Consider the following 288358-nt stretch of genomic DNA (forward strand, 5'->3'; position numbering starts at 1 on the left):
TATTTAGATCCTTTCTTTGTATCGCAGCAACAATCCAACTGCAGTTTGTCCAGAAATTACAGTCTCTCGTTGTTATTAAACCTTCATCTTATTTTGAAGGTGGAGGTGACTGTGTGTGGGCCAGAGGGTACTCTTCAGCTAACACCAACCAGCTCGCTTAGCTATGAAGATACTGCAGCAAGTGTCTGACATACTTAGTTGGACACATGCTAAGAAACTAAACGAAGAACTTCTTTAGAGTATCTGTTGGTGCACACTCAACACTAAACATGAACAAAAAGCAGCCACCTCTTACTCAAAGCAGCCCATCGCCTTCTAAAGCATAACTCTAATCCGTAATGTGATTTAAATTGCTGGGTTATTTCTGTAGCTAAGCTGGACTCACTTTTGGAGACATCCTTAGGAAACTACTTCAGGTTGGCTTCGTTTTCAGCTCTGAAGGTTGCAACTTGGCTTAAACCTTATGAAACAGTGGCAACACGCATCAATCAGGAAACGCTGCTTTGCTGTTCTGAGCAGAGAGTACAGACTAATGTCACTTTTTTTTAGTGCAGGTTTACCAAGTGAAAGCTGCAGAGCTTGAAGGTTTATCTTCATGACAACTGAGGAAAATACATCTGCTCCACATTCTTTACAGTCCACCAATTTAGGTCACAGTCTTCGTGCGTCCTGTCCAACTGGCCCTCCCTGTGAAAAGCAGATGCATGCTGCTTTCACTGAGTAATACCCATGCAATACAGACCATCCCTCTGCCTTGTTTCTTGGCCTCTGCAGTCATTATCAGGCCACAGGATCCCGAGTCGTTAACTCACTTGTCAGATTCTGGAGTCCAGCAGATGTGAACAAGGTGTCACTGAGCTGTGTGGTGGAGCACTGATCCGTGATGAAGGCAGGGAAACAGACAGGATACAGGGGACGTATAAAACCAAGTCAACTCTTCTGCCTGCTGTCGTATGCTGCAAGGCCCGGAGGCAGTGTGAGCCCAGCAGCACACGGGTGCATGTGAGTGCACTGGCACGTGCGTTTTTGCACGTCTCTGTGTGGATACGGTCTCGTATTAGTACTTTTTAAAACTGATTGATGTAAATTTAATTCATTGAAATTTTAATTGGAGCATCTTTCATATATAAAACTTATAAAATCTTAACTGTGCTGCCAGTTTATAAAAGCTCAGTAAAAATTAGAAAGCATTTTATTTTGAAAGTATGAAACAACACTTTCACCTTCTGACTGTAGAAGGTAATGTATACTCACAGGACACTTGATTAGGTACACCTTGCTAGTACCAGATTGGACCCTTTTTTTCTTCAGAGCTGCTTTAACTCTTCATGGCACAGATTCAAGAAGATCCTGAAAACATTCTCATCACATCATGATGACAGCATCACACGGTCGCTGCACATCCATGATGTGAATCTCCTGTTTCACCACATCCCAAAGGTGCTTTATTGGATTGAGATCTGGTGACTGCAGAGGTCATTTGAGTTCAGTCAAATCACTGTCATGGTCAAGAAACCAGTTTGAGATAATCTGAGCTGTGACATGGTGTGTTATCCTGCTGGAAGCAGCCATAAGAAGATGGTGCACTGTGGTTATAAACGGATGGACATGGTCAGCAACAATACTCAGGTAGTCTGTGGTGTTTAAATTATCCTCACTTGGTACCGAGGGGCCCAGAATGTGCAAAGAAAATATTTCCCACACAATTACACATTACATTACAACATCGCCCTTACAATGCTATCTGAATTTTGCAGCAGAAATCAAGACTGTTCAGGCAGCATTGTGATCACTTTTGGTGAGCCTGTGTGAACTGTAGCCTCAGCTTCCTGTTCTTAGCTGACAGGAACGGCACCTTATGTGGTCCCCTGCAGCTGTGGCACATCTGCTTCAGGGTTGGATGTGTGTGGCTGTTTTGCAGAACTTGGTTGTAATGAATGGTTTTTAAAGTATTGTTGCCTTCCTATCGGCTCAAAGCAGTCTTGCCATTCTTCTGACATCAACAAGCATTTTCATAGAGAGAGCTGCCGCTCTGTGGATATTTTCAGTTTTTCAGAGCATTAGTAGTAGAGCATCGAGATGGCTGTGTGGGAAAATCCCAGCCTGGCCTGGCAACAACAACCATGACACGTTCAAATTTAACCTTTCTTCCTCATTCTGACGCTCAGTTTGAATTTCAGCAGGTCGTCTGCATGACTAAATGCATTGAGCTGCTGTCATGTGATCAGATGATGTGTCAGATGTTTGAGGAACTGAACAGCTGAACGGGTGTAACTACATTTCACCACATAAGCCTTAGTGTGGAAATTACATATAAATTGAACACACACTTGCTTTCAGTGTTTCTAATGACAGAATGAAAAAACATCGCATCTGTCTGCCAGCATGATCACCCAACAGCATTGGATATGAGGCTACACACAATATTTGCCATGACTCTAACATGTAACGCACACACACACACACTGACAGTATCTCATATGACCAGTGCCCGTGTCCCTGCTCATTTATCTCTTGGTGAGTCAGAGATGCTTTTTTGCAGCGTTGAGACCACAACACATCACTTCCATTTTAGTTCACACTCTGAAGGGCTGTGGGCGGCATGAGTGTGTGTTTGTGCAGGGAGAGAGAGCAAGAGGGCAGAAAGGAAAGGGAGAGGACTTATGTGCACGTGCATGTGCACGTGTGTTGCAATTAATTAGCATTAGCGGGGCGCTGTTGGTTTCCGAGCGGCTGCAGATTGCCACACTGGAGAGTTTTCCACTCAGTGGATGGAGGAACTGGCCCACAGTGATCTGGCGTGTGAAAGCTGCTGGAAAGACGAGGATGTCCGAACAAGGCAAACACCAAGCAGTGAAACACCGAGAGCTACACAACATCGGAAGCATAGATTCCCCCCTGAAGGCGTTCAGCAGACCGCAGCTTGATAAAATGCGGCATTAAAAACATGCACACACACACACACACACACACACACACACACTGACCTTGGAATAATACAGTTTCATGTGCCAGTTTGGTTGGATTAAGTTATTCACAAGAAGTCTGCACAGAAAATGTAACTAGCTATGTATCAACATGAGTGGTTAAAGACTTGATATATCAGTTAAGCCACATTTCTATAATAGCAGATGTTGCTGTGTTCTTAAACTGGCAGCTGTATAATTTATCTCTCAGCTTCCCAAATAAAAACCTACAAGACTGACAACAAAGCAAAACCGACAGAGGTGCCCAAAATGAAGCAACTCAAATGGGCACTAGAAATCTCTTCGACCTTCATGTTAACGTCACATTTATAAAATGTAAAAATCCTTTCTGAACACCCGTTTTTTAAAGCCTTGAGATTTAGTTTTCTTACTGTTGCATCGTTTGGTTTTTAAAATGAGCAGGAGGTGAATGAAGCTATTTATAATTTCCATCCATCTGTCCATCATCCATCCATCTTCGTATCTACGTAGGACAAGCCCACGGGAAGACCTCACCTAGGAAGTGCCCAGAGGCATCCGAGTCAGATGCTACCTCAGCTGCCTGAAAGAAAAAAAGAAACCGTTCACGAGCAGCTTGACCGTCCATCCCGAACAGTGTTGGTCAAGTTACTTGAAAAATGTAATCAGTAACTAATTACTGATTACTTCCCCAAAAAAGTAATCCTGTTACTTTACTGATTACTTATTTTCAAAAGTAATTAATTCCTTAGTTACTTAGTTACTTTTTAAAAACACGATTTACAACCTGAAGAGGTGATAAAGCAATAGATCTTTCAGCCCAATTCTACTTTTTCTGCATAATCCATCATACAAAATGTAATCAAATGGAAAAGTCTCTTTTTTTTAACTTGTTTTATCAGTTTTAATCTTTTAACTTTATGCATCAAGCAAAAATTAAATTATATGCAACATTCTCTGACTGGAAGAAATTTGTTTAACATTTAAACCTATTTTCTGCACATTCCAGCACATAAAATATTTTTTTTTTTTTGTTTTCACTCACTCTTTCAAATAGATGCAAGTAAAACACAGCAGAAAATAAATAAAGTCAAAGACTCAACGGTCCTGTTGCTCTATTTTCACCTGTGTTGCAGGAGTGGTGGAGGCGTTCCCTGGTGCAGGTGTGCCGCGGCGATCAGTGGAAGAATCCGCGAGTTTCTCTGTGAGTTTCCCATTACGTCGTTGCGCACTCGGTGCTTGCTTGGAAGTTTAGGGGTTTTTTTCGCTGTAAAAAGAAGTTTTCTTCCCACGCATGATGGACGCTAATGTTTTTGTCACTTTTTATGGAATCAAACTCAAAGTAAGGTCAGTACTTCCACGCTTTAAACGCTGCACGCTCATACTCTCTCCCGCACTCAATATATGATCCATTGTTGATCTGCACACAGCTGTTGTCACGAACGTCGCACTCGCTTACGTCACTGTCATGAGACATTCTCGCAAAAAAATCACGGTTTTAGTAACGCAGTAAGACAGCGTTCCTACGGGAAAGTAACGGTAATCTAATTACTGTTTTTGCAATAGTAATCCCTTACTCATTACCTGAAAAAAGTATTGGATTACAGTAACGCATTACTGCCCATCTCTGATCCCGAATGACTGAACTTCTCATCCGATCTCTAAGGGAGAGTCCAGCCACCCTTTGGTCGAAGCTCATATGTGCCACTTATATCCACAATCTCAGTCTTTCTGTCATGAGCCAAAGCTTGTGGCCATAGGGGAGAGTAGGAACACAGATCTCACCAGTGCCTTTACACTCAGCTCTCTGTTCACCACACTGGTCCACGCTACTGAAGATGCAGCTCTAATCCATCTGTCAAGCTCTTGCTCCCCTCTTACCTCACAAGACCCCAAGATAACTTAAGCTCCTCCACTTGGGGCAGCAACTCATCCCTGGCCCAGAGCGGGCACTCCACCATTTTTGGGTTGAGAACCACAGTCTTTAACTTGGAGGTGCAAATTCTCTTTCCTGGTTCTTATTTTCGCTTACCTGTAAACTGCTTCAGTGTAAGCTGGAGGCCAGTGCCTGATGAAACCAACAGAACCACATCATCCACAAACAGCAGAGAGGTCTCTGAGTGGCCCTGAGAAATGCTGTCCATAAAATGATGAACAGAATCAGAGACAAAGGGCAGCCCTGGCAAAGTCCAGCATCCACCGGGAAAGAGTCCAACTTATTGCCGGCGATGCAGACAAAGCTCTCGCTGCAGTTTCTACAGAGACCAAATGAGAAAATATAGAATTCAGTATTTCTCCACCGGGGCTTTATTCCTGGCAGCACAGCTGAGCCTTTGAAGGAAAGTACTGCTCCAGTAATTCTGCATGTGTGAGGAAATAACTCAAACACATGGTCCACTCAGTAGCTTCTGCTTGATCTCTGAACTGCATCTCACAGCCCATTTTATCAGCGTCTCACACTTCATTTCATGGGTCAGTCACTTCTTGGAAAGTTTTCCGGCCACATTTATGTAACACTGGTGCTATTTCGAGGAAAACCGACAATGATGCAGTTATTCAGAGTTAAGTTTGGCACATGGAGCTGACAGAATATGCATCGGCTGATATCAGCAGAAATCTTCCCAAGAGAACTGCTTCCACTTGCATAAAATCAATTGTGAATAAATAAATGCATTAAATAAAAAGGTAAGCAATTAAAAAAAAATAAAGCCAGTATTGCTAAAATCTTTCCAACAGCCCTGAATGACAGTATTAAAATGCACCTATACTAAAACAATGTTCTTTTTAGGCCAAATAAAGAGTAGCAGAAGAAGAAGAAAGTCCCACATGCCAGACATCATTTTGTAAATGTCATTGTCATCATTTTAAAAATGGCTGAGCTTCACAGTTACACTCGTCAAGGACGGGTCCAGGGAGGCATGAAAATGACAAGAAAACAAGTCCGACTGCAAGAAACAAGAAAACAATCCTAAATAGACTAAAGAGTGTGCAGAGGAATGAATGTGAACACAGGACGCATGGCAGAGGCCCAGAGAATAATGATGTGATGCAAGACTTCAAATAACATCTGGAGCTGGCAGAGCACCAGCAAACCAAGCATTCAGAAGGATAAATAATGAGGAGTGTGGGCAGGCAGGCACATTATCATGTTAGAGCTGATCTGAGAAACAATATAGAGAGAGGCATGAGGTTAGGGTAAAAACACCTAGAGCTGACCTGCTCCTGAAGCACCGCAGAGAAATACGTGGACAGACAAACATCTCAGCGACATGACCATTGAATCTCGACTCCCTATTCTAATAAATCAGCCTCTCATTAACCACATGAGCAAAACTGAGGTCCAGTTCTATTTCATATAAGCAGCGTGTTCTGCACCCACAGGAAGTTTGTTCACAGCAGCTTATTATGTCTGCAAATCTGGCAGTGAAAGCAAAGATATAAGTCATAACATTAATCATGGCTTAGTTCCATAACAACGTGAGAGTTTACATGGATAACAGAAGGGACTGAAGCAACTACAGACATGTGAAAAAATGAGTACACCTTGTGATTTAGTAGCTTGTAGAACCTCATTTAGCAGCAATAACCTGACATAATAATTTCCTGCATGCCTTTATGAGTCTCTCACATTGTTGTGCTGGGATTTTGGCCCAGTCTTTTTTACAGTGTGCTTTCGTTGTATTGACGTTTGCAGTGATTCATTCATGCACAGCTCTAAGGTCCCACCACAGCAGTCTGGACCTCGACTGTGTTTGGGGTCATCGTCCTGTTGCATGACCCAGTTTCAGCCAAGCGTAGCAGTAACAGCTCTTTAGCTGTCAGACTGATGACCTCACATTTGACTCTAGAATATTTTGGTATACAGAGGAGTTCATGGCTGACTCTGTTAGTGGGTGATGTCCAGGTCCTGTGGCTGCAAAACAAGCCCAAAACATCACCTCTCCAACATTGTGCCTACAGCTGATATGAGGTGTTTGGTTTCCTCTAAATTTAGTGGTGTGAAACAAACATCTGTACTGTCATGACTTTTATAGATAACTGAGGCCTGTTGACTCTGAGATGGAGATTTTTTTTTTACACGGTCTGACGTTGGGGTGAATTTGCTGTGACATCTACTCCTGGGAGGATTGTAGCATTGTGTGTTAATATGCCAATGCTACATTAACACAATGTCAGTTAGTGCAGGTAGTTTCATTAGTGATTCTAAATTACCCATAGGTGTGAGTGGTTGTTTTGTCTGTGTTAGCCCTGCCTTAGACTGACAAACTGTCAGGGGTGTACCCCGCCTCTTGCACTATGGTAGCTGCTTCCCCTCTCCTGGGACCCTGATAAGGATAAGCTAAAGATAATGAATGGATGGATGGATGGATGGATGGATGGTACAGCATATGTAAACAAAATAAAAATTGGGCTTAAAAAAAGCGTATATGACCAACAGTATCAAAGCATATATAATTAAAATTCAGGACAAGAGTTTTGTGGCACAATGGTGCAATGGTTAGCCCTCTTGCCTCGCCGCAGGACGGTATGTGGTTGAAACCTTCTGCTCGACCCAGGTCTGCCTGTGTGGACTTTGCTTGTTATCCCTGTCCCTGTGTGGGCTTCCTCTGGGCACCCCTGCTTCCTCCCACAGTCCACTTTGCTTGTTAGGTTAATAGGTGATTCTAAAGTGGCCGTAGGTGTAGACGTGATCCTGTGTGGTTGCCTGACATGTCTCTTTCCATTAACCCTGTGTCAGACTGGTGACTTACTAAAATTTTATTAGCATTTAATCAAGCTCTTTCCATTTTTTTTTTTTTGCCTGGTTTATTATCAATGTCAAAATAATGTAGGCTAATGCTTTATTGTATTACAACAGGGAAAATCTGGCAAAATGCCAGATGCTTTGTCACCCCCCCAATCCACATACTGAGCATATCAAGTAATAGTTCTTATAGTTAGGTAGTTATAGGTATCCAGATAGTTAGTTAGTTTCCTATGGCCACATAAAGACACAGTTATAGTTAGTTAGTGATGTGATATAAGTTCTACATTCAGTTTAAACACAGTTCAAGTTGTCAAATGTCAGTTTAGTAAGTTAAACATGTTTATTATTATTATTATTTTATTGCTTCACATATGTAAAATATTACATCATTCATTAGATACAGAGGAAGGTAAATGTTGTTCAAAGTCACACATAAAGAACCAGAACCAAATGTTCACCTGTTTCAGAAAACTTCTGGAGCTTTTTGGCCATGTCGGCGACATAAAGCGCGGACTCTGGCGTCACCTGGCGGCCATTAGCAGAATCACACACCTTCACCTGTAAGAAGAAAAAAAAGAAAAAAAGATTGATGCAGCAGTCCAGAAATAGCTCTCACAAAAAAGCGCACAGTGCGTAAAAGTCCAGTTCCGGTTATGTGACGCTTCTCACAGCTTCTCCCATGGTCACACACACGCAGTTTTATAAAGAGCGGTGTTATTTCTGATCGTTTAGTCTCTGTGGGAAAATGCAAATCGTTTCAATTAGCATTTTCAGGACCTTTGTGCGCTTTCTCTTCCACCTGAACAGCGCGTTATATACTCAAGGGCTTCATTAGGGGAACAGAAGTGGGACGATTCGCTGCCTTTCTGCAGTAAAAAGTCTGTTTATAATATTTCTACGTTATTTTCTTGGTTATATCACAGATTTAAAAACGTGCCTTGTGTCCCCTAAAAGACAAATGATTTCGTCTTTTATAGTTTGCACTGGTGCTGTCTCCTTCTTGGAGTCCATCAACCTCATGAGAACATTACAAAAGGCTTAAAGTTTTGTGAGGCTCCTGCATTATTACACGGGAAACGCCCTCTATTAAATATCGTGTCCACTATGTCAAAAAAAAAAAAAGGAAAAAAAAAAGTGGATTTACAAGCAGAATATTTTCCCTGGCATGGTGTGATTTGGATTGGTGTGAGTGAGTGAGTGTCAGAGTCAGGGAGGCGGGGGGGCACACAGTGTGTCTCTGCTGTGACTGTGTATCACTTCAGATGCTCAGACAGAATTAAAAATGCGCTCCTCTGCCTTGTCGCCGGTGTTGTGCGCATTTTCTTGACAAGCCCGTGTTCCCACAGCATGGTGCTCGGACTCGGAGGCTCGGCACCCTCTTCGTACATAACCATTAAACTCTCGCGGACGCTTAATTAAGACAGCAGACTGCGCACAGCGCCCCGCAGCACCTGTTCCCACCTTCAGATAGAAGGTAAGTTTGTTTTTGTTTTTTTTGGAATCGAAATTTGCGTTAAAAAGAAAAAAGAAAAAGGGAGACAGGTGTGACTGGCTGTGAAGATGCATAAAAATAAATAAATAAAAATAAGCCTGCGCGAAGTTGGAAAAAAAAGGAAGAGGTAGTTCCTGGAGAGTTGGCACATGCAGCACAGCTCCAGGCTCCAGTAGCTGTATTAATATTTTCTCCTCCCTTTTGAAGGTCCCCTTTCTCTTCTCAAGTTCAAAGCGCGTCGGCGTTTGTTGTTTAACGTAGTTTCCGGTCAGCAGGGGACGTCTCGGTAAACAATGCAGCTCGGTGATTCACGCGTGTGCGTCCCCTCGACATTAAAGTTTGTGCCAATTAATCAATTAGCGATTAGGACGGTCGGAAAGCGTTGGTGCAGGGGGGCGGGTGGGAGTGAGGCTGACGCACGACCCAAAGCTCAAAGTGGAGGTTTCATGAAATTAATATGGATGTTTTTTACATGATAATAACAGTTTGGGTGTAGGTATTCATTATTCTCAGCCACAGGTCTGCACTGTGTACTTGGGCTGTTCCTCCTTCAACTTTACTGATGGTTTTTCCTTCTGTCTCTCAGTGGTTGTGCTGCAGATTTGTCTGTGTACAGCCTGAAGATTTCAAATTACCATATTACCTCAGACAAGCAGAAGTTCAGGGCGTTTTTTCCCCCAGATTTCCTCCAGCACCTAATCAAACCAGCCACCCACGAGAAGTAATGCAAATTTTCATCTCTGCAGGTTTTGGAGGTGAACTAATGACCATCCATCCACCCATCCATCCGCCTGGCTTTCTTTTCTTTCTTTTTTTTGGTTGAACTGCACCTTCACGAGGCATGCCAGTGTTCAATTAGCCACTCAGACTTTTATTTTTGAAGTATCTTGATCTCCTGTCTCCCCTCAGAGGGCAAAGTGAATGTAATCTCACACCAATGGACTGTTACATAACTTTAAAACTGAAGTGCCATCCTGCCTGCGTAGGAGTAGATGTGATGTTCCCACTTCCTCGCTGTTGTTTTGCTCGTTAATTCTGAGAGGCGCATTACTGTAAGTGGCGTTTTGTGACTTTACATGACTGCTGTTTTTTTAAAAAAAATATATAGTTTTTATTTATTTATTTTTTAAGACCCCCCACCCTTCTTTTAAATGCAGATGCAGATGAGGCCACGAGCATTACTGATTGCTTTGCGAGTCGTTGCTGTGATTATGCCGTCCTACCTACAAGAAGTCTGTGATTGCTGAATGGTGGACTGACATGTTGATTTTGACCAAATGTGTGCGTATATATTTATGTGTGTGTAGGGGGAGGGGGGCTGCTTTCTGCCCTGTGTTGTGTAGGAGGAGTGCGATCGCAGAGTGCCCAGGCATGACGCTCAGAGCTGTTGGACAGAGTTCAGTCCTTTGCTGAGCAGCCTGTCCTCTGTGCTGGAAACGGTGCGCAGACAGACACATTACAGTAACCTGACTCATGTACATGGCAGGCTTCCCCTCTTCACTGCTAAGAAATTGTGGCATCACCTTGAAACACAAGAGAGAAAAAACAGAAAAAAAGTGCTCACTCCTAAAGCAAACGTCCACCATTTTGAAAAGTCTGGCAGATATATAAGGATTGCTGGCACAGGAGACAGTTTCTCCACTGAGAGCAGTTTCTTACTCTTCAGTTAGAGGCTATTTTGGGCACCGAATCAAAACTTTATTAAAGATGTAATTAGTTTTTTGTTTTTTTTAGATAACAACCATTTCCCATCAGTGTGTCCCAGCAGTATAATCAAGTTAAGCTGCACTAACTTAGGATGTAAGACGCTCGCTTTCCAATGCGAACGCCTTCTCCAGTCAGCTTAAGTCAGATTAATTTAAATGCACAGTAGGGCAGGGCAGCACTTTACAGGAAAACAAATTGTCAGTAGCTACCAATGCTTCATACAATGTGATACGAGTAAAAAAATTGCATTTTTTGTAAATATATGCAAAATGGGGAAAATACATACTCCTTCTTATCCAACCACGGTCGTGACGGTGCTGCTGGAGCTGTTGTTTTTATTGGAGAGGTGAGGTATCACCATGAATAGGTCGCCACCCCAACACTCTCAGGTCTTAACAGAGAGAACTTAAAGCACAACTATGATCATTTTGGTATGGAAACAGCAGATGTTTATGATAATATCTCCCTGGTATGGTTGCTGGTATAGCTCTCTGTTTATAGCTTCATATTAACCACAATAACAATAAACAGACACACAAACAAGAACACAGCTTCCAATCTCTTCTTAATAATTAGTGCCAATCATTTCTACAAAAAAACTCTTTTTTTGCATCCATAAGCTCGAAGTTTCAACGGATCTTCTCAGAAGCTTGAGTCCCAATTTCCAGGTATTATCTCAAAACTTTGACTTGCTAACGCAAAACGTCTGAGTAAAAAACTTGAAATTAGATAATAACCTTAAATTATGACTTACAGATCCCAAAAAGTGTTTTAGTTTGTCAGCGGCAGAAACAAACTTCAAGTGAGAGTGGTCTACCGGTGGTCGAAACACGTCTTTAATGATGTCATTGATCTTTATCGGTGTCAGTACTTCTCATTAAGGGTAGAGGGGAGGTCCCCAGATGTTGTCTTTATCAGTTAAGAATGATTGCTGCATTCGTAACGTTATGGTAAAGCTTCGCCTGCATCTAAAGAGGCAGCAGAAAATAACACACCTACATAACCACTTGAAAGAAACCATCACAGAAGTGATCACTTTTGTCGTACTGCACACGTGCACTCCTCTAACTCGCAAGCTAATATGTAGTATTAACAAGTAAAAGGTCACGGACACGTCACAAATTACAGAGTGCCTTTTGTATGATAAAAGATATATCCCCAAATTACCACCTCTATTGGTTTTAAGGTTGAAATTAATCAGTTCCAACTCAACAAGTTATTGACAGATGGAGCTCTGAAAAACAACACTCTGCGTTCGAAGTACAAATACTCCAAAATCGATAAGACATGATGTGATCAGAAGCTCTGCACTGCCTCATATTCATTACCTCCTGGTTAAGACCACAGATCCCACCCTGTCTCCTCACTGTTAGGGTACCGCATGCACCACAGCACTTATGGAGTGGATGTAAAACAGCAGGATTTGGAGGATATCGTTTGGTTACTGTTTCATGCAGTGTAATTAAATTAGGAAGTGTGTTGTTATAGTCCTAATATAGGTGTGTTTCTTAGGCAACCTGACAGCTTTTTCCCTCATGTTTGAGCACGTCTGGTGGATAAATGCTCCAAGGTAGATGTTCAAAACGAGAGGTTTACGGCTTACGTACACTGACTCAACAAAACATCACAAAGTAAAAGATTTGAATTTGGTTTACGGATTAAAGACGGCGAGTTTGCTAAATCTGACTCCTTAAATATGTCAAAAAACATATAGTTGACTGTTTTATTTTTACGTTTATTGTGACAGCACTTTAAAAAAAATCAGTAGGGGTTGTTTAATAGAGCAGAACTTGAAAACCAACAGATCTGGTTTGTCGTCCTCCTTCCCTGGCTTCTTCAGAGAGATTACAGTATTAATGCAGGCTTTTGTCCTCTTGTGGTCACTCTAACACAATCTGAAAATGAAAGATGAAAGTGATCCCTCTTTGTCGTTGTCAAGTCCGCGCTCGTGAGATTAAATCCACGGTAGATATCGCAGGAAAGCCGGGGAATTTAAATACTAACCAAATGTATGGACGCATATACACGCACTAAAGTCTTATCAGCAAACTAGTAGTTTAGGAAACATTTTTAGTCCTAACTCTAACATGATCGTCTAGTTTGAGGTTTCTTTGGAGGAAAGTGTTTGATAGAATAAAACTAAACTTTAAAGTTCCTAATCAAAGTCTTAAAAAGCTGCTAAAACTGATATTAGCACAAAGTCTACGAGATGCTATATCTACTCAATCAATATCTTCTCCAAAGACCCCTGACAAAACTCAACTTTTAGAGATATTATTCACTCCCGCTTATGGAAAAACCTCTGACATTACCTAACAGTCCTTTACAAAAATACCATTTTGTATGAAGAGCTCCTCATGCGTCATTAGTTACACTGTGAATCACGCAGTCATGCAGAGGTCAAGCAACACCAGAAAAAAGGAGGAACTGCGATGCTGAAAAGACTTTTGTTAAGGGTATGGATCCTATTGTTTCCAAGCACATTTTGGATCACAGCTTTAACCGCAGTCGGGATAAAGAGAGATTAAGAAGGAGAGGAGAGGTGTTTCGCCTTGTTTTTGCTGAAAGCGGTGTGAGAAAATCTGGCAGTCGCGTGGTGAGATTCCAGTTGTTATGTGTTTTTGAGAAGTGACAACGGCAAAGTGACAGCATCTTGAAGAAAGTTGGTTTCCAGTTTTCGTGGGAGACAAGTGAATGTGGCCGGGCTGTTATCTTGGCAACTTTTCCAGCTCTTATTATGAGGAAAATGCAAGATTCAGTGACCTGTTCAGATGGACAACTTTGGCACTCCAAATCGAGTACAGGCTTTCCAGATAAGCTCCAAAACACGGTGGGAAAAAGACACAGTAAATAAGATTTGCAGTAAATTAAAACCTCAGTCAAAACTTTATCCACTGATTATTTGTATATAAATAATAATAGTCACTGCTCACAAATAGTCCACATTTTTAGACTTTCTCAAAGCTGATGACGACCACTTACTTTGTTTTGTTGTGGGACCACAGACTGTATTTAAAAATAGATGAGGCCACTGTGACGCCACCTACTGCCTTGTGAAGAAAAATACGTTTTCTGGGGGACTAGAAGCTAACATTCTGAAGACAGAATTTTATTTTTTTTTACTTTTTTTTTTTACATTTTACAAAAATTCTGACAGTTTTGAGACATATTTGCAGACACTGAAGTTAAGATAGCAAACAGAAATATTGGAATGTCTCCTTGTTCGTGATTTTTTTCTTTTGTGTTTTGTTTGTTTTTGTGCACAGCCAGGATTGTTGGTTGGCATCTCTGACTGGCTTTTCCCGTGCTGCGTCACATATTTGGATGAGTGGTTTGAATATGAATTTACCTGCTAATACTATCAAGCTTAGTTAGCAAGGTGCATGGATAGCTCATGAGTCACTCAGAAAAAAGCAGCATACATGTCTAATGTGGGCTCCAGCACGTTTTCTTTGTGGACCAGCTGAAGTCAGCTGACTGCTGGCTCTGAGGTTTCCTCCTCTTCCTGGATTCACCCAGCTGCATCCTACACTATATGAGTAGATGTTATATGAGGCATCATGAATGCTTTCCAAATCCTAACTATTAAAAAGACAGCAAAAGGGTGAAATATCAGCTAAAATTCACATTGATGACTCCTACCAAAGTTCTTCTGGAAGCAGGTCCTGTTACTTTTAAACAAATTTAAAACAAATTTTAAAGTATTATTAAATTAAACTTTAAATTTAAACCAGGATATTAAAAAATGCACAGATTCACTCATATCTGATTAAAAACATCTTTTAAAAGTTTGCTTACTTTTACCACAAATAAGACTTTAGGAGGTTTTTCCTCTTTAAGCTTAACCGCTACTGATAAAAATGCTTTCAGTAAAGGTTCGATTTTATTGGTTTAGTTTTGAGCTCTTTGATTGGTCCTTCTTGGGTTTATTGGCCAATAGCTGTTCTTCTACAGCATTATGCAGCGTGGTCAACACTTAGTGGATTGACAGTAGCTAAAGTCTGTTCTGAGGATGCGTAAATGCACTCACGTAAGTTTATTCATTTGTTATTTATAATCAATATTAGAGAGTACTAGATATCAATAGCTTTATTTGTTGTGTATATTTTTTCTTAAATTGCTAATGTCTAAACTTGCTAGTCTGGGTGGTATGCTAACCACCGCTTGGTCAGTCAAATTAATGTGCACATTTCTGAAGAACATTTATATTATTTATATGTAAATAGTCTATAAATACTGTTTACATGTGCACAAGCATTCAAATAACATATTAGAATATTGTAGTTACGAAATAAACATTTAGGATTACTTTAGGTTAAAGTTTATTTGTATTTAGAAAATGCTTTCTATGGGCCTTTGGTGCCCTCTGGTGACACATGCAAAATAGATTGGTCACCTGGGAAACGGATGTACTTTATTGTTTGGTCGTTTTTGTTCTTTATTTGTGGCCAGAATACACATATAGTACCATTGTGTACTACATGCTTGTAGTGGTTTTAATTATTTGAACTTTCAAGGCATCCCTCCTGTTGCAAAATTCTCACACAAAATTTTATTCCAAATTATTTTAGTGCCGTTTCTGTTTCTTTCAATGTCTCTCATAGTAGCCAGGAACTAACCTGCCAGTTACCAAGGATACCACAACCTGCCCTGCAGCCGTTTAACATCAATCACTATAAAATGTACCACAATATTGTATACAATATGAAAAAAACTCAACTCCAGCAGCATATCACATTATGTAAGCTTTAAATTTCCTATTTAAATGTTTCTTCTTACTTTCCTGTCCTCTTCTCCCACACTTCCACATCTTTTTCCACCTCCGACAGTTTTACACATTAACATGTTGTTTCTGTTTTTCTGTTCCTGTGAAATACAGTATCTGTACCTTTAGCTAGTAGACACATTGTGTCAAACTGCACAGAACAAAAATGCTTACTTGAAAGTATTTTTGTATCGTAAACTGTAAGATTTAAATACTCATTAGCTGAAGGTGCTGGAACACTGGCCCACTTTATCCCATGTGTGTACCCACCGACACAGATAGCTGCTAATTAGTGCTATGTTGTCTTTCAGCTGCTCCCTTATTAGCAAGCAGTGTTGGGGTTGTTATTCAATAAAGGTTATGTATTTCACATTAGTCACTGCTTTTCTTGAAAGTAATGCAGTACATTACTTAACTATTCCACAGAAAAAAAGTAATTTGTTACATTACTTGCTAATTAGTTTTCACGTTACTCTGTAACATGGCTTAAATGCGTCATCACATAAAAACCAGTTAACAATATAAACCTGGGGCCACTATCCCGCACACCAACACAAACGGTTATCCTAATGAGCACATATGCTGTCTGTGAAAATGCAGTAATGAGTAAATCTAACTGTAATGTGATTATTGAATTGAAAACGTGTTACTGAAAAATGTAATGGGAATATTCTTAAAGGCACCAACACCAAAAATATGTGAATTTCACCGACTTAAAATAACATAGGTGAGAGCCTAGCAGAGAGCTAGCATGACAGCCCCCTGTGTTAGCCTCCACCTCTCTAATAATGATAACTTTCAGCCTTTCAAACAAACATGACTCCTTGTACAGTTGATATAGAGGGAAACATTTGCTCTCAAAGTGAACTCAAGTTTTGGCATGTCCACACTGGCTTTATTTTTCTGCCCCAGCAGCTGCTGCTTGGCACTACTGTGCGAGTTACTATCCGGTTGTTAAGTGATGACGTGACGAATCCTACTTCCGGGTCTAAAGTAGTCTGCGTTTAATATGGCTTTTGTGTTGTTAACATGTTTAATGTTTTGTATTTTCTTCTATTTAATCTCAAAAAGCTCCTAAAACAGTCAGTGATCACTGTTGACCTCCCTCGGCTTTTATTACCACTAATCATTTATTTAAGCTCAGTTTTTAAAACCTTAGGATGTAACAGCCCAGCCCATGCAGCAGTATATGAATGACTAACCTCGTATTGTGGATGGATTATCTCAGTTGTTCTCCTGGCTGAAGTTTGGTCCTTTTACAGCATCCTGCCATGCGATTACATTTGTTCCTGACCACCGAGAACACTCACGTTAACTTTTATCGAGTGGAAAAAAAGTTAGCTTGTTTATATTATGCTAACATAGCTGTGTCGCTAGCGGTCACGTAGCACATCATTATATACCAGCTAGCCCAACTTCAGTAACCCTACAAACGTCACTGCTGTTTAGTTTTCTGTCTTCATTTATGTTGGAAGTGATAACAGAGCTGTACGTTTTAATTTGTTTCCAAAACCCCACAGTCAGGACATGCTATATTGTATTTAGATAAAAGCTAGCGAGCTAACTTCCTGCTAACTTCCCGTTAAATGTCATAAATTCCGTTTTCATGGATGCCTGGATGTTAAACTCAATTGTTACACCTGGTAGAGCAGAACGCTGATCATTTTATTAAAGATGAAAGACTTTAGACAGTTTTTCAACTCTCAGTAATGCCATAGTGATCGTTTGATATATGGACCTGCAGCAGAGTTTAGGCCCAGACACGGCTAGTGACGTCAGACTTAACGACTGGATAGCTAATAGTTTAGCTAACACGTCCATCATTCCATTCAACAGGCAGCTCTATCATTCAGCTGGTGTTTCTGTTCACCTGCTGAATTTAGCGCTAACATTCACATACTTTCAGCTCTGCTTTTAGTCACTCCTGAGAAAATATCTGTATCTTTAGCTGCTAACCCGCGCAAGATGTTCATCAGCAAGCTGCTGTTTCGTATTCAGTACGTGCTTTTCAGAGTTTTTTCTTTTTCAGGGTTAATGACTGCAGTAAATTTGTACTATAATTATACTCCTAATGTTTTTTCAGTCTAAATGTGCTTTTATAGATAGTTTTAATAGGAGGACTTCAATACTGTGGATTATTTTTTTCATTTCTTATGTTTAAATCACGGTTCACTTTATTTCTCTGTCTGAATGGGCATACTTATCCAATTTGGGATCCGTATCAAATCTAAAAATATCCTATATTAGATTTACACCTCATAATAACTGCAGTCTCCACACCTCATATTTGCTCTTTTCAGTGCTAAACACGCAATTATTCACGCCAAATTATCCTGAATTCAAATAATCATAAGATTTTAACATGCATTATATACCTAAAGCTGCCATTAACAAAAGCTGAATGATTATAGGTTGCAGGCTGACCTCTGTGTCACACTATGGAGCAAAAATGGAACAGTTAAATGATTTGACATCATAATGGATCACATTTAGCTTTTCTCTCATTACACACACACACAGACACGCATCTCTGGTCTGACAGAACTATTTGTGATAATGCTCCTTCTGAATCACCACATCAGTTAACCGATATGCTTCTAAAATTATGAAAATTCACAGTTATGCTAACAGTCCTTCTTCTCTCCTACAGCCCAAGTGTTGCTTCTGACTCATACTAATGCCTTTGTACTACTTCGTCATGCACACACACATACACACAACACTGCTCTCACTTCCTTGTCACTAGCCCTGAGTGCCTTTGCTATGCCGCTTATGCAGCAGGCATCAAAACGGACACCTGTCATCAGTCAGCAGGCCCCCGTGCCCACTGTTGCCCCCTGTGGATACTTATAGCCCACTGCAATTATGTTGTTCCATTAGTCATCCTACGCATGCAGTGATGGGCTGCTGGCTATACTTATCCACTGTCATGGTCACTCTTATGCAAATGAGAGATTTTACAGACTGATGAGAGAGTGGCTGGCGTCAAAGCAAGAATTTATGCTGAACCTTAAGTACACAGTTGTTAGTCTGATTTCTGTTTGAGTTTAGAACTACCTCTGCTTGACATGTTAAGGCTTCAACTATTATGAAGTTAGAGCTGGCGTATACTGTGTATATAACAGTGTGTAGTTACATTCAAGTAGATAGACCACTGGCCACTGTTCATAAATCCAGCAATGTGGCCGCCATATTGATCAGAAATAACAAATATAAATTCATCGCAATATATTAATGCCTGTACACATTTTTCCTGCCACCATCCTCTTCAGAGTAGGAAAAACTTTTCTGCTGCAGCAGCAAGACACATTGTCTGAAATGACAAGAGAAGATGTGTTGTGGTGACAGTGGGTTGCAAAGAGGCTTGCAATAGGCAGCAACTGATGTGAGCTAAAAAGACTCAAATAGCATGTTCTACGCTACATTTGCCAACTGCACAATGCATATCAGCTGAACCTACAGCTGATTTGGGTTAGCACTGAGATCAGCTGATCTGCTGAGCGTGCATTTGAGCCTGACTTGCTGGAGTGAATGCTATACAGGTGAGAACAGCTATTAGGCCTATGAATTTTAAAGTTTTTGTCAAAAGTCATTTTTAACAGTTAAGGGATGGTCGACATAGTATTTCTAAACATTCTACTTTTCTTTAAGCATTTCAAAGAATGAATGAATATTTTTTTCTACACAATTACAGAAAAAATGAGAGGTTTATTGTAGAGATGGCACGATACCACTTTTTTATGTCCGATACCGATATCATAAATTTGGATATCTGCCGATACCGATATGAATCCGATATAGTGTTTTTTAATCAACAAAACTGTTTTTTAAAATATCTTGCTGCATTTTGCAAGTCTGCAAGTTCATACTCAAGTTTAAAACAACAACTACACTAAAGCTATTCTGTTATACATGTATACAAAAAAAATATTTCATAGTTCAGCAATACTGATCAATCTAATAAACTTAGACCTACACCATCCTCCCTATTCTGGTATTTTAAAGAGTACTTAGCGTAAATATTAAGCAACCTAACTAATAGGGTTCCAACTCCCAGCAACAACAAAAATAAATAAATAAAAAATAGGGAACCACCCCTCACGCTCCACCTCATGATGCTTAATCAACGTAATCAACCTTAATTTGATGCAGTGTGAAAAAAAATGCACAGAAATCAATTATTTTTCAAGAAATATTAAATAGATTCAACATCTTTCTTCAACAAAATTGCAGACTGCACAGATGGTACCTTCCCAAAGGAAAATGTACTATAGCTTACTAGGGTATATATATTAGACTTAATAGTCACTATATACAGTAATTGACTTCTATTCATTTTACATCAAATTAAAACTTTGGGTGTCAGATAATTATTTATTAAAAGCTAGACATTTTAAATGAGAATAAGAAAGAAAAGTATGTCTTTGTGCCCCCTTTTCCCAGTTAATGCCCTATCGGCCCCCCTGGCTAAACTTTGCTAGATCCGCCCCTGCACAGTTACCAGCCGTCAGCTACATAGAAAAAGATCCTGGTGTAGAAAGTAATATTAAATAAATTGTAACAACAGCTTATCAAGCTTAAACGTTCTGCTGTTGTTCAGCCGCTGGTTTCCTCTTTCTGGCGCAAAGTGGACCAAAAACAAACAAGAGAGACTCACGACAGAAAAGCCGATCAGCTGATCATTAGCAGTTTCACGATTGAAGTAGCAGCCGGAGAGCGAGAGGCAGTCGCTCGTTAAGCTTAACGTGGGAATGCTTTACAAACATTCAGAGATGGACTTACACACGTGCTTTACTTCTCTCGGGGATAACTTTGTCGGAGATGAAATGCCAGGTTGCTAGCGAAGCTCCAAATGCTATCCAGACCACCAACAGGTCCCGCATGCCACAGCTGCTCTATCACGTGATGCATACTGCTCCGACGTGCTAACGTTCTGAGGCGAGTTACGGCGTGTTGCAAGTTTTGTGAGGTGCTTTCGTGATATTTAATGGATCGGATTACATTTTTTATTTTTCTCCGATATCCGATCCAGTAATTTAGGTCAGTATCGGACCGATACCGATACGTAATATCGGATCGGTCCATCTCTAGTTTATTGAGCCATAGCACAAACCTCTACTGTGCAATGATGTGGTTTAACTTTGTAAAATCAAACTAAGGCTTATCTTTTATTTAACACACAGTATAAAAACTCCAGCATGGGTTTGAGCTATTTCTTGAAAACGCATCATGTCAAAAGCAAAAGAAGTCAGTTTAGACAGTTTAAACCTGGCAGAGGTGGGAAGACAAAGATTTCAAAGACTCTGGAAAGAAAACGATTGACTACTGTCTGATTAAAGGACCACCTGGAGACATTATGTACACTGGAAGTGTGGCACAAGATTTCAGATGACCCAAAAACTAGGTCTCTTTGGCCACAGAGATGCTGCTTATGTTTGGAGAAAGAAGAGAGAGGAAAACAACTCCACAGTGAAACATGGTGGAGTATTATGTTGTGGGGATGCTTCAGAAGATCTGGTACCAGGAATCTTGTCAAGATGGAAGGAATCATGATGAAAGAAGGATATGTGAAGCTTCAGAAAGAAAAACCCATGAAACAAGAATGGCCTGGGATTGCTGAGGAGACATAAGTGATACTTACTGAAAACTACAACAAACGACTGCAGGCTGTTATCCAGCAAAAACAACGCACAACTGACTTTCAGCATCAGGGAGGTCAAATGGGGAACGTAAAGTAATGTAAGTATCTATAATAAAACTAGGATGTTTGGAAAACCTGTGTTAAAAGTTCCTTGCTCTGTTTAACAGAACTTGGGAAAAATACATTTTCTGTATGTGATTAATAAATGTGCACAATAACCTGTTAATTCTTATTATTAGTCATGTTAATTTGTCGATGGTAAGCTGCTATAAATGTGCAGAAATCTGTGCATCCTGTGGATTTCTCAGAGCTGCAACATCAGCGTATATCCATGAAATGTTATGTCCCTGCCAAATGTAAAATCTGTAGAAGATGATTTTTTTTAAAAAGTGAATTTCCAGCGCCTGCTTATCAAAGACTCCAGATGGAAACACCGTATGTAGGATGTAACAATGAGCAAAGTGCACGGCACTGCTATCTGCTTTCAGCATTACTATCACTGCATGTTTATTGGCTGGGGTTTACATTTGTGAGAACTCGGTGGATTTCACTCGGTGTGGCAGAAGCTGAAGCTGCATCAGCTCAGTGAAAAGTGGGTGGGTTGTTGAGATTTAAGTTTCCGCCTCGTTCCTCCTCTGCTGCCGTCTCAGGAGCCTCTCTAACTTTCCCTGAACTTATTGCATTAGGGTTTGTTTTTTCCCCTGTGAGTAGCTGGCAAAATGCGAAGTACTGTACGGATGATTTAGAATTTTCTTTGACGTTTTTGACAGTGCATCAATCACCAGCAGCATTTCCCATCTCATTATTTGGGATAACTGATCAGGCTTGCAGATCACAGCTTGCAGATGTGTAAATCGTGAAGGTTTCTGCTTAACTGGACGCCTGCGCTGCTTTGCTATTACTGCCTCTGTCATTATATGGCTACATCCACCTACACATAAAACTCAGCTGAAAACAAGTTTATGAGTGTTCTCTGGAGGCTGCTGAAATGAATGCTGGGAAATGCAGGAGTGTGAAGCAGGAGGGAGAATAAAGGGGCAGCATGCAACAATCTGGGACAGCCTGATTTCACATTTCAGGAGGGCTTTTTTTGGTTATTACTTATGTTACATTACATTAAGTTTTTATCGCACATTCTGTTATTTATTTTTAAATCTTCTCCCTCCTTGTGACTGCAAAACACTAGGCTTTCTTTGATGGATTACTTGTTGTGTCTCAGGTAGGTCTAAAGTTCATCCGTACTGGAACCGAAGGTAATTTGTCAAAGCAAACACTTGGGGTTTGCTGCAAGAAAGGATGCACAAGTTTTAGTTAATCAAATATGTCAGCGGTCTCCAACCTTTTTTGCGCCACAGACCAGTTTATGTCTGACAATATTTTCATGGACTGGCCTTTAAGGTGTCGCGGATAAATACAACAAAATAAAACCGGTACCTAAAAAAAGAAGATTTATTCATAACACTCGGGAAAAGACCCAGGGACACCGACGATAACGCTAAAAACGATCTAAAAAAAGCAGAGCACTGGATGTTTTTTCTGCAGTGAACTGCAACACAAACTCGCTATTCACCACTAATGCGACTATAGATGTGCCACGTCACGTGGATGTGGTTCAGGAGGTTGGTAGCTCAAGAGATATTTTGAGCTTTGTAACATGGTGTGTTATCCTGCTGGATGACACACTGTGGTCACAAACAGATGGATGTGGTCAGCAGCAATACTCAGGCAGGCTGTGGTGTTACTGAGGCAGGATTCTTATTTGCACTAAAGTATATCAAGATAACATCCCCTACACCTTGCACCACCTCTACCACCAGCAGCCTGAACTGTTGATGATGTGGGATTATTTTATTTTCAGATTTATATTTCAAATGAACATGAATCTACATGAAATGTAGATTTGTTTTCAATATCTAATAATGGTGTAAAACAATAGTTGTATGACATGTTTAAAGGGTAATGAGTCCATTCACATTGAGTAAATGTGTTATGCACAGCCCTAGCCACTCTTAGATCCAATGGCGCTGTTCATCTGCAGATCAGCTGTACTCTAGACCAGTGGTGTTGGTGAGGGGTGGGGGTGGGCGGGTAGAGGCTCCAGAAGACCAATCATATTTCATGGCTGTAGAACCAGTAGTTGCCTTGCACACCTGACAATACTCTTCTTCCTCACATGCATGACACAGCAGAGCTTTTTGGGTTCATTGTCTGTGAAGTCTTCAAATAAGCTCGATCCCTTGGGGGCGCCACTGTGCTTCTGTGCATCCTGAGTGGACGCTGCTGTGGAGGCGGACAAACTGAATCCTGCAAATCTGGACGCCATGATGTTGACCATCTGCATGAAGCTGAGCTTCTAGCATAGCAGCTGGTCACTGTTAGCAATCTCTTTCATCCCCCACAATGTGACTTACTCACATTCAGCCCTAAAAGCCGTTTTTCTCTCGAGTCCTGAGTTGTTGTCCAGTGACAGACAGGTGGTGATGTAATCTCTGTACACCATTTATGATGCACCACTGCCTATAAAATCTAAACAAAACACTGATACCTATTGCACCTGCTGTGTTTTCTCACATCTGTTGTAAAATCGTCCTTTGTCAGGGTTTGAGTCACTCCGTCAGTCCGTCATCGCTCGCAGTCCTTCTGTGCAGCATCGCGCTCATGCTCGGATTTCTTTCAAAATTTCTCATCTCCTCTCCAAAAGGTGTAGCCAGGTTTTCTCCAGCAGTCAGTCATTATTTGCACAATAAAATCTGATGTTTCCTGCTCAAATTACCCACCAACAGCCTGCTGCTTCTCCTTTTCCCCCCTCTGTAGCACTCACTCCAGTTTTGACTGTACAAGCTCTTCTCCCCTCTACCTTTTTCCCAGAAGAGGAACATAATTTAAGGTTCTCTAAAAATCCTCAACAACTCCCCACTGAATCGCACTACTGGGCTCAGCACTCCTTCCCTCCTCCTCCTCCTCTCCCCATCCCGCTTCAGTCAAACCTTGCCCTAACTGTCTCTTCATCTACTTCTTGTTAAGTGCTGAGTGCGATCAGCAGCATCAGACTTTATGCTCTACCCCGCTGGGCTCCCACTGCTGCTGCTTATGCTGCAGCTGCTGCCCTCAGGTGCAAAAACACCTTGTTAGATATACAGCGTGCGTCGTCTCCTTCTGCTTATTACATTTCCAGTCTGCCAGCTCGCAGCGCTGCGGGCCCACCGATGTTGTGATTTCCTTATCCAAGCTTTAATTTGCAGTGCCGACTTTTCTCTCTTCTCTTTTCATCGTTTTATCTTTTATCTTTCTTTTGTGTTTCTCCCTCTCTGTTTCTCTGAGGGAATTACATAAGACTTTCTGTGTGTGTGTGTGTGTGTGTGTGTGTGTGTGTGGGCAGCACTGCATTTTATGTAAGGTGGACCTGGAGATGGCTAGCAAAACATTTGTGTCTTGCTCTCTCATTCTCTCTCTGCTTGTCTTGTGTGTGTGTGTGTGTGTGTGTGTGTGTGTGTGTGTGTGTGTTCGGGTCATCGGACTGTGGTTGACTCCAGATACACAATGATGTGACTCTCCAAGCCCACTCAGAGTCGTAAAAACACGCACATATACACACAAAACACGTATTTTAAATTGTAATTATTCATTAAGCAGCTTGATATATGACTTGTACTTTTACAGTGATGCTGCTTGTTGACTTGTGACGCACATGTAAAGTGTGTCTGAGTTTTTTTTATTTTTTTGAAGGATAAAGATTCATCCTTTGTTTTATTCATTTAAAACTGCCTGTCGTCAGGCTTGCCAGGATAACAGTGGCAGATTTGCAGCTTCACAATTCAGTATTTTCTGAAACAATAGCTACTCGAAGTAAACAAAAGCAGTCTTTGTATTTCAAGCCAACAAAAAGGGATTTTCTTGATTGAAATTAGGTTTGAAATTTATGACAGTGGACATTTAGCCATGGCCGATGGCCGACCACGGCTCGATGAAACAGGGAATATCAAGAAATAGCAGATTTTATTAACTTCAGCTTTGGCTAATGATGGGAAGCTAGCTCAAACCTTAAGATCAGGCTATGTTATAGGGCATAGACTGCAGAAGGACATAGACCAGGGGTTTGAGGAGTAAAGTAAACAGTGGAGGTACTTACACCTGCATTTTCCCAACACCCACAAGGGGCAACACCTCTGGTTGCAAAAGACAATGTTATTACTATTTATTGTGTTTTGTCTGATTCAAGCTGATGTTGCCATCCCTATATTGGTATTTTGGATGTGATAAATGAGGGGCGGATCCTACTGTGAAACCATATGTATGAGGACATCCTGGATAATCCTCCTTTCTGAAACTTGTGGCCAAATTTTCCAAAATTGATTTCATGTATATTATTCTATAAGACCCAAATAAGCAATTAAGAGCATTAAGTCATCAGGGAAGTGCTTAAAGCAGTCAGGTCTGAGGTCGGTTTTCACTTCTATGGAGCCAGAACTGTTTGTAGTCACAGGTATTTTGGCCTCCTTTAACAAATAAGAGGAATCCAAGTTTAAGGCTTTTTACCCTCCTGCGCTGTTCGCCGTATTGGGTGGCAGATCTCCGCCAGCGTAATCGATCAGCTACAGCTCCTTCGGCCTCACCCCATGCTATGTCTTAGGTGTGTAAATCATCAACGAAAGTCCTTCGCCATGTTGTACGGGGGCGGTCTGGTTTGCTTGGGCAGTCTTGGGCAGTTAGCGCGGGAGTTGGCGTAAAATGTGACCTCCAAAGTGCATACATTGCTCAGTCACAATGTCACAGAGGGGACGTGTGGCAGTCCAGTGGTGGACGTCTTAATTCGTGACATGGTCTTGGTAAGAGACCTGCAAGATCCGTCTTAGCCATCGATGTTGGGCCTCATTGAGTCTATTGGGGATTTTGGCTGATGTTTTCCACGACTCACGAGCTTTAAGGCACTCGGCTTTAATTTTCTTACTGGTATCTACATTTAAAATGACCAGTAAATGATCATTTAAAAAGTAAAAAAGAGTCAAGACTTTTAGTACTTAAATGCAGTACTTTAATCTGTTGCATTCCCACCATCTTCTTTATGAGACAGGACAGCTGAGGTGCTGCTGCCACATCAAATATTTGGTAAGCCGTTTTTTTTAACATTAACAAACATGAAACATGGTGAAAAAGATTTTTGATTAAAGCGCACCACTTTTAAAGACACATGGACGCAATATATGTGGAAAGGTCTTTTAAAATTACCCACACAGAATGAAAGAAGTCTGTATTTTTAAGATAGTTGAGATAATAAAGCATGTTTTCTTTGATTTTATGGTCAGCAGCTCAACTCTTGGATCTGACCTCTGCAACAAGTGGCTTTCTTTATTTAAATTAAATTTGTAACCTTACAATAACAACTCAACTAAGTAATACTAACAGGTGTTGGAAAACTAGCATTCTGGGTTTAAAAGGCTAAAGAAGAACAACAACACACTTAAAACTGTCCTCTTACATAGAGAAAGCATCTTATATAGGTGGCTATTATCATAAAACACAGACCCTAATGTGACTGATATGTGCTGCACTTGTTTCCTAACCTTTCCTGTGCTATCTACAGTTAATGGTCCTGCAGGGTGCAGACTGGGAACTTGTTTCTCCTGGAGGAGGGGAGGGTTATGTAATAGGTGACAGGAGGTGATGAAAAATGTGAAAATTTCAAATGTGATACTGAAAGGAAAACAATATTCATAATGCTTTTACTAATATCGTTGAAACAGATCGTGTGTGAGCTGTGCTTCGGCGGTCTGATGTAAGGAAAAGGAGGAACTGGAAGTATAATGATCATTAACAACATCATTTCTTCACTTTCCTTAACAATAAAGGAAAGAAGTACGTCCTAGAAATAAAACACCTCTGCACCCCGGAAAAACCTGTCACCCGTCAGCCAACAGTGTGTGTGTGTGTGTGTGTGTGTGTGTGTGTGTGTGTGTGTGTGTGTGTGTGTGTGTGTGTGTGTGTGTGTGTGTACGCATCTCCAACTTGTTAGAGAAAGGGTGTTTCACTGAGTGGGAATGCCTGGTAGGATGTGTAGGCCCAGGTTGCCATAGCAACCATCTGCTGCTACGCTTGCAAGCGTTCGCCGGCAGCCCACACAGTGTGACATCCAGCAGCAAGCCAGTCTTACAGAGAAAGTAACACTGTGACTGAAAGCTTACATTAAAGAGCCAAAAATAAGCAAACACAAAAAAATCCCAAAAAACAGTGAATTAGTTTCACTTCACGTCCACGTAAAGGTGAATCTGTTTAGAAAGTGTAAGTGCAATAAATTCTTTAGGAATGCTGCTATAGTGGTGACAGAAGGAGGAGAGGTGTGCAGCATGTGAAACACAGCAGACTTTGGCAGATTATAGAAGGAACAGAAGGATGTAAAGCTGCTTTAAATGTTCAGGATTTGTGAAGTTTGGTAAAGGATGAGGATGGTTAAAGCCGCTCACAGGCAGGCAGCAGGTAAAAGTCAGAGTGTGGTGCGGGCCTAAAGGAGCTGCAGTGTCATCGCTAGGGCCATTGAGTTTAAAAAAAAAACATGGCAGGAAACTGGTGGTGTTTCTTCCACAAAGCTCAGGAATGGATTGCTAATATGTTCTAATTGAGACCATGAATAATTTATCAAGAAAAAAATTGGCTCACCACTTCAATCTCTTGACTTTCTCTTGTTTAATAATTCTATCTATCTCAAGCAAGTACAGCTTTACAGCACACTATAAAATATGCAAAAAATAAAAATGTATGCACTCTGCATAAATCACACACACAGCACGACATAAATAACACTTTGCTGAGACTTTATGTGGGCTTTCTGACAAATCTAATACAACTCTTGCGAGGGGGCTGGCGGAGGGGTTGGGGCGAAATAAAAGTCTTCAATCCAGAAAACACACGATGGTCATACACAGGAAATCAGTTTGTGCGACAAACAATCCAAATGAGGGGCAGGCAAAAGTCAAGCCATATTTCAACAGAAATCATTAATAATCTAACAGGTGGCAAGCAAACAGCTAGAGGCTTATATACTCCACGGAAGCTGATGACTAATTGGAAACAGGTGTTGCAGACTAAACACAGGTCACACTAATGAGGGCAAACCATTAGACAGGAAGTACAACTGACAACAGTGTAAACATACTGACACTGATTAGGTTTTGGAGGACTTGGGTATAAAAGCTAACACCACTCTAACACCATGCAGTTATTGACATTTAACACTATTTTATATATTCATAATATATTCTTCTGAACTATAATTAACAACTTAGTCTGTTCTACTCAAGTGAAGTGTTATAGTTTGTCTGGTGTTACATTAAAAGTGTCCCATCAGCAGTGTTGGAGCCTAGCTTAATGCTAAGCTAGCAGCTGGACCACACAGATGATTCTTGAGTCATGCTAGCTTTTGGTGGGGAAGGGCCACACCATGTGAATAACTTGTTATTATTATTGTTATTGTATGCCCATGCGACAGTATTGTTTGGCCTGTTCATGAAACTGGAATGATAAAATGCTTTTATAAGGTGTGGTAGGTGCATAAATGCTAACAATAGGTTGTTTTAGCCCATTGGTAGGTGGTTGCTAGGTAACATGATGCTGTTTATAATTCATCATGAACAATTCAGTTTTTGTGGACATATGTGAGATGTTTTTGTTGTGGAATAAAAACGATACCACACCTCATTAAAAACATGTTAGGTACATAAAAGCTAAAAACTGGTCATTTATTCGTTTGTTGCCAGGCAGTGTAGTGACATCATAATATATTATGTGTAATTCAACTGTTGTGGGTATAAATATTACATTAATGCTGTGTAATTAACGTGATATCAAACCTTTCTAAAACGTACTAGATCCTTAAATGCCACTAATAGGTCATTTTGCCTGTTGCTAGGCAACATGATGATATCATAATATCTGATATGGATAAAAACTTGGTGGCCTAAGATGTGCCTGTGTGCCAAATTTGGTTGATTCTTGATGTTGTGGGACTTCATAAGCAAATAGATTATTGTTATCATTATTATCAGTAGTAGTCTAACATGTGTTTACTTTTCTTAATAGAGCCTAAAATGGTTCATGACTATTTAATAAAACTAAAGTAAAGACATTTCAAAGCTTTTCCCTTGGTACAAAATGCTAACAACAGCAATTAAAATATGAAACCTAATCACTTTTTACGGGGGCAGAGAGTAAACACATACATCCATCCTCCTACCTTTATCAGGGTCACAGGGGTTGGAGTCTAGCCTGTCTAGAAGAGGTATACACTGGACAGGTTTCCAGTCTGTCACTGGACTGTGAAAGACAGATTATTTATGAACAATTTGTTAATTAATTAATTAATTAACCTAACCACCCTAACTACTACCTCCACACAGAAAGGATCTGGCCACATGATGAATTTGATCCCAGGACATCCCCGCTGTGTGGAAACAGTGCTAACCTCCTTGGTACTGTGCTGCTGTATCACAATCTGCTTCTTTAAACTTCTGTCCTTAAAAAAAAAATCATGATTTGAAGTTTGAAATTTGAAATATTTGACAGGAACAGCTTGTCTGATTTGTTTTTTTCTCTGGTTGCATCTGTCTTGCAGATGCAGGAGGTGGGCAGTTCCCAGCGAGGCTCTCAGCGGGCCTTCAGCGTCCTGGATCGTTTGCTGCTCACACATCCTGTGTGGCTGCAGCTGTCACTCAACCAAGAAGCTGCCCTCTACATCCTGCTCAGAGAACCTGTCGGGGTGAGGAACTATCAATCATATTACTCATACTATTTAATCAGGTAAAACAATAATGAATAATCTTTTGTGCATACCAATGAACTGGATGGTTACATATGTAACTAAAAAAGCAGGATTTTGTAAAATCTTACGTGGATATGATTCCTGGCTCTCCCTGCTTTAGCTTCATATTTACTGAGGGTGGTCTAAATGTCCTCATCTAATTAACATCATCATCTAAGTACCACCAATCAACCTATTCATGCCAACTGCAATTCTCCACTAATTAAAATGAAATGTGTTTGATTGAAAACCATGAAAATTAACCTTAATCATGAAGTGGACATCAGCTCCTAGACCTGAGAAAACTAAAAAAAATGTTCTGTTCTTATTTTCGGTGATTTTTTTTTGTGCTTACAGACATTTCTAGTGCGCAAATGCAGCTCTACCCAGAGGAAGGTGCTGTGTTTGAGGGTGACAGCGGACAGAAGTGCCTCCTCTGTTAAGGAGTGCTTCATCTGTGAGGAGGACTCCAGTGAGTATAAAACAAGCTAAATTATCAGCCAACTGCAGTTGAAGCAATACACATAACACTCAACACATCCACAGCTGCCAAGAGTCAGGCTGAGTGAGATCAGGGGCGAGGGGATGTGGGGGAGAGGGCTTGTGTTGGAGTACAGCAGGGTTGGACTCTTATTTTTTAGAAATTACCTACACAGCCACTAAGTTGTCATCTTTGTACCTCTAAAAAAAGACCATGTCAGGCTTGTTTTTACGTCTTTTTAGATGTGCACAAACGAAATTAACTGATAATTATTTCATCATATCACATGTAATATTCAAAATTAGCCTTTTTATAAAACATAATGATCTGTTGTGAGGGCCTGGGGCAGGTGGAGGTATGCACTGGAAAGAAGGGGAATGAAAGACTAAAAAACAAGAGAGAATACAGAGGGAGACAGGTGGAAACGTGAACATGCAAGGAGCAGAGGACGTAAAGATGGAGGAGTTTAAATATACCCAAAGCAACAGAAAAAGCAATAGGAGAGTGAAGGGAGGGGTGGAGGGAGACGAGTGTCTTGGTGATTTGTGACAGAAGGATAGCAGCAAGAGTAAGAGGGAAGGTTTACAACAAGATGTATGGTTTGGAGACAGTGGCACTGACAAAAGCACAGGAAGCAGAGTTGAAAATGTTAAGATAGACAAGCACGAGACGGTTTGGATGTGTGCTGAAGAAGGATAGTGTACAATGTTGAATATAGAGCTGCTGGACAGGAGGAAAAGAGGAAGACCTCAGAGGAGGTTCATGGCTGTAGTGAAGAAGGACATGTTTGAAGTTGGTGTGACAGAATATTGGGTTAGGGTGAGATGGAGCTAAAAAAAAATTGAAGTAGGGACCCGTAATAGAGCAGAAAGGTGGTACAATGATACAAATCATTGCTACTTCAAAAACTTCAAACTTCAAAAAGCAATAAACGAGAAAACTTTTTACTTTACACATCAATCTGTTAAAAAGAGCAAAACAAATGGCTTTACAGAGGATGGCTGCACTGCTCTCTGAGATGCTCGAATGGATCATGCTGCTGTTGAATGCAGCAGATATTCAATAAACTCAGAGAAAAGTTCATTAAATAAATCCAATAATCAAATAAATCAATAAAACAAAGTAAACTTTAGTTTCTGTTAAAGGCTTGTCAGAAATGGATTACATGTATTACTGGTGAAGGTCAAACCTGCTACAAACTCATCACAGTGATTTTCTGCTCTCTTGTAGGAATTTCAATGTGTAATAGATGAAAAATGTAGAGTCGAGTAAACGAGGCAAAACTCAACATCCACGAAAGTCGATCTGTGATGTTGGTGAAGTTTGGCGAAGTGTGCATCCACTAACTAAACGAACTAAACTGCAGTCTGGTGCTTTCTGTGATGTTGGTGTTCAGACTGTCGAGAGAAAGCCTGTTTAACATGGATTACTTTTCATAAAGGCTTCTTTTCGTGGCTTCCTCTTAATTGGAGCGAGATTTGTTTTGACAGCATGAGAGTGTGAGACAGACTGAAAACAGGTGTCTCATGTCAAAAGTGTGAGAGTTGACAACCCAGTCAGCGTTTGTGGCGCAGTGCAGCTCAGACACTCTCTCGGTGAAGTGATGTGGACCGGAGAGGATGGGTCCTCCAGATTTTTTTTTGCAACTGGCACATTTCCTGTTAAAGCTGAACAAGTGTCCCACTGCTCCCATTAGCTGTCAATCAAACTCTGTCTGTGTATAACCAGCGTTCGCCTTGGAGAGCTCAGCACTCAGCTTCCCTGACTTGTGTCGACTGGTGGCCTTCTACTGTATCAGCAGGTAATAATATTATAACTGATAATAAATCTCAATCATTCTTCTTGCTAACATTCAACCTCACTGGCCTATGCAGAGTCCTCACTTCACTATGGATGGCCGAATGCCCAAATCTTATTTCTTAACAGAAGTGGCAGATCTCCCCTAATGCCTTTGCACCTAAATGGGAGCAAAGTCTTTGCACGCTGGGTCCTAAATCTTCTTCTGCATCTTGATGCCCACTGGTTTTTAAAACCAGTTTTATTCCCGTAATTTTTAGCTGTCCACAGACTTCCTTGCATGTAGTAAAATTGACTGTATCTAGTTTTAACTTTCTGATCTCACATATCTTCAAACTTGAACTTTTCTTTTTCTTTGATCTGCAGGGATGTGTTGCCTTTGCCTCTGCAGCTACCTGATGCCATCGTTAGAGCGTCAACACACAGGCAGCTGGAGGCCATCTCACACATGGGACAAGGTCGGTCACTGGTGGCCTCTTTAAAAAATAAACTGCAGCAGCAGGTACATTCGCTTGCTCCAAATAATAAGTGTTACTTAACGTAGATCAGCATTTTTGGGTCAGCCTGTCTAATTGTCTAAATTGCCTAAATACTTCAGCCCAACAGAGCTGCTACCATAAGGTATTTCCTATTTGTCCTACTCTCTCATAATTCACTAACCAGAGGTGGGGGTGGGGCTGTTGAGGGTTTTTTCCCCCTTTAACACTGAACCTAAATGAGATTTAAGGACTTTAAAGATGTGTTCAGGACGAGATCGCTGACAGAAAACCAAAGTTTGAGAGAATGAGAGAGTAAAGTAATAGCTGACTAAAGTGGTGGCTGCCAGCTTGCGTCTATTTTTAAATGCGCGGCATGCTTCTGTAGTGCAGTGGGGTGTGACTTCATTGCGAAAAGTGATAACCAGACTCTTTCTCATCATGCTTCTCCAAAATCAGTCTGCTTCTGGATCAGCTTGCAGTAAAAAAACACAGGTTAATGTTGTGTGTTGTGCTGTGTATTGTTTTAGTTTTCAAGCAGGTGAAACATTAAAAAATGGGAACGCTGTTTAAACACTTGTAAAATAAAGTACAATAAAGACTTACTCAAATATTTAAGTTATCTCCCCTCTCCTGGTTTTTCAATTAGACTTCTGGAGTTCACCGAGTGCTTCAGACATCCAAAATGGACCGATGGAGCCAGTTGCATCCACCAGTCAGGCCCAGACTGGGGTCCAGGACCGATGTCCCCTGCTGTCAAGGGGCACACAAGGCAAACTGTGCTTCATTAACCCGCTCTTTCTGCAGCTGGAGGTTTGCAAGGTTAGTTGCTTAGAAGCTTTCTCTGAGACCTTTCAAGGACACCCGTTGGTGCTTTTCTGGCCTCTACAAGTGCTCTAAATCGAAACGTCCCTGCAACTGATAAATAACTACACCCTGCACTTTACTCTTATAGATAATCACTTATAGAAAAATAAACAGTTCATCAATCTACCCTTGAATCCATTTCCTCCCTTTTTACAGCAGCAACAGCTCACAAACCACAGTGCCTCCAATAAACGGCACCGCTTCAAGCGCAGCATGCGGCTCCGGCTCTCTGAGTCCTCCATGAATCTGTCCCTCGAGGGGGTTGGTTCCTACTCACCTCCCCTTTCAGTTGAGCAACCTGGTGGGTCAGAAAGGCTGAACAAGACCAACGACAACCCACAGAGGAGAGTTCACGCCGGTGCAGGCGTCCTGAGGAGAACTCCTGCTGTTTCACCTGGATCTGCTGAGGAGGATGACCTGATGTCTGTCTATGTGCCACAAGTAATAAGAGTCAGGATCTTTATTTGCACGTCAAAGCATGCTTATACTGATACGGATATGTGAGCACACCTCCTTTCTGTCTTGATTTATAGTAAATATGTCGCTTTTCACATCATGCAATAACTTCTCCTCTCTTCAAGACATCTCCCAAGGTGGAGGAGCCTCCGAAGCCCCAGCCGTCTGGCCCAGCTGAGGAGCCAGGCATCGAGGTGGCACTTCTGGCCATGGAGCGCCGCCCGGCTCCATCTTTGGCTGAGCTCGACAGCAGCAGTTCCTTCAGCAGTATGGATGAGGACCATGACTCAGACACGGAACCTGAAAGCATGTCCCAAACCCAAATGCACGCCTACCATCGCCCGCCACTCTTGCGCTCTCGAGGTCGCGGCGGGCTGCACCGCATGAGCGAGGCATTTGTGTGCTTCTTTGCACCAGACAAGCGGCTCACCCGGCTGGTGGAAGAGCTGTCCAGAGACAGGCGCTCAATCTTCGGGGGTATCATTCAGGACTTCCTCCTAGAGCAGAGAGAGGTGCTCAAATCCCTGACGTCTTCGCCTTCGGCATCGTCCTCATCACGCGTGACCTCCGTGCAGCTTCTGCAGGGTCTGCGCCTCTTTCTGTCCCAGGCAAAGTGTTGCCTGCTGGACAGCGGAGAGCTGGAGCCTCCCATTGAAACCCTGGTGCCAGAGAACGAGAAGGGTAAGCAAATGCAAACATAATTAACATGCAAATCAGAATCAGAATCAGAATCAGAATACTTTATTGATCCCTGGGGGAAATTATTATTATTATTAAATACACTCTGATATGAAACACGGTGCATTTAAAACATAGTTTGATCTGTGTTTTTGAAATTTCTCTAAGCTGGAGCTGGAGCAGGTTTATTAGCAGAATCTTATTCCATTGAGGAACATTTAGTTTTTACTTTGTTACACAAATTAAAATAACTGGAATTCAACATGAAGTATTTTTTAGTTCAGTTTCCTCCTGAGGGTGTTTTGTGGTGTCCTGATGGTTGCTTTGAGTGGCCTCTGTGGATCCGAATTGTTTTGAGCTCATTGCACAGATTGAATGTTGTTGTAGAGAATTTGAGGTGAAGTCAGTTCTCATAGTTCGAGCTGAAGACGTGAGCATTGTCCTGCTGGACTTGCTCTTACCATGGTGGGGTATTCCTAGTCGCACGATCTGATATCGTCATGTTGGTGTTGTTCCCAGATCAACATAGTAAATGTTGTTCCAGGATCAACATTGCAAGTGACCAATCAGAATGTTGTGACATCATACTTTTGCGACTTCGGGAAAAACTGCCGTAAAACAAAAAACTGTACTTAAGCTGCGAGAAACCGCCTCTGTCCGCCGATCAACGGACCTTGACCCTGACCCTTTAATAAACAGTAAGCAGAATTGATATTGTCCTTGCAACATTGGAATTTCATAAATGCACGAATGGCTTGGCGCGCCAAAGAATAATGTCACAACAATGTGATTGGTCACTTGCAATGTTGATCCTGGAACGAAATAGTAAATGTTGTTCCAGGAACAACACCAAAACGACGATATCAGATCATCCATTCCTAGTCTGCTAGACCTGTGCCATTTTTTTCTATTATCTGGATTCACTTATTCTTACACTGGCGATCAGGATAAGCAATCACACGAAGGTCGTTATCAGCTCAATGAGTTAAACCAGGCTTTATCAATCTAGCTACAAGTGTGTTCACAGGAACGGGTTGGTGTTGGCAGCATCCTGCTGATCATAATCATGGATAACAGTGCAGGCAGCAGAGTGGAGGATTTTTACGAAGGAAGATAAAACTACAATATTACAAAAAAACATATGAAGAGGTTACACACACAATATGGGCTGAAAGTGACACAGCTGCTACAGACAAATCAGCCATGTGTGTGTGTGTGAGAGAGAGATAGAGGACAAACTCTGTACGGTAGTTTAGGATTAAAAGTAAGTAAAGAGTGACAATATTCACAAAGTTTAATCTATTTAAAGACACGAAGGAGAGCCCGTCTGCGTGGGTTAACAGACTTCTCAATATCACAACTTTATCACCTGCTGCTCCAAAGGGGTTTAATGTTCTCTGAGCAAGTAAAGAAAAAATGCGGCATGAATTTGATATAAAGTCCACAAGTATACATCCGTTTCCCATTTCAGAATCATATCTTGATGCTTATAGAGCAATAAAATTGATGAAAAATTGTAGTCAGTTTTAAAAGAAAGAGTCTAAGAATCTGTATCAGTTACTGAAACACAGAGACTTCACGCTCTATTAAAAAACTTTAGACCCTCCAACTGTCCACAAACAGAGGTCTGAAGGATCTTCCAGGAACGGTGATGCTATTTTCCAGAGAACTGATTGGCTGTGATTTCATACATGATGATCCCCCATGTGGAGATAAAGCCACACACCCTGATTAGAAGAGGGCCTCAAAAACTCACAAAACATCCATATAAAGGCTAAATTTCCTTTTAGTGAGATGATCAGTGTTATCCATTCAACTGTGAGTCTTTTCAGTGCTGTAGTTGGTACTGCACTGCTGGTCCTCTGCTTCTATAGTGCGGTCATTTTGTCAATAATCTGATTGGTGTGGATGATCCTCCCCACCCCTCCCCCCTGGCAGCCCCGCTCTGATAGGACTGTTCAATCCTTTCACTTCCTTAACATGTATCTTCAAAAGCGCTTCACACCTCAAAGCAAAACTAAACAGTTAAACATGATTGTACGACATTCAGTATCTTTCAGTTTGAGCCACAGAGGAGCTCAAAGTAAGTTTGCTTCGCCGAGGGAAGGATTCGATCAAATTTAGCTGACTGTGCTGGATCACAGTCTGAGCACAATATCCTCACCACCCTTTCTCATATGAATGCTTGATTGGTTTATCACATTTAAAAAAGGAGGCGATGGTGAGTGCACCGAGGGACCGAGGAGAGATAGAAATGTGTAAAACAAAGCAAAAAAACCAACAAACTGTACTATTAGAAAACAGTGATTCAATAGACACTGTGCCAGAGGATGCAGGTCTGTGGAAACAGACAGCCTTTTCTGATAAATGGTGGGCTGCTCGGGCTCCAGTGAAAGGCACTGTCAACACAAAGTAGTTTGCGTAGGGGGCGGTTGGGGGGGGTAGAGTCTCATTCAGTGGAGCTCATATTGTCTCTGGTATTTAGAAAATAGCATTAGGAAAGCCCGGCCCGACGCGTCTGCACTCACATCCATAGCATTCAAAGCGGGACTCGTCTCATTATTGTAAAGACATCGCAGGGTGTTACTCTGGAAGCATTCTAGTTAGATCTTTTGACACGCTCCTCTGCGTAGGTTTGGTCGTGTTTGGACTGCTTTGTGTGTGGCCGAGCGTCTGCGCTCGCAGGTGCGTGTGCTTGTGTGTAAATGTGTGATGACGGATGGTTGCCTGGCTTCAGAGGCTTCAGGGGAGAGCGGTCGGCCGTTGCCTTCCGTCCTCCCTTTCCTTCCTTCCTTCCTGCGCTGCGATTTTGATTTATCTCGCTTTGCGTCGGTGGGAGGCATTTGCATTTTTTTTTCTCCCCCTCGTTTATCATAAAAAGATATCACAGTCCCACGCTCACTTGAAGAGCAGCACGATTCAGAGGAGGGTGGGAGGGAGAGATCGAAATAGGCAGGTTACTTTGAAAATGTAATCAGTTACTGAACTGTGAGTAACAACTCAAAAAATAAAAGGGAAAAAAGAGAGAAAAGAAAAAGTCAGCTTTTTTTCTGTACCTGGGTTGTAATCACATTACATGTAATCTATTACTCTCCAGAGCTGTGTGTGTGAGAGAGAGAGAGATGGAGCAGAGAGGGAGGTGGATAAACAGAGACTAGAGGGTGGGAATGATTGATCACAAGGGGGAGTGCTATAGTGAGGTAGATGGGGGAGATGTTCAAGGATTATGCAGCAGGGAAACATGAAGCATGGAGAGGAGGGAGTGGAGGATATTGATGATGAGTGGAAAAACAGTGTGCACTGGAGAATTGTTACCCACTTAGTCAGGACTGCCCACTGACTGCAGGAGAACCACCGAGTGTGTGTTTTTTACACGTGTAAGGGAAGGCTCGCATGTGAACCGTTACATGTACACGAGTTCACTGTTGTCACCCCAAAACAAAATGAAAAACAAAACAAAAAAATAAACACACTCCTGAGCTTTTCAGAGGATGAGAAAATGTCATTTCTGATTACATGATCAGGGAGGTTTAAACGGGTCGTTTAACATTTGCAGAAATATGCTCGTTTCTTCATTGGAGGCAGGTTTTAAAGCGTGTTTTATCTTTAGGGGAATGTAAGTGAGGACCTGCTGAACAGAAAGCTAAGGTTTACCCTTATTTCAGTTCTGTGACATCTGTGAAGCACTTCTCTAAGAATTGTGGGTAAGCAGGCGAGACTAGAGCGAGGAGGGAGCCAGGTTTGTGCAAGCGAGGTGGAAAATTGGCTGGGAGATACAAAGGAGTTCCCAGAAAAACTAACAAAGATGAGAAAGTATAGCTTATGCCTGCTGCTAGTTAGAGCCACTATTGTAGTTTCTGGGATCCCTAGTTTATGTAATGAATACACAGTATTGCCAGAAGTATTCATTCACCCATCCAAATCATTGTTCAAATTAAATCCATGACCACAGGTGTTTAAAATCGAACACCTAGGCCTGCAGACTGCTTCTACAAGCCGTGATAGGACGTCGCCTGTGCAACCAGTCCAGTTAATAAATTTCCTCACTGCTGTTAGTGGTATTATAAGTGGAAGCGATTGGGAACGACAGCAACTGAGCCATGAAGTAGTAGTCAAAGGTTCAGTCGCACAGGAACGCGTAATGCTTCAGCACATCAACATGTCCAACATTTTGGACAATTAAATGTCCCCAACCTTGGCAGCAGTTTGGGGATGTCCCCTTCCTGTTCCAACATGACTTTGCGCCAGTACACAAAACAAGGTCCATAAAGACATGAATGAATGAGTGTGCTTTGACAGAACTTGACTGACTTGCACAGAGTCCTGACCTCAGCCCCAAAAAACACCTTTGGGATGAATTAGATTGGAGACTGAGAGCCAGGCCTTCTCGTCCAACATCAGTGTCTGACCTCACAAATGTTCTTCTGGAAGAATGTTTAAAAATTCCCACAAACACTCCTAAACCATGTGGAAAGACTTCCCAGAAGAGCTGAAACTGTTATAGCTGCGATGGGTGGGCGGACATCATTTTGAAGAAGGTATTATTATTAATTATAATGATACTATGCAATCAAAACTGCCAGGATGTTTGCCATAAATTGTGGAAACTTGTTTCTGCCACTAAAAAGACTCAAAAATTCGACTAAAACTGAAGTTTCAATTTTGAGATAATAACTAAAAAATTTTGATTTAGCTCTACCTGCTAATAATTTGTAACTTTCAATGATGGAAATAAGCGTTCACAATAAATTGTCAGAAGGTTGTAGATCGCCTTTTGTTTGTTTGTTTTTTTAATCTTTTTTACACGGTATCTCACCACCTTCAGTCTTCCCAGGCTTTAACACGCCCAAAGCGATGAGAGATGATCGAAATGACAGTCTAGACATTTTTTTCTTGGAGCAGTTATGTGCTGCTGTAACTATGTCTTGACTAAGAATAGCAGGCACAAATCCCAGTCTCAGTCTGCAGCCAGAGGAGGACTGCTGATCACTTTGATTTGTGTTACCTTGAAACGATTCCTGTGTCTCTGCAAAGGTTTGTGCTCTGAGAAAAGGGTTAATGGAAAAACTGTGCCGGGAGGTGAACTGCAGGGAGGGTCGCTTTCAGGTTAATGTGACCATGCAAAATAGGAGCTGTTTCTACAAACACTCACTCTGCACTACAGCAGAAGAGTTTGAACAACATTTCGCTCAGCAATAATCTCCCGAATCCAAAGCACATCTGATTTTATATGATGTGAGGCAAAACAGAAAGCACACAGGCAAGTACAGTACGCTCTGTAAGTAATGTGTGTTAGTAGTTAAACCTTTTAAGGCTGTAATTTGTGTTTCTGTGGATCGCTCCATTAAGCGTACTTTGTCAGATCCATTGCTATCTGAATTATTATTTTCCTCTAAATGAAGGTTCTAAATAAATAATCTAAATATTAATTTGAAACCAGACAATGGGACTTGACACGGCGTGGGCGAGATCATTAAAAAAAATCAAGCCAATGTTATTTGTTGGAATTTTTTTTATGTATTTTCATATATTTGTCTGTTTTCTGAAGGTAATTTTACTTTATGTGCACTTTATCGCAGGTCACTGGATGATGGCTGAGTATTTGAGAGCAGTAATCGTTAAAATAAATGTAGATAAAATGTTACGGTCCCTAATGGTCCCCCGCCCCCCACTTAGACATTTCCAGGATTTTGTAAATGGAGTGGCAGTGGGCTGGGATGCAGAGCCAGCCGTGGGGTCTCATGGGAAATCAGGAACAAATACTAAACCGAACCACTTGAAAATTGGTTAAAATTTCAGCAAGGTTAATGAGGTCATTATTTTAATTGATTTCATTAATCCATTAGCATCAGGATTGTTACTGCGCTGCAGCATGGGTGTTGATACCATACAGGGAGGCAGCACTGAAGCACAAGACTCAGGTGTGAAGTAAAAAAAGTTCTTCTATTGACTAGTGAGCACAAGGAACAGTGTCTCAAATATGCTTTCTTTTAAGTTCACTTTTGCAACGTTTATTTTACTGAACTGTGGTTTTATCTTGCTTGTTGTGCAAAGCACATTTACTTTTAACCTTGTTGCTTTTAAATGTGCCATAGAAAACAACTGACATTGGCATTTATCTAGAAATATTAAATTGAATAAATTATAACATTTAAAGCTCATATACAGCCCTGCCTTTGCAGATTTATTGTGTGAAAAGTGAAACTGCATGAGAATTTAAACACAGTCTTGTGATGAATAGTTGTTTTGCAAAGTGGAAAAAAGAATTTAGATATTTAACCTAAGTAACAGTTATAATCCCATTTAACTAGCTTAATAGTTCAAATATATGTAAAGTACCTAAAGTAAATGTACTAATGATGTTTTGGGGTTATAATTATTGATTTACTGATGTGTGAATCTCTTTAATTTGCAAAATAAGAAGTAACGAAAGCTTTAAAAACAAATGGCGTATGAAGTGGAATAATTGCATTCCAAGTATAGAATACATGGAAATATTTAAATGTAGTACAAGTACATTAAATCTATGTGAAGTACTTGAGTAAATGTACTCAGTTACATTCCTACTAGTCCTATCTGTGCTCTCATCCAGTGGTATCAGGAACTACAAGATTAACATTCCTCTGGTTTGAAGGTGCTGCTTTGGTGGTGGGGGAATCACATTTTGAGGGTGGGCTGGTGCCCACCCATGCCCACCTTCTAGACACGCCTCTGCAGAAGACCAAACCACAATATAGGAGGGGGAGCCAATTTTTTAATTGTATTTTTATCGTTTAACCCTAGAACACTATCGCTATAAATAGTAACACGATCACTAATGCCGGGTGATTTTTACCCGGTATAATATAACCAATGAAAAGTAATCAAATATATCAAAATATGACAACACATGACAAATTAGAGTGGTCTTCTTTTACTTTCAACTGTGCCATGTCTAACAAAATGAAAAATAAAACTCCTAAAACAAAATAATGACTCTGGAAAGCTGGTGTTTGGTCCACCCATTCCTGGGACATTTGAGACTTCCCTGATGATGGCACAGACTCCTCGACACGCAAACAGCTGCAGGAGTGAGAAATCATGTAAATGTATTTTCTCGGGTGTAAATCACCCAGCGATAGTGTTCTAGGGTTAAATATAAAATTACCTGAAGAATTTTGAGGGGTTGTTGTTATATTTATAGTTATATTTACAGTGATGCACAGTGGAACAACACTGTTCCTCACCCAAAAAGGTGATTACGTCATTTGGAAGAAGGTGCGGCCCCAAGATCCTCTTCTAGAGACGTACCTTTGTTTTAATTTCCATGGGTGCTTCTCAAAATGCAGGACAGAATAAAAACTGGAAAAAAAGCTTTTCTTCTGCTTTTTCTTAATTTAAAAGGAATTTCATGCATTATGAAAAGTGTTGTTGCAGACCTTTCTGTGTCAGTATTTCCCAGTTGCACAAAACACAAAAATTAGTTCTCTTCCTTCCTTGTGCATCAGTTTGTCAGAATAAATGCTGGTTTTCCCGAATAACAAGCCCCTCCCCTTTTTCGCAGACCTGGCGTTGGAGCGCTCCATGTTCTCCTGTGTGCTCAGGCCTCTGAGGTCCCACCTCGAGAAAGCCCTGGTCGCTTTGCACAATCAGGACGGCTCCACCCAGCGTCTCACCCAGAACCTGCTCCGGCTGAAAGGGGACGCCACCATGGAAAGGCTCGGTGTTCGGACGGGCGTTCCAGACAGCCGAGAGGTGGAGAGGGTGAAGCAGAAACTGGTCCTGATGCAGCGGACGCACTCGCCCATCGACAAGGTGCTGCTGCTGCTCCAAGTGTGCAAGTGTGTGCACAAGGCCATGGGGTCCTTACACGGTGAGACTGCTGGATGCTGCACAGACAGAAACACAGGTAGCCAGAGATGGAGTCACTTCAGCTGGAGTTTTATGTGGATTTGTGATGTTTTTAGTTAAAGATCAGGTTTGAGACTGGAGACTTTTCACTTTCTGTAGCGTTTACGGATAAAGGGCTTTGTCGCTGCTGCTTGTGATCCTGGCTGTAAAAAAAAAAAAAAGAAAGACGAAAAAATGAAGGTCAGGCGTCTCTGCAGAGCCATTCTTCACTGTCAAAACCTTCACATTTCAAACTGTATCTGTGTGGGCAGCAGCACAACCTGCTTGCTTTTGTACACTTGTTTATTTGGTACAATGTTCATTTCAAGCTGTCAGAAAGAACGATGACAGCCTCTTCTTTTCCTTTCCTTCTCTTAATATATATGCAGGACAGGAAGTTAGCTGGGACGACTTCCTGCCGTCGTTGTCTTATGTGATCGTGGAGTGTAACAAGCCTCACATCCTCATAGAGGTGGAGTACATGATGGAGCTGCTGGAGCCCTCGTGGCTCGGAGGAGAGGGTAGGTCCTAAACTGTGGCATCGGTCGCACCGCAACACTGTATCAGGTCGTCCCAGGATATCTTTGGTACAACAGCCATCATTAAACCTCTGTTACTGTGCAGCGCAGGAGCAGCTATCACAATAGTTTTGTTACATTTGCTGTCTTTGTTTTGGGACAGCACAGTGCATAACTGAGTTAGGTTATTTTTAATCACCGTCTGTAATAGCCAGACAACATAAACATTTGATGATATAACAATCAAAAGTAATTTATGGGCCAAAGGCCAAATAGGACCAAATTACTTCTCAGGTGCTTTTGATTCCTCTGAGTTTGGGGGTCAACCATCCAAAGCAATAAACAATGCACGAGAGAGATAAAAAAGAGAGTGTAGGTAGGGTGGCGGGGATGGAGACAAGTCTCAGGGGTGATTTATGACAGAAGGATGGCAGCATGAGTGAAGGTTTACAAAATGGGAGTGAGATCTGCTGTGATGTATGTTTTGGAGACGGTGGTACTGACAAAAAAGACAGGAGACCGAGCTGGAGATGAAATGAGTAGATCAGAGCGACGGCGCAGGTTGAGCAGTTTGGAGAGAAAGTTAGAGAAACAAGGGTCAGAGGGTTTGGACATGTGCAGAGGAGGAAGAGTGGATATATTTGACAAAGGATGTTGAAGGTGGAGCTGCCAGGCAGGAGGAGAAGAGGAAGAGCACAGAGGAGATTCATGGGTGTAGTGAATGAGGAGTGTTGGTGTGACGGAGGAGGATAGGGTGAGATGGAGGCAGATGACCCGCCGCAGCATCTCGTAAAGGAAGCAGCTGAAAGAGGAAGAAGAAATCAAATTGTATCCAGACTGGAATATTTTTAAGTGCAACCTTAAACTGTTTTTAAAAAGGTCATTCACAAGTGATTTGGTGTTTTTTTGTTGTGTGAAGCTTTTCTTATGTGTTTTTATGTTTATATGGTGGCAATGCAAATTACTCTAACGAACACTGTGCTGTTGGACTTCTACTAATACTACATACCTAGTCCCATATAAAGAAAAGTGACTTTAATGAATAAATTTGATTAGTAGAAATAAAACACTGATGTAAAACTTTTGTAGATACTTGGATGTATTTGATAATCAAAAATCGTCAGGGATGCAGGAGAGAGGACACAAGTGTGAAAACGGCAAAGGAAGACAAACAGGAATTAAAACCAGAAGAGACACACACAAAAAGCTAACCTTTCAATCTAAAACAGGAAGTTAAAGATGAAAAACTAACAAAAGACAGAGAGAAGGAACACAGGTAACAGCAAAATAAAAAGAACAGATATTATGAAGGTTTATGACAGCTAGTTAATTTTTTTTTCCTGGTTTCAAAAATACACATTTTCAGATATTACCACAAATCTGCGTTTGATGATTCACATTTTACTCGCTTTTTGTCTTAAAATTGCACTGACTGTTCATAATCTACTCTGTCTTATTTGTATTTTGGTAGCTATTACTACATTATTATTATATTATTATCCTCTATTATTAATTCGTACCTCTGACTTACACAGGAAGAGTGTAGGAAGTGAATTTAGGAAGTAAATAAAAAAAAAAATCTCTTGAAAGCAGAACATGGCAGTGAAGTTTAAGACAATCTTTTTAAGGACAGAGTAGGAGGAAGTACTATGTGATGCAAGATTTAGTCCTGTTTTTACACTCTTTTTCCCTCCTACACCTTTTTCGCCTACAGGTGGCTACTACCTGACCAGCGTGTACGCCAGCCTGCATCTGATCCAGAGCCTGGACAAGGAGCAGCCGTTCTCGGGCTGCCTGACGCCAGAGGTCCAAGAAGCGCTGAAAGAGTGGAGCTGCAGACGGAGCCGAGAGGCCCAGAGACAGAAAGAGAATCAGCAGAGCCAAGTAGGCGCCGCCTGCTTCGATTGTAGCAGTGCACAAGCCCTAGTAGCATTACATGTGGGTTTGTTGTGGAGTAATGTAGTATACAGCCTTCACACAAACCTCTCTTGTGTGAAATGGTGATTTATGTGTGGACAGCTGCTTATTATGCAGTGAGACAACTCTAATGGGATATTTTGGCCCGTGTGGACGACTTAACGACAGAAACGGTTTAAAGACACGAAACTAAATCTTACAGGTGGATGAATGACGATCAAAAGAAAAACAAACACATGTGAGGCGGATGTCTTATTTTTTTCTTTCTTTAATCTGTTTTTCTACATGAAGGTTATTACAAACGCAGGGAATTGGATTAAACTGATAATATGGATAAAGAAACTAATGCTAATCAGTAGCTTTGCAGAAATCTCCTTACAGTTTTGAGCTTTCTTGGATAACTCTGGTCAAGCCTGTAAAAGTGTGGCTTTTATTCCATTTTTCTTGGACTGGCTCCATAATGTAGTGGTTTGCACGTTTGCCCAACAAGCAGAAGATCTCTGGTTTGATCCCAGGAGGAGATGCAAATCCCTTTGAGGTTGAATCAGTAGGGGCATCTGGCATAAAGAAAATGTGCCAAATTAAACACGCAGAGCTACCCTGCTGTGGCACCCTGTTGGGAATTAGGGAGCAGCCAAAGTAAGCTTTTATTTTATTCTATACTTCTTGGCAGATTTTCTCAGCCTGATGGGATGCAAGGCGCCTATTCAGACCTCTCGACTGATGTTTTGTGGCGTTTAAGTCTGGGATTTGATGGGGTCACTTAGCGACAGGCAGAGAGCTGCTTTGAGGCCACTCCAGAGTGGCTGTTTGGTTATTAGCTTCAAGTCACTGTCATGCTAAAAAGGTGAACCGTCGCCTGTTTGTCAGGTGGTTTATCTCCGTCTCTCTGCTCTGATCAGTCTGCCTTTCCCTCAGATTGATGCTATTTCCAAGCAGTGCCTGGCGTTTCCTGGACATCCACCATTTCACACACGCTGACACTCCAACGGATGGATTCAAGGGGGTTTTAGGGGTGTCAGCACGGGGTTTGGTATCTTAACCAAGGATACTTAGACATGTGGCCTGGAGCAGTCAGAGATTAACCCATTGACCTTCTGATTGGACCTGCTGTAACACCTGAGCTACAGCTGCCCAGTGTAAGAAGCAAAGCATCAGACTTGGGTATTAAACAGTCTATCCCCTGCGCGCTCACCAGCACGTCTTAGATTGTAAGAAAGAGGAAGTAATTGTAGGAGCTGCTTGAAGTAAGATAAGATAAGATAACCTTTATTAGTCCCACACGTGGGAAATTTGTTTTGTCACAGCAGGAAGTGGACAGTGCAAAAGTTATGAGGCAAAAATTAGAATACAGTAAGAATAAATACAGTACACAACTGTACAGAATAGAATAAAATAATATACTATATACAGTAGAATAAAATAAAATAAATATACAATAAGATAAAAATAGAATACAAATACAAATACTATATACAACTGAGTAAAAATACAACGATGACAGAAAGGATTATTGCACTTAGTATTATTGCATATGTATGGATGTGTGTGCTTGATCAGTTAAAGTCTTTGTTGTGGAGTCTGACAGCAGTGGGGAGGAAAGACCTGCGAAATCTCTCCGTCCCACACCGTGGGTGCCGCAGTCTCCCACTGAAGGAGCTGCTCAGTGCTGTCACAGTCTGCTGCATGGGGTGGGAGATGTTGTCCAACAGGGATGACAGCTTAGCCGCCGTTCTCCTGTCACTCACCACCTCCACTGGGTCCAGAGGGCATCCTAGAACAGAGCTGGCCCTTCGGATCACCCTGTTCAGTCTCTTCCTGTCCCCAGCAGAGATGCTGCCGCCCCAGCAGACCACACCATAAAAGATAGCAGAAGCCACGACAGAGTCATAGAAGGTCTTCAGGAGTGGGCCCTCCACTCCAAACGACCTGAGTCTCCGCAGCAGGTACAGCCTGCTCTGCCCTTTCCTGTAGAGGGCGTCTGAGTTATGAGTCCAGTCCAGTCTATTGTTCAGATGAACACCAAGGTACCTGTAGCTGTCCACAGCCTCAATGTCCATACCTTGGATGTTCAGTGGTTGCAGTGGAGAATGCTTGTGCCTGCGGAAGTCTACCACCAGTTCCTTGGTTTTACTGGCGTTGATCTGGAGGTAGTTCAGCTGGCACCAGTCCACAAAGTCTTGGGTCAGACCTCTGTACTCCTTGTCGTCCCCATCAGTGATGAGGCCGACTATTGCAGAGTCATCAGAGAACTTCTGCAGGAAGCACTGGGTGGAATTGTGGGAGAAGTCTGCAGTGTAGATGGTAAAGAGGAACGGAAAAGTCTAATTCGCAGCAAGGATGTGGACATTTTATGTCCTGCATCCTGCACGCTCAGTCCTGCTGCTATTTCCAGGTTTAAGAAGACATCGGAGGACAACTATCTCCTGTCCCAATCTTTTTCTCTAAATGTTTTTTGGGGTTATAAGGCTCATCAGAACAGAATATCTATCCATCAAGGTTCCAGTTCAGGATGCTCGGACTGCAGGGCTAACACAGAGAGACAGACAGCTATTCACATTCACACCTATGGGCAACTTAGAATCATCAGTTACGTTAACCCCACTAACTGCATCTCTTTGGACTGTGGGAGGAAGCCAGAGTACCCGGAGAGAACATGCAAACGCCACACAGGTGGGGTCGAACCCAGTGAGGCAACAGTGCTAATCACCACTCCACCATGCCGCCTATCAGACCAGAACATCTTTTACTCAGATGTTCTCAATCTGCAGGTTTTGTTCTATTTGCAGAGGAGTCTACTTTGGGGTTTTGATTTCACCCCTTCACCAAGAAACTGTGTGTTTGATTTATCAGTTTGGCAGTTTCAGCATAATTACAGAGTTACTAGAAATAGCTTGTTTAGTAAATGTGAATACTTTCTGGATCTACTCTAGCTTATCTCATACAAGGGCCAAGACAAGTGTTTCCATGCAGCTGCAAAGCTTCTGCATGCTGCTTTGACTAGTGCTGGTGTTGGACAGCAGTATAGCTTTAACCATTTTCTGCACGTTTATGGATTAAACACAAAGCTGCACTCAGAAGCAGGCTACCCTGGCTTCGTCTTTGACTGTCAGAGAATAACAAAGCAAATCATCGCTTGATGGCACCAGTTAAAATCTCTTTTCTTCTGGCAGAACAATCAAAGTCTCTCTCGTATCAAACGTGTGGTCTTTGCAGCTTGGAGCGGCCAGCATCTGCTTAGAACTGTCACAGTGCGCTTTGGCACATAAAAATTGCACGAAAGAAGCAAGCGACATCGAAAAAGAGGTGCTAATCCATCCAAAGAGGTCAGATATTACAGCACATTAATTACACTGATGGCAACACAGTGTTGAGCAACATCACACTGTCCTCTATCTGTGACTCTGGCAGGTGGGGTAGAAAAAAAAGGAGCAGTGATCCACATTTGACTCAAAGTTGATTTCGGGCATCACCGCTGAAGCTTCTTGATGAAGTCGGGGACAGAGCTGGAGTTTTTGGAAAGCCGGTTTTTAAATCAGAGGTGAAAGAGCACACCTGGATTTCCCTGTTTTGGTTTTCTGAGTGCAAACACGTTTCAAATTCATTTGGGGGGATTAGTTTTTAGACATTTTTAGAGGTAATCCTCTGATCTGGGGCCGCTGGCTTACGACCGGTCGTGCACTAATGCGCGCTCACACACACACTAACACACACGCACGCTGACTTTTTACCTACACTCTCCTATTATCATCCTGCTGGCCCCACGTTTGTGTAACGGTCCACCAGATGCCATGGAAAACAGGCATTGTCATCCACAACGTTTCTGTCTCGTCACGTGGTTCCTCTCCTGGCTTCAAATAGCCGATCTAACTCACCCGGCAGCCAGATTTTCCACTGACACAGGCGGGGATCAGTGAGCCAAGTGCTATGAAGAAGTGGGCGGTCAGATAACATGAAATTTATTGAGCTGCATCTACCCATCGAAGCAGGCAAACACAATATGCACACGGACAGCGAGGAGCTCAGTGACTCTGTAAGTTCTGATAATGGCTGACCTGTTGATTATATTTGCTACTGACTGCTTTTTCTTTCTTTTTTTCTGCTTCTTTTAAAAGCCACTTATTCGTCTGTGGTGTGTGTGTGTGTGTGTTGAGGGAGGCAGGCTGGATGGTTTGTCTGTTTGTGTGTTTCCGTGAGCGACAGGGAAGAGGATTCTCCCTGGTTTCTCAAGGTTGGATGTTTGGTAAAAAGGATTATGTCCAGCATGTTTTCACAGTGTGTGTGTGTGTGTGTGCTTTACAGAGAGTTGTGAGGGCGTCTGTAGGTGGTCGAATCTGACATTATGTAATGGCTCAAGTGCCTGAAGAGCAGCGATTGTTGCGATAGACCTGTTAGTTTTGGGTTTGCTCGCTTTTTGCTCTGTGGAAAATGTGAAAAAAGTTTGTGTCTGCTGAGTGGTGGCGGTGGTGGAGGAGAGGGGGGGGGGACTTCAGCAGAGCACCAGAGCAGAGTGAGTTTAATGGATGATATTTGAGTTTGGAAGTGGACTCGCTCGAGTGGATTTATGCCGGGAGTTTGTCAGTGAAGCTGTAACATGAAGCAGAGCAGGGGAAAACAGAGCAGTTTCATGAAGATGGCTTTCGCGTGAAGCTCTCGGACCTGCCGGCTGTGTGTGGGAAGCAGGAGCTTTGTTTAAGAGGCATTTTTCTTTCATGAACGTCCTTTTTCTGATTTTTGGTTTTTTTTGGCTCATTTATTGTGGCAGCGTATCAGCCCGTGCTTATACAGTCCTCACTCCTCCTCTGACTCCATCTCTCTCCTCCCCCTCGTTTGCCCTCACTCCATAAGCCTCTTGACCTGTGTTTTGCATAAATACAGTATATATATTCACTCCTTTTCTCTCTCTCCCTCTCTTTCTCTCTTCCTCCCTCCCTCGCTGCCTCCAGAGGTGCGTTCGGATACTGTTCCAGGACGGGGAGCGGAGCGCCGTGCGGACGTTGCAGTGGAGAGCCGGGGAGACGAGCCAGGCCCTGGCGCAGCTGTGTGCCGCCACCTTCGGAGTGTCCGACCCGCAGCAATACACCCTGTACTGGCGCAGCGGCGGCGAGATGAGGGCCCTGCCGCCCCAGGCCCAGCCCCAGGACCTGGCCAGCCACAGCGAGGGAGGCCCCTCGCTCTCCTACCTGAGGACCGACCACGACTTCAGCAAGATGCGGCGGCTCACCAGGGGTGGCGCCGTGGACCTGAGCGAGTCGGTGTGTGAGGAGTGAGTGGGAGGCATAGAGGAGGAAGGAGGAGGAAGGAAGGAAGGAAGGAAAGGAAGGAGGAGGAGGAGATGGATGGTGGCTCTTGCTTTCTCTCTCTCTTTCTCTCTCTTGTTCTGTCTCTTTTCTCTCTCCGACGGTGTGTTGTGTCTCGTCGTGGGTCGGGACTTTTTCGTGACAAACTGCAGCCCTTCTCCAGACCAGGAGCAGAGCTTTAAAACAAACAAACAAACAAACAAACAAATGGTAAACTCTTCCCTAAATGGACCGACGTGCAGAACAGAGCAGGACCAACGTAGGGGAGTGTTGCCAAAAAGTTGTACCATGTACCACTCAGTGTGGCTGCTAGTGTAAAGGAGTGTGCTGCTTGTGACAATGGAAAATGTGTAATAAATGGATTTTGGTTGTTATTTGAAACATGAACCCAGAGTTATACCACGAAGCGATTACATCATTAAAAACAAAACAAAAAAAAACATGTGAAGAGGCTCGAATCCAAAGACAAATTCTGTGAGACTACTGTTGCCTGGAAACTAATCACTTCCTGCGAGCGCGCGCCGCAAGAAGGCAAATAGTCCACCGCGGTGATGTAACCCTTCCACTGTATAGTTCTGGGTGAAAATTGGATATTTTATTACTTTTTTGGGGGGGGTTTGCTCCTTTTATGTGTAAATGTCTGCAGATTGATTGCTGGATGGAACTATGCTGTTAAAAGGTGGGGGTACGAGGCTTTCTGTGCCCCCCTCCCTCCCTTCCCCCCCACCCCAGTGACAAAAAAGGGGAGATGTGTGATAGCCACGACCAAACCTCAATACCAAAGGGACGAAAAAAGAAGATAAAAGAAAGGCCATCTTGTGACACAACAGCTGTTTGCTTTGAAAGAAATCATGAGGGAAGCTTTAAATCAGCTGTTTATTTTTAGGCTCCCCCACAAAGACTATTTTATTTTTACTTCCTGAAGAGAAAAAAAAAGGAAAGCAAAGAAGAAGAAGAAGCTCTTCTCCCAGCTTGCGTATTCTATTTAATGGTTTTGGCAGGTGGAGTAATGGGCAAGTAGGAGGGAAGTGATAGAAAGGCATCATCTCTCTCTGTTTTTAAACCAAGTGAGGGAAGAAAAAAGACGGAAGCGCATCACATCCACACACCAGGACAACAGATTTTACTGAATGACTCGCGAATGTATTTAAAATCTCTCTCAGTGTTTATTCCTTTTCAGAACTGCATCCGTTTCATGTTTCGATTCACCGCTTTTGAGTTCTACTGTTGGCCGAGCCTGTTTTTCTTTCTTTTTGTTATAAGCGGACTGAGAGGACAGTCTGACCAATAAAACCGGGAGCCTCGCGGCGACTGGTAGAATGTAAATGTGCACGTCGCCAGCCTCTTGGTGACTTCCTGCTGCAAGTCATCACTATCGACTCACTGTTCGACTCAGTGTCGTTATCGATGATCATTATTGTGTGTATTTAAAACTTTGAATAGTTGAATTTGTTGGGTAGATATCGAACCTAAACATGTGGACATTCCAACATTTCTGGAGTTTTTGGATCAGCCGAGTCGGGGGAGGGGAGGAGGTTCAGTTTTGAGATGTGTTTTGAACATTATTGCATGCTTTTTTCATTTTAACGCGAAGGTTCTGCGAATGTGGCGTGCGCGTATGTGTGCGTGTACGTGTGCGTGTATGTGTGCGTGAAGCATGTGTTCATTGTGAGAGCTCACTATTTCTTTTCAGTGTAAAAACACATGACTGTATTTTGTCAGGTAACTCAGTATCGCAATAAAAAAAATTGCAATATCCGTTCGCCGTGTGGTTACGGTGAGTGAAGTGCTGGAGTGGGGTTGGGAGTGTTGACGGGTGCAGATTTAACCACCAGATGGCAGCAAATACTAACACTGTCATTTCACACCTTCACATTAATTTCTTACTGACTTTGAGTGTTGAGACTTATCATTGACTATTTAGCAATTCATGTATTAATCCATTAATTAACCCATTAAGCCAAGTCCTGCTTTTGGATTTATTATCATGTTATTTAAAAGGTCTCATGGAAAAAAAGATTAAATTATATTTTTTAAATGAAAGGCACTAACATCTGCACTCATTGGTCACTAGTACCAGGTTGGAGCCCTGTTTTCCTTCAGAGCTGCTTTAATACTTCATGGCACAGATTCCTCGGGAATGTCGGTCCATGTTGACATGACAGCATCACACAGTTGGTGCTCATCCATGATGAGAATCTCCTCTTCATCCACATCCCAAAAGTGCTCTGTCGGCCTGAGATCTCGTGGCTGTGGAGGTCATTTGAGTTCAGTGGACCCATTGTCATGTTCAAGAAACCGGTTTCATCTGAGCTTTGGGACATGGTGTGTAGCAGCAATAAGGAGATGCTGCACTGTGGCCATAAAGGGATGGACATGGTCAACATCAGGCTGTGGGGTTTAAATGATGCTTAGTTTGTACTAAGGAGCCCAAAGTGTGCCAACAAAATGTTCCCCCACATTAATGCACCTCGAGCCTGAAACATTAATGAATCCACGTTTGTTCCAAATTCTGACCCTCCTTTCCAAAAGTCAGAGCAGAGCTTGATACACATCAGACTAGGTAACACATTTCTCATCATCTGTTGTCCAGTTTGAATTGTAGCCTCAGTTTTGTGTTCTTAGCAGACAGGAGTGGCACCCGGTGTGGCCTTCTGCTGATGTAGCACATCTGCTTCCAAGGCCAGTGTGTTGTGGATTCAGAGATGCGCTTCTGCATACCTTACTTACTTACTTACTAAGCAATCTGGCCTATTCCTCTCTGACTTCAGGCCTGAACAAGACATTTTTACGCAGAGATCTGCTGCGCACCGGATATTTTCCTTTTTTTTTCAGACTGTACTCTTTAAACCACAGAGATGTTTTTGTGGGAAAATCCTAATAAATCACCAGTTTCTGAAATACTCAGACCAACAACCATGACACATTCAAAGCCACTTAAGTCACATTTCTTCCTCATTCTGATGCTCAGTTTGAAGTTTTGCAGGTTGTCTTCATCATGTCTATATAGCTGAATGCATTAGCTTGCTGCTATTTGATTGGCTGATTAGTTACTTGCAGCAATGAGCAGCTGAACTGGTGTACCCAGTTAAGACAGTGTATGTACCCAATATTATATATATGAGAGAAGTAACAGGTCACATTTTGCATCATTTTTCATTGCTTACAGCAAGGAATATGTACAATAAAAAACAATTCTGTTTGACATTTATTAAAAAAAAACAAAAACAAACAAACCCACAGATAAATTCTTTACAGGGTTTTTTTTCCACTCAGAACATTCAAATGTTCAGCCTGTATTTGCCAGTCCATTGAACATTTATTTTTACAGATAATAAGAAGAATCTCTCAGAACGGGAGGAGCAACAAATCAGGAATCAAACTGGGACCGAGGCAAAATGAGCAGCACCAAAGGGCGGAAACACAGGTGTTATAACAAAGGCCAAACTATAAATACACTGAGAAGTGACAAACAGGTGAGGAACGAGATGCAGGTGAGAGTAACACACAATCAGTCACAGTCGGGGCTTTGGGGAGGGCAGACTGGAAGCTATACTAACATTCACAGTTAAACAGATAAAAATAACCCCAGAGACCTACACAGACCCGCATACACACTGAACAAGTCAGGAGTAAGGAAACACAAAGGGAGGAACAACCAGGAACCCTCGGGAGGCTGCCACTAATAATAATAATAATATACATCAACCAAAACTAAGATTAAAGTGCAGGGAAAAAAGCACAAAAGACCTAAACTAATAGTTTATATGAGCCAATAATAAAAGTTAAACTTTTGATAATAACAATAAGCTAACACCACCAACCATATAAACAGAGTAAAGAAAAGAGGATCCCTGTGATTAGATGCCAAGCTAGCCAAAGTAAAAACTAGGCAAGTTTTGTGTTTGAGGAAGATCTTTGACTGTAATCTATTTTTGATTAAATCAAGTTTAGCGAGTAAACTTTACTGACAAATATTTCTAAGAAACAGTAGCAAACAGGTTACTGTTTGGTTGGCATAATGTGGAGTCCCAAAATGAATTAGTAATAGAGTTTAACAAAATCATTTAATTTCGGCTTTACATTTACGTCATTTTTATCCAAATAGTCATGTTTTTGTGTTATAATAGCCTTGTGAGTATTGCACAAGAATAAATTAGGTCTCAGTTAAGATAAAATGTTAAGTTTTTTTCTGTATTTTTTTAAATGGTCTTCAACAATAGTCCTCCAGACTTTCTAAAGGTTTTTCAAAGACTTCCTTTCAGGGAGGCATGTGACTGGCATGTTCAGACTGTGCTGAAGAATAAAGGTGGTCACACCAAATGTTGACTTTCAAGCCTTATAGAACTTTAATACTTTGTTTTGGCCTCCTTTTCTGAGTTTGTATATACATTTGCACATGTTTCAATACATTGCTGGATCTATTTCCATTTTTTCAGTAACATATAAAAAAATGAAGGGTGACTCAAAACTTTTGCACAGTACTGAAGCACAGATCTATTAGTTTTAAAAAGGTTAAATAAAACATAAACTTGCTATTAATGCAACAAATAAATTCCTGAAATTTTTTAACTTTAGTCATCAAAGTTTCATCAAACGGTCCAAAGAACATGACCTGGATAAGCGAGCACCTACACCGTCCAAAAAACTGTTATATTTAGAACAGTATGTAGAAGCTGAAAAAACCTAAATTGTGTTTTTAATGATAAAACTTGTAATTTTGCTCAGTTAAAACTGTTTTGAATAGAGATGAGACTGTGAGAGGTACGGAGTTAATATTTAAAAGTACAAAACCTAGTTCATATTTTCCTCATTTTTAATTTGTGTTTTTAAAATTCTGTTTAACTCAGTTTTATTTTATCTGACTCCACCTCCCAGCTTCTGCAGCACTCCCAGGCCTTTCTCCTGGTATTCTTGTCTAGTCATCCAGAAGGATTCTTTGTCTTTCATGATGTTAGCCAGCACAGCACCGCCCATGAACACCATGTGTTTTCTCCTGGGAGGGTCCTCGATTCGGATCTTGAACTTCTGCAAGGGTGAAGAGAAAAGTCAGGAGAGGTCATTAAAACACAGAGCCCTGATATATAAGTACAACAATTCTTTCCTTTAAGCCTTTTTTTATATTCTGTGCTGCTACGAAGAAAACTGCTAAAAGAGAAACGACCTCAGTAATGAGGTTAACAAAATAAACTTTCAATTTCTAGATATGTATTTAATTAATATGACAAATGTCACACTTTATTGGTTTGGCTTTAAAACAACAAAAAGTAAATGCATTTTGGTATTTGTAATAAAATAGCCCAAACTTATTTTTAATACAAAGAAAAAGAGATAACATAACCTTAAATGTTGCAGAGCGTCAAATGTGGAATTCAAACTGAGCTTTTTCTAAACTTTTAACTCATAAAGATATTTAAATTCAGAGAGTTAATATCACAGCCAAACTGGACCTGCTGTGGAAAAACCTGCATGCAAGTAGCCCTCAGGTTCAGTGAATAAAACAGAGCATCTATATGAATGCCTGGTGACATTTATTAAATAACTGGAAAATGTATTCTATAAACATTTCGTCAGCTCATGATACAGATGACACTGATCATCAGTAACATTATATTTATGCAAATGCACTGAAGAACGCCTTACAGGCTCTTAATCGAATCCATTCTCTACTGACATTAATATGAAAGCTCTTACTGATAGTTTGTCAGTGTCTCCCTTGAGCACTCTTTCCAGGTAGAGCTGCTTGATCTCCCTCTCGAGCCTGGATGGGAGGCCCGGGTACATGGTGGTCCCCCCGGACAGAACAATGTGCTTATAGAAGTCGGCCCTGGATGGGAAAGCAGACGGGAGACGGACCTGATCAAGGCGTGTTTGCAGTAGTTCAGCTTCATTAATTAGAGAAAAGTGAGGGAGGAGGATTGGACCTGAGGTCAATGTCTGCAGCCTGGATGGTGTTAAACAGCAGCTCGGCTACTCCAGCTCCCTCCACGTTGATGAGATGAGGCTGGAAAAGAGCTTCAGGAGCCCCGAATCGTTCTCCGCCCACCTTCACCTGCCTGCCATCAGGAAGCTGCACAAATGAGAGGAATCGGTTATTTTTTCTGCCGTTTCTCGACTTTAGGAGGCAGAATAAATTAAAGCTTGCTCCAACGTACTGTGAATGTCTCCACCAGGTAAGTGGTCTCTGTGGCCAAATGCTGCTCTTGCTCAATGTTGTATGCCACATAGCAGAGCTTCTCCTTCAGCATGCGCACGGTCTCAAAGTCAGCAGTGTGGTTGAAGGCGTAGCCGCGAAGCAGCAGGAGCTGATGGGAAGAAAAAAATTTTCACACATATGTTTGCTGTGAAACTGTACATATACTTTCTTTACACTAAAAAAAAACCCCAACTCTTTGCCCGAACACTGATCTTTCCAGCTCACCTTAATGAGGTAGCGTGTGACATCACGTCCTGCGATGTCCAGCCTGCGTGTAAGGTGGGGCAAAGAGAAGCCCTCGTACACTGGACAGATGTGGGTGACGCCGTCTCCTGAGTCAACTACAACACCGGTAAGCAAACCTGTGGACAGAGTCATTTAACAAAGCGGGAGTTAAAACTGACCAAATATCCAGTCAATTGCACCGTTAACAGCAGGTCAGGATTTAAACCCTTTATTTTTGTGCAGCGTGTCGCGCCCTCTCACCCTGAGCGTACAGAGTGAGCACGGCCTGGATGGCCACGTAGATGCCGTAGAACTGGTACTTCTCAAACATGATTTCAGCGATTTTCTCGCGGTTTTTGGTCGGGTTCATGGGCGGCTCAGTCAGTAGGATCTTGGATAGAAAACATACACAAACTCAATAATAATCTAGTCCTTGTACAGTTTTTTTTTCCATTCATTTCCGTCTTTGTCTGTCTTACACGGGTTCATACCTTGCATTCTTTTGGGTTGATGTCCAGGCATTCTGAGCCAAAGGTGTAGTCCCACAGGTGGAGCATGTCCTCCCAGCAGCGCACCATGCCATTCTCCATGGGGTAGGACATCTCTAGCATGGAGCGACACTCGCTGGCCTCTTCTCCCACCATTAGGTCCTGGTGGAAAAGATGACAGGGACAGGAAATATTAATGGTTTTGTTTTTGCTCTTCTTTGTCTGACCTACAACAAAGTATAGGTTTAATAAATAATAATAAAAAAGCATCAGTTTGATTTTTGTTGTTTCTGTTGAAACGTTTTAAATATACTGTATAAAATATTAAGTTACAAACATGCACATCCATACACAAGTACAAATATAAGACAGCTATCCTGGGAAACCTGGTGTTTCAAGTGAACACTAAATAAAAAATCTATGAAAACGTGATGTTTATTACACAACAGCTTGCCTTAATTTGTTTACTTATTTATTTGTACCAATGACCTTTTCATGCTTTCTCTGCTCCGATCCTGCAGGGATTATCAGGTTAAAAGGTCTGAATGATCTCAGGTTACACGAGTCTATGAACTCAACAGTCTCAGCATCTTAGGAAGCTAGCAGGTGTGCACTTCTAAGACGCTTTAAGCTGAGACACAGGAAGTTGATGAGAACCAGAGATACAGATGATCAAGTCTCAGGATGTGTATCTAGATCTTATAGATGGCTACACCAATCAGCTGCAGCATTAAAACCATACAATTTCTTTCATTTATCGAGTCAAAGGTCGCTGGAGCCTATCTTAGTTGTCACATGGTGGGACACAGGGTACACCCTGGATATGCCACCAATCTGGCACTGGGGTAACAAACACTCCACATTCAGAGGCTCCAGACACCACTGTGCCATCTCGAACATTAAAACCACCTGAGTAATATAGTGCAGGTCCCTGTATTGCTGCCAGAAAAGCTCTGACTTTTCTAGACGTGGACCTTGAGAGTCCTGTGGGTTACTGGGTGGGACCATTGTGGTTGTAGTCTATGTTTTGGCTATTTATTATGTTCTTAGTAGTAGTTTTTGTAGTGTTGCAGGGCCCCTTATCCTTCTTGGGAATGCTGTAATGCTTCGACACCAGGTTTCTCAATAGAGCACTAAACTGTAACAGGATGACTCACCTGGTTTTAATGCTGTTTGCTTTTAATAGAACTCTGCACACAGTAGATGTAATTTCCCCATTTCCCTTTATTTCATCTTTTTTTAATGCTCCATTCTGACTTTAGGTTAACTGAAAGACCCATGTGTAGTCCTTTCATTTACATCAATCTTACCTTTATCTCGATGTTGCCCACTCTGGCGGATGATCGTATGATTGGCCGGCCCACCAGGGCCGGGAAGATGTGCTTTGGGAAGTTGGAGCCGGCAAAACCACACTTGACAAACTGCACAGGGATGTGAAAATGAAACTGAGAGCCAGTTTGTGTTTGTGTAGCCCTGCATTAGGGTTAAACGTATTAATTGTACTCTTGCACTAAAAGCCTTTTGTGCAGGTAAAATTCCATTCATAAATCAGGTTTGTTCCTTTTAATCTGATGCTGGGATTAATCTGCCTCCAAGGACCTGACCTAGAGTGTATTACTGTAATGCATTTAACAAATTGTTTCTTATTTAACAGACAGTGGCGAGAGCAATTTCATCACGTTTACTGGCACTCATTTGGAAAGCACACACACATTGCTTTCCAAATGTATGTGTGTGTGTGTGTGTGTATATATATATATATATATATATATATATATATATATATATATATATATATATATATATATATATATATATATATAATTTTTATTTTTTTTACGCAGCCTTTAAACAGCAATAGATTTACCAAATTTCCCATGCTTTCCTAACTGCTATAACTACTCCTCCTACTACACTGTCTTAACTTGTCCATGTGGGCACAGACACACATTCCTTAGCCTGGAGGGATGCAATGCATTCCTAACAGGGGTAAAAACATGACTGTTTCTGGTTGCAGCAGGTAAAGTCTGTCAATGCGCATCTTCCTCCGGAAATCAACCACTGAGTGCCACTTCTGTGATTTTATCTCCTCTGATAAGTCTCTCTTCCTGGTTTTTGTCCAATGTCTGCTCACTTCAAAGCACCACAGCCATTTATGGTGGTGTGCGCATTCTGAAGGCAGGAGTGACAAGTCCAGACAGATGTGGAATCACACAGCAGTGCACTTTGTCTCACACCCAGGACTTCTTCACATATTTGCCATTAAATGATCCAGATGATTGACAATAAAACAAATAAGATATTTTGATGCAAAAGGTTACTTTGCATCAAGATATCTTAAAAAGACATGCAGTTAACATGATTAGTAATATTTTTCACGCTAAAACTAAATGCTAATGGAAAGAAAAATAAAAGACAACATCCAGCACTGTTAACAGGATATCTGACTATGTGGTAATATGACTGTTTGACTTACCCCTGTCCCATTGTCACTGACCACCACTTTCCTCCCCTGGCTGTCCATTCTTAATTAATATTGCAAAAATCAAAATACCCCCACCCGTCTGCACAGGAACCTCACTGACACACAGCCGATTGTGTGTTATGTGCAGCCCTAAGATTGCACATAAGTGTAGCAGTGGCTAAAAAGTGACAGGTCTGTTTTGCTGCTCCTTCTGGTGTGGGTGGGATTACTGAGCGTGACAACACCCATTTTTGTGGTCAGGCAGGAAGAAGAACTATTCTACACTGTGTTGTTATGAGATAAGAAAAGAGGAATTTACACAAACATGTGACTGACATTTTGCACATTTTGCATTTCACTTACCTCTAAATGTCCTTTAGTCACAGCTGAGGAAACATTTCTGTATATGTTCACTTCGAGGTTGGTAAAGAACTGTTTGTTTGTTGTTTGTTTGTTTTTGTTGCTTTGTAGCATAATACTATACAATATGTTGGAGGTCTGATATTTATTAAGTTGTACTATATACCATTCGTTCATTTTTTTAAAGTTACACATCCAATATCTGAGTAGTTTTAACCTATAACAGCCTGACGGTGCAGAACTTTTTGAATGGCAGCAGCATGTTTTCTGTCAGTGCTGACATAGTTTTAAACTGAAATTACAGAGCAACATATGATTAAAAGGTATAGTTTAAATGACTATTTGTGTTGTTATCTTTAATAACAAGATAAAAACAGTAAATCATTTGTAATTTCCCAAATTTCAGCAATTTCACAACATTTAGCGTGAATCCAAATTATGGGTGAGTGCCAGAAGAAACCTGTTTTAATATTTTACCTTTTTTTGTTTGTTTTGTAATCCCTGTAATGACATGGCTCCTTTCTGCTCGTCATGCAGCTTGCTTAGCTTCTACTTTCAACTTCTTATAGGTTTAGGGTAAAAAAAAAACGTCTATTTCCGGCCGCCATCTTTGTTTAGTTTGAGAACCTCATCTACAGAGGAGCAAGTCTTTTTTGTGAAAGACAGACAGCATTTGTTCCTGGTAAGTCAGGTAAGTCTCTCCAAACAACATTTCAACATATATATTTTTTATGGAAGCTGCAGACATTTGTGAATTGTGCCTTTCTCTTCAGAAACCTATGCTAGCATAGGTTAGTATAAGGCTGTTAGTATAAGAGTTAGCTAGTACTATCTAGCGAACTCTTATAGCTTATAAGAGATAGCTAGAACTATCTATCTATCTATCTATCTATCTATCTATCTATCTATCTATCTATCTATCTATCTATCTATCTATCTATCTATCTATCTATCTATCTATCACAGATGGCTGTATAAACTGTCATGTGAAAAAGACCATTTCCACAGTACCCCCTCACTGCTTTCATGGGAATTTAGAGGGCTGGTATCAGCCACGTGCTGCAGATCAATTGCATTTGACTAATTGATCAAGAGCATTTGTGAGCTCCTCTCTAAAAGCAGAAGTTTTGGCATTTTGTTGGGCTGCAGCATACATGTGTGTAACATAATGCCTTTATCCTCACTACGTACGACTCTGGATACTGTAGCTCCTGTGAAAACTAAGGCCTCAAATCAGAAGTACCTGACTCCGTGGTATAATTCTGAAACACGTACCCTAAAGCAGATGACTCGTAATCTGGAGAGGAAATGGCGTGTCACAAATCTAGAGGATCATCATTCAGCCTGGAGAAATAGTTTGCTGCTTTATAAGAAAGCCCTCCGCAAAGCCAGAACATCTTACTATTCATCACTGATTGAAGAAAATAAGAACAACCCCAGGTTTCTCTTCAGCACTGTAGCCAGGCTGACAAAAAGTCAGAGCTCTTTTGAGCCAACCATCCCTTTAACGTTAACTAGTAATGACTTCATGAACTTCTTCGCAAATAAAATTTTTATCATTAGAGAAAAAATTACCAATAATCATCCCACAGATGTAATATTATCTACAGCTACTCTTAGTACCATTGATATTAAGTTAGACTCTTTTTCTCCAATTGATCTTTCTGAGTTAACTTCAATAATTACTTCCTCCAAACCATCAACGTGTCTTTTAGACCCCATTCCTACAAAACTGCTCAAAGAAGTCCTGCCATTAATTAATTCTTCGATCTTAAATATGATCAACCTATCTCTAATAATCGGCTATGTACCACAGGCCTTCAAGCTGGCTGTAGTTAAACCTTTACTCAAAAAGCCATCTCTAGACCCAGCAGTCTTAGCTAATTATAGGCCAATCTCCAACCTTCCTTTCATATCAAAAATCCTTGAAAGAGTAGTTGTCAAACAGCTAACAGATCATCTGCAGAGGAATGGTTTATTTGAAGAGTTTCAGTCAGGTTTCAGAGCTCAGCACAGCACAGAAACAGCTTTAGTGAAGGTTACAAATGATCTTCTTATGGCCTCTGACAGTGGACTCATCTCTGTGCTTGTCCTGCTAGACCTCAGTGCAGCGTTCGATACTGTTGATCATAATATCCTATTAGAGCGATTAGAACATGCTGTAGGTATTACAAGTACTGCGCTGCAGTGGTTTGTATCATATCTATCTAATAGACTCCAATTCGTGCATGTAAATGGAGAGTCCTCTTCACACACTGAGGTTAATTATGGAGTTCCACAGGGTTCAGTGCTAGGACCAATTCTGTTTACATTATACATGCTTCCCTTAGGCAGTATCATTAGAAGACATAGCATACATTTTCACTGCTATGCAGATGACACCCAGCTCTATCTGTCCATGAAGCCAGATAACACACACCAATTAGTTAAACTGCAGGAATGTCTTAAAGACATAAAGACCTGGATGGCCGCTAACTTTCTGCTTCTTAATTCAGATAAAACTGAGGTTATTGTACTCGGCCCTGAAAATCTTAGAAATATGGTATCTAACCAGATTCTTACTCTGGATGGCATTACCTTGGCCTCCAGTAACGCGGTGAGGAACCTTGGAGTCATTTTTGACCAGGACATGTCCTTCAACGCACATATTAAACAAATATGTAAGACTGCTTTCTTCCATTTGCGCAACATCTCTAAAATTAGAAATATCCTGTCTCAGAGTGACGCTGAAAAACTAGTTCATGCATTTATTACTTCCAGGCTGGACTACTGTAATTCATTATTATCAGGATGTCCAAAAAACTCACTGAAAAGCCTTCAGCTAATCCAAAATGCTGCAGCAAGAGTCCTGACAGGGACTAGAAAGAGAGAGCATATTTCTCCTGTTTTGGCTTCCCTTCATTGGCTTCCTGTTAAATCCAGAATTGAATTCAAAATCCTGCTCCTCACATACAAGGTCTTAAATAATCAGGCCCCATCTTATCTTAATGACCTTGTAGTACCATATCACCCTATTAGAGCGCTCCGCTCTCGCTCTGCAGGCCTACTTGTTGTTCCTAGAGTATTTAAAAGTAGAATGGGAGGGAGAGCCTTCAGTTTTCAGGCCCCTCTTCTGTGGAACCAGCTTCCAGTTTGGATTCGGGAGACAGACACTATCTCTACTTTTAAGATTAGGCTTAAAACTTTCCTTTTTTCTAAAGCATATAGTTAGGGCTGGACCAGGTGACCCTGAATCCTCCCTTTGTTATGCTGCAATAGATGTAGGCTGCCGGGGGATTCCCATGATGCATTGAGTTTTTCCTTTCCAGTCACCTTTCTCACTCACTATGTATTAATAGACCTCTCTGCATTGAATCATATCTGTTATTAACCTCTGTCTCTCTTCCACAGCATGTCTTTATCCTGTCTTCCTTCTCTCACCCCAACCGGTCGCAGCAGATGGCCGCCCCTCCCTGAGCCTGGTTCTGCCGGAGGTTTCTTCCTGTTAAAAGGGAGTTTTTCCTTCCCACTGTCGCCAAAGTGCTTGCTCATAGGGGGTCATATGATTGTTGGGTTTTTCTCTGTATCTATGAAGCGCCTTGAGGCGACTTTTGTTGTGATTTGGCGCTATATAAATAAAATTGAATTGAATTGAATTGAATTGAATCTTCCCAGCAAAAAGCCACTACAATGCTCACAGTTATTTTAAAACGACCTACAGCTACATCTCAGAGTCTGCAGGTCTCAGTTAGCATTTTAAATGTTCAATTAGACAAACTTTTGATAAGAATGGGCTGTTTGGAAAATCATGGCAGCACAGGTTAAGTTTGCAAAATTGCATGTGAACAAATCAGATGAGACCAAAGTGCAGATGTTTGGCTGTGATGCACGGCACCACAAATCGAAACCAAACACAGCATATCAGCTCAAACACCTCATGCACAGTGATGGAGGGGTGATGGTTTAGGCTTTGCAGCCACAGCACCTGAACACGTCGCAGTCACCGAGTCAAATTCCTCTGTTTATTAAAGTATTCTAGAGTCAAATGTGAGGTCATCTGTCCAACAGCTAAAGCTTGGCTGAAACTGTGTCATGCAACAGGACAATGATGTCAAACAGAGAAGCAAATCTACAACAAATAGTCTGAAAAAATAAAAGAATCAAAGGGCTGCAATGGTCCAAAGTCCAGACCTCAACCTGATTGAAATACTGTGGTGAGACAGAGAGCTGTGCATAAATGACTGAACCGATGCCGTGTTGTAAAGATGAGTGGGCTAGAATTTCTCCACAGTGATGCGAGAGACTGATAAGTCACACAGAAAATGATTGCTTCAAGTTATTATTAACATAACTACATAAGTCCTGGTATTGCAATTGTAACTGTAACCCACTGCAGAGTAGTTTAAAAAACTCTAAATTTTTACACCTTATATTAATATGATACTTAAAGGCGTATTCAACAGGCTATATCTGATTCTTTGTAAGCCTTGAGTAAATCTGTGGCTTCATGCTGATTTTGTTTGGTGAAAAAAGCTCAAGCCTTTTGATATTGAAGGTGATTTAAAGAAAGACAAACAGTGTATTCATACTGATCATAGCTAAAAAGAGACTGCATCGCTTTGGATAAAAATAGGTTCATTTATTTACACAAAACATTACAAAATACACATTTATCATTGAAACGATACTTTATGAGAAATGATGGTCGTTAAGAAAGACGGCAAACAGTAGGCCTTTGCGTGTGTCGTTGTCATGAGGACAGTCTCATGCCTGATTAGGTCTCACTGTTCTCAGATGTAATAGGCACATTGAGTTAAGACCGACGAGTGTGTTTTATTCTCTCTGATTCCTCTTTCACCTCTGCTTTGGCTCCTGCAGGAATTCGTCATCATCAGAGCAGCTCAGGAGCATTTCGATCAGCGAAAAAGGTAAAACAGCCCACAATGACATGGTTTGTATTTTAAGCAGCATGTGTGCACGGGTGATGAGTTACAGTTCAGTCTCTCTAAACGCGTTGCTTGTTATTGCATTGCAAAACAGTGATGCCCTTAGTTCCATTTTAAGGCAGTGAAATGTGTTGAGTTGGTACGTCCCTATGTTAACATGCAAACTGCAGCGCAGCAAGACAGATTTTGTACATTTACTGGCTGTTTTTAATTTTAATAAATTTGCCTTTATCATCATTAAGTGTGCCACCACTGGCAGCTGTGCATTTTTTGAATGTAATTTTTCAGGAGTGATAAAACTGTAACACTGTGTGGGGACGTCTCTGCCAGTTCTAGGGGATTTTCACAGTTTGTTTTTGGTTCTTATCTGAAGATAATCAAATGAAACAATGTGCGTGTTAACATACTGACATACAGTAACAGCCTGCACAAGGCATTTTTCTTTTTGTAGCTTCCATAAAAACTGAGAAATTTTTCTCTACCAAAATAGCATTCAACCTTAAAATATTAATATTCACATCTCTTCTAAAGCTCATAGGCATGATCTCTACAAATACTTCGCCTGAGAGTTTGAAACTCAACTGGATGTTTATCTTTTTACAGCACTGAGTCACATTAAACTAATACATAACAGTCAGAGTCATGTGCCATGGTGCTTTTTTTTAAGTGCATATCTTTACTTTGTCCACTCACATCCACAACAAGTGGTCTCATCTTGCCCTCCTCCCACCGAGAACAGCTCTAATGTGTCCGCAGTCACGCTGAAAGTTCAAGTGTCTTTGTAAGTGTGTCTGGGTCTGATCACAGACAGTAGTAAGAGTCTGCCCGTCTGCGACAGAGAGTCCCTCGTCTCAAGACTCAAACTCGCTGTCGCTGCTGACGGAGATCTCCGGGGTGGAGGCCCCGGTTCCTCTGGGCTCGGGCTCTGTGCTGCAGTCGCTGGCCTCGGGGCTGCCCGGGTGGCGAGGGGAGGCGGGCAGCAGGCGGGGGTGATGGTGGTGTCCCTGGAGGGAGCCGTTGGGAGAGCTTTCAGAGGGCAGGAGGGAAGGATGCTGCTGCAGCCTGCATCAGGGGACAGAAAAGAGAAGAAGAGTGAGAAGTCTTGTTTTTAAGAGTGCGAGTGTCGGAGCTGATCTTCAGACAAGTACAGCCACTTCACCTAATTAGTCTCTTTAACTTGACTAAACAGGGTTTCTCTCTCTTTCTGAGTCACAACTTGTATAAAATGTGGAATTTCTGAGATACCTGTTCTTTGCTGAGGCAGCTCTGTCTCTTTGCCGGCGGTTCTTGAACCAGTTCCCGACTTGCGTAGGTGTGAGCCCGGTGGCCTGGGCCAGGTGGCGTTTCCTGGACGGATTAGGATACGGATCTTGGAGATACCACTCTCGTAGCAAACTGCGAGTTCTTTCCTGGGTAAGAATTAAAATGATGTGGATCATTAAAGACTCTACGTGTCTCATATGACGGATCAACCGAAGGTGACGACAATAAAGTGGTTAGTGTTATTTTAATATCATCCTATTAAACCGCAATAATCACTCTTATATGATACCTGGTATAATCACATTAGTCTGGATTTATAAATAGATAAACACAATCTACATTAGAAGCACACATAACAATGTTTATCCACTAAATTGGATCATGCTAAGTGGTTTAATAAGCTGCTGGAGAAGCTACCCCTCCTGAGGGTTGGAATTAAAGATTAACTCTGAATGATACTTCACCACCGTGCCACTAGAGGGTGCTCACACTTTCAGACACACACTTCCAAGAGGAAAAGTGCATTTTTACTTCCCCCAAACATACTATTTTGTATATTTAAAGCTGTACTTTGTATACTTTTACCGATTTGTGATTTATAAACTGCACTTTAAAAGCCAAAAATGTCGCCAAATTGCCTCCTGGGGAACTGCAACAAATCTCATGGCATCAAAATGTAACATTTTCTTTCTTTCTTTCTTTCTTTCTTTCTTTCTTTCTTTCTTTTGAGTTGAGCTTCTCTGCACATCTGGAAAGCATTGTTAATGTGTCACAAGAAAAAAGTTTTATAAATCTAACAGAAGAAGTCTTGCTGTGCAAACCAGCAGTCTGCAAGGTGTGCATTGGAAACTGTTCTCTTAAACATGGCTACAGAACAAGAAGAGGAATTTTGCTGAAACCACAATTTTAACACAGATCCACAGAGGAACTTTCCTTTTAAACACACACGCAGCTGCATCATACAGATAAGCTTAGATTAGTTTTGTCATATCTGCACAAACACAGTTTATAATGAAATTATTCAACTTTGTTTTTTTTTAAAGTAGGAAAGTCTCAGAAATTTCTGATCTGAGGGGAAACCCATGACTCTGACCGTCATCATTTTAACAGCTCAAAGACCAGCCAGCACGAATACAACAGTCATGTTAAAAAGCCCTGATTTATTAGTTAATGTGTAGTTTGCAGAAATGTTTATGCTTGTTGTAGCAGCCTCTGATGGCACTGCAGAGTCCGTGTTTTCCCTCTGTCACCAAAAGCCACGAGAGTGAAACCACAACCCTACCTTGAAGCAGTGCGTCTTCTGCTCGCCGTCCCAGATGGTGCGGGGCAGCGGGAACTTCTTGCGGATGCGGTACTTCTCCACCGGGCCCAGGGGTCTCCCACGGAGCCTCTCTGCCTCTCGGTAATGCCCGTCCAGCCACAGGTCTTGCAGCTTGGCGTGAGACTCGCGCGTGAAACGGTGACTCTGCAGGATTTGGTAAAGAGCCTCGAAGTTCCCTCCATGAAACGCGACCAGCGCTCTGGCTCGCATTATGGACTCGTGTCGATTGAGCGCTTCCCCGGCGGAACCAGGGACGGCGGCTGGCAGGGACCAGAGGAACCGACCGAGGCGCTCGATATCCCCGGTCTCCTCCAGGTTCTCGCACACCCGAGCTACCTGGTCCGGTGTGAACATCGGCAGGGGGAACATCTCGACCTGTTGCTTCGCAGCAGCTCAGAGAAGAAGTGAAGAAGTGGCCAAAAGACGCATGAAATGCTGTATCCGTGCGTAAAGCCCCGCGCGCTCTCTGCCGCTCTCCTTTTTTCAGATGCTGCAGGTTTATTGACACTTGTCTCGATTATCTAGAGCCTGTCTTATGTAACGGAGTTTTTCCTGGTATCTGTGCAAATTGCTTCGGGGAAGCCGGTGTGAAGGGCGTAGGCTGTTCCAGGTTTAGACGAGCATAGGTAAATGAAGAAAGAGGACAAGGAGTCGGCCAGTATTTATAGCGGGATACAATTAGCATCTCTGTGGTTGTTTTGAGAAGGATTATACATCCCGGCCATTAGCCTCTTAGTGGGGGGTACTGTGTACAGAGGTGGCTGGCTGATCAGCTTGTTTGGCTTAGCCTGAGGATACATTGACTGCCAGAATGACTGCAGTGAGCAAACAAGTGAGGTTAGGTTGGTTAATCGGTGGAGATGGACCAGTGGAGTTGGAGCCCTGCTGGATGATGGGCTGGAGGAAACCTGGGCAAGAAAGGGTGCAGGCCACAAAATGGCTCAGTGTCTGAAGAGGAGGCCAATCAAGACTCAAAAAATGCAAAATAAATACAATTTTTTTGGGAGGTTTTCTGTTAAAGCTGTTCTGCCTTTATGTCACCAGTGATAGTCTGATATCTGACAGTATTTCTGCCACACACTTGGATGCCACAATGAAACCCGGATGTCCCATGATATAAAAAAAAATGTCACATTTGCCTGGACATTTGGCCCAGAGGGAATGTCGGACACAAAGCTGTAGGGATCTCCCCACCAGCTAATACCCCTGTAATTAAAGCAGACATGGTTGCACATCGGCTATCCTCTGCGACCTCTCGTCAGGCCGAGACATAATGAAAACGCCCCTGGACATCGACGTGCAGCAGAGTGACTCCAGGACATGGAATTAATGATCCGCTGCCCGGTTCAATCCTTCTGATCTCAGCAGCTCATTAATCAGTCTGAGGGCAATTCTGTTATTAATCAGGTTAAGGACCCTGAAAGCATCTGTCAGCTGCAATGCAAACATAAACTTTATCTGCACAAAGCACAACATTGAGGAAAAAGTTAGGCTGTTATATAGATGTGGAGTTAGGGTCTGCAAAAAGTTCCTCCGCAGACAGACACCGATTACTCCCTAGAGTGATTTTAACTTTGCATAAAGGTTGCAGTCAGGTGAAGGATCATCTGCTTTAAAATAAGTAGAAGGAGCTTAAATTTTTGTCTCGAACTCTGTCTAGAATAGAGATATGAGCCCAGCAGACATCAAAGGCTGAGCTATGAACATCTGGAGTCTTAACCTTGTGTTCATGTGAAACACAGACGGTCAGGCTGACACATAATTACCTTTGTGTGCACATCAAATGTGCACACAAAGTGCACAACCATGAGATTAACATGAAAATTAGCTTTGAACACCTTTTTTACAAAACAAAAAAACAAACAAAAACTAAGTTTAAAGCCTTTACTCACAAAGGTTGAATATTTTTTCCACAATTCACAACTGCAATTGTCAAAAAGTTGGGACACTGTAAAATGTAATTTTTTTATTTTAAAAAAGGTAAATTTCTCAGTTTAAACATTTGTTATTGATGTTCCCAGTGTTCTATTGCAAATAAAATGTTGTTTTATGACATTTGTAAGGTATTGCGTTCTGTTTTTATTTCCAAAACTCTGTGCCAACAGTTTTGGATTCAAGGCTTGCATATTCAGGACCCACGGCTGCAAAAGAGCAAATGTTTTATATCTTTTAAAAAATGATTATTTTGCCTTGATAAGGTACTTAAGTAATGATTTTAACCCAGTAACCTGCAACCAGCAACTGGTCAAATAAATTAAGGAAAACAAAGTAAAACTTTTTTCTTTCCTCAGTTGTTTACTTACATAACGAGTTATATTTTGATATTACAAGTATTCAGAAATGTTGTGTTTAAAACTTCAAGTGAGGTAAGAGGGAAAAAACTGAGTACTGATTAGCACTCCACGTGTAAGACACAGCAATCATCATCTATGAGATCTCATTAGATTGTGGGACCTCTACAGATTTTCTGGGATCAGCAGTGGAATGATTAGAAGAGAGGATATCTACCTCTTCAAAATTTTGACTATTGCATGAAAAACAGCTCTTACAGGGAAAAGGATAAAATCTGATCCGCCAAGGATGGAGACTGGATATGGTAAAAGACAAACAATAATTCCTGACTTAAGAACTGAAGCACAACTACAGACAGTTATGAGCCAGGTGGTCAAAAGTCACAACACGGGTCAAAGATGTAATTTCTAAAACATTTTGGACATTTTGGATTATCTAATTCTGTTTTTCCCCTACATGTTTCTCCCTATTCTGATGTTTATTCCCTTGTTAAAGAAAAAAAAAAGAAAAATTCAGAATTCAAAAGTGGCATTATATATCTGTTATGTATCTAAAAATTACATCTTTTTCCAAACTTGTCCAGAGCAAAACTGTAAATGCAGGATGAACCGATCATACATTTTTAATTGGAAAACTGATTCTTTAAAGTAACAGATATCACCATGAAGTTTCTCCAGCTTGTTACTACATTATAAAAGTTATTTTTCTAAAGGCAAGTTGTTAAAATGTGCAAATGAGGTATCTCATTAATCACACACCAATTTGCATAAATGTCAAATAAACAAAGTGTGTTAAAATAAACACCTAAATGTGTATTTGGATACTTTATTCCCAATATTCTGAATGGAGACAAAGATCCAGTTTATTAAAATGTCTTTAGCTGATTTTCCTTTAATAAGTAGTTGATTAATCTTTTAGAGGTTTTCCAGATCTGTTCCTCAGATGCTGTTTACGAGAGTTTAGGGTATAGAAAGGGTGTAGAATTACTTTGTAAGCAGAAGGCCATCATTTGATACGTGTTAGAGCCTAAATCTAGATTAAAATACCAGGTGGGATTGGTGAGCTAATGGAAAGGTGGTTAGCTGTGTGTGTGTGTGTGTGTGTGTGTGTGTGTGTGTGTGTGTGTGTGTGTGTGTGTGTGTGTGCGTGCGTCAGGCACACTCATTGTCACAGAAAGGGGAAATGAGCTCAGTGAAGATCATGCTCATAGTTAATCTAACCCGTCCAAGTTTCAGACATTTGACCACTGACCACCCACCCCACACACACATTCACCTTCATTAAAATAAATACCCCCCTACCCAATCTGTTTAACACTTTGAGGGCAGACTGAACCAAAATCTGCTTAAGTACTCCCAAGCCGTTAGAGCAGAATGAATAATAAGATGGAGGAATAAAAAGATTATGCATGTGTTTGTGGAGGGGAGGAGGCAGTGGGAGGCTCAGAGGGTTCATTTTATATAGTCTTAAAATAGAAAATCACTCACCGTGACTCTTTTTTTTTTACTGTAGATACTAAAAAAGGGATCAGAAAATGTTGCCTCTAAACAAAACTAAGGCCTGTATCATAAAAATAACTCACAAAGTAATTAGTGCTGTACCAACACTTCACCGAGTTCTTTTGATTCCTGCATTATTGAGGCACTGCAAATTATTTAATCCCAACAGTACATGTGAAATCAGAAGTGCAGTTATTGTTTTGTAATTTTTCTTAATAAAATGCTTCCAGCTCAACTTTTATTTTAATTATATCCAACTGAACCATGTGTACATTAATGGTGATTTAGGAAACACTTTAAAAAAATCTTATTATTGGAGCTTCAACAGGAGGTCCGACTTGTTGATGTAAGGGAGGCCTTTGGCCTTTGTGGGGTGAAAAAACAATATAAACTATATATCAGAGAGACAGCAAAAACTTTAGCAGAGGCCACATCAATAATCTGGGTATTGCTTATAAAGAGTGAATATCCTGACCAGCTCAGAGACACCAAAAGATCTGAGAGAAAACTAAAGTGAATGATCACAGAATTATTTCCATAGTTAATCAAATCAGCTTCACCACATCTAAACAAGTCAAGCAACTCTTGTGGTGGTACGGTAGGAGTGTCACTGTCAAACGCCACAGTCAAGAGATGCTTTCATGAAGGGAAATTTACAACAAGGTGAAAACCACATATTACACTCAAGAACAAGAAGAAATCTGGAGAACAAAAACTGTCTAACACGGCGGAGGTGGCATGAAGTGTACAGGGCTGTACTCTCTGCTCAGATTCAGCCAAAAGCTGCAAAGCTAATCAGACAGGGCTTCACTGTGCAATGAGATAATGGCCCAAAGAAAACTGTGAGAGCAACCCAAGAGTTTCTCAAGGCCAAGAAATGAGATATTCATCAGTGTCTGAGTCAATCACCTGATCTCAACCTAATCACAGTTACTGCAGAAAAAAATTGTACAGTCATAGATGACTAGCTTATTGGCATGTCCTCAGTTACAGCACATTCAGTCCCTGTCGTGTTCTTTTACTACTTTTTTATGATGCGGCCTTTTCCTAAAATCATTTAAATAATTGATTTTCATGACTCTATATTCACTTCCCTGTTATGAAAAGGCAGAACTAGAATTTTAGGGACGATCTAGGTTTTAGTTTAAAAAAACAAAAGCTGAAATATCATAACAATTAAAGTATTCTGAGCCATTATAAGGTATTTGTGACTGTTTTTTTTTTTCTCTTGACGTCAGCTGCAGCAAACGCAGCTCCAAAGCTCTGGAGCAGCCTCCTCCTACAGTTCAGGCTGTCGGCCTCACAAAACAGATTTTAAATCTCAACTAGAAACTAACTGCGTCTTTCTGTGAACAGCATAGGTTTTTATTCTAATCATATTTTAACTATGTCATCTTATTGTTTTGTAACTCTGTTTTCCTGATTGTTATGTTTGCTGTTGTGCTTAAATTTGCTCAATTACTCAAGTGGCGCCTCTACAAATAGTTCTGTAACATCTACAATACTCTAATATTATTTATGTATATATGCAAAGAATATTGTCCAGTTTACTGATTTCCACATTTTTCCTTAAAAAAAACATCATCTGCATTTTCTGTATGTTTGTGGCTCGAAATCCCCTGATGAAGCAGAGTTTTCACACCGAGTGTCGTTTGCCCATCGTGATGTACCTGGTCTTAAATACACACTCCGGTCCCTGAATTGGGACACAGCTTATGGGTGTTAACAAGGTGACAGACTGCCAGTCTGTCTAGAGTATACCATGACTTTTTCCCAATACACACTGGGTTAAGTTTCATCTTCTAAACACGATATGCTGATTCTTAACAACAGTAAGTTGGAGGAAATCCTCTGGTTTATGTTCGTAGTGATCGATCACTTTTCAGGAGAGCAGAAGTAGATCCAGTTGCTCAACTTGCTGATTTTTCTTTAGCTTTTTTTTTTTTTTGCCTGATTTGTTTACAGAAAGACAAACCTGGATCTCATAGTTATCATATGATAGTCACTGGGTTCCAAGGTTGGTGTGATTCTAATCATAAAAAAAAGAAAAGAAAAGCAGTGAAGAAACTTAATTTAGAGCTGAAATGGAGACAGGAAGGCTGACATTTGTCCTTCAAGTTTTACTGTAATGTGTTATTTAACAAAAGAGGACTATGCCAACCCCTGGCCCGAGTCAGTCATGTATGTGAGACACCCTCTAACAATAAAATCAGGTTTAATCCATTTATTACTCTTCACAGCATTTTCATTTCCATATACTGTTGAGGTCTGACCCCAAAGCTGTCAGGCCCCAGGTATTTAACCTCCATGAATATATTAAAACAAGCAGACACACAGACACACACACTGCTTCATTGGCTGGACTAATATATGATGAAGCACCAAACTGGCATAATTAATCAGCGACTTAAACAGAAATATCCTGATTAAAAAAATGACCTGTTGATTTCGCCAACAAAGCAGGGGGCATGCATCTGTTTTGTGTGTGTGTGTGTGTGTGTGTGTGTGTGTGTGAGGAATGGGGAGTATTACCACGCTGTATAAATCCACACCAAGCACAATTAACAAGCAATGGGGAGGAGAAGTAATTAGTATTATCTGCTTATTGCCGTCAACCCCTATTCTAAGGAAAAGGGGTTAAAAAACACACAATGACACACACACACACACACACACACACACACACACACACACACACACACACACACACACACACACACACATGCAAGCACGCACACACTAATTCCCTCCAGGCAAATGTGTAAGAGCTAATTACAAGCTCATTTACAACTCTATGCAGTCTCCTCTCAGACAGGTCCACCCCCTCTGCATCCTCCCCTCCCTTCACCCCCAAAACTCCTGCATGTTAGCTTTACCTCTCAGCTCAAGCCGGGAGCTCTCAGCAAACAAACGACAAAAGTGACTTCCTCATCTGTTGCTGTGGGGTGTAAAGAGAAGAGAGAAGATCTCTTGATTATATAGACACAGGTGATATAAAGTCAGCATGGATGGAAAATACTGATAGGAGATAACAGTAACAACATTCGGTGGGTTATTGGTGAATACAAAGAATAAATAAGGGAAAAGTCATACCTTTGTACAGGTGTGATCTAAAATATGTAATTGGTTTTGGTATAACTGAAGATGCCTCACTGAACAAACTCTTTGAGAAATGTTGTGGCCTCTAAACAAAATCTTTATTTAGATGCAATCCTGTGAAAAACTAAGGACACCCTCAATGCTTTTATAGGAACCAAGCAGCAGTAGTAACAGCCAGGTGAGACTACTGCTGCTTGATTCAATGAACTGATCATAAGCAAGTTTGAGCATCTCCATAAAAGGAGAGGTTTTGAAAGATCGCTGGTCTGGAGCATTCAGGTGTGCATTAAAACTCAAGACAGGAGTGGACGTTCAACCGAGCTCAGACCAATACTCAGAGAAACGGCAAAATCAGAAGAGTCTGTCAGACCCTAGAAACTTTAGCTAGTCTGTTAAACATAATTTGTCAGTACGATTAGAAAAACACTGAACAAGAATGAACTGTTTGGGAGGAGAATACCTTGTCTCTGTAAAAAAGGACATGGTTGCACAGCTTCAGTTTGCAAAACTGTATCCTTACAAAACAAAAGTTTAAAAAAAAAAAAGTACTTTGGAAAGAAAAGACCAAAGTGGAGACTTTAGGTCATACTGCACATCACCATGGTAAAAAACAAAAACAACATATCAGCACAAACACCTCATGCGACCTGTTAGCACAGTGATGGAGGGGTCATTATTTGGGCTTGTTTTACATCCACAGGACCTGAACACCTCGCAGTCACTGAGTCAGCCATGACCTCCTCTGTATACCAAAATATTCTAGAGTCAAATGTGTCTGTGTGAGGGGTGTGTGGGGTAATATTCCTCCACAATAATGTGAGAGACTGATACATCACACAGAAAAGGATTTTGCTTCAAGTTATTGCAGCTAAACTGTTTAATCATGAGGGAACTTAGTTTTTAAACCACTGTATTGATAAGTTCAGACTATGCAGTGTTAGGAACAGTTCATCAAAGCCAATGACTAACTGGTTAATTACACAATTTACAGGTTTTACTTTTACTTATTTTTACATTTTTCTTTTCATTTACAGGGTTTGCTCATTTTGGTTTAGTTTTTGAATTAGTTTCAGTTTTTGTCTTAATTTCAGGTCGTATTTGTCAGCTGCAAATTTAAGCCTTTTATAGCAGATATTCTAATGCAAACCCTTCACTCGCAGTCATGTAGACATCAAAATCTTAGTAAACATGACAAATGTGACCAAATTAGACCAAACCTGCGAAGGTTTCTTCATACAGAGTGTTGTAGGTCTCAGTTATTTAGCTTTGATATTTCATTTCACTTAACTATCCTTTGATTTATTTTGTTTTACTTATAATAACTTATAATGTAATAACCCTGGTTATGAGATTCAACCACAGTTAAAGCACTCACAATTGCAAATTTAGAAGATTTAATTTCCAGAACCCTGAAGGAAGCTCTTAAAGATCAGTAATCTTGAGGCATGTGCTGTTCCTTGTAGTGCCTGGTTTCTTGACATTACAGCATTTCCAAGGGAAATCTGAACTCTGTGAATTAATTAGTGGCTCAAAGCAACAGGGTCTTTAAAAGAAAATTCAGCCCTATTATTTGTAACATTTGTGCTTTCCAGGTATCACTAACAGGTGGGTTGGGTTGTTGTTCCCTCCAGCACAATGAACCACCTCCAGACAGTATCATGTTCCCTGTCTGTGGGATCAGCTTACCACAAGCTCACGGTTAGCTGGCAAACTCTAATTTAAGCCAAAGAAAAAATAGCCCAGCAAATCACTGCTTGCACTGGATTGTTTCTTTTCTTTGCTAATTGTGGTCACAGAGCTTTGTATAGACCTGCCTACGTGGGGAACAAAGGTAAAAGATAACACCCAGAAACCCAATGAGGTCACAGAAATGTGGAGGATTGGATTTCTTGTGATTTTTTAGCATTATTAAATTTAAGAGGATTTCAAATTTTCATCATCTTTGTCTCTTTTTTTTCATGTGTGACTTTTAAAGACATATTTTCTGGGGTTTTTTAAGACACAGCAATTAAAAATCAACCACGCAGACTGCTGTCTCAGTTTTAAGGGTTTAAAGCCGACTCCCCGAATTTATGCATTTAATAAATAAAGATAAACATAAAACATAAAACATAAAGATGTTGGAAGAAGTCAAATATTTTTAATGAATAATAAAAACATAACAGCACAGCAGCCAGTATAAAAAGTAGATATGTACAGCTGAAATATTCAGTAAACAACAGTGTGCACTGATATCATTTCACGAGCTTTGATTTTAGATCAGCTACACCAACAGCGTAGACTTTTTTCAGTTATCTGTCTTGTCACAGGAGCCTGGTCTTCCTCTGTGATCCTCTTCTTCATATGTAACAGGTGCTGGTGGTTGTTTAGGAATCCTAAGGGATTTAAGGTGGGACTTATTTTTACCTAATACTATAATGCTCATTAATTCCTGCTTTGGTGACTTACCTCCCCTGATCCTCTCTGGACCGCCCGGCCCTGCCCAGCCTAGCCTCGCCCTCTGTGCTGCTGACGCTGTCAGGGCCTCGACGAGGAGGATAATACAGCACTGAAAGATAGATGTCTACATGTCTGACGTTTATGTGTCGTAAATATAAGCAAACTTTGTGGCCTATGACCTGAAATGTGGTGTGTTTTTTCTTTAGATTGTATTGATGTCAAATGGGATAAATATGAGACAAACCCACAAAAAAGTAAATTAACTGGATGTTCATACTTTGACTTTAATGATTCTGCAGCTAGTTTGCTGTGTTTTTGGTACACCTTAAAATATACATTAGTAAATGTAAGCAGAACTTAATTTAAATAAATGCACATTACATACCAATTATGTTTGCTGCTGTTCTGAACTTCTGAGCTTCAGTATGAACTTCTTCCAGAGTAGGACAAGTTTTACTGCTTTATAACCACCAGGTCAACGGCACTAATTAACTTTTAGTTTGTCTCTTTCTATAGGCTCATGTCTGAAAACATTAGGATCATATGGAGGGAACCCCACTTTATTGTGACACCTGTCAACATGTGTCTCCTCCAAGCTGCACTAAATCATATGAAGAGAATTGTTCGCGCCAAAACAGGACATCTCAAAACATGCTGCACTTAACTGGCAATTTACTCTTTTACTCTGGTAATTTAGTAAATAATACACTGTGTGTAAATATCTGTGAGAATGGGGGGAAAGGGGATTTAAGTGACATTGAATGTGGTATGGTTGTTGTCAGACAGACTCTTCTGACTGTTTCAGAAACTGCTGATCTGTAGATCTGAATCTGTAGGGTTCAAAAAAAGAGAAAATATCCAGTGAGCAGATCTCTGGCTGGAAATGCTTTGGTGATGTCAGAGGTCAGAGAATGGGCATAGTGCTTCGAGCTCATAGAAAGGCAACAGTCCCTCAAATAAATGAATGCATAAAATATATATTGTTACAATTACACAAAACTGTTCCTGGTATACTTGACTTTTAGGACCTCCAAGCCTGAAGTTATCTTCATTATCAGTTAGAGCCCCTCCTCATCCTTTTCTTCTTCTTCTTTGGTGCAGCCCTATAAATTTGGGGTAGCCCTTCGGCCTCTCCCTTTTCTACAATTCCCCTGTGGGAGCTCGTGTCATTTCTTTTAGAACAGTAATTATATCTTTATCCACCCTGGTGGGTGTTTTCTTTCTGATCTGTGTGAAATATGTTGCATGTAAGTTTGTACTTTATGTTTAATGTAAAAATAAATACAGCGCCCTTTTCTACAATTCCCCTGTGGGGGAGGAGCTGGAGCGAGCAAGTTATTTACTTTCTTTTTACCTTTCATTGTCAGACACAATGCACGAACACACCGGTTACACAAGGTATGTAAAAAAAAAAAAAAAGCATCTCTGAATGTAGAACCTCAAAGCAGAAGGGCTACAGCAGCAGAAGACCACACTGGAAGCTGGTCTGATGAGTTTTAATTTCTGCTGCAAAATTCAGATGGTCAGGTCACAGTTTCGCATTAGCAACATGAAAGCATAGTCCAACAGAGCACCTTTATGATGTGGTGCAATGGGAGATTCTCATGATGGATGTGCAGGCGGAAAATCTGCTGCAACTGTGTGATGCTGTCACGTCAGGAATATTTTAGCATCTTGTTGAATCTGAGCCATGAAGAATTAAAGCAGTTCTGAAGAAAAACCAGCGTGTACCCAATGAACTGAGTGGAGAAAGTTAACTTGTTTGCAAAATTTGAATAAAATTTTAGTTAATCAACACAAAAATAAAGGTTTAAATCAGTTTTTACCAAACTTATTACTCACTTATCCTCACTTTTATCTTTCTGCAATCAGAGCTGATGTGGACACTTACACACTGACATGATCCATTAACCAGGAGCCACATGCCTGCGGTCATTCAGCCTTCAGCCCTCTTCATGCTGTACTAAGCTGTAATGATAAATAATGTTCTCAAATCTCATTTAGAATTATTAATTGTTTGTGTGGATTATTGAAATTTGCAATTATGCAATTAATTAACCGTATCAAAATGTGTTCATGTGAGCTGAAATAATATGACCTAATTACTAGTTTATTGATCATTTATTAGGTGTATTTAAATAAATAGTACAGCGCACAGGGTCTGAAGGGCACTATGCTGCATTTTTCAACCAAAACCAATCTTTAAAGTTCAGCTCCAGCAAACAGTAAACATGTGAAAAAGCTTCATTTATATCAGTATCATAGTCCTTTTTCAGTCTGTGTTACTGTAATAAATGTTTTTTTTGTTGCACCTCCAAACATTCGATACAACCTCTGGCGTCATGAGCGCAACAAAATTCACAACAATGAAATAAATAGTGAAAACAAATAGTCGCGCTCACTCGTGGCTTATATTGATTTCCATTAAAGCCATGTTGTGTGATCCTTTGATACAGTGGCTGACAGTTCAACTAAAGTTTAATCTGTCAAATAAATCCAACCTAATCTCTTGTTCCACAACCGCTACATCAAGTATATTAACGTCTGTAACTGCTTAGCAGAAGTGCTTCTACTCAGCCATCAGTGCTACACTTCATAAACCTTTTACAAGTACACAACAATCCATCACGTTCTCTATCGATGCAGATAATATCAGTCAGGTCTTCTCTGAGACATTGTTGTCATACACCCGGGTTGTGTTGTGCAAACACTGGGGTAATGGTATCATAGCGCCCAACATCTGTTAGTGAATTATGGTGATAAATGAGCCTTGCATTAGCACATCGATCGATGCAGAAGCTATTGTAAGTGTGTGTGAGTGTGTGTGGCTGGTGCAGACCATATGTTTCCCCTTTTTTTTGAAACCACCTGCCTTATTTTGTGCTTACAAGCTACCTCTAACATGTCCAGGCCTCTGGGGTCGGCCTCCTCAAGCTGTTCTTTAGCAGTTTTGGCAGTTTGGTGGTGCGTGTTGTCCTTGTGGGGGGGCTAGCTTAAGCGGCTGCTTAAACAATGTTTAAGTTGGTGGTGAGTGTCAAAGTAACAGCAAAATGAGGTTTCCCTGCTGAACGCTGCATTGTAATGAGATGATCAATATTAATTTTACTTGTCAGAGGTTTTAGTGCTGTGACTGAACACATGTGTTCTCTTCAAACAACACATGTATGAATGCAAAGCTGACAGCTTCTAATGATTACGCTGCTAGTGTGTCTGCATTTGTCTATATGCGTATGGCTCCTGGATCTTTTCCTGCTGGGTTCATGTGACAGCCGGGGCGAGAGGCTAAGAGGCGTTAGCTTGGTGAGAAGGATTACCTATATCTGTTAGGCCTCCTTTTCCTTCCCTTGGGCAGTGTCACGTCTCATTACTTCTGTCCTCCAGCCTGGATAGTCTGGCTTTAGTGGGATGCATTTAAAATGCAGGCAGCCGGGGCGTCCAGGTACACCAGGTTTAGAGGTAGAGTGATATGTGTGCCTTTTGCCTGAGAGGCTTTCTTCAGTAAGTAGACAGGTAAACTTCTCCGAAAGCTGGCGTGGATGGCAGCTAAGCCGTCGCTTGTTTAAGTGAAACGGATGCATGCATCACAGAGATCGACATGCCCAGCGTGTGGTTACAATCTGTTGTTGGGATCGTTGATCAAAACAAGAGTGTTTTTGTGTTTGTGATTGAGACCTGAATCTTATTAACAGGCACCATTACAAGAATGAAAAGGAGAAGGGTGGAGGCAGATAGATAGATAGATAGATAGATAGATAGATAGATAGATAGATAGAACTTGTACTATTCTAACAAGTCACCACCTTTATTATGAAAATGAAGCTGCTGCCATATCGATGATGATTTGGCCTGAACATTTCACATTTTGATTCATGACTCCATCAGACCTGTTCCACTGAATTTCATGTCAGTTCTTGTGTAATTTGCCAAATCTCAGCTTACCTGACATACTTTCCCTTCTGTAAGAATGGCTTTTTTACAGCCACCCTTCCACTGTGACCATTTCTGATGAGGCTTTAGTAAACAAGGGATAGATCAACTGAAGGACCAAATGTCTCTCTCACCTTGTGTCAGGATTGTTTCCTCTTTGTTAAGAGTATGACTCTCAGATACTGTGAATCTGTTGTAGATAGCCTGACTCTGCACATCATGCTGAGATATGCCAGGTTTTCAGCTAATAGCTCTTTGGGAATCACCTTGACTTTACATCTGTCAAACTATGTTACCTTTGCTTTTTTTCACAGATTCAACTAAAGAATTTGGAACAAGTGTTAGGTCGGTGGTCTAACAAACAGAAAATCATTTCACTAGCTGGGCCCACGTCCTCATTTTAGGTTTAACAGTGTTTGAGTAGGTAAATGCTTTGACATGAATTGAGCTGCGGTTTGGGGAAGGCCTCGAAGGGGAATGGCGATGGTTCCCGGGCCTGGCAGATCCCCACGTACTAAATAGAGGTGAAGAAGTTAAAGAATGGAGAACAAGGAAGCAGGGAGGGAGGGTGGGGCACGTAAACGAGAATGATCGGCTTGCAAAACTGGGGGAACCTACATAGATGACAACCGGAAGGAGCATGTTTGGAGGCATGTTTTAATGCTCCTGAAAGTCCGATACATAATCTCCAATTCTTTGAAAATGGACAGGTGCAAGGACTGAAGAACAGTCGATAGAGCTCCAGAAAGCTTCGAGAATTATTGCTAAGAAAATCTGCATCCTTAGAAGAAAAATATAAGGAAAAAAAAAAAAAGCACCGCTGTAATAAATCTAAAACAAGCTGTCTTGCAGAAAATTAATGGAAAAAATTCTGACCAGTCAGAGACATCCAAGTAGTTTTTGAAGTGAAAGATATCATGGTCCCTGATAAACGTGACAGTTTGCTCCTTTTTCTGTTATGTGGTTATGTGAACGATCATGCTGCCTTTTTTTTTTTAGAGATGTTTGACTCTGTGCTGGAGAAAGAAATTTCAAGCAACAAAACATTAAATGATCAATCATTAAGTATAGATGTCTCCAGCAGCTCTAATGTAACCATTTCTGTTATGTTGTTTTATAAAATTATGTGTTTTTGGTCAGGTTGGAATTAAGAAGAAATCTTTTTTTTTATGGTTGTTTGGCATTAGAGGTTAACAAATAATCATAAGTATTGTTTACAACACATAAAATATAATTCTTATAGCAGCATTCAGCTTGCATGGCTGTTTTTGCGTCACTTCACTGGAATAGCTTAATGTGAAAATGATGAATTACAGTCACAAAGTTTTACTTTTTTGTGCAGTTCTTGTGAAACAAAATCCATATTTCATATTTTCACACATTGTCAGATGCCTTGAGTCACAAGCTGAGCATATGCAGAGATCTTTTAAACCATTTCTCTAAACCAATTGTCCTAATCACTTGTAAATCCTTCCAGTCAAGTGGCTCATGAGAAGAAATCGATGACATTAAGCTGAGTAACCATAAACATCCTTTGTGGTCGTTTTCTCTCCACACTCTTGTTAAACATGCTACAGTGAACAAACGCCCTCTTCATCCCCCCACATTTCATTCTGTGAATTCCTTTCATCAGTGTGGGTCACTGACTCCGTCTTTCTGCTCTTGCTCCTCCGCTGACCCGTGCTGCTTGTCCTGCATGTCTACAAGATATGTTTGTTGACCCATTGCTCTTGTTGCCCTCCCTCCCCCCCTTCCCCATCGAGGAACCCCCTGCCGCCTGCTCATCTCGCCCTCCAGCTGGTTCCCTCCACTGTCCAGAAGCCGCCGAGCTCTCCTGGCATGAGTAGGATGGCTAATCTAGATAGCGGGAGGCCTCCCTCCTGCAAGCATACACAAGAGAAGGAAACCCTAATTGCTTATGTCATAAAGCTCTCTGACCCAGATAAGCCTTCACTCCCCAAAGCTGCTGAGATAAACCCCACTTTACCTCACCAAACCTGCCTCTCCTGATCCACCATCCCCCTCCTAACCTTTCCGCGCCTTCTGCTACGTTATTAACACCCTGAGCAGGGGGAGAAGAAATGTACATCATGGGTTTTAAAGTTTAAAAAAGATGACTAAGCATATACCAATTATATATAGTATGTATGAAAAATAAATGAATAACTTAAATGCATGAGTACTCTAACTCAAAGATTTTTGCTACATTGGTAAGGCCTTGCTGTTGTACATGAGTAATAGGGAAGTCGCGATGAAGTGAGTGGAAGGCAAAAACAAAGCCTTACTTAATAAAGCTGGTGATGACCAAGTGTGCGTCCAATGAAAGCTGATCTAAAGTCATAGCATGGCGTTGCGTGCCACTTGCCCTCGTGTGCCTGGACCCAATAATGAAGGCTTAGCCACAAAATGCCACGGCCCCTCGCACAGTTGCCGAGTGCTGAATGTCACACGTGCTCCACTTTATCAACCGACAGATGGCCAGTTAAACCATCAACGCTCGAGCGAGGTTGAAGCTGAGCACAATGATACTGACGTGTTTTATTTTCTTCATCACCTTTCTTTTTATTTATTTATCAGGATATAATGAAGGCTCTCCTGGGATCCTCACTGGCCATGGGCGTCATTGCAGAGGGAATTCAGTCCATATGAAGCAGAAGTCATACAGAGAACTCATTAAACTCCAGTGTAACAGAGATCTTAATTACTAAGTAGGAACTTTTAATTGGATTCTGTCCCAGCTCACCTTGTAATCACCTGTCACATGCTGTTGGTGCTTTAAAGCCTCCCCATCTTAAACCCCGTTACACCACAGGTTAGAGTCAACTAGGTCAAGTGTTTTGGAGAATGATACTCCCCTGATAACTCGCAGTTTTCTCACTTTGAGCGACACATATAAAGGTTTTACATAACGTCACGCACGCTCTGTGTTCAGACGGGCGAAGCCTGCTGTGTTTGAAACGCTTTACTTGGACATGAAGTGTTGCAGTTGTTTTCAAATGATGTTTCTGGAAACTCTGTTGACATTAGATGTCATTGCAAATCCCTCTGGTGAAGTTAATTGATTGGATTTGAGCAATTCCAAGTGTTCAAAGAACCTTCGCATGACTGAGGATGTTTGTTTTCTTACTTACAATTTGTTTTCAAATTACTTTTCATTGGAAACGTGTACACAAACAATACAAGAAAAAAATGTAATAATATTTAATTACTATTTATAAAAAATGGTGGTATAAAAACACATACAGTGAAGTTATTTATTTTACAGTTTTGTAGGGTGAGTGAATGCATTTTTAAAAATTCAGCCCAAGGGAGTCTTTACTCGTCTTATAACAGAATAATCTGGACCCATTTTTTATGCCAAATAAGCATTTCAGTTTAATAAAATAAAAGACAAATACATTTCCTCATCCTCCCACTTTACTTATGCATAAATGATAATATATATACATGTTTAATTTTGAAGTATTTTATACATTATTTCATATCAGTGACCTTCCCTGATTTGTAAAGCGACTCATTAAAGGAGCATTTCCTGAATTCTTTCATTTTAAAAAAAAAAAAAAAGAGTCTAATATCCAGTCATTATTGCGATTGTTGTCTAATCTTTCAGTGCGTGATAAAGTTTGACTGAATGCTTTACAATATTTAAAAAATTGTCAGGGTCTCGGGGGGTGGTAAGACAGGGGTTAGAGGCGAGAGGCAGGGCACTCTGTGGACAGGTGCCAGTCTGTCACAGGGCTCACTACATCTCAGTTACATCTAAATAATTATTATTTTTGTCCAGTAAAGCTGAATTTTAAGCATGTTCACAATGTGGATGCTGTTACATTTCCTTTGATTTAATGAAGTCCAGTCTGAACCTACTGTAGGTTCAATAGAAAAAATGTGATATTTTAAGTGATATCAGTCTTACCCGTAAGTCTCAATAAATTAGAGCCATTAGCACAGATCCTTTCCCAATTTTTCCCAAATACCTCTTGGAGATGTTATATTTGTATTTCTCCCCTTTTTCAATCAACAACCTTCAATATTTATAAGCCTCTCGACTTTTGTTGTGCCCACTCCGGGTCGGGGACGAGTTCCTGCCCCAAGTGGAGGAGTTCAAGTATCTCGGGGTCTTGTTCGCGAGTGATGGGAGAAGGGAGCCGGAGATCGACAGACGGATTGGGGCTGCAGCTGCAGTAATGCGGACGCTGCACCGGTCCGTCGTGGTGAAGAGGGAGCTGAGTGTAAAAGCGAAGCTCTCAATTTACCGGTCGATCTACGTCCCTACCCTCACCTATGGCCACGAGCTGTGGGTAGTGACCGAAAGAACGAGATCGCGGATACAAGCGGCGGAAATGAGCTTCCTCCGAAGGGTGGCTGGCCTCTCCCTTAGAGATAGGGTGAGAAGTTCGGCCATCCGGGAGGGGCTCAGAGTAGAGCAGCTGCTGCTCCACATCGAAAGGTGGTTCGGGCATCTGACAAGGATGCCCCCCGGGCGCCTCCTGGGTGAGGTGTTCCAGGCATGTCCCACCGGGAGGAGGCCCCGGGGCAGACCCAGGACACGCTGGAGAGATTATATCTCTCGGCTGGCCTGGGAACGCCTTGGTATTCCCCCGGATAAGCTGGAGGAGGTGGCTGGGGAGAGGGAGGTCTAGGCCTCTTTGCTTAGGCTGCTGCCCCCGCGACCCGGCCCCGGATAAAGCGAATGAAGATGGATGGATGGATGGATGGATGGACTTTTGTTGAATTGAAAACTGACTGAATGGCCAAAGGATTTCTGAAGTTTCTACGTGTAGTATGTTTGCTAATGTTGGTAAATAGACTGCACAGGATTAAGGGCAATATATGAAATGAAGAAATTACAATATTAAGTGTTTTGCACACTTCCATTACACTGTCTTGTCTTGTTTTTTTGCACATTGCATTTTACATAGTCCTGTGTTTGTCTGTCATATGTAGCACCAGGAATGTTGTCTCGTTTCACTCTGTACTGAACCACTGTACATGTTTGAAATGACAATAACAGTCACTTGACATCTTCATGCAGCGCATTAAGTGCTTTCTAACAAACAGACACAGATGCACTGGAGGCAGCTCGGGGTTCAGTATCTTTCCTAAGCCATGTGGGCTGGATGATCCAGGGATCAAGCCACTGACCTTCTGACTAGAAGACGACCTGGTCTACCACCTGAGCCACAGCTGGCTCATTCTTTCATTTGCATACTCTGAGTTTGTGATATAATCAGGTGTGATTTCACTAACTTACTCTATTCTTGAGTTAGAGTCAATCACAGTCACGGGTCAAATGTAAATAATCCAGGTTTATTAGAAATTTCAACAATACAAATCAGGCATCATAGAGAAAAAATAAATAAATAAAAAAAACCCAATAAATTTCCAAATAAAGAAGAAACACTGCACCAGGAAAAAGCACTGCACCACATAATCACATAAGGTAACGTGTTCAAACTGAATCTGCTCCAAAAACACTAAATAAATTATTTCATAGTGGTTTAAAAAAAAAAATCACAATGTTCCATTTAAATTTGGTGCTACAGGTTATTCTTTGTGGCTCGAGGTCATAAAAAACTATTCCTGTTAACAAGAGTTTTTACAATAAATATATCACAAACATGACGAGTGAGGAAGAAAAAACACGTCAGTCCGTCTCGAATCGAGAATTACATTTAAATTAAACACTTAAACATGTGAGTCAAACATATCTGAAGTGTATATGCATTCACTACAAACAAAGAAGAAGAGTGGTAGTCGAGGTTAATACTGTCTGTATGTACCGTAGTTACAGAATAAAGCCTAAGATCAAACATTTGCTGTCTTTTACTCCAATAGTAGCAAGAGAAGCAATCCTTTAACACCACAGGCTGCTCCTGTTTGTGGTTCACACTTTGATTATGCTTTATATGTGTGCTACATTAGTGCCTGTAGCTGCCTGCTCCCAACACACACTCCAGCTGAAGAGGTAAAAACAACAACAAAAATCTCTTGATAAATGTAGAGAGCTGCCAGTGTCAGATCCCCAGTGTTATAAATACAGCAGTTCTCCACAGTGTATGCAAAAATCTAGTGTTGTGCATAATCTCTGTACACAGGCTCCCACAGCTTTGTTCTCATGAGATGAACCCTTTCAGTCTGATAAGCACTCGCAGCCAAATGTGCTAACGGCCGTGCTGCGGAGCTGCTTCGCGTCCTGAGCACCAAACAGCGCCGCTGATGTGCGAGCGCTCTGCTGTTTTTACCACAGGCTGAAAACAAACCACAACCGGGACGCTCGAGCGACTGTTGCCACCTTGTGGTCAGAGCGCACTATAAGACAGGCTTTACTCCCATGATTGCAGGTCTGCAGAGCAACAATCAGACTACTTCATCATTTTTTTTCTTGAATAGCTGACATAAATGTCTGAAACCAGGCCAAACAAGTGAAGTTAAATAGTGTGAGGAGGGTTTTTTTAGCCACAGAAATCTGTGTCAAATCAAAAGATGCAGATCCATCTGCTGTGACGACCTTGTCAGAATAAAGGAGCAGCTTTATCTTTAAACTAGTGTTTTTGCCCTTGGAGGAAATATAATAATCAGACCCTTCAAGTCCCCAAAAGGAAGAAATGTAGCATTTTTAGCTTCTCTTCCAGTCAGAGGGCTGCTAGTGTTTGTATATATGTAGATGGAGAACTTGTTTCTGTACAGAAAGCCTGATTAAAGCATCTTCAGCATCGCTCTACAAAACAACGCCGCTGCCTTCCTGCTGATGTCTCCTTGTAGACCAGTAGACCTTTGTGATGCTCCACCACCTTCCTAAAAATGAAGCTGCTCCGTCAGTCTGCAGGAGAATAAGCTGGTCAGGAGCTCCACATTAAGCAGCTGGTCCTTACTGTTGGTCCCTGATGTATCAACGAATTCATTTTTCTGCCAGCTGCTGTCAAACACCACCATGCATGTTAACTTTAAACACAATGTCTGAAATGTAAGAGGTTAAACTTCATGTTACTCGCAGTGAAATCTAGGACTCTGCTCCATTTTTCAATCTGGACGAGTGTAAAATGATTTCCAAATATAGGATGCATGGATCCTTATGTGCTTTAAAATGACCCTAAATGCTTTCTGGATGTGCATTTGAGTGAAATCGCAGTGAACTCCAGATTTTCTGCCCTGTTTCTCACTGTTGAATGATCATTTCTTTTTCTCCCATCCAAGCGAACACTCAGAAATCCCCAGGCAGCATTTCCCTGATGCTCATTTTCACAAAATTTGAAATAAACGCCTACTGTGCCACCATCACAAAAAAAAAAAGAAAAATCAGAGAGAAACTAGGAAATTGATGTGCTGACTATGAAAGTTGGGCAGAAAGGGTTTTACAGGAAGCTAAATCTGGATACAAGAAGAAAGCGTCCGTCGTTTCAGCTCGACAGCGACTTCATCGGCGGCCGATGACCTCGTCTTTTTTTCAGCAGCGCCGGGCGGAGGACGGATATTTGGTCTTCAGGCCCTCTTTGAAGTTGCGAAACAGAACCCGGTTGCGTTTGTTCTCCTCGTCTTTCCTAGCGTGGAACTCCCCCTGGATCTTGAAGCCGCGGTGCACCACAAAGGCAGTGCTCAGCACGGAGAACCTGTATCCGGCCACGTGGAGCTCACAGGCCTGGAGGGAGATTAAACAACAGCATGAGAAGACAGACGTGGAGGTGGGAAGTGATGAGAGCGAACGGGGGGAGGTGAGAGAAGATAATGACACAGGAGACGGTTTTGGTATCGAGGGCAGAAGGCGTGAGAACAAAGGTGAGCGAGCGGACATGAGGAAGGAGAGATGAAATGTCTTCTTCAGGTACGAGGTGTCAGGGAGAGGCTGCGTGGAGCGATGAAACCGACAAAGGTGTGGAGACATTTCCACAGGGGAAAGGAGAAGCTTAGAAAAAGAAGGCCATGAGGTTTAGAAGAGACTACAACCAAAAACGATTTGTGTCGAGCAGATTAATTTAATTTAAAGGAGCCTTCACACCTTTAATATAGTACTTTCCTAAAGTTGAGGAACCTGTGAGAGGTCAAAGCTGATGCACCAGAGGCAGACGTCCTGTGACTTCTCGTCCTCAGTACAGGTGTGTCCACAATCATGTGTTTTAGTGTTAAAATGTGTACCTCTTACTGCATTTACATCCTCATCTGAAGTTTTAGGAAGCTTAAAACTCCATAAAAAAAGCTGCTGACCCAGTTTTAGTCTGAAAAGTCCAGGATTATAAAAAAAAAAAGAGAGATTTTATGGGATTTCATCCCGCTCTGGGTCACGTCCTCTCCCACTGCTGTGACTCATTAAACTTCATTTGTGATGACTCCTAATCTCTTGTCCATCTCCATGACCTCTTTACTCTTTTGTGTTACTTTTAGTAACTTCCATTCATTTTCCAAACTGTTTATAGTGTTTATGTTAAATGATCTGCTATAATGATAAAGTTCAGCCAATTTGAAGGCAGGAAGTAGAAGCAACTTAAATAATAAGCGTGTGAGATAACAGACTTGTCAATAGCACAGCTCTATCACTAAGATATGGGAGAGTATTTAAATTAAAATAATGTTTAAAAGACAGTTTTTATGCTTTCAGCTGCAGCCACGGTGGCGCTTAACAGAAGTTTAAAACAAAGACATTAGATACTGTTGGTCTGGGGGATCTCCAGCAATGGCGATGCTATTATTAGAATTGATTATCAGTAGGGGGTAATCTCTAAACTTGAACTTAGAGATGCAGGTTAATTGGCTTGAATCACCAATTAACCTGCATGTATCTGCAGGAGGGAGTCGGAGCAATAGTGATATTTATTGATAGTGTAAAGTTTCTTTAAAGGCAGAAAAATGACTGGTAGCATATATTTGTGCACTTGCTTTTGAATTTAGTCTACAATTTAATTTAAGCAATTCATCTACAGAGTTTTGGACCTGGAAAAAAACCTGAATCTTTTAGTGCAAACAGAAATAATAAAGAAACTCCTCGATGATAGAAAAAGTGAAGAAAAAGCCTCCATGTGAGTAAAGAGTGAATAAACTGCAGACTTGTGTCAAACTGTGTTTGCAGATCTTATAGAGTAGTAGTGCACCAAGTACTTCTTCCTAAAATGAAAATATACACGACTTACAGTCAAATTAAGAGATTTAAATGCAGAGGTCGGCAAAGTTGTCGACCACTTTCCAGTTTTTTAAAAATACAGCAAAGTATAAATACTGCTGACTTTGGTTTACTGGGACCTGGGCTTTTAATTTTAGAAGGCTGATCGTTCCAGCCACCAAACACCTGGAACAAGCTGCTGCTTTACTCCTTTAGTCTAAGAGCGATACTGATGCTGACAGTGTGTGGTAGCTCTCTCCTGTATGTTCAGTGATTGTTGTGGTTTTGTATTCAAACACCTCATGGGCTTCAGCTAACAGGCAGATCTTCTTGAAATCATGACCACCTTTCTCATACCAACCTGGCTGATACGATTGAAGCCATACTGCTTGAAGTTCTCATCGTAGAGAGGCACAGAGCGGTGCCCGATATAAAAGGGCTCCCAGGGGTCCACCCAGGTGAGCGTGTAGGCAACTTCCAGGGTTCCCGTCTCTCTGACGTGGCTGTTTACCCACTGTGAGTAGTTGGTGGGGGCCTGACAACGAGGACACAGCTCTTCATAAAAGGGCCGGACTTCACCGACCTGGTAGAGTTGAACCAGCTCTGCCTTTGTGGCTGGCATCTTCCTAGCGTGGCGGATCTCGAAAGCTGGTAGGACGAAGACCTCGTCACTCGCTGGCTCACGCTTGGCGATCATGGCCATAAACTGCTCATGCAGGTCGGCGCTTGGCAGCATGTCCATGTCAATGACCAAGATGTAGGAGGACTCCGTGCCCCCTCTGGCGATGTTACGAAGAAGGTTGTTGGGGTAGGAGATGTTTCCGCTCATAGCATAGTTCTTGTACTTCTCCCCGTGAGTCTCCAGTCTGGAGAACACTGAGGCACAGTCCTCAAGACCTGCAAAATGCTCACGGTCCTGCTCCGGGAAGCTGGCCATCTCTCCAGAGAGGCAAACCAAGTGGAAGTCCACCAGGGCTTGGATGTGAGGGCAGAAGAAGCTGAGAGCGTACACCAGAGCTGTGGCAAACTTCACATCTTGGCCGTGAGCGAATATGGCCACAGAGATGGGGTTCTGCCACCTCTCCAGCAAGGACTCCAGGTAGTGCAGGTTGTTGATAGTGGTGTGTGTAGCTAGAGCCAGGATGTTGGAGCTGGGGTCAGATCCCGGCTTCTCATTCGTGGTGAAGTCACTTTTGATTAAGTTCTTGTACACTCGGTACTGCCCGCTGTTGTCAAAGATCCCGCCGGTGGACAGTGAGTACCTCAGGCGCTCCTTCCGCGAGTTTTTCTCCGGGTGGGCATTTTTCTTGGCCCCGGAGCCTCCGAAGAGCTCCGAGTATCGGTACCGCTGCTGCTTTCCGTGAAACTTGGACAGGAAGGACAGGTAGATGAGCTGCAGCAGCGCCACTATCAGCAGGGCGCTCAGCACTACTTTGAAGGCGGAACATTTCTTGGAGAGATGCATCCCAGACAGGCTGCAGGACACAAAGAGGTCCGAAAACCACAGCTGGATGCCTCTTACTGCTCTATTTCTGTCCCAGCTAGCGTCACCGACACTGGCGCCTCGGTGCTAACTGCAGCCTCCTCGGCTGGAAATGTAACGAATACTCGATCGCATGTTTTCCCGGTTAGTGGCAGCGCTGACCTAGATTTCCACACGACTCACAAAAGAACAAATATAGCGATCATCCAGTTTCTGTGATCTCCATCAAAGCACAGCACAGTTGTCAGCAGTCTGCTGCTGCTGCGACAGCGGCGCACACCGATGTGTTATAACCGTAATGACGGAAGTAAAGGCGCCGCTGAATTTACTCCTGGAGAAGTGTTTGCGCTTGTTTTTAATTTGTCCTAAAGGCCAATGTGTGAACCCGTGGATGTTCTAAATACGGTGCCACGTTACGTGAGAACGAAGTCTTTAGAAATAAGCCACATAAATATGGACACTATTCTTATAGGTTCCCGTTGAATACAATTTGCTGTTGCGGTAGAGACATTCAGACGAGGTGGCCGAGTGGTTAAGGCGATGGACTGCTAATCCATTGTGCTCTGCACGCGTGGGTTCGAATCCCATCCTCGTCGGTAGCTTTTCACTTTTTCCCACTTAATCCTGAATCACGTGTTTTGTCAGTTACGTAACGCCATATGTTTAAAAATAATCTCAGTTGCTCAGTATCACTTGCTCACGTTAGTCCAAACGGACCATGAGGTTTAAATTACAAATGAAGGAGCTTCAATCAATCTACCTCATTCCCATATAAAACCCAGAATCAATACTATAAAGTGTAGCTATATATATAGAGAGAGAGATAAATATAGATACGTGCAGATATGGCAGTGCACACAGACGCCCAGAGAAAATATCATCTCGCATTTTTTATTGTTTTGTTAGCTTTTCTTTTCCCCTGTCTCAGTTTACTTTAGTTTCCAGAGTTAATCTGATATTTCAAGGTTTATTTTGTTTGCCTAAGAGTTTTTGGTGTGGTTCATTCTAGTTATCATTCTATAGTTATTTTTGTTGCTGTTGGTTTTGTTTTTGGTGGTTATTTGTCATAGGTAAGATAATAAGTTCGCAAGCACACGGCTCTCTACCACATACTCGTCTCAACTAAACATAAGCTCCAGTCTTTTTATGTTTGACAAAACTAAACTTACAAAAATTACAACTAAAGACATTTTTTATTTTTTGGTTTAGTTTTGTAAACAATCAACATCCTTTCCATTTTTCTTTAAAGTGTGGTGTTTCAGTTAAAGTCCTTTCAGTTCCCCACACTAAGTTTGTTATTTATAATTGCCTTGCAGACAAATTAGGAGCAATCCAAAACTTGAACACCAAAATGTACCTTAAAGGTATTATATCTTACGTTAACTGACGTGTATTTTCCTGTTGATACATCTTAGGCATTTTCTGTACTTGAGTAAACAAAGTTATCTTCCTTTCACTGTGTCCAAAACCTTTGGTGAGTGGCAAACTTTTCACTCTCCCAGAAAACCCCCAGAGGTCTTTTTATAAAAACCCAATAAAGTGTAGCTATACATATATATATAGAGATAAATATAGATACGTGCAGATATGGCAGTGCACATAGACGCCCAGAGAAAATATCATCTGGCATTTTTTATGTTTTTGTTAGCTTTTCTTTTCCCCCGTCTCAGTTTACTTTAGTTTCCAGAGTTAATCTGATATTTTAAGGTTTATTTTGTTTGCCTAAGAGTTTTTGGTGTGGTTCATTCTAGTTATCATTCTAGTTATCATTTTTGTTGCTGTTGGTTTTGTTTTTGGTGGTTATTTGTCATAGGTAAGATAATAAGTTTCTTTATAAAAACTTTTATAAAAACTCCATACAAAAGACTTTCCCCATCTTGAAATCAGTCTTAGATCACCATGCTGAAGGATGTGTCAATTTCCGAACGTCGTGACTTGATAGAGCTATAATAAACGATAGAGGTTTATCCTTTGAAAGCAGGTGCTGCACATACAGGCAAATATACAAACCATGCTATGAGAGGGACTCTTTAAACTAGTCCTTTTTCCTTCACCATTCGTGTGTGAGAACAATTTATGATGCACTTCTGTTGAACCTCGTCTCTTGTTTAAAACTCTTGTTGGCTCCACTCCTAATGGAAGTGATGAGATGAACTGAGAGCAACAAGAAAACACAACTGTGACATTTTTTATTCATCATCATTAACAAAAACAAAGGCCTTACAACACATTAACCGTGTGGACAGTGCTCATGGGGTCCTAGGAGGCATTTCCTCAGTTATGGTGGGTTTTTATTATTAAGGTGTGACAGTTACACTTCCAGGTTCATCACCCCTGAACACAAACTGACCTCATTCAGAGCTAATACTCTACATGAAGTCAAATTTTTGCACAGCTTTCAAAATGATCTCTTTGTTACATATTTTACTGGATGTTTAGGCGTCCCATTTGTTCTTAGTTTTCAAAATTAATCTTTAATTTTGGCCTAACACGTTAGCAGTTGTATCTTGTGTGAAAAAAAACCCACTTTCTATAATCTTAAGACAGCAAAATCATGTTTTTAGCTGCTCCTGTGTGAGTGCGGGTAAATATTCAGGGGGTTGAATTCAGTCAGTGAACTGGTGTCACAGTATTTCAGCATTAAAAAAGGCAAACATAAGACAGCTTTAACTTTCACACTGAACATAAGGAAGCAGAATACACCTGCTGCAAATTAACAAGTGCGTTAGATTAAGCAGAGATTTCAGTAAACTTCAAATCCAGAGTTATCCTGCAAAGAGTTTGTTTTCCACCTAAACTGTGTGACTCCATCTACGTGTTCAGCACTGCAGAAATCAAAGGGCCCTGCTGTCACTGTCCATGCTCACTACCTATGAAACTAAAACACCGGCTCCGCTTTTGGATCCGCCTCCTTCGCTGTCCCTGGAGGGAGCGGCTGACTGGCCCTTTTCCTCTCCTTCGCCCTCTCCCACCAAACGTATGTTGTAGCGTTCCCTGTACTCTGTGAGCTCCCGCCCCTTCGTCTGCATCTGTGAGTTGATGGACTCAATTATTTTGGAGATCTGTGAGGACAGAAGGAGGAAGAAAATTAAATTTTGAGTTAAATAAGTGTCTGAGTACAATATATGACGCTATTAAACGCCAGAGCACTCAGTGTTTAAAGAAAAATTGTAAAATGCTCTCATTTCCTCTTCCATCACCTGTTCTTTGTTGTTTTCCAAGGCAGGTAGAACTTCTTTTACCGTCCTCTCCACCAACACTCCTCCTATTAGACGGAAGCATTTCCTCGATGGATCCACCTCCTTCAATGTGTCTACTACTAAGCTGAATAGAAAAACAGAAAAAAAATCTATTCAACTCAAAATGCATCACAGGAATGCCACAGCTAGTAGCTGACATTGTGATTCCCCAGACTGTGAAATATTTTCAGCTAAGAACATGCATTCAGTGTTACATTCACATGCACCACCTGGTCTGCCCTAGAGCTTATTATTTAGATGCCTATAATGTCAGGCCATAAGTCTCAATTAACTTCCACATCCACAAGTCTACGAGGATCAGAGTTACATAAATTTTATTACCAGACAGTCAGTGTGAGTGCTTTGCATGCTTTGAAGTTAATGTACACACACACACACACACACACACACACACACACACACACACACACACACACACACACACACACAGACAGACAGACAGACAGACAGACAGACAGACAGATAGATATGTGGTGGCTACCCTGATCCGTCACAATCATCATCTAATGAGAGAAAACAGGAGGATATCACTAATTTTCTTAATAATGTTACAGCTGTTCCGCTGATATCCAGCCACTTACATTTAGTAATTATGGGTGAGCTAAATCAATCAGTACTGTTTGCAAACATTTCCTAATACTGGAAGTAAGAAATAAACACTTTCTGTGTGTGTTTCTCTTTCATTTGTCTCCTTTTTCTGTGTATGTGCGTGTGTGCACAGTTGACCCACACATTGTACTCTAGAGAAGGTGCGTAGTACTACCATAATATAATTTAGCTGCTTCCCAGTACGTGTTGCAGACCACGGTCAGATGTACTAAACTCCACCATCTTGGAGGTCTGCTCTGAGATCTCTACGAGCTGGCCAGAATCTGACATCTCTACATCAAAGCCTCCATCACCAGCAGCTAGACTGAATGAGGACCTAGAGTCAAGGCAGGATCCTTGATGTCTAGATAACTTCTATCACCACTGGGCTTTCATTCTCTGTGGGAGCACTGGAGTCGCCAAATAGCATAAGTGAATTCTCTATATCAATGAATCATGTTCTGTTCCTTCGAATAATCTCTTCTTATTGAACTTCCGCATGAAACTTGTTTGTAAGTGTTGTACATTTCTTTGTAAATGTAAAGTGTTGAGAGTAGATCAGAAGGTTTGTACCGACCTGTGCTCGTTGATGTCCATCTCCAACTCTGCAGCTTTAGAAGCCATGCTGCGCTGTTCCTGACGCATCCTCTGAAATGTTGCCACCACCTGCCACACAAAACCACAGTGAGCACCATCATGGACCAGCAGAGTTATTTCATATGGTATGTTATTTTTATATTCACGTTTCTTGGGGTTGACTGCACATGTAAGCATGTCTGATCCAAAAATAGATCTATGTAACCTCACTTAACAGAAATTCACTCATTTTCAGTTATTTTTTGGCTATATCATGAAAATTATGGTATTTTAATTTTGAGTAACTTAAACCCCTTCTTTAAAAAAAATACAAATTCTTCTGGTGATCAAAACCAGCGAGCCCTGTTTCTACCGCTGGGGCCTGTGTGGAAACCATCAAGAAATGCAAACACCCGCGGTTCACATTAACAATTAACTAGACTTCACTAAAAACACAGAAGTACTCTACAAAAAGGTCCAAAGCCATCTCTATTTTCTGAAATGGCTGAGATATTTTAATATCTACTCAGGATGTTTTACGAGTCTGTCGTGGTTACTGTCATCCTCTACACAGTGCTGTGCTGTGTCAGCAGAGGGCAGCTGCCACCAACAAACTGATCCATGATGGACAGCCTGCAGGAACACCACATGAAACCATTGCACCAATGGACATCAGACTTTATAACTCTTCCGTAAGACAGCTGGACTCTTTTCACTTCCCATATCTTGTTTATATTGTACACACCATTGTTTAATCTTGCACCTTAAACGGACCGCTTTATTTCTACTAACTTATGTAGTTTACAGTGTTTTAGTTTTACTTTATATTTTCTACCTTTAAAGTAATATTCATGAGCAAATATAACACTCTAAACATGTCATAACATACAGCCAGCAGCTACCTGTTAAATGTACTTTAGTACTCCATTATAACTGTATACAAGCAAAACTGCTAAATATAGGAGGTTAACAGTTTCACAGACAGAACAAAATGCAAATTTCGGTTTTACATTTGTTCTTTTTAAAAAAAAGTATTGATCAAATTGATCGCTTTCCACATACTTTTGTTGATAGCAGCTAGACTACAGGACCTTTACAGCAGATTCAGTTCATCATTACAGGTATTTGATATGAATATCTGAGTAATGTGGCTTCACGTTGATTGAGTAGGGCTTGGTGGTCTTCAGTGATAGAAAATAGCATCTTCTATTCATCCAGCCACACCATCTCCATACACACATGCGCACACGTCTAACGGCCATAAACCGCTCTCTAGAAGCGCACACCTGACCCCAGCTCATTATATGAAATCTTTAGTGTTCATGTTTAACTCCAGCTGCGTGTTAGAAAGCAGATTGACGGCCGGCTCACGACGATGGGGAAGCTAACGTTAGCTTTAGCTATCCGGGACTCATACTGGTGGCTCTAACTCCACCGCACACGGCCCAACGACAACAACATCAGCCAGTGCACCGGTGAAGCAGCCTGAGGTGGAGGTAAGTGTACCTGTTCAGCTGACGGGCCGGACTGTTTTCCACTGCCGCTGTTGCTGGATTTGTTGCCCGTGCTACTACTGTTGGCTGCCATCTTGGAAGGGTGTTGCTGCGAGGGACCCCGGGAAAGCCTGGCTCACGCAATTGCCTGTGTAGAAATGAAATAAAATAAAACGTGGCTCTCCAATTTCTAAATATCTTTGAACAATCCTAGTGGTCTTTTTACATTTTTCATTCACTTAATTTTCCATTATTCTATTATCTTCATTTACTCACTGCTGTATGTGAACCTTTGCACTAACTCACATTATTAGGCCTTCAGTGTGGACCTGAGGTTTAACAATGTTATTTTCATTGTGGATACAATTTTTTATTTTAATGAAAGTAAATTTTTATACTGTCAGTAATAACTCTGCATGTTAAAAAATGACTAATTGGGAGTATCAGACACATGTAGTGAAAAAAGTGTCATCTATTTGAATGGCTCTGGAAAAGTAGCATTAATTAAAATCCCAAGACTAAGTGTGTGTATTCAGAACTGATCCCTCCATTTACACTCAGTTAGTATTTGGAAAGGGCTGTCCACCACCAGTGTTGGGAAGGTTATTTTTAAAATGTAAGGTTATTTTTAAAATGTATTTTAAATGTATTTTAAATGTATTCCACTACAGATTAAGTTACTCAATAGAGTGGTTCCCAAACGTTTCCTGCTAGGCCCCCCTTTGTTTTACAAGACACACACACACACACACACACACACACACACACACACACACACACACACACACACACATTTTGTTTTCAAATTCCATTGCAGTTTATTATTATGGTGTAATCATTTTATACGGAACCCCGCAAGGGGACATTGGAGAAAAAAACCTGAAAATGAACTTTTGCGAGATCTCGCAAAACTTTTGCGAGATCTCGCAAAATAGGCCGTATCCTTCAGAGGCCACCAGCTCGAAGCTGACTGGGAGGTCAAGGCACGATGTGCCAGGAGTGTGGTATTTTCGCCAGGTCTTGTGGGCCTCGACTTTCCGGTCAACTTTGAATTGGTGGGTAACAGAGGTCTCTGAAAACATCGGAGCAATTTTGTAAATATGTGATGTCTTGATAAACCGAGCAGATATTTGAAGTTTACACAGCTACACAGCAAAATCTCCAGTGTTAAATTAACACTGGAGAGTGTCTATATGGGTCCACACCTCTGTGTTAAATACAACACTGTTGAGTGTTAAATTAACACTTTTGACAGTGTTATATGTTTAAAGGTAACCTAGTCAGTTTTGAAGATTAACAATGGCTAACACTGAGCAGTGCTGATTTTCTAACACTGGAATATTTCTGACATTTTGAGTTATTTTCCAGTGTTAGAAAATCAGCACTGCTCAGTGTTAGCCATTGTTAATCTTCAAAACTGACTAGGTTACTTTTAAACATATAACACTGTCAAAAGTGTTAATTTAACACTCAACAGTGTTGTATTTAACACTCAGAGGTGTGGACCCATATAGACACTCTCCAGTGTTAATTTAACACTGGAGATTTTGCTGTGTACATTCTCACCTGAAAATATCTTAAAAGTTTATTTTGTGAGCCAGAAAGAGTAATATTAAAAGTAAGCCTGCTCATAGCTGCTGCCATTGTTGGAAACTGGAATTGGCTGGGCCGTGCTATGAATTCTGGGATAGGTTGAGCCACGAAGGACGCATTTGGAGCAGCCTTTGAATTGGGACAGCCTTCGTCGCCTGGCTGAGATGTAATTGGCTTTCAAATGCGGCCTCCAAAGGAGCCCTTGCGGGGCTTCGTAATTTTACGTATAGTTGTTGTTGGTGTTTTTTTCGTTTTTTTTTTCTGTGCTAGAAAATTCAACACTGCTATCAATACATTTTTCAGAAAATGTCTCTCTGTGCAACATTGGTTTAAAACCATAAACAACTGTGGGATACTGTTTGTATCCCAAGGTACCTATAGCAATTTGTTCCCCCTGCGTCGTGAGCACTCGCTGGGCACGGAGTGCGGGTCCAGTTTACTCCGCCTCTATTATGGACAATTAGACGGGGAAGTAGTGATGTTTTAGTTTTGTGAAAAAGTGAAAAAGGAGTGTTGTTACATTGGGATTATTTTAACAAACAAAGGACATTTTGCCTGATAATTATTTTAAATACTCCTGTAACTTTACTGTATAAAGAGCTAAAACCTCCAAATTTTCAGGAGTAGTTAGTTGTTATAAGAAGTGATTGTGAATAAAAATCAAGAATGTGGGAGACTGTTTGTCCATGATTTGGAGAGCCCAGCGTGTGCTCCCGAAGCAGGGGAAACGAATTCTGTCAAGCATACCTACTGTTATATTATCTCAAGATAAAAATGCTCGGAAACTCAGGTGCCACTTTTAGGACATTTACTGACCACTTTTAGAAACAACCACAGCTAGTCGCAACACATACAGGAAACTGTTTCTCACATAACATTCCGACAGGGAAATCCCTGAAAAACCTCTGAAGGTTCCAGGGTGCAACGCCCCCAAACATACATTAACAATAACACTGTCTACAACACCTACCTTGGCAGACAGCTGTCGTGGAGGTGAAGCCAAAGGCAAGATATGCTTCATCATATGTTCTAGTCTTTGGCTTGGAAGGAAGTTGGTTTGGAAGCACATTTGGCGACGCTTCAACCTCTGCTTTACATTTGTGTGGGAGCCCCATCAAAGAACCTGTCCATTATTCTAGCAGCATTGCTTTTTTCAGCAATGGCTCTGTGCTGGCAGACCTGCAACCAAGTCAGTAGGCTCTCGCTCCAGAATCATCATGTTTGGAATCAGTCCTGTGGAGCTGTGTTTAGTTGCCCAATAAGCCATGACAGCATATGTGATCATTATATCCCAGTCCCAGTGGCAGGGCTCCACAGTGGTGGCTAAGGCCTCCTGAAGAGTAGCATTGAAACATTCCACCTGGCCATCGGACTGTGGGCAAACCAGCGTGGTGTGTGTCTTTTCGATTCCCAACAGTTTGCACATCCTCTGGAACACAGCTCACTCAAAGTTGGTGCCCTGGTCACTATGCAGAGACTGTGGAGCTCCATACCTATACACCCACTCTGCAACAACCTTTTCTGCCGCCGTGGGTGCTTGCTCATTGGGCACTGGATAACCCTTCACCCACTTGCTGAAATAGTCTTGTACCACCAATATGAAGCGGTTATGCCTCTCTGTCTCATTCAACGGCCTGATAAAGATCGTCTGCAATTCTTTCCATGGGGGCGCCAACACGTACTGTACCCATCACGGTTTATGAGCCGCACCCTTTCAGCACAACTGGTGCAGGTGTGGCACCACTGGGTCACATCATTTTTCATGTTGTGCCAGTAGTACCTGTTCTTCAGGCATGCCAGAGTCCTTTCTGCCCTGAAGTGGCCATGCACTGGGACATCATGCAACTGCTGCAATGCTAAATGACGAAAGGCATGAGGCAGTAGGATTTAGGGGAAAAATACATTCCTTTCCGTACAGTGGAAAGGGGTGGGTGCAGTTTTCTCTGTGGTGGGGTCGGGTAGGCTGTCCCGGGCTCTGTGGGGCCGGGCGGCGCTGCTGGGCTGGGCCCCGGTCCGGATGGGCCTGGGCCCCCTTTCCCTGGTGGGTTGCGGAGTATGGGGGTGCCTACTAGGGTTGGCGGGGGAGCAGCCCCAGGGAGGGGTCACTTGCCCCTCCCTTCCTTCCCTCCCCATCTCCCTCACTCTTCCCGCTTCACCACGATCACCCACACATGCAGGGCCCTAGGGTGGATGTGTGTCGCCAGGGTGCAGGGGAGGCATCCCCCCCTCTGTCCCCTTCTGGCTCCCTGTGTCTCAATTTTATCCCACAACTTAGACATTCACATTACTCACACTCTCATAACACATACATATAGGACCTTGGGGGTGGGCACGCTACACGGAATCGAAAAGACGATCAGGGTGTACAACCTCACTCCTGGCGTCATTGCCCACCTCTCAATTTTAAATACACTTAGACATTGAGGAGGCTATGCGCTTATCTGCTGCTCTCTGGCAGGTAGCTCCATGCCCTCCTGGGTTTTAAAGGCACCTTAGAACACACATGCATCAACACTACATATGAGTGGGCGGAGGGAGGTTTGGAGTCTTCACCATCCCCGTTCTCTGCTGCTTGTTGGGGTGGGGGGACTGGGAGGAGGAGTTGGCCGTCCGATTGGGGTCTGGAATGTGGGGCCTCCCTGCTGCTGCAGAGTCGGGGCAGTCTGCTTCTCTCCACCCCAGGGATGAGGGTAACACTACCTGGGTCTGGGTGCTGATAGGTACGTAGCATAAACCTATTCGCTGGAACGTTCAAGACAATTCTACTACACAGCAAAAAGCATTGAACACCAAGCAGAGCTCTTTATGTTTCTCCTGCACGAGGAAGACCCAACTGGACAAACGCCGTTCCTTCGCTTGACCCCAGTCGCTCTTGTCTGCTCCCTCATAACACTGCTCTTTTATTGAGGTTACATGAATATGCATAGGCTCATTAACATTGGTACACATGTGAACAAAGAGTACCGTCTGTGTGTGTGTGTGTGTGTGTGTGTAGGCGTGTGGGGTCAGAATGTGACCCCATAAACGACTTCCCTAAACCTGCTGGTCTGAAAGTCCAGCAGTTAATCTAAACAAAAGGCACTTAGACTAAAACAGATATACGTGTTTGCTATACCATATATCAGCAAGAGAAGGTACGAGACCTCTCATGACCCTAGGGTGTGAGTGTGTATGCCAGAACACTCTGGAATGCACACAAAGTCTTTGCAGACTAGTAAGGATCACACATCCTATCACTACACAATCGATTATACACCTCTAAGCATATATGGTTAAATATTTCTAAGCATAAATGACAATCAACAATATAACGCTGACATTTCCGCCCTGTTTGACATTTATGCTAAAAAAGTTCCCAGTTATAAACACCTCATTTCTGACAGGTTCACTGCAAAGATTTTTATACTCAGCATCTGTTAATCACCCTAAATTACTGTAGGAGTACACAGTTGACAAGTGTATTAGCAGTCATCGTATTCCTCAGTGATCTCATTCAATGGTAAACTGCATCCTACGAGCAAACAAATGAATTGTTTATAGTCAAAATAAGAAATTAACATTTTCAAAATCATCCCAGCTCAGCGGTGATCACACATCTTCTCTGCAGAGTTTTTTGAGTTCAGCAGGGCGTCATAAATGTCTCTTCCAGTTGTTTCCATCACTGTCCATAGGACCAGAGTCCAACTGTATGTAGAATAGGCATTCAAACATACCAGTTGGTTTTGTTGTTTGTCAACATGGCTCTCAGCTATCTTCAAAGCTGCAGGCCTCATCAGCACTCTTGTTTTATGGCCTCTATCAACCCCCCTCACCTCACTTCAGGCCTTCGTCCTGCGAGGGGGGGTACTTATAACTCCTCTACTGTCCATTCATCTCTGCAGAAAAACCCCTTTGTGGAAAGGGTATTGGATCCAGTTGTCTTACTGCTGTTATGATCCCACCTGTTGAGTCACTTCAGCAGTCTTGTAGAAGTGGTCATGGTGCAAATGACAACAACAATGACACATAGGAAGACCCTGCTCAGAGTGTCATTGTATGCATAGCTCAGTGACACAGCATTAGGTGATGTTCATAGGAAACTGCTGCCGTCACCACCATAGCTTCTGGTTCCTGTGCTTTTCACAGAATCACGATGCCATCCTTGGGCTCCCTCTGTGCTGTCGATGGAGCTTGGCATGCTCCCCTCATCCTTCAGATGCCCGTCTGTTGTCCACAATCTCCTCTGTTGGCCTCTGGAAAGCCCCCTTGGCACAGCTCTCATCCCAACGCAGCTTCATGGTCCTTGCTGTGGCTCCAAAGTCTGATCTCATGATGACCAGCAGGGCCCCAACCAGCACAGCCTTTGACCTCAACCTTTGACCTCAACTACTGCCTGGGCTGTCAGCTATGCCTGGAATGGTTCTTGCTTCTCCCTGGGCCTCTGATGATTTCTCAGGAGATTCCAACCTTTGGGGTAATTTCTCCCAGTAATTCTCTGGCTGCTGCACCTGTATTTCCTTGCTAGGAGGAAAAACTTCTATTTGGAAAGCATGTCAACCATCATCAAGCCACATTTCTCTTTAGTTCAGTGAACTTCACTTATTGGCCATCAAAGCCTCATCTGAACATGGATGCACCACTTGTATAGGTTTAATACCTGTAAATGAACTGTTAATCCCACAAATCACTGCAAAAATCATATAAGACATAGAAAAATAGTTTCATGTTAATTCTGGACCCCTCCTCTTGACGCATGGACACTCCCATGAGTCAACTCAGCAGAACTAGATTCCTGTCTTAAAGAAAAAGGTTAGCTAGGTAATTTCCCAAGCAACATCAGGGCGTCTCCTCCTCTGGAGCAGCACCACTCTGGACCTATAACCCTGCAATAAAAGATTTTAGTGTGTTTTGCATATTAAGTTTGCTTAACACCCGGCTCCGCCAGGAGCCTGCATACAAGTAATATTACTCATAAGAGTAATAAAGTATTCAGCATCAAAGACAAGTATCATGTGTAGGTTTTCTCAAATCAGTAAACCATAATTATTGCCACAATTTGCCCCAGACATGGATCATCCCATGTGGTTAGTCAACATTACTGTAATCGGTGACTTTCCTTAAGCAAAGTCACTCCACTCATTTATCACTATGAGCTCAATAGTGGCCAGCTAATGAGCCCCATATTAAACTATTCCATAACACTGCACCTCTTATTTGTTTTCCCATGTTACTTGTCTGTCTCTGCTGAATCCTCTACATGCACTCTTAGAAAAAACAACCATTAGAAAAACACATGAAGCATCCTGGAGGTCAGTCCTGGAGCAACAGATTCCAGCGGTGCTGTATAAAGGCCATAAAGTTAGCCATCAGTAGCTGTGAAAAGGAGCGACACTGGTTTCAACACAGTATGCGTCTCACATGTTATACTCATAGTCAAAGTAATCTTCAACATTTTCCCAAACACACAGTGTAACAGCATCACCAACATATAGCCCATAAACATAGTTTCCTTCACACATAAACCCAGAAACCCAAAGCTCACGCAACCTCGGATGTTGCTGCCATCTTTCTGCTCCTATAACAAAAGACACACATAGATTCATCCACCCTTTTGTCATGCCTAGGTGGAGGTGCAATCTTACATACTGGTGTCAAATCAATCAAGTCGGTCAACTCTTGTCAGCTTTCACCAGCCCAGTCAGTTCCCCATTTTTTATTTCACTCATTATTCATTCATTCATTCCTTCTTTGCTGATAGTGGAACCTATCGTCGCATTTCGTTTCCACCCTCAGCAAAATTATGTAATTTCAAAAAGAAAGAAGAACTTTAGATTGGATTACCTCGCTGAATCCTTTTTGGGCAGGGACTCATCTTCTAATTGTCCCAAATAAGTGACTTTCTCCAGAGCCCATTGTAATTTTAGAGAAACTCCCTTGCAACAGTTTTCCCGACGACACGCCGTATAGCGCTTTCGTTCTAATCGTGCAGATCTGCTCAACAACAGAGTTTATCAAACAAAATTTTCAGTGCACTATGAAAGTATCAACATAAAAAGGCTTTGTTAAGTCATGACACAAGCTCCTCATCTCAGGAGGGTAAATCATACCAAACCTAATTGGCAGGCTCAACTTTGCAACAAAAGAAAAATCATCAGCTAGATTAACTCCAAACCATCCATCAGTCGCACAACACTCAACATAACCCTAATATCTTATTAGATACGGGTTTAATCCCCAGGTCTGTGCTTTTCACTCATTTAGGCCACAGACCCATTTTATCCAGTTTTCCTTTTTTCCCTTCATCATAAAACATGTCATGTTGTCATGCACTTCACAAAACAAGTTTGTTCTGACGTATTCAGAGGTGTGCATCTGGGTGCAGGATTCACCCGCATATCAAAACCAGGAAACACAGTTTTGTTTTGTTTTTTAGATTCTCCACTCTAACAAACTCCAATACATCCCATTTACTTATGTTAGCATTCAATCACCTTTCCTTAATCTAATAACGATCAGCTAATTTGCATATCAGCTATTAACCCACCAAGTTGACAGGACAACAGAAATGCATGTTCAAAATATTATCACAAAAGAGAATTTTCTTCAAACAGTAAATTACTTGTGCTGCATCAATCAAGCAGAAAGCATCTCCCAATTTACTATATTAACAACTAAATTTATTGTCTGATCACTGGTTGGTCAAACCAGAATCTTTTTTTTTTCCCCCCCATAAACGTTAAACTGTTGTCCTGCAACCTAGAGAGTTAATTGTCAGCATTGGATAAATTCAGCATTTGATAACAAGTGTCTGCTAAATTGACACTATTTTAACACTGATGAGAGATAACAAGCTGATTTTCATTGCATGTGTGTTTGTGTTATTAGGCAGGTTTAATCAATGTCTGAGGAGCTGCATATCCAGCAGGGCATGTTCTTAAAGCTGCCTTTCCCTTACATTTCTTTGCTATAATTTGATCATTTTTAACTAATTTGCTATGAGTTCACTGGTCTTTGCATCACACTAAGTGACTTGGACAAGATGATAAACAGACTCACACTCTCAAGATGCTGTCTAATCTTCATGAGCTCTCTTGTATTTGTAAGTGTTAGTAGTGTTAATACAGGTTTTCTTTGTGTGTGTGATTTTGTATATGTTTCTCTTTCCAGTGTTTCAGACTCCTTCACAATTTTCCCACTTAAGCAGTCAGTTTTCTTTTTCCCAGGTTTACTAACCCAAATTTTGATTTCCCACATTAAACAACAGCCTTCCTCTGTGTTCTCACCTAGTCTTCTCACTCTGTTGTCCTCTCCCACTTCAACAGTCCAATAGCCGGCAGTTCTCCTTCAGCTTCGTCCTGTGTTCCACTGTCTCTTCTTGCCATTTTACTCCAAATGTGGCAAATGTCAAACTCCAACAGTCTCCTCAAAAGTCCTCTTCACAGGCACAGTGAAGTTGCAGTTTGTTGGAAACACAGTGCCATTCATCCAATCAGTCAGGATGATGGGTTTTCTCTTCTTCTCTGATGCTGTTTGTCCACACCGCTGCTGCTTAATGGGTGTCTCTGCTCAGGACTCTGCTGCTGTCTCTTTAACTGTCATGTTATTGCTCTTTGGAACTGCATTCCTTGTCTTCAGGGAGGAGTGAGAGCTCGCTGAGGGACATATGGAGCTGTAAATAAGTCAGCCAGAAACTTGGACTGAACGTTTCCAATGATGTTAACCTATAACTTTCTTCCGACCGCTGCATGTGGAAAATTGATCCAGGTCTGCTTTTCATCTGAAAGTGACAAACTAAGACATTTTCATTATTATCACCACTGCTTAAACAACACACATCTCTCTCTCTCTCTCTCTCTGTTTTTTGAACTCTCCTTTCTTAAAAGCAGAAAATTAGATTGTAGTTGTTCTTGGGTGAGAAACACAAAACCTTTTTCCTATTATTGTTTTTCATCTACAATGTAAATTTTGTTTCTTTTTTTCCACTACGATAGCTGGTGACCTGCAGAATCACCCCTCTCACAATTGGAGACAATTACTTTTACACATAAGTATGATCACAAGTTTATTTAGTTCTTTTTGAACCCAACAAAACAAATAAGCAAAAACATGATGCTGATGCTATGAACACTCTACACACATGAGTCAAGATGCAGGAAAACTGCTGCACACCTGAGTTGTGAGGAAGAAACTGAACTTAAGGATAGCTGCATACTTGAGTTATAATATCTCTATTCCTCCCTCTGATGAGTTCTCAGCCAGCTCCTGCTCTGATAATGTGTAGCTTACTCATCAGCTCAGAAGAGACCGCAACGCAACCTCACACAGTGGTTGCCTGCTTTGCCGCACACAGTGGCAAAGACTTACACTTAAACTTTCATATTCAATTCAGCTTCCCCGTCTTGTAGTTTTAGCTGTTGTATACAGGGTTCAGCATATTAGTTGTTTTTATAGGTGTGTTCTATATCTCAACAATGGCTCATAATAGGATGACAGTTTTTCAAACAGGTCAAGTGCCTCTATGCACTTCATTGGTTTAGCTATTTTCCTTGTTTACTGCATCTCATATGACATTGTACTGAATACGAGCAACCCTAAGTTTAATGCAGATTACTTTTAACAATTGGTTAAATTAATGGTCTGGAGCACAGGCTGTTGTTGATCAGGGCCATCTAAACATGTGTGTGTATACTAGTCATTTATTACAGTTGGGGCTCCTCAGGTTTGCGATTAGGACACTCTCTAGCATAGTGACCCCTTTCTGTACATTCACAGCATTTATCCTTTCTTCTGTCGCGTTTCCACCTGGGTCTCCGAGGGCCTTCACGTCTTTTATTCCTGCCCCTATTTTGCCCTCTTCCAGCCTGTCCCTGGAAAAAGATCTCATCTACTAAGGAAGCAGCGACTGCAGAGCTTTGTGACTTCTTCTGTGTTTCTTTAATTCCTTCCTGCGCACGGCAGGTGCTGTTAATGCATTCGACAGACCCGTCAGAGTTTTGATTAACATTTTGTTTCCTAATAAAATCAGCAATGGGTGGGTGAAAGCCATTCATCAGATGATGAAAAGGGGGGGGAAAAAACAAAACGCTTGGACACTGCTAGCACGGGCGCCTACAGAAACGCAAAGCAGGAGATGAAGCACAGCTGAATATGTTTCCAAACCAACTTCATTCTAAGACTAGAAAATATGGTGAAGCATATCTTCCCTTTGGCTTCACCTGCACAAGTGCCAAGGTAGGTCTTCCCTGCAGAATTGCTTTTCCCTTCGTCGGGAGCAGCGCTGGGCTGTTTAAATCATGGACAAACAGTATCCCACATTCGTGATTTTTAGTTCACAAACACTTCTTGTAATGACTAACTACTCCTGACATTTTGGAGATATACATACTATACTATACTTTATACAGGAAAGTTGCAGTGGGATACAAATAATATCAGGCTGATCCTGCCACGATTTGTTCCCCCGGTTCAAATCACGGACAAACAGTATCCCATAGCTGTTTGTCATGAACCGAAGTTCCGAGCGCAGGCAGGACCCAGTAGCAGAACACACACACTAGGGTAGGAGCGAATAAAGAAAGTAATTTTTATTGCAACTAAAGGTGTCCCGTGAGGGTAGCCAGAAAAACAACGGATGAAACCAGACGAAACCGAGGGACCGCACAGGGAACGCCGAGAGCGGGGCTGTGAGAGGCTGTAAAACAAAAAGAGAGACAGATTACTGGGGTGCGGAAAAAAGGCAGCATACGAGGGAAGGTGGAGTGTGCGTCTCACGGTGATAGCCGGGCCGAGTGAACCAGAGGGGGGTGGAGCTCCAAAAGGGGTCGAGACGGCGAAGCTGAATGTGAACCAAATCTCAGGCGGACAGGTGGACAGGCAGGTGGCTCGAAAAAAACACGCCGAGTTGTGATCTGGGTACACAGGGAAAAAAAACAGTGTTAGGTCCGATGGAGAGTTTGTCATACGAGTTCTTTTCCGCAGGCGTACGTTACCGCTGAGAGGCGACTACGGACTGGCGTGGAGCAGCAGGTAGGGCAGGATTAAATAGTCCACCTGGTGATCGCCTGGGATGGGATGCAGGTGTGGGATTAGCAGCCATGCTCGTGGGCGTGGACATCCCAGCAGCACCCCGGATGCCGGGCCGCGGACCATGACAGTACCCCCCCCTCAAGGGTCGCCCCCAGGCGACCGGCCGGGACCCCGCCTGCGGAGAGAAGCACGGAAAGCAGAGATGAGACGAGGGTCCAGAATGAAGGAGCGCGGGACCCAGAGGCGGTCCTCGGGGCCGTACCCCTCCCAATCCACAAGATACTGCCAGCCGCGCCCGCGCCGGCGCGCATCCAGGATCCGCCGGACCGCATAGGCCGGATGGCCGCCGATGAGCCGGGCGGGAGGAGGGGGCTCGGAAGGAGGGCACAGGGGGCTGAGGCAGACCGGCTTAAGTTGAGATACATGGAACGTGGGATGCACACGCCGAGAGGCCGGAAGCCGGAGCCTGACTGCCACCGGGTTGATGACTCGGTCCACTTCGTACGGCCCGATGAAACGGGGAGCCAGTTTGCGGGACGTGCCCCGGAGCGGGATGTTCCCAGCAGCCAACCAAACCTTCTGTCCCGGCTGGTAGTCAGGGGCTGGGGCGCGGCGACGATCGGCGTAGTGCGCCTGTCGTTCCTTTGCGCGCAGGAGGGCGCGGCGAGCGCAGCGCCACACACGTTGGCAGCGCCGGAGGTGATGAGGGGCCGACGGGACGGAGAGGGACAGGTCCTCTTCCGGGAAGAGCGGAGGCTGATACCCGAGGGACGCTTCGAAAGGAGAGAAGCCGGTGGAGGACGAGGTGTGAGTATTGTGGGCGTACTCCACCCAGGGCAGGTAAGTAACCCAGGAGGAGGGGTTTTGACTGGCTACGCACCTCAGCATAGTCTCCAGCTCCTGATTAAGGCGTTCAGTTTGCCCATTGGATTGCGGGTGGAAACCGGAACTCAAACTGACCTTGGCGCCGAGAATGGAGCAGAAGGTCCTCCACACTTGTGAGGTGAACTGGGGACCGCGATCGGAGACAATGTCCAGGGGAATTCCGTGGAGCCTGAAGACTTCCGTGACTAACGCTTGGGCAGTCTCAGCAGCCGAGGGCAGCTTGGCTAGCGGTACGAAGTGGGCGGCCTTAGAAAACCGATCCACAACGGTGAGGATGACACATTTTCCAGAAGAGGTGGGGAGACCGGTAACAAAGTCGAGCGAGATGTGAGACCAGGGCCGGTGGGGAGTAGTGAGTGGGTGGAGCTGGCCCATGGGATGTTTCGTGGATGATTTATTACGAGCGCAGACGGCACAGGCAGACACGTAGTCCCTCACGTCCCGTAGTAGCGATTTCCACCAGAAGTGTCTGCTGAGGAGGCGCGCCGTTCTGCTCACGCCCGGGTGGCACGCGAATCGTGCTGTGTGGATCCAGTGGATGACTGCTCCCCGGGCGGCGGCGGGAACGAAGCGCCGTCCCGGCGGTCCAGTCCCTGGGTCAGGGTCCCCCGGGAGCGCTTGGCGAATGGTCTCCTCAATCTCCCAGGTGAGAGCACCCACCACGCAGGAGGCAGGCAGGATGGTGGCGGGGGGGCGCCTCGCTGTCGGGGGAATACAGACGGGAGAGCGCATCGGGTTTGATGTTTCGTGACCCGGGACGATAGGAGAGTGTGAAGTTGAAGCGGGCGAAGAATAGGGACCAGCGAGCTTGACGGGGATTTAACCTCTTGGCGGTTCTAAGGTACAGTAGATTTTTATGATCCGTCCATATAACGAAGGGCTGTTCGGTCCCCTCCAGCCAGTGACGCCATTCCTCCAATGCGAGTTTTACCGCTAGGAGTTCCCTGTCGCCGATGTCGTAATTCCTCTCTGCGGGGGTGAGTCGGCGTGAGAAAAAGGCGCACGGCCGGAGTTTGTTCAGGGGCCCAGACCGCTGGGAAAGAACCGCCCCGACTCCCGCATCAGATGCGTCGACCTCAACAACAAACTGTTTAGAAGAGTCAGGATGGGTCAGAATGGGTGTGGACGTGAATAATCGCTTCAATTTAGCGAAGGCTGCGTGGGCCTCAGGGGACCATGTGAAAGACACCTTGGGTGAGGTGAGTTGGGTGAGAGGCGCGGCCACCTGGCTGTAGTTTCGAATGAAACGGCGATAAAAATTCGCAAACCCCAAGAAGCTCTGAAGCTTCTTTCGTGTCTCCGGAACCGGCCATTCCAATATTGCTTTGATCTTCACCGGGTCGGTCTTCACCTGCCCACCCGTATCCCCGGACTCACCGGTGGGCCGGGTCGTTTGGGCGGACCGGGCAAACAGCGATGCGGTGACCGGGCCTCCCACAGTACAGACATTCTCCAGCCCGAAATCGGCGTTCCCTCTCCTCCGGAGAAAGCCGAGAGCGTCCGATCTGCATGGGTTCAGGCGGGGGCGGCGACGGAGAGCGCGCACACGCAGCTGGGGGCGGGGGCGGAGAAACGCGAAACCCGGGGCGCAATACGGAGCCCATAGGCTTAGACCGCCGCTCGGCATCCCTCTCCCGCAAGCGTCTGTCAATCCTACGGGAGAGGGAGGCCAATTCATCAAAGGATCTGGTCTCCTCGTGAAAAGCTAGTTGGTCCTTCATCTGGTCATTTAACGACCGTAAAAAAACCCCACGAAGAGCCGAATCGGGCCAACCCACGGCGACCGCTCGAGTACGGAATTCAACTAGGTACTCCGCAATACTGTGCCGCCCCTGATGGAGCCCCAGCAACTTCTGCGCGGCATCGTCCTCCGATACCGGAGGGGAAAACGTAGCCTGGAACTCCTCCAGGAAGTCATCGTAATCGCAATCACGAATGGGGTGAGAATTTAAGTAGGCTTCAGCCCATGCTAGAGCACGCCCCCGTAACAATCCCACGAAGTGGGAGATCTTAGCAGTATCCGTGGGGAACGCGTGAGGCGTGCGACTGAAAAACAAGGAGCACTGGAAAAGGAACCCCCCACACAGGTCCAGCTCCCCGTGGAAGGGTTCCAGCGGCGGAGGCGACACGCCGCGGTGCACGGGGTCGGACGGCCTAGTTTGTAATTTATTCTGAGTGTCACTGAGCTCTTGACAACGGTCTTGGAGAGACTGGAGCTGCTGATCGTGGCGACCGAGGATAGCGCCCTGTTTATTAATAGCGGAGCGGAGTGGATCTGCTGGGTCCATACTGGCCAGTCCGTACTGTCATGAACCGAAGTTCCGAGCGCAGGCAGGACCCAGTAGCAGAACACACACACTAGGGTAGGAGCGAATAAAGAAAGTAATTTTTATTGCAACTAAAGGTGTCCCGTGAGGGTAGCCAGAAAAACAACGGATGAAACCAGACGAAACCGAGGGACCGCACAGGGAACGCCGAGAGCGGGGCTGTGAGAGGCTGTAAAACAAAAAGAGAGACAGATTACTGGGGTGCGGAAAAAAGGCAGCATACGAGGGAAGGTGGAGTGTGCGTCTCACGGTGATAGCCGGGCCGAGTGAACCAGAGGGGGGTGGAGCTCCAAAAGGGGTCGAGACGGCGAAGCTGAATGTGAACCAAATCTCAGGCGGACAGGTGGACAGGCAGGTGGCTCGAAAAAAACACGCCGAGTTGTGATCTGGGTACACAGGGAAAAAAAACAGTGTTAGGTCCGATGGAGAGTTTGTCATACGAGTTCTTTTCCGCAGGCGTACGTTACTGCTGAGAGGCGACTACGGACTGGCGTGGAGCAGCAGGTAGGGCAGGATTAAATAGTCCACCTGGTGATCGCCTGGGATGGGATGCAGGTGTGGGGTTAGCAGCCACGCTCGTGGGCGTGGACATCCCAGCAGCACCCCGGACGCCGGGCCGCGGACCATGACAGCTGTTTATGTTTTTGAACCCATTTTGCACAGAGAGGCATTTTTTGAAAAATGTATTGATAGCAATGTTGAAAATTATTACACAGGAAAAAAACAACTACATGTAAAATAATCACATCGTGACGCCTCTGCCTTTGTAAATGGAGGGACAGTAACTGCGTGTAAGCGTGTAAAAACTGCAGATAGTCAGATTAACAGTATTTTGTCTCTATCTGCCATTCTGCAATCCATCTTAGTGATGGGTCGTTCGCGAACGAAATGGCTCTTAGAGCCGACTCTTTGAAGTGAACGACGCGAGCCGGCTCCTTATTGGGAGCCGTGAGTTTTTTTTTCTTTCTCTCACCCTCTCTCTCGCCCTTTTTTCCGCTAAACTCCGCACGCGCGGCCTGTACTTTGCGCTGGGGGGAGGGGTATGGGCTCAAAATGTGGTCATAAATATTTTGTACTTGTAAAAAAGATTTGTGTGTGTGTAAAAAAGATTTGTATGTGTAAAAAGAATTTGTGTGTGCGTATAAAAGATTTGTGTGTGCGAAAAAAAGATTTGTATGTGTAAAAAGAATTTGTGTGTGCGTAAAAAAGATTTGTATGTGTAAAAAAGATTTGTGTGTGGACTTAAAAAAAAAAACCCCTGCAAGTTACAACTACGAATTTTGACCCTATTTTTCTTCCTTTCATCTGATTGGTCAATGGGGGCGGGCAGTGTTTTGGAAATGACAGTCTTCATTACAAAGCTTTCTTCGTTATGAATTAGCATACATGTTTTTATTGAACATTTGAAGAACCAGCAAAAAAAACAGAAACTCTTGTAGAGGACATAAAGTCAGAGATAGAAAAGACAAGGAGCAGGTGCATCTAGTACAGGTAGAGCTGCTGCAAAAACCCACAGAGCCCAGCAGCCAGCGCAACAAATTCTGGATCCTTTGCTTTTAGTTAGCAGTTAGCATTAGCAGCACATCCTGCGTCCGATGTGAAAGGACTTTTATGCTGCGCACTGTGACTCAGAGCAATGGTCCTGGGTCAGCCCTGACTTTGTGTTAAACTAATCCTAAAGTAAAAATGGTATTTCTAACCACTGACATAGAGCTGGGCGATATATCGAGTTTTTAAAACATATCGATATATTTTTATACGAGATATAAGATGTGACAATATCCTTTATATCGATATAGTCTATGTTACGTTATAATTATAGTTGTGGAGCCGCAAGTTTGCCTCTCTTTCGTCCACTTTTGTCTCTACGCAACGTTACTCCGCCTCGCCTTCACTGAAGACAACTCCCCCTCCTCCCCCATCGCTTCACATGCAGGCAGCGACAAGACGGACACGGCAAATCTCCGTTAACGAGTTACTGCGCATCGCCCCATGCGTGGGGCTGGACGGCGTCAACGTGCTAACGAGCTAAACATGCTAACGAGCTAACAGCGCTAACCCTAAAATCCTTTCATTCTCTCAAAAGTTGATAGCGCGCCTTATGTATGAATTCTGGTTGTGCTTGATGGCCGCGAACTGATTTTATGTGGTACACGGCGCTCAGCAATCTGTCAAAAATGTTTGAGTACGACTTTGGTAAGCTACGGAGCTGCACCGCTTGATAGATTGTCGGCGCATTACGGCTACCGAGGAGCTTCGCGGAGTGATATGTACTGTGCATCAACGTAATATTACCGTATTGTGTGTGTATAAGGACCATAAATGGCACCTGTAAGAGACGTGGTTATGAAGCGGATTTCAAACTCCAGGCTATCAGTCACACAGTAAAACTTGGGAACAGAGCAGCTGTGAAATCTGTCTGTCTTTGTTATTACGCTCAGCGTCTTTTAGTTTACATTTTGACTGCACAATTGTGAGCTCTTTGTTTAGCACAAAAACAACCTTGTTTTCTTTTATTTATGGAGCATTATTATTTAATGAATGCTCATAATTTAATTTTGAGTAATTTTTCATGTACATCTGTGCTGTATGTTAATAAAAGTGCCTGTGTGACATCTGGGACACAGCTTTGACTAAGAACTCTCGAGATATATATCTTATATCGCCATCCAGCTAAAAAATATCGAGATATGAATTTTGGGTCATATCGCCCAGCCCTACACTGACATACCACAACTTTATCCTTTCAACAGCTACTGAAAGTTAGGGGACCTAGCTGCTATCGGATATTTATATAGAGATCCTCCAGCTTCAAACTGTATCACCCTTCAAGGAGCTGCAGTTCAAAAAAGCGCCCCTCCGACAGCCAAACCCATCTGTTCTCTGATTGGATTGTTACATTTGTGATTGACATGACATTGACCAATCAGATGAAAGGAAGAAAAATAGGGTCAAAATTCGCACTTGTAACTTGCAGGGTTTTTTTTTCTAAGTCCACACACAAATCTTTTTTACGCACACACAAATCTTTTTTACACATACAAATCTTTTTTACGCACACACAAATTCTTTTTACACATACAAATCTTTTTTACGCACACACAAATTCTTTTTACACATACAAATCTTTTTTACACACACACAAATCTTTTTTACACATACAAATCTTTTTTACAAGTACAAAATATTTATGACCACATTTTGAGCCCATAGAGGGGCGTTAGTTACACTCGCAATTGCACAGGAACAGAGCCAGAGAGAAAAAGAGCCAGGGACAACAACGTCACATTAGAAAGGTGTAGTAATCATCCACTATTTTCAGTTGCAGATGATAAAGGATTCAGAAATCATGCAGGCCCATATGACAGAGAATGTGCAGCTTCTTTTTGTTTTAATATTTTAATTTATATTTAATTGTGTTGTGGTTTGCAGTGTTTTGTGTTGTTTCACGTTAAATTTGTTTAAAAGGAAAAAGCTGAAAATTTAAATAGTTAAAAGTTTAAAATGTAAATAGTTGTTTGCTCCAGCGCCCCCCGCGACCCTGAAAAGGGTAAGCGGAAGCGAATGGATGGATGGATGGATTGATGAATAAATATGAGTGCTTGTCTATAAATACACAAACAATACACACATGCTTTCAATTGTGTAATTTAAGTGATCTGGGAAGCTCTGTTTTGGAAGTTCAGTTAACGCTAGAAATGTTTTGGAGTTTGTACGTGCTTTTTGGAGTTTGTATATGCTTTAGAGTTTGTACGTGCTTTGTCTCTAGGGGCCATATATAAACATATATAAATAAAACCACTTTTTTAACATTAGTAATTCCTTTTCTGCATAATTTTATATTATTGTTAATGATAAATTAATTAAAGCAACAAAACAACCTGAAGAGCCGGTTCGGAGCCGAAAGAGCCGGCTCTTTTTAGTGAGCCGAGCCGAAAGAGCCGGTTCTCTAAAAATAGACGGAAATCCCATCACTAACCCATCTCATGTAAACAATAATGTGGCGCACAGCGCGACGTGAAAAAAGGCACATACCTTTCACGTTGCCTGACGAACTCTGTATTCCTCGTCCACACGAAAATGTAAAAAAGGAGTTTTAAAAAAATCTCAGTTTTCGGTGATTCGAAACGCCATTTACGTGTGGACGAAACAGCTGCGTTTTAGGTGTGGACATAGCGTAAATTAGTAGTTTATTTTCTTACTACCTGTAATTTATTGCAGATTACTTGTATTTGCTTAATTGTTTACTAAAAGTTTGAGGTGTGAAATAAACCGCAATGGAGCAAAATATGGGTGTGTGTGGTTGCAGGATGTGTGCGTGCGCGCGCGTGCACGCAGGGGGCACGAACATTTTTCTTGTAAAACAAAGGGGGGCCCAGCAAAAAAAGTTTGGGAACCACTGGCTTAACTGCTGCTGATGTGGGCTGGCCTTCTCTGCACGCTCTCCAAGGCTGCTGTGTTTTCTGAAAACTTCTAACATTTGACATTTTCCAGCGACCGCTTTACCCTCAAAATCACAGTTTTTATGAGAATACAAATACCCCGCACTGCTGGGAGTGAATTCTTGCATGAATGTGTCGTTGTTTTGTTGCTTTAATTAATTTGTTATTAAGAATAATATAAAATTATGCACAAAAGGAATTACTAATATAAAAAAAAAGTGGTTTTATTTATATATGTTTAAATATAAATATATGCGGTGGCCCCTAGAGACAAAACACGTACAAACTCCAAAACACATTTCTAGCATAAACTGAACTTCCAAAACAGAGCTACCTAGATCACTTAAATTACACAATTGAAAGCATGAAAGCATATGTGTATTGTTTGTGTATTTATACACAAGCATTCATATATACAGGGAGTGCAGAATTATTAGGCAAATGAGTATTTTGTCCACATCATCCTCTTCATGCATGTTGTCTTACTCCAAGCTGTATAGGCTCGGAAGCCTACTACCAGTTAACCCTTTAAGGCCTACCATAGAACCAAGTTCGCCAGAGCTTATAGTATATTTTTACATGCTGTGGAGCCATTTTTTGGAGCATTTCAAGTTGCTATACATCAATACAACCATTATAGCCCAAATTTTAATAATATGTCTGCATTAAGTGCATAGTAATTACATAAATTGCAAAAAAGTGCAATAAACTACAAAAAAAATTGAAAATCGTTTTTGATTTTTTAACATATATTTCTAGTTAGAGAAATTTAAGAGGCTTATCCCTCAAAACTGTAAATACAAAAAAGTTGCACAAACTAGTTTCCCACCAAAGGAAATTTATTTTAAGTGTCTTCATAGTTTTATTTTTTTCATACACTGCAGGAAAAACGAAAAAATATATTATAGTGCAAATTTGCAAAATAGCATATGCATCAAAATAAACTATTTCCAGCAGTGCCATATGAGTCCTCAGCATCCCAGAAAGGACACAGAAAGTCATAAAGTCAAACATAACTTTTAAAAACCCAATAATAGGCTCATAATGCCACGATGGTAAAAAACAACTACATTTCCGCAAAATGACGTCACTTCCGGTTTCGGTCATGTGATAGTTCACGCTGATGGACGTAGGAAGTGTTATGAACAGCTGATCGGATCGGCATAGCGTGTTTCTGGAATATTATTTTTTTGTTGCTGCAAGTGCTTTTTATGCAGTTTTTGCAAAGCTATATGTGGAAGGAAACTGTGACCTAGGACAAGCTGATGGCATAAGATGTAAGTACAACTCCTCCGGTTTCATATGCAAAAAAAATTATTGTGCTAGCTTATGTGGTTGCAGAGCTACCGGGATTTAAAAATAGTTATGCAAAATGGAGCGTGTCCGCTCCGACCGGCTCTAAAGGGTTAAGCATATTAGGTGATGTGCATCTCTGTAATGAGAAGGGGTGTGGTCTAATAACATCAACACCCTATATCAGGTGTGCATAATTATTAGGCAACGTCCTTTCCTTTGGCAAAATGGGTCAAAAGAAGGACTTGACAGGCTCAGAAAAGTCAAAAATAGTGAGATATCTTGCAGAGGGATGCAGCAGTCTCAAAATTGCAAAGCTTCTGAAGCGTGATCATCGAACAATCAAGCGTTTCATTCAAAATAGTCAACAGGGTCGCAAGAAGCGTGTGGAAAAACCAAGGCGCAAAATAACTGCCCATGAACTGAGAAAAGTCAAGCGTGCAGCTGCCAAGATGCCACTTGCCACCAGTTTGGCCATATTTCAGAGCTGCAACATCACTGGAGTGCCCAAAAGCACAAGGTGTGCAATACTCAGAGACATGGCCAAGGTAAGAAAGGCTGAAAGACGACCACCACTGAACAAGACACACAAGCTGAAACGTCAAGACTGGGCCAAGAAATATCTCAAGACTGGTTTTTCTAAGGTTTTATGGACTGATGAAATGAGAGTGAGTCTTGATGGGCCAGATGGATGGGCCCGTGGCTGGATTGGTAAAGCGCAGAGAGCTCCAGTCCGACTCAGACGCCAGCAAGGTGGAGGTGGAGTACTGGTTTGGACTGGTATCATCAAAGATGAGCTTGTGGGGCCTTTTCGGGTTGAGGATGGAGTCAAGCTCAACTCCCAGTCCTACTGCCAGTTTCTGGAAGACACCTTCAAGCAGTGGTACAGGAAGAAATCTGCATCCTTCAAGAAAAACATGATTTTCATGCAGGACAATGCTCCATCACACGCGTCCAAGTACTCCACAGCGTGGCTGGCAAGAAAGGGTATAAAAGAAGAAAAACTAATGACATGGCCTCCTTGTTCACCTGATCTGAACCCCATTGAGAACCTGTGGTCCATCATCAAATGTGAGATTTACAAGGAGGGAAAACAGTACACCTCTCTGAACAGTGTCTGGGATGCTGTGGTTGCTGCTGCATGCAATGTTGATGGTGAACAGATCAAAACACTGACAGAATCCATGGATGGCAGGCTTTTGAGTGTCCTTGCAAAGGAAGGTGGCTATATTGGTCGCTGATTTGTTTTTGTTTTGTTTTTGAATGTCAGAAATGTATATTTGTGAATGTGGAGATGTTATATTGGTTTCACTGGTAAAAATAAATAATTGAAATGGGTATATATTTGTTTTTTGTTAAGTTGCCTAATAATTATGCACAGTAATAGTCACCTGCACACACAGATATCCCCCTAAAATAGCTAAAACTAAAAACAAACTAAAAACTACTTCCAAAAACATTCAGCTTTGATATTAATGAGTTTTTTGGGGTCATTGAGAACATGGTTGTTGTTCAATAATAAAATTATTCCTCAAAACTACAACTTGCCTAATAATTCTGCACTCCCTGTATAGTCAAATAAAAATTTTTTAAAAAAGTTCATTTACCTGTTATTACCACACACCAAATCTGGTCGTTGGTACTTGCTGGCTTGTGTAGCCACTAGGTAACAAAAGTTCAACACTGCCCCTAGCATCCTGGAGCACTTCTGTTGTCTTTTGTACGTGGTTTGAGTTTTTATGTGCTTCGGAGTTTTTATGTGTTTTGGAGTTTTTACGTGTTTTGTATGTGCTTTGGAGTTTGTACGTGCTTCAGGTTTTGTACGTGCTTCAGGGTTCGTACGTGATTTGAAGTTTGTACGTGCTTTGCCTGTAGGGGCCACCGTAAATATACTTTTATTTATTCACTCCACATAAAATGTAATAAATAAATCATATAATACAAAAATCAACTATTCACATTTCAACTTTTAACTATTTAAATTTTCAGCTTTTTCCTTTTACAAATTGAAAGTGAAACAACACAAAACACTGCAAACCACAACACAATTAAATATAAATTATAATATGAAAAGAAAAAGAACATGCATATTCTCTGTCATATTGACCAGCATGACTAACTTTCTGAATCCTTTAGAATCAGAATCAGAATCAGAATGGGTTTATTGCCAGATGTTGAGGTTTACAACATTAGGAAATTGCTGCGGTGCTTCAGTGCAAACAATAAGAATTAAAGTGCTATGTAGAAAGAAAGATATGTGCATGAGATATACATGTGATATATACATGAGAATAAGAATTATGAGTGCTACGTAGAAAGATATATACATGAGTGCAGGTGGTGATCAGTGCCAGACATGAAATGATGCAGTGACACAGCGTAGGGTCATGTGTTAGTGGCGGGGACAGTCATGTGGTTATTGTTCATGTGTCCAACAGCAGAGGGGAAGAAACTGTTCTTGTGGCGAGAGGTTCTGGTGCGAATGGACCGGAGCCTCCTGCCTGAGGGGAGCAGGTCAAACAGACTGTGTCCAGGGTGAGAAGGGTCAGCTGAGATCCGAGCTGCACGCCGCAGTGTCCTGGAGGTGTACAGGTCCTGCAGAGATGGGAGTCTGCAGCCAATCACCTTCTCAGCAGAGCGCACAACACGCTGCAGTCTCTGTTTGTCCCTGATAGTGGCTCCAGCGTACCACACGGTGATGGAGGAGGTGAGGATGGACTCGATGATTGCAGTGTAGAATTGCATCATCGTCCGTGTTGGCAGGTTGAATTTCTTCAGCTGCCTCAGGAAGTACATCCTCTGCTGGGCTTTCTTGATGACGGAGGTGATGGTGGGCTCCCACTTCAGGTCCTGGGTGATGGTGGTACCCAGGAAGCGGAATGAGTCCACAGAGGTGATGGGGGTGTCAGTCAGGATGATGGGGGGGAGTGGGGCTGTGTGCTTCCTGAAGTCCACAATAATCTCCACTGTCTTCTGGGCATTCAGCACCAGGTTGTTGTGGCTGCACCAGGACACCAGACGTTCAACCTCCCTCCTGTAGGCAGACTCATCCCCGTCAGAGATGAGCCCAATGACGGTGGTGTCATCTGCGAACTTGATTAGCTTGACAGACTGGTGGGTGGAGGTGCAGCAGTTGGTGTACAGGGAGAAGAGCAGAGGAGAAAGAACACAGCCCTGAGGGGAGCCGGTGCTGATGGTCCGGGAGTCCGAGACATTCTTCCCCAGCCTCACGTGCTGCTTCCTGTCTGTCAGGAAGTCAGTGATCCACCGGCAGATGGGATCAGGCACATTCATCTGGGAAAGCTTGCCTCGGAGATGGTCTGGAAGGATGGTGTTGAAGGCAGAGCTGAAGTCCACAAACAGGATCCTGGCGTAGGTTCCTGGGGAGTCCAGATGCTGCAGGATGAAGTGTAGGGCCATGTTGATGGCGTCGTCTACAGACCTGTTGGCTCTATATGCAAACTGCAGGGGGTCCAGGAGGGGGGCCGTGAGGGTCTTGAGATGGGAGAGAACTAGGCGCTCAAATCATCTGCAACTGAAAATAGTTGTGGATGATTACTATACCTTTCTAATGTGATGTTGTTGTCCCTGGCTCTCTTTGGCTACGTTCACACTGCAGGTCTTAATGCTCAATTCCAATTTTTTGATCAAATCCGATTTTTTTTGTCTGCTTGTTCACACTACAAATAAAATGCGACAGCAAACGCGCTCTAGTGTGAACCCTCAAAGCAGCCCACATGCGCAAAAGAAGATGTCACACACAACGCGCTCTGTTTAGACCCAGAGCAAACAATATTGTTTGACTGATGGTCCTTAATATAAAGACTTCGGACTTCACGTTTCCCAATTTTTGCTTTAACCCTGATGCACCCGCCAGGGGGAGAGCGGCGGGGTCGGGGGATGCGGGTCCCCCGCGGAGGGAGGGAGGAGGTTGGGGTCGCGAGATCCCCCCGATGGGATGGGGATGGGATGGGATGGGATGGCGGGCTCGGGGGATGCGGGTCCCCCGCGGAGGGAGGGAGGGAGGGAGGAGGTTGGGGTCGCGAGATCCCCCCCGATGGGATGGGGATGGGATGGGATGGGATGGCGGGCTCGGGGGATGCGGGTCCCCCGCCGAGGGAGGGAGGGAGGGAGGAGGTTGGGGTCGCGAGATCCCCCACCCCCCCGAGGGGATGGGATGGGGATGGGATGGGATTGGAGAGAGAGAGAGAGAGAGAGAGAGAGATAAAGTCTTGTAAAAAGGTGGTCGAGAAACACCCCGGCGAAAGCAGAAGAAGACGAAGAAGAAGAAGAAGAAGATAATGTCACGCACTAGACCGTGGGAGCCAAAGAGCACTAAGGTCGGTACAGGCAGATCGCAATCGCCAGCGGTGTCCTCCTCCTCCTCCTCCTCCTCCCGCTCACCATCACCGTCGCCATCGCCATCGCATTTGGCGTACGCTGCGTGGTCGGCTCCGGTGGCTCCGTTGTTGCGACCGGCCACGTTTCGCTATCGAGGGCTAGGGGTCGAGGAAGACCAAGAGCAGCGGCAGCAGCAGCAGCAGCAGCAGCAGCAGCTACAGGAGAACTTGGAGGAGGACGAGAGCAAGGAAGAGGAGCAAGAGGCCGAGGGGGACGACAACGACGACCCGACGGCCCGAACGCTCGCAGACGAGGAGGAGGAGAGCCACTCGGAGGATCAGGAGGACGAAAACGATGGGGTATGTAGTTGCGAGGAAGATGATCGCGGTTACGAAATGGCGTCGCAACTCTGCCAGGACGGCGGCTCGCAAGGCGAGTCGAACCGCCGAGAGGGAGAGGAAGAAGAAGCAGGCACCGACCCACCGGGGCGGGGGACTCGGGAGATTTGGCAAGAGGACGACGCCGGCCGCGCTGCAGGTGGCGTTCATGATCCTGGGCGCGATCGCGGCCGCGGCGCTGTCGGTGAAACTCGCGACGCTGATGTAGCCGACGATTACGACTACGACGATGACGAAGAAGACAAAGACTATGAAGAAGAAGAAGAAGAAGAAGAGGAAGAAGAAGAAGAAGAAGAAGAAGACGTCCTCGCCGATGATGATGATGATGATGATGATGAAGAAGAAAAAGAAGAAGACAAAGACTATGAAGAAGAAGAAAAAGAAGAAGAAGAAGAAGAAGAAGACAAAGACAAAGACTATGAAGAAGAAGAAGAAGAAAAAGAAGACATCCTCGCCAATGATGATGAAGAAGAAGAAGAAGAAGAAGACGTCCTCGCTGATGATTATAACGATGACGATGAAGAAGACAAAGACTATGAAGAAGAAGAAGAAGAAGAAGAAGAAGAAGAAGAAGAATTAGAATTAGAAGAAGAAGACGACGACCTCGACCCGCCGGGACGAGGCCCCACCGAAGAGGCCGTGGCGGCGGCGCGAGACGAGGCCTCCGCGTTCATGGCCTACTTCCCGCCGGAGATAGAGGACTCGGTGATCGCCATGACCAACCTGGAAGCGGGCAGGCGCAGGCCCGCCATCGACGGATGGAAGCCCATGGGCCGCGTCGAGTTCCGAGCCTACCTGGGGCTGCTCGTGCTCGCCAGCTTGTACAGGTCCCGGGGAGAGGCCTGCGAGAGCCTGTGGGACGCCAAGAGCGGCAGGTCCGTGTTCAGAGCCACGATGCCGCTCAAGACCTTTCGAGCCTACTCGAGCGCGCTGCGCTTCGACGACAGGGAGACCAGAAGGGCCGGGCGAGGCGAAGGCGAGGGCGAGGGCGGCGGCGAGGGCGATAGCTGCTACGACAAACTGGCCCCCATCAGAGCCGTGTGGGACGAGTGGTGCGCGAGGTTGCCCGCCATGTACCGCCCGGGACCGGAGGTCACCGTCGACGAGAGACTGGTGCCGTTCAGAGGTACGTACGTACTATGTGGTGTGTGTGTGTGTGTGTGTGTGTGTGACTGGGGGAAGAGAGGAGGAATAGGAGCGGGAATGACGAAAACGGGCTAGCTCGCTCTGTTGCATACTCGTGTTGGGTTCCGCGTTTGTGCTGCTTTCGCATGACTCTTTATGTCTATGAAGCTATGAAGCTATGAAGTCTATGACTCTTTATGTCTTTATGTCTATGAAGCTATGAAGCTATGAAGTCTATGACTCTTTATGTCTTTGTATCTATGAAGCGCCTTGAGGCGACTTTTGTTGTGATTTGGCGCTATATAAATAAAATTGAATTGAATTGAATTGAATGTCTTCTCCTTGCGTTTCTGCCCCAATCTCCCCCACACTTTCCCACATCTCTCTCTCTCTCTCTCTCTCTCTCTCTCTCTCTCTCTCTCTCTCTCTCTCTCTCTCCATCCATCAGGACGGTGTCCGTTCAGACAGTACATGCCCAGCAAGCCGGCCAGGTACGGGATCAAGATATGGGTGGCATGCGACGCGCGTTCCAGCTACGCGTGGAAGATGCAAGTCTACACCAGCAAGCCCGACAAGCGCGGCCCTCCCGAAAAGCACCTGGCCACTCGAGTGGTCGTGGACCTCACCGAGGGACTGACTCCGGGACGCAACGTCACGTGCGACAACTTTTTCACCTCGCGCGAGCTCGCCGATAGGCTCTATCGCGAGAGAGGCCACACCGTGCTGGGCACTCTGCGGTCGAACAGACCCGAGATCCCCAGAGAGCTGCGCTGCGTCAAGGGCAGGGCCGTGGGCTCCGTCGAATCCGTGGTACTCGGCGGCTCCGCGGGACGAGGGGGAGGAAGAGGACGAGAAGGAGGAGGAGGAGGAGGAGGAGGGCCCGACACGATCATCCTCTCCTACGTGGCCAAGAAGAACAAGAACGTGCTGCTCCTCACCACAGCTCCTCGTTACCACCATCGCTCCGGCCCCGAGCCCCGGCCTAGCCACCGCATCAGCAACAGCAGCAACAGCAGCGGCAGCAGCAACAGAAGCGGCGCGAAACCGCCCTTGGTGCTGCATTACAACCGCACCAAGGGAGGAGTGGACAACCTGGACAAGGTCGTGAGCACGTACAGCTGCAGGAGAAAGACCCGCAGGTGGCCCGTGGCCCTTTTCCACAACATGGTCGACGTGGCGGCCTACAACGCGTTCGTGCTGTGGAGGGAAATTCACCCCGACTGGATGCCGGGCAAGCTCAACAGACGACGGCTCTTCCTCGAGCGACTGGGCAAAGCGCTAGCGCGCCCCATGCTCGAAGCCAGGGCGGCTTTAGCGCGAGGACCGGGAGGAGGAGGAGGAGGAGGAGGAGGAGGAGGAGGAGGAAGAGGAGGCAGAGTCGCGGCCCGAGGCGCTACCGCCGAGGCAGCCTCTAACAACGCTACGCCACGCGACTCCTCTCCGGTCAAGAGGCGAAGGTGCCGCGTGTGTCCCAGGAGCAAAGACGTCAAGACCAAGATCCTGTGCCGCGAGTGCCGAGCGCACGTGTGTACAAACTGCGCCGTCACGTACTGTCCCAACTGCGCCGCTTCTTCTTCTTCTTCCCGCGACGCCGCTCCCCGGACGCCACCGACGCCGTGATAACACAAGCGCCCCAACGGTGGTCCCCTAGCGACCCACCCCACCCCACCCTATCATCATCATCATCATCATCATCATCATCACACAATATATGCCCCCGGGGGGGGTCCTAGTTACCCCAAACCTATCATCATCATCATCATCACATATGCCCCCCGGGGGGGGTCCTAGTGACCCCAAACCTATCATCATCATCATCATCACATATTCCCCCCCGGGGGGGGTCCTAGTGACCCCAAACCTATCATCATCATCATCATCACATATGCCCGAGGGGGTCCTAGCGACCCCCACCCTAATCATCATAAAACACACATATCCCCCCCCCCCCAGGGGGTTACCAAGACCCCCCATCGCCACCACCACCATCATCAGGATCATCATCATCACACACACACACACACACACACACACACACACCTCGGGGGGTCACCACGACCCACGCCCCGAGAACAGGCGGGCGCACAAGGGTTAAGGGAAACAAGCGCCTCGACGCCAAAGCTTTCCTCACGTTGTAAAAAAATATACAGCCACAGGGGGGCGTTTTAAAAACGCACCCCCCTGTCGTGGGCGGCCCTAATGGCATTACCCGCGCGAGCCTCGCCTTTCCTTCCAGGCAGAGATCCTCCTAGTTGAAATACCTGCGTTTTCGCGCAGGCTCTATGGCGCGCGGCCAGCCGAGGCCGCCTTTTTTCCGTCTCCGGGTATGTTGATATGGTGCACGGCCGGCAGAGGCCGCCCTTACATCCTAGGGTATGTTGAATGTACACACTAACACAACGTACACAGAAGAAGGGACTAATGCAAGTGTGTATCAGCAACGCCGCGGAATGACAAATATAACATCTTACCATGTTTCCTATGTACTACGATTGCCGCTTTGTACATTGTGCCACAATAAACATGAATCACAAGAAACTTTCTATGTCATATATTGGCCATTGCTTCGCAGATAACACTTCTCTCGGTGACAGAGGCCCGCCAGATCCACTTCGTACTACTTCTGTTTGATTTGTAATATAAATAAATTACTTTAGACGTATTTGATTTCAATGTTTTTATTGTTATATTGGTTTATATTGGTTACACATTGATTATACATTGGTTACACATTGGTTACACATTTGGTTACACATTTGGTTACACATTTGGTTACACTGGGTTTAAGGGCGCCAGGTGTGCTTCTTGTAGATAGCTTCAGTGTTAAACAGAGTGTGTCCGGTTTCAGCTGTGTACCAGACGGAAACTTCAATTTCCATACGAACATCAGTAATGTCGACGGCTAGTGTACTCATAAGACGATCGCATTCATCGTTGATGTCCACGGTAAGTCCAGTTGCGGGGCCATTGATGGAATGTAGATCACTCCAATCCCCTAGGACAGATCTGATGCGGTATTTATAAGTGACATCCTTGCCGTCGATTAAACGCTCGTGAGATCGGGCTTCGAAAACACAAGTTCCAATTTCACAGCTGACGGTGGGGGCATCAGTTACAATTGCACAAGAAGGCTTGAACACGCCGCTGTATTTCACTCCTTCGCAGTCTATCTCAACATTGTACTTTTGAAAACTTTGAAAAACGTATGTTGAGCCATCATCGTCCTTGTAAGGGCATTTCTCCTTGTCGACAAATCACAGAATGAGCCTCTGAAGAGCCGTGTGTTCACATGTCACAGGTAACCCATACTCACATATTTAGTATGGTTAATACCATCTGTTAATACGATCTGTCAATGAGATATATTCGTAAGGTAATTATTGTCATTTTAGTGGTTTGTACTACATACACAGTCGGAGGTCAGTGACCGTGTGCAACATAGACACCAGGATTGTGCACTGTCTACTAGCGTGACAATGAACGCAGATGTGATCGATCGATTGTGTTCATGTGTGTGGAAACACAAACAATCTGTGGTTATTTCCAAGTGTTTATTTCAAACAGTTATACAGTATATTGTACACCGTGCATTGACAGGAGCATGCTTTACTTTCATTTAGTAGCACAAGCAAAATGTTAGTAACTTTTGTTGCAAAAGCATGATATCTTGTTGATACAAATCAAATGGTATCACGCCTGTATAGACTGCTTTAGTATTACCCTAAACTACAGCTCTGTCATCTGCCTAAAACCTTGGGTGGTTTGATATTGACGTTTTCATAGTTGCACATTAGATGGAGATTGTGCCCTTGTCCGCTTCTGCGTAGTTGAACAGCACCGCAACGTGACACTGTGTAGTACCCAGAAGGTCTCCGGTGGAAAATTCCGCCGTGCACTCCAGACCTTGCTGTGTAGACTTCATCGTACACCGACGGACTTCAGTCCCGCATGTGACCTTCAGTCTCGAAAGAGTGTCCTGTGTGGGTGGAAAGCATCGATACACACAGTGGATTCCACTACGGGCATCCCTGTGACATTGGAAACGTACAGGGTGTGTACAGGCCGCAGACCGAGATAGAACCCTGCTCCACTCGCTCCATAGTATGCCTGTGGTGTTCTGTTGCTGTCGGACGCGTGCTCTAATGGTGTAGTTTGAGGTCACAAGGTCTTGAATGTGAGCTACACAAAGCTTGCCATTCTCACATTGGACGGTATTCACCCCACTCGGCTCATCGGCACCTGTGACGGTCCATTCAATCTCCGCAGTGTAGTCCGCAGTCCAAATCGTGGAAAATGTGCTCAAAGTCACTTCGTCGAAACTCACGGACAGAGTGGGGCTGGCCATCTTTACTCCACATTGCGGATTCACGTGGCTGTTTGATTCTCGTATGCCACCTATATTAAGACGTACCTTGCAATTGTGTTGTAACGCATCAGGGCTCGTGAGTTGCACATCACACTTCACAGCCCCATAACGCCAGCTACTACTCCATTGGGTCCCATCGTCTTTGTCAAATTCAGGTATACATTGGTGCTCTTCCGTTCCACATATAACCTCCGATATCACTTTAGCCTGTGGCCTGTAGTCCAGATGATCTTGGGCATACCGGTGTATCACTGTTAGCTGCCTGCTACCATCCGTGATCAGATGAGACAACACAGGAGGCCTGCAGTTCAGTGGTGGACACGAAGATTTCCATGCGGTTTGAGCCAACACAGGTCCCACTAGGACAAGGCCAAGAGTAGCAATCACAGTAAACCAACGCATTGTATTGACAGTCGGTCGTAAGTGTGTGTAAGTTGGTGTAAAGACAAGGCTTATATCCTTGAGGAGTGTAGTACAGCAGAAGAGTATCCACCGACCAGGAGCGCAAAGCTAGCCGACCTGAAGCACCGAAGTCGCCGACCTGCAGCACCGAGCCAGCCGACCTGCAGCACCGGAGCCGCCGACCTGCAACACCGAAGCCGCCGACCTGCAGCACCGGAGCCGCCGACCTACAGCACCGGAGCCGCTGACCTGAAGCACCGAAGCCGCCGACCTGCAGCACCGAGCCAGCCGACCCAGAGCAGGAGCTTTTTTAACAGAACAGCACAGGGTAGCAGACTTGTGTTGTGTCTACAGTCATGTCCTTGGCAAATAAGCACATCGTAGCCGGTATTGTACGCCCCACAACCCCGGACGCCAAGCGGGCACTACCGCGGGCCGTGTACATGAAGCGTTTCCATGTAAGCAAATGGAAATGCGTACAGGATCAGCGAACCAAGACGCTGGCGGTGGTGCACGCATTGGTGCCCGAAAGGAAGCTATTTGCTTACTGCCAAAGGGTACAAAGAACCTTCCTCTCCTGGTTACCACCGTACAACAAGAATTTGTGGTCAAAGTTATCGCTTCAAGACATTCTGGACTGCGAACTCGATTGCGGGGCCGTTTACTTTATCAACACCGTAGACTTCACCGGCCCCGATCCGAGTGATAGGGATTACGCCGAAAGGTCTTGCACCGAGCCTACATTCGGCTTACAGATCCAAAGCTACAATGGAACCGTGCCCACTGGACGTCCTAACTCGTGGGAGACCACGCGTGCACCTGTCATGGACGATCACACCCGACGTGAAATGGGGCTACCTCCCCGCCGTGTGTCTTCTGCTACAGTGCCCGCCGCGGCACAAAGACCTGGGCCTGGGAGCTACAGGGCGGATGGGCCGTCCGTGTCGCAGGAGGTAATCGACGTGGACGGACCATCCGTGCAGGAGGCAATCGACGTGGACGGACCGTCCGCGTTGCAGGCGACAATCGACGCATCTTTCAACGAACCCCAACGGTCAACGTCCTCTACGCCTTCTGTGTCAATCGGAAGACCTACGGACCTATACACGTGTCCCTGTTGTTACGAACGGGCACACATGTGTGTGTTTAACTGTGGACACGTTGCATGTGAGAATTGCATCCTGAAAAGCGTGACAGTGTCAGGGTTGCGAAGGTGTTTCTACTGTAAAAGCCGGTGGACGTGGTACCGGTTCGTCCGTATGAGTAGCGTGTCACAAGATGTAATCTGTTCGGATTGTGCTAAGGCTAAGATGTACATCAAGCCTTGCGGTCACGCTAGCTGTGAATGTCCTAATCCTGTTTGTTCAGAATGTGTACGCGGAGAAACGGTCAGGTTGTATCTTTAAGTGTAACATGTGTCACGCATAGACATAGTCTTGCGCACCTGTACTCTACTACGTTTTAGCAAGAGAATGGGCGTGTGTTTGCTTGCATTGTGATTTTTGTACATGTGTGTGTTGACATTGTAATCACCATTTGTCAAATAAAACAAAAAAATACACAAAGGGGTTACCACGTATCAGCTTGAATTCTGTGTCATCTGCTATGTATGGAGTACGTGTGCTGTGTAATACCAAAACGTTCACAGACTCGGTTTATAGTACGTACAAGACAAACTTTATTTGGTTTTATGTACAGTCTGGTGTAGTAACAACAAATGTGATCTTTGCGTGACCAACAGTGTACAATTGTGTTCGGGACATCACATTGACAAAATGAAGACATTCACTCAAACACAACCACCGTTCTGACTCCACGGCTCTCCTGATCTGTGCTAGTACCAACGTGCACCCACACAGGTCCGTTAAGGTGAACCATGCCTGCTGCCGTTATGAAGACAGATGCATCTCCTCTGCATATCGTCAGCCCCCCACGGACCTGATCGGGGCTTCCCGCCCTGCGCGTCTTCACATTAGCTGGAGGTTGAAACCATTGTTCGCTCACAGGGTTAAGGGAAAACCAAAACTTGTCATATTGTAAATCCGGGGCGATGGGGCGTATGTAAAAGTCCACTATCATGGAGCCATCTACCTCATTGTTCACCCCAGTCTGTGGTTCGAGTTTCGTGTACCCAGGCCTTTCCATCACCTCGAGTGCTTCGGCCACCAATCTACCATTCGGTTCTATGAAGTTAGAGGCGATAATGCATACGCCGTGGTCGCGCCGATCGGGGTCCGCGCCGGCAGTGTAGACGACACAGGAGCGTTCGTCCTTGTTAAGGTGCACTCGCAGTTCATCACATTTAGCTGGGCCTTTTGCAAGCGAGTCCAGGTGTTCAGTTACCACAACGTCGCCTTTTGTCGTAATGTGGTACGTGTCTCCCAAACGCACACTCCCACTGCATGTGGACACTACAATGTCGGTCGGCAATGAGGTGAGGTCACACCCGAGTGAACATGGGTAGGCTTCCGATTTACAGAGGTCGAGGTGGATTCCAAGCTCCACGCGTCCCTTGACGCTAATGTCATCTATAGGAGTATTGCAACCCGTACCTCTCGGGCATACTTTAATGAGGAACACATCACCATCGTATGTCTTGACAGGTACCGCGACCTTCGTGCCCATGGTTTCAGAACAATAGCAGCACTCACACAGGTCAGCAGCTGGCTTTATTCTTCATCGGCAACACGGCTGTGGGTCGGCGAGAACCGTGTTGTGGGTCGGCGAGGACCGTGCTGTGGGTCGGCGAGGACCGTGCTGTGGGTCGGCGAGGACCGTGCTGTGGGTTGGCGAGAACCAGATTTGCTGTGTGTGTGTGTGTGTGTGTGTGTGTGTGTGTGTGTGTAACATTGGCATTTGTTCACTCAGACCCAAGGCAGGCCAAATGTCTGTGATACAACCTACACGCAAAAGACACACATTCACAATATACGGGTACACACGTCTGTTTTATTTCCAAGTGTTTCAGACTTTGCAGCGTTTGCAGACCCAGTATCCATCATCCCTGCATTTGGCACAGGTGAATTTCTGACATGTTCTCTTGCACCTGCATGGCACAATGGAAGATCTGTGCTGAGAGTCGAGGGAGGTGTGAATGTGTGTCTTTTATATTTACAGGTCAGTCGATGTGTGGCATATTTTGTATAGATACGGCAGGCATTTCTGAAAGTTTTAACACAGAGGTTTGGCCTGCCTTGGATCTGAGCAACTCCGAGTGAGCAAATGTAAATGTGCCAGGCCTCAAGGATAATGGGTGGTTTGCACAACAAAAACCGGAGGAGAAACAAGCTGACGACCTGTGAAAATCTCAGCATGGGGGTGTTGGGTTTAGGGAAGTTACGCAAATTTGCGCAGGTTAGTAAACCTAGTGTTGAAGCAGACCGTGTAATTGATTGTGATTTTTTTTCTCGAATATACACACAGGAGACCGCTTCGTCCAGTTCACACCAGTTCACACCAGTTCAAGCCCAGGATTCCGTCGAGCTTCACTTCGTTCAACACACAGGTAAGAGTGTTACCTTTCCCACGTTGTCAATCCGTAATGCAGCCAACATGTCTCTCCAGTTGTAATAGAATGTAGGTTTGAAGCAGCACGCCGTGCCTTTAAAGCACACTGTGTAATTGTGATATTCTCCAATGTCGACTTGTGGTATTCCAAGGTCGGGTGACAACTTTATGTTGAAATAGTACACGGGTCCAGCTGGCGGTGGCTCTAGGTACAGTGATTCTGAGCTCAGCATGCGTGACACAGAGCTCGACTGGTTGAACAGCAAACACAATATGCAAGCCGTAGGGCTTGCTCCATATGTGTTCGCGGTGTCGTTGTCACACCTCGCGACGTCGGCGTACGCTTGAGGTGATATCAACGCTCTCAGCGGCCGGCGTTTGCCGTCGGCTGCGCTGACCAGCATGCCTTTGCAGTTATGTGCGTTTGAACAAAATGGCAAACGTTGATCGTTTAACATTTGCAGTAACAGGTCTCTATTGTACGTGTGTCGAACGAGGGCTCTACCCGGTATAGCTCTCTCTGCGAGAGACGCCATCAGGGGCTTGGGGTTCTTAGCCAGCAGTTCCATTATGGTCAGCACCGGAGTGCAGCTTGTGCACAGAGCCGATCCCTGAGTGGAATCACACGCACACGGCTCGGACGCGGCGTGCGTGTCATGAAACAATACTTTGATGTCAGATGGAGAAATGTGTCTGCTTTGCGACACTTTGCGCAGTACACGATGTCTGATCTCCTGTCTATAACGGTCCACTTTGCTCACGTCGCAAACGCGCCGTGTGTCATCCGCCGGGCAGTCCGCCGCAGATCTCGTCTTTGGCCACAACGTGCACATTTCACGACGCTTGCCGCGTGTAGTCTCTCGTGAACATTTGACACAAGGCTCGCCCGCGCTACGCCCGGCCGAGCATCCGGCACAGAGCCAAAGACAGCACACTTTTTCCACAGCATCCTGAAAGGTCGAGCATATCCCGCACACAAAGCGCGACATGACCTCACACGACGTGAAGTGCGGCTGACTTAAGTACCATGTAGGATTGCCTCTTAAACACATGCTGCAAACTCTCACGTTGCAGGGACACCGAAGCTTGACGCCTGCTCTGTGTCTGTCTTTGCTGCTTTTCACCAAGGTCACCCGACACACTAGGCACTTCGAGTCATTGCTGTTGTGTTTTTTGTGTCCGGGTTTACCCAGTCGGCCGCTCCGCGTGTCTTTGTAGCTCGTCGTAGATACGCGCCTGTACAGGTTCGTAGCTTTGCACACAGACCTGACCAGAGCGTCTTTGCGTTTCGTCTCGCAATCTCTCAGCAGCTCTTCTGGAACCCGAGTCGCGGACAACGAAGCGTTTTCGATGGCGAACCGAGGGCTTTGCTGTGCTATATTCAAAGCACTGTCGCTGGAGCCCATGCCTGTGATAGATGACATGGTCTACGTCCCCGGGGCGGAAGGCTTCCGTCTGACTGAAATGATGTCGGTGGCCCCGTGTTCAGATCACAGGTTCAACTTTGCTCACAGCGTACACGTACTGCTGCAGCGGACCTCCGGTTCGGCAAAGGTACGCTGTCCTTGTGATCAGCGTACAGACGGCAAAGCCGGTGATATAGTGCGACGAGTCGATCACGTGAGACACGACCGGGTCTCCGCGAGAGCAGCAGCATATCGAGCGCGATCCGGAGGCAGGCCGCTATGGGCCTTCGAGATGAGCCAAGTCGTCACAGCGTACAGATGGATATTGAACCATCGCAGCACGGACTACACCAAGTGTTGCGACGCTGTGGTTGTGTATCAGATACAGAGATCCAAGTGGCTGCCTCCGGGGCTTTACGTGTACAGAAGAAGGCCTACGCACTTTGGCTGCACAGTGGACAGACCCGTAGCTGTGATTGAACAATTCAACCTTAACCGAACAGCCGTCGACCCCGAGCTGCCGAACGCCATAACGATTGACATGTTCCCGGGCTGCGATAACTACAGCGCCATGTACATTGTGACGCGCAAACAGAGTAGGCTCACGCCCGAGTACGGCAATAGGATATTCGGAGAGGCCGCAGCGTTGGGTATCGTGGAGTCGGTGCATCCACCCGGATACATGTCAGCCTCCGAGCGTTACGAAGTGGCCATCAGGACAGAGAGGATGTATGTGTTAGACCTACGGTGGAAGGCGTTCGACACCAGAACGAGATGCGTCCACGCCATACCCAGGATCAAAGGCATGAAAGCCATCTTATGGTCTAACCACAACGGCGATGTACAGAACACAGAATGCAAAGTGTTGAGTTGGCTCTTTGGCCACTCCAACGAATTGCCCTCGGACGTGCAGATGGTAGACTACACTGCCGAAACTCTCGGAGTCCGGTATATACTAGTGGACATGGACACATTCACCGGCGTTTTACCGCAGCCTCCTCGCGCCGGCATGTCGTTTTTCACACACACACATTTCACCGGCAATTTAGCCACAGCTACGGCCGCAATCGGCCACGTTACGGGCCCTAGAAGCAGGATGGGCTCGCCTTGTCAAGGTAAACCGCTCGACGTCTGGTACACGTTACCCTCAATGGGTTTGTGCCATCCAACGCCTTACACTTGTGGCGATAGATACGCAGACGTGAACATAACAGATGAGATGAAGGCAGACTTGATCGAATGGACACTCAAAACAGACGCCGCTGACTGTCAAGGCCTTGCCGTTCAGCACACACTGTATTACCACTGGGAGACCGCTCAGTACAAGATGATGTTGTGTCACACTGTACCAGACGCAGACACTTCGCTTAACATGTTCAGGCTTTGATCGTCGTATTGTGCGATACTCTAAGCTGTCTCCTTCGTTTGGAAATTTGTGTGTGTGTGTGTGTGTGTGTGTGTGTGTGTGTGTGTGTGTGTGTGTGTGTGTGTGTGTGTGTGTGTGTGTGTGTGAATAAATTGCCACTGCTGGGGCTACCATCAGACAAAGACTGAGGTAGTACACCATCAGGCAAAGACTGGGGTAGCACTATACACTATTTATAAAGCACACTATCATCTAGTCCATACTGTTTCATGCTTTGTATTTCAGGACAGTGTCATGGCTCAACAGGATTATGGTGTTACAGAGTGGAAGCGCATTGCCAAACCGCTGCATTCTGGAGCCTTGCACAACGACGTGACTTTCGAAACGACCCAAGACGCTCTCAACCATCTGTACTATTACCAGGAGTCATACATCGCCGCGGTCAGCGGCCATGACCATGGACAGTATCGTGATTTCTGCTACATTCATAAAGACAAACCGTGTCGCACTCATCAATGTCAACTTAAATTGAGTGTGTTTTTTCCCGGGGTAGCCACTGACAATCGATGCGCATTGTGCAATGGCGTGACAATGGCCCCGAGCGCCGACGGAACCGTCGCCTACGGGATCGAGAACGGAAGACCGTGGTGTGAGATGTCGGATTTGGAACAGTTGTCTCTGAAACACTTGGAACACTTAGCTGTGTACCACACGCCATATTTTGTGATGTTGTTTCTGGGGTCAGTGAAGAACAAACGACACGTGTTACACAGCGATCAGGCGAGCAGGCAGGAACTGGTGCTTGTCATCTACAGCAAGTACGGGCACGGAGAGACGCCATTGACCTTTCACGATAGACAGAATAAGGATATCACTTTCCTAAAGCTGTGGTGGAGATACACGAACCGACAAAGCTCTAAGGTACTGAATCTCAAGATCCCTTATTATCTTGAAATGCCCAACACCACAACCCACGGCACGTGGAACCCTGTACACGACAAATTTGCAGATAGAACACAAATTTGTCGCACTCGTTTGTCAAGAGTGCGTGCATATGCCGCGACGTGTGGTGCAAGGTCGACGCGTACAACGCTCCGCTATGTTCGTCTCCGACATTACAAAGCGTCGCACGTGCAAACGACAACTCTGTCGTGTATTCGCTACAGACACCCGTGCCTAAGCTTCACATCAATACAGTCTTGGACGCCACTGTGACAACGTACAACACCAGAGATTGGGAGTCCTTAGGTATGTCGCTGCCGTGTTGCAAACCGCTCGCCCCCAGGCTGGACTCGCTGGCGTTGGAGGAGTCTGTGGACTGCACCGTGCTGTCGCTGCGTGCAATTGTATCACTACACGAGATCTGGATTCCTCTCGAGTCGTGGCTGTCGCCGGAACGCTGTAACGACAATCCCATTCTACCCGTGACCAGGCACAGGGTTGCCGCGGGCGTGTTGGGCTGCTTCAGCGATATCTACGAGAAAAACACAGTGCCTCCCAGGCAACTGTATGCTACCCACCGAGACTTGATCAAGACGTTGCTAGTGAACACGCGCACGTGGGACGTCGTGTCTCTATTACCCTATGTCTGTATGAATAAGATGTACAGGGCAGTAAACAGTGCGGCGGACGAGACGAGCCTGAGGAAGGCCTGTTGTGCGATAATGGTGCAGATATTGCTACCCCTCACCGGTGATGTCGAGAGTGCAGTGGACAGTTGGTGGAGTAGTGACGCGTCGGACAGTGCCGATACTATCGAGTCGCAGTTCTTACTCTTGTGCAAAGAAGGCTTCCGTGATCTGAGCACTTGGGACGCGTTACAACCCGAATCGTTTGGCGTCCGATGCATGTCGATAGTGGACCGCGGCTATGTCTGGCTGGGCGACAGCGTGACGGACGACAGCGTTATGAGAGATCGGCTGTCGGAGATCGGCCTGACCGAACCTGTCCGCGTCACCGTCATCGAGATACCACCGAAGCAAACCGTGCCATCTGAAGGATCTCTCACCGCGCCGATCCACAGGCCTGGCACAAGAGTGCTAGAATGTTTCAGAGGACTGGCAAGTGCACTCACAGTGAATGCTATGTGTGTGTCTATGCCCAACGACATGATAATACGCCGACATGAATTCCGTCGTAGCCAAGCTAGTAATAATGCCTACCACGGACCCGGTAAGAGGCCCTTGGCTCCTGACAGCGGCAGCGATCCGCAGGACAACGGCAGCGCTCGACCTAAAATGTCTTATGTTGAAATGCACACCGATGAGCCCATCATCATAGAGCTAATGAACTTTCCCCATAACAACGACACCCACAACATCACATTTCCAAGTATAGGGGACAACGTTGTCCCGAGTGAGCCATGCCATTCCATCAGCTTTTCATTCGACAGCCGCTTGTTCGACACTGGGACCTCGCTGGCGGACGTCGATGATTTAAACGCTGGATATCCGCTGATGGCACACATCGAGGATCTCGATACTATAGACGCTTCCGCGCTGATGCTGCACAACGCCACAAATCATTCCTACGACATCGTTGCTCCAATGCTGAACATGGAGGTAGACGGCGAGGAGGTAGACGGCGAGGAGGTAGACCCCTACGATGTAACCTCTTTTGATGTCAACACCATGATCTCGGGCTTGTTTCCCAATGTAGCGGCCGACAAAATGCATGTTAGAAATGGCGAAGACTGTGACATATTGGCTTTGAGTAACACAGACAAACGCAAGAAGCAAACGGTGGCGCCACAGTGTGAGCAGATGGGTGGTTGCGATGACACGCCAGCGGGTCCGAGTCATGGAGACCAGCCAACCCAGGCCGTACATGACGTCCGACTCGAGAGCCCTGTGAGCGGTGACAGTGCACGGCGCGCCCAAAGAAATCCACTGCCGACAGACGACGCATCGGCGATCGAACTACCTGACAGTGTCCTGTACCCAAGCGAATACACATCGGACGAGCCAGAAGTACTGCGTGCTACAACCGAAGCCGATCTGAGGTTCTTAGATAAAGTGCCAAAATGGAGGTCTAACGGAGTGCAGTACAGTCACCTGAACGATGCACGCTACGGGACGACGCACTCGCCCTACTTCACAATGGCTTTCACGACAGCCTTCGAGATCCAGAAACACAAAGGCTATGCCACTAAGCTAATGCTAAGGAAAACCCCCGACACGCCTCAAACCAACCCCACCGTGGGCTTAGAGAAAGTCGTTTGCACGCACGGTTGCGATGCCAACGCTCAGCAGGCGTCCGATGTTTACAGAACAGCTGTCGAGGATATCAACTCGAACTACATTATGGGCATATACGTATGTTCTAGACTGACGAGAAAATTTACCCGTCCGAAGGAATTCACCTACACACGATCGGATATACCATCGGTGACAATAAACTGCAAGACGGGCGCTAGGGTATACTACGCAGTAGATCTATCGAAGCCACCCGAGCGGGGGTTTCGCTACGTGTGTCTACACGTCAACGAATTCCCGATCGGCATGAGAATAGATTCCATTCTCGACATCAAGAGCACAGAAGCCTTGTACTTGGGCCACGTACTGACTACACAGAACGTCGCCGGGCTTTTGATCCACAGGATTTTCTCCGAAGACGCAGAGTTATTGGAGACTGTACTGGACATGCACACGCGGTTGCAGATACACCCGTTTGTGGCAAGGACATTCGCCTTGCACCTCATGAAGATGCCCTTCACGGACACAGGCGTCACCGGGGCCTTTGTCGGGGAGCATGTGGGCGAATGGAATTTAGGGAGTCCAGACGGATTGGCAAATATGACCGACAGCCAAAAGTGTACGCTGGCGTACCACGTCACCACTTGTCTTATCAAAGCACAAATCCTCACAATGAGTATACTCGGGTTTCCCCTGTTGAGACTACACCCTGGTAGGATATGGAGAGACGGCGCGCGCTTCAAAGTGGATTTGCTGGCATGTCTGCTCGATCACATCACGTCCAAACTGATTTCGCAGGTCTGCGCGCGCAAGAACGCGAAAGAGGACTTTGACAGTCCCATTGCGCCAGTGCCGGGTGGTGTGCGTGCCATCACCGACACGCTCAGAACGTTAGACCTCGACCGATTTGTACCTCAGTGGGAAAACCTGCCCGACTACCACAACGATTACGAAAACGACGTTCCCGATGGCGACATAGAGGTTTTCTATAGTATGTATGAGCAGTTAACACAGCAAGACGTGCGGGACGTGCACATATTGTCTCTCCTGGGTGAATGCGAAACATATCAGCCTTTCACTGTACCGACGGCAAACTGCCGGTCTGCACCGTTTGCGCCGTTTCATGTGCAAATACACAATCAGTACGTCAAGTGGAACAAGGTCATAATAGTCGAACCGGTACAGGCAGCGGACGCTCTGCCACTGCCTACGTTGATCCCACAACATTCATCGAAAAATAAACAACATTCTTCTTTGACCACACGGCGTCGTTCTTCGACCACAACGAGGATTCCTGCACGTGAGCCCAACGAAACCGCTCCTGCTCAAAGACAGCTTCCTGCGCCAAGACCATCCAAAAGCAGAGCCCCCCGCAGGTCAATTTCTACACCGACCCCAGCCGTGTCACAAGCACGAGCATCCCGCCAGAGAGCAGATGCCGTGTCGCTACCACGAACACCACCTTCCCTCGAAACAGATCAACCTCCCCAACCCGCATCGCCCGTCCCTGACACTGAGCGCAATCATAGCTACGTGTACGCATTGAACTGCGGTGTTGACTATATGAACACACGTCACAGTGTTTATTACGACTGATTTGTCTCCCTGTTCACTTTGACCAGTACATGTATATATGAATGCCAATTTATGCGCGTGCACGCCTGTGTGTTTGCTTTAATGCTTTAATGAGTGCCTCACAGTGTTTATTACGACTGATTTGTCTCCCTGTTCACTTTGACCAGTACATGTATATATGAATGCCAATTTATGCGCGTGCACGCCTGTGTGTTTGCTTTAATGCTTTAATGAGTGCCACAACTAGTCCCTGCTGCACTGGGTTTCATTTGCTATATATATATATATATCCACAAGTGATTTTTATTCTTGTCAATGTGAAAATGAACATGTTCGTCTCTGTACATAGGGCAAGGGTTCTTTATTATACACACACAGATTACATTTGCTGTATGTCTACGAGTGCTTGGTTTTTTTTTATTGTACATTCAAGGACCGCTCTTTATTGTACATTCAAGGACCGCTCAGGGCATTGTTGCCCTAATAATAGGTTGGAAATGATTATTGTCAATGTGGAAATAAACATGTTCATCGCTGTACAGAGGGTATGAGTTCTTTGTTATGAACAGAGAGTTTTTCCCGTGGGCTAATAAGATGAAATGTACTTCTTCCACCGAAAGCCATCTCTCCGGTGTCATAAGCAGAGTGTACAAAGCGTTTTCACCGTCGACTTTATTGTCATTAAGGTACACTGTAAATTCTTGGTTCTTCGCTCTTTGCGCAAAGATATGAGCCGCCGTTTTTCGTACCAATATATCTCGTGCCTCGAATGAACATTCTAGCCCCAGGTCCAATAACACCGAAGCGGTGTGAAATCCACAGTACCCGTCGCCTTTCACCGGTTTCACTGCAATGTCATTCAAGCGAAGATATTCCTTCAAGGTGTCACCCACGGGTATCGATCCCCGTGGTGTAGGTTGATCGCTGATGACACACCAACCGCGCTGGGTCAAATGCAACGCACCGTGGGGCCGGTTTACATAGTGCGGATTGAACACGTTGTATTCGCTTCCGTGCGCGATCACTTGGATGTTCAGCCCAAACATACCTCCGACTATAGCCGTTATAGGGACAAACTCACGCTCTCTGTCGCAGATTTCACGCAGTTGCACAATATCGTTGCACACCGAAAGCGTACTGTGTTGACTTGGGAGTCTTTTCACTATCAAATGTACCATAACTGCGAGCGTTTCTGGTGTCCTGGGCTCGCTAGTAGCATGGGACCGTTTAGTCGTGAGCACCCATAACGCTTGTATCAACCATGGATAAATGTTGTCGGCGTTCACGTCGTGGTGGTCCTTGGACCCCCGTACACTGTATGATGTCCGACCTATGTTTGTCATGCAGGGATTGTTTATCACGGGATCGTCATTTACTGTGTGCTCCTCTTTGTTCACAGGGGCCAGCTTCGCCAAGAACGCGTCCTCCTCGTCAAACCCCAGATTCTCGACGCTGTCGACCACAAGTCCCTTGCATACACAGTGTTGTCTTGGTACGACGCCCTGGGACACACTAAGGTTAGCTACACCCATTGTCAACATGTCCACCTCGACGTCAACATCGTGTTGATGTGTAGTCTCCTCACCGGTGGTTGTATTTGAATTTGTCGTCTCGTCGATCGGCTTGTCCGGTGTCGACACGAGACCCTCGTCGACTGATTCTGCAACATCCGTGAAAGTAGTGTCACCGTCCTCCAGTGTGCCACGGAGCGATTCTTCTGTGTCACCGTGGTCCGTACTACTACTGTACACGAATAGCGAATCGCACCACAAATCAAAGTCTCGGACGGTGCCGTCCACCAGCGACGTCGCCACGGGTCTAATTGTGTCTGCGCTCAGTTTGCCCTTAATGCTGCTGTGAAGACCGTACGCTATGTTACCCAGGTAATCGAACTTAGGCCCCGTAGTAGCATCGGCCTCGCGTCGACTGGCTCGACCGTGATGTTCGGCGAACCAACGGTCTCTGCTTTCTATAGCCATCTTCACGGTTGCCGGTAGCAGGGCCGTGCGACGTACGTAAGGCAGCTGTGTCAGCATCTCGGGCACGTAAAGCTGCACCAGTCTGAGGCGGGTGTGTTCGGCGAGCATGTCCCGAAACACCAAGCGCGTGGCCTTTGACATTTCCCCGCTCCTGTACTCCACGACTGAGTCGGCCGCGTCGGAAATGTCAAACGTGCGACACAGGCACTTGTCGGCGTCGGACCCCGACTGTAACAACTTGCTCCGTAACGTCGGGTGAGCGTATATAGCCGATAGATACACCATGAGATACCAAGCTGCGAAATATAACAGTCCTCCCGAAGTAACGCAGACCAAGTCGCACGCAAGAGCCGAGGCGACGGCCTGGCTAGACCGAGACAGCGCCGTGACCCCGCACGCGGCAAAGCTCAGCGTTAAAGTCGAGCTCAAGAGGCGATCGCACGAGCTATCGCCTCGACCTGCAAAGCAGGGCACGAGTCCGCGGTGAAGCGCTTCGACGATCGCCCCTCTGTCGCTCTCCGTCATCACCCCCAACGACACGAGATTCCCCAGTGGACCTAAGAAGTAAATGTCGTAGTGTTTGCGATCCACGTGCCAACACGGGCCTGCTGTCATGGGCAGGAACCGTTGCAGCGTGCGTTCGGGTAGGCCTCTCCAGCCCCTGGCCAACAGTTCAAGTAAGTACGCCGGGCTCGGGGCGACCGGAATGGCCAGCGCTCTAAATAACTGGTAACAAGCCCTGGTGGAATTCACAAACACGGGCCACAACTCCGTCGTGTAGCATTTTCTCCCAGGCGGCTCGAACGTCAGTTGATCTATCGCGTTTTCCGCGACTCTGGGGAAACACAACAGAATGGCTAAAGTCACGTCCTCCGGGTCTTGCGCTCTGGCTTCCATGGCAATCGGAGCCACGTCCATCACATCCACTGCAGTGGATATGTCGGCGTATAACTCTTCCGTTACCTTATCTGTGCGACGCGACAGCTTCTCGCCAGTGGAGTATCTAGCGTTTGCGCGTATTTTACTCTCGAGCTCGTGGTCGGGTTTGTATGCTTGACTGGACGACGGCGGCGGCGGCAGCGGCGATTCGTCGGACATCTCGCGTGCTCTTGTAGATACGTGGTCATTTGCGAACATAACCACCAGGGCCTCTGCGTCCTGTTGCTCTCGAGGCTTGTACACATGGTATCCCACGGAATGCGCCACCGTAGCCAGGGCCCAGTTTTTTAAGTTTTCATCATCGGACCCGGGGCACTCTCCAAAGTTTATGCCGTACAGAATCCAACATAATTCTATCACGGCTTCGTTTCGCACAAGCCAATCGCCTTCCCCAGACGCTTCTACGGCGGCACACTCTATTAGAAACGCACAGGAGGCCAGAAGACGAGCTCTGCACAGTCGACACTTTACCTTCGCTATAGCAACCTCTGCTACGCGGACAGCATGCACAGCGGACCAAGGCGTGTAACCCGACAGTCTCATTGAGCGGAGCACGAGGCGTGTGATCGCCGTGTGCTCGTTGCCGCACGCGTCTCCACAATCACGCAGATGCGTGAACATCGGGCATCCTCTGGCGTCTTTGGCAACGCATTTGTAGTCGTAGAATTCTTGAGCCCAACCTAACTTGAGATCGTTGTTAGTGTCCAGTGTGTCCTTGCGTTCCTTCACCCAGCTCGATCGCAAGATCACATGCAGCACGGGAGCCAGCATGGCATCGCATGCGAACGCACCGAACAAATCCACGGCCCAGGATAAATTGTCAGTGTCCGCCAAGTAGTCGCGAATCAAGCCTAGCAATCCGTCGTCGTTCTTCTGCTCTATCACCATTCTGTTAAGCTCGGGCAGAGCGATGCATGCCAAATACGCGCCCCGTAGCCGTAGAATCGAACGCAAGCATTCCTCGGGCGATGACAACCAGGTGCCGTTGGGTGGTATGTCTTGTAGATGTTGTTACGCCCCTAGTCTAGGCGGGTAGGGACGCACATAAGGTTGGAGGAGAGAGAGACAAATCCCCGCCCTGGTTCCCAAGCCAAACATCCAAACCAGTTGTGAGTAAAAAAAAGTGATTTTATTTAAGGACAAGAAGCATAACTCCAGGGTGAGCCCAGGCCAAAATAATAAACAAAACCAACTAAGTCCCACCAGAAAAGACTAACTAAACCCTAAGAAAGAAAAAAGAACAAACAAATGCCAGAGCTATCCCTCGCTCCCTGACCAAGAAAACAGGAGAAAACGATTCCAAAAGAAAAGGCAGCTCACCCCTTCCGCTTCAGCCCACGAGTGCTTTTACAATTCACACTCCCACAAATACACAAGATAAACACAGGCTGGGAAAACCAGGGTCAGGACTGCGACGGCTCCACACTCTCTCTCTCTCTCTCTGGAGCTGTCAGAGCGGCTTTTTGAATGTGGTCACCTGTTCCATGGTCCAATCAGCTGCTCACTACTCTTCATTAGGGGAGGGACCTGTAAAGAGTCTTAAACACAGTAAAGACACAGAACAAACAGCCCACACAGTGTTCTTATGGCCACAGCCGTAACACCCCCCTTCCCAAAATCAAAGACATCTCCTTTGTAGATGTTTTGGACAGTCATGTTTAAGGGAAAACACGGGATAGGGCATCCGCTAACACATTCTCTGTGCCCTTTTTATGACGGATTTCCAAATTGAAGTCCTGCACCAGGAGGGACCACCTCATCAGCCTTTGGTTCGAGTTCCGCATCCGCATTAGGAATACCAAGGGATTGTGGTCGGTATAAACAATCACAGGCGAGGGACTGCCACCGACATACACCTCGAAATGCTGCAATGCAAACAGCAGAGAGAGGGCCTCTTTCTCAATCGTGCTGTACCCTCGCTGATGGACATTGAATTTCTTTGAGAAATAGCCGATTGGGTGATCCACACCATGATGGTCTTCCTGCAGCAATACGGCACCTGCCCCGTTTGCACTGGCGTCCACTTCCAACTTAAAAGGGCGTGCAAAATCAGGGGCGGCCAGCACTGGCGCACTGCACAGGAGAGTCTTAACAGCCCGGAACGCACTCTGACACGCAGAGGTCCACACAAAAGGTCTCAACACACTAGTGAGGCTAGTGAGAGGTGCGACCACGTCCGCGAAGTTTTGACAGAAACTCCGGTAGTAGCCCACCATGCCGAGGAAACGGCGAAGCTCACGCCTAGTCTGAGGGGCAGGAAAATCCAGTATGGCCTGGATTTTGGCCGAGATAGGGCGCACTTGCCCCTGACCCACCTGCTTTCCTAAGTATGTTACCATGGCTTTACCAAAATCACACTTGGCGAGGTTGAGGGTGAGGGATGCCCTTTCCAAGCGATGGAACACATCAGTGAGTGTCTCCATATGCTCTGACCAGGTGTCTGAATAGACGACAATGTCATCCAAATACACTTCACACTTGCAGACGCCGCCCAGCACGATATTCATGAGCCGTTGAAATGTGGCGGGAGCGTTGCGCAACCCGAAAGGCATGACAGTGTACTGGAGAAAATGGTCAGGAGTAACAAAAGCAGAGATTTCGGCCGCACGTGATGTTAGGGGAACTTGCCAATAGCCCTTTAACAAGTCCAGCTTGGTAACGAAGGTCGCAGAACCGACCCTATCAACACAATCCTCCATTCTGGGCAGAGGATAGGAATCAGGCTTGGTCACACTGTTCACCTTCCGAAAATCTGTACAAAACCGTGGGGTCTTATCCGCTTTAGGCACTAGGAGACATGGGGAACTCCACGCACTAGAGCTAGGGACAGCAAGACAATTCTCCAACAGATAAGAGACTTCTGTCTGGAAAAGAGCACGCTTAGTGGGATTCACCCGGTAGGCATGCTGTTTGATTGGAGGATGGTCCCCCACATCGATATCATGCTCCAACACGGTGGTACAGGATGGAGTGTCCGAGAAAAGATTAGGATGATTTTCAATCAACCGACACACGTCATTTCGGACATCATCGTCTACCCCAGTTAAATGTGACCTTAAATCACGTAGGATTTCAGAATTCCTAAGTCGTGCGCAGCCCACAGCACAACCGAAAACCAAATCGTCACCTACTGGGTCATACCGAGTTTCGGAAACCGGCACCCCCACAGTCGCAACTGTTGACACACCACCAGCAAAGTAGGGCTTCATCATATTAATATGACACACACGGCACTTTTTCCTTCGCTCTGGGGTGTCGATGACATAATCCGTGTCACTCAATTTCGCCTGCACTGTATACGGACCACTGAACTTGGCCTGGAGGGAAGATCCAGGGACCGGTAAAAGTGTTAAAACTTTATCACCAACCTCAAATTTTCGCTGCACAGCCTTCACATCAAACTTCCTCTTCATCCTACCTTGTGTTGCACTGAGAGCATCCCGTGCAATTGCGCACGCTTTATGCAAACGCTCTCTGAAAGAGCTCACATAGTCTAACACATTTTCCTTAGGGGCAACAGTGTCGGACAGGAAGTTCTCCTTAAGCAATCGCAAGGGGCCACGCACTGTGTGACCGAACACCAGCTCAGCAGGGCTAAATCCTAACGACTCCTGCACACTTTCTCTCACTGCTAAAAGAAGCAGCGGCAACCCCTCATCCCACTCCTTTTGAGACTCAAGGCAAAATTTCCGCATCATCGATTTCAATGTCTGATGAAACCGCTCGAGCGCACCTTGCGACTCCGGATGATAGGCACTAGATTTCCGATGTTTAATGCCAAGTGACTGCAAAACCTGAGCAAAAATCCTAGACATGAAATTAGAGCCTTGGTCAGTTTGAACAGCTTTTGGTAAACCAAAAATAGAGAAAAAGTTCACCAATGCCTTAACAACTGGTTTAACTTTAAGGGTGCGCAACGGAATTGCCTCGGGAAAACGGGTAGCAACACACATCAGAGTCAAGAGGTACTGGTGACCCGATTTTGTTTTAGGGAGCGGACCAACGCAGTCGATGAGGATGTGTTCAAAAGGTTCCCCTAAAACTGGAATAGGGTGTAATGGAGCGGGTGGAATGACTTGGTTAGGCTTACCACTAATCTGACAGGTGTGACAAGAACGACAATACTGAGCAACGTCATTCTTCAATCCTGGCCAAAAGAAATGACGCAGAATGCGGTGATAGGTTTTCCTAATACCTAAATGTCCCGAAAAACTGTCATGGGCAAGACCAAGAACTTTGGGTCGGTACTGTTGAGGCACCAGAACCTGTTTAAACACATTCCAACCCAAATCACCAGCTGTAGGCGGATACCAAGTACGCATCAACACGTCATCCTCGACACTATAAACACGAGGGTACTGGTCGCTAGAGTTGGCCGCGGAAAAACAACTCACAAGAGTTGGGTCACTCTGCTGTGCCGAAACCAACTCCTTTTTGTTGATTTCCAAAGACAGTTGAGGTGTCACTGATGGGCTAATAGGCAGCATCGCCTCAGAGTCGCCCGTCAGTGGAACACGGGTTTCAGATTCAGACTCCGGCCCACCACCAGCACAGAGAAAAGAATCAGATAAATCCACGTCACCGTACTTGCGCCTATGCGCACGAGTTACCGCGCAAGCAGGAAAAACAGAGGAGGAATGCTCCTCAGCGACAGGGTTAGGTAATGAAATATCAGGCACCGGTATCTCAACCACTCTCGGGGTAGAAAACACTTTTCCGTTAGCCAAATCATTCCCCAGAATCATCGCAACTCCGGGCACTGGCAACTGGTCGCGCACGCCAACCGGTACCGAACCCGAAACGAGCGGCGATTGAAGAAACACATTGTGCAGTGGCACACGTAGTACATCCATTTTTACACCCCAGACAAGAGCATCCGAACCACAAAAAGAGTCATCAGAAAAAGGTAGAATACCCTTCAAAATAAGAGTCTGCGCGGCCCCAGTGTCACGCAGAATCATGATCGGCACCCGATCCTCCTCTTTTTCATTCAACGAAACAAACCCCTCCGACACAAAAGGGCGGTAGCTCTCATCAAAGCCTTCACTTCCCACTCCATTGCCAGGTGAAGTGGAAGCTGACATAGAACGAACGAAACCCACACTTTTCGGCTTCCTCACCGTGTTGGCCTGCTCCCTGCGCTGTAGTGATGGGCAAGCAGCAACGAGGTGCCCGATTTCATGACAATAAAAACATTTGCGATCTGACATAGGAATAGCAGCAGAACGTGTCTGGCGCTTAGGGGAAACCCTATAACTTCTGACAGGACGAGGTGAGGAAGTGTACTCACGGCGCTCTGTCGAAAGTGCAGCACGATGAGTTAACACAAACTCGTCGGCAAGGACCGCGGCTTTAGACAGTAACCCAACCTTCTGCTCATTAAGATACACGACAATGTTTTCAGGGAGACATGTCTTGAACTCTTCCAGCAGGATCAACTCCTTTAGCTGAGTAAAGTCCTCCGCGTGACTGGCAGCCACCCACTTGTCAAATAAGACAGTTTTCTCACGTGCAAATTCCACAAACGTTTGACTATCAAGCTTGCGACAGGCACGAAACTTCTGTCGATACGCCTCTGGGACAAGTTCATAAGCCCGCAAAATAGTGGATTTGACAACCTCATAATCCAAGCTGTCCGCAATAGAAAGACTCGCACAGACCTCCTGCGCTCTTCCTATTAATTTGCATTGCAGCAACAGACTCCAGACGTCCTTTGGCCATTTTAAAGTGGTTGCGATGCGCTCAAAAGCAGTGAAATATGAGTCAACCTCTCCTTCCCTAAAAGGAGGTACCAAAACAATCTGTTTGCTAGCGTTAAACTGGTCTATGGTGGGAGTGTCGGGGAGTGTACTTACAGGAACGGGAGCAGCGTCACTCGCTCGAGAACGATCAAGCTCCATAGCTCGAATGCGGAGATGCATGAGCTCGACTTCCTTAGCCTTAGCCGCCAACTCCACCTCCTTCAAGCGAAGGGCAAGCCTGAGATCCTCCGTCACCAAACCCGCCCCAACCTGGCCAGCCGGGTCAAATACAGGAGACTGAATGGCGACAGGAGCTTCCGCCCCCGACGGCATCCGCCCCTTGGAAGGCTTCGGGACGGCCCCAGCAGCTTCCGCCCCCACTGCCGTCTCCAAACTCCCAGACCCACTCGGCGAGGTTTTCTGCCCCCCAAACACTCCCCTGTCCACCAGTCTCTCCACCAAACAGTGTTTAATTTCCGCCTTCTTAGCATTCAACGGAACATCCACCCTGAATAAGTTAGCCACTACCAACAAATCTGCTTTTGTGCACCGCTCCAACTTTTCAATGGAGGGACGTTGCGCAAAATCATCCATGTCAAACGACATCACGAGCAAAGCGAAAAAGGAAAACACAACACCGCAGACACCCAACCGCATCCGCGCACTCCAGAGCCGCAAAACTCGCGCACGACGTTTCCCCCCCACCACAAACGCAAAAAGGAAACGAACCAATCACACGAACGAAAAGGGACGAGCCCCCATTTATGTTACGCCCCTAGTCTAGGCGGGTAGGGACGCACATAAGGTTGGAGGAGAGAGAGACAAATCCCCGCCCTGGTTCCCAAGCCAAACATCCAAACCAGTTGTGAGTAAAAAAAAGTGATTTTATTTAAGGACAAGAAGCATAACTCCAGGGTGAGCCCAGGCCAAAATAATAAACAAAACCAACTAAGTCCCACCAGAAAAGACTAACTAAACCCTAAGAAAGAAAAAAGAACAAACAAATGCCAGAGCTATCCCTCGCTCCCTGACCAAGAAAACAGGAGAAAACGATTCCAAAAGAAAAGGCAGCTCACCCCTTCCGCTTCAGCCCACGAGTGCTTTTACAATTCACACTCCCACAAATACACAAGATAAACACAGGCTGGGAAAACCAGGGTCAGGACTGCGACGGCTCCACACTCTCTCTCTCTCTCTCTGGAGCTGTCAGAGCGGCTTTTTGAATGTGGTCACCTGTTCCATGGTCCAATCAGCTGCTCACTACTCTTCATTAGGGGAGGGACCTGTAAAGAGTCTTAAACACAGTAAAGACACAGAACAAACAGCCCACACAGTGTTCTTATGGCCACAGCCGTAACAGATGTATGTCCCCTTTCAATTCAACCACAGTGCTGTCCGCCACGTACCACACGGCCGTGGTGGATGACTTCGCCACTGCCTCACCAGAAGCGTGCTCGCTGATCCCCGCATCTACGTAGGGTACCATGGCTCCGGCTGTGGCTTGGTTCGTAAAACCCTTGTCGTATCGGTTCTTTGCATACTTCACAATCCACATCATCATCATCATCATCATCCTCCTTTGGCCCTTTAGGTATATCCAACACCAAGTAGTCACACTGACTGTCCATGATATCGTTGCCTTAAACAATCACATATACAACAGAGGGGTTATTAGTACATGTCGGTAACGTGATCTCCAGTACCGCTCGCACTTCCACTCACAGGGCGCGTTTCCACTGCGGCATTTCGGTCAGTGGAATTGAACGCAACCCTGAGTTTTCACCAATTTGCGTATCTGACACACAAGCAAATGTCTCTCGTGTAACAGCGTCTTGGCAGAGAGCGATCCCACACCAACTAACGTGTCTAGTACCGCGAGGTCGCTCCGAACGTCCAAGTACAGGTCAGACATGTGAGAATCCGAGGCGCATTGTTTCGCATCCAGGTCCAGTCTCTGTCGCATGTCTTCCAGCAGTACTTCGAGATCCTCTTTGTGAACACCCTGGTCCCGGGGAACGCGTGTCAATTTGAGGTTCAGAGCGTTCAGTTTCTCAGCGCAGTAATCAGCCACAGAGCGCGGCGCCAGGCGCTTCGACCTGTCGATTATGCGGCGTATGTACGCTCTGGCTTCACACCAGGGTTCTCCGTGTTCAACACCGGGTCTTCCCTCGGTGTAATTCAACAGTTCCATCACTGTGATGTCTTTGGACACCTTCGCGCACATTTCGCGCCAAACTTGTATGGCAGATGTTCAGGGCATCGTGTACCGCGGCGATGTCAGCCGTCGTAGACTCGCCGTAGGACTTTGGCGAGCAGGCAGCTCTCGTCGCGGATAAGCGTACCATTTCTCGAACTAGGTTATTGCGACCTAAGGCCGCCTGCACCATGTAGTACAGACGCTCATCGCTACAGTCTACTTTGAGCTCAGGGTATCTCTCCAAGACTTTCTTGAAACCCGCCATGAGTTCTGAAACGGTTTTCGTGTAGTTGTCTAACGTCCTCCTGTACTTTTCAGCCGATGATTTGCAGTGAGCATCGTAGGCCTTACACCGGTGGCACGCTACTTCGTCGTTTGACTTGTGCTCTCTGTGGTAGCTAGAGGTGTTATGTAAATCGGCTGGTGGCCACTTAGCAGGCTGCCACGCGATCTCAACGTCCCGATCCACACTTTTGTCCGGCTGATGATGCAGTTCGGATGGCGAGATGGTCATGGTTACGTCGCTGTCGCTGTCATCAAAATTGAGAAACGGTCCGCTTGCGTTTGGCTGCCCGTGTGATTCAGCTGAACTCATATCATCATCGTCATCATAATCATAATCACAATCATCATCAACATCAACATCATGAACAGACCCTTGGTTGCTAAATGCCATAGACTCTTCGCATTCCGGCGATTGTCCGTCTGTTATTGACACTGCAGTTTCCTCAACCGCCAATTTGTATTTATGAAACACAGCATCAATTGCACTAGACAGCAAGGGTCGCAGCGACCCGGAGTAGTCGAAATCAGCATGTCGCTTCCAAAGAGAAGCGGAGACGCCAGGTTCGGTCATGATGGTAGCGATAACCTGCCGGAGGACAGGAAACACAACTATGTGATCATTCACAACGGCAGACCCCACAAACGGCCGCCTCGTATGCATGATAAATACATAACGTATGTGTACACGTGCCTAAAGCGAGGCAAGCTACAGCTTGTCGACAAAGAGTTGTCACATTTGTTTGGACCAAATAACACCGTGTACCCTAAGCTAGATCCCATCTGGATGGCGAGGTTTCTAACTAGATGCAAAATATTTTACGATGACTATGTCAGCAAACACATACGCTCGTCTAGCTCCGTGCTCTCTAGCGACGGATTGCTGCTGTACGAAGCGAGAACGGCCCGCAGCACCCACACCGTGGCGGATGACCGCGGGCGCATTGTGCGACTTCACAACTTTGCAGATCCTTACGAAACCAGAGAATTATCGTGTGAAGAATGCGCTCGTTTTGAGGAGAGCACAGTCCTGTTTGACAATGCGGCGTTTGTGAAGCGTGCCGATCGAGCGGTTTTGTCTCTGGTCCTATGTGACGGCTCGCATCGGTCCCTTCACGAGCCGTCTGTCGGTATCTCGTGGGATGCATATTTCACAGTGAAGGAAAAAGACATACGTGGATTGGAAATGGATTCTGAGTTCGTGTACACCGCAGACGGCGTGTGTCTGTATATGATGGTGGCCTCGTGGAACACGTCGGTGTGTTTGGTGTTTGACAGCTCTTGTCGAACCGATACAATTCGGACACTGTGCGCTTTGGCCCTAGGCGATCCGGAGCTCGGGAGCGCTTTCACGCTGCGGTGCAACATACCAGAAGGAGTACGAGATTTGGACCTGAGAAGCATACAACCGTTGCGGGCTGCCGACAACACCCTAGTTAAGCCAAACATAGGGCACGTCGATCAATGTCGGCGTGGGGATGCATCGAGTGTACAGAGAGGCCTTATGTGTTTAGAGGAAATGGTCAGGGTGCCGGCGGGATTCTCGATCGTAGCCGAAAATGAGCTAGTTGTAGTGTTGAGACACATACTACGAGACGCTGTCATCGTCGTGCCCAAGGACACTTGTTTGGAAACGAACCGGACCGCAGACTGCCCTGATTCTGTCGTACCCGAGGGTTGTGTAACGGAATGGTTTTCGTGCAATTACTCTTCGTTTGTGATACACAGAGGAGTCACGGGCGTGCCTCCGCTTGCTATATCCACTGCGCAGATGAGCGGTGACGCTCCCACGTGTACCAACGGCACATCGGCTAAAGTGGCAACGTTACGCGTGTTCCCAGCTACACCTTCCAATCGTGTAGCACCAACAACACGCCGTGGGTTTCGCGGTTATGCGTTTGACCACGCGGTGTGCCTGTTGCCAGGCTCTATGTCAATTGTAACCCAGAAACGATTGGAGATTCCCAGTTGCATTGCTATCATGTATTCAATTCTTGCGTTCAGAGGCCTGACTCTGAACGACAACACAGAGTTGTCAAACACTCCGACTGGTCTTCTCTTTGCCTGGAATGTAGAGTTAGACGAAGCTAAAGTTATCACGGCGACTTATCTGTCGTTATCCGACTCGTTTGTCCTGCCTACCGACAGTACGTTTGAACTAAGGGTGGAATCGCACGGGAGCTTGATGAAACTACGCAAGATGCTATCCGCTAACCCCAGGCCTTTGGTTTCGACCGTGAGACTGCATGTGCCGGGTACCGAAAGACCAATGGCACCTGACATAGAGCAAGGTTTGCTCGACGCACAAGAAGCACTGTACTTTGAAGGCAAAGAAAACGGAGACGCTACTACTACTACTACTACTACTACTACTACTACTACTGCTGCCACTGCTGCTGCTGCTGCTGCTGCTGCTATAACGGCCGAACACGCTCAGGGGGCAACGGATCGCGATGAGGACAGAGCGTCGGATCGCGTTCTGCCTTTGACAACAACAAAGCTGAGATTTGGATCGCACATGATTCCGACGGGACACTGTGTGTTATTTGGCCATGGTGTTGATGACAGCAAGTGCTTTGCACGTGTGACCGTTGGTGTACGCACATTGGGTCTTTTGAACGTAAAGATATTGAGAGCGTGTGGGGTGTTTCACAAGAAGCACGGGAGCGGGAGAGCTGTGCTCCACATACCTCGGACAAAGGGGGTCGTTCCAAGACCCAAATGGCTGGGTGAAGACACGGTGTTAAGCGACGACCTGTGTGTGATCGAACTCAACGGGAGTCGCGCCGACGGCCTACCGGCTCCGTTGATGGAGCAAACGGGTTTCTTCTTTCAACTAAATTATTCCCCGTCATCCCCGTACGAGCGGGCGCAACAGACCGCATCGGAATGCCCGGAGGTGACGATGTCCAGAATCGAACAAGCTATATGCAGCGACACCGCCAGAGGCTACGAGGAACAAAGACTCGTACGCCTATTCAAGTCTGCGCACGCGAAATACGAACAATGTCTATTTGACGTAGAGACGGAAGAATGCGACGATCCGTCGGCGTGTCGACGAGAGACGATGTCATGGATCGTGGCGACTAAGAGACGAAAACCTCCGGGGGTGCGCGAGGAGAAAGCCGTCATAGGAGACGGTGAGTTTTTCCCTTTGATCCACGTCGCCGTGGACTCGGACCGCGACAGGATCGAGGAAGAGGAGCTGCTATCGTCTCCTCTAGCCGAATACAAACTCCACCTGTCCCGTAAGTCCCAACCGGGACGGCACGCGATGGCCCGAGCCGACAGATCCGTGGGCGAGTGCGGTTGCGCGTACGAGGCCTGTTTGGACGAGGCCGTGTTACTCGGACACTGCGTCAGGGTGACCGAAACGGCGGGCGCTAAAAGGAACTTCGACGTCAGTGCGTGTTTGACGTGTTTCTACAGATCGGTGCATCCCTGCGTGCCCGACATGAAAGTAGGGGACATCGTGCTCGATTACGAATTCGTGGTGCACGGTAGAGGCCGGCTTCATCCAGTGTATGCGCTTCTTAGTCATTTGGCTCAGAGTTGCAGGGTCAACTGCCTTCCCTCGTATAGACTGATAATCCTGAGTAGGCACAGGGGGGCGTCGGTATGGACCAGGGGCACGGACGAGACAAACTCTCGCATGTTGCGAGCCAACACGGTGGGCGCTTTCCTATGCGCCCAAGATCACAGATTGGCCACGCTACTCGCGAGATGTTGCAACCCGACGCCTTTGCTCTGCTCGGAATTCTACAACGGCTGCGGCCTATTGCCTCGCGGGGACGAAGAAGAGCTGCTTCGGGCAGCGTATTCCAGAACCCTAGGACCGGTGTTTGAATTTGAACAGGTCGACGCTTTCCCGGGGAAAGTCACCACTAGCTTGGGCGCGTGGCGTTTTCTGCGACTGACGACGACATCCTCAGATGTCAAGCGGTTCCCGGGTATAACTGTTGTGGACGGCCACACCGTGGCGTTCGCCTCGGAGTCGCCGTTGTTCTACCTCAAAGGCGAGGGTCCTTTGGTGCAACACTTGGAATCGGTCGCGGTGATAGTGGACAGTAGCTCGCAGTACAGGACGGACGTACTGAGAAACGAGACACCCGACTGGCCAGATCCTACTGTCATACAAGACCCCATAAGACGTAGGCCTAAACACGCCGTCCTCGACGAGATGTTCATGCGGAACGGTTACAGGGACCCGTTGGAGGTATCTAGTGTGGAGCGAAGAGCGTGGTCTTCGCTCGTATGCGCGCAATGGACTTTTGTCAAGCGCCGCGACCGCGGCAGTGTGGAACGCGACTGGGAAAACGAGTATCCTGTATCTCAGAGCCTAGTCAGCGTAGGACCTAAGGACTCAGGTGTTGCTGCTATCAGATGGCTATGCGGAGCGCCACCTGAGCGTTTTTGCAACGGAGTGGCAGCGTTGCAATCCGAGGGCAGCACGCTGGATCGCATCGAGTTACATTCCGAGATGGCTCGGCTCAAAGACCCGCTCGTGTGGCGAGGCTTCGACATCTTGTGTTCGCGCGTGATGGCCTGTCCTGCCGAAAAGCTGTGGTCCACGGGTCTCTGTACAGTATCGAACCACGCGCTGGATGCGTTCGACGAAAGATCCACGGTTCCCGCGGCGCACCTCGTAACGATAGTACACTCGAACGAATGGTACGCCCGTCCTTTGGGCACCGGCGACACGGCCATCGAGTCTAGCCTTCTGTTTTCTGACGCGCAGGTTTGTTCAGCCGCGGAATTCGTTCACGCTTTGGCTCGTGTGATGCTTTCCGGGACCGTGCACGAAGAACTGGAGATTAGGTGCTTTCGCCAGGGAGTTTACGCGTACATTCAACGCTCTGTGGCTTGGTTCGCCAGAGCCGCGGGGCCGTTTAGGTCCCGTAACGTGACCGTGTTTACACCAGAAGCCGAGCGTGACACCAAGCCGTGGACGCATACCCTCCCCGCGGGGGTGGATGTTTTGAAGTCCAGCAGAAGCAGTTACATCGTATCTTGTACGTCTCAGTGCGCCGAGAGATCGGACGTGAAAGCGATGCTCGCTAACGGTGTGGCAACCGAGAGGGTGAACAGCTTCGGTAACCTAGTGTTGCACGCGGATCGCAAAAGCGTACAGCTCTCACGGCAACAGAGAGAAGCCGGACTGCATGTAGCTGTCGAGACTCTCTACTGTGACAACGCATCGCACGGCGCCGAAACCGGCGACGACTTGGACCGAGTGTACATTTACTGCGATCGTTCACTGAAGCGTTTTTGTGAATTCCACAATGTGCCTAAGGGGATACGGGGACCTGAACTGTGGGCCAGACCTATACCCTGGTCTAAGACCAACCCGTCGGCTTTTTGTTTCAAAGTATCTCAGTTGAAATACAGATGGGAGTCTGGGCTCGATGAGCCCACGCAGGTTCCCGTTCGCGACGCCGGCGCTGTCCATTCTCAGTACGAGACGCAAATACACAGGTGGCAACGGTGCGCCTCGGACGGCATGCTCGTCCCCAAAAAAGCTAGGTTTTGGTATTCGGTAGATCACAAAAGATCTTTCGCGAGAACGACTGAGCGCTCTTCGGTCAGCGAAGGCGAATCGTGTGAAAGCGAGGACTCCGACGGTCGCCCTCGGGCAGACCCGAGGCCCGAGGACTCGGATTCGGTGACATTGGGCTGCGAGTGGTACGACGAGGCTGCAGCTGGTGTGCTGGTACTCAATTCTCACATTGCCATCGAGTTTACATATGCTACCCCTGCCACCGAGGGACACGTGTTCTTCGACCCCGTCCACAACAAGGATTACGCCGGAGTAGTGCAGTTGCAGGAGGACGGGAAGTTGATCAAGTTCTACAAGCCGTACAACTACAGATCTCTCACCTGCGACTTGTACACCGTTCTGATGTACGGATGCGGGCTAACGCCGGTGTTTGCGAAGGAGAGTGGGATCGCGCACTCGGATGCCGCGGCTGACAATGTGCTGAATCTAGCCCTGTGCGCCGTGGCGGTATCCCATCACATAACACCAATGGCCCGCACCCCGTGCAGAACTGTCGCAGTTGTTACGCCGGGAGGTCGCGAGCAAGCCCTAGCATTCGCCAGAGACATTAACCGTGTCGTCGTGGTGACAACGCCTCGTATTAAGCGAAGGGGAATAATTGCGGCGTACTCCTTCAAGCGGCTACCCGAAACGCTAGAGACTGAATTCAGAAACGTGGCTCTCCCTAGGGCTATAACGGCAAGGTTCAGCAACTGTCCGTGCCCCACGGATTTCCTATGCCGTGTCGGCGTGTCTCTGTACAGCAAACTGATGCAACATTGGCCGCATCTCGCCAAACGAGGTGACGTGAAACACCCTACGAGTTCGCGAGACCCGAGATGGATGGGCCTGAGTTTGTGTCTCGCCGAGTGGGAGAGGAAACTGTCGATAGCGGACAAGTTGGCTCCGGGGGCGATAGAGTGTGCGCTTCGAACGCTCCGTCGACCACGCTAGAGCTTTACGACATGGCCTGTCGAGGCAGAATAACGGGAACGATCGACCCCAGGCTGATAGATTTCACCTCGTCCTACAGCGAACCCAAGTCCTCCGCGCGTACTCCGGAGCAACCGACGGATAAACAAGTCGGCGAGTACACGCTGTGGCTTACGATCCAAGCGCTAGAGAGATCTCACTTCATGCTGTCGAATCAAGCTCAACCGATCACGTTGTTGGCGGCCGTGGACGTCTACAGAGCTTTACTGCGGGACTTTGTGACTTGCTCTATAGAGGAGACCGTGGCAACGCTGGACCTGTTACAGGGCTTTTTCATAATAATGCTACGGTATCCGTTCATGCCAGAACTGTCGGTGGACACCAAAGAGTGCCCCGAGTGCTATTTTGAAACCGAGATCACGATGGACTCGTGGGAGCAAGTCAGGAGGCAGATTTCCTGTTGTCACTTCACGCTCAGACACGAACACATACCTTACGCGCGGGACGAGGCGCGACAAGCGAACGTGAATTTTCACATCGACGGAAACGGCGAAATGTGCCGCCTGGGACCTCGTAGAACCATGTTCATAAATCAGGGAGCCGACGAGACGAATGAGGGCGAGCGCGTCGCGAACCCGGGCAAGTTCGTCGAGCAGATAGCGATGCTTAAGAGACGAGACGAAACGATTAAACAGAAGACGATGGGCAAAGAAATATTCCATCAGCTTTGCTTGCACACTCGAACTCTCCGGGAACTCGAGACGCCTCGGTATCTGAGCGCCTATCCCATCGCGTCGCTGTACAGGTTTTACGGCTCGCTGAACAGAAACAGACAGAGAGCGCAGCTGCTCTCGGACCACTACGCACTGACACCCGTGGACAGGACCGCGGTGTCCGTGAAAACGGAGGACCTCCGCATGAATCTAAAGTCCATCTCGACGACCGGCAACAACGACAAGCTACTGTCGTACGTGTGCATGGCGATGATAGGACCCCTGCGTAGATACAACCCCAGGTACGGATGCGTGGCCGACAGAGTCGTGCTATTCAAACACCTGACGGCGTCCGGCTTTCCCGTGGAAAGCGCCTCGATGCTGGTGAAGAACGTGCTATCGGTGAAGCGCTCGCTCATGGTCGAGTCGACCCTGGACGCGGCCCTGGAGTTGCAATTGCGAAAAACGCTAAATCCTACAAACTATAACAGAAAGGTGTTGGCTCTGATCTGGTTATTCTCGCACATCGCGGCGTATTGCACGCTTCGTCAGCTGGACCATGGACACGTGCGCATGGGGGACTCGCCCGACGAGATGGACGCCGACGGAATCTACGTGTTCGACCAAGACCACGTCGGGATTAGAGTGTCCGGCGGAACGCCGGCCGCAGCAGCAGGCGATCGACGCTCAGTGCCCTGGGCCTCGGCCTACATGCCCTTCTCACGCATTCTGGAACTGCTTGCGTTGCGGGATTGCGCTAAAGAAAGACTTTGTTGACAAGATATCGATGTCAGAACCCGAACATTGTTACGATACACTCGTTCAATGCGGCTACATGCCTCTGACCGTTTTGGTGAACATGAGATGGAAACGAGACGTGTTGGAGAAACACAACGCGGCGCTGGCGGAAGACCACGCCGTTCACATCGAAGACCTTAGGCGCGAGTACGAAGAATCGAGACAGTCGAGACGGAGGCGCAAACCTTCGACCGAGCGAATGAAAAACACCATGAAGTGGAAAAGGCCGGTGTCGGCTGCCAAAACGCCTAGAAGACGGCCAAAGAAGAGGACGGGCCGATGCGGCCCGTGAGCCCCACGGATTTGCCGTTGTGCATACCACCCCAATATGTACATACTGTGTGCATGTCTAAGGGTGGAATTGTTGTTTGTTGTACTGTATAACATGTATATGAACATGTATATGAATCTAATGGTGATGACAATAAAGACAACAAAGAAAGTAAAAGACACCAGTCTGTGTTCATGACACGATGCTTTATTTATTTTTTTTGTTTTTTTTGCTCACTCGTTCACACATCGGGTAAACATCATAACGTAACATGACATTACATAACATACGGCGTGAACTCTAACACGGCGTGTGTAGGTCGAGCATCCGACGCGTAACTGTCACTTTCTGTCCAACTCGCTCGCCCTCGTCCTCGTAGTATCCTCCGTAACACGGGCCTTTTCGTTTTCTCGACGAGAGCCTTTTGGTTTGCCGCTCGGTAGCACGGTCGGAGACGGATCCTTTCTCCGCGGTCTCCTCCGTGTGCTGTGAGCGTGGGTCGTTGCATTGTCCGCCATCTGCGAGGTCTCTGTCGTCCATCTCTTGCTGTAATACTGCGTTTGAAATGTACGTATCCAAGATCGCGCTGACCGCGGTAGGTAGCCTCTTTCGCTTGTCCGGGTTCGTCAGATGCACTCTCTTGGCGAACGCCGCGTCGTTGGCGTGACGATGCACGTGCGTGGATAAAGTGGACCACTGATTGTGCTTAGTTGTAGTTTTGTCAAAGAACATGATCACCAGATTTCTGTTGTCGAACATAGTACCCAATACACGATGCTTTAAATACGGGAAAAGGCAGAGGGAGACCATGGCCACCATCGTGTAGAACCCGGTGCGACTTGCGTGCTTGTCATTGTATTTGCCGGCCAGTTTTCTCATGAACCGGTTGATTTTACCCTCTTTGCAATCGAAGAGAGTCGACACGGCCACGGCGTTGCCGAACGCCGCGTCGCGAATTACGCTCAGATGTTCCCTCGAGCACCTCAGCGGAAAGGCAGACCTAAATGCTACCTCTTTGGCAAGGGACAGGGTAATGGCCATCCAGGGCGTGCACAACACTCCGATAGAGGTGCTGGTTGACCCTCTATCGTAATGTACATGGCGGTACTCGTCGGAAAACTCCCGGGTCAATAGCGTGGCGAAAAGCGCCACCGTCACCGGCAACGAAGCCGTCAAAATCATCTGGTTCAGGTCCGTGTTACGAGGCGGCGCTGTGTTCTGTCCGGACGTGTACTCCAGGCCTCCGTATCCCAATTCCAGGCTGAGGTCCCTGGACGGCATGTGGTACGAGGCTCTGAATTCCACTTGCGGTTTGCGGAACACCAGCAGTTGTTCGACGGGGCACTCTGGCGGAGGCAACCTCTTACGTTTCGTCCAGTCCACCATGTCGCGCACCAAGGTACACCCCGGGCCGGAGCACACATGTCTACTACAGTGATCGTGACACACGTGTCCTAGGGCCTCGCTGCTGCTGAACGTGCATGCGTTTTCGACGCAATAGCTCACCCACTGGGGATCGTCTATTAACCCCATAGGTAGGAGATTCGCACCCGGATCCCTCGATCCCATCGCCGTCTTCTGTGTGTCTGCCCTTCTTTTCCTGTCCTTTTTCCTCCTGTCTTGTGTCACGATTCCTCTGTGACCGTTGCATGCACGTTTGCCGCGATTGCGATGACGCGCAGTTGGTTCTGATCGCACTTTGTCCGTGTGTTTTTGTGCTTTCGTTACAGGCGAGTAGGGGCCAGAGCGCCGATCTGATCTTGGTAGACGAGGTGGGATTCGTCAGCTCCAAAGTGCTACTAGCCGTTCTCCCCAATATAGCGTTCAGGGGACGTAAACAAGTGCACATCACCAGTCACGTCAACAACACCCCTTGGTTGAATAAAGTAGCAGACATCCGAGGGGACGACGGGGAACCCGCCTATCACGTTGTATCACAGAGCTTCAAATGTAAACACCACGCCAGGGACCCGGACTCCACCTGCGTTTGCATGGGAATCTACTGTCCACAGCACATTTCCGTAGACAGCCATCTGAAGCAACTGATGAACATAATTGTGCCTAGGGGCTTCGAGAGCGAGGTGACGGGTAGCAGCAGCACATCCTCTTCGGACACCAAGAGCGACACGACTACTCCGTTCGAGGCTTGTATCATAAACAAGTTCCTATCCAGCAACTGCGTGGAGTTGGAACGCATGGTCCAGAGTAGCGTGGCCAGGGCCTACATATGCATGGACCCCACGTTCGGCGGAGGCTCCAAGTCCTGCGCCGGAGTGTGCTGCGCCGTGGAGCTAAGCGGCGGACAATTGGCGGTGAGTGCGGTCGTCTGCTGACAAGCCCGACACGAGCAGTTCGTCGAACACGTAGTCGTAATCCACCTTAGCCCGTTGTTGTTGTCGTCGCGAGTCTCCCTGTGTGTCGCCCTGAGGCAAGTCGTCCGCGTGGAGGTCTAGCAGTGTACAAATGTAAGCGGTCACCCTGGCCTCCGATTGTAACGTCAGCGAGGTTTCGGTATCCGCAGTAGAGCACGACACCATGTCCATCACCTGAGCCCACGTTCCGCACGTACACTCTAAACCTGCCAATCTCATCATCCACCCCGTGATGGCGGTGGAAATGATTACGTGCAGATCACGTCGCCCCCGCTCTCCCTGACTTTGTAACACAGCCATGTATCTCAGAGCACCGCCGCGGATGCCTTCTACGGACGCGAAAGACGCCAATGTCATATTGTCGTAACTGAGAAAATTACATTGGGCTATGCAAACGTGCACGAACCGCTTAGGCACTCTGTTGCCCAACGCCAGGGTTATAACGTCCGACAGCGTACAAGGCACGGTGGGCCTGACGAGCTCCGCGGCGTGACGGTGCTGCGCCTTGTACGTAGACGCCAATTTGTCGATCACTAGGATCCTGGCAGGGGAGTACGAGACCAGTTGAGCATACATGGTCTTAAGTTGTCCCAAGTCCATGTTAGAGTAGAACGTCATGTTGCGGCGGTAGGCGGTGAACACGATCATGAATTCGTAGTGCGATATCACATAGTCCCACGGAGCAGCGAGCAACTGGCGGATGTCTCTTCTGCACATCTCACACGTATCGCAAAACATTGTGTCCGCAATCTACTCAGACCGACAATGATGTGTGTGTCGATGTCCTTTTCTTTTTTTTTCTTTGCCCTTACAGGTGGTGGGCTTAGAGGAGTTGGAAATAGCGGACCTGGATCAAGTGACTCGCGTGTACTCGGCTCTGCTGTGCGCTCACGTCAGGCTATTGAAGGTGCTCATGCCCAGAGTCATGTGGAAGGAAGTTCCTGTGGTTATAGTATTCGAACAAAACACGTACGTCAACGCACTCGTGGACGTGAAGAACCTGATGGAACAATCGCTGTTGGGTTCGGGGTCTTTGATCAAATTCTACAGCAAATGGTCTCACGTCAACAACAAATACATGCTCGGGAAACACGTCAGCGCCAAGACCAAACTCGACATGGTGCTCAGCGCGGTCTCCGGCATATGCAAGGGTGCGCTTTGTTACTGCGACACCGTGATGTCTCTAGGCTGGGCCGTGCTTTCCGAGGCCACGAAGAAGACCAACGCTGTAGAAATGACTATGGGCTACACCAAGGGTGCCGGTTCCAGCAACCGAATGGGTTCGACTATGAACGTGGGCATGTACAAGCGATCTCGCAGGGGTGGCAATCTCCCCACAGCTATCACCTCGAGCGTGCTGGAGTCGCACGATGTGATATCGTTACCGGATCACAGGTTGATGGACAAAATGCACGCGGAGCAGGGCAAGTTGCTACTGGGTAAACTGAGAGAGGAAATGTCCATGGTCACCATAACAAAATCACAGAAGGGCTTGGATGTCGTGAGCACGGGCGGCAAAAGGTCCGTGGACGGTCAGTACACCAGAGACGACATGATTTCAGCTTTCCTTTTGTTGTGTCACACCAGAGAAGAGTTACAACAAGGGGGCGAAATGGTCCGTGTGCAGGGCGAAGTGTATTACAGGTGAACGATAGACTGTGAACCTTTTGTTGTTGTTGGTAGAGTATAGGAACTACACTGCCTAATTCATATGTCACATCCAAATAAACGCTCGTTGAGCACATCGGTTGGTCTTGTTGTGTGTTTTTTGTTTGTGTGTCTGACTGCAGGTTGGGGATCCGACCTACCTAGGTCAGGGGGGGAAGTGTTTTATTAAGACTCTTATAGTCCGAACGGCACAGACAGTAATAGGAGCCACAAGTATCACACGTTAATAATAACCTAGGTGAATCGACAGCGAACGATATGACAACATTACGCCTTTCGTGTTTTTGCTGTGTTGCGATGTTACTGTGTGCCTTGTCCCTAGCTACGGCTCTCATTACAACAGGTATGTAGTCACTTGCAACGTTTAAGTGCAATGGCCTGCATTGCACACTCTTGCCTTTGCTTTGCTTGAACACTGTCCATTGCATGCCAAAAGTAAGGTTGTCACCTTTCGATCGTACCCCGCTGTGTGACTACTCGAATGTTTTTTTTTCTTGCCATCAGATCCCAAACACGTAAGCGCGACGAGCGGACAAGATGTCGCTCTTCACTGTGAGAGTCTGAGGCATACCAACGACAACCTGATCGCATTGTGGACGAAGGAAGGATACACCGATGACAGATACGTGTTTCACGTTTGGAATAAGCGTTTAAATGAGACCAAGCAACACGCAAAGGAGACCAAGCAACACGCAGACTTCCACGGCAGAGTGCGGCTGATCGACCCATCCATGAACAACGGAAACGTTTCTGTGATTGTAAGGAACGTCAGTGTGGCTGACACAGGGTTGTACTCGTGTACGGTTCGGACAGGTGAATCCAGAGACCCCACAGAGCTTGAATGTCTTATCGTCCTCACAGTCACAGAACACGGCGAGTCCACAATGGACGAAGAGCTCACGATCTCAACAGAGATCCCGCTCCATTTCGACCCCACGACCGAAGGACACGGCGAGTCCACAATGCACGGAGAACGCACAGAGATCCCGCGTCATGTCATGCCCACAACAGCAGCACACGGCGTGTCCACAATCCACGGAGAGCTCACGGTCTCAACAGAGATCCCGCGCCATTTCGACCCCACGACCGAAGGACACGGCGAGTCCACAATGCACGGAGAGCTCACGGTCTCAACAGAGATCCCGCGTCATGTCATGCCCACAACAGCAGCACACGGCGTGTCCACAATGCACGGAGAGCTCACGGTCTCAACAGAGATCCCGCGTCATTTCGACCCCACGACCGAAGGACACGACGAGTCCACAATGCACGGAGAGCTCACGGTCTCAACAGAGATCCCGCGTCATGTCATGCCCACAACAGCAGCACACGGCGTGTCCGCAATGCACGGAGAGCTCACGGTCTCAACAGAGATCCCGCGCCATTTCGACCCCACGACCGAAGGACACGGCGAGTCCACAATGCACGGAGAACGCACAGAGATCCCGCGTCATGTCATCCCCACAACCGCAGGACACAGCGAGTCCGCAATGCACGGAGATGGTGCATATTCGCGTTCTACGCTATCCACACGAGGCTCCGTTGTGATAGCCTCCCTGAGCATGTTGGCGTTCATCCTGGCGGTCTAATGTTTTTGCAAATGTAACATAATATAGGCTTGCTACAGGAGCAGCTTGCTTGAAAGTATGGCAATTGTGTTATCACCAACCGCAGGACACAGCGAGTCCGCAATGCTTTCCTTTTGTTGTGTCACACCAGAGAAGAGTTACAACAAGGGGGCGAAATGGTCCGTGTGCAGGGCGAAGTGTATTACAGGTGAACGATAGACTGTGTGAACCTTTTGTTGTTGTAGAGTATAGGAACCACACTGCCTAATTCATATGTCACATCGAAATAAAACGCTCGTTGAGCACATCGGTCGGTCTTGTTGTGTGTTTTTTTTTTTTTTTGCTTGTGTGTCTGACTGTAGGTCGGGGATCCGACTCACCTAGGTCGGGGATCCGAACTACCTAGGTCGGGGTTGGGGAGGGGAGGGGGGAGTATTTTATTAAGACTCATATAGTCCGAACGGCACAGACAGTAATAGGAGCCACAAGTATCACACGTTAACAATAACCTCGGTGAATCGACAGCGAACGATATGGCAACGTTACGCCTTTCGTGCTTTTGGATGTTGCTGTGCGCCTTGTCCCTAGCTACGGCTCTCAACACAACAGGTATCACTTGCAACGTTTAATGGCCTGCATTGCACACTCTTGCCTTTGCTTTACGTGAACACTGTCCATTGCACGCCCAAAGTAAGGTTGTCACCTTTCGATCGTACCCCGCTGTGTGACTACTCGAATGTTTTTTTTTCTTGCCATCAGATCCCAAACACGTAAGCGCGATGAGTGGACAAGATGTCGCTCTTCACTGTGAGAGTCTGAGGCGTACCAACGACAACCTGTACGCATTGTGGACAAAGGAAGGATACACCGATGGCGGTTTTGTGTCTTTGGTTTATAATAACAGTTCTGACGAGATCGGGCAACACGCAGACTTCCACGGTAGAGTGCGGCTGATCGACCCATCCATGACCAACGGAAACGTTTCTGTGATTGTAAGGAACGTCAGTGTGGCTGACACAGGGTTGTACTCGTGTATGGTTCGGACAGGTGAATCCAGAGACCCCACAGAGCTTGAATGCCTTATCGTCCTCACAGTCACAGAACACGGCGAGTCCACAATGGACGAAGAGCTCACGGTCTCAACAGAGATCCCGTGGTATTTCGACACCACGACCGCAGCACACGGCGAGACCACAATGCACGGAGATGGTGCATATTCGCGTTCTACGCTATCCACACGAGGCTCCGTTGTGATAGCCTCCCTGAGCATGTTGGCGTTCATCCTGGCGGTCTAATGTTTTTGCAAATGTAACATAATATAGGCTTGCTACAGGAGCAGCTTGCTTGAAAGTATGGCAATTGTGTTATCACCATTCATTCTGTATCATGTGTTTAACGCATACTATTTGGAAATAAACAGTATTATGTGTTTTTTGTGCTCCCACGATCACTGTGTTCTGTGTCAGTCGGTCGACGACTTACCCCCTTATTCTCACAAACACACTGGGGGGAGGGGGGGTCCATAGCTACATTACCCGGCCGACCTGGCTACATTACTCGGCCGACCTGGCTACATTACCCAGCCGACCCGGAGTATAAGACAATCCACCCAAGAAACAAAGTCTCATCCAACACAGCTTCTCGAGTTACACCTCGTACACAAGCTATGGCTGTGCACCATTACCTGACCATCTGGAACCTTGGACATTTGTGCGATCGGTTTAAAAACACGTCTTTCGCGACCTTCTTGGGCATGACGCGTCACCACGCTCTGCATCAATACGGTGAAGAATTTGCCGATCGCCATCAAAGATTGTGTAACCAACTTAGAAGCGTGTTGTATTCAAAACGACTTATGGATACAACGCACGAGAACTCTTTGCAAGCGTGGAACAAAGTCCAGGGCCAGACGACTGAGGCTACCTGTATTGAGACTACGTCTGCACTGGCTCAAGGGACAGGGGGCTATCCCACAGAAGGGGTCGTTTCACCCATGGCGCAGCTTGCCGTGTCGCCAGTGCCACCCAGAGCTCCGGTTAAAAGTCGTCTCGGGCTGAGACGTCGAGACCGGTCCGATTTGAAGCGTGCGGGCGGCAAGGACCGTATTCGCAGAAACCTGTCGTACGAGTTTGAAGCTGTGAATATGTACTATATGCCACGCAGGAATAAGCAGTACACCTCGAAGGGGACTCGGGTTCCTGTCAAAGCCAGACTGGGAGCCCCAGTGAAACTTCGTGAACCAAGTATGTCTCGCCGATGTGTGAGACGAAGACTTGAGTTGAGAAGAAGACTGGACTTTACTTGTACAATGCAAGACAACTAATGTATGAAGATATTGTAACAAGTGCATATGACAGTTATTTGACTGACAACAAATGTACGACGATATTGTACCAACTGCGGCACGTAATAAAATTTTTTTATTGTCAACATTTAAACAGCAGTGCGATTCTGTTTGTTAGTGTTCGAGTAAACATTGGGTCAAATGATTCACACATACACAAAGAAAAGATTTTATACATTTTATTCAGCAATACCATCAAAAATAGTGACTGTTAAACAGAGACGCGTAGATACATGCAGCAGGTACAAATGGGAGGCATCGAGATACCAAACGCAGCCTCAACGCACGACCCAGAGACAAGCACAGTAGTATTATGAATCACAGCATCTCCAAATAGGACGCTTGCAGTCCCTTGCAGGCCGTGTAACACTGTCTACAGTCACTTCTCTGCGCTGGCTGTGTCGATCCGCTAGTAAAACAGTGGTCTGTTGGGCGATCCTGCACTGTGCTTGTAGAAACAGTCCGGCCCAAACACACAGTTGCCTTTGAGAAAATATTTGCATGTTATTTTGGACAGAATACTCGTCTTGTAGAGGCTGATGATCTCGTTCTTTTCGTCCTGATCTGTCACCCAGCATTTAGACGGTATGAAGTAAAAGGACACAGTCCGACATTCAGGGCATCCCTTCGCCGCGTTGTATGACACAACATCTGTCTTTCTTCTCCAGGTTCGTATACAGTGCAGGCAGAAGCAATGTTGGCAGTTTGGTAAGATGGCAAAGACGCGCTCCGAGGGATTCTGTTTGGTAAGTATGACGTCCATGCACACACCGCATGTTCTGGCCAGGCTTTCGTGTACGTGGTGCTCAGACTTGACATACATTCCTTCACTGAAACGACCAACCTCGACCTTATTTCCTTGCAAAGCCATAGTTGTTTGACATTAGAGCTGCTTCTGTATATGTGTGTGTGTGTGTGTTTGTATTTATAGTGTTCTCTCTGTGTGTGTGTGTGTGTGCGTGTGTGTGCGTGAGGTAGAGAGAGCTCTAATCGTCATCGCTCTCCGCAGCGGACCGATAAGCTCCTCCGGAGCGACGCTGCACGTGGGGTCGTTTCCCAACAATAGCACAGGGCTTCTTTGGTGGGATCTCAGGGTTGACCTTGTGCGTCGAGGTGAGTTGTCTGTTACGTTCGGCTGCTGTTTGTTCGTGTGCTAGAGTATGCCGAAGTGGGACGTCGCCGGGGTTATAGAGTTGCTGGTGTCGATGATGTTGTTGCGGTGTAATATCACGGAGCGTCAAGTGTTCCTGAGCATGTGTAGCGGTATACCTCTGTTCGTGTTGATGGGTACTATTCACCTGTGTCATTCCACTAGGTTGAGGCTGTTGCTGCTGGCGCACGCCGGGAACGCTCTGGTGTGCGATCATCATCGGAGGAGCGGAGGGGAAATTCGTGGATGTCACAGATTGCATCCAAGACGTTGGGATGTCCGTAAGATGCAGCGTGTGCTCTTTGTGAACTCTGCCAGCCGAACCGTGCTCCGCTGCGCTGACACAGTAACGGAAAAGGAGATATATGTAATATCTAGCCAGTTTCCTCGCGTCTACTGCAATACACTGAGGGATATCCGGAGGGTGGGATCCAGCGCTCTTATATTCCATCGCATGCAGGGATTCTAAGTCGGATTTCGGGACGTACAACCCATCTACCTTTGTCCACATGTCCCTTAGAAGCTGTAGGCCCATCTGAAGTGTCCTCACATCCCTGAACGAGGCGGCGTGCAGGTAGCCCGTGGCAGGCGAGCCGCTCATCACCAAACACTCAAACAGGTTGGCTGTCGCTGTACCCGAAAACGTGATCTCTCTGCGAGAGTTCATATTTATTTACCTGTCGAGAGAGAGAAAGGACGGAAGATTAATCTGAATTCGCTGTATTTCAACGTCCGACCCGCAGCTCTGCCAATGGCCGCCCCTGCGCGCTCCGGTAGGGGCAAACGATACTGTGACTTGCTTTTGGATCTGGTCAAAAAATACAGTCCGTTTCACGTGAGGACGTTTCGTTATAATGATCTACAAGGGATACTGTCTGTCGTCCCGGAGACCGGCCGAAGCGGATTCGTGCCAGGTCCCAGTTGCGACACGGTGGCCGAACTGGAAAGATATATACGAGAGGAAGATCGGAGCGATGTGCAGCTGTTAGCCATACAGGAGATAGCCGTACAGGAAGAGGTTAAAATCAGCAAGCAAACAAAATACCTCCTGGTGTACATAATAAATGCGATATCCAGTAAGTACAACTCTGTGGTGGTGTTTCTCATGACTAACCCTAAGATTACGGCCCCGTACTCTAAGAATGTCAGCGACCTACTGGACAATACAAACCGGCTGATCAAAACAAACACCAGACGCACTTCGTTCCTACCCACGTTCACAGCGCAACCATACCAACAGATACATCCGAGGCTCCAGGGCGATCACCCGATACTCCACGTGCATCGACCACAAAGCTACAGTTCACCCGCGAAAGAAAGAAAGCGCTCCAGCTCGCTAGACAGTTTCCATAGAGAGTACGTCGACGTTGCTGACTGTGAAGCTACTACGGTAAACCCTTGGTCCGTGTACAGCGGACTACCCAGTAACCTGCAGTGTTCCATTGACATTCAGCAGTCAATGCAAGATCCCAGTATGCTGTTGGGCCGAGGCGGGTTCGGCATCATCGTGGAAACCTCCAACGTGCAAGTTGCAAAAGTTAACATGTTCCCAGAAATGGCAGACTGGAGCCTGCCGTTTATAGAGGATCAGTTTTACCGATACGCGCACATCGCCACTCAAGTGGAAGAAATCGCCATAGGCGTTTCGATGAAGCACCCAAACATACTACGTACCTTTGGAGGATATTGGTGCGACATACCGCAGTATCCGTTAGGCGGCAGGGCCGTGATCGTGATGGAGAGAGCCCTATTCTCCTTACAGGAATTCATGGCCAGGATGAACAACCTGCAGAGGCCCGAATCGAGCACCTCCACCGACAGCGCCGTGCACCTGGCGCTGATACCCATTGTTGAATTGGATACATTGAGAGGACTGGAGTACCTACACGCGAGACATGTTCAACACCGAGACCTGACGTACAGAAATATCCTCGTGTGCCATCAACCCAATAGAAAACCGGTGGAGCTGTCGTTTAAGATCAGCGACTTCGGCACAGCCTGCAACTACTCGACTCCAGACCAGCAACGGGGCAATCGAGTGCACACGGCCCCCGAAGTGCTTTGGTGCCTAAATTCCACCACGGCCAGCGATGTGTTCAGCTGGTATTGTGTCATGTGGGAACTGTACACGGGATCCCCGTTGATAGAATACAGGCGTGCTCAGACGCCGTCCGAATTCTGTAAGAAGACCTACGGGGATAGCCTCTCTAAACTCGTCGGCGTGTACACGCCTTCAGACCCCACGACTGCATTTCAAAGCAACTACATGAAAGCGTACGACGGCGCGACGCTGTACGGCAAGTACGGACACTCTAGGCCCACCACCGCAACCATTGGGCGTACGCTGGGTGAAATGGGCCGCAATATTCGAGACAAAGCTTTCGTTAACATGGGCGTGCTTTGCATCACCTTGTTTCCCCAAGAACGTAGCACGCCCGGCGAGTTGTTGAAATTGAACCGTTACACGTATTTGAACGATGACGTATCACACGCCACCTCGCCGGTTCATGTAATCCCCAGTAATATGCAGGTCGGCCAGTACAGAGCGACGGATGCCATCGTAGCAAACGACTGTGTCCCCGACCAGTTCCGCATACTAGTGCAAGAAAAGAAGCTTGGGGTGTATACACACACGAGCAAAAGGTACTACGGCATAGACTTGATACGCTTATCGCCGGATTTACAACCCAGTCCGTGGTATAGAGGAAAAAAAACAGCGCTGTCCGATTGCGTCAGAAAGGCATGCTCCGAAAAGCGTAGAGCTGGCGAATCGCTGGAAAGTACTCTGGAGACGCTCTGTGCTGCAGATGCCGACTGCGTAGGGGCGTTTCGTCCGTGTGCAAAACGAACACAGGCCGCCGCGCAGCCGGGTGCGGTGCCCGGCTTTCACAATGTCACGGCGGACGCTGCCCTTAGCGGCCAACAGCCGAGCGATAAAACGGGGGGGCGAGCGCCTACGGGTGTCGTTGCCGCGGAGGACGCGCTTACCCGGGCACCCTCGGTCCCACAGGTGCCAGCTGCGTACAATGTAGCCGCTGCGGGAAACCGTCAGTCGACTAGGCCGTCTCTCAGTCAACCCAGTCGCGTCAAATGCCTTGTTCGTACTAAGCAGACCAAAGGCGAGTCCGACGTCACCATGGTCATTGTCACGAACCCCACGGAGGACGACGTTGCGTGTTTCCAACGCGACGTCGTGGAAAGAGCATGTCGGCTGACAAAAGAACATCCCTCATTGTTTGCCGGACCTAGGGAATCTGTGTACAAGCAAGCTAAGGCTCATGGGCTATACGTGTTTCAATACGGTCAGTTCTTCAGATCCACCAAGATGATCAACTGGGTGTTGCAACAGGGAGAATCCTTTTATCCGTGCTTGATGTAAGTTCTCTTGACATTGAAAGCTGCCGCCGAGAACAACGTGCTACCTACGAACATGGCAACCGAGCACCTACTACTCGGCCGAGGGGCTGTGATGATCGACATAGTGGGTTATCTGAGCGCTCACTTTCCCCAGCCGGACCATCAACAGTTGCTAGGTGCCCACAGCCCGAGAATTACATCTGTGTGTTTGGAACTACTTAGTAAGCACGAGCCGGGATCTCCCGCTGTGCCATTTCTAGAGAAATGTCAGTCTTCTTTTTCAAATAGCCAAGACATAGAGCGTTTGGTCACAGAGTTGAGCCAGCGGAATGTTGCCAGCGCTATCACAAGAGTTCAGCCCGTTGTGTCATCGCTAGCGCACACGCACTTTACGTTCAGAGAATATTTGTCCGACGTACCAAATTGGGTAGGCTCGAGGGTCGGCGAGGCCAACTTGAATAAATGTACAGCTAAGGTTCTGGTGTGCGGAAACCCGACCCGTCTTCCGTTCACGAGGTTTTCTAAGACCGCGTGCCGCCCGGACTCGGCCCCCGGCGCGGCTGATGCGACACTTCACCACAGCGGACTCGTCAAAGACCTTGTGCGAAACATTGTCTTGAGAGTAAAGGCTAAGGCGCTATGGGATAACGCGCTCGCAGTTACCACTCTGGACTGCACTCAGGGTCTTACTAAGATCACACTAAGACCTAGTGCACTTTCAGGAGTGCCAAGCTTGGACGAGCTGAGGCGAGATATGTTTGAGTCCCTCGATCTACTATGCCTGTACACTCACGACAGGGCAGCGCTATTGGATTGGGCTCCCGTTATGAAAATCACAAAACATGTCACGTTGACTCCCCTGTCAAACTTCAGCTCGTATCACTTCAAGATAATTATACTACTAGTGCATATTGATGCAAAGGAGACTACCAAAGGAGCAATCAAGACACTGGACGAACTGTTTAGGGGTGTGCCACTTTACTGCACGACGGACTATTGAGCATTGTCTGCCGCGCGCGCACGCAGGATAAACAACATGAGAGGGCTGATCAACGTTGGGTCTCACTGCGCCGTAAACAGTGTATTGCAGTGTCTGTATGTCACAGATGACTTTAGGATCACGCTGACCAGATCTGATGACGATGATGATGTTGTTGTTGTTGATGATGTCGACGACGCCGACTGCGATAGAGCCAGCTACAGCACCATGACGAGCGAACTGACGAGTGTCTTACGGGACATGGACCGTAACACTCCGGGAATGCCGCCGTGCGATCCGAATTCACTTGTGGACGCGCTAATTCGATACAGTGGCATGACATACGAGGTTCAACAAGATGCCGATTCGGTGTTTAAGTGCGTGCTAAACGCACTGGCGGACGACGGCAACCCTCGATGCAAACAAGCATCTGACCTGTGGACTATACGGAAACGACAATCGGCAAAGTGTTCAACGTGTAACGCGGAATGCGTCTCGCGCCATGCGGCGAACAACGTGATTGTATATATTGGGGAAAACGAGCCAAATAAGCTACAGGACTACATGGACGACTACTCTGAGTCCTTTAGAGTGTCCGACTACCACTGTGGCACCTGTCAAGAGGAGACGGAACTGAACGTCAATACGGATATCACAGAGCTACCCGCGGTCCTGTGTTTCACCCTTGCCAGAGGGCAGCAGTGTGTGCAACGCGGAGAGCTTATGGTCAACGCCAGTGCGATCGACGTACCAGAAGAACTAGACTGTAGCAGGATGTCTGCAACTTCACAGCCTACAAAGTACGAACTGTACGGTATGATAACTCACACAGGCCCCTATGAGTTCGGTCATTACGCAGCCTTTGTGAAAAAGATGTCCAAGTGGTATTTTGTTGACGGCGATGTTGTGAAACAGTGCCCTGTATTACCCTTATCGTACTACAACCTGCCTGCTCATTTGTATATGTTAATGTACAGAAGAATCTAAGTGCACCCCAGCGGGTTGTTGGTTTGTGATTGTACAGTCTGTATGTGTTCACTTTGACGAGATGTATGTCTGTCATGTATATTGAATGTGTTATACGGATGCAAAATAAACATGCGATAAAACAAGACAGCGTGTGTAATGTTTATTTGCAACTACAGTCAACAGGCGAAATCCAAATGTATTTATTTTGTATCCACCACAGTTAGGTCAGTCACATGAAAACTCTTACTGTCGGCCCAGTGTTACACGTTGGACAAACCCTGGTAGAACAACCGCAGGTTGCATGGCCACATATCATTATGTACACCCTAGGCTTATTGCACTCTACGCAGACAATGTCCGGCTGGACACTGCTCGTGTCCACCGCACGACAAAAAGTCCATTCCGCTTTGCACAGAAAACACGAGCGCTTCTTCGTCACCCTGACGCCCTGGTCGATGCATGCCGAGCAGCACATGTGTCCGCAGCTCAACATGCACATTGGCTTCCTTTCGTAACAGCAACAACACGCCAGCAGATCAGCCCCGCGAGATCCTGCAGCCGCATCCGAGTCCGAGTCCGAGCGTTCTCCAGCGTCTGCGCCAATTACACCCGGCGGACCACCAGGCCCGTTCGCTTGCAAGCGACCTGGATCCTGGGTAACAAATGTCAACCGGCGTTCATGTTCAAGGTCCGGCGAGGCGAAGCCCTCCCATGGTGATCGATGTGGCTCCCGGACTACAGGTTGCATTCGGCCCACACCCACGCTGGGAGCTCCCCTGCATCGAGCTATCTCTTCTGCGGTCAAGGCGTCAGTGTACTTAGGTTGTGTTTTCATAGAGTCCCACACCCACGGTACATGCGCCTCCTCGTACCTTACAATACGTGCACCGAATGTAATCGCGGAGTCACTTAAGAGTTCTCCACGGCTGACAAAATAGGGCCAGTTATTGTCAGATACGTCCTGGGCGAAGGCGCTTGCAAGTGATGTCGTTGCGATCGGCTCGTTCGGGGCGTGAGATGTTATCCAGCCTTCAAAACGTGCCTTTAGTCGCAACGAGTATTGCTCGAATTTATCTGCAGGGATCACCGCATGTATCAGAGTTAAAGTCGTTTCAATGATCCTACGATCCAGGGTACGCAGACGCAATTTGCTCACGCGATAACGTCGCACGTATGAACTAACAGGAGGCGCTTGTCTCACATCAGGCCTCCCTCTGCGGACAACGCCGGCGATTATGTGGATCTCTACAGAAGACATGGCTGTATCTGGGATGCCAGCTTCAGCAATACCTTTACCGGCAATGTCAAACACCCAAAGCAAGCGTTTGTATGGCCTCTCAGGTTGTGTCGTATAAACCACGGGACAGTTGTATTGTAGGTTTGCGGCCGGTGCCGTAGGTCGGCCGGTGCCGTAGGTCGGCCGGTGCCGTAGCCAGGTCGGCGAGCTTGACACCCCGAGGCACAGTTTAAGTGGACTTCACGCATGAGCACAAATACAGCTACACCGTAGGCTTGAGTTTGACAAGATGGAGCCGATTGCTAACATTTCACACCGTACCATCGTGCGGTACAATGAGACAATCAGGCCTCTGCTCAGCCGTACACATAGCTGTGACCGAAACGCAGCATACAACAGCAGTGCCGTGTACGTGCCTGTTATCCATGGGGTGGTGATGTTACTGGGCTTGTTTGCGAACTCGTACATGTTGCTGATACTTCATTCGAGAAATGGAAGGAGGAAGAGGCCTGCTAACATCGATGTGTATTTTACCCAATTGGGGATCTGTGACATATGCACTCTGCTCACTCTGCCTGTGTGGCTTACCCAAAGTGTGTTACACGGCCGCTGGATATTCGGATACGCAATGTGTAAAGTCTTTAAAGGCCTGACCACGGTATGTGCTAACATCGTAGCTACTACAGTACGTTTGACGTGACACCGTGACTTGGACATGTGTAACACTCACTGTGTTTTCATTTTTTTTGCCCACAGCTCTTTTTCCAGTACGGGGTGTGCCTGTTGGTCTTCGTGAACGTCAACAGATATATGAAGATTGTACACAATAGAGGAATGAGCGCGTCCCGCAGAAGCAGAAGCCTAGTGAGTGCTATATGCGGATGCATACCCGCTGTATCTGCTACGGTGGACATGTTTTACTGGCAGACTATTCGGTTATCCCCAACGTCTCCCATAATGTTTTGTTACAACGCCATGCCACCTATGATGAAGGACCTCAGTTTTTGGCTTAGGATGACCGTGTCTTTTCTTTTGCCTACAGTTGCTATCATATACTGTAACAGCATGATTGTACACACTGTAAAGAATCACATACAAAATACCGTGCTGGGCAAGCGCGTAACACGCACATACAGAAGGGCGAAGATATTGCCGATGGTCACTGTTGCATCGTTCGTGTGCTGTTGGACACCGTGGCTCGTCAGTGTGCTGTACTTTCGTTCACATAGACATTGCAACGTAGCTACAGTGTTGAACATTTGCACGGGTGTCGGTCATTTATATTGCCTGTCAAACCCTGTGTTGTATATATTCGTCAAGCGAAGGTCCAACGGTACTCTGCGTGCTATGAGCAAAAGTACCAGTTTCTAGCTACCAGGGAAGCGGTGTAAATGTGTATATGTATATATGGTGTACATGTTCTTTGTGTAAATAAATTCACCGAAAGCTTTATTCTGACTTTTGTCTTGAATCTAATTGCTTTTGAGGTATGTTGGTCTTCTACACATTCCTGTCCTTCTTCTTTGTCCTGCACCGCACACTAGCTAAAAAGAAACAAACTAGATGTGTATAGTAAGGAAGCAGCGACACTTTATTTCATGGAAAGTATATACAACGACAACAACAAGACACTTTATTTCATGGAAAGTATATACAACAACAACAACAACATGTACGTGCACAGACACATTCTAATCACAAGATCTGTGTTTCTTGGACGATCCCCGTTTCGATCCGTGAGATCTCTCCCGTTGCGAAGAGTGGTGCGATGGCGTCTGTTTTCTTTTTTGTGAACGTTTACCCTGTGGTGCAGCATGCGAACATTGCGTTGGGTCACTACAATCCTCTCTCTGTCCACCGTGTGTAAGAGGTGTGTGTCTCCGCAACGCAAGCGCCGTTCTACCGTCGTCTGGGTCCCCACGACAAGGCCCCGAGCGTCGATAATCGCTGACCATTGTGATCATGGTCGCAGCGTAATCTCGTTTCAACATGTCGACCGTAAAAATGTCATCTTTGAAAACGTGATTGAACACATCACACGCATCCTTCCACTCCCAATCTTCTTCCAATTCGAAGAGGTAGTCCCTGTCCACTGTATCGTTCGTCAGAAGCACTTGATCCTGATGATACGTAGTCCTAGTTTTGCAAAACGAACTCATGTTCTTAACCGGTACACCCGCGTAGTCTCCGGAATACACCGTCAACCTCGGTCCGTGGAACGTGTGCCGCGGGCCCACGTTGGCTTCTTTGAGGTGGCTTTCGTTGTAAGCCAGATGGGGAGCCTCCTCGCCCAGCGCTTCGAGTAAAACAGCTCCGTAATACAAAGGCGCCGAGCACTGAAACGTCTCGCCGCCCAGCACACATCTGTGGAAGGTTAGCTCGTCCAATGCCTTCACACCGGCTGTAGCTTCCAACACCAGCGAGCGAAGCGGGTCCTCTGTGAAGTCTAGCGTGAATGACAACCTAGGACACTGCGGAGGTCGCTCGTTCGCGTTCTCGTAACACTGACCCATAGCATTCTCCCATTCCTCCTCGTCGGCGCTCTGCTCGTAAGACTCCACCATACCCGAGGTGACTTGAGACCAGAATCCAGCATGAGAATCGGGGGCGTAGGTCGCTAACATGTCATACAGCATTTCAAGGGACAACGTGACAGTGCTCACTTTTTTATTCACCTTCGCCCGACCTCTCTTCACGTGCGAGGGAAGCTGGCTATGGGACAATCTGTACGTGCACAATTTACGCGTCTTCACCTCGCTGTCGACAGCAGACCTAGCCGGCACTTTACACGTCGAACACAACATGAGCATCTCGTGCGCAGTGCCATTGTCGTCCTTGTTGTGCTCCGCCGAGAAAAACATGTCCTCTATCCCCGAAACAGACAGGCTGCCGTTTTTGATAGTCGTCTTGAGTTTCTGTTCGTACACCTGTGTTAAAACGTATCCCAACACCTTACACGCAAACCTTCCCTGCGAGTCGAGGGCGCGAGGACATATATCCGGCAGACAGGCCGCCGTGCACAGTTTGTACACGGCGTTGGTCTCTAAGCATATTTGTCCGAAGGACAGCTTGTTCAGCGCTCGCAGTCTGTTTTCGTTCAGCGTCCTTGTGAACGATTCGCAATCCGGGTAGTCGGCCTTATCGGGAATACGAGTCCAGGGAGGGATCCAAATGTCAAACACAAAATGACAGGCCAGCTTCATCGCCTCCGCGAACACCAGCTGGTTTATGCAGAAAGCAACCCTCCGGCCCACCATCCCCGCGCACTCGATGTGCGTCTCGTAAAACGCGGCGACGCACGCGTCTCTAGCGCTGTCAAACCGGACTCCGAATTGCACGACCTCGGAGTCCGCGATCATCGTAGCAGACTGTATTAGATTCTGTCTGTATAGGCAAAGCGCTGCGATGCGATCCATCTTCCGCTTCTCCACCACATCCCTAATTTGTACAGTGCTTCGAGTGCGACTGACCTCTTTAGGATGTTCAGATTCCATTATCAGACACCTGTCCGCCCAGGCGTCGCTCATGAACCCCATGGTGTTTGTGTTCCACACAAACCCGCAGTTGTGAACAGCTTGGAACTTCACCGTGGCAATTTTGCCTGTCATGGGGTCTTTGGTCACGACGTCGCTTTCTAGGGTGCTGGTGTCCAACAGATTTTTGAACGTGTTGGGGATGACGTTTGATTCTCTGTCGATCGATTTGGTGTTTTTCTCGTGTGTTATGTGAGCGTCGTCTATCATCACCACACAAGCGTTCCTCTTCTGCTTGTACTTGAAGGCCTGCATCGTGAACGAAGTTAGCCTCTCGATGCAATTCCTCACCGCGCGAAATTGATGCTCCAGCACGTTGTTAGCGTAACTTTTACCTTCCCCGGGACCGGTGATGTTCAACAGCATGATACGTTCGATGGTGTATCTGGGTGCGGTGTTTGTTATGATGTAATTAAAGGTGGTCGACGCTTGAAACAGTCTAGTTATTGCCAAGGTGTCACAGAACAGGTGTTTAACCACTGCCGCGTCGTACACCTTTACGCTGGCGTACTCCCGTTGGCCGTCGTCGCAGACTGTCCTGCATAGCTGTGAATGTATGTCCGGCAGGTGGTGTCCGAGAGACAAAGATGCGTTGCCTCGACTCCCATCTACAACTTCGTGTAAACCCATGTATATTGCATCTCGTTCGCCAAAGTGCCGTCTTGTCAAGATTGTAAAGACCATATCCGCTATGAGCTCAAACTGATCCCTGCCACCGTACTCCTGTTTCATTTCTTTGCTCATACGCTCGACTTTACCCAACTGTGGGAACAAGTGTGCAAAACAGTAGCTGTGATCGTTTTTGCTTGTGACAAATGGGTGCGTTTCTGCGTGATTGTAGTAGCAGGCATACGCCGCGTAACATTGTCCTCGGCACGGCATGTTGTCGCCACTCCCGCGGCTACAGTCGCAGCGTCCGCTGTCTAACATGCGCGCGAGATGTAGAGTTCTGCGCTGGGTGCGTATTTTGCGCAACCCGACATCCACGACACTCCTGTTCACCGGTACGTGTTTGTGAAGCATGCTTCGAGTGAACAAGTCTGGGGTGTCAGAATCTATGAGGCTGTCCAGGGTGTATCTAAACACAATCAGTCCTCGCGAGTCGACTCGCGATTGCGATCCCCGCGCCAGATCGCGGGTGAAGGCCTTGAGTTTCTCCACGTGTGTCACATCGCCAGGCACATCTGGATTATATGTTGACATGACGCTTTGTTCGAGCCACCGCGTTGGTCCTAAACTAGCCATCAGTGCTCTGAACAACGTCTGGCCTTCGCCTCGCAGGCAAATGTCCGTCATCGTAGATATCGATGTCTCGAGGGTCTTAAGCTTCAAACGAGTTATGCTCTGCGGCAACACCACTGCAGTTTTCCCAGACTGACACACCGGTGTGTACAAAGATCCCTGTAATTCTTTAACTGTTTTCTTGTCCAACTGTTTAGAGTTCAACGCGTCCGAGACAATGTCCACCCAATGGAATATGGCTGACAATTCAGGTTTCTCATCCTTCATCGCTACCATTGCATTGTTTAGCGAGGAGAGTTTCTTCCTGACCAGCTGCAGTCTCATGAAGGCGCTGAAGGCTTGTTTGTGCAGCTCCTCGTCGTCGTCCTCGTCGTCCTCGTCGTCCGATTGCACATCGGCCACGTCGTCCTGGCCAAACACGTCTATACCAGCGTCCATGTCAAGTAGATCCAGTAGATAATTACTAGGTGTGTATCCCACCTGCGAGGAGTCGGGTTGCACTTGCGTACTGCCGTCTCCACTTGATACTTCGTTGTCATTGTCCATATTTAGAATAAAACAAAACAATCTTCCATGAGCGTTATCCTCTCGGATAGGTGGCGACATGGACACGAAGTCCGGGTCCTCTAGTGTGACTTGAAGCACTGTACCTTTGCAACAATACGTGAGATATAGAAGCAGTTGGAACGTAGCTCTATCGGCGGTGGACAACGCAGAGAAGGACAGTTCGTCCGACGGACTGTCGTGTACGACATCATTGGAAACCGATAGAAATAAAGCTTTCCTTTTCCGGGGCACAGTGACATTGTCAATCACAGCAGTGTCCCTGTCAATATCAGGCAGGTAACATTGTCCAGTACTAAGCACGACCTTGGGCCGGTCGACCATGATATCGGAATGTACCGATAAAACTAACTAACTAGCTGCTGCTACTACTACTACTACTACTACTACTACTACTACTACTACACAGTATGGACCATTGCCATCTTGTAAATATTACTCGTAGTCCTGGCTGCGTGCAGTAGCTAGGAACTTCACCAGTAAGATGCGTGAGTGACTAGATTTTGTGGCTTCACAGCTATGATTCTATCAGTCATGTTCTTGGTTGTCTACGAGGTTTATTGGTCTAACAGGGTATTGGTTAACAGAATTATACAACAACACAACGGGTTGGGAAGGTTGTGCTACAGGTCGGGGGCTTTGGTGCTACAGGTCGGGAAGGTTGGAACTGTAGGTCGGGAAGGTTGGAACTGTAGCTCGGGAAGGTTGGAACTGTAGGTCGGGAAGGTTGGAACTGTAGGTCGGGAACGATGGAACTGTAGGTCGGGAACGATGGAACTGTAGGTCGGGAAGGTTGGAACTGTAGGTCGGGAAGGTTGGAACTGTAGGTCGGGAAGGTTGGAACTGTAGGTCGGGAACGATGGAACTGTAGGTCGGGAAGGTTGGAACTGTAGGTCGGGAAGGTTGGAACTGTAGGTCGGGAACGATGGAACTGTAGGTCGGGAAGGTTGGAACTGTAGGTCGGGAAGGTTGGAACTACAGGTCGGGAGCTTTGGAACTACAGGTCGGGAGCTTTGGAACTACAGGTCGGGAGCTTTGGAACTGCAGGTCGGACACTTTGCAATTGGTGTTCTGTGAACATAATACAACTTTCACAAGTAGTCGTCTCTTGTGTGTTTTACATAGTGTTATGGAATATAGTTCTCAGGGTAGGGTGTAACACTACACCACCAGATTACTCTAAGCTATGTGTTGATGTTCCAGGAACAACATAATTTGGACCTGTGTATTCTCTGGAAGGCGTTGTGCATCCAAAGAGAAATACAGATCCTTAGTTTATGTGTGCACACCGTGCTTAAGAGGATCTCAGCTCGTTTTCACTAGGGAACATGGCAGAGTACTATGCACCATACCAATGGCGTCAAGAAAACGACAGCGAACGGTGTGGACCCGTACGACCACCAGGAATATCCTCTGTTTTTCGGAACGTGCAGCGGTGACGAGAATACGAGAATAATAAGACACATCGCATATACAACAATGAAAGCCGACCATGCGGTCCCACGAGCTCAGGTTTGAGAGAATCGACAACTGTGAATCGCACCCATTCACGGCAGGAATATCCATTCTACACCCCAGCTAAACAGAGACGATACAACGTGGAAAGCAACCAAACCGTTTCGTCTAGATACCAAGGGCAACAACCACAAGAAAAGCGCCTTCGTTTGGACAGAGGAGCCAACGATTGCCGTCAGCGCCTTACGTCCCGGGATACCAATACCACACCTATGTCAAATTCTAGGACTGGGTATAAACAGAAGCGTCTGGATGTCACACCAAGTCGCTTAAACAATAAGCTCGCGGGACAAGACAGGAATCGGAGCAATAGGCAGAAGGACACCTCATACCTACCCGCTAAGGCTGCTCAACCACATCACGACAAACCAAAGCCTCTCCGGGTTAAAGGAAAGCCCATCACCTTACAACGTGCGCCTCTCAGTTCTACTGGGCTCGATGCACAAGACATCAGACGCCGCGCTATCGGCCAAGAGCAGCCTTGCAGTTCACACACTGTGCCCACCCAACCGTCTCAATCGACGAGACAACCGAGTCCGAAGCAAACGCCACCGCGAGTGAAAAGGAACAACAGTGTGAAAAGACCGTGGAGGAATGCTAAACTCACTCGCACCCCCGACTCAGAAGACTGCGACTCTGACGAAGACAACAATGCCGGGTTGACACGCAGCACGGAGTATAATTATGGAGCTGCGCCTCAGGAGGAAGAGAACACAGAGATCCAAAGACACTCTTTGACGAACGGCCGAGCAAAAGGCCGCTGAGGCAGCCCTAAAGGAAATCAGTTCGAATCTGCGCTCCCCCGCCAAGCCTATGGAAGCGGAGCCCCTAGAAACAATCGAAACAATCGAAACAACCAACGCGTGCCGGCATCTGACATCCATTACCGAGCCTAGAGAAGAGGAAACAATCGAAACAAGCGACGCGTGCCGGCATCTGGCATCCATTACCGAGCCTAGAGAAGAGGAGCCCCTATGCCCGACCGAAGCAAGCTCACAGTTGTTGCCCTTTGATGACTCCGATTCTACTGTGGCCGTGGTGAGCCTACAGTGTATGAGAGACATGTGTAACACTACTATAAAGAACACAAGCGACGAGCCCGCAGAACAGCCGCCGCAAGACGAGGTGCCAAAATACCAAAACCACAGCGAGTTGCCTCACGAGTCGCCTGACGAAACCGTCAACGATATCTTTCGGTACATAGATGTTGTACCGGCCCCAGCGACAGCAGACAATGTTGTTTTATATCAGGGTGCAATGCAACAACAACACAGCACCAGCCCAAGATTAATTGGCAGCGAGAGAAGCAGGGAGACAACCGAGGTTCCTGCGGCAAGGTAAGTGTACTATATCATCTACATGGCGAGGGTCCCACAGTCTGTGTGTACATCGCCAATCGTCTTTCTAAAGCACTCACATCTAATTTGTACACTGTGTTTGTGTACAAAATAGGTTCACGGACATGGAGACAGCCCAAGAGTCTGCAGATTACGTGAATGCATTCAATGGTGACGACGACCTTGGGTTTGCCCCGGCGAGAGCGTGGACGGACAATGGCAACAGAAGCAACAATGAGCAAAACGTACCAAATCCCAACTATGTGTTGTCATCGACATCATCACATAACGGAGAAGCCGTCACAGGCCATGGGTACTATAGCAACTCTAGTGTTTCAGATCGCAAAGACGATCTGAGCTATACCGAAGAACACGCGATGCTAGCACACGCAGCAGATACATTATCCTGCGAACGCGTGTCGCCTGTTAGTACGCCAGCTGTAGCTCCGCCGCAGCCGCCGACACTGCACGTAAACCCAGAAGACGGAGAATACCGCGAAGCACTCAAGTCTATACTAGAAGACGGAGAATACCGCGAAGCACTCAAGTCTATACTTGAGATAGTTTCCAACGCTGTGAAATGTACAGTGTGTCAATGTGCATTTAACGCCACTGTGCTCTGTGTCGACTACACGATTAAGCTAAACAGACCCCTGCAGTGTGCCTGCGGGTGTGTCATATGCTCTGCGTGCTACACGAAACACAAAGGGTGTGCCATACACAAAGTGCAGTCGAGGCGCGCTATTGTCAATGTCACTGTCAACCAGCTAGCTAGCGTGGCACACGAGCAGTGGAATCTAGAGCTAGACCAAACGGCTGCTTTCAGGACCGAAGGGGACGAAGGTGTGCGTACGATCATGCATCTGCATTGCAGTGCTCCGACTGTGGACGAACTGAGAAATGGTTGGTTCTGCGCGCGCACACACACACACACACACACACACACACACACACACACACACACACACACACACACTGCATGGTTTCACAATAGCACACTACGCTCACTTGAACATTTTTTTTTGTCTTCCAGCTTTCGAGAGATTAATCAACAACCGAGACGAGATGGCTTTCAAGTACTGGCTGAACTCGCCCATGCCGGAGGCGATGGCCTACAGATTTGTGTGCATGCCGCACATTCCGGGCTTTTGGGATCACATCGCCATGGGTTGCCACACGCCTAACACGCAACTCATGTTGTCGCCCGATGTGTACACGCCACAACTGTTCGATGTGAACATGGGCGGTCTGCATTTCCACTGGTGCTGTTTTGTGTTTGTTGACCAGACTATACTGGCCGTGTGGTGCTCAGGGCAAACCAACACTGGTTTGGCAGAAGTTCTGCCTATCACAGACAGAAGGGACCAGAGAGTACGCCAGTTGACGTCGTCTAATGCGTTCAACTCTATGCTATATTATCTACACAGATGGATCCGCGTACACTACGGTAAAGGTGATGCGGATGTCGTTGAGGTTGTGTTTGACTGTATGCCTTCCGAGAGCTCAACCTTTGCGCATTTCATCTCTATGCTGGCAGCTAAAAGTTTAGCCTTGTCCGTGTTCTCGCCTGCGATTACACAACGCAGGGCGCAGACAGATTTGCATTACACCATCGACCACAGATACCCAGAGCAACTATTCAGTCAACCTCCAAATGATTTTGACGGGGGTGTCAAAATTGACATCAGACAAGAGTTTGGATGTCACCACGACGTGGAAATACAATCGAAGCTTTACTTTACTTCTAACGACCACAGGGTATACACTTGACACTTTCGTGTAACATAAGTGTTGTAAAACCATGAAGCTAAGTCTTTCTCACTGTACTTTTATATATATATATATACATATATATATATATATATATGTATTAGTGTTTTTATATGGTTTTTGATATACATGCACAACATGTGTTGTAAACCATAAAGTCTTTCTTACCAATGTGTATCTGGTATAATTGATGAAGACAAATGCTACACTGAAGGGAATGTGTCTCGCCATAAAGTCTTTCTTACCAATGTGTATCTGGTATAATTGATGAAGACAAATGCTACACTGAAGGGAATGTGTCTCGCCATAAAGTCTTTCTTACCAATGTGTATCTGGTATAATTGATGAAGACAAATGCTACACTGAAGGGAATGTGTCTCACCATAAAGTCTTTCTTACCAATGTGTATCTGGTATAATTGATGAAGACAAATGCTACACTGAAGGGAATGTGTCTCGCCATAAAGTCTTTCTTACCAATGTGTATCTGGTATAATTGATGAAGACAAATGCTACACTGAAGGGAATGTGTCTCGCTTGGTGCCTAAAGCGTTATGTGCAAAAACGCGCATGCTACTGGTATTGTGTCTCTTATTGTAATCGCTTTTGTTTATATACACATGTATATAGTACATTCTGGTTTGCTGTGTAAATAATCAAAGCGTAATCTACAAACGGGTGAGTTTGCCCATGGCAAGACAAATAAAATGACGATAATATCAATAAACAGTTACTCTGAACTTCAACAAAACATCACGTCTCCTGTCGTCTGTACAACAAGCAACTGCTGTAGCCCCGACAGCTCCGTGCTGCAGGTCGTCGGCGGGCTCTGTGCTACAGGTCGGCGGGCTCCGTGCTGCAGGTCGGCGGGCTCCGTGCTGTAGCCCGGACAGCTCAAAGCAGGCTTTATGTTGCATCTGAATTCAGTGTAGCTTCACAGCAGTCAGAACTCCTTCTCGTGTTCTGACATGGAACTATCATGGCATTTCCGCATATCTTATTACCTGAACAAAGAACCGTCCGCTTTTCGGTGGTTGGTGAAAACGCTCAGCAAAGACACTGAGTTCGTGTACGAAACCCGACAACATCAAGAGATCAAACGCGTCTTGGAGAAATACAACAAGACCGACGGGCACCCGGAGTGTCTGATCGTACTCCTTTGTCGGCATTTATGCTGCGATGTGACGAGAGAAACAATCGAAGCTTCGTTCCGAGCTATGAATCCCGACGCGCTGACAAACGACAAGCATTACAATGCGACATGTCCAACCCAACTGGTTCTGGAGGACGTCGACCACGTTCACGCCCAGCGCATGCTTTGCCAGTTGATGTGTGAACTCAGCGGCAGTGAAATCCGTAGGGTTAAAATGCTTCTTGCTTGGAACATTTTGGATAGTCGCGATTGTCTGCACATTCCATATGGTTGGATGGAAGAAAAGAGCATCTACGAACTGGCCCCCAAGATTTTAAACTACTGTAAAAAATATTACAAGTGTGTCATGTTTGCAATCCTGAACCTTTTGGACCGTAGGGATCTGCTGGTCTACCTGGGGATCTCTTCTGAAACGGTGTTGGCCTTGTGAAAAGGCACCACTGATTGTATGTTGTACCGCTCCTATGTATCTGTGCATACATCTCATTACTAATGATGCTTTTTAATAAAAACAAGCTCTTATACACATTGACGCTCCTTGTGCAAGACTGTGATTTTTGTCTAATACCACCACACATTACACGACCAACCATGAGCGGTCACAACGATTATAGCCCATATTGGTGGTGGACGGAGAACGAGGACTGGCTTAAGGTCACAGTTATAGCGGCTCCGGTCTTCATTGTCTTGGGGTTGGCACTGATCAGCTACAAACTGTACGAAAGACGAACCCCTTCGTACATTTACAAACCGGGGGATGGCACCGCAGTATACAACGCCGTGTACAAACCCACCACCTGTGCAATGGACGACGAGTGCTGTGACGGTGGGCACTCGGTCGTCGTTGGGCCACAGAGTCCATCGGTTATGACCGTGGTAACCGAGCAAGAGGAATCACTGCTGAAACATCATCATCGCAAGACGGTCCAAGACTGACACTGCTGGACCGTGTGTCTGTCGCCACACTTTTTGGTTAGAAGCAGCATTTGTGACACAGGAGGTCCGAGGAGCCCCGGGTCGCGGAACAAGCCTTCTTTGTACTTTTGTGCGGGTTTTTTTTATTATGAGTATGTGCAAAAGAAGACAACAATGTAATGTGAAAATGTTTTTGTCTTTATTTCATGTCTAACACAAAAATTATATACGAGTGCTATGAAACCTTACGATTCGCCTGTGTCTATTTCTTTCGACGCAAAGCGTACACATGCAGTACGCACCATACACAAGAAGTAGGACGGACACCATCATTACAAGTATCATAGACCATGTACACCACATATCCCGGCGATGAGTACACGTCGTACTGTTGTTCAGCATGGTGTATGCGGCTGGATTGCTAGATGAGCTTGTGTCTGTAAAGCCAAAGGAGAGTGTTCCCAGCCGACGCTTGTTTAGCCGCTCCTTTAGAGTCTCCCGTGCCTGTGGTGAGGAAACACAAAAGTTTCACAGAGAATTACTACACTTGTTACCGCCATTTATGTTATGGATATGACATGCAATCCCACGCCTGCCCACCGTGTTGCCCACCGTGTAGTCGTGTACGAACGCGATCAGACGTGGCATCTACTGCACAGTCGGCATCACTTGCGTGGACGTCCAAGGGTATAGTAAGTTGACATTGACATGCGTACCGACGAGGACCCTCAGTGAAGACAAAGTTATATTTGGGCAATGGCCAATTGTTCTGCTGGCAGATTTCCTGTTGAAAGAGGCAATACGATGTGTTATATGTACAGCATATTTGCAATTGTAACGTTATGTGTGTAAATACACAAGCAGCCTGACACACCTGCAGTTGTCCAATGTGATTCTCAGACTGTTGAGGGTAGTGTTCCTTTGACCGAGGTGTCTCTGTGCAGTCGTCGGGGTCGGGTTGACTTTCTTCACACTCGGATGCTTCTAGGTCAGTCCGTTTTCGTTTATTATCGAGTACCGTGTACTCATGGAAGGGGTTGCTACACTTGCGTGCGTTGTCGTCGATTTGCTCTTGAAAAGGTTCGGTAGCCTTGGACGCCGTTTGCCGGTCGATCCTGTCCTGTAGTAACGCATAGAGCGCTTTAGCTGCTGTGCGTTTGGCCTCTTTCTTTCTCGAACCACGGCCCGTGGCCTTGAGATCTGCAGCGTTCTCCACGTGTACGTTGACAACGTGGACCAGTCTGTGTTTCACACCGGTCACGCTTTCCCTATACACAAGTTTAAGACGCATGCGAGCTGCGCGCATTTGTAATGTGGAAATCCAGTCGACGTCCATGATTCACAAAGGCCGTAGTTAATTAAATGTGTAGCACTGAGAAATTGCAAACGCTACAAGGAGCACGAGGCCTAGTTGAGCGGGTTGCGGTCTGGGAGTGACACACTAACTTGGTGACTTTTACTCTGCGCCCAGCAACAAAGCTGCTGTGAGCAAAACAAGAAGTGCTGTAGGTCGGGAACGTTGGAACTACAGGTCGGGAACGTTGGAACTGCAGGTCGGGAACGTTGGAGCTGCAGGTCGGGGACGTTGGAACTACAGGTCGGGAACGTTGGAACTGCAGGTCGGGAACGTTGGAGCTGCAGGTCGGGAACGTTGGTGCTGTGGGTCGGACAGGCATTTCACGTCACCGTGTGGAGTGTTTTGTCGTGACTCAGAGACATTTCACAAGAGTTGAAGATAAGGAGAGAGCTTATCCCACACAGCAATTGGAAACATCTCGGTTGGAGCGAGAACATAAAGCAGGGGCATTGCTTTCCCTTGTACATCAGAGCACTCACACACGGGACGAATATGCAGTTCGTGGTGACCGACAAGCCTGCCTGGTACTCAGATGAACAAAAGGACAGTCGGGCGTTCACATGCACCGACACCGTTGGTTTATTCGACCAGGTAGCCGAAGCCATGACAGTGAAAGAGTCTATGTTATCCGAGAAAAGCAAAGCGTTTCAACACAAGACGACACGGAAAATCGTCAGAGACATGGTGATCGAAGACATCGGCCGTTTCAAACAAAACCCTTCCAAGTCGCTTTTGACTGCTTTGATGGATATTATGGACTTGCGAGCCGATGGCTTAGAATGTATGTCAACCGAAGACAGGGCCGGTATGAAACAGCTAATGTTGGCTTTGAAAAACTACACCCTCTTTTACATACCCTCTACAGCGTTGAAGTCCGTCGCAGAGGACCGCGTTGTCATACCGGTCGTGACAATGTGGTCCCAAACGGACAAGGAGTTAGAGCTACGGTTCTGTGACAAGCCCAGATCGATGTTGGGCACGTACACGGTGAATTTGATGAGCGGGAGCGCTGCTTATTTCATGCAGCAGGTCCTAATCGTGCCGGGTGTCCAAAGCTTAAACCTGTTAAAGGACATAACGGGCGATAGATATGAGTTCTGGGACATGTCTCTAGAAGTCCCCACTCATCCGGATGCTCTCACTCCATCGTTCAAGCACATACAACCGATGCAGTTGTTACGCAGCGGAGAGGACAATGACAGAACGTCTGCTACGCAGACGTGTGGGGAAACCGGAGTCACCATTGCTGATGTGGAACCCATGTGTTGTGTACTGGACACTGAGTCAGCTGACCTGCAAGTCAGTAAACGACCGGGAAGCGTGGACTGTTTCTCGGACGTGGACGTGATATGCGATCTGTCGAGATTCACGTGTCACGCCGGCGTGGCCAAAACTGTGTACTTCAGACGCACGGCACGCGTGGTGGGCCGTAAGCGAGGTAACATGACACCGGTGGTTTCGTTGCGCGACCAGCAGAAGGACAAGCGAACGTTATACATATCTACCACCGCACGCTTTTGCAGGGCCTTGAAACACTCCTGCGTAAAAGGTAGCGGAGAGCTGCTGCAGTGTTGCTACACACTGCTAAACGAGCTCAGCGGCAGAGAGACTTTCCTGGCCGGACCCGAGTTGCATCAGGACATAACCAATCCTGCGCTTACCGCGTTCCTAAAACGGGTGAGCCCTCCCGCCAGCAACTGGTGTAACTACACCCCAAAACACGTGGCCTGCGCGATCGAAGATCCGATAATGTGCGAGATAGTGGATCTGGGCATCAAGCTAATGGACGACAGGGTGCCCAATGCGTTTGCTGTTGCAGAGCTGTTACTGTGTAATACGCAAAAAGCCAATCAGTACGTTCGAGCCTACGAGTGCTACAACGAAGACGGCGCGTATCGCGCGCAGATTCATAGGAACAACATTGCTTTACTGCAGCAACAGTTCAAGGAAGACTGGCGCGCCCTGGCCAGCATCGACAGGCGGATTAGAGCGTCGAACAGCGGTGTCATCAACAAAGCGCAAAGGCATGCAATGAGAGACCTGTTCAGGAACTTGGGCACCCACAACATAAACGACACCTTTAAGAAGTGGCAACAGCTGATAAAAGACACACCGGCTCCGAAAGACACTGCTAGAGGCAGAGATTATAGCAACATGAAAGTGCTCTTCCACAACCTGAGGGTGTACCACAACAAAATTAACAAGCTGAAGAAGAACACCAAGACCGCCGACGATATCGACGACGACAACGACGACAACAGCAACACGCCGCCGGACGACGGTAACTCCAACCGCAAAGCGTCGAACGTCTCAGTCGGATCTGCCTCGCCTAGGTCAGAAAAAGCGTCGAGACGCGACGTCGACGTCGCAACCGGACCGGTATCACCGTCCCAAAAACCCTGGTGCTTTTCTATGATCGTGCCTGACAACCCCCCTTTGGGCACGTGGGTCAGAAACATAGGGACTCTATTACAAAGCGCAGCTTGGTTGTACGCAGATAACACAAGACGAGAAGCTGTGTGCAGCGTTCTCGGCTTGGAGAAAACGCTGCTGCACGAGAAATACAGTTCGGTGTTGGAACAATGGGTGTCTAGCAATCCCATCGTGGTAGAACAGCTGAACGCCCACGGTTTACAAGATAAACTGAGTTTGGCTCTGATCGACCGCTTGGGCGCCATATCGACCAAAAACTGGATAAGCAAAATCAAACGAGCTTTCACGCGTGCACCCGCAACAAAGGCCACAATTTCATCCGAGGCAAGAAAAGGCAAACGAGCTTTTGCGCGTACGCTCGCAACAAAGACCACGCTGGTGGACCGTGATCAGTGCAAGAAAAGCAGAGCCAACAAAACGTCCCGCTCCAACGCTGACAGAGAAGAATTGCTTTGCCAGGAAGCAATGAGCTGCGAGGATGACGCCGATGAGGAATCTGGCCAGGACGAAGAAGAAGGGGAGTACGATTACACAGCGGCCCAAGGCGAAGAGTTGCTGGCCACGGAGGAGTATGACAAGGATGAATTGTCGGGCAGATACGATGATGACAAGCGTCTAGATCAATACGACTTGGAGGACGACTTCATTGACGACAGGAGCGAGGACGATTACAGCATCGTAGAGAGTGACTCTGACGCTTGCGGCCCTGTGAAACAGATAGCCTTCGGTCGAATTGACCGCCGCCGTCGCGCTGACGACTCTGACGCTGAGTCGGACCACGACATCCCCGAACACTCTGGTGTGCATAAAGGCGCGTTATTTTCCTCTGACTCCGAGGAGGAGGAGGAACCCGCCCCGGCGAGAATAGAAAAACGACGACGCAAACACCACGGCGATGAAGATGACACTGATGGTGACGATCGACCGACGACAAGTGCAAAGTTCACTAGCAAGTCGCCCGCAAAGTCTCCTACAAAGTCACCACCTAGAAAGGTAAAGGAAACGCCGATTGATCGCTTAAGCCGTAAGACAACAACCAGCAGGAAGAAGCAGCACAAGGGCGATCGAGCGAAAGGTCCAGGCAAGCGTCGGAGAAAGTCACCTTCTTTTCATTCGGATTCGGACGCCAGTAATCCCGAGAGCAAGTGCAAGTCTCCAAAGATTAAACGCCCAAGACTGAGCTCAAGCACGGACGACGGGTCCAGTGCGTGTAAGTCTCCAGAGATTAAACGCCGAAGAACGAGCGCCCCTACAGAATACGAGTACATCGAAGACGAGTACATCGACCACGCTGCTGTGGATTTACATCGCCCTGCGGAAGACCCAGTGGCACCCGTAGAGTCCGACGGTGATCTAGAGGACAGCGTGGACTTTTGTGGACACATCGTTGCTATGTGAGCCGGGTCGAGGGTGTAACTACAAACGCCGATTGCCCCTGTGACACCGTGGCCACTATGTCAGCCGTGCGCAGAAAAGAAAAACCGTGCCCTGGTCCTCAAAGTAGCGTCATGATCAAATATTTAGAGTCGCTGGCAAAAACAATCGATGTCAGCCAAACACTGCAACCTTGCTCTGACCGACCACCCCTCGCAACACATTCTGATCATGGCGAGCCCGCCGCGAAACGTACCCGTGTGAGCAATAGCAAAGGTACACTGTTGAAATATTTTGACAAGAAATGACATTCGTTTGTAGGCCATGTTATGTATTCAACACACGTGGATCATTGTACCGCTGTGAAACTGTGTATGTTTGTTGCCATGTCACAATGCTCTTTGCTCTTTGTGTGTATTTGAAACAATGAAAAAATAATAAACGAACACGATCACTTTGCTCAGTGTGATATGTTATTTATTATACATATAACCACTATATGTTACACCTAAAGCACTATATGTTACACCTAAAGCCCCCACTCCTACTCCAAAATAACAAGGTGGCCGACCTACGGCACCGGCCGACTTAGTCAGCCGACCTGGATACATTATGCAGCCTACCCAGCCACATTATTCAGCCACATTATTCAGCCTACCCGGCTACATTATCCGGCCGACCAGGCTACATTACCCGGCCGACCAGGCTACATTACCCAGCTGACCCGGCTACATTATCCGGCCGACTAGGCTACATTACCCGGCCGACCAGGCTACATTACCCAGCTGACCTGGCTACATTACCCAGCCGACCTGGCTACAGCGACCGACTGGGATTTACACACAAGTTGCTCCATAATCCAGATATACCAGCGGCTAGTAGACGGCATCAGCCTTATACAGCCGTCGCACGAGTAGCCGATTGAGATAAGTAGCCAGCTGAGACACAGTAGCCGACCGGGAACGAGTAGTCATCACAAGCTTTCTAAGGCTAAGCTTGGATCGCGAACATGAGCCTAGAGAAACTCGAAGCGTACAGGCACGACATAGCCGAGTGCTACGAATCGTTATCCGACATAGTTGAGGACGCCTCGGAAGCGTTCCAAGGCTACCGCTTGGAGTGCAAGTTACTCTCCACCCCGAACCTAGTGAGGAAAACCCGTACGATCATCGATCACTGTTTGGAGAACGAAGAGCGGGCCGCTAAGTTTCTTCGTATAGTGCAGACTAACAACAAGGAGTTGTACGAGAGCATGGAAAAGCACGGGACAAAAGGTCCCCCAGGTACTATAACTCGTAAGATGACACGTTACACGCTGACTTTTAAACGTTAAATGCTAAGTCGCCCTGTCTGTTGCTTTCCACTAGAGCGAACCAAAGCCACTCACACCTTAACGGAGGACGCGCAGTCAGCGCTTGGAAGCGGGCTCGACCGAGTATCGAAAGCCCTCGCCGACTACAGCTTCTTACCCAAAGTCACCGAGATCCTGGCAGCCGTGGACCACATGTTCGCAGAACGCGTGATACTGACAGAAGAATACGAAGACTTTCACGTCGTGTTCCGCAGGGGCAATTCACGGCTGCTGGATATTCAGTTTACGTGCTACAAGTGGCAGACAGCTTATCAACATGATAGAGAATACATAATTGATGCGTGTGAAAATGCAATGCTGGACATGATTCGCATGCTGCTCCATAATCCGGATATACCAGCGGTTACTAAACACAGCATTAGCCTTATACTGCTCTCACACAACATGCACATATACGGCCTGGATGACTGGGAGGCGAGCACGGTTTGCATGCGGATCGACTGACTGCTGAATAAGAGTACGGAAAACGTGACCGTGAAAGTGTGTGTGATGTTTGCTGTTATTAGCTGCCTTTGTAAAGCATTTCGAGTGTTGTACGTTGGAATTGATGATTGTGAAATAAACAGAAATTACACACACACACACACACAAGTCATAGTCTCGGTTTATTCCCAATTTTATTAGCACACAGATACATACCACCCCCCCCCCCCCCCCCCCCATGTACATAAACACACAACTTTCATACGTAGCACAACGCAGCCACCCCAAAACTTACGCCGTTTCGGCAAAAGTCATAACACTGTTCTCGTCTACACGGAAACCATAAGCTTCGCTTCCTTTTGGATGCGTCAAGCTCCACAGGTCGTACACATATTTCATGGTTCTGAACGTCAGCGACGATCGCGTCGGAGTCCAACTGGCTTGCGTTTTGTCAGGGATCTTAGCCATGAAAGCCAATGTCTTATAAAGAACGTGGTACTGTTCCAAAGATGCGGCGCGATCTTTGTTATCCCACGCAGCCTTTAGATCGTCACACCAGCTCGCGAACCGATCGTTCGCACCAACCTTTAGAAGCCCCTTGGGTCCGAGTCCCCGGAACGTGCGGGTGTAATCCGTACCGAACAGGATAAGAAGGACGAGGAGTTTATGTTTTAGCCGCCGGTACTTCGCGACGTCTTGCTTGACGCGAACGTACAGATGAGAGCCCATTTTGGTCAGTCGCAGGTACCTGCCGTGACTGAAGCGAGGCACCTTGCCTTCCATGTACAGCTTGCTAAGTTTGTTCATGCGTTCGAGTAGTCGCTTTGAGCTCGCGACACACGCGTCGTCCTCCGCAGTGAGCTCTCCCCCACATCGTTTGTTATTCACAGCAGAGCCCTCAGAGGCCACGGCGTCGTGACATGCGGGTAACAACTCAAAAGTGTCAACGAATGCCGATTTCGATTTCAACCCCCGCGGACCCACCACGGCAAGGCGTGCTAGTATCTTGCGCGCAACTTCGGCTTTATCCGTTGCATTTAACTTGAACACTCTGGTGAGAAATTCGCCGTACACGGAGCCTCGTATTCCACTCAGATAGAAATACCTAGCTAATCGTTGCGGCAACGTGGAGTCTTGGTCTTTGTCCGCCACGAGACTTTCCCACTCTCCGTGCAGGAGCTCGAGCTCTTCTTCCCCGAGGTGATCGTCGTCTTCCGCAATGTCGTACAGCGTACGGAATCTGGGCCTGCGGGCTTCGAAGTCCGCGTCAGTTGTCCGTAAACCGCCAACCGTGGGCGCCTCCGCGAGCAGGTCGCCAAACGCGGAGCTGTGCATCGGTCGATTGCTGTCGTAGCTCGTGTTGGCCAACCGCAGTGTGAGCCCTTCGCGCCCGCAAGCCGTGAGCACGGCTATCACGTCTGAGTCTGCCGTGCATACCAGAACAGTGCCCGGAAGAGCGTTGGCCAGTTCTACCATCAGAGTATCGGCCTCTGTGCTCGAGCTCTTCCGGCACGCGCCGTCCAGAAACACGAGGTGTCCCTCCAGAGGTCGATTCGCAAACGACGCCACGTACGCCCCGTGGACTCCGGGCGGTCTGGCTACGGTTCCAATGCCGTCGACTTCATTTTTCAGATGCAACACCACGTCCTTAAATCTCATTATCAAATGGTCGATTAACATCCAGTCGTATCGTTCCGTGGGTCGCTCTATCACATCGAACGGCGATAGATGGGGATTCGCGAGCATAACGTGCAGCGCCTGGTTCTTCAGTCCCATTGTCAGACGTCCTATCAACTCGTCGCGGCCTGACTGGCGTTATTATAGCAGCCGCACTCACGGGCACACACACGGGCACACACACACACACACACACACACACACACACACACACACTTCAGTGATCAGGCACGCGTTGTGTCGGCTGCTGCGGAGGCTGTTGGTCGGAGTGCACTTTGTCGCGTTTAAGTTTCTTCTTTTCTTCGTTGAAACATATGTTCCTGTGGCTTAGATCTCCCGGGTTGACTTGTGAGCAAAGGTCCTCCGTGTACATAGTATCGCTTCTGTTATATGACCTCATGTGCACACAAGTAGGAGCTAGACAGTTGAGAACCTGTGTGCAGAAACATGTCAGCCAAGGGAAATTACGCCTCATGCTTTTCGATACGGTGGGCTTGGTACAGCTCCGTATTCTAACCAAATTCGTCCCGGGTCTCACTATGACCAAGTGGGCGGCGGAGCGCTGAGCCGCGCTGGGGTAGGTGACGGAAAACATCACCCACGTCAGCCACAGCTGGGTGTTATAACGCCATAGCGTCGCTTTATCTAGAACGTCGCTATGCCTGGTCTTGAGCTCTAGCAACGCCACTGTGTTTGTGACCGTGTCGTACGCAACCATGTAGATTTCGGTGTAGAACCCCCAGTCTGGCTGTATGCCCTTACACCCGGCTACACAGCGGTTATGGTACGTGTACCGCTTTTTTGCACCCGAGCAGCGGTCGGGGGACGGTATGCCGGCCACTCGTAAGCCTCCGCAAATCGGACGCAGGTGCAAGGCCTCTAGTTGCGTGAGGATAAGTTGGGAAACTGGACCGACCTGGGGTTTGGTTTTTTTCCCGTTGAATACATCTTTGCAATCTGCGTCCACCGCCACTCCGATGTGCGTTGACATACGTGTTTTATCCCACATCCGTCTACACGCCGCTACGCTAGGGACTTTGCTATACGTAAATATCCGCAGCACACCAGCCTGAAACTCTGAAGCCTTGCTCTCGGAGACGTTCAGTTGTTTGATGTAGTCGACGACCCAGTCCAACTTACTTTCGGGGTTGCTGTGTCGGTCTTGCAGCGCTCGTGTGAACACGTCCATGTTTATCAGGTTATGGTTTCCTCGCCTTCTCTGCTGAGCCATAGAGTCCAGCGTTCTCGTTATGCCTTGCACTTTGTACCACCGATGGTCATTCGTCGACTTCGCGTGCAGGCAGCCTGACACGGTCTTGAATTCGATCGTCGCATTTCCTAACATCGTCGCGCAGAGCAAAACTAACAGCGGCCAGTTCGGCAAAGCGTTGCGTATCGGCCGACATGGTGTACTAATAGTCAGTAGATACTAAAAAAAAAACCCCGCACGTTCGCCAGACACGTTACATGCAACGACGATGAACCGCAAGAGAATGCCCGCGTTAAAGTCGCTCGTGTCGAACGGCAAAGACATGTTCGCGGCAAAATTTGCGCCCGTGTCGGGCGCCGCAGCCTCGTCCATGGCGCGATTCACAGGCCACCTCGGAAGCTCGATTGCTGTCATAACATCTCTCATCGTGGGTTTCCTGACGCTACCAAATAACATCATGTATTTCCTCGACCATAAGCATTCGTCCAAGCTGACGTACGACAACGACGACGACAGTAACCAAGAGCACAGATACGCTTACATTCACGCTGGGATTGCTCTGGTCGTCCTAGGGTGCCTTGCCATGGTGGTGAGCATAGTGCTAAGTTACTTCGCCGCAATCAGCAAACGGAAGGTCGACGCTTCGGCCGCCACTTCTACCAACCCTGTCACACGGAGCACCATGACTGTGTACGCGTGCTTGGCGATGATGAACGTGGAACTGTTTATGGCCGTGATCGCCGGGTGCATGGAGTTGCTATATCGTCCCCTCACCAGTAACGAGCATAGGTCGCATAACGTCGAATGTGCTATTGCGGTGTTCAACATCATCATATACGCGATGTACGTGGTCACCATGATACTTACGGCATCCGTACTGCGAGGGAAACACGAAAAAGAACACAGTGACTCTGACCCCTCGGATATGACGGACGTTGTGACCAACATGGCAGTGCCGCGGGAATATGTCACCAGAAATTCAAACCTGTACAATTCACCAACTGGTTATATGATGTAGTGCTATTCTGTTGTTGTTGTAGTGTGCAAAAAAAAAACAGCAATAAAGATTCACGCCTGTGTAGGATACCAAAGTCTCTTTTTATTGTTGTTGGTTTAATATCAATCACAGTGTTGTAGATCAAGTGTATGATTGCAGTGAGGTTAGCGTAATAGCGTTGGTGATAAAAAAGACACCCTCCTAGACTCTACTAAGCAACAAATGTGGAAACTAACGACCGAGTGCACTGAGGTTGAGACACACACACACGCACACACACACACACACACCTAGTATATAGACTCATTTCTAGGTAACAGTTCAGACTAGTGATGGGTAGCTGAGACCTTGTGAAGCGTTTCAGCACATTCCCCAAACTGTATGGACGCTGCTCCATACGGACACCTGCTGGACCTTAAATATCATTGCAGGCAATTTACTTGAGACTCAAAACAGACACTGATTCAATGACCTAGTCATACTTATATACATTGTATACACTGTAAGGCATTTTAGTGTCCATAGAATCAGTTTATATCTTTTATATTGCAAATATTGTAGACATCTTTAAAATATATTGCGAATGACATTAACTGAAAATTAAAATGAAAGAATTGTGAATGTGTTGCATTACCCATTTGACTCAGAGTTTATTGTAAATGATATTAGCATCAAGGGACGCGTGGAAGCTCCACCGCGACCTCTGTAAATTGGAAGCTGACGGACCTGTGTGGGTGCACGTTGGTACTAGCACCGGATCAGGAGAGCCGTGGAGTCAGAACGGTGGTTGTGATTGAGTGAATGTCTTCATTTTGTCAATGTGATCTCCCGAACATAATTGTACACAGTTGGTCACGCAAAGATCACATCTGTTGTTACTACCGCAGACTGTACATAAACCCAAATAAAGTTTGTCTTGTACGTACTATAAACTGAGTCTGTGAACGTTTTGGTATTACACAGCACACGTACTAATACATAGCCGATGACACAGAATTCAAGCTGATACGTGGTAACCCCTTTGTGGGTTTTTTTGGGGGGTTTTTTTGTTTTATTTGACAAATGGTGATTACAATGTCAACACATACATGTACAAACATCACAATGCAAGCAAACACACGCCCATTCTCTTGCTAAAATGTTGTAGAGTACAGGTGCACAAGACTATGTCTAAGTGTGACACATGTTACACTTAAAGATACAACTTGACCGTTTCTCCGCGTACACATTCTGAACAAACAGGATTAGGACATTCACAGCTAGCGTGACCGCAAGGCTTGATGTACATCTTAGCCTTAGCACAATCCGAACAGATTACATCCTGTGACACGCTACTCATACGGACGAACCGGTACCACGTCCACCGGCTTTTACAGTAGAAACACCTTCGCAACCCTGACACTGTCACGCTTTTCAGGATGCAATTCTCACATGCAACGTGTCCACAGTTAAACACACACATGTGTGTCCGTTCGTAACAACAGGGACACGTGTATAGGTCCGTAGGTCTTCCGATTGACACAGAAGGCGTAGAGGACGTTGACCGTTGGGGTTTGTTGAAAGATGCGTCGATTGTCACCTGCAACGCGGACGGTCCGTCCACGTCGATTGCCTCCTGCACGGATGGTCTGTCCACGTCGATTATTACCTCCTGCGACACGGACGGCCCATCCGCCCTGTAGCTCCCAGGCCCAGGTCTTTGTGCCGCGGCGGGCACTGTAGCAGAAGACACAAGGCGGGGAGGTAGCCCCATTTCACGTCGGGTGTGATCGTCCATGACAGGTGCACGCGTGGTCTCCCACGAGTTAGGACGTCCAGTAGGCACGGTTCCATTGTAGCTTTGGATCTGTAAGCCGAATGTAGGCTCGGTGCAAGACCTTTCGGCGTAATCCCTATCACTCGGATCGGGGCCGGTGAAGTCTACGGTGTTGATAAAGTAAACGGCCCGGCAATCGAGTTCGCAGTCCAGAATGTCTTGAAGCGATAACTTTGAACACAAATTCTTGTTGTACGGTGGTAACCAGGAGAGGAAGGTTCTTTGTACCCTTTGACAGTAAGCAAATAGCTTCCTTTCGGGCACCAATGCGTGCACCACCGCCAGCGTCTTGGTTTGCTGATCCTGTACGCATTTCCATTTGCTTACATGGAAACGCTTCATGTACACGGCCCGCGGTAGTGCCCGCTTGGCGTCCGGGGTTGTGGGGCGTACAATGCCGGCTATGATGTGCTTATTTGCCAAGGACATGACTGTAGACACAGCACAAGTCTGCTACCCTGTGCTGTTCTGTTAAATAAGCTCTTGTTCTGGGTAGGCCAGCCCAGAGTTACAGGTTGCCTGGAACCCTGGGTCGGCTGGAAAATGTAGCCAGGTCGGCTGGAAAATGTAGCCAGGTCGGCTGGATACTGTAGCCAGGTCGGCTGGATACTGTAGCCAGGTCGGCTGGAAAGTGTAGCCAGGTCGGCTGGAAAATGTAGCCAGGTCAGCTGGATAGTGTAGCCAGGTCGGCTGGAAAGTGTAGCCAGGTCGGCTGGAAAATGTAACCAGGTCGGCTGGATAGTGTAGCCAGGTCGGCTGGAAAATGTAGCCAGGTCGGCTGGATAGTGTAGCCAGGTCGGCTGGAAAGTGTAGCCAGGTCGGCTGGATAGTGTAGCCAGGTCGGCTGGATAGTGTAGCCAGGTCGGCTGGATACTGTAGCCAGGTCGGCTGGAAAATGTAGCCAGGTCGGCTGGATAGTGTAGCCAAGTCGGCTGGAAAGTGTAGCCAGGTCGGCTGGAAAGTGTAGCCAGCTATTGCTATATCTCTCGAATAACCATTCGCGTATACAGATACACTGCCACCCCACGTAGGATACAGTTATGGCTGTGGAACAACTCAGGCTGTGGAAGCATGACATTGCGGAGCGGTGCACTCACCTAACCGAAAGTATTTTTGACAGATACACGGACGAGGACGATGCCTTAGACGCAACTGGTATAACGGAAATACCAAACCATGTGCATCGCCTACGTGCCCTAGTCGAATACAGCTTGCAAGACGAGGTGCGAGCCAAACTGTTACTGTCATTGCTTTGTGAAATCAATCCCTACATTTACAAGGACCTGGTGCAGCAGGGACCAAAGGGAAAGACAGGTACTGTATCTTCTTTTCGTTGCAATAATCATCGTGTTTGACGGACACCTTGTTGTTTGTATATTTATGTCTATTTCTCCGCAGAACGAAAACTGACACAGTTCAAGTTAACCCATGCGGCCAAGCGCATGCTCGACTCCACGCTGCCCACGTTTATGTTCCATAGTGTCCTCAGGAACCGCAGCCTGCTGGACATCATCACGACTGTCGACGAGCCTCTCGACATCATGGTCCGGCAAGAGCTGATCTTACCCGAGGAACAATATATGCTATATCACATGTTCAAATCCACCGAGGGGAAGGCTCGTGCGCTCGGATACCTCTTTGGATGCCCTACGGTGCCCGATGAGACCAAGGCCAGCATTTTGCTGATTCTGGCCGTGTACAATCTACACGTCTTCGGCATCTCCCCCGACGACCCTTATAGCTTGTTGGAGATTGATTGTAACTCCTAAAGCTAGGGCTTTGGCTGTGTAGACATGTGGTGTATTAGCATGGGTGTAAAGCGTGGTGTTTGACTGTATGTGACAATAAAATGACAACCATTACACATTGCAGTACTTTATTTGCCATTGGCGGTGTTTTCCTTTTTGATACATGATACCAACACGCACATATACACAAACCTTGACACCGATACATTTTCATTACGTGGTCAGACTCATACATTGGAACACGTTTCACCCTCAGGGGTCTTGCGTTTTTGGTTTGTGCGGATCCACACTACAACACACAACACGGCGATGGCGATCAGCAACAGGATCAGGGCGGCTATTACACCGGGGCGGCCTCTAGGTTGTGGAGAGTGCGAAAAAGGAGCCTTTGTGCACTCTGAGACTGTGAGGTTGACACGGCCCACAGTTGTTGTGCTTGTGGCTGTAAGCTCACACAAATATAGCCCAGTGTCGGCTACACTGACATTCCTTAGAATCACAGACCAGTTCACATTACTCATGGACGGGTGGAGCAATTGCACTCGGTCTGTAAACATGTCACATTGGTAGTTGTTGTAAGAACGTCCATGTTGAAAGAAGTAGAGGTAACAATCACGTAAGGGTGGTTTCCGCCACTCCACCAGGGTAATTGGACCCACTGCAGTATTCTCACAGTGAAGAACCACATCTTGTTCACATATCGCGGTTACGTCTGTGTCAGCTAAACGAGAGAACACATTTGGTTAGTTATTCAAATAAAGGTTACAACACTACGTTTGATGTACAATGGACAGTGTTTCCAGCAAGGAAACAAACAACATTCAAGCGGCTTGGGAGAAATGCATGTACACAATCGTGTTTTGGGAGTGACTACGAACCATTTGTGATGACAGACAAAGACAGGAATGTAGAGCACATCAACAACCACAAGGACAACCAGCTTAACGTGGCCATATTTTTCAATGCTCCACCGAGAATGGCCCATGCGAACATTACATGCACTTCACCACAAGTTGGAACCTCCGACCGAGAGCGACAGTAGCCAGGTCGGCGGCTCCCGACCTACAGGTCGGCCAGCTTTGCGCTGCAGGTCGGCGGCTCCCGACCTACAGGTCGGCCAGTTTTGCGCTGCAGGTCGGCAGCTCCCGACCTACAGGTCGGCCACTGTGTGAATCTGTTGGGAACCTGTTCGTTTGTCAGATAAAGCTACCCTAAAGTCGTACGAGTAATCGACAGTAGCTATTGTTATAGGAACACGGTACCGTTATTATGGCTGTAGAACAACTCAGGTCGTGTCAACATGACATTGTAGAGAGATGCACTCACTTAACCGAAAGTATTTTTGACAGATACACCAACGGGGACCAGGACCTAGATGCAACTGCTATGACGAAAATACCAAACCATGTGCATCGCCTACGTGCCCTTGTCGAATACAGCTTGCAGGATGAGGTCCGAGCCAAAGTGTTACTGTCAGCGGTCCATGAACTCAATCCCTACTTTTACCAGGACTTGGTGGACCGGGGACCGCAGGGAAAGACAGGTACTGTATTTCTTTTCGTTGCAAATTAAAAAAAAAAACATTGTGTTGAACGAACACCTTGTTGCTTGTATACTTATGTCTATATCTCCGCAGAACGAAAACTGACACAGTTCAAGTTAACCGGCGCTGTCGAGCAGATGATCGCCTCGTCGCTGCCGAGGTTCCGACGTGCAGTCAGAGAACGCAGCTTCCTGGACAAAATCACGACTGTAGATGACGCAGTCGACCTCATGGTTCAAGAACAGCTGATCTTACCCGATGAAGAATATATGCTATATCACATGTATGAAACCACCGAGGGGAAGGTGGGTGCGCTCAGATGCCTCTTTGAATGCCCACAACTACCCGACGAGGCGAAGGCCAGCATATCGTTGATTCTGGCCGTGTACAACCTACACGCCTTCGGTATCTTCCCAGAACGCTGGTTGGAGACTGTAACCCCCCAAGCGGGGGCTTTGGTTGTGTAGACATGTGGTGTACCATCACGAGTGTGAAGCGTGGTGTTTGACTGTATTTGACAAATAAAATAACAACCATTACACATTGCAGCACAGTGTCTTTATTTTTTTTTATACATGATACCAACGAGTACCTCTGCAAAACCCTTGGTACAGATACATTTCATTACGTGGTCAGACTCATACATCGGAACACGTTTCGCCCTCAGGGGTCTTGTGTTTTTGGTTTGCGCGGATCCACACTACACCACACAACACGGCGATGACGGTCAGCAACAGGATCAGGGCTGCTATTATACCAGGGCGGCCTCTAGGTTGTGGAGAGTGTGAAAAAGGAGCCGTTGTGAGCTCTGAGACTGTGAGGTTGACACGTCCCTCGGACTCTACAATCTGGCCAGTTGTTGTGTTTCTGGCTGTAAGTTTACACGTATATAGCCCTGTGTCGGCTACACTGACGTTCCTTAGAATCACAGACCAGTTTCCGTTTCCCACGGCCGGCTCGAGCAGCTTCACTCGGCCTTTAAACATGTCACACTGGTAGTTGTCGTAAGAACGTAGATTTCGAAAGAAGTACAGGTGACAACTGGATACGGTTGATTTCCGCCACTCCACCAGAATAACTGGACTCGCTGTAGTATCCTGACAGCGAAGAACCACGTCTTGTCCACATATCGCCGTTACGTATGTGTCAGCTAAACGAGAGAAACACATTTGGTTAGTTATTCGCATAAAGGTTACAACACTACGTTCGATGTACAATGTACAATGTCTTTCATCCGGGAAACAAACGGCATTCAAGCGAGTTCACAAACATGCACGTCAACAATAGTGTTTTAGGAGTGACTACAAACCTTTTGAGTCAAGAGACAAAGACATTATTGGAGTGCACAACACACACAAGGACAACCACCTTAACATGGCCATATTTCTCAGTGATCCACCGAGAATGTCCAATGCGATCATCACACGTTCTTCACAATGAGATTATACCCCAGGTCGGCTGGAAAATGTAGCCAGGTCGGCTGGAAAATGCAGCCAGGTCGGCTGGATAGTGTAGCCAGGTCGGCTGGATAGTGTAGCCAGGTCGGCTGGAAAATGCAGCCAGGTCGGCTGGATAGTGTAGCCAGGTCGGCTGGAAAATGTAGCCAGGTCGGCTGGAAAATGTAGCCAGGTCGGCTGGAAAGTGTAGCCAGGTCGGCTGGATAGTGTAGCCAGGTCGGCTGGAAAGTGCAGCCAGGTCGGCTGGAAAGTGTAGCCAGGTCGGCTGGATAGTGTAGCCAGGTCGGCTGGAAAATGCAGCCAGGTCGGCTGGAAAATGTAGCCAGGTCGGCTGGATAGTGTAGCCAGGTCGGCTGGAAAGTGCAGCCAGGTCGGCTGGAAAGTGCAGCCAGGTCGGCTGGAAAGTGCAGCCAGGTCGGCTGGAAAGTGCAGCCAGGTCGGCTGGAAAGTGCAGCCAGGTCGGCTGGATAGTGTAGCCAGGTCGGCTGGAAAATGCAGCCAGGTCGGCTGGATAGTGTAGCCAGGTCGGCTGGATAGTGTAGCCAGGTCGGCTGGATAGTGTAGCCAGGTCGGCTGGAAAGTGTAGCCAGGTCGGCTGGAAAATGCAGCCAGGTCGGCTGGATAGTGTAGCCAGGTCGGCTGGATAGTGTAGCCAGGTCGGCTGGATAGTGTAGCCAGGTCGGCTGGAAAGTGTAGCCAGGTCGGCTGGACCCGTGCTAATATAACCAGATCGCTTGGAGTCTGCTCAACCCCAGATACATTTAAGTTTCGTAGCTTAGAGGTAACACAGTGTGTTTTCAGCTAGACTCTTTTGTAGTGCAACAAACCCAAACACCACCACAGGCTGTTTCCCCACTTATAGCTGGCTGACAACCATGGAGTACATAACGTTGGCCATTCGATGGTGCTATGAACCTAAAGCTCACATTAATGTGTGGTCGCCCGAGGATTCAGGTGTTAGAAAGTGGAGCCTGACAAGATGGGAAGCAGAAGCCTATCAACTGCCAACTCAACATTTGACGATAGTGTGCATGCAAATCGACACCCTGTCGGCTAATGCCATCAAGAAACGACTGTTACGCCGAGCAAAAAATCTGTGGGTAGACCCTAGTTGTGTCGTTATGACGGAGGGTTCGTTCGATACGATCCTCGACTCCTATGTAGACGCAAGCAAAACAATGTCACATACGTACATTATACTGACGACTCCGTGCTCCGGCTCGTCGTTCTACAGACACGTGAATGATTGCAACGCCCTTGTCGCTGGTAAGGGTTGGAAGAAGGATGCCAAAACAACCGCCTGTGATTCTCACACTATCTTCCAGCTGCATTGTAAACATGTAAGGTGGTTTTTGTTTCGTGGTGTCTGTTGATCCACTGTAAGCTATGTGTGTAATAACAACAACGATGATGATGATAATAATAATAATAATAATAATAATAATAATAATAATAATAATAATAATAATAATAATAATAATAATTGCAATGTATCCCCCTGTGCAGGAGCCCCATAGCGTGACTCTTCTCGTCAAAAGCCACTTGGGCGATACTAAGTTGCTGCAAATCCGATGCGATGAACCTATGTGCATCCGAGACCTGCTGAAGAGATACGACATACATTGTGATACGGTGTGGAACGACACCATGTCCCTGTCATCCAACTCTCCCTGTATAGCCTTGACTGACCATGGCATGGACCTCATCTACACGGAGGCCACTCCAGGTATGATAACTGGCCGGTTCACAGCGGGGGCTAAGGACACGTTCGATCATCGCATGAAACACCTGAAAGTTCGCACAAAGCACCGCACCATGAAAAACAAGCCGTACTCTATACATACGACACCGCAGAATGTACCGAGAGGCGCGTCGCTCCTGGACGATGGTCTAACCCAAGAGGACTCCAACCCAACCTTACCCACCGTGTTATATTACAGCGACCCGCTGTCCACGGTCGCCGATGTGCTGAGGAACGACGGTCGGTTTCTCGCTGATTGTCGACTCGCCGCATCTTACGATGACGGCCATAACGTGCACGCAGCTGATGTCGCCATTTCGGGAGAGTCGCCCATTTGTCAGTGGCAGCACAATCAGCTGTGCATTGTGGGTAAGACACTGTGTGTGTGTGGGTGTGTGGGTCTGTGTGTGTGTGTCTGTGTCATAGTCGCTTACAGTTGTTTCGTGTGCTCGGTAGGTACAACAACTCCCCCACCTGATGAGGATCACATGTTCACATACCCTTACGAATGCACGGTCTGCCGAGAGGAAAGCGACGTCTACCTAGAGTGTGGCCACCTTTGTTGCCAAGCGTGCATAACCTCTTTGGGAAACAAAGAGGCCATGCTGATCACATGTCCTCTTTGCAAGCAACACGTTGGCAAAAAAACCATTACAACCGCAGGCGTAACCTCCAGGACTTGCACATCGTGTGGAAAGGACAAGTGTTGGCTGTCGGATTGCGGTCATGTGTGCTGTGTTTCTTGTGATACTACCTGTAAAGTCTGTGCCCGCTGTGTTAAAAAAGTTCTCAGAATGTACATGTAGCATTGCTTGCTTGGATGATCCAGTTATCGGTTATTGCCCACACAGAGTTGTACGTGGATCGCCGTGGAAGGTACTCACAGCAAAGAAGCCTTGGTGTACGTGTATCAGGTGATGATTTATTCAGCAATAGACCAACCATGTGTACATACAAACTGTCTGCGTGCATTTCATTCACATCAATCCAACAACAGTGTACGTGTATCAGGTGATGTTTTATTCAGCAATAGACCAACCATGTGTACATACAAACTGTCTGCGTGCATTTCATTCACATCAATCCAACAACAGTGTACGTGTATCAGGTAATGTTTTATTCAGCAATAAACCAACCATGTGTACATACAAACTGTCTGCGTGCATTTCATTCACATCAATCCAACAACAGTGTACGTGTACCACCCCCATGCTAAATAATACCGTGCTGTCCAAGCTATCGGTGTGTGTTTTGAGCGTAGAATAAATGACACGAATAACACAATAGAGATTTACACTTTTATTGTAGACACAACACATGTATACTGCTGCGTTATATATAGCGTTATACAGTAGAGGTAAAACACAAGTGGATCAGTTGGATCATCTTCCACATCTGGTTGTTATAGGAATCCAAGTTGCATAATCGCTCCAGTTACTCCAGAACTTTCCAGGTTCACGCTGTGCTCCTCTCTTTCTATGTAGTGGCTAACACACTTAAGTCTCAATATAACAACCACTGAGAAAGACGAATCGTCCCCACGGGGGACGTGGGGTCGGCGCCTGCCGACCTGTGAGTCGGCGCCTGCCGACCTGTGGGTTCGACGCCACCGACCTGTGAGTCGGCGCCTGCCGACCTGTGAGTCGGCGCTTCCCGACCTGTGGGTCGGCGCCTGCCGACCTGTGGGTCGGAGCTTGCCGACCTGTGAGTCGGCGCCTGCCGACCTGTGGGTCGGAGCTTGCCGACCTGTGAGTCGGCGCTTCCTGACCTGTGGGTCGGCGCTTGCCGACCTGTGGTTTCACTGTCTTTTATTTCGCAGCGTGGTTTCTAAATTCACACATACATTATATTAATGGCTCGGACACAGCAATTCAAACAGCACTAAATACAATCCCTGCTAGCACATCATATAGTCACAAAACGCAATTGAGCTGTGATACGTTCATTCAGAGTGCTTAGGTGGACCGACCAAAAGGACCTATAGATAGAGCAGGCAACTGAAGCGACCATGTCTTTGAATATCGCAAACCGTAAGCGCGCAAACGCGCAGCCCGTGGACGACATGACCGGGAGTCTGTTGCCACCCAAGAAAAAGTGGCGAAGAGCGACGTTGGGCAGACGGGATTGGGACACTGGAAATGCCTTTACTATCACTTACGATGTCACGAGAGGTCTCCCCTGTGTGACTTTCATGAGTACATGGCCAACCGTGAAGTCTGACCATAAGGTTCTACTCACGGTTGACAGCGCTGGTGAGCAGCTGTTTGCCGATAAAGTGGTCATCCCGCTCAGGGTCTTTCTGGATTTACTGCATATGCATCTCACGCATAATGAAGACAAATATCTGTACTTGTACACCAATGCCTTTCCTAGTACGGAAGAACCCGACGTTGTTGTAAAGAACATGCCTGCTATATATAAAGATGCAGGTTACCACACGGTGGTAATAAATGGTCCTGCTGAGGACGACGAGGAGGAGGATGATCACGACGACGATGAGGAGGAAGAAGACCCCGACGGCAACATCGCCGAACGCATACGCATGCCTCAGGATGAAGAGGGGAATGACAACAACTGGCCCAAGATCCCCGAAGTGTCAAAGGAACACTTAAGATACACCGGTGTTCCAGGCGTATGTTGCACTATAGTCAGACAACCTAAAGGTCCACTCTTTCTCACCACCAGTCGCTGGCACATTCGAACCTAGGATGGAGAGAAAACAACCATGATGCCCGGGGACTGCGAGGAGACCGAGTATGTGTTTCCGTTATGCCACACGGAACAATTACCTGGGCTGGTGGCTGTTGTTCACAAGTGGTTGGAAACAGACTACCAGAAACTGGGCCTATTAGTCACATGCAACGTGCCAAGCCACATGACGCTAATACCCACGCCCATTGAAGCGCTGGGTTATCAGTATACCCTCGCCAGCATGGACCAGTACTGGCCCCTTCTCTCCAACCCAAAGGATATGTGGCACACCTCGTACGAGGATACAGTTGTGTCCGTGGAACCACAGTACGGTATATGCCGAAACGCAATGATCGAGTGTCCTCACAGCAAGAGACATTGTCCCAACAAGAAGCGTCCGCGTCCTTGAACATAGGAGATATTGAAATGCGATGCCAGTGTCGGCAACAATAAGAGCTGTGTATTAGGAATACTCATCACCGCTTCAATGTTTACGCTGTTTTTCTGTATGTAAAAATAAAATAAAACACATTCAACTCTACACTGTTTCTTTGTGTTACCTTGTCATACGCGCGGTCTAAGTTTATTATATATATATATATATTTATATATATAAATATATATATATATATATATATATATATATATATATATGTATATATATATATATATATATATATATATATATATATATGTCAAAGCGTTCTTTCTGAAAACACACAGACACACACACACACGGCTAACACACTTAAGTCTCAATATAAACAACCACTGAGAAAGACGAATCATCCCCACGGGGGACGTGGGGTCGGCGCCTGCCGACCTGTGGGTCGGAGCTTGCCGACCTGTGAGTCGGCGCTTGCCGACGTGTGGGTCGGCGCTTCCCGACCTGTGGGTCGGCGCTTGCCAACCTGTGGTTTCACTGTCTTTTATTTCGTAGCGTGGTTTCTAAATACACACATACATTATATTAATTGCTCGGACACAGCAATTCAAGCAGCACTAAATACAATCCCTGCTAGCACATCATATAGTCACAAAACGCAATTGAGCTGTGATATGTTCATTCAGAGTGCTTAGGTGGACCAAAAGGACCTATAGATCGAGCAGGCTACTGAAGCGACCATGTCTTTGAATATGGCAAACCGTAAGCGCGCAAATGCGCAGCCCGTGGACGACATGACCGGGGGCCCGTTGCCGCCCAAGAAAACCTTGCGAACAGCAACGTTAGGCCGACGGGATTGGGACACGGGAAACGCCTTTACTATCAATTATGATGTCACACACGATCTTCCTTGTGTGGTGCTGGTGAGTACACATCCAACAGTGAAGCCAGGACAGAAAGTTCAGCTTACGGATAATACCCAGAACAACCAAGTGTTCGCCGACCGAATAGTCATTCCGCTCAGGGTCTTTCTGGATTTAGTGCACATGGTTCTCACGCACAATGAAGATAAATACCAGGACCTTTACTCGGATGTGTTTCCTAGCAAAGAGGACCCCGGAGAAGTGGTAAAGGGTATGCCTGCTGCTTTGCGTGCAGATGCAGGGTGTTACCACACGTTGCTGGTATTCGAGGACGGTGATACTGCCCCCAAGCTTCAGGATGCCACCGGTAACAATAACACATCGCCTAAGATCCCAGAAGTGTCCAAGGAGCACTTACGGTTCACTGGGACTCCAGGTATAGATTGTACCATAGTCAGACAACCCGAAGGTCCAATCTTTATTTCTACCAGTGGCTGGGGCATCGAAACTGACGACGGAGAGAAGACAACCGTGATGGCCACAGAGTATGTTGAGCTGGAGTATGTGTTTCCGTTATGCCACACGGAACAACTACCTGGGCTGGTGGCTGTTGTTCACAAGTGGTTGGAAACAGACTACCAGAAACTGGGCCTATTAGTCACATGCAACGTGCCGAGCAACATGACGCTAATACCCACGCCCATTGAAGCGCTGGGTTATCAGTATACCCTCGCCAGCATGGACCAGTACTGGCCCCTTCTCTCCAACCCAAAGGATATGTGGCACACCTCGTACGAGGATACAGTTGTGTCCGTGGAACCACAGTACGGTATATGCCAAAACGCAATGATCGAGTGTCCTCACAGCAAGAGACATTGTCCGCGTCCTTGAACATAGGAGATATTGAAATGAAATGCGATGCCGGTGTCGGCAACAATAAGAGCTGTGTATTAGGAATACTCATCACCGCTTCAATGTTTACACTGTTTTTTTCTGTATCTAAAAAATGAAATAAAACACATTCAACTCTACACTGTTTCTTTGTGTTACCTTGTCATACGAGCGGTCTAAGTTTATTATATATATGTCAAAGCGTTCTTTCTGAAAACACACACACACACATACACACACACACACACACGGATATCTATCTGCACATACAACAGAGATTACCACCAGACCGCACTAGAGGTCGACATGGCGACATTAAAACGCACCATCGACGACGAGGTGCCCTCATCAGTTATCGCAGCTCCGAAACGACAGAAAACACAGCAAGATCCCCCGGAGACCGTCGACCGGCACCCGTGGGTATATGTCGATATAGGACCGAGGGAGTGGAAGATCGGACATTCTTTCACCGTTCAGTACATCACACCGACAATTGGTGTGCCGTGTCTGAAATTCACCTCCCTCACGGAGTCCGTCTCGGAGAGTTGGCCTTGCAAAGTGCACGCCGAGGCGCCCCTGGGGTATTTTGCAAAAGTGCTATGCATGCCCCTGAGAGGTGTGTTGGATTTACTACATGTGCTCCTAACAGGGAATATAGAGTTGGTCGACCGCGTTGGTTACGACGCCGCTTTCCCTAAACCCGATATGCACAGTGACGGATGTTACTTTAACCTAGCGGCAATTGCCTGTAGGTTAACTGGTATGATGGTCCCGGAGCACATGAACATCTCGGCGAGACACGGCGATATCTCACGGAGTGTAACCGGATACTGGGGCGTGTACAAGCAACCTAAAGGCCCGGTGTTCATCAGCAGTGACACATGGGTTGACCGGGAGGACGAGTCGCTAGAGTACGGGGAGAATGCTGCAATCGAAGATCCAGTGCTAAAGCCGCTCGTGGGTGACGCTCAGGCCTGCGAAGACTCTGGGTTTTTTGAGGAAGACCGTTGTGAACTGATAGCCGAGCGCGACTGCGATCTTGAATGCGGCGATGCAGACCGTTGTGGCATACAGTACGACGAAGAAGATGACAGTGACATACGGTACGACGAAGAAGACGACAGTGGCATACAGTACGGTGAAGAAGAAGAAGAAGTAGAGGACTATGACATTCAGTCCGATGACACAGGGGACGACGATCCCACCGATGAGTCTGTGTTTCCCTTGTGTCACAGCGAGCAACTACCAACACTGATAACCGTTATACACACGTGGTTGGAAGACATGGACCACAAAGCGCAAGGTCTTGTGGTGCGCTGTAAAGTACCTGATCGTATAACACTCGTTCCACAGCCCACAAAGGAAGCTGGTTACGAATACACACAGTTCAATTGTGCTGTACACTGGGTACATTTGACGGACGACGAAGTTGCGGCCATGAATATGGTCACCTACAGCGGTATGTGACAGAGCAACGGCTCACTTGTAAAATGTGATGTTGATGACGATGATGATAATGATGATGATTTCAATTTACTTGCTTGGCCATACTAGTGTTCACTTAACAGTGTTTCAGTGTCTTTTTTGTGTGTGTAATTGGGTAACCGGATAAATAAAGAAAATGTGTGCAACATCGCATCGTCTCCTCTCTCCTGCTTGCTAATATCATTCAATGTAATAACTGCTAGAATCACAGACACATAGACAAAAAACTTGGGCAGAAATCAGAGTTGACATTAAAGTTTATTGGGGTTTGCTGTTGCCGTCGCATACACAATTTTGTAGCATACATTCAGAAAAAGCAAGCTGTCAAATACAGTCAGACTAGATCACCAGCATCGTACGCCACAGGCGAGATGCGGGCGCTGTGTAACGAGGATCGTTGGTGTCACACCAGAGCATGCATTCTTCGTGCTGTAACTGGGCACGATACACATCGCCCAGAGCGGGTAGTTTGCCCAAATGACCCTCTATGACATTGTCAAACTCCTCCGGGTGTTTACGGATCAGTTGCACCCTGCTATCCTCGAACTCCCGGTCCTCGTACAGTCGTGTCACATCGTACGCCGCGGTCTTCGTGACGCCTCGGGGTAACCAGCTGCGACCAAAGTAGTCCTTGTAGGCTCGCCACAAGGTCTCCACGAAACGCTCCGCGTCGACCTCGGTCTTGTCGGCATCTGCCAGCATCACGTGGAGCCGCCAACAGCTATTGGGACCTCGGTCCACCTGCATATACCACCGGCCCCAATCCGGAGTGCAGCTGATGCAATTGTTCATCCAGAACTCCGCCATGTGGAACCCGAGCAGGCTCTCGGTGTTCAAATCGGCCACGTCCAAAACGTAGTCAATGTAATGACCTCCTTGGCAAAAGCGTAGCTCCTCACCCGTGAATTTCTCTCTGATCTCGGTGTGTAAAACGTGTAATGCCATTATGTCGTCTGACCCTTTGTTTGTGAATCGAGATACGGCGTCCACCTTTCCAGGCCATACGGCCTCCGGGTGGGAGAGTGTAATGTGGTAAGCTGAGGGCATTGTGTTCTGGTGGATCGAATGGATCTGTGAGTCTCCTTCTAAACAAGTTGAGCTTTTATAGTATCTGACAGCCCAGGTGTGTGTCGGTAGCCTTCCGATGGTGCGTACGTCTCCCGTGTCACCGCCGGATTTCAAATGTGTTGTTTATGTTTCCTGCGAGGTATATATACACAGACACTGTCACCACACACATCGCACTACATGCATACCGTCGTTACAATGCCAGGTACTCATCGACTCACCGTACGCCATCCCAGGGTGGCGTTCCCCGACTCTAAGATCGACAAACTCTCTAGACTCTACAGCCCCAGGCTAGACAAAATTATGAAAAGGCACGTGCTCTCGAGCTCAATGACGACCAAGATGACCGCGGACGAGAAGCCTAAACTGCACACGTTACTGCCGTATATAAAGCTTTTGGAGGTGGAAGACCTGGGTGCGCTGAGCACGGACGGGTTTCAGCTGTGTCAGTTTTGGTCGAGATATTACACGAACAGGGATTACGTGTGCTGGCCGTGGTACGTGCAAGTGGATCGCACCGCTGACTTAGGGTGGACGTTGACCCTTTTGATGGAAGACGACACGATGGATATAGAGCGCTTCACTGAGCAGTTGTGGAAAGCTTACAAAGAATACTTCACGCTCAGCTGGATACCAGGAGAGGCAGATCGACACACCGACTGCCGGTTTGAAGACAACCGCTGGAAACTCGTAAGCGCGGCGATCGACAAAGACCTACGGGAGTTGGTGGATGACCGCTTTAGTGTGGTGCCTCGTTTAGGTGATGTTTTCCGTGAGACGGAATCGCAGCAAGCTACTTGCCTGCTGTGGTGTGACACCAACCAAGACGCCTTGAAGTGGAACACCTTTTTGTTTTGGTATCCAGAACGCCAGAGATGAAATGGGATTCAGTGAGGCGTGTCCACAATTGAGCTGTGCTGTGTGTAACATACAACAACGACAACACCGGCTACGGTGCTTGTGGAAGCGATGATAAACCTACTAAGAATGTCCTTTGTGTAACATGCAGTGTACCTACATGACTTGTGAACATAAACATCGGACCACACTAATAAAAAGAAACCACACAAACCCTGTGTGTGTCACCTTGATTTTATTTGCTGTTGCCAACATTCACATTCACAATAACATCGGGAGCGACACATATACATTTCACTGGTTACGGTGCGCAGTCTACGAGTCTGTAGCTCGAAACACTTTATAGCCTTTCCATTCGTCCGTCAGTCCGTATATGTGCATGTTATGTGACATGAGTATCAGGCCAATACTGTGCTTTGTAGCAACTGGTATGTCTGGATCACTAAGCATCTTTCGAATTGTGTTTTCCTGACACGACATCTTGGTTGCGAGAACAAGCTCTTCGTATTCCTCGGTCAGGATCACGCCTTCTGCCCACATGTCCTCAACGGCGTCCTGGATTGTGGTGACTCTGGATAACAACTGGTGTAGTTCCATGTCCTCCATTAGTTCGGCGCCGTTGAGTCCCTTCCCTTTCCACCCCAAGGCAAGCATCGCTGCAGGGGTCAAGGTGTGAGTGGTTTTGGTTCGCTCTAGTGAAAAACAAAACAAAACAAAAATAAAACGTAAGACATGATACAAAATGAAACACATACGACACTAACAGACCGTCTCCAGTTTCTTTAAGTTGTGCGTTTGTCAATGGTACCTAGGGGGCCTTTCGGGCCGTTTTCTTCTAGCCAGGCGTATAAATGCTTGCAGTGAGTCCGTACTATACGAAGCAACGCCTCGGCGTGCTCATCGTTGTCCAGACAGTAGTCCACGAGTGTCCGGATTCGCCTCATGGCGTTCGGGGTCTCGAGGGCCATGAATAGCTCGGTGTCCGGGTAACGATAAAAGAACTCCTTGTATATTACAGGTTCATAGCACCAGCAACCTTCGATGATGTCGTGCCTGTACGATTGCAGTTTGTACACGCTCATTGTCATCAACCCGAATGTGGATACGCTTTAGAATGCTAGGTTTGCTATGTTATTACATGCGGGGTCCTATGCTTCTAGCAAGGCATACAAATGCATGCAGTGAGTCTGTAGTATACTAAGCAACGCCTCGGCACGCTCATCGTTGTCAAGACAGTAATCCACAAGTACCCGGATTCGCGTTACGGGGTTCGTGGTCTCGAGGGACCTGGATAGCTCGGTGTCCGGGTAACGACGAATGAACTCCTTGTATATTACAGGTTCAAAGCAGCAACTGTCGATGATGCTGTGCCTGTGCGCTTGCAGTTTGTCCACGCTCATTGCTACCAACCCAAATGTGGATACGCTTTAGAATGCTAGGTTTGCTCTATTATTGCGCGGTGTACTTATGGGAGAGCAGTTGTCAGTTGGACACTCTCGTGGCTATGTAGGCTGCTCCGTGCTGCAGGTCGGGGGCTTTGGAACTGCAGGTCGGGAGCTTTGGAACTGCAGGTCGGGAGCTTTGGAACTGCAGGTCGGGAGCTTTGGAACTGCAGGTCGGGAGCGTTGGAACTGCAGGTCGGGAGCTTTGGAACTGCAGGTCGGGAGCGTTGGAACTGCAGGTCGGGAGCTTTGGGACTGCAGGTCGGGAGCTTTGGAACTGCAGGTCGGGAGCGTTGGAACTGCAGGTCGGGAGCTTTGGAACTGCAGGTCGGGGGCTTTGGAACTGCAGGTCGGGAGCTTTGGAACTGCAGGTCGGGAGCTTTGGAACTGCAGGTCGGGGGCTTTGGAACTGCAGGTCAGCTGGCTCCTGCGTCTAGGTCGGCCACTGTGTGGATCTGGTTATAACCCCTTTCATTGTCGGATAAAGCTGTCCTAAAGTTGTACGAGTAATCGAGAACAGCTATTGATATAGTCATCCCATTACCACTCACGTATAAACACTCCTATCGCCACATAAGGTACCGTTATGGCTGTGGAACGACTGAAGTCGTGGCAACATGACATTGCAGAGCGGTGCGTTTACCTAACCGAAAGTATTTTCGAAAGATACACGAGGGAGCTCCCAGACACACCAGATATGACGGATATACCAAACTACGTGCATCGCCTCCAAGCCCTAGTCGAATACTGCATGGAGGATGAGGTCCGAGCCAAAGTGTTACTGTCATTGGTCGGTCACATCGATCCCCGCCTGTACCAGGACTTGGCGGAACGGGGACCAAGGGGGAAGACAGGTACTGTACTTCTTTTCAAAGTACCATCGTGTCCGACAAAACACTTTTTTTTTTGCTCGTATACTCATGTGTATATCTCCGCAGAACGAAAACTGACACAATTGAAGTTAACCGACGCTGCAGAGCGCATGATCGGCTCAACGTTGCCGAGCTTCCAGCGTGCAGTCAGAGAAGGCAGCTTCCTGGACAAAATCACGACTGTTGACGACGCAGTCGAGATCATGGTTGAGGAACGGCTGATCTTACCCGATGAACAATATATGCTATATCACATATATAAAACCACCGCGGGGAAGGTGCGTGCACTCAGATACCTCTTTGGATGCCCCACGGTACCCGACGACACCAAGGCCAGCATCTCGCTGATTCTGGCCGTGTACAACCTGGACGTCTTTGGCATCTTCACCGACGACCCTTATAGCTTGTTGGAGATTGTGTCTATTCCCTCAGTGGGGGCTTCGGTTGTGTAGACATGAGGTTTAACATTATGACTGTGTATAAAGAGTGATGTGTGATTACCTGTATTTCACAATAAACAAAAACACCATTATACATTTCTGTGCAGCGTCTTTATTTTGATACATGATACCAACGAGTACCTCGGCGCAAACCTTGGTACAGTCCCCGGGTATGCTGATATGGTGCACGGCCGGCAGAGGCCGCCCTTACATCCCACGGTATGTTGACTGAATGTACACACTAACACAACGTACACAGAAGAAGGGACTAATGCAAGTGTGTATCAGCAACGCCGCGGAATGACAAATATGACATCTTACCATGTTTCCTATGTACTACGATTGCCGCTTTGTACATTGTGCCACAAGAAACGTGTAACTTTCTATGTCATAGATTGGCCATTGCTTCGCAGATAACACTTCTCTCGGTGACAGAGGCCCGCCAGATCTACTTCGTACTACTTCTGTTTGATTTGTAATATAAATAAATTACTTTAGACGTCTTTGATTTCAATGTTTTTATTGTTATATTGGTTACACATTGATTATACATTGGTTACACATTTGGTTACACATTTGGTTACACTGGGTTTAAGGGCGCCAGGTGTGCTTCTTGTAGATAGCTTCAGTGTTAAACAGAGTGTGTCCGGTTTCAGCTGTGTACCAGACGGAAACTTCAATTTCCATACGAACATCAGTAATGTCGACGGCTAGTGTACTCATAAGACGATCGCATTCATCGTTGATGTCCACGGTAAGTCCAGTTGCGGGGCCATTGATGGAATGTAGATCACTCCAATCCCCTAGGACAGATCTGATGCGGTATTTATAAGTGACATCCTTTCCGTCGATTAAACGCTCGTGAGATCGGGCTTCGAAAACACAAGTTCCAATTTCACAGCTGACGGTGGGGGCATCAGTTACAATTGCACAAGAAGGCTTGAACACGCCGCTGTATTTCACTCCTTCGCAGTCTATCTCAACATTGTACTTTTGAAAACTTTGAAAAATGTATGTTGAGCCATCATCGGGATAGAAAACAGAGCGTGTAGTAGAGCGTTCCATTAGTCCCACAAAGGTATGGTTTAAACGTCTGGATTTGTATTTAAAATAAAATACACAACGAGCGTCGGTGTCTCTTTTGTACTCACACCTGATTTGGTTATTGTAATCGGTGTTGCAGTGGAGGTTTTCAGGCATTTCAGCTTCCGACCACCCGACGCAAGCTAAAGAGCTGGCACACAGCGCGGCAATTAGAGTGATAAAGGTCAACATGGTCTTCACTGAATGGTTGGTCAATGCAGTAGTTGAATGAAGTAGAATTGGTGGGGTGAGGATATGAATAAGGTGCGGTTGAAATGACGTTAACAAATGGGGAAACATATGTTGTCGAGCTCCCCCGTCTGGTGGTTACATTGGTTTGATTTTTATTTATTGAGAAGTCGAGATCAGTCGATATTTAAATAAAAACCAAAAACCTCAGACTCGTCTTGGTTCTGTATTTTTATTGCCGCTACGGTGAATACACTTGGTGATTGAACTCTGTTTTTTTTTTGTACCGTCTGCACTGACTCATTACAAACCAATATTATACGACGTATCATCCGATCACAGTCTGTGGTTTCACCATGAATGTGTTTGACCACAGCGAGACAGATGCTCTCTTCCAGTTCTCCCACATATCGCACTCCACCCTGGAGCACTTGAAAAACGTGTACTCAAGCTTGGCAATTTGCATGTGTCTGGCCGCTGTCGGCTTCTACGTCTACATCTATCTGGTCCCACTCCTGGTTACAGTGAGTGCGGTGTCCCCCCTCGCAGTCCTGGGGTTGTTGATCTGTCTTGCGGTGGCTACCCTCACGTCACTGGGGTTGTTTATCTGGTTTGTCATGACCCCCTATAACCCTGAGACAGAAAGGAAAAGACTGGCTATCCTCGAAGGATTTGCCTTGCTCACAGGTTTTAGCCTTGGACCCATACTGGACAGTGTCTTCGCCGTTGATCCGAATATCATCGTGACCGCCTTCGTGGGAACCTCTGTGATTTTCATCTGCTTCACTCTCAGCGCCTTGTGCGACACACACAGGAGCCACCTGTTCCTCCGTGGCACACTCATGTCCGGCTGTTCTATTCTGTTCCTGGTGTCTCTGACGAACGTGTTCTTCGGATCTACGCTTCTGTTTGAGGCGAACACATACCTGGGACCGCTCGTCATGTGCGGATTTGTCCTGTTTAACCTTCCTGCCTTCTTGGGACCTTTTTGTGCCACTGCTATGTGTTAAATGGCTGCCATTTCCACTGTGTTCAGTGGAATATAACCAAACTTGCCACAGGATAGTTTTTACCTGTCAATGTTAATATTCCAGTGTGAATTCCTTAAATCAGCCTAAAATGGCTGAGCAGCAGAAATCCCCACACCCATCACCCTGGGGACCATTTTCTGCCCATTGACTTCCATTATAAATGCTATTTTTCAACCCCAAATTATCATCATATGATTTTATTTTTTCTTCTTTTCTTGGATGTCAATGAAGACTCAGGGCCTTGAAGTTTTAATTTTTAAATTGCAAAAAAAATGCAAAAAAATAATGGCAGGTCAAAATGTATGTTGGTGCCAATCTTTGGTCCATCTAAAGGCCTACTTATAATGACAATCACATATTACTTCAACTGGTTTTTTGTGGAAATATTTAGTTTCGTTTTTTGGTTTTTGGGGCTTATAACACAGGGCGCTCATGTAATAACACTGGGATTTGAAGGGTTAAAACAACGAAAATATAATTAAAACTTTACATGAATATTTCAGGGAGAAGTAGTTTTACAAGGTTGGCTAATTTAAAGTGGAATAAGATATGGATATATGGTCTTTTTATGGCGTGGCTGAGAATGGTCCCTAGGGTGATGGGTGTGAGTTTTTTAAAGGATGGCAGGAGGGTTAATACTCAGCGCATTATCGAGAAAGCGGAGAACGGGGACAAGGACTACATCTGGCACTGTGTGACCTTGTTTATAGATTTCATTAGCGTTTTTAGGAGACTGCTGATCATCCTTTCCACGAAGGAGAAGAACAAGAAGACGTTCTCCGAACGTATTGTGTGCAACATGATAACAACCGATGTGTGAAATGAGTGCGTGTATGCCGTATTATTACATTGCCTAAAAGAACACAAATGCTGCATGCTTCTGTTCATGATTGTTTTATTGTTGACAATAAACAAAGACTGCAACATTGTATGTGGGTTGTTTGTACGCTCGGTGAACAAGGTTATGCTAGAGAGGAGGTTAATGCAGAGCGCCGCGTCTCGCTTTAGCCGGCGTTCTGAGGACTTTGCGATTCCTCAGCTGCAATACGTTGATGTCGTCGGGTTCAGCGGGCGTTCTGAGGACTTTGCGATTCCTCAGCTGCAATACGTTGATGTCGTCGGGTTCAGCGACGACGGCTGGCTTGTCAGCAGTAACGGTGCTCTGAGAGGCAGCTTGGTTCAGCTGCAATGCGTTGGTGTCGTCGGGCTCGGCGATGGCCGGGTCGCCTGCGGCGCCCGTGCTCCGGGAGGCAGCTTGATTCTCAGCATTGTCGGCCGAATCGGAGGCCATTAGCTCTGCGCCCAGAGCGTATAGGCAGATATAGCCCGTTACCTCCGCCATGATATTCCAGACCGGGTCGATGTCCACAACGCCTCGTCTCAAGACGCGAGCGGTCTCGCTGGGACACTTAGCAGTAGGCTCGACCTTGACTCTCACCGTGAAGTCGTGGTCCATTTCAAGAGTGAACCACATTTCGTAATCGTCCTCGGACAAGCCCACATTGTCGTGGCCTGCGCATTTGGGATCGCCCGAAGCCTCGTGTAACTTGTCCACAAACCTTGCTATTGTCCTGGCGGTGACATACAAATCCTTGACGTAATCGGCGTGGTCGACGGGGTGTTCGTGCACGTGACGGAGCATAGCCAGACACCAGCTGTTGTTCCCCGTAGCACTCAGCGAGTGTCTATACAGAGACATGTTAGACATCATGACCTTGAATGTTAAAGTAAATGGCTCGACCGTCTTGGCGAACTCTGCAAACGTGTCCAAGTAGACCTGCCGTTTTGCGGTAGAAGTCGCAGACGATTGCGCACCGTCCAAGAGCACTAGCTGGGCGGTCGGGTTCATCTCGGTGTATTTGTATTATGTTGCTATCCTCTGCAAAGTTCCTACGTCTTGGGTGACGGTGTGACTTGTTCGAATGCCGGTGAACATAGAAGCAGGGGTTCGGTTTTATGTAATCTGTTTAACCATCGGGTAGTTGTAGGGGTAGGGGTAGGTGGGGGTGGTTTACGGATTGGCTGTGCGTGCAGGCACTCCAACTTGCGACTCTCGTTTCTGTTTATGCTGCAAACAAGCGGTGAAAAGGAACGTTATCACATATGAACGGCCCATAATATAATCATTCTACCAATATGTTTTTTTTTTGTTTTGCACATCGGACCAACTCACGAGATGTTCAGCGTGTGCGCCTACAGTAGCTCACCTTTCCCAGCACGATAATATCCGCTTGCCTCTAACCCCCCTCAGTGGACATGCACAAAAGCTGGGCAGAATGGTCAGGGTTTATCCTGGTGACGCTGAGGCAAGAAACGTATAATATCATGTGGAGCGGTCGTACAGGACAAGGTGTCTCTTACACTTTGTCTTTTAACTACCAGCAGACATGCAGCAGACATGCATCACACAGTGGCGAGCGATAGAGCACGTGGAAACAATGTTTCTTCAAGAGAGGATACATGCAGCAACCCAGGACAGAGCACCTTAGATGGTGGACATAACATGGGGAAAACACCACGTATTAGATACACACGTGCACCGAGCGTATCTCGGTGCAAAGCGCGTGTCTTACCCAGAAAATGGCAGAAGTCTAAAAATTAACAGTGCCGGGGAGTCTGTGTCACACATTGATTGTCATGATGATTATCAGTGGTGATGAGAGTTAGGCAAAAAGGATACAAGCGACAGCTACGTTTGTGATTCTCGAGTCCCAGGGAGGGGTTTCGTACATTACAACGCGCACATAGTTGCAAAAGAGCCCTCTCTACAGACTCCGTGCATATACGGACTTGACATGGATTGGTACGACGGGGTGCATTTGAAAGACAGGACTTTTACGGCGCACGAAAGGGACTCACTCGAACGGCACGCTCGTGTGTCGAGTGTAAAAACTAAAAATGGAGAGACGATGGGAGTAAAAGGAACCGTTGTCAAGAGGCCAATGGACTTGAAGTTAACACATTATCATCACATGAATGCCTTGGTGGCTTTACTCTCCTGTCACACGGACCAGAGTTGCGAGTCTATCATTTGTTACCCCGGACGAGAAATACGGAGCGGTAACCCAAAATGACACGGAAGACCACATGTGTACCAACTGTACCTCCATCGTCATTCCTGTCAGATACACGCAGAGGGAACTGCTGATGTAAAGAACAACAACTTGCCGTTTTACGAGAAGACAAGACTAAGAACTTCTTTGAACGATTTGATGTGTCACCGTGACTTTTTGTGCCGCTGAATAGTAGTAATAATGCGATGAATCTTAATGTCCTTTCCTTTTGTCTTTGCGCGGTGTTAGATAAAATTCGAACATATTGCTTGATGTTGTCAACTGCTATGCCTGAGTTCCAGTGTCTGTGACATTTTCACATTTCACGAGTACTTGTCTGTCTGACATGAAAGACCCCAATAAACGTTATGGCTTTCTCCACTTTGGCGATGTTGGTGCTTTTTGTTTTTTTTACAACTTTACAACAGTGACAAATGTTGAACTATGCCTGAGTTCCAGTGTGTGTGTGTGTGTGTGTGTGTGTGACATTTTCAGATTCCATGACAACTTTTCTGTCTGACATGAAAGACTTCAATGAACTTTACGGCTTTCTCGACTTTCGCGGAGTTGGTGCTATTTGTTCATAGAACTCTACGCCAGCGAAAATGTTCAACCTGCGATTCATACATTTTAGATATACTCAATGTCCAAACCTAAAGGCCTCTGGGTGTGATTTATTTTTATTATTATTATTATTATTATTATTATTATTATTATTGTGATTGTGCGGCTTTACGCAGCGCATGTCGGTTTCGAGGCCTTTCGTCACCATTACCAACATCGAAACCGAGAATGTCCGTAAGGCGAAGTCGAGCTTTATGCGGGCCGCCAGGACAGCGGGAAGACTCGAGCGAGAAGAGCGATCGGTGTCACACGCGGGTAATCAACAGCCTGAAACGTGAACTGCTAGAGCTTCAAAACACCTTGGAGTTGGAGCGTACGCAACGCCGGGAGCGAGATGCGCGCGAGTCCGAGTCAACGTCAAACAGACCCAATGTGCCGCACCAATCCCACCGACTGGCAGCCGACCTTGAATTGTGTAAGAAGGAACTAGCGGCAACCAGGCAAGCTTTAGACGAGGCGTGCGAAGAACGGGAGGCCCTTAGGGTCCAACTGTCGACAGTTCAAACGGCATCATCGGCTACCGAAGACGCCGAAAACAAAGCGGACCTTGAAGCCCTGCTTCGCTTGGACTGGGTAGGCAGCCATTATCTAGCGGTGACTCTTCCCGAAGACCACATGTTCAAACCGGGAGAGCCCGTTACTCCGGCGGGGGTCTTGCACAAACTGTACGAGATAAGAATGGGTAGTAGACTGGCCACTGGGTTCACCGTGCTGCTGGAAAATATAAACATTATGCTCTCGCACACGGACCCGCAGTGGTACGCGAAACACTTTGGTTTCCGCTCCGGAACCCGCACCCACGGAAACGACTACATCTCCGCGGACAGGATAGACGCGGACGAATTCGCCTGGCTGCTGTTTGAGTACGGGGCACACGCCCCGCTCGTCGAAGTGTTAGCCGGGCTTCAGACTGTGTTGAGCAGCACAGGTAAAGGCGGCGTGACAACCGCGGCTCTGTGCACAGGCAAGTCCATGTACACGGCGTACGTCGTCTTGTTCCGCGACACCGTGTCTAAGGCCTTTGAGCGATTCGAGCGCGTGCGAGACAGGGCTTACAAGGTTCGAAAGGAGCAAGGTGTGTTGTACATGTCTCTGACTGCAGGATTGGGCCGCGATCTCGACGCGCAGTCGTCATCCTCGCAGGTCGTCCGTAGTAGGGCCTTGCGATCGGTCATCGAAGGCATAGAGGCCCCTTCTCACGTGAACAACCCCACTGCGGATGGTGTAAAACACGCAGACGACCCCTTCAGAGTAGGTGACTCACTGTCGGATTTTCTCAGACGCAAGAGCCGGGTGAACGACCAAGGCAAAGCAGGGCGGGTCCCTGCATTTACCAGCCAACAAGCTCTCGCATATAAGTCTCAACAGGAAAGTGCGGCCAGAGTACACAAACGGGTGGTGTTCGATTCGCCGTGGCCGTAATCGCAACAAATAGCATGGCCGACAATCGACCCGCGGGCAACGCTGCAGGCGAGCCGTCTCGGAAAAGACAACGCGTGGAATCGGAGCAAAGTGATGTGGATAATAACAGACGCGCGGCCATGTTAGCGCTTTCTAGATATTGCCAAGAACAATGGGTCAGGGCTATGACACGCTTGCACATGTGTCGAGGACGCGCGCTGACAGTGGCGTTGCTCAGCGGTGACGCCGGGTGTGGCAAATCGTATGCAATTTCGCTGCTGATCGCGCAGCTGAACAAGATGAACGTGAGCGTGGCCGTTAGCGCCCTGACGAACAAGGCCGCGGGAACCCTAGGGGAAATGTGTTCTATCAAGGACGTGTATACGTTACACAAGCTCATGGGATTTCGAAAAGGACTACTGGATAACAACCTGTCGCTGGAGCGGTTCACCGAGACGTACCGGGAACTGCACTGCGTCGCACTAGCAAAGTTTACGAAAGTGTACCGCTCTAAGCTAATGGAAGACAAACACCTGAACGAACGACACTCGTGCGTCACAGCGAGCCCCGAATCGTGTGCGACCTGCAGTGCTTTGTTTCAAAAACTAAGGGTGTCGACCAAGCCTTCTGAGCAGGCTCCCATGCAAGACGCCCCTCCGTTTCTCGGTGTCAATGTTATCGTGGTGGACGAATACGGCCTGATGACCGCGGACCTGTTGGAACGTACGTTACGTTGCATGGAGTTGTTTTACGGACCGGGAAAGGGACCGTTGGTTATTTTCTCGGGTAGCGTTTCGCAGCTACAGCCGGTGGGTTCTTCTACACGGATATGGGAAGACGGCCGATTCGAGACGTTGTTAGCGCACCGCACGCCGCTGTTTGTCAACAGGAGGCAGTTCCAAGACCCCGAGTACGCCGAGGCTGTGACATATCTTCAATTCAACACTGTGACAGAGCAATCCAAACGGATATTCGCTAGCCAAGCGACTGTCAGCGAACGAGACACGATGGACCCCACGTACCACCCGGACAGGCTGCGTGTATTTCATCAGGATAAACAGCAGAGGGAGTACACGGCGGCGTACATCAAGCATTACACGAAAGACATACGTACCGGAGACAGGTTTCTCAAGGTTACACGTTGCGGCGCCTCGCGCGAAGGCCCAAGAGCCTGGTACGACATTCTGAAACAGGCCGCTCAGGCACTGCCGAAACTGTTCTCGCTACCGCCGTACCGCCCGGGTGTTCGGCCCACGGAGAGGGATTATCTCACCGTGGATCGACTCTGGATCGGCTGTAGAGTGAGGCTGATATGGCACATGGATTCGAACGGGATACAAATAGCAAGTGGCCGAAGGCCCAGCTCTCTTCTGCCTTCCAAAGAGTCTCTGCGACAGGCGAACGAGGCAAAAGCCAGCGACACCGAGGGCGTGATAGTCGACATTAAATTAAAAACGAGTGAGGGATTCAACGTGTTTCACGTGAGGGGAACACAGAGCGGCACGGTCTACAGAGTGAGTCCCTCCGAGTGGCGCTGTCACAACTGGGTGGTGGCCACCCACCCGCTGGCGTGTTTGTTGGCCATGAACACATACGACTGTCAAGGCTGTACAGTTCACGGTCAGGTGCTGTACCACCCCCCTAAGTACTTTGCGAGTTCGCCTATTAAACCCTCGGTGTATGTGGTGTTGACCAGGGTGGTGAACCGAGAAAACCTACGGATGACAAACTGTAACTTTGCTAACAAGGTGGGACGTGTTGATTTTTATAACGACAACCTGGTGATGTATCGTAAGAGAGTGAAGATGAACTACTCGTGCTGAAAGGGTGCTTGTGTGGGGTTTTTTGGTTTGGTTTTTTTTTTTTTACAAGGCCGAGATGGATGGAGATTGTTGGCACAGACTGACGTTGGAAGAAATGATACTCCTGACATGTTCGACCGGCTCGCGGGGAAATACTGGCGCCGATAACACGGTTCACACCGACCGGCTCTTCGCGGCTAACAACACACCACCTAAGCGGTTGGCACAAGATGACTTGGAGACGTACATAGTTGCTCGTTGGTGCCCTTGGTTCTCTCGGTCGTTTGGACCTCTGTCTGATTGTGACATGAACACGCTCGCGGTCAAATTGCTCAGATCGTCAAAGTGTCGCAACAGTACGACTGCACTAGAAATACTTACTGCGGTGGCAATCGTATTGACTCGGCCTAACCTTACACAGCGACCGCACAGCTGCGATCGCACTCTGGCTAAGAGGTTGCTATTCAAAGATTGAAGTGTCCACGAATAAGCGCTAGCAAGCCATGTCGTCCACGCGAGTACATCGACCTATACGGATCTACACGCACGGTCTCACTGAGCGGAAAAACCCCTCCAAGGATGTTCCTTTCGGCAGTTACAAATACAATTCAGCAAACAACGACTTGCCCGGGGGGTTATTCCACTTTGTTCGCGACGGAGACCTATATGTGCCTACGCTACACGGACTGAACGCGGAATACATTCAAACTCTAAAGGATGTGGCCGTGTGCTCCGCCAACAGTTCCATGGCCAGTAGGCCGTTTCTCAACGCTCCTCACATGTACGAAGTCGAACTGATCAACACGGGCCACGAGCAATTGCAACAAGGCGACCGATTCACCGTTCAGCTACCAAACCAACGCGACAGGGCCGCTCAGTTAGAAGCGCCCTTGGACCCCGGGTATGATCTGCACGTCAATAAGGGCATATGGGGAGGATTGCTGGCCACTAGGCGGGTGAACACCGAAACCGGAGGAGACTGCGTCGAAGAGTTGCTACGCGCTATAAAGGACGACGAGACGTTCGACGTGTTCGAGCTCATGTCGCCTTACACGCCAAATAGCACGCTATCGATGCTTACCCTGGTAGCCAACGGAGGTGGCTACCAGCGTGTACCAGACCTGTGTCGTGCGAATGCAGCGGACGCCGCGAACGGAGAACTCAACCAGACGAACGTTGAAGCAGTTATCGACGACAGTCACGTAAAACAATATCTGAGAACTGTGATACGCCATGCCCTGACCATAGTGGAAAGCGTCCAGGGGTTTGCCTGCGGACAAGTTATTAGAGCTTGTAAAGGATACACAACTAGTCCTATTCATACCGGGGAGAGGTTCTGCGCACAGCTGAATGTAAACCGTTGGCTTTCGTGACAAACGCGTTTGTGCAGTACCAATATAAATGTATGTATGTGTGTGTGTGTGTGTGTGTGTGTTGATCTCAAGAATAAACGACATGAAAACAACCCACATGTGTTGAGTGTACTTTATTCACATTGCGAGATACACCATCCACTTAGCGTGGCAAGTCATTTGAACTGTGCGAGTACTTCTTGACGTAAGTTGGGTCGAGTCGATAAGGATGGCCGTGAGACAGCCGATCAGCTTGTAGGGTTTTGCGATGGCTTTTCAATTTCTGTTTCAGGCGGTGTTCCACAGACCTGTCCTTTGTCACCACCGTTTGCTCTGGGGGTTCTCGGCGCTCCGAGTCGCCTGGGGTATCCTCTTCGATTGTGCTCTTTGGCCCGCCGAGTTCGGAATCCTCCGAGGGTTCTCTGCCGCTGCTGCTACTGCTGCTCCGCAGATCCCCTCGACGGCCTTTTGTGTCCTCTGTGTGTAACGCTTGTAACCATCGAGATGTCGGCGGTTGCGTCGCGAAACCCCGGCGGTGTAATCGCACTTTGTCTTTCGGGGTCTTAGAATACCAGGGATTTAGGTCCCAGGGTACGGTTTCGTCGTTGTCGTCCAATACAGTGGGCCTGCATCGTAGTCCAGTGAATGCGCCGCAGTTGCGGTAGGGGGGAGCGATGCCCAGGCGCCACCTGCCTTTCTGCGCGCCACCGGTCATGACGCTGGTGTCGCTCTGAACGCACGTACGTACAGATAGCACTTACCGAACCACAGCATAGTATTCGCCAATACCAGGGCACGCAGAGTTAATGCTACCAAATCCAACAGGGTCTCCTTGTTGCACTTTCGAATGCCACTGGCCATGGTGCCGGGCGGCGATCTGTAAGCACGTACTCGCAGAAAAAGTACTCGACGCCCACACCAGGGGCCCGCAGAGTTAATGTAGTGTAATCCAAGAGCTGCTCCGCGGTCCTCGTGAGCGCAGGCTTCAGATCACACGTTATCCGGGCGGTTTCATTGTAGTAGTAGTACTATCTGCGTGAATCTGATGAGCACCACGTACATAGCAATCGCTGGGATCCCGAACAACAGGGCGGATGAATCTGTCACTGGATTAAACGCCAGATGAGCCGTATTGTAAAGCAGTAGGAGCAGCGATAGGATAGCCCAACCGACAGGGGCCTGATTGTGCTGGTGTCGATTTATTATCGGTATCTCCTTTTGTCTACCAAATGCGTCGTGCTCACGTCGGTCGTCGAAAGTGGTGTGCAATGCACGAGCTTCTCTGCAAAGTGCTAACACCTCCGCGTTGCCCGTCGTCGCTACGGCAGAGTACTGCAATTGCCTGATCGTCTCGCTTAGCACCTTGAGTTCCACGGTGCAGTAGGACCACACGGCTTTCAGTTCCGCTAGAAGAAATAGTATCCTATATCCGTAGTACCAGTCGTCCAATGCTGGAGCGGTTGCCAATGTCCACAAGGCATGCAGGCTGCATAATCCGATGGCGCACATTTGCATTTTTACCTTAACTCCCATTATCGTGCTCTCTTGTCGTTTTTCTGTGCGTAACGCACGTTATATGTGCCTAAACAGCCGGACGAAGCCAACTGCATTAATCCACACAAACACGCCGATCGTCCACGCGTACAGGTGTGACTCCGCTGCGTCTGCGGGAGTAGATTCGCCTTCGTGGCGGGTCCTCGAATGCAGCCACGTGCACATGTAGGCCACCATCAATTGAAAGCACAGTGCAAACGAAGATGTCTTAGATACGCCGAAATCGGGATACAAGCGGCCTTTACTGTGGTCGTAGTCGGTTCGTCTCGAGGCGCACGTGGCACCGATGTACAAACCCCAAATCAGGGTCGTGCACACCGATAGCGACCAGATGGCAGCTACTCCGCTCAGCGACTCCCAACTGTACAAACGCAGAGCGTGGGCCACTGTAGTGATAAGAATAAGACATGTCGAAAGTAACCGTAAGGCCATGTACAACTTCAGCTTCCAAAAGCGGACCTGTTCGTGCGTGTTATTTATCCAACACACCACGGGAGGGAGGTATAACGGATGAATGGCCGAAGTCGTCATGTTTTTATTCAGTACGACAGATAGCACTAACTCCTGATCGGGCAAATGCGCTCTGGGAAGCATGGTCGTTCTCGCAATGTACGTTTTTTTTTTGGGGTGTTATCACCGTGAATTAATACCGCGTTGACCGCAATCAACAGGCATGCCTTAAGAGTCTAGCGGAATCTGCTGTGTTGCCGGATAACTCAGAGTCCTGGCAGCGGGATACCGCAGTATCAGCTACAGCGACCATCGTCTGGAATCCTACGTGATCTGAGTAACACCACACGCAAGATCTGTTGCATCGGAAGGTATGGCCGTGTTCGGTCCCGATGTGCACGTAGTAGCATCGTCCGCTATTTCGAAGGTAATCGCAAAGGAGTTCGTCCTCGTCTACTGCCCACACGAGAGCGAGGGTGACACCCGCGTGGTCTTCTAGGAGAACGCGCTTCCCCGAAGAAGAAGACGATTTGGCCACCAGGTACAATTTTACAGCCGACGGAGCGCCCTTGTCGCGGGGCACGGTCGTAGCCTGAACCTCGCCCGTGTGACACATATCGCCGAGGACGGATCCGATCGAACCTACCAGCTGTAGCACCTCTTTCACCAAATGCGGCCTAGCTACAATACAGTGTATTGCAAACCAAAGGTGTTCGCTTGACACCGGAACGTTTTTGTATGCCATGCTCATCACGTTACGCATCACCGCAGCTCTGCGGATTTCCAGAGAGCGAGCTGAGCGGGAAGCGTCGTCGCATCTGATCATTTCGTGGAAGCGACCCAACGATTTGTTCCATTCTGACACCAGCAAGTGTATCGGCATAGTGGGAATGTACAGCTCTTCCATACCGACGTACCCGCTCATCAACCTTTTTGCCATCACGCTGCTGGGTTCCGCGACGTTACTGTTGTACAGGTCCACGATACCGCAGTGCCGCCCGTCCCCGGGTGTGACCGGCATGAACCTCACACACACGTCTCCAACCTTGGGCCGCGAGGAAACGCCGTCCATGATCTGGGACGCGACGTGCTTGAAATGGATGGTCCCCATAGCCAAGTTGTTACAGCCACCGCGTAAACTCACGGTCGGACATATCACGTCGTCATGCCAGTCGTCCTGCGGAGTCCTCATGACTCGGCCATTGTTCGACGCCGCGCGATGAACACCGGGGGTTTTCAGTAGAAAACAAAGCGACTTTACGGCCATGTCTCTCTATTCTGTTGTGCATATGGTCTGTGCGCACAGACTACTGTGGCTTCGCCCTAATGCGTAAACAGTGCAGATCATCGTACACTGTTGTAGTACGTGTAGTTAGTTATTTGCAGTTCTTCTACCACCGCACCCACGCGTCGTGGAAATGAACCTGTGAATGCATGTTGTACGATATGCTGTATAATCAACTGGTTGTTATGTCAAATAAACACACACAAACAACAATACACAAAGGAGTCGTGTTCTTTTGAGTTTTATTCTGCAATCTGTCTCGCGACATACACGGCGTTAGAATGTTAGCCGTTTGGGCCCATTGATATGACACAAAGATTACATTTTACATTTGCCTCACACTCAACAAGGAGCCGGACTGCCAGCAGTGTGTGCTCTCACGCTCAAACGTTGGCCGACCTGGCCCCAAAAGCCTACCGACTTGCAGACAAACGTTGGCCGACCTGGGCCGAAAGTTTATTAGGCTGCGTGCTTATAACTTTCGGCAAACACCAGTTGGAATCACAGGTCTGCCTTCCTTGTTTTTTTTTAAGCAAGCAAGCAAGCAAGCAAGCAAGCAAGCGACAATGGCACATGCTGGATTTGCAGCGGCAGTTCTGATCATCGCCCTTTCAGCGGCATATGCAAGCGTAGCGATCCGGGGCCCCTTACAAGATGCCCTAGTCGATACTCTGCAAAAGCACCCAAGTGTGCGTAAGGTCACTATCGGTTCACCGGAGCTGCGCAGGGGTGTTCGACCGAAACATGTACCTGGCCGGAAAAAGCCTTCGCGTCGCAGAAGCTGTAGATGGACCATGAGAGCTCTGGTCGTTGGGGACTACGACGCCGACAACAGCTTTGTGCACATGACAACCGATGACTGCGGCCGGTACAACGAGTCCGACTGGGCTGAGACATTCCCATGTGTGTTTGACAGAGAAACTCTGACTACCACATGCAACGGCCCGCTACCACGGGGCACGAGTCAGCAGCAATGGCAAGTCGGAGCCCTTATCATAGAACCCCAAAACATCAAGGTCCCCCGTAGCCCTGTGCCATCGCCGAGACCCATCGTGGCAACCCCCTTCACAGCAGAGCCGACGCTCGACAGTCTAGGCGGGCTGGGTTTAGCTAAAACAATACAGTGCACCGGGGTGTACTCTGGGTCTGTCAAACTAGAGTCGAGTTGGTACGGTGGTGACGTTCACGTCGGCGGCGAGTGTCCGGAGCTTTACTTTGGCATGGACTTTGCGTTCGACAACGCATTTACAGCTAACGGATCTCAGGAGACTCGCTTGTCATGGTACGCTTGGGTCCAGGGCGACAAATTGATAGTGGACATGCTGTACGTCGACGAAGTTGCCGTACCTACCCCGCCTGACACACAAGCCGCAGACGCAATGCGTGGCACTCGCAAAAGCGTAAGCTACAGCGCAAACGATCTGACGTCCTCAGACATCACAATAGACGGTAACGTCTACAAGTACAGGTCTAACGAACACGGACGATCGTCTGCCATGGAGCCTCGACTGTGTCCGGTTCTCACGCTGGCCACGGCGTGCAGCATCGCTAGCAATTTGGCCGAGACAGACAAGGAGCGGCTCGGTAACATAACAGGCTTTTACCTCACGTCTGCTAATAGGGATTCTGATCACTTCTACATTGCCGGGAATGTACTGGGGACCAAAGGATTGCTGAATGTAAACTACAGAGCCTCTGTACTCAATCGCAACGATCCGGCGTGGGTCGAACTGCCTATGTACACACTATCACAATGCGCACAGAGGGTCTACGATGCTGAAGAGTGTCTAGAAAGTCCCGCGTCCGACGGACCTCAGGTCGGTCCTCTGGTTTACGCGCAAAGCTACGACTTGGAGGGTCAACTACACGACATCCGTCCTGTGTTTATTGCATTTTAAGGGCTGGTGGTAATTCACATGTGTGTAACCTTATATCGATGCATATTTGCAGTGTTAAATCAAAAATCCTGCAGTAGCTACATCACTGTGTACCTACACCAACCATAAATGTGTTTTGTGTATCTTGAAATAAAAAGGAATCGTAAGCAATCTGCCACGCTGTTGTTCTTTTTTTTTCTTTGTGCTACCCACCACCTGTACGCGTTATACCAGCAACTAACTGGTTCGACTTGCATTGTTATGTTTACCACTGCCTTTCGTGTCCACAAAGTCCATGAAATGTCGAATGAACAAAGTTCAGGAACACATAACACGTACACACACAAGTGGATATACAACACCGTGTTTAATCACAGATATATATATATATATATATATATATATATATATATATATATATATATACAAAATACACAACATTTGATTTAGCTCTACATGGTCAGTTTGCAATAACGCAGCTTCATCAGTACGCAATCCTTGATCTCATTGCAATTAATCCTATGTTGTTGGTTCGAGGTGTAGTGTGCCCCGTAGTCAGCGGTCGCTGCACAAATGACACAGCGATAACGGCCGTTTAGTTCGACGAAACCGTAGCTGTTCTTATCCAGTGCCTCAGGGAACGCGATCTGGCCTCTCCTGTAACGCTCGTAGCCTAGGATGAGACGTAGGTTGGCCCACTTCCCTCGGAATCTATCCTCGATGTAAGGACAAAAAACGCTCTCGTTGTACACATGGTAGATGTGCTCGCCTAGCAGCGTGTCGTTTTCAACAAAGTCCTTTACTCGTATGCCGCACGCGTCGCACTGGCGATCTTCCACGGTGCCCGATACGTGACGCATATTGGCGGGGTCCGCCTGGAACACGCAGTCCGTCCAGGATGCAGATTCACGCGTGGGTTTAAATTCCCCGGTTCGCGTGTGACGGAACACGGGGCCGTCGGTGCCGGATGCATTGAGAGCCAGTGTCATTATGGCACCGTCCGCCAGTATCTGTTCCTCCGATGGATTGTTGTACCACCGGTTACTATCCGTGTGCGTTACCACAACGGGTTCCCCTTGTATTATTTGAACGCGAGGCGCATGTGGAGCGTTGGCAGCGTACGCGCGCTCTCCGGCCCGTTTCTGGGCAATCTCCTGCGCGGACAACCCTCGTTCGTCCCAGCCGAGGCCAAACGTGTCTTTGTGGAATGCGCAGGCGAACAACGTTGGGCCGAACGTTGGTTGTGACACAAGGGGTTCCGTTTGAGACTCCAGGCCTGGGATTTCCCTTTCCAGTTGATGCACAGTCGCGATTGCCATAGTCGCACCACTCTCGCCAAGCACTGCGTGTGACTCAGCCTAACCGCCGACCAAACAACTAGTACTTAGAGACCTTGTCGTGCTTACAACGCTGAGATACCAAAATCTGTTTAGTAGCGTGTTGCTGCCAGTCTAGAAATGAGGACCTCCGATCGCTGGAGCCGTGATGTCGATGCCGGTGATGGCATCGGTATCCAGAAAACAGCTAACACCACTTTGTTGTTTTTACACACCGCTAGTGACCTCCGATATTGCATACATACACAGGCGGTGGCTGAGACCCGAGTGTCCACACGCAAGAGCCTTTGACGCATTTGAATCAAAATAAACCAATTGAGCTTGTAGACACTAAAAAAAGATCAACACACAATGGAAATATATGAAGCGATGAGACTTTTTATTCACTGCACAACTGCACACTGTACAACTGGAAAACATGTAGGGTGACAAGAGTAAAGCAACAATGACACACAACACAGCCAACACATCGTGTGTCATGTTCCCGCATTTGAATCAAAATAAACCAATTGAGCTTGTAGACACTAAAAAGATCAACACACAATGAAAATATATGAAGCGATGAGACTTTTTATTCACTGCATAACTTGCACACTGTACAACTGGAAAACATGTAGGGTGACAAGAGTAAAGCAACAATGGCACACAACACAGCCAACACATCGTGTGTCATGTTCCCGAGTCCGCGACTCGGTGATTTTGTGTTTTGGAAAACAATATCGTGGGTTACACTCAACAACAAGATCGCGTAAAACCTTCACATCTCAAATGATTATACAGCCTTGAAGGCGTAATAGAAGAAAACAGAACTCGGTGATTTTGTGTTTTGGAAAACAATATCGTGGGTTACACTCAACAACAAGATCGCGTAAAACCTTCACATCTCAAATGATTATACAGCCTTGAAGGCGTAATAGAAGAAAACAGAAATGAACATACAGCCTTGATGGGCACAATGAAAGAAAATAAAAAAATAATATCGTAGGTTGCACTCAACAACAAGATCGCGTAAAAATAAAAAAACAAACAAAACCTCCCAAATCGTGTGGGACGACACATTGGTTACAATCACATGGCCTTTATCGTTTTTGCTGTTCACCAGCTCACACTGCAAGCTTACGAAGGCCTCTTGCGAGGGATTTCACGTCTGGGCAGCACGACGGTATAGCCCTATCCATGGTAATAGGCGCCCAGGCTACATATGTGCCCGTTAGAGCGTGGACGGCGCGGCGAAAGTCCATCAACAGCTTGAAGTCGGTATCGGTGATGTACTGTTTGAGAGCGTTGAGCACGCACCCTGCGAACGTGCGGTTGCTCTCACAGGGAAAACGGATGGTTTTGTACCTACCGAGCCAATCTACAGCAGTGTTGAGATCCTCTTGCTTTCCCCTTTCCAGTATACAGGCCAACCCGTCCACGACGGCCTCTATGACAGCCGGCTCGTTCATTTCCACGCCGCCTTTGTGCTCTGGGTGATGAGGATTGCGAGCGTAGTGGTGATAGAATCCCTGGTTCGCCATTTTGGTGAGAACCGTTTTTTCGTCGACGTGGGCATGCTGGTCGCAACCCGCTTCCGCCTCCATGAAGTACGCCATGATACCCGAGTAGGCGGCGGATTCTATGCCGCTCGTCTTACTGGAGTCGTGAATCAGTAGGTCTCTCACGTAGTATCTGTCGGCCAGTAGATCTGACCAGGGACTGTCTGCGACGCCGACGCTGGCTTGCTCCAAGGCTCTGGCCACTATAGTTCCGACCATGGTCACGAACATGGTGTGCGTTAGGAGCGCCACATGATGTTCTCGTATAGGCAGACAGGCTTTCACGGCGTCTTCGCATTCATCCGCGCCGTGGCGCTTCTCGAGTAACCTGCATATGAGGGTTACTAAATTGGCGGTTTGGTAACCGCGCTCGTTCGTGACGGGTTCGAACTTCATACGGTGCGCCTTGGAGATCTGCAACAGCTTGTTGTAGTGCTCCTTCATAAGCGCCTGGTCGTAGACATACGCAAGCCTTTCGGGGATGAGGGGAGCTGGAAGTTGTCCAGCTCTGCCTCGCGTGGCTCCTTTCGCCTGGCTCGCCGGCGTCGGTGAGGGCTTATCGACCGGTGCCGTGGCGGCCGATGTACCTTTGGCTGTCCTGGGTCGCGGAGTGGTTGTTTTTCTTGACGACATGGCGTGTCCGGAGACAATGTGTTCTAGCTGCGCGCAACGGGCATTGATGTTGAGAGTACAGTATGGGTTACATGTTAATAGTTAATATTGGCGATGATAACACAGTGTATCGTCCACGGAGGAAGGCGACTTGGTAGATGGTGCCCGCTAATGTGAATTTGGCTGTTGTGCGCCTGGGCCGCGGGACGGTCGGTTTGGCGACACCACGGGTTGTCCACAATACAATATTGCCAGTGGCGTACAGTGCAACAGAGACAGAGTGTGCGTCGCGTTACATGTTGATAATTAAGGTGGTAATGGACATTAACCACGCCAGACCACAAGCTGTGAAAGAAGGCGACTTGTTGCTAGATTCAATCGTTGTTACAGTAGACCTCGGCGACGTGCACCGGCACGGATATTGGGAGGATGGGGACATTTCCACAGTACAGTTCTTTATTCTAAAGAGCCAACATTGGTTCTGCCGGCCGACCTTCGCCCAGCGTCGACACACATAGACCCGGTCCTGTGAGCACGCCTCACGCTCAGTTACACCGAAAGCAGTGCTATTTGTGATATTGTACATCCCCGCTGGCGGATGATGTGACCATGTGGAATATGTAGCCAGGTTTCCGTCATTGTCAATGCGATAGATCCCTTGAAGCTTAATGTTGTTCGAGCATGTATACCAAGAAGTAGTCGTGAAATGGTCCGCGTTGTCGGTAGGACACGCCAGCCGTACCCATGTAGCATTGTCTCTCGCCTGAGTTGGCTGTCCGTAATCGATGGTCGCGAGCTCCTCGTCGCCAGCGCTGGCAGGCCGGGACGTGACCGCTGTAGTCAGCGCGAGCTCCTCGTCGCCAGCGCTGGCAGGCCGGGACGTGACCGCTGTTGTCAGCGCGAGCTCCTCGTCGCCAGCGCTGGCAGGCCGGGACGTGACCGCTGTTGTCAGCGCGAGCTCCTCTTTTCCAGAAACAACGGACTCGAGGGTGTTAGCCGTTACGTTGGCCGAAGGTCTACGTGATTCCAAGGGCGAGCCTCGACACAGCGTGAGGTCGAGAAACAGCACAACCGCCAGTGTGTTCAGCACAACGCTTGCCATGGTAACCCTCGCTGGTCGTGAGATTGTGATTCGTCCAACGGTATGCGAGGCTAATATATAGAGTGCTGGGTGGGTGTGAAGCAATAGTCGTGCACGCGCAGACGTGTGCACGTTACAGCAGCGGGAATTCCGCGATATCCCTGCGTCTCGTGATGGTAAGTTCGACCGAGGACCTCATTCTTGTGCAAATGAGAATCAACAACGGACATGTCAGAATTGACAATGCGACAGATAGAGAAGCCATAACGTTCAGACGTGCGAAGGACTGCTGGTAATCGACTGTCAGCTGTTCGCAGTGAGACCGCATAGCTCGGTCCACTTTGTCCATATACTTGAGGCTTTGAGTTTTTGTGTCTTCGATAAGACCGTGCACATCCTGAGCTCGCTGCCACAGACTCGACGTTTCCACTGTTATGTCGTGGATGTAGGCGAGGGTCTGGCGTAGGTCTGCGTTCGAAAGGGAGTGCGCTCGGGTGAGCAATCTGGGCTTTGCGGTGCGACTGAAGCCGTGCTCGGAGGCTGACGTTTCCTGGGATGTAAGAAGACTGTACGTCTCCGTGTACGTATCGTAACACACCGGTCCGTTGCAACGTGCTCCGCATTGTATCGGACACAGCAAATCTAGCGTACCGGCGACAGAGACCTCACACGAGGGGATCGTGGTCTCGTCAAGTTGCAACGGGTCGCACAATCCCCTCGAATCGCAGTAAGGCATTTTGTAGTTTTTGCTGCCGTCCGTAATCACGGAACTAGTCAACCAACACACTCTGTTGTTTTGCGAGGTGTCAACGAACGACATGTACCACCTGGATAACGACAAAGGCTCCCAGGTTTCCCGGTGTGTGACCAAAGTCAGTTTGGACGCAGACACCGATTTGCTCGCCACCGGAGTGTCCGTGTGAAACTTTACGCTCAGGTTCGGCTCACAGCCGGTCATATCCGATCGCACTACGCCTTCGGCGCACAGTATCAGCCGCCGTTCGGCCGCTTGGATGATTGTGACCATGGTGGTCAGCTGCGTGGAAAGCGTGTACACTCCGATCTTCCACGTTTCCAACATGTGTGGCAGGCGAGTACTGTTGTTGCTGAAACGCGACGCCGTGTCGGTTTGCTTTGCAGGTAGAACTTTGGCGATCTCGCTCAGGCCTCCTTGTATCGCGGCCCTGTAATATTCCAAGACATCTATGATTCTCGGTGAGTTGTACTGCTGCGAGCCTACGGCGGCGTGCGTTCGCGACTCGGCCGTGTGATCCGGCATCCTGTTCACGATGTGAGTATCCAGTATCGCGGCTAGGTCATTGTAACTGGCGTCCAAGGACTCTACCGCGCGGTTGTATCCAAGGAGCGCGGTCCGGAGAAGCGTGTCGACCTGATTCCAGGTTCCACTCAAACACAACGAGTTGCATCCCGTGTGATATTCGACAAGTCCTTCGCATGCGATCTGTGCACACGAAGGGTGTGCGATTCGCGACTTTGAGAGATCCGCCGGACCCAAATCGAAGTTGTACGTTACGTATATAGGCGGGTCGCTTCTTCGTATCTTCCACTGAGCGGGAGTCAATACGACCCTGTGCTCCTCCTCATCCGTAGTTGTGTGAGCATCGGTTGTGGCGTTGGGTGCGATTCCGTCGGTGCCGCTGCAGCAAACGCGCACCAGCGCGCAGAAGCATAGTAAGGCGATTGCATCGTTCGCCGTCATTGTAATTTTCTATATCGGTGTTCTCTGGATCGAGGGCCCGAGTACACACAATATAGCATCACGATGCACACCACGTTGATTAATAAAGCCAGTACAGTAGCAACCAAAGAGAGCGCTGCGACGCGACTCTTGGCGGCAGCCACACGAGGCACGTTGCTTCGTAAGCGCGCCTCAGCCTCGTACGAAACTTTACCAAAGGCCACCACCGTGGCGTTCGCCTCAGCGGCGAGCCGTTCCGTTGCAGAAACACAGTCCTTCGCCCACATCGCATAACCCCCACGAGATCCGGCATCATCGCCACACGTCTCATTGTGACACAACCGTTCTGTAATGACGCGTGAAACGCGTGTGTTGATCGATTGTATCTTTCCGATCTCGGATGCGACCCGATCGAGCAACGGTCTGCGTTCGCGTCGGTAGTATCCGCTCGCTTGTCGGATATCGTAGACGGTGAAAAGTACTTGCGTAGTTTCATAAACTCTTCCTCGGTCAGACCCGCCATCCAGAGTTTAGTCAGCTCGTTCAAGGTGTCGACTAATGCCGTCGACGCGGGGGGTTCGACTAACGTGCGCATAGGTGTGTAATCGTCCGGCTGGCCGCATATCGTATCGTGCCAGAGGGAACCGGGAAGGATGACTTGCTGGTTCGAAGGACACGTTTTGTGCAGGGCGCATGTTTGGATGAGGGTATCTTGGCGGTCGGCCGCCCTAACGTGATAACCGTTAGGGCACGCGTCCCCACATCCCTCAAGCAGAAGAGGTCGCCCCAGCGGACACCGATATCTGCAGATCGGCCTCCTGGTGTTGTCGCAGTGGAGTATGACATGCGTCGGGTTTGGACAGCCGACGGCGTTATGCGTACAGGTGCTCAAATTAGACGCAGCGGGTACTACATACGCAGCTCTCTCGTGGGCCGTCGACAGTACGGCCAACATGGTCAAGCGGACGACGAACACGAGCGAGAACAGAGCCATCGCCGTGCACTTTCACTCACGCACCACGACAAATCGTTTGGTTAACGTAAACGGATTAGTAAAAAAGAAAATGTCTACTCCACAATGCCTAACGTTTCCCCTCGTCGGACACTGTTGAGTCTGTTCGATGGCACTGGTAGTATATGTAAACCGTTCGTGGATAACGGGTGGCTGGTGCGGAGGCTAGACGTCGACGGTCGACACGGCGCTGACATCATTGTGGATATCTTGGACTGGGATCCGTCCAAGGACTGGTCCGGACCACCTCCCGATGTGATATTCGCAGGTCCGCCGTGCGAGCAATACAGCATGGCCAGAAGTACGGCTAAGACGCCGCGGAATCTGACGTTGGCCGATTCGCTGGTGGCTAAAACCACGGAGATAATCGACTATTTCCACAAAAGAAACCGCTCGCTACAGTACTTTGTGGAGAACCCTGACTCGAGCATGGTGTGGAAACGATGGGTCTCTCACAGGCTGTACCATGACGTGGGCAAACACCCAAAGAGCGTGACCGCTGCAATGCTCCGCAAGAACAGGAAAGTCAGTCAGTGGAAGCTGACAGCTAATGTTGCGAAGGTGTCTCGTGGAGACAAACATGTGATGCGGCTTGATTATTGTCAGTACAAGGCCAAGTACAGGAAGCGAACGAGACTGATGACCAACAACCCCTTCGCGGGCTTGATGTGCAACGGGAGGTGTGCTAGCATGGTGGGAGGAAGACATGTAGAAGTGGCCCAGAGAGGCCCGAGGGCTCATACTAAAGCGTCGCCTGGTGCACCGGGAAAACGGTACCATACTCGCGATCAGCTCCACGCTTATCCTGCGGATTTGGTCGAGGTTATTTTCCGACACGTCGACTCTTCGCCCTCACGCACTAGGGACGGCGTACACAAGGCGAAAGCGGAGCCAAAGTGGGATACTGTGAATGGACGATAGATGCAATAGATGCAACCCTTTGTCTCGTACGTCTGTGTATCGTTGTTTTTTTTTTATTTCATGTTGAGCTGTGTATTGTGCATGTAAAAAAAAAACAAAAAAAAACAAATAAAGAACCTTTGAGGCATGGTGAGTTGTAAGTGAAAGTTGTCTTTATTTTTATTCATTTGTTGAAAGACACCACAATTACACAGCGTGATTTATTGTAACACTACACACAATTAGATTTATTGTAACACTACACACAGCTCTTCTGTGTAATCGTTAGGTTGGCCAACCCGCAGGTTTAGAACCGCCGACCTACGGGTTTGGAGCCGCCGACCTGCGGGTTTGGAGCCGCCGACCTGCGGGTTTGGAGCCGCCGACCTACAGCACAAACCTAGCCGCCACAGGCTGTAGATCCCCCCCCCCCCCCCCCCCAGCTGCGGTATAGATAAACCCTTCCCAACCGAGGCGAAAACACTTCAGGGTCAATTCACAGGCTACCTAGGGGATAAGCGCACAAGGTTTTGATTAGGACCACTCGAACACAGATGGCACGCTTACACTTTACCGTAGCGCTTCTTGCGCTTGCCATCGCCGGAGCATGTGGCGGGATCGTCGACCGAGGATCCCTGCACGCCGCCATGCTCGAAGGTCTGAACTCACACCCTACCATGCGACAGGTGACAGTGTACGATCCACACAAGTCGATCGTTAGGTGGCGTTTGGGGCCTAGTCCTCCGAGATGCGACTGGAGGATGACAGCCCATATCGTAGGTGATTACGCCGTGGACGAGACTCAGATCTCCATGAAATCGGACAACTGCTCGGAGTACACCACTCAGCATTGGTCGGGTACATTTCCCTGCGTATTCAACAGAGGAGATTTAACCACCACGTGCAAAGGCCCTCTCCCCGTAGGAGCGGAGAACGGAACGTGGCTCTTAGGCTACACGATTGTCGATCCCGAAAACACCGTGCTTCCACAGAAACCCCCACCGTTCAGCAGAAACGTCACGGCGACACCTTTCGCAGCAGAGCCAACTCTACTAAGCCTGGCGGGCTTAGGGTTAGCGAAAGCCGTACAGATGTCCGGGGAGTACTCCGGGTCTGGCGTGATTGCATCGTCTTGGTACGACGACGTGTTGTACGTTACCCTAAATTCTAAAGATGTAATGTTTTCGTTGGATTTGAAGATAGACGTCTCAGAAGCGGAAAAGCACAGGGACGTCAACGTATCCTGGTGCGCTTGGACTGCGGGCAATAGACTGATTGTGGACATGCACGCGTCCTGGTACAACGTAAGCCTACAACACCCGTCGGAGACCGATGACTACGACTACATCGCCGAGGCCGACGCGCCGTCAAAACGCACGGATAGGAAGAAACGTTCCCCGGGCTTGGCTGCGATAACATCCACATTAGGTCTAGATTTGCACACTTTAATCCTAGTTGCCAAAGTGGAAGAGCAAATTAATCGAACGAAGACCAACTTGGTTGCAATTGCCAATGACACAGCAGAAGTCAGCAGGGAACTTCGCGACATCATCGCGGCAACGGAAAACAGCTTGGTTGCAATTGCCAATGACACAGCAGAAGTCAGCAGGGAACTTCGCGACATCATCGCGGCAACGGAAAACAGCTTGGTTGCAATTGCCAATGACACAGCAGAGGTCAGCAAGGGCCTTCACGATATCATCGCGCGCTACAACGCTAGCCGCGACGACACAGAGACTGCCGCAGTGTCCCACGTCGATGTAATCGACAGACCGCCGCCGCCCGACGCCCCGGTGAAACACACGGCGCGCGCCATTGTGAGTTACAGTAGAAACGACATAGAGTCTTCCGACGTTACCGTGGCTGGCGAGGTACACAGGTTACGTTACGCTGCGTTGTTGAAGTCTGCAGAGCACGAACCCAGACTGTGTCCCGTGATCACCCTAACAAGTGCCTGCGCTATCATGAATGTCATTGTGACAGACGAAACCCAGCTGCGGAAACTCGGCGGCAATCTCACTGCGTTCTATCTCCGTGATTTGAATAGATGTGGGCGTAAAGGACAGAAGTACATTTGCACCACAGGCAACGTGCGTGGGACAAAGGGACTGCTTATCGACGTAAAATACAGAAGTCCCATGTTGAACTCCGACGATCCGGCGTGGATGGAGTTACCCATCGGACCTCTGGCGCGTTGTGCCGAGAGGGTCTACCATTTCACTGAATGCGAAACGCCCCAGCCGCCGGCTCGATGCACCGGACCGCCACAGAACATCAGGTGTGGCAAGATGCACAAGTTCTAACGGACGTTTCGTTCATGTAATGGTCGTTTATGTGTATCGTGAGGGGCCTGATCTAATGTTGTGTGTCCGCGGTGTTCTGTGCACTCCGTCTGAATGCTGTAGTACATCTTGATATTGTGTTTTCCACATGTGAACCAAATAAAAAAGAAACCTGTACTCATTGAGCGTGGTCTTCTTCTTTATTGTGAAGCAGCGACAACAAGCGAACTGGTTGATCAACGGCATTTTTTATTCATTCACGACAACACAAAGCGTGTGTTATAATATCAGGACCCCGGTTATGTCTACAATGTCGCTAAACGTAACCTTGCGAAGACTTAAACACAGGGAGCTGTGTAGCTGTTAGTTTACGGTGTATGCTTTTCTGTCTCTGTCCAGGTGAGATTCTGGTGGTTGGTTCGAATCTTCCCACCGTAGCCGCTCCGGGTGACACCGTGGTGCTGCCGTGTCACCTGGAGCCCACGTTCGACGTCCGGGGTTTGACGGTGGAGTGGTCCAGACTCGACCTCAAACCTGACCCGTCCGACCGGCTCAGCCGAGTGGGGTACGTTCACCTATACAGATACAAGAACGAGGTTCCCGACATGAAGATCGCGTCGTACCTCAAGAGGACGCAGTTGTTCGCGGGCGCCATGAAACACGGGAACATTTCCCTCCAGATCACGAATGTGTCCGAGGGAGACGCAGGCAGATACCGCTGTTTTGTACCAAAGCTACAGAGTCGGGTGAAATTTGCGATCGTCGAACTTGTAGTCGGTGAGAGCAAATGTTTTTTTTTTTGTTGTTGTTGTTGTTGGTGAAGGTGTTGTGTGGTGCCAAGCTCACTCACACAGGCTACAGTGTGATGACGAGCGTTGACTCTTTGGTTTTTTTTGGCGTTTAGATTTGACGTTTGTCAGAAACTCGACAACAGAGGCACCGCTGACGTTTGTCAGAAACTCGACAACAGAGGCACCGCTGCAAACTCTAACAACTGCAGATCATCGAGACACTACTCCAACAAACGGTGAGAACACTCAGAAAAGAACAACACTCAGACCTTTCTGTGTACAATTCACAGTTGGTCGCTTTGTGTGTGTGTGTATGTGTTTGCGGTGACCTTGTTGCTTTTTCTACATCAGCAGATGGAGCCAGGATCTACGCGATCGTAGCTGTCGTCGTCGGCCTACTACTTCTGCCTGTTGTCGGCTTTGTTGTATATTGTCATCGTCCCATTTGCTCATGTTACACCGACGTTAGACGCATTAGGGCTTTAATGCCACATCTTCCTCGTACTGCTTGAGTATGCGGTTACGACGATAGCATCGGCCCTGTCACTTACCGTGTTACTTATTTTGTTTTATGATCTGTGCTGAGAGCATATTTTCTAATGTCAATGATGTACTTTGTGATCAATGTATGCGTGTACTTTTGTTGTGTTTCCTGAATTGAATAAACTGTATATTTTGTAGTAATATCACGGTGTGTCTCTCTTACTTATTATTGCTTTCAGACACGTACTCAATAACAGCAAACACGAGTGTTTCCACAGTGGATTCTTTATTTGTTGTACATAACAAACACCAAACGCATTATTACTGTTAAGTGACAAAACATTTGTGTTTGGTTTGTGTAGCAAACACGAGAGCGCTGAGTTTAGAGGTAGAGTGCACTCTGTTATGTTTGGGGCACGGGTACGTCGTCGACTTCTCCGTGGCTTGCACGCAGAACAACCCCGTTCCAGTTTGCCTAACAGTCACAGGCACCCCCCACAAATCCATAAGTCGTTTAACCTCATTCTCCACCCGTTCGCCGTCGGGGCTGTCTTCGGCGTCGAATTGGATTGCAGGCAACCCCTGGCGTTCTTTCAGTAAGTCCGCGAATCGGTCACCCAGAAACGTGACGTCGTCGGCGATGGGATTGGAGGAAAGTCCCACAGAAAGAGAAAGATGATGGTCGAACCCGGACCCGGGGAGATTGATCTGATCGTTGAACGTTTCTACGTATTCGAATCCGGTGCCCTGTTTGTAACAGTTGGGCAATCGCACTGATTTTCTGAAGGCATACGGAGCCTTGTCGATGGCCGAACGCCTTGTCGTTTTGCGAGGCGCGTCTGCGCTCAGTCGCAAACAGCGAACGTCGTTCTTTGAGGCGCTCTGCGATATCGCCTTGCTCAGATCGCACAGGCTGCAGGCCCGTGTCTCCTCTGGGTACGAAAGCAACAGGTAGCGCAGAGAAACCTTCTCCATTTCTTGCAATAACGGCCTGTACGCCTCTATGCCACGGACACTGCACAGTTCCACGGGCAGATACCACAGCATCCTAAGGCTCAACTTAGATTGCACGGACGACGATCTGATGTACACGGCCACTTTACCGATTGCTCTCGTGAGCTCCTTCAGGCTTACGCCATCAGGGGGGCTATTGGGCCGTTGGGCCCTTTGCGCCGTTGGCGTTGCATTCACCATGGACAGTAACGACTCGGCTACCACCAACAACAAACTACTCGCCATCGCTCGGCTAACCTTGCGTCTCGTCGCGCAGTTGGCCTTCACCGTGTACCGTGCGTGACACGACGCGCAGCACTTCATGTCCACATCGAGATTCAACCGAGTCACTGGTCTTCCGGGCAGAAAGACCTCATTGTAACAAGGCCGAGTCGTCAGCTCGCTGAGGTGTCCTCTGGATGTTACGACGTAAGAATGCGCAGTCTTCCCGGTAGCAGGATCGACATTGTCCTCCATAAGCAGCACTGGGTTCACAGAGCCCCATTCTCTACGCGACGGCAGCGATCCAATCTGAGCCTGAGGTTCTCGCGTCACGCAGTACTGGATCAGATCGTTGAACGTGACACCTTGTCCCACGTGCACGGCGAACCTGTAAGGGAACGCCGCGGGTCTGTCCGTCAAAGTCCCCGGGTGGTTATTGAACCAGTGTATCGTGCCGTCGTGTTCCACCCGCTGCTGTGAAGGCGCGGTGTGAGAGGGCGCGTGCGTCGTTAGAAACGGTGAACCGGGGGTTGTGGGGCGTTGGTGTACCCCATCGGTCGGTTTGACTTCCCGTTCCGCCACCGAATCTCTGTTCACAAAGGTGCGGTCGGACGTAAGCGACTCGGACTTGGGATCGGACTGCAGTTCGAACTTTAGCTCCGGTGTAACCTGAGCCGGTTCAGCTGGTTCGTCTTCGCCACAGGTCACGTCTAGCGAGTTGTCCTTCACGTAAGGGTAATTCCAACGTTTGAAGGCTAGGTGGTCCAGGCCCGTGACCGAAAGTCCGTGTAAGGACTCGTGTTCACCAACACTCTTGTCCAACAGCCCTCCGTGGTCGATTACATCTTGCAGCGAAGGGGGGGCTGTGGTGTCCTTCTCCACATAGTACATGCTCATCATCCGGTTGAAAAGTGGGTAATGGTGCATAATATCGTACTTCCTGGTCAGCATTTCTCGTGTCGCGCAAACAAACAGCGAATGCATGCGTTCGCCCAGGTCAAGTTCCTCGGTGTCAGCGCGTTTAACGTAATGCTCCAGGAACGCAGCACATTTTATTCCCTTCGACATACACATTCGTACCAGCTCGCTGTCAGCGGCAGCAAGCGAGACATCGGCGAGAGGTTCTTGGAGCTCTATGTCATGGCCTGCCACACACCGACGATCCTTCAACCCGGGCACCGCCACGTCTCGCACGATACGTAGTTGACAGAACGTGGTACGTTCCATGTCCGACCTCACCGCGTGGACGCGGGCGATGTCGTCTTTGCGTAAGGCTAAGGCCGAACGAGACGAATTCCACAGGTGCCACACATCGGCCTCCGCTCCTCTTGTCAAGAAGCAGTGTTCCTGTAGACTAGGTGTCGTCTGGTTCGCAACAGCGGGCTCGGCGTCCATGTCCATCGGTGCGCTGGAAGGTTATGTTTGTGCAGAAACTGTAGCAACATAGCACTTACCGTGTGTACGCCACTTACCCGGTTTTTATACATATATGCACGTGTGGGTGTGTGAAGAAGAAGAATTAGAAGAAGAAGAACAAGAAGAACAAGAAAAAAGCTTTAAGAAACAGAAAACGAGGTCAAGTTGACAAGACGTCGAAACCAACACGGCGATACGTACGTCGTTACTAGAAGCGAGGAAGTGGATAAAAGCCGAGCCCTTGTATCCATCGCGAAATCTGTAGATCCTATTCTCGGGACTGCCGTACACGCCGACTGGTTTCTCTTCCTCCTTGAACGACGGCAACCTCTGCAGTTCTTCCATGGCAGATTCTACACCCAATCTCAACGTAGTGCACATGTGGTTATTTTGAGCCTGGACCATAACGTTGATGTCCAAGTGCAACAACACAGACGCTAGGAGCAGTCTCATCATCAGACTCTTGCTGCACTGCCTCGGCGCTAGGCAAAGCGTGTACGGATTTGCGTAACGCCGAAAGTCCTTCTCTATGTGATACCAGTGACTTTGCGTGGGTTTCGCGTGGTCGTACGCCTCGGATCCCAGGGGAGCCAGTCCGAGTTTGGACAGTAATGCGTGTTTGTACTTGTAGAGATTGTCGCCCAGTTGAGTGAGCGTAACACCTAACACCACACCTCGCAGGAGTTCAATTTGAAAGGGTTCCAATCTCGTGTCTTTGACTCGGAAATATTCAAACACCCGGTCGATCATGCGGCCAAATCTGCACATGACAGAATGTGAGTCCTGCTTACTAAGGGCGTCGGTCGTTTGCAAAGTCCGCATCCTCGCCCGAGCTCCTTCTAAGCCGAGCCGCTGTATCAAAAGGGCTTGCGCTGTGCGGTTCGTGAGCAACTGCGTGTACTCGGCCATCGTTTCAGTGTGTTCCCTGTCCTTCTCGCTGTCTCTCGTCATCTTGGACAGTCTGATTCGGATACAGTCCACCGACACCCCGATCGGAGCCACTTGAGATGTAACGATGGGATCCCTGGTGAACTCTGTCAACAGCCACTGGGTATCCTCCGCGCATGGGGACAGCGCACCGCGGTGCAACATCGCCACAGCCGGAGAGTGTCGAGCGGACGGAAGCGACAATTATTTCGTCCACGGCGACGGCGCGGAACTCTGTCCCGCTCGACTTCTCGCAAATAGTCCTGCGTTGTGTCACACGGAAAAAGAACTGAGGTGTCCCACCAAGGCCTCTCTGATGCAGTTTGTCCTTCCGAATAAAATATACTTCAGATACTGCTGGTTGTTTTCGGGTACACCTACCGACAACGGCTACATTTTCACCAACGGAGGGGATGCATTAACCGATAGAGATTTGGTCGAACGAAACAGACTTATGATGACGAGCGAGCTGCCCAACGACGTGGATCTCGAACGCCGGTGCGATCGGCGACACGAGGCGCTCATGGCCTTTTGGTTAACCAGCGAAGGCAATTTGGTGTACGTGACAAGTAGTTCGGACTACATGAAATTCCGGTCGATCAGAGCTAGAAACCGCAGCGTGGCACTATCGCTGTGGACCAGCAATCCGGAGCTGTGTGGTCAAACGATGAGGGAGTCCGCGTCGGCCTATTCTAACCTCATCCGCATATGCGAACGCGCTAGCGTGTCTAGCAACAGGAGGTTCTATAATCTGTATGCCAACTACCCGCTGCCCGTGCAGGGTGAACCGGACGAACTCGCTGGCTGCGAGCTACACGTGTGTGAGGAAAGGGACGTGTGCGGCATTGAGATTCGCGACGGGGATCAGCTGTTGGTGTACCTCAGTCCGATCTATGAGAAATACTTTGACTTTATAACGGACCAGAACAACGCCGTTGACCTACGGGATCGAGTGGAGTCGCTTGGGGCTCGATGGTTGGTGGAACACGATCGCAACGAAACGCTGTTCACCTTGCGTGTAAAACACAACTGGTTCACAAGAATGTGCATCAGAGTCACGATGTTAATGTCCGCCATGTAGGCTAGACCGCACGTACCGATGAAACAGTACTAACACTCATCGGACAACTAGTCGTGCACATCCTACAAACTCAGTGTATCCACGGTGGACATATATATATATATATATATATATATATATATATATATATATATATATATATATATATCTAGCTTCACACCATGGCGGAGCAGCTTAACCGAAAAGGAGCCTTGAGGATTGAGATGCGAGAACGTGACAGGTGCGTCTTTGCCACTTGGCGAAGTGCCGTCGTTGCCGGTGCGACTCCCTACTTCCCAAGCAGAACCCAATGCACTCTTTTCATCCTTAGTGTGCACAGACGACTGCCGCATTGCCATACCCAAATTGGTCCCCCTGCAGCCCGTGGACACCACCAAGGTGCAGCTGTATGCCATTTTAGCCAAACGTAAGCCCGCCGAATGCCACACGTGTGTATGTTTGTGTAATATATAAACTACGTGTTAATTACCATGGTATATGTTCACAGTTGACAGGATAGAAGCCACGATCAACAAAGTCAACGTTTGCCGTTCCGACGCCAGCCGCAACGGAGGACTCGACGCAAAAGTGTTGCTCCTGCCACTGTTTGCGCGTCTCTACATATGAACAACGACGCTGTTGGGGTCTGCTCAGTGTCAACATGTGGTATTATATGGACTCTGGTTGTATGCATAACAATCTTGTCTTCCACGCAAATAAAACAAACATGACAGCACAATGACAAAGGGAGTGAGATGCTTTATTGTATGAATGCACAAACATACACATACACATACATATGAGCGTCCTCACATCGCAACATAAATGCACACTAGTGTGATTTACAGGCTGTGCGCTGAATGCCAGCGTAACGTTTCACACGGTCAATATCAACATCGGTGATCGCGGCGGCGATCCGTTTCCATCTACTGTCATCCAGTAACGTCCGCGCAGTGAGTCTGCGCTTCGGGTCGTACTGAAGCAATGCCAACGCGATTCTCTTCACCTCTGTACACCGCATCAGGGTGGGCATTACACACATGGGATTCCAGATGCTTTCGTCATCGTGGTCGTCGCGACCGAGAGTTTCATTGATGATTTTATACGTTGGAAAGTTTTTACTGTGAAAGGTCATCGTCGCCTCCATGGCATCTACTATCAGCACGCCCAGGCTCCACATGTCGATAGCGCAGGTGTACTGCGCGATACCCTCCTTCTTTGTGTCAAATAATTCCGGGGCTCTGTAGGACTCCGTTACCAACCCAGAACTCATGGACTTCGCAGCATACCTAGAAAGGCCCATATCTGCCACCTTCACGGTTAGCGTGTCCGCTGTGAGCAACACATTAGCGGGTGTCAGATCTCTGTGTATCATGTTAAGCCCGTGCATGTAAGCCAGAGCGTCGGCGATCTCCAGAGAGAAACGGCCGATAAACGTAATCGGCAACAGGCCCGAGTGATAGCGACCCTGGTAGATCACCTCAAACAGCGTTAAAGGGAGGTAGGGCATGAGCGTTGCTATCTCGCCATCGTGAAGAAAACAGTCCAGCGTCTCCACTATATTAGGATGGCCTCTCAAAGCCGATAGACAAGACAGTTCCCGGACGGTGGAGTCCGTCATAGTGCCGTTTTTGTAATTGCGGTGGCACTTCAACGCATAGCGTTGATCGGTAACGCGACACTTAACGTGGTACACAACACCATATGCCCCTTCGCCTACCTGTGCAACAATCTCGTACTTGTCCATGGCGGTCACGCGAGACGCATGTAATGTTAATCCGCTACAGTGACAAAAGAGCGATGGCGGTGGTACAACCGCAGAAGCACTTCGCAGGTGTTGATGTTTAACAGAGCCTTGGTGGTTTCGCACGTGTCGATGTCGGCCGAGGTAATGGGCTGTAATTCGGTGGCACGCTTACGGCGTGCCAACCAGTTAATTTCTCTGCAAAACACACTGTTCCATCGACGACTGTTGGAATTGGAACTGCGGCGGACCGCTGATCGTTTAGCTCTTCTTGTAGCCGTTGCGCGGCGAGCTAGAGTGCTCGCCGATACAGGTTCAGCTTTCTGAGTCTCGGAAATCACAGCGAGCAACTGCGACTCTGGTTGCTCGAGTATCGGTGTGCCTGCTGGCGGATCGCGTATAACAATGACATCAGAACACCCGGGTTTGTTTTCCACCTGATATCTTCGAACCAGCAACTTAGACTCCCCCGTCGAAGTGGAGCTGTGTGTCGGAGCGATTACGTTGTTCACGTCATCCGTTCTTTGGTCTTTCGCACATAGAACGGCAGCGTTTCCGTTGGACACTATAGACTTGTAGAAGTCAATGGCGTCCCCGTCAGTTGTGCCCGCGTCGACTGGGTCGATAATCAGGTTGCCGCTTAATGATTTCCTAATGAGCCGCGAGCACTTGGCATCTTTCGCATGTATGAACCCACACACGGTACTATCTTCCTGCAATAATACTATGCACGACACGTAGTTGGATGTCTCCAGGTCGGCCACCAGACACGATAGATCCGTGGAAGTGTAGCCTGTTGCGGCAAACGTATACCTTGTCACCGCTCTGATATCGAATTCCTCTCCGTGTTGCTGTTCGAGCACACCGCCGCCGTGCTGCACAAGCGCGGAGTACTCCTGGAGCAAGGTGTTGGCGGACTCACGCTGAGGAATTGGTGTTACTTCTACTCGGCAGTTTGATGCTATGCTATTTAAGTACGTGTCCACACTGTTGATAGTACCTTGCGTTCTTAAATAAACAAAACCACTAAGCGTCTGGTCGCCCGTAGATCTGATCACCGTGGAATACGAAACCAACGCCTTGTCCCTGAGTCGTTCCAATAAGTCCTTTGTGAAGCTCTCTGAGTATATAGGTGTAGTGAATCTAAAGCGGTTTAGGTAGTATCTCATCGTTTGTAGGGTAATGTAACCCTCATGCCGTCCCTATGTATGATCAACAAACACAAGGCAACACAGCACAGCACGTTACTGCCCGCCGTCCCCACAGGTCGACGATATAATGCCCGCTGGCTTGCCTGCTGGACACTTATTGGCTGTGTACTGCCTTTTTATTGCGTCTGTGTGTAATGTAACAATAACCGAAACCCTGATATGACAAAAGAAATACAAATGACATTGGGTTCATTGTGACATTGAAGACTTTATTGTTATTCATATGTACACAATTTTTTGATTACATTATTCAAATAAAAGACAACCATCGCCACCTTCAGCCTAGAGACCAGGTGATAGTGTCACTCCAGTCGCTCCAGTATTTCTGAACTGCCATTGGGATCCCGGGTGTCCATCTAGCTCTCGCGGTCACGGTTCCATCTTCGTACGAGGCAGGAACCTTTAGTTGACAGCTCTTGTTCCTGAAACACCTTCGAATCTCTCTGAAAAGATAGAGCGTTTTCGTCGTTCCGCCACTCTACGTCCACGTACATGCTGCAGTTCCAACGCTCCCGACCTGCAGTTCCAAAGCTCCCGACCTGCAGTTCCAAAGCTCCCGACCTGCAGTTCCAAAGCCCCCGACCTGCAGTTCCAAAGCTCCCGACCTGCAGTTCCAAAGCTCCCGACCTGCAGTTCCAAAGCCCCCGACCTGCAGTTCCAAAGCCCCCGACCTGCAGTTCCAAAGCTCCCGACCTGCAGTTCCAAAGCCCCCGACCTGCAGTTCCAACTCTCCCGACCTACAGTGACCGTTTTGTATTGAGTTGAGGTTGAGCACATTGATGTGGTGCATGTTGTGAGCTTTCTATTGACCTGTGCTGTTACTTTTTGTTACAATGGATCGCAACAAAGGGCCCCCAGAGCGGGTTGTGGGACTGTTGTCCAGAAAGAGGAAACTAGGTTCTTGCGCCCCTGTAAATCAACCAGCTGACACATGTGTTCTTCGTGGCAACTCCGACTGTGCGGCGAACACCGACGACCAACTTGTCATTCCCACGCCAGACATGGAATTAGGCTTACAGTCGATGACTAAGGAGGATCTGAACAAGGCCGACTGTGCGGCGAACACCGACGACCAACTTGTCATTCCCACGCCAGACATGGAATTCGGCTTACAGTCGATGACCATGGAGGATGTGAAGAAGGCCGCCGTGAGCCAAGTTCGTCTACACCGTGTCCACGCACCAGCGGCTTTGGTGCACGCCCAAGGCCTGCATGGCATAAACCTGGAGAGGTACAACAATTACAGACTGGCCGCGGTGTCGTGGTTTGCATACATCGTACCACTCTGCACATCCGCGGATGTGCACACGGTGGTTTCGGCCACACTCGATCTGTTGGACAGACATGTGGTAACGTCACTGCGAAACGGCATCGAGCTCCAGGACCTGTTGCACGAGATTAGATCTACACGTGCGGCATGCTTGATGCTTTCGTGTCACATGCACTGCGTTTTCAGGACCGTGGGGTTGCAGCATGTGTGTCTCGCGTATCACTGGCCTGTGAAAGCGGTTACCGCGGACCCCAACTGTGACGAGGACGACGAGCAATGTACTACAGTGGACGGTGTACGGCGAAAACTGCAAGAGATAACAGTGACACTAAAAGGCAGCCTATTCCCCACGCACACAGAGACTGCGATCAGCATGCTTTGCAAGTACATGCTCCTAGAGCATGTGGGTGAGACGGCGAATCGAGATGCATTCGCAACGGAGCCGCGTATACGGTCTTTAGCCATGAAATTGTACGCACGACGAGCCCTGACCGTAGAACTGCTTAAATATAAGCCTGTCCGCTGCATGGCAGCGTGTTGCCTAATGGCCATGACCAAGACGTTAGACATTGCACCCGTCAACGCAAAAACATTACGGCTGACTGTGATAGATCTGCTTCTGGACATGAACTGTCAGGGCGTGAGTGAACAAGAGCTAAATGACATGGCTAGTCTACTGGCGCCGGAGGACTGCGTGGTGTGCACCGGTCCATTTGTGACGACCGCTTGTGCAGAGAGAGCATTGCGAACATTGTCGGCTTCATCCTGCTGCGGTTGTAAAGAACTGGTCGGATGACATTGCTGTACAAAGCGTTTGTGTCATGTATACACATTGTGAAAACAAATAAACAAACGCATTTGATATATCAGACTGTATGTTTTCTTTATTTGTGGTTGGAACATAAACACATTTTCCTTGTTACATTCACACATTATGCACATGGATGAACAAGCAAAAAAAAAAAAAAGATCGTTCGAATGGCACGTTCATCACTAACTACATCCATAATCGTTGGCGTGTAACACAAGAGGAATCGTGCCGACTTCGTTGCCTCGCCCGTCTCTTGTAGGTTCCACATCCCGTATTTGCCCGGTGCCGCTACGATCCCGGACGGCTTCTTTGATTCTGCTGTCACAACACCAGGCTTCAGTCGGTGAGGCCCACGCTAGTATCACCGCGGGGGTCTCGTTTGTGCACAGCCATACCCTCGAGACCGATCCTGAGTTCGTAGTATATGTCACCTCGATGTGTTCTCCAATGCAATACACGCGAAGAGGTCGAGCTAGGATCCCCGCTTTAATCAGCGCATCTAGGCTGGTCGAGATATTTGTTTCGAAAATAGCCCCTTTTAAGTCGAAGAAACGTTTGGGGCACAAGCACCTGCCCAACGGGTTTTGATCGGGGCGCCTACGGCGGTCCCGCGTGTACACACGGGTTTTGACGATCGTCTGTGTGACCACCAGCTCGGTTTCACCATTGTTCGCTCGTAGTTCCACGGCGGTATTCATATTTGGGGTTTTTTGTTGTTGTTGTTGTTGTTGTTGTTGTGTAATTTACACAGAGTAGATGAAAGACCACAGGTTTGCTCCTTGTCCACTCCCAGCGATCGACAACAAGTGTCGTGTGGTTGTGCTGCAAAGCGTTGTTACCGGCTTTGTGTGAACCTCGGCGAATGAACGCTCTGAGTCGGCGGGCGGACTTATGCTCTGGGAAGGCGGACGAATGCTTCGAGTCGGTGGATGAATCCTCTTGGTCGGCGGACGAATCCTCTGGGTCGGCGGATGAATCCTGTGGGTCGGCAGACTAATGCTCTGGGTCGGCAGACGAATGAGCTGAGTAGGCGGACGATTGCTCTGGGTCGGCGGACGAATGCGCTGAGTCGGCGCACGAACGCTCTGAGTCGGCGGACGAATGCTCCGGGTCGGCGGACGAATGCTCTGAGCCGGCGGACGAATGCCCTGAGTCGCTGTGAATGGACATCGCGGTGAATGGCATTGCGCATCACTGTGAATGGCATTGTACATCACTGTGAATGGCAACAAACTGTGAAATGCCAGATACCGGTTTATTATAAACTCTGTGGAGTGCACTCTCAGCTGAACACAAACGGTCGGCGATGACAACCAAAGACACTGATTAACACCCAGGAATTCATCGCTTACAACCGCTAGAACACCATGGCCAGTAACTCAAGAGACCTTGATGAGATGCCACAACCGCGGACCTCAGAGCGCGTGGTGAGACCGTGCTGGCTGAACATAGACGCATCGGGTCCACGTGTTATCGTCTCTGACGGGTTGAGCCAAAGTGTCCGGCATCTCAACGACCCCCCCACCTTCGGATCCGGTTGGATGGCAGACGCCACGGGCATGATTCACATCGCAGGGTCGTACGACACGTACAAATGCGTAGACTGCAACATAGTCTTGTCGGGATACAAAAAGGCCGACAGAAGCCTAAACGAGCACGTCCTTCGTAACGCTGCCACAGGGCACCGATGCCGTTACCTAAAGGCTAAGTTCAAACGACGCGAGAACGAACTGCGGCTGTTGGAAGGCCTGCTACGCTTCCAGGAAGGTCGAGTTGCTTTCCCGTTGCACCTGCTGCTCGCAAAAGAGCAGTACATGATACTGGCGGGGTGCTGGTATTGCGTGCTGTGCTCGCAGAAAAGGGGAGACGTTCACCATCCAGCATGTGCCGACATGGCGTCGGAGTTGAAACAGTTTCTCATCAAGACAACTCTGGCGACAAGGCCCGCGGGAGCACCGTTGTTCACCAAAGCGGCGGTTCCTGGGACCGTAGACTATTATGCACTGGGCGATATATGGGAATCCGACGCATCCGCCATTCGCACCGTTCGCGATTTCTCGGAGTTAGGCGATAAGGCGAACATGGAACATCTGCCATGGACTCGGGACAAACACCAATGCGCTGCTTGTGATTTGTTTCTCCACAGCTTTGTGGTAGGAGACACCTTTGTGGGCGAGCACATCTATTACATATACAACGAAGGTAAGCGTTGTCCGTATATCGACGCGAGATACAGCAGAGACGAGATACTCTACGAACTCGGACGGCAACGTTCCCGGAGAGGACTACTCGCCTTCCCGAGTCGCGTACTCACAGCCGAGCGGGGCTACAGCTCCGTGGCCGGTCTGGAACGATGCCTAGTGTGTGGAGTTACCACTTTACAGGAAAAGTATCTGCCTTCGCTTGGTCATGATGCCTGGTGCTGTGATATGAAAAAGGCCTTGGAGAATAAACTGGAAAATCTGCGACTCGTGTAAATCCTAAAGACAACACGGTTCATTTTCTTCCTCTACAATTTGATATATGTCTGTGTGCTTCGCACCTCATATGTTACACAAGTTGATATCACCCCCCCCCCCCCCTATGTTTTCATGTGCTCTCGTTTAGCTCTCGATAGAGTGTAGCGGATTGTTGTACTAAGGGACCGTGTTCACAATAAACAATCTTTCTGTGGAAAACCTAGTATTGTTTTTGTTTCTTCTGCCTCTTCTTTTTCCACCACCACTCACACTACTGTAGCGCAGGGTTGCAGACGCCATGACAGAACACAACCCCTCGGTTGCTTATCAAGATAGCGTAGACACGCTGCTCTTGACCGTAATAGATGGAACGATAACACACCGTACCCAGCAGTGTGTCGCTAATAAAGGGCGAGCATTTAGGGTGTTGAAACGTGCAGTCCGTGATGTGTTGTGGACGCAAAGAACGGAATACTGCGGTAAGTGTTGGGTGTTTCTCCACGACGACTATCTGCAATAGTGTCGTTGGCGGACAGCAACGTAGTGTACTTTGAAAACTTGCAATTGTAATAACCACACGCACGTCCACACAGGCATGCTCTCACTGCAGACCACCGCCGCCGAAGTGCCAATGGTCACACGTGTGGCACGCACCTTGTTTTCAGACGGCATTATAAACTGGGGACGCATAGTAAGCCTTGTGGCTTACGGCACAGTGTTACTGCAAGCGTCGAAGTCAACCTTGGGACCCGAGTGCGCTTACGCGATCGGCGTGTCGATAGCGGCTTACATTACAGACAATCACATGGATTGGCTCGCTGGCACCGATGGTTGGGTATGTTCTTTCTTTACTGTTTTTTTTTCGTCACTTTTGCCTAGTAGACACTTTTAAGCATTTACAATGATGGACACAACAACCCTCACATCTGTTGTCACGTGTTGCTCTTTTCAGGACGGATTCGTGGACACCTTCGACCGAGTACACCAACGGCCGTGGCTGTCAACGGAAGGAAAGCTGCTTTTGCTTGGTGTGGGATTCGGTTTATTGTCAGTTTTACTGTGATACAAGATAATAAAAACAATTTACACACACACACACACACTTGGTACATGTCTTCTTTCCATGCTTACACTGCGCAATGTACATGGGGAACATGCACCATCACCATCACAACCTACAAACATATCACATCTCAGCCCCAAACCCCGTGACTTCGAACGGTTCCAGTTCCAGTGTGAGGTCGGAAGTCGACGTTTGGTCTCCGGAATAGGGTTCTTCTAGGTTATACGAAAGCCAACTTGTCAACACACCCCATTCGTCGTAGACACACTCGTGACCCGTGTGCACATTTACACTGTCCAACATAGGGTCTGAGTCCAGTAATACATCCTCTGGTACAGCTGACGTGACGTGAAGCGCACCACCGGAGCTCGTGCGCTTCTCGGGCGTAGCGTTCCTTCTCACCCCGGCGTTTGCGGCTGCAATAATCACTTGACGATGAATTAACATCGTGCGATCCACCTCTCCCCAGTACTCACACAGGCGGCCCCACCAATAAGCTGCGCTTTCGTCGAGCCAGGGTGTCAGAACGTAGCGTCTTATGTCATGGTACACCAGACCGATTGCGTGTAACACATTTAAAATATCGTACACCCTTCTTTCTTTGACGTTCAGTGTCACGGAGAGACTCCTAGGGACATAGGGTCTGGGATTACTGTGCACGTGCCGATACACCACCTCGGTGTAGTGCAGCAGACGACAATCTCGGTTTTTCTTGTGTCGGTTACATATCTCCATCACAGGCACGACTTTGAGGGCCTGCAGGACGTGCAGCGCGTCGTAGAATCTGCGCACCGAGGTCTGAGTTTCATGTTGAGCCCGCAACCCCTTCAAGGCACCTTGAACATGTTCCGGTTCAGTGTGGCGCATTATCGTCAGCATTTTGGTAACGTGGATCTGCAGACGAGTTTCGCTCCCACGCCTCCGTGCCATGGTGACAGTGTAGCATTGGCGCTCCACCGCCGCTGCTTTTGTACTGCCCTTCGCAGGGTCCGGTCGGTGGGTCGGTCGGGTCTTTCTCCGACCGACCCACCGACTGGGCGCAGTGTTGTAACACTTACTTAAGGTATACAGAAGACAACACAAAATGGGTCTAGCGCGATAGCTTTCGCATGAGGCGAGGCAAACTATTAAAGGTTGAAGTAGTACACTACGGCAACCGAGGACTGTGCTAGAATGTCGCGGGTTAACGCCCGCACAGGGCGCCCGGTGGTCGATCAGACAGTTTACAAGTTGGTCAGTGGTTGGTTGGGTGATGTTCCGGAAAGTTTGAACGTGAGACTACGTGAACTTCTCAAGATGAGTCAAAGTGAAGCAAACAGATACGGAAATGTGTTCGCCAGACGCCATCGGCTCCTCGTCAACTACATTCTGGACCACTATGCGGACTCACGGGACTTAATTGACAAGGGCGAGGACGACGACGACGGTGTCGTTGGTGATGGTGATGATGATGATGATGATGATGGCAACGAGGACGAGGGGGCTAACAGCATCACGCCACACGAGTTAAGGCAAGGGAGTGCGGAGGACCGGCTCTATGAAGACGATGACACTATACCCTACGTGTTACGCAACACTAACAACGTGTTCAGCTCCGGCGATGAGACTACATTTCACGCGTTGTACTTCGGCTCCGGCGATGAGACTACATTTCACGCGTTCGGCGAAGCTAGTGAAATGATGTACTTCAACTCAGACACTTGTGACGCTTTAATCGGAAGGAGTCCGACGAACCCACCCGAAGCTAGTGAAATGTACTTCAACTCTGACACTTGTGACGCTTTAATCGGAAGGAGTCCGACGAACCCACCGCACAACCACGTCGATTACGCTATATCTCAGGCGTCAGGGGAAGAAGGCATGTGGATGGGACAGTAGGACGATGAAGACGACACGATACTAGGTGTCACGCGTTACTGGACGAGAGTCAGCTGCTACTACATTAAAAAACGCATGTAGGGTATTAGTGGATGGTGTCCACTCACATACTAACCATCCACCCCAAGCTATAAAAATACGCTTTACACCTTTTCATACCAGGCGCGTCGAAATGGCGACCGAGTCAATGTCACACTTCATCCGAACCTTCCTAGACAAACACAAGTGCTACGCTCTGGCCGAACACTTGCAGGGCATGTCATACAATGCCTTTCTTCAGACATCAGCTTGGACATTGTCGCAGTGGGGCGCATCTTGGGATTGCATTTTCGATCACACAAAGTTGGTGTACGACACCTACCGCGCTCGCACCTGCATTAAGGGCCTGCGCGAGGTGCCGCCCGGGACAACGCCAGAGGCGACGCACAAGGACTTTTCCCGGGGCCGCGGCCGAACAAACGATCGGGGCGCGCCTAAAGTCTTAAGGGCCATGACGACCGAGGAACCCGTGATGAGAAGTCGAGCACAAACAATGGGGGATCGGTGCTGCGGCCAGCGCGCAACGTACCAGAAGGCTGTCGACCCGGAGTCAGGCGAACGTGCCACGGTTCGCCGAGCTAGTCCCGACCACTACCGCACCAAACCGCAGCTGTTTTAACGAACGCCACAGGCTTGCGTGGCAATAATTTGGTCTACGAGGTCCTGGGATGACATCGCTCGGAATCTTACACACACACACAGAGGGCGCTTCGTTCGAACACTCCTAAAAACACAAGGCGGAGTTCTGGTGGGCATGTGTGTATAAATGAGACCGCCTGGCTTCGTGCATACCACCAACGCTCCACACAGCATATGCGTCTGACACGAATAGAATGTCTCACTACGGCCATCCGAATATGTCGCTTTCCACATAAACCCTGACGACCGACACCAAGACGTACGTCTCGACGAGTCTAAGCGGTGAGCCGCAAGTCACGTGGTGTCAAGTAGGCCACGGTGGAGGTTCGCCTTCTGCGCAAATAGACGAGCGCGCCCCCGAAGCCACATCGCTTCGATCGAACTCCGGGTCTTTGTGCGAGTCTGACACAGATGAAAATTATGTGCACGAAGAGGGTTGTTCTTGTGGCGACGACACCAGTGACTCCGACGACGCGTGTGAGAGCGACGACGCGAGTGAGACCGATGCCGACAGTCACGACGAAGGCCAGTGTAACGACCCGTTCTGCTGCGATCCGGCTCTGATGTACCACTCCGAGGACGAGGTCTCGTACTACCGGAACAGAGGCATGGCCTTCGAGGACCGGGGTGACGGCACCGGCTTTTGGTACGACCCTGGGCCTTGGATGTCGTTTGGAAAAGCGACCGGTGTTGTGTTTGAAGACTAACGTCGGTCTCCGCCACCACCACCACCACCAACAACAACCCAGGATTTCATTGTTTATTGCTTTGTTTTATATGTTACCCACGGCCACGTAATACTCGTGTGCATATCGTTTTTACCTACAGTATATCTCAAGTTGTGTCCCTATGTTGTGTGTATGTTCTCATCCTAAGACCTCAAATGAGCCTTGATTAAAATAAATGCAGTTGACAGAGCGATTTGGGATCTTTCTTTTTATTGAGTCTGCTTTCTCTCCTCTTTCACATCATACAAAGACACACCACAGTATAGCACATTGTGCACCACGTTTAGTGTGCGCATTTCCAATAATCACAATTCTCCTCACATAAAAAAAAACACACAATCTTCAATGGTAGTGTTTGTGTGCGTAGGTTGGTTGGTTACGGTCGATCCGGCTTGTTCTGGGACTGTGGATGCTCTGGAAAAACAAACAGACACCGCCGACTCAGAGCATTTTGTCGGCCGACTCAGAGCATTTTGTCAGCCGTGCCGACCCAGCGCAAAAAGCTCCCTGACCTGGAACACTCACCGACCCAGCGCACGGTCGCAGAATGCGCATAAAACACAGCCGACCTGGCTACATTACCCGGCCGACCCGCGGGTCGGGAGCCGCCGACCTGGCTACATTACCCGGCCGACCCGCGGGTCGGGAGCCGCCGACCTGGCTACATTACCCGGCCGACCCGCGGGTCGGGAGCCGCCGACCTGGCTACATTACCCGGCCGACCTGCAGCACGGAGCCAGCCGACCTGTAGGTCGGGACTCGCTGGCCTCGAACTCAACTCGTGTGCATATGCATAAATAGCAGTGTTGTTAACTGGTTGACTTTCACAAAGTCTTAGTGCTTGAGACCCATTCAACATGATGCCTGGCCTCATGTGGGTTCTCAGGATCGCAACTGCCCTGTTGTGCACCTCAGCTATAGAGGGAGCTGCTATAGCGGGATCTGCTGCTCTAGAGGACCCACCACCTTTAGAGGGAGGAATTAACAACGACTATGTTGTGCGACTGGGCCTCTGGGCAGCGAGGCAAGCCGTAGCCCTGAATCCTCAAAAAGCTCAGAAACCTGAAACCCCTGCAACTCCAGGACCCATTCCTGTCCCTGCGCCTCCAAGACCTCTGAAGTCAGCAGACGTAACTAGGAAAGTGACTGTGCAGCGCGATGCGTACGTCGAGTTACAGTGTCCAATTGAGGGGTCTCCTATGACATGGACCGTGGTTTCTGGTCAGGCTAACGTCATAATGACGGCTCGTCTGTTGGTGTTTCCTCGCATGGGTGGTGCCGCCGCACAGGAGTACCGTTGTGAAGTCTCCAACAGAACAGCCGCTCTCCTGCTCAGTGTCATCGATGAAATTCCGGCTGATCAGAAGGATGGTGATATAAACTATTGCCGACACGGCACACTATGTTTGGTTCCCTGTGCGGATAAAGCTGAGTGGAAAGGTGTCAACTGCACCAAGGAACAATGGACCCCTTTGACTTGGACAACGGCTTACAAGGTAATATACCACCTTATGCATCGGCTTTGGTGACATTTGCATTCCCGCTGCTGTGTGTGTAACATTGTCACTTGTTTGGGTTTGACCATTTACCTTTCTAGCCTGAACCATTCTTCGTTGGTAACGGAATTCTGGCAGCGGATGCAGTCACCAACCCATCCCGAATGGCGTGCAACTACAAGTGTTCTATAACAGAAGAGAGCGAGCGCGCATCTGGACTCCGCGTTGGCACTGAACTTGATGGTCAAAAGAAGGTGTATGGCATTTACATCAACCCACCAAAGCCAATGTTTATACGGCCAGTGTTGCGTTTTGAGCGTAGTACTGTCAGACAGCCCGTATGCGTTGGTAAGCCGACGACCATACTTTGTGACGGCCAGGTGTCTGGTATCATGGGGGAGGCATTTTGGTTGACACGGTTAGGCTCCAATGAACCAAAGTTCTTACCATGGAACGACTCATCCCTGTATGAGACAACTGTTCCGTCCTCAATCGCCAAATCCGCATTGGGCGTAGGTGTTGCCAGTATGCTAACAATCAACCCGGTAAAGAAAGAGCATTTGGGTACCCTTTTTGTGTGCAAACTGGCAAGCAGTGACGGGGCGGCATTTTTACCTGTTGAGCTCTATCCAAACAATGCTGTTTGTCAGTAAACGAATGTGTCTACTAACTTCAACCTGATGTGCCCACTAACTTCCCACTGTGGGTACTTATTTTGTTTTTTTTTGGGGTTGTTTTTTTTTTTGTTTTTCATGCGCCTACAACTCCCACAGAGGAGATAGTAGGTGCTTATTGCCTTACGTGCCGCAGTACGGGGTATGTTGACGTTTAGTCTATGTGTAATGCCATTGATGTTGTATTACATATTTGTTCACACGCATGGTCATTTATGTTGAATGCGGTCTTTTATATTACGCATACTACAATGCAGTGATTTTTTTTTTATATTCCTTGGTATTGGTGTATGTTTTGTTTCTGGGGTTGGTTTATGGGGGTTTCATTTATGGTGTATTTTTTTTTTGTTTTGTTGGGTTGGTTTATGTGTTGTATGTGGTTATATTACGCATACTACAATGCAGTGACTTTATATTCCTTGGTAGTGGTTTATGTTTTTGGGTTTTTTTGGGGGGGGTTGGGGGTTTCAGAGTAGCTTTTGCATGCTGTCATGGATTGTGTATCTTGTATATGCGCACCTTATATATCTTGTATATGCGCATCGTCCTTTATCTTCTTGAACGTACTATTAATCATTCTTGTATGTACTACTATTAATCATTCTTGTATGTACTATTAATCACGCATAATACAATAAAGTGATTTATACACCTCAAGAGAGTTTATTGGTTTCTTACACACAATAATAAAGTCCCACTCAGTATAATACAAAACACAAGACATCGAAAACTGTATACTACATCTAGACTGCCATTATAGTCACCAGCATGCACATTGAGGCTATTACACCAAGGCCTCCTCTATGTTGCGGGGAGTGTGACGAACGATGACCCTCTTTGGACACTTTGTCGCCAACGGACCCTTCGTAGTCCGCGGACCCCCGTCGGACGGGTTGTTTGCCTACAACCAGAGGTGTATGGGTTGGATCCCAAATCTTTGGAATAAGGACTGTCAATTGGGGACTCTCGCTCTCGGTCAGGGGACTGAGAGCGAAAAACCCCCACACTCGTTCTAGTGGAGTGTCGTGTTTGATTTGATATTTTGGTTGTTGCCGTATGTTCGGTGTACTGTGCTTGTGATAAATAAAGACACGTTGAAAAAGAACAGGTTCCATCGAGTTTCTCTTTTTATTCAGGACATACACAATCATCATGTCACATACAGCATGTTGCAATATCCCACTATCGTTAGTCGCTGCAATCTGTGGCATTGTGGCCGCCACACGAGTGTTTGTTCTCAATAGCCGCTAGAGTCGGAACGTTCGAGCCTTTGGCGTGTTTCTCTCCAGAGCGTTTCGTTCCAGATGGCGAAACCGTACACATTAGCCGGTGTAGCGCTCAAGGTGCATATTTCCATGTAGTCTGACACATCATCTTTGTCGGAGGGCACGCCGTCCACTTTCACATACTTGAGTCTGAATGCCGATTGCGACGTCATCGCTTTGCTCGAAGAAGCGGTGGGGGAATCGTTACGCTCGTTTGTTCTCCTGGCCGCTTCCATGACAGCGTACGCCAACATGTTGAAATATCCGGTCTCCATTTCTTTGGTATCGGAGTGGCTTTGTTTGTGTACAACTCCAACACATTGTTTCTTCAGGTTACACACCAAAGTTATGTCTGGAGCAAAATAAACATTGTCACAGCTCAGGTCAGGTTGCAAAAGCAGTAGATTTTCGTCGTCGAGATGGAATTCGTTCGGCGTGATCCCACCGGCCGTCCACACCTCCCTGAGAAGCGAAGCCATGAGTTTCACCCTCAGGTACGGCTTCACGTTAATTTGTCAGCGTGTACCAACGATATTGCGGCTTTACAGGCGTCTCTGAAGTCGCCCCATACCCCGGCCGTTGTTAGCATGTCGCGAGCAGCGTTGTCGAACTCATTCGTAGAAGCTAGCAAACGTGGATAGCAGGCAGCGAACGTCAACGTGGTCCTCGTTCGATTCCACACAGTGCTTGCGCAGGGGTCGTCTGCGAGAGTACCGGGTAGATTGAGCGCCAGAGCGGCGCATTCTTCCGTGTACAACGTTTGAGGATCGGTGGAGAGCAAAGTTTCCATGGTCGATCACACGTGTAGGTTCCAGGTGATTCACAAAGAATTAATAATGATAGTGCACAGGGTAACTGCTTATATATCTCCGAGATGTGGTGCGCACATGCACACGCGCGCACGCAATCAGATTATGCGCAATGTGGACTTGATGCACATCAACCGTCTCATGGGCGACGATGGACGAGTAGCTGAGGGGACTGTGGTACACCTAAATGTAATAAACTCAATACTTCTCGGACACGAGTGTGCTTATTCACATCGCTCTCTCTCAAGCGTGAAGGAAATGAAGTGTGTTGAGATGCAACAGTTCTACCATGAGTACAATCCTACGATACGCACAGCCCAAAGTGTGCAGGTCCTCTTGCGTCGTAAAGATAAACTGTTGTTCCAGGCTGCCCAATGTACTGCCCAGATTCGAGTGCGACACCCTCGGTAGTCGCATCTTGGCGCGCGGGGTTATTCTGCTGTATTCCTCCAAGGCTCTGTGATAATCGGCCTCCTGACAAGGACTCAGGCTCAACTCCCCGTGTTGGACTCTGGACGCCACGAGCGGATTGAGTATCCCGGTGACGGAGACTAGCCGGTCGTGCTGCTGCTGGCCCGCTTGAGCACGCGTGAACTTACACACGGGCTTCTCGGACGGGTTCTGTTTAAGCGCGACGGGCGGATTGAACGCACATATGCCGTATATGTTCATGAAGTCGTAAGAGGCAGAGGGTGTGCTCATACGTTCTACGTATTCTCTCACCAACGTTCGCATATCCCCGAGCGCTCTAGTCCTTAGCTCATAATACACACGCCTGTATTCCGCGCGAGAGCGGTGGTCCCGTCGCGCTTGGCCTGTGCGTTCGAGGGCAGAGCGTCCACCCTAGGTCGCTTGGCATCGTGTTCGGTCGGTCGTTCGAGCTCCACGCAATCTGACAATTTGCCGTAGCAAGCTTTAATGGCCGTGGCGACGAAGAACTGTTCGGGCGCACCTTTGTCGGATCCGGGCCGACGTCGGCCCGCAGGACACGTGAGCATTCTGAAATACGACGGCTTTCTGAGATACTTGGTGGACGAGCTGGAACGTGCGACCGAGCGTGAAATTCGCCTGTGCGACGAAGCCTTAATAGAATGTCTGGTAAAGCACAGGGAATTGACAAACGGTCCGTACGTGTGGTCGCCTCTAGCCCGATCGTACCTTCCTTTCCAAGAAGCTAGGCACGGGCACTTCTCCGCCCTAGTGCCAAAGGGCCCGTGTGTTGTCAAGTACGTCGACGCGTTGCTGCCGCTTTACTGTAAGCTGTGTTTCGCGGCCGACTGTCACGATCGAGCCGGCTGTACGGCTCGATCGCTGTTATCGCGCCTGCGACGCGTGGCTAGTTGCCCACCGGACCCCACGCTGGCGTACGAGCTCAGAGCGGCGGAATATTTGATCGACAACCTTTCGGCTTCCCCGCCTCGAGAATGGGGAGACGTAGCTAGGTCGCCCGACGTTTCGGTGGACACAAAGGTAGCGGTGGAATTACTTTGGTCTCATTTGGTCTTGGTGTACTCGGGGAATAGACGGCTTTTGCTGCACAACGTCGAACGATTCTTCACCACACCGCAAAACTCTTTCGCCCTGTGCCCCGTGGAACTGCGCGCGGCTCTATTCGCACACGGGCGACACGACCCCATCTCCAAGCGCCATGACCGATACCGCAGAGAACACGTATCGCGACGGACGACGTGTCCGGTGTCACCTCGGCAGACCGAGCACCACCGTAAGCGCAGCAGACAACATACGCTCAACAACAGCTTATACGAATCCCGATTATCGCGACTCTGCACCGTCGCGGAATCTAACCAGCGAACCTTATGGCTACGGATTCCTCTATCAGAGCTAAAGGAACTTAGCCTAGAACCTCTGTGGATGATAAGAGGGGTAGTCCAGCTATTCGGCAAACAGCAATGCATCGCCATCGCGATCGACGACAGAGCGCTGGCGAACATGACGCTGGATCCCGACACTGCGCTACTGGTCGACTCGTGCGCACGGGAGCAAACGGCGCAAACCCATCGCGACGACGAACCTTCCCGGCGACAGCAGGCGCCCAAAGGCTCGCCGCCGCGTTCGCCTCCAACTGAAATCCTCAAACGAAAGCGTACTCTCGCTTCACAAGACACAGACAGTGTCGCCGTCTGCAAAAAGCCCAAACCCTTTTGCTGTGACACACCGATACACGGAGAGAAGCAACACAGACGACATGATGTTACGCCAAAGTTTAATGTGAAAAACAGAAATGTACACAGATACAAAACACGTAACAGGACAAGGATTGACACATCTGAGGTCTCGCTCGCCTCCAGCGACATGGCACGACCGGAGACGCCTTCGGCCTTGCCGGCCGACACAGCGGACGATCCTGCGTGCGATGCGATCGTCACACAGGACGAGCCGTCTCGCGGAAGTTCCCCTTCCGTTCACCGTGTCGATCTCGGCGGAGACGTTCCCCGAGATCCCTCTTTTGTCTCGTTGGCGACCGTGACCGTGGATCGGCGTGCGCCTTTGCGAGACTCTCGGTCGCCGGTCCCCCCCGATGATCCCGCTGACGAACGAACCCAGCTTGCATCGCATCCATCTCAGGGGATGCAGCGTAGGTGCCTGGTGATGTAAACAAGTCCAGGTTCTCGGGTGGGCTAACGTGATGTTCACATCTCACGTCGGAAGGCCTCAGTCCCAGTTTGTTGGCCAACAATAGCCCATACGCTACGGGATGGAGCGAGTCCCGCGTGAGCATAACGTCGTTCACCGTGAGCGAAGAGTCAGGTTTTCGTCCGGACAAGCTGTCCGCAAACACTAAGCCGGACGTGTTCAAAAGCGTCACCAGCATCGAGTGGAAAGTGTGAACGGGGGACCCTGATTCCAACTCCCGAACCGTGTCTCTGTTATTGTACTGTATCGTGTTATGTCTTCTGCTGAATTGATTGAAGCCGGATAGTGCGCTCCGCCAGAAATTTGTCCACATACTCAACGTCTCCTCCAAGTGAGCGACGCTCACCGCGGACGGGTAGCTGCACACCAGTTTGACGTCCGACCCAAGCTCCGTGACGGGTCCCTGTTCCTGCTGCCCGTCGGCGTCACGCTCAAGCTTTCTCGCTATGAGATCGGCCGTTTGAAGCAACTTACTATTTTTACACACTTTTTTCAATTCGTCCACCGCCGCGCGAGGCCGCCGTGTCACTTCTTCCAAAAACTTTCTCACCACCAGAATCTCTTGTCCTTCGGAGATCATGGTCGCCATCATCTTACTCAAGCTGTGCGACACGCTGGCTGACTTGTGTTCCGAGACCGTACCGCCGACTCCGGATCGCAGTAAGAAGTCGGGCAACTCGGACGCCGGTAACCCGAACATGTCCGTGCTGTTGTTGGCGGTCATGAAGCGAGACAAGTTGTCCAGGAGCGGTCTCCCCGATGCGTTTCCGTTGACGGAAACGCCCGTCGCCAGCGTCTGGTCTGCTCTACCTGAGAGAATGGCATCTGCCAAGTGTGTCAACGAAGATCGATCCGCTCCCCCGCTGGTATAAACCTGTCGGCCCGACGCCTTCATTAACCCGGCTATGATGTTACGGAAAAGAGCGGCCCAACATTTGACCATCTCGTGTACCCTTTTGGCTAGCGTGGAACCGTCCGCCCCGGCCGTCCAAGAGCTTTCCCACATCGGTATGTGCCGATACAAAATGCCGTCTACCGCAGCTGTGACGAGGCCGGTCTCGACGTCGAAGAAAGCCACGCACGACGAGGCCTTGCATTCGGGAACGACGGGACATCTACCGTGTTCGAACGTCTTCATCACACCCCACAGCCCGACGGTGGCCATCTTAAGCTCTGTTTCCTTTATGGGATTGCGTCTCAGCCCGGCGTCGTAATCTATCCAATCTCCTACGATTTTACACACCACCGACACTTGGGGCTGTGGAACGCAATTGCTCATTAGCAGCTCAAGGGCGGCGGTCAGTTTGTCGAGCGGCACGTGTAAAACGGAAGGCAGGGCTCGCTCGTGCACACGGAGCTCTTGGACGGATTCGGCCACGGCCTCGCGGGGACTCAGCGTGTCGTACACGCTGGTGAAAAGGGACCTTTTGCAATGCCGCTTGTCCAGTCGCGGAGCACAGGAACAGTACCGGTCGGATTGCCGACGTCTGTTGAGCGTCCTCACGTCCGAGGACACCAAAGCATTCAGACTCGCTCTGCTCGAAGGTCCCACGCCTATCTTCCTTATCCTTTGCCACGGGACAAAAATGCACGGCACGAACCCCGCCAATACAGTCCAACGGATCATATTGCGCAACGTGTTCTTGATGTGCTCGCACACGCGATTCGAGGAGTAATAGTTCACCAAGTACCGAACTAAGCACGTGGCACTCTCGTTGTTGCTCCCCAACACGTTGTACAACAACAACTCTATGGACAGATTTGGATTGAACGTGTTGACAATCTCTTCCACGGCTACGGCCAACTGAGGATCCTCGGCCACGTAAATCCAAGACTCTACGTCGCGATGAATCGGTATCAACCCGTAATCTCTGTAGTCGACGAGGCGGGACGCATCTCGTTTACACTGCTGCTCGTTCCTTCTAAACCTGTAAAGGTCGTGCGAACACGGCCTGTCTCTCAATGCCACCTCTGCTAACTGTTTCTCCACCAGCGCACGTTCCGACGCCATGACAATGGCTTGAATTCCCAGCCTCTCTAATCTTTACCAGTATGTAGTCCGGTTAACAATTCTATCCTCAAATATACTTATTATCACCTGCTTTTTAATACGAGCGTGTGACCGTTTGCCTACTGTCGGTTCGGGATGGTGTGGATGTTATTCAGAGCGCTTTGCTGCCTGTGTCAAAACAGGGACATGGGCGGCGGCGAGTATTATCAGGAATTCGAGGACAGCGAAGATGACGACGAGGACGAGGACGAGGACAAGGACGACGACTCAAGTAACCAGAAGGAATTTCGGCGGAGAGCGTTGAAGTTGTCTAGACTCAAGCGAGACGCGATAGAGGCCACCGCGGATGCGCTCGTTGCGGACAGACTGCTGAAGCGACACGGGGGTGATTCGAGTTTACTAATGTACTACGACGAGTGCTCCCATGAAATGTCTAAGGCTCTACAGCGACTCCCCCTTGGACCGCGCAGGACACAGATCAAGGCGATCGGTCGCTCTTCCCGTGTGAAATCTAGAGCATTCGTAGTGTAGTACAGTACCGCAGTGGATCTACAAAGAAACAAGCAATCATGAACATCGTAGTGATGGACCCGGGCAGCTACAAGCTGAAACCGGTGGAAGCTGTGGCCAGATTGATCGGAGCCCCCGGGTTTCTCAGAAACCCAAATAGTGAATTTGCCGAGTACATTGTCGACAAAGTGATCAGATCCTCCGCTGCCAACACGAGCGTGGTCACGGACGTAACTCTGTTGATGTCCCAGGCTCACATGGGAGTGACTCTGTTTCGACAACAGCGAGAAACGAGCCGTTTGCAGGGGGGGTTCGTTTACAAAATGTTAATCCCGGACGACAAGGTGCCCACGGGCACGAAATTCTTCCGAAAGTACAGAATCACGGATCAACGAGAAGCTCAGCATGGCACGTACGACACAATAACCAACGGAGTGCAGACCACCGTGCACAGCGAGGAATTCAGGCCCACGTCCAAAGTTGTGACCATGCAATTCGGTAGTCTGCTGAGCGTGACGGTGCCGTCGGTCGCCGTCGACCTCATCACGAGAGAGCTGGAGATGGCCAGCACGGCCTGGGAACTGACGAGAACGTGCGAAGTCTTGCAATACTGCGCGGCTCAGCCCACGCTAATCGACAGAATCGCCCGGCAGACCAAAACGGCAGGCCGCGCCGAACAGCTCGACTACGTGTTGACCATGGCCGAGCTCACGTGTGGCATGGTGAACATACAGCCCGACACGTTCGTTTGCGCTTTGGAAAACGCCAGGAGAGTGTTAGAGAGCGAAAGCCCAGAGGTTCTGATTATGGGCGAGAGCTTATTTAGAATAGTGTCCCAGCAGCACTCCGGCTCCTCGAGGTCTCACATAGTTACAGAGGACACCGTCCTCTCGCCGGAGTTTGCGGTGTACACCATGGACAACGAAACGGTCAACGCGTCCGACGGTCACCAATTTGTAATGAAAGAAGTAGCGCACCACAGCTCTCTGGGAACAGGCCTGCCTTTCGTGGAAGGGTCTCTGTCTCAAGAGTCCACCAAGGTGAATTACATAATGGCAGGCGGCGGACCGACCGACAAGATACCCATCGTACGCGTGGACGGCGTGCAAATGGAACACGGCGTGAGTAGGAACACTTCCACCGAGCACAAAGCCTTCTCCAATTCAGAGGGTTTTAAGTGGGAGTATTTCACGGTGGGGTGCACCGCTCCCGCCGTCGCGCAATTGAATCCGTACACTTTGCTCGACACCAAAGACGCGGACGAGCTCAACTTCAAACACGTGGCGCAGAGGTCGCCGTCGTCCACCTTCCTGCACAAATACGACGGGGCGGTGGTAGAAGTCACGCGTCGTAGTCTTCACGCCAGAGGGAACCCCAAGGAACTGTTCACCGCCGAGTGAAGGAGATTTCTGCAAACCGAGGTGGATTCTCTGATGACCGGCGGAGAACGCACACGGATCACCAGAGCGACGATGATCGCGTTGGCGAAGACTAGAGACTGGTACGCGAAGACCAACAACCCGGCGTCTCTCTTGGAGTTCGACACGCGACACATGGTGATACCGCAAGACGACCGGTGGCTCGTGAGACCTAGGTTCGCGCTGTTCAACTCCTCGGGCATGAACTCCATCGAGAACGAAATAGCCCAAATCGGAAGCGAGTTGCTCGCACGTTTTGGCAAAACCACGCAAGCGCAAAGCGTAACCTCGGGCTTGGAGTTTATCGACCACACGCTACTACACAGCCCCGGCATCCAGGCCATGTTGACAGTCAGAAACGAGGCGTTCGCGAACACCTTCCCGCTAACCGAGCTGATGAGCGAAGCGGAGTGGCCGACATCCAGAAAGTACTGGTCCCTGTTAACCGATCCCATCTGCACGATCGCGCTGCACAGAGGGCTTTTGGCTAAAGAAGGGGGCTCTGAATTTACATCTCAGGAGCGTACGATCTTGGTACAATTGGAGGATCTCATAAACGGCGTGCTGTTCCTATTTCACGCAATCGTCGGCGAAAGAACCAACTCGGTGCTCCCCTACATGGTCGCGTTCAACCTTTCAAATGAACACGACGCCAACCACGGTTACCCGACGTAGAGTGAACAAGACGAAGACGCCTTGTTCACTCTACGAGGGGCCAGGGAATTCAGTAGGCGAACAGGCACGGGAACCAAACTCTGCGCAGGTGACACTACTGACGAGAAACCCCTTGACCGAGAACCCGAACAGACGTCGGACGCTCGTAACGCCGGCGAGATGGCCGCAAAGCAAAGTCAGGTGGACGAGATACTCAAGCTCCTGCAAAACCAACACCGGCAACAACAGCCTCAACAACAGCAAGACATGCAACACGCTCAACTCTATGCCTTTCACAATCAAACGCAACCCAATCCAGTCTACCTTCCGTATCCTGCAGCTGTGCAGCCCCACAACCCAACCGCGTTCCACCGACGATACGGAGACGCTGGGCTGCCCGACGCAAACCCCAAGGCTGCGTTTCCCCGCTCCGAAAGCCCGATGGATTACGATAGTCTGACTCAGGAACAGAGACGGAAAATAGCCATGGCGTACAATCGAGAGGAAGCGGAAAAACAGGCCGTTGCGCAAAAGGAACAAGAAAGGATGTTGGAGTCCATCAAAGCCAGCATAAAAGACGCCCTGAAAGACCAGATGTCCAAATCCGCATCGACGGAGTCCCAGAGCGAACAATACGACACGCTCAGGATGTTAGCAAAGGATATGCCGTACAAGCGTGTCAACCACACTCGGAGTTCCGAGTCGACCGACGACGACAACGACGTGGCGGGGCTTTTGCGCGAACTCCGCGAACTGAGGGAACTGACTAAAGAGCTCTCCGCCAGACGTGTTGTAGTAGCCGATAAACCGAAAACGAACCTCGGCAATCCAAACACCGCCAATCAAAACCGCAGCCCTGACAATCAGACTGTCGCCATGGAAGCTGAAAACACTAGCCAAGCCGCACAGTCCGCGGTCGTTGGGGATCATTCTCTGGTGACCGCGAAGCAACAAGCCGGTTACGCCAGTGTCGCGCAAGCTAGCGCCGGGAGATCCACTGGAGACTCGGTTTCCGATTTCATATCTGCCGTTGTGTCAAAGCACTGAATGTGATGTGTTGTGATGTACACGTTGTAATGCTTGCAAGAAATAAAAAGGAATGATACACAGTGTTTGTACAGTTGTCAAACGTCTCTTTATTTTACATATCATACAGGCCAATGACACGACGTCTGTATTACTGTGACAAACCTGGTCGAGGCCACTCAGTATAATCCAGTGTATTTACTATCAGCATTAACATTGGAAGAACCACATGCCGTGCATAGGATCACCATGGACGCCGATTGCGAAGTCGTGGGTGTTACTACATGTAGCACGATGGACGATTACGAAGGTGCGGGTGCTACAAGTAGCGCGGAGGACGAATGTGAAGTTGTCAGCGTTACAGCTGCAGATCCGTCGGAGGACGAATGTGAAGTTGTCAGCGTTACAGCTGCAGATCCGTTTGTTTTCCATCCCCTCCATCCATTTGCTAAGCAGTTTATGTGCAATAAGAAGCTTTGGATCACTAACGTGAAGAATGCCACGGTACCACAGGCCATCGACATACTACCCCTTGGCCAACCCTGCAAACGTATGGCCGTAACAAGCGACGGAAATTGTTTCTTTCGGGCCATCAGTCAAGTTCTTTCGGGCACCGAAGAAAACCACGAGACGATTAGAGCGGCGCTCGTGTCAGACATGCGACTGACAAACGCCGAGTATGTCCAAGAGAGCGGCATGGATCGCGTCGGCGTGTGGGCTACCGAGGTTGAGATAGAAGCATTGGCAGCCATGTTATCTACGAGAATATATATCTATTACCAAGGTCGGTGGCTAAGAACTTGCCACAAGGGAATGTGGAAGGGGGCTATTTATCTCAATAACGACGGCTGTCACTACGAACCGGTGTTATGCACAAAGTCGACATGCGGTGCCGTTTGCGATAGGTGCGATCGCGGCGTACGCCCGACCATTTACGTGGACGTGTCACAACTACCGGAGCAACCAGGTTCACCGGAGCAACCAGGTTCACCTGTTGTGTGCTGCAGCGGCGAAAAGGACCCCGGCTGTGCGCACCGAGAACAAGCGGAGGACGTGGTGTGTCGCGAACAAATTGTCCTCGAGTTTGTCGAGGAAGCCCCCATCGGTATCCCGGACTACCACGGACAGACGGACCGCTGCCAGGCACGCCCGTCCCTCGAGTTTGACGACGAAGCCCTCGGCGAGAGCTCAGCCTACCACGAACAGGCGCAGGCGGACTACAACAAATACTTGCCCGTCGACGGCGACGAGCGGCTCGACCCACAGCGCAACAGGACTGTGAGACCGTGGACATTGCTCGCTGAAACGTGGCATGCCTTCCTAGCATACGCCGACGAGGGCTGGTGGGGCGATGTCTGTGTGTCCACTGTCGCATCCTGCATGGATTTCGGTGCGGACGGCGACATCGCTATCACGGCTGCACTATCGAGCGACCCGGGGATTGTGTGCTCTGTGACCGTGCGAGCATTCCCTGCCATGGTCACCCATAACGTCGTTCTCTCCGGTTGCAGATTTCAATGTGACACAGTCCCTAATGAGACATTTTCATCTCTCATAACGTGCGTGCATCGCATTGTCTCGACCGTAACCCGCCCCGTTATACTGGCACGACCTAACGGCCTCAACGACGCCCGACCCTTGTCGCCGCTGTCGACTACATGCAGCCGAGCTGACCGTAAGTTGCCGGTCAGGTTGTTCGGGGCGCCGTGCCGCGAGACCTCCGACTGTTGGCTGGAGGACCTTCCGTATCGACCCGTCTCCCTGACAAGGATGATCGAAGACATGAGGAGTCTAACGGATTCGCCGATATGGTTTCGGCTGGCGTATGGAGAAGAGACAGATTGTGTTACGCCAGACTGCATCGTAGGCAACCTACGGCAAACCGATCCGCGAGCCGGGGCTGTTGTGTATAACCTAAGCAGGAACATACCCGGCTACCTATTTGACATAGTTACGGCGGAGAGAACATGGTTTGTGACATTTAGTCAACACCTGGGTTATGTGCTAACCAACGATGGGCCCAGCATGTTTTTTCGGGCCATGGACTCCCTTATGTCTTACGTGCAGAGATATCAACACGTATCGTTTGTGAGCGAGACCGAGCTGTTTCTAGACTGACAGTGTCAAATAAAGCAATGCGTTACAACGAAAGAACTAAAGAAAGAGAAAGAGAGACCACACTGTTCATTGACATGTGTATTTGTTTTATTTGATATATACCTACTACACTACCGCTCTCATGTGACAATAAACATATGTGAACATAATAATAATGTGTAAACTGTGTGTGATTCGTTCAACATAAACAACACCAAAGTAAGTCCTCGGTTTCACTGACGATACAATGCAGAGGGTCGTCTGTAAAAGAAAGTCTTCCACGTGTGCAGGTCCATGTCACCACGCATGTCGAACGTCAAGGGCGCTCGTCTCAACAACACCTGGGGAATGAGCTGGGGAATGAGCTGGGGAATGAGCGGGGCACCGTCGACTAGACCGTAATGTTGAGCTTCGTCTTCTGTCACGTCGGCCGACTGGTGCTGTGTCAACAGTCCGTTGTACACTTCGCGAACGGTGGAGCCGTATATCGTCGTAACGCCGATAGATCCGGACACCAGGCCGATGTTCGCACAGGGGCTCTCCAGTAGCACCTTGACGTTAGGCGTCACGCTGTCCACTATCGCGAAACTGTCCGCGTAGTCGCTCATGGCTTCGTACAGAGCCGTCAAGTATTTCATGAGCGAATGCGGAATCACAATTCTTCCTTGGTAGCGGTCCCTAGGTGGAAAGTCAGTCGAGAACGGACCGTCAGGCAGTCCGCAGTCCGATCTAGTTAGCTCCATCAGAATGCTCAGATTGTCGGCGCAAGCGCATCGGATCAGGGTCATGATGTCGCACAAAGCTCGATACGTGCGATCCTGCACATTTCGAGCCGAGGGCATGCAAACGTATGTGTCTTCGCACTCCGGAAATGCAAACGACGATCCCGAGTCGTTTTGAGTGTACACTACGCTTCGGCGACCACATAAGTCACAATGCACGTTGAACTCGTTAGCAGCTGAGGCCATTAAGATGTCTAAAGCCCCCCGGGCTTTATCCGCGACCCAAAGACTCTCCGACATCATGAATCGTAATACGTTTAGAGCGGCCTGTTTATTCTCATCATCGTAGACAGATAGCGCACGACTGAACGGTTCGCGGTCGGTCCCGGCTATCTTGACGCAACGCCGACCGTCGGAGTGGTCCTTGTTTACGCCGGAGGCTTCTTGCGCACCGAGGTCTACGAGCCACTTAGACGAATGCCTGTTGGGATCGTACGTGATGACCCTTGTCTTGTTTCCGTTTAACACTGCAAATTTCACAGGCACCTTCTTCCAATCCCCTTGACTGTATGCCGTAACGGTCATCGAGTCGATCGTGAACAGAGCACTGTGACCGCCGAGCTGAATCAGGTCCGCCAGATCGACGGTGAAGACGGCCGGCTGGTTGGCATCGGTGCGGTTCTTCATAGTGTGGGAGAAAACGTAGTCGGTGTGGCTGAACGCCATGACGCCAATGTCTTTAAGGTCTCGCTGGCCCGAGGTATAATGTGACCGCGCGTGGCGGCGATACTGTATATATAATACAATCGGCTATGCTGACGTGGTGCACTGAGTCCACCGTGGCTCCGATCGATCACGGCGTGTTGCGCTTCTGCGTCAGAAGCCAAGGCTTTTCGTTCACACAGTGCCCGATCTTACGCGTCTTGTCCGGACCGTACACGTGAGCAAAGACCGCATGCACGGGCACGTCGTTGGCCAACAGGTCCCTGTAGAAATTTTTACAGCCCGTACAGTGGTACGAGACCTGTTTGGTCTCAAACGGCACACCCGGTCGTCTGTCGCTCCAGTCGAGGGTTTTCACAGTGAGCCACTGTGTCTTTTTGAATTCGTCGATCCACATCGCCATGGCCGTCTCGTCTGCCATGGAGTACGGCATGATACAGAGAGTGTTCGATGGGCATAGTGTGTCAGTGGACCGCGTGAATGCACCGGGATTCAGTATCTGCAGCATGAGCGTGGTTTGGTAGAGAAGACCCGCTAGGTCGACCAGGGGTCTTTCGTGTAACTCGTTCCTCGACACGTGCAGTTCTCCTGGCTCAGACGCGATCCCCGCTTCGCGTAGCATGGCAACGGGTAGCGTAGTCGAAATCGCACCTTGTCTCATCAGCGTGGACAACGACTCTCCCAGCTTGCGGCACAAGTCGCCGTACACGGCCGCCGGACGGAGCGTCATGTCGCCGACCACGACGTTCACGCACGCCGTCAGTTTTTCACCCCGAAGCCGGCTCACGTGCTGCCGGTTTAACATGATCCTGTCCAGTTCGTGCTCTCCGCACGCCGGTATCATGTGCTCGGGGCAGGTGTTCATGATACAGTTGAAGGCAGCGTTGGCCCTTTTCAGGCGGTCCTTGATACAGCAAATCGACAGAAGCAACCGGGTCTTGCAGTCTTCCGCCACCTGCTTTTCCGAGTTGTCGCTGTACATGTGTCTAGGTAGACAAAAGTCTATTATGCAGTGCGCAATCAGTTTCGCCGCCCGATTCACCAAAGACCGATCGGCCGAATGGGCCAGCATGACTTTTGAGTTGGCGTAGCATTTGTTACCCAGCTGGTAGGGATGGTCGATCAAGCAACTGTCGGCGCTAGACCCTGGATCCGTGCGCGGAGACGGGAAACCCGTTTGAGTGTCGTCGTCGTCATCTCGTAGAGAAGACTCTGCGGCACCGGCGGCGCTTTCGCACAACAGGGAACCGCCAAACATGACTGTCAAACAGCCCGACGTGGCCTGCAAAGCCACCGGGTATCTGTAAAACGTGGCTTCACACGGGTTGCACTTGTGGAACTCGTAGCATTCTACCGGTTTCACAGCGAGGCCGGTGATGCGCTGCAGCCAGGTCCTAGTGAGCTCGACGTACGTCGTTTTGACGTTGGAGTTGCCGACTTTCAGGCGAGCCAGCGTGTGTTGGCTAAAGAGTTTGTTTTTAGCGCATTTGATCAGGGTGCTCCAGGGGAACAACCCTAAGCCCATTTTAGATGCGATCATTTCGGACACCCTAGCAGCAAGCAGGTCTCTCAGGATACTTTCCTTTCTGGAAAACATGTGATTCATGCAGTAAACCCCGTCCTTGTACAAACTCAAACGGTACACGCTGCGTCTCGCGTCCTCGAGCTGCGCGTTCTCCAGCTTGACCAAGACCGCACTCTGACCCCCCGTCAACTGGAGCGTGTCGACAGATACGACTCTGTGTGGCGTCAGAAACGACGAGGCCTGACTGAGTTCGGCCCATCTGCTCGACTCGTCGTCAAACGTAGGCTCCTCTTTCACGTACAGTATCACGTCTCCGGCTCGAAGCCGATGCCACGGTGCGGTTGAAAAACACGACACTCGATCGGTTTCCAATTTGACGCAGTCCCCTTTCATTACGCACGATATGAACGTATCCGTGACGGCAGAGTCGCAGGGGGATCGCATGCTTTTGAAGGCGGCCAGTCCCCTCACCTTAACCGAGATAGAGGAGAGTTGCTCACCCAAACAGTCCACCGTGTGCGTCAAGGCCAGATATGTCTTCTTTGCAACGTGACAATATATGGAGCAACTGTTTTCGTATTCTAGTTTCACCCGTCTGTCTTTCAGAAACGCCTCGGTGACAGGAACGCGAGCGCCTGCACCGGGGACTCTTGCGAGATACACGGGGTAACCTTCGTCGGTGAGATTACCCTGCGGGTCGCGGTGGAGCTTTTCGTGCTTGTTGTCGCGGCCGATGACGTACATTCGCTTCAAAACATCTTCCACCAGCGCCACGTGTACGTACTGCAGGAAATCGGGCACTTGCTCTCCGACTCGCTTCAGCTTCGAACGTATGGCTTCCTGGGCCTTGTAGGCAAACTGTCGAAGCGAGGCCTTCTGTTGCTGAGAGTTCATTTCTCTGTCGCGCACGGCGTCCGGCACGTTGATCTCGACCGAGTCCCCGGGTCCGTAACCCACCGCTACCATCACGCTATCCGTGTCGCCGTACACCACGGGGCATTTGTGACGGTAGAACTCCGACACGCAGTTGTTTACGACCGCGATCTGTTGCCTTCCGTGGCCCGATATCAGAGGCCCGCAGGGGTACGGAGCGGTTCCGTAAAAGGAATTGGCCATAACCTTGCACTCTCCCTCTTGCAACTTGAAGTATATTCGCTCTGCATCGCCGACCGCGGGGTCCTTAAGTTTTGCTTTGAACGCCGAGCGTTGGTTCAGGTAATACTCCACCGACGAGGCGAACACCCCAGGCGCCCTGATGTACGAGCCGGTGCGCTCGTCGTACTTGAGAATCAGAGACGCGTACTCGTGCCCTTCGGCTTCCCAGCTGTAGCAAATCCAACCCGACAGATCGTGAGGGAAATCGACCGGGGGCCACGGTATGGTCGTTTCGGGCGATATGTTGAGCGCGCACATGATGGAAGGGTACATGCCCGCAAAGTCAAAGGACAACTCCAATCCCATACCCGGACCCGAGTAATGCAGGCCGGTGAGAGGTTCGCACACGGCGCCTCCTTTCCAGGTCTCGCAGTCTCCGTCGGGCACTTGCGATTTGGGGTCCCATCTCAGTCTCGCTTGGTGTTCGCCGCCGACCGGCCCCGCTTTCACTCTGAGAGTGTCGAGCGTGAACTTCAGTTGTGGCATTTGCACCGAGTGGATACTCTGTACGAAACCACTAAACATGTCCCCTCTGCCGTGAACTACGACGTCTATGTTGAGCGTAGTCCTGCATCGATGGAACAGAGCGGACACCGGTTTGAGCACCTTGGCCAGTCTACAGCACAACTGCGAATCGACCAAGTTGTACACGAGCACCGCGAACAGGCTTTTGCCGCCCATGCTTATCATCTCGTCCATTTTGTCGTAGCTCACGTCTGCCACCTTGTACAGTTTTCTCGGATCTTTGGCGGGTTTCTTGTGTATCTCTCTGACTTTGGCGACGACGTACGGCGCGACGTCGTTGAGTTTCATGCTGGTACACGCGTACTTGATATCCCTCGTGCCGGCCATTCTGTACAGGTCGATCACGTTCATGCCACAGCTGTTCATTTTGAAGTGGCCCAGTTTGGCTTTGTCTTTGTTGAACGTTTCCACGTGCGTCGCTATCTGTCTCAGCTTGTATTCGGTCAACGTGCCGCTGGAAAGCACGGAACCCACGTTTTTCAACATCTCCCTGTACATGTCCAGAAACCGCACGTTTTCAAACTGAAACACGGGCTCAGCGTCTGCGCTGAGAGCTCTCGTGACAAACAGGCCTGTCCACATTCGTTTCAGTTTCTCACATCGCTGTCTAGCGGTCGACTCTAGCGTTTTCAGGTAACAGGGGTCCGCGTAGAAGTGCACGCGTTGGTTCAGCACGCGTATGTCGAACTCGGCGTTGTACACGTACAACAGTTCGATGCGGTGGGTTCGTAATATTGATATCGTTCTCTCCAACAGCGCTAGTTCCCCTCCGCAAGCGTGAAACTCCACGCGACGCACATCGTCTATACCGGCGGTTTTGGCTATGTCGAGGTCGAGTTCGGGGTGAGGACAGAGCGCGGCTTTCTCTTTGTTGTATGCCACCAGTAACTTTTTCCTGTGACCCCCGTACGCCTTGGGCATGTGTGAGTTCAGGACCACAATGGAAACGCACGTTATCTCGTGCTGTTGCCCCGGCATGTCCGAAGGCAGGCTGGGGATTGACACGCGTTTAACGTGTTTGGGAAACTGTTTTTGCTGTTCCTTCAGATTCGACACCATCCTATTGCGGCATGTAGTCATGTCGTCCACCGTACCCTCTGTGCAGTAAGGGAACCTGTACGCGAACGAGTTCGATCGGACCGCAGGATCCCGGTGAGCCCCGGCGAACACGGTTTCGATGTCCAGACACGCCGCTTTGTAGAAATGATTCACGTGAGAGGCGTCGAACGCTCTAGCCTCGATCTCCGAAGCTCGGTGGTCGTAGACGAGATCTCTCGGGGACACGGTGCGATTAAGTTTGCCGACCGGAATGTAATACATTCTTCCAAACATTACATCTGAGCAAAGCGCCGGCGTGTTGCCATCCCTGGCTAGGTAGTAGCCCTTGTCGGGACTGAAATCCCCAAACGTCAGCGCGCCTCGTACAAGTTTCATGTACGCAGATGCCCGCGCCACGGATTTCAAAGGAAAGACAGTGGCGTTCACTGTCCGCTTGATGTCTTCGTGCGAGACGCTGATGAAAATCGGCTCTGCTGCAAAATGCCTGGACCATGTAGCTTTCACAGCGTTCCAATTTTCGCCGTCATCCGCATCCATCTCCAGGTCGTAACCCACCACGGGTGCCATGTCGGTCACTTCCAAATTGACAGTAGTGTACAGTGGCACGGTTTCGCATTGTGACCGAATCACCAGTCCCCTGCACAGCAATGACTCTTTGTGATAAAATATCGACTTCAGTAGCACTCCGACTACTGTCGGTTCGCGATCGATGTCGACGCTTCTACGCTGGGGATATATGTCTGGAAAATAGTCGACGAACGGCAGCGGCTTGTCCATACTCTTCCTTGTTAACACTAACGCCTTGTATGTCTGTGATGCGTAACAGCCGAGCTGGATTGCAACCTTTGTAGTAGTACCACACCAAGCTTGTAGCCACCGACCCTGAAACGATTCAATTTAAAGACACCCCCTCACCAACCGTGACCCTTAACCCCCCACCCCCATGCTAAATAATACCGTGCTGTCCAAGCTATCGGTGTGTGTGTTTTGAGCGTGGAATAAATGACACGAATAACACAATAGAGATTTACACTTTTATTGTAGACACAACTCAGGTAATGTTTTATTCAGCAATAAACCAACCATGTGTACATACAAACTGTCTGCGTGCATTTCATTCAGATCAATCCAACGTGATATCACAGGTTGTAACCGTCATAACATCTGTGTTTTCGCCATGACGCTCGATAGCCACATTGACCGGTCCCACCACGCACGCCTTGCTGCTGTCATGTATAAAGCGACGGTTCGCCGGTAAGTCTGTAGTCAGGGACCCCATGTCCACTAGGTTATAAGTGTATTTGTCCATGTTGTTTCCTCCGGCCATAATGTAATAACTTTTCACAAGATTGAGGCTTGGATCCAGGCCTGGGTTGCTGCTTTCGACCACTATTATATACATACCCTCGCTCATGTAATCCACACCGTATAGTTCGTAGATGCCACAGGGAGACCAGCATACCAGCACACCGACCTGGTATGTTTCTACCAGGGAAGCGAATTGTACACAATGACACGATGCGGTTTGACTGGGAGTGTCACGGCGTTGGTCGTCAGGTGTCAGCATCTCGTAAAGTCGCGATAGTTGCGAGTCCGATCCCAAGGTCACAAGTATGACCCTAGTATACGAAGAACGCAACACCTTTCGTACTATGCAACTCGGTACACCGATGTACTTTTTCTTGAGTCGGCCACAGTTTTCCAGTGTGAAACCTGTACTCTTTCTCTCAGCTTTACAAAGGCTCCACGTAGTGGGATTGGATAATGTTGTTTTGGTCTTTAAATCAGACCCAACGTTTGTAAAGTCATAACTCGTCGATTCAGTCTTGAGCTTTAGTGGTTGGGGCGATGGTTCACGTTTCCTTTGCTTGCCGTGTTTTACGGTGACACAGGCCTTCTTCTTCTTACGCTTCAGTCGGGGCCTGCTACTCTCGCTGACATCCATGGGAGCTTGTTCCGTACCAAGCGACCGAATCGCTGCTGCTACCACACTCTCATATAAGTCAAACACTATGTCGGTGTCGGGTGTCTCATGCGCGATTTTGTCTCTTGCATCTTCGCGGGCGACACAAGTTTGCTTCAGCACATCTCCTAGCCGCAATGCCGACGCCTCGGTCTTGTCGCGGATCACAGGCAGTATGCCATCTGGCTGCATGCCTCGTAGGTCCACATCTAGTGCGGTAGACAACGCGCGGATCGACGCCGCCAATGTGTTCATTTCAATTACTTTAGCTTCCATGTGGTCAACCTCGGCCTTTGCGCTCTCGAGTGCACTCTCGAGATTGGAAATGTGTTTGTCTTTCTCTGTTAGCTCTCTGTGCAGTGTGCCGTTCAGGTTTGTCAAAGCGACCAGGCTGGCCTGCAGTGACTCGCGTTCCTGAGAGAGGGTTTGGATTTTACTCTCGCTCTTCTGCAGTGACTGTTTGTTGTCGACTACAAGTTTCTCTAACTTGTGGCTGAGATCATCTATCGACGCCTTGTGACAAGCTTTATCTTGCTTACTGTCTTCTTGGAATAAAATGAACTCTTTTTTAGCGTCATGGGTCTCTTTTTTAGCTTTTTCTAATTCCTGCACAAGCCTCCGTCTATCGTCTTCGCGCGTACGCTTGTACTTTTCGTGTGTGGCCGTCAGCTTCTGAATCGTGCGTTTCTGTTCGTCGAGTTCCTCGGCCAGATCCCGGATTCGCCTAGCCGAGGTCAGGTTGTGCGCTTCGGCTTGCGACTGGCGCTCTTCCTCTTTTGCCGATAACGCGTTGTCTAGATTTGTTTTCTCGGCCCGTAGTTGTTCGCATGTCGCCGTTTTACGCGTGAGTTCGTCGGCAGTGTTTACGATGACAGCCGTGAGCTGGATTACCAACTCTACCAGCGCTTGAAAGCGCTCTGTCAACTTAACACTGGTGTCGGGCATATTTTGCGACGGGACGGGTTTCAATCGTTGCACGATTGACAACAATTTCTCACTGAGATTGCCATCGTTCTTACGGACATGCTCGGTGATGGCGTTCAAATCCGTGGTCTCGATGGCTATATTTTCTGCACACAGTCTTGTGCAACAAGCTATTACGTTGTCCGCCAGCGGTATATCAGCTAAACTCTTCATGTGCCTACACTCCGAGAACAAGCCCGTTGTTACACAGCTCTCTAATCCGCGGATCGTCATGTCGTAACAACCGCATATTTCCATGGCCAAATCGAACCCTATAATCTCACGAGCATCGGTTGTTTCGAATGACTCTAACCATCTAGTCAACTCGGCAAAAGTCTCTGTCATTCCCCTAAGCGTACCCGTTATCGTGTTTGCCGGCGAAGGCTTTTGTGTGACACGGACAGTCTCCTCAGATGACGAGGGGTCCGTCTGGGTGTCCAAATGGAAGAGTCTTGACATGATATCCAACAGATCGACACGAGAATCTTCGCCAGCACTGAACTGAGGTCGATTGTTCACTCGACTCTTGTGCGGCTTCCCAGCTTTCCCTGTACAGGTCCCAGACTCTGTGTTTTCGCGCACGGACGCCTCCTGTTCGTCCGTGCGCGTGGTCTCGGTGCCGTTTTTGCCACATCCACCAGCCCGGGTCGGGCTCGTTCTTTGGCGGCTTGTTCTGTCTTTTCTGTCTTTTCGCGCACGGGTACGTTTGCTCGTGGCCGTGGCACTCGCCTCGCTCGCTGTTCTGTGGCCCGCGTGTTGTTGACGTGTCGCCGCCGTGTCCACAGCGGAGGTCTGGATTGTCTTCTTGGTCCGACGTGAATTCGACTTGCTTTTGCGTCGTTGATGATCCTCTCTCTCCTGCTGCACTTCGGTGGCCGCGGTGCTCGTTTTCCCATTCCTCCTCGAGGCTCGTGGTGTAGGGGCGCTTGTGATTAAGGCATCGTCCCGGTCCTTGGGTTCTCGCGCACGCGTGTCCATTTTCGGAAGACGAGCGTGTCGGAAACACTCTGGCGCACAGAGACGTACACAGGTCGCCGAAGAGCACTTTGTCAATCTGCGTCACGGCCAAAACTCTCTTGGGTTCTGCGGGGCAGGCTATTGGCATATCGCGGTAGTCGTGCCCGCACCGTTGACAGAGCTCTTTAACGCGACCGTACTGTTTCGCGTCGACCTTAAGACTACCCAACAGTTTTTCCGTCGCACTGCACCAACCGTCGAGCGCTCCGCAGCACAAGGCCGTGAGTATCACGGCCCAGTACGGAGCGTCTATGACCTCCCGGGTGACGGCTTGCGATACGCGCTTCGATATAGCTAGACCAGTACGTGTCAGTTCCACTTCCACCCAAGCTAGAGCTGATCGTTTAGCGGACTGTCTAGCTGCACGCATGGGCCGTAGGTCGTGTTGGTTAACAGTCGTACATGCCACAGGTGTTGTGTCGCTAGACAGTGTCCACAACACGGATGTGCCCCACAGGTCCTTTTCGGGCTCGATGAAAGAAGCACCGTCGACGCCTCGCGACGCTTCGCGACGCAGGTGCTCTAGGGTCAGTCTGCTTTGCTCGTACACGACTTTGAACGCCAAAGGAGCCGCCAGCCTAGACAGCGTATCTCTGACAAGTCCTGCTATGCACATGTCTTTGTCCTCGCCAGTTACGTGAAATAGCAAGTTCCGAAATTCCATATCCACGGCGGAGTATATCCTAGATACGATCGACTCCAGGCGATGACCGTCGATCGCGTCCCCGAAAAACGGATTTGCGATTACGTGTGACGGGACGTGCGGTTTCACCCACGCGAACGGTGCTCTTGCTAGGATGCTCACCGTCCTTACTTCGTGGCCCTTAGAGTTCGTGTACATGCCGGTGAGGTGTTTGGCCGTAACAAGACCGCGATCGTCCTGTTTGCTGCTCTCTGCGTACGCGACCCGAATAATTAGACAGTTGCCGACTCTGGACTGCGCCTTGGTCAGTGGGATACGATAGAGACCATCCTCACCCGGCTCTGTGAGAATAACCGCTGTTGGTATCACTTTCTCGATGTTGACCGTGTGCGACCAAAAATATTCTACGAGTTGCACGTTAGAGGTGTGTTGGGCCAAACGCACCGTCAAATGATACGCTCCGCTCCAGTCGCCCACTTGACTCGGATCCATGTTTGCAACTACACAACGCTGACAATGCCATGTGTGAAGGAATAGCGTGGCGTGTTGTGCGTGATACACAAAGCATAAGTTGTACAATAATCACACGCGCTTGGTATCACACAAAAACAGTTTATTGTATGTACAGTGAAACAAAAGCAACACCAACAACGGGAGATATAATACCTGCAAATGGGATCACACACAGTCTATAACAAACACATGACAGTGATCATCATCGATCATAATCATCATCGATCATAATCATCATAATCATAATCATCATCATCATCGATCATCATCATCATCCATGACAGTCTTTGGTCCTTCTTCACTGACGATCTTTATGATACATGCGGGTGTCAGAGTCTCTAAGCCCTGTTCGGAAGCCTGCTCTGCGATAGATGCGGGTGTCAGAGTCTTTATGATACATGCGGGTGTCAGAGTCTCTAAGCCCTGTTCGGAAGCCTGCTCTGCGATAGATGCGGGTGTCAGAGTCTTTATGATACATGCGGGTGTCAGAGTCTCTAAGCCCTGTTCGGAAGCCTGCTCTGCGATAGATGCGGGTGTCAGAGTCTCTAAGCCCCGTTCGGCTGAGTCTGGGCATTCCTGCCCGGGAGAGTCCATCTCCTTGTCTTTTACAGATGGCTCGCTTGTCACATCTAACACATCCAGGGCCTCAGACGCTTTGGATTCTTCCTGTGTTGTATTATCAGACACCGCGGGGACATTGCTGTCGTCTCCGTCGTCCTCACCATCCTCGCGTTCGAGATCAAATACGCAGCTCCGTGTAGTGTTGCAGGCCAAACTCATCATGTACGTGGAATCGGATTCTAGGTCGTAGTCATCTACACACGCTATGGTGCTCACTGTGCCAGCGGAGGAACCTAATCCTTCTTGTTGCTGTGATGCTACTTTCATCAGTTCATTGATAAACTCGTCCTTGACACCCATGGTGTTTATAACGGTTAGGTACAACATCAAATTGTTTTGTGCACCTAAGCCCTGCAGAGTACAATCCATTTCCCAGGCCCTCACGTCGAACATGTCTGGGTAATGTCTCCCTATTGCGTCCAGAAGCTCGGTGTACAGCATGCCTGTGACGGCTTTCATTACGGCGTGGTTAGTTTCCATCGTTGTGGCCATGTCTTAGGCGCGAGCAAGTGTTTGGCAGCTTACGCACTGGGGGTACAGCGTTTCGATATCCACTAGTACTTCAGAAAAAATCGGTTGCGTACATTTGGGGCAGGCTATGTACATTTGTTTCATCTCGGTGAACGTGCACGTGTTGACGTCTCTGGTGCTAAGCGGCACATTGAACATTGGAGCCGCGCAACACGAGGACCCGAACGACATGCACTCAAAGTCGTATTCGACGTCTATATTCCTGGGATTGCCTTTCACTTCGGAGGAATGAAACGTTTGGTTTTTCAGACACTTGGAACACCTGAGATCGCCTTCGACTCTTGGCTGCATGGAAGGCGTGGGCGCTCCGGGGATGAGGAGTATCTGCTTGTGGTTGTGGTCGACCCAATTGATGTGGCAGTTTAACACGGCATACAGGAGCATCTGCGATTCCGGGGGCAGTTGCCTCAGCCGTTGAAATCGCTCGAGGTGAAAAGCCTCGACGCTTTCGCGCAGCTTGGGTATGCAGCCCGCTGCCGTTTCCAACGGGGTGTCCGTCGTGTACGCGAGCGCGAGTTTGTAATAACAACTCAGCTCCCACTCGGACGCTAACGTTAGCGTCGGATGCCCCAGAGTCTTAACTACCTGAAAGGCGTTTATCAACTTGGTGTGATAGGACTTTCTCGTCGCGGAGTACACGAGCTTGGACCATTTTATCAGGCTGGCTTCTTCGTGGCCGTGGTCCTCGTGCAATTCGTTGGTTCTTCGGTCTCGGTAGTCCGCCCCGCGGTAAACGGGCTCGGCTGTACGAAAGCTAATATCCTGCGCGTCACGGTGTCCCTTTGTGGCGTTTGCGCGTGGGGCTGTATTGCCCGCAGCCCGTTCCGGCTGCTCGATCGGAGGCGGCCGATGTAGTCCGGGAGGCGGAGTCCCGCACCATCCCCGGCTGGCCAGAAACTTTAAAGCCTCGACTGTCACGAGCCTGAGTTTGTGTTCGGCTCGTTCCTGATCGAAATATAACACTTGCTTTTGAAAACTGTAGAAATCGGCGAGCAGCGCTAAGCGTAGCACACCCTCGTACCCGGCCA

At 47.5% G+C, this 288358-nt stretch overlaps 8 protein-coding genes, 1 long non-coding RNA gene, 1 other non-coding gene and 1 pseudogene across 14 annotated transcripts; 4 read left to right on the forward strand and 7 right to left on the reverse strand.

The window, feature by feature from the left end:
- Positions 1–8872: 8872 nt before the first annotated feature.
- Positions 8873–52202, forward strand: rin1b (Ras and Rab interactor 1b). Of its 3 annotated transcripts, none has more exons than XM_085450974.1 (12): positions 8873–9166; positions 29900–30043; positions 30443–30557; positions 32295–32367; positions 32730–32821; positions 33489–33661; positions 33863–34147; positions 34288–34843; positions 42384–42692; positions 43099–43230; positions 44942–45111; positions 50091–52202. In XM_085450974.1, exons 2-12 carry the CDS (start codon positions 29900–29902, stop codon positions 50412–50414), a joined length of 2373 nt encoding a protein of 790 aa, XP_085307100.1. In that variant the 5' UTR covers positions 8873–9166; the 3' UTR covers positions 50415–52202. The 3 variants fall into 3 exon arrangements, with proteins under 3 accessions (XP_085307100.1, XP_085307099.1, XP_085307098.1); XM_085450973.1 differs by lacking the exon at positions 8873–9166 and adding an exon at positions 29700–29756 and having other exon boundaries at positions 33866–34147; XM_085450972.1 differs by lacking the exon at positions 8873–9166 and adding an exon at positions 29701–29756.
- Positions 52203–53634: 1432 nt separating this feature from the next.
- LOC146714562 (actin-related protein 2-A) lies at positions 53635–60918 on the reverse strand. Of its 2 annotated transcripts, none has more exons than XM_085450976.1 (9): positions 60655–60918; positions 58664–58774; positions 57357–57515; positions 57127–57256; positions 56866–57002; positions 56600–56749; positions 56369–56514; positions 56139–56271; positions 53635–55472 (listed from the first exon to the last, which is right to left on the reverse strand). In XM_085450976.1, the coding sequence occupies exons 1-9, from the start codon at positions 60688–60690 to the stop codon at positions 55302–55304; spliced, it is 1173 nt and encodes a 390-aa protein (XP_085307102.1). In that variant the 5' UTR covers positions 60691–60918; the 3' UTR covers positions 53635–55301. The 2 variants fall into 2 exon arrangements, with proteins under 2 accessions (XP_085307102.1, XP_085307101.1); XM_085450975.1 differs by lacking the exon at positions 60655–60918 and adding an exon at positions 59830–60020.
- A 5035-nt stretch (positions 60919–65953) lies between these two features.
- On the reverse strand, positions 65954–68153 carry six7 (SIX homeobox 7). 2 transcript variants are annotated; one of them, XM_085452739.1, is made up of 3 exons: positions 67648–68153; positions 66348–66511; positions 65954–66164 (listed from the first exon to the last, which is right to left on the reverse strand). In XM_085452739.1, the coding sequence occupies exons 1-3, from the start codon at positions 68053–68055 to the stop codon at positions 65954–65956; spliced, it is 783 nt and encodes a 260-aa protein (XP_085308865.1). In that variant the 5' UTR covers positions 68056–68153. The 2 variants fall into 2 exon arrangements, with proteins under 2 accessions (XP_085308865.1, XP_085308864.1); XM_085452738.1 differs by having other exon boundaries at positions 66348–66547.
- Positions 68154–86228: 18075 nt separating this feature from the next.
- Positions 86229–91879, reverse strand: b4gat1 (beta-1,4-glucuronyltransferase 1). Its single transcript, XM_085450977.1, has 2 exons — positions 90392–91879; positions 86229–88578 (listed from the first exon to the last, which is right to left on the reverse strand). Exons 1-2 carry the CDS (start codon positions 91493–91495, stop codon positions 88387–88389), a joined length of 1296 nt encoding a protein of 431 aa, XP_085307103.1. The 5' UTR covers positions 91496–91879; the 3' UTR covers positions 86229–88386.
- A 148-nt stretch (positions 91880–92027) lies between these two features.
- On the forward strand, positions 92028–92109 carry trnas-gcu (transfer RNA serine (anticodon GCU)). The gene has a single exon. It is a non-coding gene; the product is annotated as a tRNA-Ser (tRNA).
- A 1578-nt stretch (positions 92110–93687) lies between these two features.
- Positions 93688–97524, reverse strand: pfdn2 (prefoldin subunit 2). Its single transcript, XM_085452740.1, has 4 exons — positions 97444–97524; positions 95939–96027; positions 94714–94837; positions 93688–94575 (listed from the first exon to the last, which is right to left on the reverse strand). Exons 1-4 carry the CDS (start codon positions 97522–97524, stop codon positions 94384–94386), a joined length of 486 nt encoding a protein of 161 aa, XP_085308866.1. The 3' UTR covers positions 93688–94383.
- A 10994-nt stretch (positions 97525–108518) lies between these two features.
- Positions 108519–109080, reverse strand: LOC146714567 (uncharacterized). Its single transcript, XR_014919306.1, has 3 exons — positions 108992–109080; positions 108774–108910; positions 108519–108693 (listed from the first exon to the last, which is right to left on the reverse strand). It is a non-coding gene; the product is annotated as an uncharacterized LOC146714567 (long non-coding RNA).
- A 63459-nt stretch (positions 109081–172539) lies between these two features.
- LOC146714568 (ubl carboxyl-terminal hydrolase 18-like) lies at positions 172540–173469 on the forward strand. The gene has a single exon (XM_085440242.1). It carries the CDS (start codon positions 172540–172542, stop codon positions 173467–173469), a length of 930 nt encoding a protein of 309 aa, XP_085296368.1.
- A 29835-nt stretch (positions 173470–203304) lies between these two features.
- On the reverse strand, positions 203305–204000 carry LOC146714569 (butyrophilin-like protein 3). The gene is made up of 2 exons (XM_085440254.1): positions 203976–204000; positions 203305–203816 (listed from the first exon to the last, which is right to left on the reverse strand). Exons 1-2 carry the CDS (start codon positions 203998–204000, stop codon positions 203305–203307), a joined length of 537 nt encoding a protein of 178 aa, XP_085296380.1.
- A 14487-nt stretch (positions 204001–218487) lies between these two features.
- On the forward strand, positions 218488–219982 carry LOC146714570 (putative Bax inhibitor 1 pseudogene; annotated as a pseudogene).
- Positions 219983–249745: 29763 nt separating this feature from the next.
- Positions 249746–250660, reverse strand: LOC146714571 (cyclin-dependent kinase 3-like). Its single transcript, XM_085440277.1, has one exon. The coding sequence runs from the start codon at positions 250658–250660 to the stop codon at positions 249746–249748; it is 915 nt and encodes a 304-aa protein (XP_085296403.1).
- Between the last annotated feature and the right edge of the window lie 37698 nt (positions 250661–288358).

The sequence above is a fragment of the Copadichromis virginalis genome, linkage group LG3 (assembly GCF_057382275.1).
Source record: "Copadichromis virginalis isolate Kocher_CV1m ecotype Utaka linkage group LG3, C_Virginalis_male_GT1.1, whole genome shotgun sequence".
Taxonomy (NCBI): Eukaryota; Metazoa; Chordata; class Actinopteri; order Cichliformes; family Cichlidae; genus Copadichromis; species Copadichromis virginalis.

Excerpts from the sequence above, each read along its gene's own strand:
- rin1b (XM_085450973.1), top strand. The coding sequence starts at position 29,700 with ATGATGAATTTGATCCCAGGACATCCCCGCTGTGTGGAAACAGTGCTA. Across the intron at positions 30,558-32,294 it reads CATCTGTGAGGAGGACTCCA|CGTTCGCCTTGGAGAGCTCA; the intron begins GTGAGTATAAAA and ends GTGTATAACCAG. Across the intron at positions 32,822-33,488 it reads CATCTCACACATGGGACAAG|ACTTCTGGAGTTCACCGAGT; the intron begins GTCGGTCACTGG and ends TTTTTCAATTAG.
- LOC146714562 (XM_085450975.1), bottom strand. The coding sequence starts at position 59,877 with ATGGACAGCCAGGGGAGGAAAGTGGTGGTCAGTGACAATGGGACAGGG. Across the intron at positions 56,272-56,368 it reads GCTGCAGACATTGACCTCAG|GGCCGACTTCTATAAGCACA; the intron begins GTCCAATCCTCC and ends TTTCCCATCCAG. Across the intron at positions 55,473-56,138 it reads GAGACACTGACAAACTATCA|AAGTTCAAGATCCGAATCGA; the intron begins GTAAGAGCTTTC and ends TCACCCTTGCAG.
- six7 (XM_085452738.1), bottom strand. The coding sequence starts at position 68,055 with ATGTTCCCCCTGCCGATGTTCACACCGGACCAGGTAGCTCGGGTGTGC. Across the intron at positions 66,548-67,647 it reads AGAAGACGCACTGCTTCAAG|TCTTTAATGATCCACATCAT; the intron begins GTAGGGTTGTGG and ends AGACACGTAGAG. Across the intron at positions 66,165-66,347 it reads GCTGCCTCAGCAAAGAACAG|GCTGCAGCAGCATCCTTCCC; the intron begins GTATCTCAGAAA and ends CCCCTGATGCAG.
- b4gat1 (XM_085450977.1), bottom strand. The coding sequence starts at position 91,495 with ATGCATCTCTCCAAGAAATGTTCCGCCTTCAAAGTAGTGCTGAGCGCC. Across the intron at positions 88,579-90,391 it reads GCTTCAATCGTATCAGCCAG|GCCTGTGAGCTCCACGTGGC; the intron begins GTTGGTATGAGA and ends ATCTCCCTCCAG.
- pfdn2 (XM_085452740.1), bottom strand. The coding sequence starts at position 97,524 with ATGGCAGCCAACAGTAGTAGCACGGGCAACAAATCCAGCAACAGCGGC. Across the intron at positions 96,028-97,443 it reads CCGGCCCGTCAGCTGAACAG|GTGGTGGCAACATTTCAGAG; the intron begins GTACACTTACCT and ends TTTGTGTGGCAG. Across the intron at positions 94,576-94,713 it reads TGGAAAACAACAAAGAACAG|ATCTCCAAAATAATTGAGTC; the intron begins GTGATGGAAGAG and ends CTGTCCTCACAG.
- LOC146714568 (XM_085440242.1), top strand. The coding sequence starts at position 172,540 with ATGAGAGGGCTGATCAACGTTGGGTCTCACTGCGCCGTAAACAGTGTA.
- LOC146714569 (XM_085440254.1), bottom strand. The coding sequence starts at position 204,000 with ATGTCTTTGTCTCTTGACTCAAAAG. Across the intron at positions 203,817-203,975 it reads TTTGTCTCTTGACTCAAAAG|CTGACACATACGTAACGGCG; the intron begins GTTTGTAGTCAC and ends TCTCTCGTTTAG.
- LOC146714571 (XM_085440277.1), bottom strand. The coding sequence starts at position 250,660 with ATGGACAAGTACGAGATTGTTGCACAGGTAGGCGAAGGGGCATATGGT.